Source organism: Podarcis tiliguerta (genome assembly GCF_965153285.1).
Source record: "Podarcis tiliguerta genome assembly, chromosome: 9".
NCBI classification, from domain to species: domain Eukaryota; kingdom Metazoa; phylum Chordata; class Lepidosauria; order Squamata; family Lacertidae; genus Podarcis; species Podarcis tiliguerta.
This window is the reverse complement of record NC_139542.1, coordinates 55,210,685-55,436,789: the sequence shown is the minus strand read 5'-3', so window position 1 is coordinate 55,436,789 and position 226,105 is coordinate 55,210,685. Positions and strand designations below refer to the sequence as shown.

General features: G+C 41.0%; 6 protein-coding genes and 3 long non-coding RNA genes across 25 annotated transcripts; 4 read left to right on the top strand and 5 right to left on the bottom strand.

Moving 5' to 3' along the window:
- Positions 1–1,734: 1,734 nt before the first annotated feature.
- On the bottom strand, positions 1,735–51,800 carry SLC7A2 (solute carrier family 7 member 2). Of its 9 annotated transcripts, none has more exons than XM_083458227.1 (12): positions 51,448–51,800; positions 23,918–24,308; positions 21,763–21,918; positions 20,363–20,528; positions 19,312–19,448; positions 17,041–17,263; positions 14,352–14,488; positions 11,857–11,959; positions 10,262–10,464; positions 9,747–9,913; positions 8,914–9,022; positions 1,735–7,807 (listed from the first exon to the last, which is right to left on the bottom strand). In XM_083458227.1, the coding sequence occupies exons 2-12, from the start codon at positions 24,291–24,293 to the stop codon at positions 7,608–7,610; spliced, it is 1,977 nt and encodes a 658-aa protein (XP_083314353.1). In that variant the 5' UTR covers positions 24,294–24,308; positions 51,448–51,800; the 3' UTR covers positions 1,735–7,607. The 9 variants fall into 9 exon arrangements, with proteins under 9 accessions (XP_083314353.1, XP_083314351.1, XP_083314356.1 ...); XM_083458225.1 differs by having other exon boundaries at positions 51,558–51,790; XM_083458230.1 differs by lacking the exon at positions 14,352–14,488 and adding an exon at positions 14,765–14,904 and having other exon boundaries at positions 51,558–51,684.
- On the top strand, positions 7,701–14,213 carry LOC310657385. The gene is made up of 3 exons (XR_014501730.1): positions 7,701–7,833; positions 11,652–11,703; positions 13,497–14,213. It is a non-coding gene; the product is annotated as an uncharacterized lncRNA (long non-coding RNA).
- A 3,522-nt stretch (positions 51,801–55,322) lies between the features above and the next one.
- Positions 55,323–60,171, top strand: LOC310657392. Its single transcript, XR_014501736.1, has 2 exons — positions 55,323–56,025; positions 57,215–60,171. It is a non-coding gene; the product is annotated as an uncharacterized lncRNA (long non-coding RNA).
- Positions 57,019–66,953, bottom strand: LOC310685727. 3 transcript variants are annotated; one of them, XR_014515439.1, is made up of 4 exons: positions 66,859–66,953; positions 66,082–66,133; positions 63,632–63,778; positions 57,019–57,037 (listed from the first exon to the last, which is right to left on the bottom strand). It is a non-coding gene; the product is annotated as an uncharacterized lncRNA (long non-coding RNA). The 3 variants fall into 3 exon arrangements; XR_014515440.1 differs by lacking the exon at positions 57,019–57,037 and adding an exon at positions 57,061–58,241; XR_014515441.1 differs by lacking the exon at positions 57,019–57,037 and adding an exon at positions 62,998–63,531.
- A 35-nt stretch (positions 66,954–66,988) lies between these two features.
- On the top strand, positions 66,989–107,922 carry MTMR7 (myotubularin related protein 7). 3 transcript variants are annotated; one of them, XM_083458232.1, is made up of 15 exons: positions 66,989–67,339; positions 79,535–79,657; positions 80,622–80,784; positions 85,481–85,638; positions 86,502–86,630; positions 87,529–87,663; positions 90,613–90,745; positions 94,376–94,485; positions 95,837–95,962; positions 96,455–96,504; positions 97,024–97,224; positions 100,014–100,145; positions 102,864–102,990; positions 105,301–105,681; positions 106,323–107,922. In XM_083458232.1, the coding sequence occupies exons 1-14, from the start codon at positions 67,316–67,318 to the stop codon at positions 105,664–105,666; spliced, it is 1,977 nt and encodes a 658-aa protein (XP_083314358.1). In that variant the 5' UTR covers positions 66,989–67,315; the 3' UTR covers positions 105,667–105,681; positions 106,323–107,922. The 3 variants fall into 3 exon arrangements, with proteins under 3 accessions (XP_083314358.1, XP_083314357.1, XP_083314359.1); XM_083458231.1 differs by having other exon boundaries at positions 66,990–67,339; positions 105,301–107,922; XM_083458233.1 differs by lacking the exon at positions 66,989–67,339 and adding an exon at positions 67,738–67,866 and having other exon boundaries at positions 105,301–107,922.
- Positions 107,923–109,310: 1,388 nt separating this feature from the next.
- Positions 109,311–122,786, bottom strand: VPS37A (VPS37A subunit of ESCRT-I; the record flags this gene model as incomplete). Of its 2 annotated transcripts, none has more annotated exons than XR_014515378.1 (12): positions 109,311–110,679; positions 111,775–111,855; positions 113,012–113,155; positions 115,053–115,121; positions 115,206–115,280; positions 115,352–115,479; positions 116,098–116,168; positions 117,269–117,482; positions 118,984–119,084; positions 119,597–119,711; positions 120,820–120,894; positions 122,404–122,786. XR_014515378.1 is itself a non-coding variant. In XM_083458380.1 (12 exons), the coding sequence occupies 11 exons, from the start codon at positions 122,784–122,786 to the stop codon at positions 111,775–111,777; spliced, it is 1,440 nt and encodes a 479-aa protein (XP_083314506.1). In that variant the 3' UTR covers positions 109,311–110,679. The 2 variants fall into 2 exon arrangements, 1 of the variants encoding a protein (XP_083314506.1); XM_083458380.1 differs by having other exon boundaries at positions 115,206–115,264.
- Positions 122,787–122,969: 183 nt separating this feature from the next.
- On the top strand, positions 122,970–141,702 carry CNOT7 (CCR4-NOT transcription complex subunit 7). 2 transcript variants are annotated; one of them, XM_083458465.1, is made up of 7 exons: positions 122,970–123,109; positions 125,989–126,188; positions 128,411–128,604; positions 130,640–130,801; positions 136,236–136,380; positions 138,459–138,569; positions 139,959–141,702. In XM_083458465.1, the coding sequence occupies exons 2-7, from the start codon at positions 126,072–126,074 to the stop codon at positions 140,085–140,087; spliced, it is 858 nt and encodes a 285-aa protein (XP_083314591.1). In that variant the 5' UTR covers positions 122,970–123,109; positions 125,989–126,071; the 3' UTR covers positions 140,088–141,702. The 2 variants fall into 2 exon arrangements, with proteins under 2 accessions (XP_083314591.1, XP_083314592.1); XM_083458466.1 differs by having other exon boundaries at positions 125,989–126,363.
- A 644-nt stretch (positions 141,703–142,346) lies between these two features.
- ZDHHC2 (zDHHC palmitoyltransferase 2) lies at positions 142,347–169,832 on the bottom strand. Its single transcript, XM_083458398.1, has 13 exons — positions 169,395–169,832; positions 159,077–159,103; positions 155,834–155,928; positions 153,612–153,732; positions 152,571–152,640; positions 152,172–152,204; positions 151,515–151,635; positions 149,781–149,913; positions 149,560–149,686; positions 149,355–149,447; positions 148,543–148,655; positions 147,772–147,849; positions 142,347–147,594 (listed from the first exon to the last, which is right to left on the bottom strand). Exons 1-12 carry the CDS (start codon positions 169,594–169,596, stop codon positions 147,809–147,811), a joined length of 1,176 nt encoding a protein of 391 aa, XP_083314524.1. The 5' UTR covers positions 169,597–169,832; the 3' UTR covers positions 142,347–147,594; positions 147,772–147,808.
- A 9,644-nt stretch (positions 169,833–179,476) lies between these two features.
- MICU3 (mitochondrial calcium uptake family member 3) lies at positions 179,477–221,126 on the bottom strand. 3 transcript variants are annotated; one of them, XM_083458353.1, is made up of 14 exons: positions 221,027–221,126; positions 207,142–207,295; positions 205,009–205,040; positions 204,090–204,168; positions 202,313–202,360; positions 200,908–200,990; positions 198,246–198,317; positions 195,444–195,482; positions 189,986–190,081; positions 187,338–187,438; positions 185,644–185,815; positions 182,295–182,403; positions 181,455–181,612; positions 179,477–179,551 (listed from the first exon to the last, which is right to left on the bottom strand). In XM_083458353.1, the coding sequence occupies exons 2-14, from the start codon at positions 207,224–207,226 to the stop codon at positions 179,483–179,485; spliced, it is 1,143 nt and encodes a 380-aa protein (XP_083314479.1). In that variant the 5' UTR covers positions 207,227–207,295; positions 221,027–221,126; the 3' UTR covers positions 179,477–179,482. The 3 variants fall into 3 exon arrangements, with proteins under 3 accessions (XP_083314479.1, XP_083314478.1, XP_083314480.1); XM_083458352.1 differs by lacking the exon at positions 221,027–221,126 and adding an exon at positions 220,499–220,915; XM_083458354.1 differs by lacking the exon at positions 221,027–221,126 and adding an exon at positions 220,177–220,253.
- Positions 221,127–226,105: the final 4,979 nt, after the last annotated feature.

Here is a 226,105-nt window from a genome sequence, read left to right as displayed (position 1 = left end):
GATAAAACACAGTTTAGGATCCTGAATCAGCTGTCAAACAGTGGACCTTTATTCTGACTGTCCCAGCTAAAAATCTTGCAACCTTTGCTGTCACATGCTCCTCTTGATCCGCCAGGAGAAAAGACACCGTGGCAGTGGTTGGATGACCCGGAATGGACAATAAAAGAGGGGTGATCATCTCGTTTCTCAGGTTTTTGTAAAGAGTGCACACCAGGAGGGCGTGCGCCACTGATTCAATGCTGCCATCTCCACAGGGACATAAGCATTTTTCGTGTGGAATCTGTTGGAATCGTACCTCAAGTACAGCTGAGGGCAGTACATTCGGTCTTGCGAGGTTAAAAGTGTGTCTATATTTCGAAATTGCTAGGTTGTGCAGATAGGGTGCCAGAGAACCGAAGTAGGAGGATGGAAAATGGTCATACCATGGGCAAATTTTCTTTATTGTTGCCAAGTTATTCTGACGCTTGATATCCTTTAGGCATTGACAAATTAGACTGTTTTATTATAACCCACGGTGAGTAACTGTTGTGGGGATAAGCCACAAGAGTGATGTTTCTGATCGACAATTTTAGACCAGGCACTCTTGTGACAGTCTTGTAGCACTAGGGATATTAGACCGGGGGGATTTGAGTTTTGGCAAAGCCAGCAGTTAAATATCCTGCGCCAGATCCGTAATTCTACCGAGGGGATATTGGCCTCTAACTGCAATGATGTGTTTGGGACACAGGGTGGTACAGGAAAAATTTGCCTTAAGAACTTTGATGATGGGAGTTGTAGTCTGAAAACAGCTGGAGCCAATTCTGATCATCCCTCACTAGCTAGGGGAGTTGTAGCCCCAAAACAGCTGGAGAGTAAATTCCCATCATCCCTTGCCAGCTGGGGATGATGGGAGTTGTAGTCTGAAAACAACTGGAGACCCAAGTTTGGGAAATACTGATGTCAGCGGCACGTTAATGAATATACTAGAATACGATTTGTTGCCCAAATTGGTCATAGGATAATAGATGCTTCAGAGAACATGGAAATGGTAGGTTGGGTTTGAAAGTATAGGAAGCCACCACACAAATTGGTAGGTTCATTTGTTTCGGCAAAGCATGACTCCATGACAGGTGAACTGCACCGCAGTATTCCTAGGAACTGTAGCGTGAATAAACTGCACCAAACTTGTTAAACAGGTCACTTTATATATAGATAACATCCAAACAGTGGAGTGGGAATATAATCTGCACCTCTCATAGGGTTGTCATATTTCAGAAAGTATAATTCCTGATACCCGCAAAGTTGTTGAGCATTTTTTAGGAAGACCCCAAATTTACTAGAGCTGTTTCCAGGAATTTTTCTGACGTATGGCAAGCCTAACTCGTTATCAAGGTCCAAGATGCACTGGTGGGCATATGTGATAGGAAAGAGTCAAATGGGTGCTAAACTATCAAACAGGCTAAATGAGTTGGCACCCATGTTTCTATCTTCTCAAAATAGGTATTACAGTGCTAATGTCATTTCTGAAATTGATATTTTTATCTGAAGTGTACAGCTGAAAAGATGTTACAGAATTATTTATCACCTCATGAAATAAATGTACCGTAAATACAAACCTTTATGGAAGGAAACAAGGTGGCAAAGAATATAAATGGCTATCAGTATATTTTTTGAATATGATATTTCTATAGATTTTTAAAATTATGTTATATCATGGTTGTCTCCAGCACTTTGGAAAATGAAAAAAGAAACCTGTAGAACATGTACAACTTTATTTTAAAAAATGTAGAACAAATGCACAATTACTGTCAAAAGTAGCTTTTTTTTTACAGTGAACAGCAGCAGTATAAATTTCTTAGTCTACAGTAACTGCAACTTATGAACATCAAAAAACAAAAGCACCAAAAAGTAGTTTATCTGTCACACATTCTGAACACATTTTTGCATTAATTTAAAAAATCTAGCAGATTACTAAACATTATCTTGACTGAAGCTAAAATGATCTATCCCCATTTATGTGCACAGGCAGCAGCAAACATAATACATGGTAATAATGACTAAAATATACAAATATATACAAAGCACTGTTTTTATAAAATCTTAAAACACCCAAAATGTGTTTTTACATGTAGAGACTTTCTGTGGGAGTTCTACAGACCTGACCCAAGTTTCCCATTGAGCTCCCTGGGAATTTGCCAGAGACAGAAATAAAAAGGGAGGGATCTTTAGAAAGAAACTGATCCACTGTCCAATCTTATGCATCATTTATCAGAAATTAGTCCCACTGCACTGAGTGGAGCTTACTTCCAAGTGAATGGCTGTGGGATTTCAGCCTTTGTCACACAGTTAAAAGAACTTTGTATTTCTAGAATGATCTTTTTTATGAAAATATTTTTGAACCATAAAAAATGTTTGGGTCTACCAAAAGTGTGGGAGACCTACATAAATGGCCACTGAAGTTAGGGACAAGCTAAGAAAAGCATCAGCAGAACAAAAAACTAGAAAAGTGAAGGGATAGCATTGTGCTATGCAATATAGCTGCAAAATTTATCTGTGCTTTTGTTTCAGTCAGTACTTTCTCCTTGCAATTGCTTGTTTGAGAGGAGGGTTTGCAGGGAGAACATTCTGCCCAAAGAGGAAGGTATGAACTAATCCACAGACTTGCAACCAAAAAGTTATATTCGGTATGTTTATTTAGACCCAGTATTTGGTTGTACATTGCATTTTCAAATCCATCTTGCATTCATAGCTCTTTGGACCTGAAAAGGGCATAGTCTGTGAAACAAGGTACAATTAAAGTAAACAGTAATAGAAGCTACTAATTAAAACTTTTGGGGATGTGAGGAAGAATGGGGAAAACAACTATTTATTTTGCTTATCTTTGGACATAGGTTAGTAATAGAACTGTTACAATTGCAAAGCTTCAGGGTTTGGGGAAAATTAAAAATTGCCTTTGGTTATATAGTGGAGCAAAACTATTTCAATGCTCAGTCCAAGAGCTCAGTGGGTGGGCTTGGCCCAGCCTACATTACAGGGCTTTTGAGGCTGAATAAAAAAAAAAACCCTTGCTCTGAAATCTTTGGAGGAAAGACAGAACAGAAAAAGCATCACCAATTAGAAGTGCGAGAGACAGATAAACGTATCTGAACATGTGTGTTTAAATTTTGTTCTGTCTCCCACCAGCCCAAGTATCCTTAGACCACCCATGACAAAATGTCAGACCTGTCTGCATTGAGGGCATGTGAAGTTGCTCCCTCCATTGGAATGAATGAGAAAGCCACTGTATAGGCAAGGACTCAACGCAATGAAATCCACACAGAAATCCTGAGGCCCCCCTTTTTTTAACTGCTGTAAGAGGGGTTGAGAAAATAAATGTCCTTAAAGCCTTAAATTCTATTTACCAAAAAGAATGAAAACACTTATCAGCTACACAACACACAATACGACATACAGCAGGGGTGGGGGACTTTTTCAGGCCAAGGGATAAATTCTTTTCTGGCTAACAGTCCAGAGGCCATATACCAGTTGTACGCATAATCAGAGACGTAAGTGGGTGGATCAATAAATGTGAATTTTAGCTTTGTACAGTAGGCTAGTTATCAGAGTTCAGAGACACATTCCAGCCAAGGCAAATGCCCTCAAGTAGAGTTCAAAGCAGACCAAGTAAGCGTTGTGCCATGGAGAGTCCTGAGGGCCAGATAAAAAGGTCTGGAGGTCCACAATTAGACACCAGGCCTGATATTCCCCACCCCATTTTACAGAGTTAAGCGATAATCCAATGCTTCTGTAGACACTAAAAACTGCTATAATTCTTGCAATGTTTATGCACCACCTGTATTTCCACCAGATGTTTATATATACGCATAGGGTTGGATACAAATATTCCCTTTCTCCCGTGGAAGTTCTTTTGATGGAAGGAGTCTTTTCCCTTCACGGAATGGAACCTTTGGGCCCAACCTACAGTTTACATAAATCCTGAAGCCTCTTTTTGAAAATCTAACATTCTGTTCTGTCTCGTGTAAGGCTTGGATAAGTAACCTGAGCCTCCAACATTTTTATTAAAATTAAATAAGATACGACAAAAACTGACAAAACGCAGAAAACCTTAAAATAGTTACAGAAACAGTATTGATTGTCTCTTCTGAGTTTCTGTTTTGATTTTTAGTACACACAGTAGTAAAGTTTTTCAAGTCGTAACAAAGTGATTGCTATTCATCACTTAACAACTTTTAAGGACATCTATAATATAATGATGCCTAAAGAGATATTGATTAGCTACAAACCTGACCTGTGGAAGTTTGTTGTCTGCTAAAATGATCTGCATTTTCCCCATTGTGATTTTTGTTTTCTTTGAACTTTGTGATCTCAGTTATTTACTAAAATGTGACTTTTTTCAATAATACATTTTTAAAAGAAATTATCATAATCATATATATATATCTTTTGTTTAGGGGACATTGCAAACAGATCAGTCAATCAGAGCAATATGCTAAAAACTGCTGCAATACTATCTACATTCAATAATGGCGGCAATCGGGGCACCCTCTCTCATCTTAACACAATTTCTCACATTCCATATAGTTCATAATTTTTCATAAAAATGTTCTTTCAGCTATTAATATAAGATTATACAAAAAGCCAAGATAAAATATACCTCCTTTACATTTTTAAGTCAAAGAACAGTGCTGCCATATCTACAGTTCCTATCAAACTCAGTATTGTTAGGCTGACATCAAAAAATTACACGTAAGCCAAGTCAGATAGGGGCGAGCAATGTAACTGATTTGTGTTTCCTCCTTATATACTTATTCTGCAAGAATCATAACTAAGAACCTAAATAGCTCTCTCTCTCACTGTGTGTGTGAATTTGTATCTGCATCTGGATTTTCCACCCCTCACTGTAGACTTTGGACATCACACACACACACACAGCATTCCCACCTGGTCACCCTTCCGTAACATTGAAAGCCAGCCTTACTTTCCTTATCAAACTTTAAAAAAAACCACCCAGTGTGCTTAAGATGTACTTATTTGCGAATAATCATCTCATTAGTATTTTAATACTTGTGCAGGACAGCTTTCCAGATCATGTGGCCAGCATGACTAAACTGTTTTTGGTGCAACGGGACGGAAGCCGGAGCGCATGGAAACACTGTTTACCTTCCCGCTGCAGCAGGACCTATATATCTACTTGCGCTGGTATGCTTTTGAACTGCTAGGTTGGCAGAAGCTGGGACAGCAACGGGAGCTCACCCCATTGTGTGAATTTGAACTACTAAACGCCGGCTCCCTCGGCCTGAAAAGCAAGATGAGCGCTGCAACCCCATAGTTGCCTTTGACTGGATTTAACCATCCAGGGGTCCTTTACCTTTTACCTTCACTTGTGTAGGGATGAGAAAACTGTTGACAAAAAAAGCATTAAATCCACAGTCTTGGATTGAGTGCTTTTCTAAGGCACTTTTAAAAACAATTTTTGTTCCCAAACCCCTCTCTGAATCCTGAAATTTTCAGCTTTTTAAAACATGGGTTTCTAACCCAACAGTTGCGATGAAACGTTTGACAGATTGTTGTAACATGGTCCCAACATTAATAAACTAAAAGGCATCAGGTATATTGTCATGTTATCCTTCCTCTGTCTCCAGGAGAAGAAACAGCCACAGATGCTCACAGCCCCTATTCTTTTTCTTGAGAAAATAAGTAAATTAATGCTGCAGGACAGTTTTGCTTTGTTTTTCTCTTTGGCTTGTTCTCACACACATACATATGCTGCTTCATACACAAATTAATGTGTGGAGCAGACACACATGTGCCAGAAATACAACTTGCCCATCAGCCACAATGCCAAGTTATGACTGTATACATGACATGAGTGATAATAATGTAACCAAGAGTGATCCTTTGGTGCCTATGCCTGCCTCAAATTTTATTTATAAAATGTTACTTCAAAACTAAAAAGACCTGTCACCTGTTAAACATAACTCTGTATTCTTAAATGTTATTTGAATTATATTTCTTTCTTTTCTTTTTTTACGACTCTCTCCCCTCCAAATACCCATCTCTTTTAAGGAGATGGAACATATTCCCTGAAAAATCTAAATTTCTGTTTATGATTCATACAAAAATGTTAGATAAGTTATGACTACAGCAGAATCCACTGAAAGACGTAATACCTCCTGCAAGGGCAAAAAAATACATAGTGGCTGAATTCAATCCTCATCATAATCCATGTTAGATTTATTAAGTGCAGCTTGCAAACTGGAAGCTTTCACAGCTATGTTTATTATTATTAATTGTTGTTTAGAGCTGCAGCTGAACCCTAAACTGTGGTTAATCTTAATTATGGTTTGTTAAAACAAGCCAGCTTAACAGCTCATGATTTAAATTTAGTCTATTTCAAACAAGCCACAATTAAGATTACTGACAATTCATTGGTTTGAGGCAAAAATGCCCTGCTGCGGTTACTCAAAAGAAGTTCAAACTTCCAAATCCCATCTTGTAGCCACGCCAGAGGAGAGGATGAAAGGGGAGAAGCATGCAAGCCTGAGGTTCACTACAGCTTGTTCGCATCATAAGCAGCCATGGTTTACTGTGACATCTGAATGCAGCCAATTTATGGCTGACAGTTTCATTTTCCTTAGTTACAGAAATTAATGAACATACTTGGTGAGCCAGAGACTTGGAAGGTACACAGTTCATCAGTCATTGGACGTAGGGCAGCTACTTACAACCTCAGAGGGTTTACAGATTCAGCACTAACAGGGCAATTCCATAGGTGCACCTGGACTTGAAAAAATCCCAGTTCCATAGGCACATGCCGTTTGCCACTGTTCTGAAGTTTCTTACATCTTAGGAACCATGTAGTGTGACTTTTTGATTGTCACCATTGAGAAGGAGAATTTGGACACGACTGGCAAAAGATAATTTCAAAACATTCTACACGGAGCCCATCCATATGTTAGGCATTGCAAACACTGCTTTTCAAAAGGATGTTCGCGGCATACATTATTTGCATATACAGTGGTAGCAAAAAATTAGCACTTTTTAAAACAGAGAAGCACTACATCGCAATGCAAAAGCCTGCCAAGTTTCTGCTCTATGTATTCATCTGGGTAACTGGCTTTTTAAAATAGGTTCTTTTCCTTCCCTTTTTTAAAGTTTGAGAGGCTAAACAGTTTAGCTACCTAGTTACTGACCACTGCTACGCACAGTTTTAAAAGACAGAAACAAGAAAATGTGTCCCCAATAACACAACCTAAAATGGTTCAGCTTCCCACCTTTAAACATTCCTAATTATATAACATTATGCCAGTTCAAGTTGTAGGATGGTGCGCTAAGGAAATTCCCAACATTTTTAGCACAACAGGCAAAATCAGCCGACGGAAGTTTGTTCCCCTCCACTTCCTTGGCAGTTTTTACTTCAGGCAACCACAATTTGAGGTAAATCGCCACTGGATGAAATATCTAGCAGTCGGTTTAGACCATTATTGATGTTTTCACAAAGCACAAGTAGGTTAATGCTAACCTTTCAGGAGCAAGTGTTTTGGCATTCCACCCCCCCCAAAAAAAAACCCCAACTACATTCCGTTACACTACTCAAAAGATGTACACAGCATGGTAGTTAGCAACCATTAACATTCACTTGTCCTTTCATGTGTAATAAACTGAGCACTTTCACTTGCATTTTCAATCTCGTTTGCTTCTTTTACATAGATCTTTTCTGGAGCTGCGCTTTTTTCGGAGCAGCTGTCGTCCTCGTCATCTTCATCTTCCACCCTAGAACGGCCTTCCACACTATGTCGGATGCCATAAGCAAAATAAATAAAGAAGCCTTCCAGAAGAAAAAAAGAAAGGGGTGTAAGTTTTCTCAGTTTTGTCATATTTCTGTTGCTCTACCCAAGATTACAAAAACAGAACACTTGTTCAGATCTTGGTATCACTTGTGGTCATAGGTTTCTTTAATCCACACTAAGCTTCCATTCTAGTACAGTGATGCCTTGATTCTCAAATGCCTTGGTACTCAAACGCCTTGGTACTCAAACGCCTTGGTTCCCAAATGCCGAAAACCCAAAAGTAAGTGTTCCGATTTTTGAGCATTTTTTGGAAGCCGAACGTCCGATGCAGCTGTCAGCTATTGTTTCTGGGGCACCTGCACCAATCAGAAGCTTCGCCTTGGTTTTCAAACATTTCGGAAGTCAAACAGACTTCCGGAACGGATTAAGTTTGGCGCTTTTGTTTTTGCTATTTATTTTGCGTTTTTGTTTTTGAGGCTTTTTTGGTTAATTTGTTTTTGTGACTGTGCGGAACCCGGTTCAGCTACTGATTGAGTGAGTGACTGCAGAAATGGATAAAAGCCCCCCATCCAAACAATGACAATCATCAGTGCAGGTAAGAAAAAAAAAAATATTTTTTATCATCTACAATACTGTCTTATTTTATAGTACAGTACATTGATTATTGCTTTCATTTAATGGACCAATGGTCTCGTTAGATAGTAAAAATCATGTTAAATTGCTCTTTTAGGGATTGTTTTTAAAAGTCTGGAACAGATTAATCCATTCTGCCTTACCGTCTATGAGAAAGCACGCCTTGGTTTTGGAACGGACTTCTGGAATGGATTAAGTTTGAGAACCAAGGTACCACTGTACTACCCTCAAAAATTATAAACAGAAATCCCTCATCTTATGTGGGGTTTCAGTTCCAAGACGTATGTGGATGTGCAAAAATTGTGTCTGGTCAAACCTTTGGAGCTGCATCTAGAACCTGCATGCTGAGCAGGCTTTGCCCAGCAAGCAAGGATAAGAGCCTAAATACTCTTTTTGCACCATGTCTGCTTGGGTCACCCAGTATGAAAATGGCTTTTAAGCTTTTGCCCTTGCTTGGGGGGGGGGGAGGCAAGGAAAAGTTCACAACAACATTCAGCTACATAATACCTACCAATCGCCATCCAGATGCTAAACCGGATCCAAGTCTCTCCACTTAGTTGTACCATTAAGTAAATATTCACCAAGATACTCAAAGATGGCAAAAATGGCAGGAGTGGAACCTAAGGACAATTTTTTACAATTCAGTGTTTTTGACAAATATCTTGTGTGTCATACTTTTAATTAAATTTGTAAAGGGGCTCTACCGAACTGACACAACATCCATATTTCGAAAATAAAATAAAAGTTATAGGGCAAAGTGTCTTAGTCCAGTTGCAATGAACACATTACCTACTTATACTGCATTTTAAATGCAGAAGTAATGAATTAAATTTTGGTAGGCCTGCAACGGGAAGGCGAGGACTACAATTTAGTGGTAGTACACACATGGGCTACACAAGATTTTATATATGCACAATGCAAAATAGGGAAAGATAAAATAAGGAAAACGGATCTTGTGGCCCACAGCTTTTGCATTAAAAGCAAACAAACTTTTTAAAGATCTTTTGCCCAATTTATCCTCAATCAATCAAAAGATTGTTTTTTTAAAAAAACATCTAATCTTACATGTTTCAGTTGTAGTAAAAATGAATTCTCAACTCTTTCTACAGTCAAGGCCAAATTTGCACAAGAACCACTATTTTGGCTTACCACAAAAAGCAACTTTAGCACCATATCAGTCAAGCTCTTTTTAAGGCAACAGCTAACTTATTAATTCAACTGAAAGGTAGCCACTAAAGCGACAGGGTGGTAATCTCCAGAAGGGCAGCTAGTCACACAGCCCCCCCCCCCCAAAAGTGTTTGTGAGGTTTTGCACTTGATGCCACTACCATCACCACTGCTTACCATAAATGCTACTTTCTGCTGACTCTGAGGTTGCCTCCAGATGACAAGTACAATGATGATAAACAGCACTGAAAGTACTGCAAGGAGACAAATACTCCAAGGCTCCAGATTGGCAAGAAGATGAATCCCATTGGTGGCCAAAATGCTTAAGCCACAAATCAGGAGAGCTAAATAGAGGCAATCAAAAAGGGGGGGGGGGGACGGACAACAAAGAGAGCATTTCAAAATCTCAAATGTTTAAGTGACATAAAGCTTCAGCAATATTGACAGGTAAAAACCAAAACTGTACATTCCTTTGTTTTGAATTAGGCCATCAGAACAAAATTAGACTTGCAGTCATGTCTACTCCAATTAATCGGGGATGCAAAGGCCCCTCTCCCTCTTTTTCCATACTTGAAATTTTGGACAAGTTCAAAAGAATAAGTGAATCTGATCCGTCATTTTGTTTAAATGCATTTTGCTTATCAGTTGACACTTCCGAGATAGTCCAAGTATTTAGATAGCTTTTGACTTACCCAACAGACATACAAGAAAGCTAACCATGGTGGCAGACTGTTCCGTGGGCAAACTTGATGGATTAATCAGTGTTTGTAAGCTGAAACTGTGTCCTGGTACCATACTCATTTGAGATTCATTTGTACTTTCTCTCTCTGATCCCGCAAGAGCCTCTTTTTCTGCTGAATATTTTGGCTGTTCATAGCTTAAACTGGGTTGGTACCTGTTTGTGCACATACACACACAAATACATTTGTGTATGGTGAGGTTCACAGAAAATAAAAATTAAAGGCACAATGTATTATAATCTACAAGGCCTACAGCAAGAAAAGACATGACTCTATATTTTGGGTGGCATTATTGCACCATTTGTTATTGAATTTAATTCAGGCAATAGAGCTACAGTTGCCACCAATATGCAGTCCTACAGCCACTGAAATCTGCATATTACAGGAAGGACATTCAAGTCCAGATTCTCTTAATGTTTCAAAATGCACAGCAAGTAGGGAAAGAAGCCAGCATCAGTCACATCTGGGGAAGTATTGGGCATCGCTGCCTGAAGGAGTCCTGCATGCCTTTGGGCAGTGGCACCCAACAATGCTGGCTATTACACTGCCTAGCCTCCCTCCCCACCCCCCAGGAAAGACCAGATGAGCACTGGGCACCCCTGACTGAAGGCAGCCCATGTGTCCGAAGGCAGCATTGGCCAGCAGCACACCCCTACATAAACACTCAAGTGTTTTCCTTGGGAAATTGCAGGAGGGTTGCCTGACATGTATGGGGACTGATAATGACCATTTCTGGCCTAACCAGAAAGGCCAATATATGGTGAATCCCTTCATATGTATTATAAGTGATCTAACTCTCAATAACTGCACCACTGGCCCCAGAAATCCCTCAATATGGTAAACCCATCAGCCCCTGGAGCAGAGCACACCCAAAGGGGCGAACTCCTTGTCCACAGGATATTTATAAGGAACCAGAGTTGGGATTAGACCACAAGAGACAGGTCTGCTTTACTGAACCGAAGATACATGGAAGACAGAATTTGCATGCAAGATTAGGCTATTTTAAGAAAGCATATCTTTCTACCTTAGAGGTGCCTTAGTGTTGAGCATTTCTCTGTCTCTTGCTCTGAAAAGGGAACTATTACGCTCTGCGGGTCACTTATTTCATATACAGCACCAAAAAATGTACAACATAATAAAACAGAGATATCCAGTGTGGTTGCTCAATGACAACTGCTACCATCCCCAGCCAGTGAGGGATGATGGGATTTGGAGTCTAACTTCATATGGAAAGCATTAAAGAAGCACTTAAAGGTGAGAACCACTGCGCAACAGAGCTTTATTTTATACAAGTTGCCCTAGATGCCAAACAACTTTTATTCTCCCATTCCTCTGTTTACAGCAGTACCTAAACTTGTACAGCAGCGGAATGTCAACTTCTACAAAGTACTAAGGTAGTTGCTCTCATGAACAATCTGCATTTGAAGGGTATGCTGTCTGTTTGTGTAACTTCATGTTTACATAACTTTATGGCAGAAACAAAACCATTTAAGGATTTAGACAACATTGCCTAACAAATTAGTTAATAACCCAAAATTGGAACTCACCTAAGAATGAGGACACAAGCTGCTACTAGTGAATACGCAAGAAGCGTACCAATGGACATCATATCTACTAATGCTTTTAGGTCAAAGAGAAAAGCCATCAGAGCTAGAAAAACAAGACAAAGCAGAGCTAGTATTAAAACTGAAAATGAATATTTGCTACCATCTCCATTAACGTTTAACACTTGCCCTTAAGGGTCTTTAAAATGTTCATACAATTTGAGCAAACCATTGTTTTCTAAACGTTTTATGGCAAAAATTAAGATTTTAGTAATGCAGTAGCATTTTATAACCTTCAGGGGAACTGAGTTAATTCCCCTCTGAAATTTAGTACAATCAGGGCATTACACAGTAGTTTCAATACTTGGCTTTCACATGAGAAAATGGTATAAACTCATTTTGCATGACAGACACCATTAATTTAAATACATGCATAGACATAATAGGCAAAATACACTGTGAGCATCTCCCGTGCTAAAAAATGGGAGTTAGGCAAGCTGTCTCTGGCTCATTTTAATGTGGCACAAATAGGAAATGTTCCTGGTACACTGTGCCCATATCAAATCTTGCTTCTTTTCTTTTACTACACAAAGCTCATGCAATGAATTAAAAGTGTTGAGCTTTCAAGCACTCATAAAAGATAATCCCTCTTTAAAACAGTGTTAAAACTAAGCAAAAGTATTTGAGGGCTTATGCAAGGCACAGATGAAAGAGGTTTTTGAAAAACAAAACAAAACCCAGTACTGTTGTACAGTGGTGCCTCGCAAGACGAAAAGAATCCGTTCCGCAAGTCTCTTCGTCTTGCGTTTTTTTTCTTCTTGCGAAGCAAGCCCATTAGCGCCTTAGCGGATTAGGGCTATTAGCGGCTTAGCAGATCAGCTGATAAGCAGCTTAGCGGCTTGGGAAAAAGGGGGGGGGGGAGGAAAAAAACCCCGCAGGAACTCGCAAGACATTTTCGTCTTGCGAAGCAAGCCCATAGGAAATTCGTTTTGCGAAGCACCTCCAAAACGGAAAACCCTTTCGTCTAGCGGGTTTTCCGTCTTGCGAGGCATTCGTCTTGCGGGGCACCACTGTATTCTGCAGAGGTCATGCTAGCTGCCTGCAACCAAGGGTTTAAAATCAGTAGCCAGTCTCTAACAAAACTATTCTCCCTTCCCAGGCTACAATTATCCAGGGTATGGAATGTGCATCAAAGCAAACCATGGCTTATGTCCCTCCAAAAAATGGTCTGCAATCCTGCTTCAGATCATAGTTTACAAGGGAACTATGCACTGGTGTACATTCAATGTGTAACTATGCTTAATGCTAGAAAGTCATGATTTTGAGGGACACAGAGATGTCTTTACACTGTTTATTTCAGAGGGGCAACTTGCTATTGGTTCAGTTGTATCACTTACACTTTTAACTTAAAGCTGTTTAACCTTCATACAATTATATCACTATGAATAAACAAAGTCTAGCTTTAACATATTGAAAGTTAGAAGCTAGCAAAGAGGTATCATTGCATTTTCCTTTGAAGTCACATAAAACTGCAACCAAGATTTGGAAGACTGCACTAAGTCTACAATTTAAGAAAATGGTTATTCTCTAAATTACCTATCCTGACACCTCTGTTTATCTGCTTTCTTTTTTGCAAACTTTAGCCATCAAGAAGAAGAAGAAGAAGAGTTTGGATTTGATATCCTGCTTTATCACTACCCGAAGGAGTCTCAAAGCGACTAACATTCTCCTTTCCCTTTCTCCCCCACAACAAACACTCTGTGAGGTGAGTGGGGGTGAGAGACTTCAAAGAAGTGTGACTAGCCCAAGGTCACCCAGCAGCTGCATGTGGAGGAGCGGGGACCCGAACCCGGTTCCCCAGATTACGAGTCTACTGCTCTTAACCACTACACCACACAGGCTCCCCAGTTATTGTATAAGCAAAATATAATTAGCACTTATATGTTGGTATTGACATGTATTAAATATTTAATCTTTTTAAAAAACCAGACATTTAATCTTAACACCGTTTAAAATGAAGGGACTATCTATGCTGAGCTTTAGATATTAATGTCATATTGGCAGGGGAGGGGAATACTTTTCATGCTACATTTGCAGTTATTAAATTGTCAAATATACTTTAAACAACATATTAACTACAGTGGAAGTGTATGAAAGGCTGGGATGAAAATAGCCCAAATGGCAAAATTCAATGAGAAAGCAAGGACGTTTTATAGCTATTCACCCACACTTCCTTCTTTGCATATGCATTAAAAGGTACCATTGGTCACAGCAGAGGGAAGCTTTGGAGAAGTCCTCCAATGAGCTTGCTCCTGCACAATCAGCACCAGCACCGCCACCACAATTCAGAATTGTTGTTTCTTCTGATTAGTCAGCAGTTTTGTCCCCAATTTGCATGCACAGAAAGTTAGCAAGCAGGCCCATCTTATTAACATAAATTTTGCACGTGAAAACGGGGTTGAGGTCCCAGTTAGGCAAGACCTGCTTTAAGAGCTTACCGGAGATGAGCCCTGCTGTCATTGTGGCAGCAACTGGAGACTGCCTCTTGCTCACTTTGGCAAGAAATCTAAAGAGTAAACCATCTCGTGCCATGGCAAACAGAATGCGGGGCAAAGGGAACATAGAGCCCAGAAGACTAGAACAAAAAAATTTAATTGTTCAAATGCCACAGTAAGAATATTATGCACTAACAGACAATCCAAAACACAGACATGGGAGGAAAAGGGAAACTGCATGTGTAAAATGCACTTCTAATAACCAAAAACGAGGCTGGAAACAAACACCAAAGGTTTAATAGTTGAACTCTTGAGATTCACATTTTATCATTTGAGCTGCAACTGCTTCAGAATCTACATTTGATCATGGGTGAAGATGTCCCTTTTCCTGATAATAAATTCGCTTAGAGCCTCACCTGCTACAGCACCTGATGACAAAGTAGCAACAAGAGGAGTCTTCGTTTTGGGATTGATACGAGCTAGACATTTGAAAAGCAACCCATCCTCCGCCATAGCATAGATTACACGCGGCATTGGGAAAATGGATCCAAGGAGACTGGATAAAAAGCAAAAGAACATGCAACATGGCCAACACAAAGTCATGCAATGCATTAGAGCAAACAAGGCCAATTAACAGCATACGATACCAGGAACGTGGGATGGGATGGAGATAAATTGTACATGAGACACACTGCAGTTAAGACACAAGTTTCTTCAACTATTCAATTAATTTTTATATATTGTGTGCAGGGTTCTTTTTTAATGCACAGAGTACTTTGCAGCCTTTATGGTCTATTTCATACACTTTCAGAGATCACAGAATGTATTTCTCTGTATGGAGCAACACCCTCACCTTCTTCACCACAGAGATCACACTGCATCTGTCACAGGCACGAAGATTTCCTCACAATATTTGGAGGGGTGGAACCTCAACTACACTTTTCTACTTGGGTCCTCACAGTAAAATTCTTGTGTCGTTATTTCCTATATCTTCTGAAGAGAGGTTTGTTTCAAACCTAATTAAGTGATCTGTCCTATGCCAATGATTGAGACAGAATTACGGTAATATTCCTACCCATATTTCAAAGATAAGCTGCTGACACAAAACCTCCAGGTTTGCAGAGGAAGGCCCCAAAATGTTAGATTAACCTGGTGAATTGTAATGGTAACTCTTGTGGTTTATTTTTTTTTAACTGACAGAAAAATCTATCAGTTTAATTATTACTATCTTAATGCTATATATTACACCATTAGTCACTTGTGATCATGTGATTTGTTTTATTTATGATTTTTAGAATGCCTGTAACAGTTGGAGTAAAATACTCAAAACTGAAGAAACTTGAGCCTTCACTGCAGTTTCTCCCCAAAACGGTATACCAGTAGAAAACATGTAGTAATACTTGCAATGCAATTAAGCGTCACCAGCACCTTGAATGATTGCACCAGGCAGCAGGATTGAAACAGGCAATATCAGAAAACACTTTTTAAAAATGCCAAAAACCCATTATATCGTGTATTAAGTCATTTAAGGCTAAAACTTCATTCTTGTTAAGTACCCCAATCTGTGTTCTAACGGAACCCTCATGCCATATAGGATCCAGGAAACAATCTGACAGACCCAGTGATCCAATCCTCCTGGACTTGGACTGGATTGGGGTCTGCTCCAGAATCTGCACATTGCCAGATTCCCAGATATCTTATGGGTCTTTTACAAGGTGGCCCAAGGTCTGTGGTCCTGCCTGCTCTCTTGTAAACATTAATCCCAGTCAGCTTGTATGCAGTGTCCCTGCTGCAACAAGCCCATATGGAGGCACCGGGACATGATCAGGCGACTAGGAGTCATATGTCTGCAGGATGCTAAACAGGTCACTGTGTATGCTAAACTGTATGATTTTAAATGCCATATCAGCTAAGCAGCCTTGGCACTGTTAATAAAATAAGCATATGCAAATGTTAAGAAGCTTGTACAGCCCTGATAAGTTTTAGAAACACCGAATCCCTGCACTAAATGCTTGCTTGAGCAATTTGCAATTAAGCCACATTTACTTCGTAATGAGTAGGACAGGAAGGGTGTTCCTAATAATCGTGGGGGTCTTTTCCAACCTATGGTAAAGTCACGTCAAGTGGAAACACAGCCAGTGTAAGTGATTTACGAAGCCCAAATTAGATGCAGCTTCTTTAGTACATGCTTATATTTAGAAATGCAGACACTTTCATGATGGGTTTTGGATAGTTCAGACAAATTTGAGCATAAGGTTTCTGCAAAATTACACTCCCCCTGATTTGACACCAAAATTATGTTAAAACGTGCATTTTCAATATATGCTTTTAAAAAACAAAAAAACAAGAACCCGAGCCTGGAAAAAGTACTTAAATATACTTTCATTACCCACACTACTACATGTATTTTAATATCACTCCAGTGCATTCTTAACAATATTCAACAAATATGATGGTCAATAAATTAGCACAGGTAGAAAGAGATGAACTTATGAACGTAATTTTTCCTTTCACAAGGAAAAGGTTCACAAAATAAGAACTTAAATAGTTGACTTACACAGCTGAGCTACATTTGAGCCGTAACAAACTACACAATTATTCTAAATATCTCTGTTTAGCAAACCTAATAAATCAAAACTTTTAAAAATAGCTCCATTTTCCTGGCAATGACTTAGGTTTTCCTTATTTTTACCTTGTCGATAAAGCACACAGAGATCCCACTGCTACAACATATTTCGCTGGGCCCCATCCGACATACTCAAAGGCTACAGGGAGAGGACTTTTCTCATCAATTAAATAGTACGGCATCATCAGAGTTAAAGCAGCTGAAACACCAAAGTAGGCCAAGAAGCAGACAAGCAAGGAAGTTACAATCCCAATAGGTATGGCTTTCTGGGGATTCTTGACTTCTTCCCCTATGGAGAAAAACGACATTTTATTCTTTTTGTGAATAAGAGTACGGAAGATGGCAAACAGTGAGATTGTGTGTCCAGTTGGGCAAAGTGCATCCATGAGATTTATTTTTTATACAAAAGACTTTACTTTTTATCTAGCAGGAATACTGAAAAATACAGAGACTCCAGATGGGATCATGTTATTGGTCTAAATTGAATTCTGTGTGATTTGTGAAGATAAAAACAAGTTTTATTGGCCTGGGGGGAAGATTTTAAAATACACCAATTTATATAACACAGCAGCACAGTACTACATATGCTGATTCAGAAATAACTGCTATTGTGCTGAGAGAGAGAGAAAAATGGGTGGTGTCGTCAAACAGGTAGTGGAAATGGGATAGTGGGCAGGTAAGCAAAGCACGTGGGACGTGGGTGGCGCTGTGGGTTAAACCACAGAGCCTAGGACTTGCCGATCAGAAGGTCGGCGGTTCGAATCCCTGCGACGGGGTGAGCTCCTGTTGCTCGGTCCCAGCTCCTGCCAACCTAGCAGTTCGAAAGCACGTCAAAGTGCAAGTAGATAAATAGATACCGCTCCAGCAGGAAGGTAAACAGCGTTTCTGTGCGCTGCTCTGGTTCGCCAGAAGCGGCTTAGTCATGTTGGCCACATGACCCATGGCTCCGTCGGCCAATAAAGCGAGATGAGCGCCGCAACCCCAGAGTTGGTCACGACTGGACCTAATGGTCCCTTTACCTTTAAGCAAAGCACAGCGGCACTACTACAGGGTCACCAATAACACCTTCAAACCAGGTAAGATAAAAGTGCTTTGTCTGATAGGACTGGCCTGTGACTGCAATGAAAGTTCAAAAAATTGCTACAGGCCAAAAACCAACCAACCAACCTGGATGATACAGGGAGTGAGGAAGAGGAAATGAAAACATAGCTCTTTGATAGAAACTTGTGAATTCTCTAAGCCAATTGAGGGAGCAAATGGTGTAATGTAGGAGTGAAAAAAGCTACCATAGAAACACTGTATGCTACCTCTGGCTGATAAAGCAGGTTTTAGAGGTTCTCAGTGTACTGAGCCTACGCATGATATTTTCAATTATTAGGGGTGACTGAGCATGAAGTCACAAAGTAGAACTTAATATATATGCCTTGGAGAGACAGATAACATGGTTCTTAAAACCAATTTAACGCCTTTTTAGAACATGCAACAAATTAAAAAGGAGGACAAGATGTCTCTCTTTTGGCCTATGTAATTTATGTCAATTACACATTATCATGCTGAATGGATTTTAAAGTGCGGCAAGAAACAGATCTTGCCATTCTGTTTGTGATCCAGAATGAATGGGGCAGAGTTGGTAAGATTTTCAGGCCAAGAGAGAAATGAAGAAAGATTGCATCAGAGTGTTTGGTGGCTTCTGCTCTGCAACTCCTATGCATGCTTACCTGGAGTAATAACAGAGGTGGCCAACATAGTGCCTGTGGGCACACATGCACCCACAGAGACCCTCCACAACGGTTACAGGGTTACATCCACCTTCCCCCTGCTGAAAATTAGGCTTGAAAGAAGCATTCTGTTGTAGCCAGTGGAATAGGCTGCAGTGAGACTGCGCATCTCTGTGTGTACAGTTTGCAAAAGTGCCCACAGGTCCAAAAAGCTTAGCGACCTGCCTGCAGACTCAAGCAAAGGTCTCTTTCAGCCCTGCTACTGGAAATCCTTTTAACTGGAAACGCCATCAAGTGGAGAACCAATAGGGTTGCCATAGTCCAGAATTCCCCGGACATATCTGGAATGCTGCATTTGGAAGCAGTGTCTGGGTGGAAATTGTCAAAATGTCCTGGAAAATCTGGACGTATGGCAACACATGTCACTTTTTGAAATATGGCAACCCTGAGAACCAAGATCCTTTTGAATGCAAAGCATGCACTCTAGTATTGCGTCCACAGGTCTTTCTCTAAAATGTATAGGATCATGCTGTAGGAACACAGTGGTTTTACACTACAGCTCCAGCACATGTAAATCACAACTTCAACTGCATGACCCCTTTTTTTTAAGGCAGCTTACCAGTTGTTGCGATGCAATCAAATCCTATAAAAGCATAAAAGCAGGTTGCAGCACCAGCCAGTGTTCCTGTAAAGCCATATGGCATGAAGCCACCAACTCCAAATGCACTTGTCACATTTTCAGTAGATGACAGGTTTCTTAAACAAAAAAATATAATAATAATTACGTCGTATCCTGTGTAGGCATGGGACTTACAAACCCCACATCATAACTTGAGTGGTTGGGGGTGCACAACAGTGGCTCTCAACATCCACACACACAAATCAAAGGTTAATTGTGCACAGGTGCTTTTTATTCTTTGCTTTGTTGCCCTTTGTCCTGAAGTGTCAGAACGGCCCCCCAAGCACATTTAAAGTCTTGATGCCACGGCTGTTCCCATACGTAGCATAGAAAGATATGAGCTGAGCATGGAAACAGTGCAAGGTTCAAAGCCCAATGCACACCGAAAATTGCAGGTTTGGACTTAAGCACTGAAAATGTCAGGATGTTTAAACTCACTTTTATCTACTCATTGTTATCAGAGGGATTTTGCAGCTCTGTGACAGGTTTCCCCACGTACGGATGTGGTATTTAGCAGTATTCACTGCATGAAAAATGAACTGCCTATGAGGACCATAATGAACTAGCTTGGATGATGATGTTGGCCTAATAAGATGAGAACTGCACAAACCCTTTGCCTGTATAAGCAGCTGTTTTGCTTTTCCGTTTTCTCTTTTGAGGTGATTAAATCAGGAAGCCTGTAATTTACAGCTTTCCTTTTTCACCCAAAGCTGGAAATTATGGTTTCCAGCTTTGGATCAAGCCAGGATATTACAAGCAAAATGTGTCATTGAAAATGTCTCACCTCTGGCCAAAAATAAACTAAAATAAAATGCTTTCCTCACTCTCGGTTGACGATGCAACTGTTAGTTGGGAGTCAAATATAAAATGTTACATTTATTTTTATTAAAACATGGATAAATCCCATCACATCGTTTATAGATCATTATGCTCCAAAGTCTCCATTCTAAGCAACCAAAGCAGTAAAGCAAACAAAAAACCCCTGTATTACTCTATGTATACTGTGTAGTTTATAAGAAATTCTTCTGTTTTCCTCCAGTTATGAAGATCGCCTTTCACAAAACCAGAAGTCATCACGAAGAGGAGGACCAAGATGTTAACAGCAGTGAAGATTTTATTCACCCATGCAGATTCTTTGACTCCAAATGATAATAGGCCTATAAAACAACATTTTTTAAAATTAAGTAACATAATTAAGGTCTGCATGTTAGCATTTCTAATATTATGCTTATTACAATTTGATAATGTTTTGTTTACATGAGCTATCTCATAAGGCTGGTTCACAGACTCACCAAGCTGGAAATTCTGTACACACAGAAAGCATTCAAGTCCATATTTTTCTCTCGGGATGTAAACATGACCTCAGAATAGGAGATAAGCTCCACCTAGAAATCCCTTTCACAGGTCAGAAGCAAATGGCCTTATATCCACCAGCACACACACAACACAACTCTGCGTGGTGATGATTAATTTTTAAATTCAACATGGCCTTTGAGTTAGGGAGATTGTTGGAATTGTACATATGCATATACCCGTGAAGGGCATTGCATTATACAGGAAACAGGCAACATGGGCATAAGCTTCTTACTCATTATGCCTATGAGATTGCTGGACTAGTGAATGTGTGGACCAGTCCTGGCTTGAGAAGAAGAGGCAATAGTCGAGAGCTCAAACTTATATCTCTAACATTAAGTCTATTTTTCTGACCAAAAGCAATACAATTAATATTATTTTTTAGAAGACATTTGAAGGCAGCCCTGTTCAGGCGGTTTTTAACACTAAATGTTTTTATTATGCTTTTAGATATGCTGTAAATTGCTCAGAGTGGCTGGGGAAACCCAGCCAGATGGCTGGGGTATAAATAAAACAACAACAACAATTTATTAATTATTATTATTATTATTAGAAATATAAATGATATGAAGAACAAAGTTATCTAACTACTCTTGCTAACTTTTACTGGAGCAGATGAATTCAGTAATGAATATGTTTAAAATAAACATTTCTTCAAAAATGGGCTGCACTGGATTAGTATTTTCATTTTAATTTCTTAAAGTTTGTACCCTTGTATGATACATATATCCAGTATACACACAAACATTTCCACAAGTAGTTAAAGAAATTATAATCTAGAATTGCAATGATATGCATGTGTGATCTCCACTTGAAATTAGGATATCCTAAGCTGAGGTATGAAGATATTGTTCAAAAGGAAACAAAAGTGACAGAATAAAAACTAGAACCAAATTTTTGGGCCCACAGGTTGATAGGATTCCTAAACTTGCAGATATGTCATGCTTGAGGCTAAACATACCCTGCCCTCTGGGCAGAATTTTCCCCTTAGCAAAATTACGATAAGAAAAATGAATATTAAGTATATATATTTTTTACCTGCTAGGAGCAATATAAGGCAGACAGCAAAAAAATCTGGGTACTCTGCTAGACCTGAATAATTCATTCTGAAGTAGGTCCTGAAAAAGTAACCAATTTGTTTCCCAAGGAGTTCATCAAAGGTACCACTCCACGCTCTTGCTACACTTGATGTACCTTAATGAAATGGAACAAATTGACATCAAAATGCAATTATTAGAATTGTAAAAGACAAAACCTACATGCATTTACTAGGCATTATTATATATTTAATGTCGTTGAATCTTTCGCTGTTATTGAGACATATTGGGCTATTGAGGCCCATATCTGTGCTCTTCTCTGTTCTGGATGTAGTTTCGTGTTATGTTGCAGCCTGTGCCCCTTCCTAATGTTGGGAATAAATTTCTATTTTGGAAACAATAAATCCCCATTTGGGAAACTGCAGATGACTCACATCGGATAATACAGTTTTTTGGAAGAGACCAGATACAGGCCAGAAGGTTATTTTCAGCTGCTACCATGAGAAATCCCTCATTTCTAAGTTGGTTTTGATGAAGCAATGAAATGAGATAGTAAGTTGTACCCAGTGCTAATTCTACTCAAAGTTGACACACTGAAATTAATGAACTTAAGTCAGCTATTTCCAGTAAGTTCAGTGGATCTACTTTGAGTGGGAATAGCATTGGCCTCACCCCATTTTCGGGAAATCTTGTCAAAAACTCTACGTTCTTCTTAGAATACACACTTCACAAGGAAATGTGCATTTTCAGTCTATTTAGTGCTTCTTCCCTTTTTTTTGCTACAGCGTGAGTTCATTTTTCTACATGCTATGACTGTATTTCAAGGGTGCCGTTGTTTCAATGCATTGTATTGTTATTTCTAGCAACAACATTGTACCAACTGACAGCACAGTTAATTTATTTAATATTTACAGCAACCAACTGGGTGGAACTGTGAAGCGTTTTCCATGCAGAGCATCCCAAGGGATACAGCCATGTGGAGGAAGCAATGCCTAACCAATCATGTCCCCCAGTCCCAGCTGTTCCTTTCTGGCAGTGACTGAGAAATGGGTCTCTGCGTTTGCCTAGTCCTGGCTGAAAATTCCCAGCAGTTATTCACATTAACACAGAGTCAGAAATCGCCTCTTCCATATGTGCACATTCCCAGGACCACACTGATTGCTCTGTGCGGTGAGAATTTCAGGAATAAGCACGGGGGGCCTCATGTTCGATGACAATCTGAGAAACTCTTGCTGCTCTGTCTTCAAAAGGAAGATGAATGCTGCACTACACACCCAACATTATTTACACAACGGTTGAAGACAAGAGAAACCAAGTATTTGTTCTAAGAATTATATTAGCAAAAATTATTTATTTGCAAAAAAAAAAAAATCAAATAATTATCTCTACCACTATTTAGAAAATATGCTGGATGGTTTCAGTGACATCAAAGGCTTTGTCCTCTTTGTCAAGAGAGGCATGTCATCAAAAGCAACTTGGGGATTGTCTGATGTTGCTCTCAGAGAGCATAATTTTATCTCTGGAATCTACACGTGGCTTGTGCACAAGTGTGGCATAGTAGAAAAAGTGTTGGAGTGGGACATGGGAGGCCAGAGGTCAATTCTCCACTAGCAATTTTGTTTACAGGTTGACAATGGGCAAGTCACATCAGCCCAAACAACTTTATAGGGTAAATGCTGAAGATGAGAATGTACACTGCCCTGAGCTCATTAATGCCTGAAAAGTCAAATCATCACGTAATGTAGTGGTACATTTAATTTAGTCACATACACCAAGAGAATAACTAATATGACTATTGTTCATTTCCTTTGGTTTCCATAACCACTACAGGGATCCACACCCTATTCTTGTGCTTGAAAAATCTTTTTCCTAGCCCATATGCCATTCACCTCTCATCATTTCAATGCATTGCAATTCTATCCCCTTCTCATATTGCTGGCTGCTGGATATTGTCCCATTCCCACTGCTGCCATAGCCACCAAAAGGTCAGGAACATTGAGAGCATGTCCCCCCAAAAGTGTTCTCCCTCTCTCTCTGTGCACATTTATGCATGAAAGCAAAAGATTACTCCAGTTATGAACAGCAGCCAGGAGACAAAAGCCAAGTAGGCTGTGGTTGGCATTTTCTTAAGAGCCTCCGAGATCTTCCAAACTCACCTATGACATAAGACAAAATGAGATTCCAGCCTGTGATAAAAGCCCAGAGTTCGCCAACAGTGACGTAAGTATACAGATAGGCAGAGCCAGTCTTCGGAACACGAGCACCAAATTCTGCGTAACAAAGCCCTGCCATCACGGAAGCCAAGGCTGCTATGAGGAAAGAAACTACAATGCTAGGTCCGGAATTTGCTTTTGCAACTTCTCCAGCGAGGACGTAAACGCCAGCACCGAGGGTGCTTCCTACTCCCAGGGCAATAAGGTCCATGGTGGATAAACAGCGGCATAATTTGCTATCTTCAAGGCTGTCCACAGTGACGATTTTTCTCCGCAAGAGGGACCGGGCGAACGAGAAGGCTGGTCCACAGGTTATCATTCTGGATGAAGGAGCCTGAAAAACGAGAGAGATTACTGCATTTTGCAATCCTCCAAATTTGCCATAGAGTGGCATCTGACTAACTCAAAAGTAGATCCAATGAGATCAATGATGGTAGAAGTCCCATTTCCAATAGGTCTAGTCAATGTATGACTTGTTCAGATGCCACCCACCGTTTATATGTCATGAAAATTACACAGTTTCACCCACCAGATGAAAAGCTGCATAGCACAGCAATGCTCACCAACATGACATTGCAGCAGAGAGTCACTGACTACAGACCTATTCATTTTGCACAAATTGCTGCTAAAATACGCTCCTGTCCCAAGGTGTGGAATAAACTTTATTTCATTTTAGGCACCAGGTACAGACTTAAAAAACCCCCAAACCAATTCAAACTTTTAAATTGTGAAATCATGAATCCTCTGAATTTTATATCAGTAATACTGTCTAGGTCACTATGCTATTTAACTTTCTGTTGATTTTTTATATAAAAGCAACAACATTCAATTTTTAATCCATTATCTGTTTACTCTTTTTATTCTGTTATCATTATTGTATTTTAACATTCTATGTTACAGGTAGGTAGCCGTGTTGGTCTGCCAAAGTCGAAACAAAATAACGAACTTAGTTAGTCTCTAAGGTGCTACTGGAAGGAACTTTTTTTATTTTGTTTTAATATTCTATGGTTTGAAAGCCATCCAAATAATATGTAAGTGCTATCAGTAAACTTATATATATTAGCAAACCACATCTGTTGCAAAGCATTATGAACTGAAATTAAAAACCATTGCACTGGTTTGATGATAGAAGAACATCATTCTATTGCATATGTCTGTGGTATACTCTGATGTTGTTCACCACATTCTTGTACTATTACTAAATACCAACAACTTAAAATCCAAGTTGTTACCTCTTTTCCAAAGTATACCATATTGCACAAAAATTAGGATGTCAGTAGTTACTCATTCATTTAAATAGATAATTATTCCTGCTTTCTGTGGACAGGTTTTATTGCACCATTTACTTTGCTGTTCCAAAGGCACCCAATCTAATTTACACAAAGCTCGCAACACCCACTAGCTCTCTGCCACATGAGAGCTCGCTCTGCTCTTGGAATAAATTTAATCTCACCACTCTATGCATTCCCACCCCTGCTAATGTATCTTGATAGAGGAGTTTCTACTCTAACCTTCACAATCTAAACTAAAAAAACCAAACCAGGTCTATCCTCGAACGTCCTTCAATTTATGTTCCATGATCAAGGTGTCTCCCCTGCCAGGTTAAGTATAAGCTACGGGACAAGGATAACTGTGACTTTAAAGAGGAATGGGAACTCTTTACAAAGTATTTGAAGACGCAACAAAGCGAACTGGACTCCTTGGCTGGCTTTGAATGAACATTCACAAACTTTTTATTGATAATAATCAGCTAAATAGTTTGAGGATCTATACAACTGTGTAACATGCAGAAAACAGCATTCTTAGAGAAATCAAAGACTGGAACTGAGGGAAGTCAGGGGTGGGAGTGGGTGGGTTTTGTGTGGGAGGGTGGGGGGAAATAAGGATATGTTTCTGGATAATATGTTTTGTTTTAATTTTGAATTTAAAAAGTTTTTAAAAAACGCAATTTATGTTCCATGATCCACAGAGCCCTTGCAACCATAGAATCATAGACTTGTTGGAAGGGACCCTGAGGATTATCAAGTCCAACCCCTGCATTGCAGGAATATGCTGCTATCCCAAATGGCAGTGGTTTTCAACCAGTGTGGGTAGCACCCTGGGGCACCTTGAATGATGGTCAGGGGTGCTGTGGGCAACATTGGCCTCTGTCCCTTTTTCTCCTCCTGCCCCATGCCCTCTTGCGTCTCTGCCTCCGAAAGGATTGCAAAGCTGTTGCAGCAGCCCTAGCTACAGGCTCCCCAGGCCAATGGTGACTCTGGGCTGGCCAGGGGGCTGCTGGTTGCCAGGAGCTAAGGTGGCCTTGGAGTAAGCAAGCAAGCGGGCGAGGGAGCCCAGCCAGCCACTGGACAGTCCCAGGCCCCTGTGGGGCAGTGCGAGGAGGCACCTCTTTTGGGGACAGCTCAGAGACCGGGGGGGCAGCAGCAGCTGCACAGAGGACTCCCAAGGAGAGGAGAGGAGGCAGAGGGAAGACTCTGCAAGGGAGGGTGTTCAAAAAAGGGTGAGGGGCTGCCAGCTCTGCCGGAAAGGGGTGACATAACTGGGCTCCTAAGCCCCACAGGGGTGCCGCAAAAGGAATGTAGTTGGTTAAGGGAGCTGTGGACTCAAAAGGTTGAAAACCTTGTGGGGATTGAACCTGCAAACTTGGTGTTATCAACACCATGCTCTAGCTAATTCAGCTATCTAGAGTAGGATATTCCTAGCTCATAGCAGAGTTGCCCTCTCTTATAGGGCTGCAGCTGCAATTCTCTCTCGTCCTATGAAAGTACGACAACAGTCACAATAAATATTCAGTTATTTCTGGTACTTGAACATCTGTTCTGAACACAGCAGGTGTGGAAGGGTATCACATTTTGCAGCTTTTGAAAGGCAGTACTTTTGCAGGTAAATACAATTGCTATTGCAAGCTTCTGCTGATAATACGATTGCCATTTCTGGTATACCGACTCGTAAAAAACTTGCCACCAGGGCTTGTCCTCTAACTTTAAAAAAAGAAAAAGATGGGAAGATAGCAACGGCACGCATGTTGCAGCTTGTAAAAAAGTTTTTAGAAACTTAAGCCTGGAGATCCCAGCCTTTGGGGCTCTGGAGACACATTAGGAAATCTAAGAAACTGTCATTGGTACCCCAAAATACCCATTTCACAGAAGAAAAACTGGTGATTGTTGGAATCCTGCCAGACAAAACATGCACTGAAAACAAACAGAACACAGGCAAAAAAGCAGGCCACCCCCCAAAAGAAAAGCCCGACCCCCCTAAATTTTTAAAATGCAAAATTGAGAGATGGAGCAGGCCTTGGCAGGCACAAGGGGAGTGGGGTGTATGCCAGAGGCTGCCCTGGTGTCCTCAGGTGCCACACTGGGAATCCCAGAGCAAAGCGTCCCCCCCCCCTTGCACCATCCAGCCTTATCACTCTAGAACAGCTGCCCATTAAGCTACAGCAGAAGGCGAAAAGACAGCCCCAGATGCTCAATTATGCTAGAAACATTTTCAAGATTATTTGTCAGTTTTCATCATGCTGCACATAAGTATCCCTACAAAATTCCAGCAGTGGAATCCTTAAGGTGTTTACTGAGAAAACCAGAGCACCGCCAGAGTTTCAGACATTCACCTGAGGAATAAAATCCTCCTCCCCACACCCCGTTTCTATCTTTCTTTTATGCATTCAATATAGTTTCCAATATAGTTTGTACGCTTAACTGCTAATTCCTGCCAACAAACCATTTCAGTGAATGTTTTCCAAGCTGCAAAGCTCCCACTTCGATACAGGTTTACTTTCAGCCCAAGCTTTACTCACCCAACAATAATGTTCAGATTATATGGATTTCTGTATCTGTAGGCAGCAAACGGTTCAGACTGATTTTACTTAAACATCTGCCTTAAAAGTAGAAACAGGGAGGTGGTGTGGAGCTGCTTGCTCATAGGGGGTGGAGGAAAAGCAGCCACAGGTGATTGGATGACACTGAGCGTGCCCACCTATTTGCCAAACAGGGGGGGGGGGGGGAGCTTTGCTATTCGTATAAGTCATTCCCATTATACACGAAAGGCGAAGTCACTTTGGCTTCTTTCCCTGTGGAAACTGGGCATACGTTATATACATACCCACAAAGCCAGTTTGGTGACTTAGCATATCTAACAAGGAAGTTTTGATTAGTTTAATCGGTTTAATCAAGTAGAGCTATGCATTCCAAGCTCAAAGATACACGGGAAAATGTTGTTTATCCTTGTCTTTGGGCCAGGTGTGATGTATCCACTGGAAACAAAAGCTGTTCTGACAGACAGCGCTCACATCCCGATGCACAACGCAGTTCCAGGAAGCATTACACAGAAGGCTACCGCCATGTACAGATCTCCGTATCTGAATTAGGGCATTTTATTGACATTCCTCTGGATGGCCCACTTGGTTACAGAATGGTTGCAGGTTCGGTTCCTGTATGGGACAGCTGCATATTCCTGCACTTCAGGGGGCTGGACTAGATGATCCTCAGGGTCCCTTCCAACTCTACAATGTTATGATTCTATGAACTGAGAGTGTCAAGTTTTAACCAGCAAGTGCTACATAAGAAAAGCTGGAACCAGTTTTCAGCAGTGTGTGCCCTGAATGTCTGCAGCAAGTATGTACATGACTGTCTTTGGACTGTATCCACAGCGAAAAGCAGTGATGAATAGCAAAGCTTCAGAAATGAGGCTCCAAGTCACAAACACACCATGGTAGAACAATGGGAGACATGAGTTCACATACGAAGCAGGAATGTGATGTGGGGAGTGGGTAAAAAGAAACAGCACATTTATCCCACATCCCTGCCTTACTTCTCCTCAGCCCAGTGATCCAGACACTTTAATTTACATCCCATCTTTCTTCCATCATGAACCTCAAGACATGAACTGAGGAGTTTCCAGGTGGCTTCTTGTGTAGGCACATCACCTGCTCAACTTCCACAAAGTTGCTTAGAGGGGAAGGTAGGTCTAGAATAGGTTGATACTTCCATCCATTAGTATAGCTGAGGAGTTTCCAGGTGGCTTCTTGTGTAGGCACGTCACCTGCTCAACTTCCACAAAGTTGCTTAGAGGGGAAGGTAGGTCTAGAATAGGTTGATACTTCCATCCATTAGTATAGCCCATGAAGCCCTACTAATACCGTCAACTGAATTGTTAAAGAGAGCTAGAAAATAAAGACTCCCTGTGTCTCTCGAATGCATCAGTTGCATATCGTTCAAGGATATCGCTGTGATCAGTCGTATTGATGACCAGTGTTTGTGTTATTAATAGGCTGGCCTTAATAAAGAAGTAATTCTACAGCAAATCAAGGAATAACTATAAGTTGGGAGGGGAGAGAAATCCTATCCTTGGTTGGTAGAGCATGAGACTCTTAATCTCAGGCTCATGGGTTTGAGCCCCAAACTTTCCTGCATTGAAGCAGGTTGGATGAGATGGCCCTCAAAGCCCCTTCCAACTCTATGATTCTATGGTCTAATGGACACTCTCCTAACCTACACAATGCTATACATGCCTTCTCGGAAGTAACTTCCATTGAGTTCAATGCAGCAAGCGGGTACAGGATGCAGCCACAGGAAGCCAAACTTTAGACATTATTTCCCCACAAGCTGCAGCGATAACTGAAGTTTACCCAAGCAAATGATCTCTTAACTATGTGTTTGCTTTTACGCAGTACAAGGCAAACAGTTGGTGCAGTGCTTAAAGTTGCTGCATGGCACCGCAGCTCGCAAAACAATCCAGCCGCTGCACATAAACCCTGAGTGTGTGGTATTGCAAAAACCTTGTGAGGAACAAAAAGAGGCATGTGAAACAAGATTACATTGCTGTATAATAACTTGCAAAAGCAACAGTTCTATTCCAACGTGCTTTTAAAAAAATTAAATACTACCTCTTCCGTAATGTCTTTAATTCCTGTAATTTTAATATATTTAACTATGTTTTATTTGCATTTTTTCGCTACATATTTTAAACCTGAGACCTGCCTTGAGTAGTTTTCTGTGGGATATAAATTACTGTATTAAATATAGAAGAACAAATGTTGCAAAGCCACAGTCGCACCACCATGACTGATATGCACAGGTATGACCAAGGTGGCCTCCGGAGGCACTTACCTGGAATTAAACATCATTGATTTCAATAGAACAAATGTCCTTTTGATGGCAGTCGTAGGCTGCAATCCAGACATTCACAAGCAGCCACTGACTTTAGCGGACCTGGAATTAGGCAGCACACACCACGACTTTCCTAACATGCCACACATGGCCAAGTGAGCGACTCAGCTTTGTCCCTCGCCGTTCTTGAATTCAGCAAACAGTCCCAGATCAAAGCTCCTACTTCTGAGCAGATGTTTGCAATAATACCAACAATGCTATGGACCGTGAGAAGGCTGGATGGAAATTCCCCCGAAGCAATTTCTACATATTAAAAGTGATAAAGGGTGACAGGCACTTGCAGGAGAGCCCCTCAGTGTAGGCAATCTTGTTTCAAAAATATCCTTCAAAATGTGTAAGGGAAGATGAAAAGGAGAAAGAAACGCAGGGCCTGCTTTCCATAAATGATTAAAAAGGTTAGCCACAGCAAGACTGAATTGCTCGAACAGCAACCGCCATGAGGCATTGTAGAAAGAATGATACCAAGGCCTTGGAAGTACCGTATTTTTCGCTCTATAAGACGCACCTAGTTTTTGGAGGAGGAAAACAAACAAACAAAATATTCGGAATCCCAGAAGCCAGAACAGCAAGAGGGATCGCTATGCAGTGAAAGCAATGATCCCTCTTGCTGTTCTGGCTTCTGAGATAGCTGCGCAGCCTGAATTCGCTCCATAAGACGCACACACATTTCCCCTTACTTTTTAGGAGGGAAAAAGTGCGTCTTGTAGAGCAAAAAATGCGGCAATTCATTCCCCTCCCCCCCATTTATATCCCACCCTGCTTCCAAGGAGCTCAATACAACTTATATATGAGAGTTGCTCCCCATTTTATCACAACCCCCATGTGAGGTAGGCTATGCTGAGAGAAGCAACTGGGGGAAAGCTAACTGTGCAGCAAACATGGTGCAAATAGGCGCCTGCACCTACTTTCCCCTGGTTTAAGCTCAGCATTTTAATCACCATATGATAGTGGCTATCAGAATTGGTACACAAGGCCAGACTGCTCGGTCCCTGTGTTATGCTGAAGCCTGTTACAATACTGGATAGTTATGTAACTGCAGCTGAAAGCATGCCAGAGTCTCTTGGAAGCTCTTAAAGTCCATTATTTCCATATTGGTTCAAAGGAGAAAGGGCCTTCTCCTATGTTCAGTGAATTGCAGCGGTGCCCACACAAACCACAGTGGTTTAAAACCACTAAATGGCACACGCTTCAAAGAGCTAACTTCCTGTACTTGTGTTTAAAATCTGGCACATTCGTGGACACCATCAGATCATGTATTCTCAAGTGGAGTGGATACTGCAAGCTTAAAATGCAGCTAGGTCATTCATTTTCTCAATTCAGATTGAAGTTGGGGAAGAGGACACATCAAAATGCAGTATTTCATAAGAATTGATAGGACAGAGATCAATATGGATTCTGGCCAATAGTCAGCGGTTGGAGACTCTGGATTCAGAGTAAAATGTTCACAGCCCACGTTTCATGTTCAGATGTCTTTTTTATGAACTATAATAGCTTAGAGGCTTATAATGGAAGAAGCAGGATCTGGAATATGTGCCAGGAGTCAAGATGATCAGAAGGCAAGAATTGCAGAACACCACAAGAATAAGGACCAAAGAGAAAGCACAGAAACATTACAGCTCAGGTAAACCATGTAGCTCAAGGCAGGGTCAACAGGAAAAGGAAGCCTGCCCAGAAAGATCCAATGGTAAGACTGGGTACGTGTAATCAGCCCAAAAGGCATTTAATGAAAAAGGTTGCAGTGGTTCACCACCTAGGGCAGAGTGCAGCAGCTCCTGACGGTGGTGGAGTTTGTGGTTTCTGGATGAACTTTCAGTTGTGTATCTCCTTTTCGAAATCAGTATTCCTGATTCCTTACAAATTAGTTCACTGGAGTCAGAAAGTACCAATATCTACCGTATTGGCCCAAATATAAGCCACACCTGAATATGAGCTGCACCTTTAGAATTCAAGGGTGGGGGGAAGAGGAAAAAAGACAATACCTGAATATAAGCCGCTCCCTTAAAATTCTGCAGGCACTCACACCTGTTCTGTTTTGTTTCAGCGGCGATATCGTAAAAGCCAATTTTTGTAAGGTCGCAAATTTAAGCAACACTTTAACTTTTCACGGTCAGAATTTGGGGGGGGAAGTGAAGCTTATATTCAGGCCAATACGGTAATTTTAACCTGTGAACTAATTCCAGCGTACCAAATTGGCAGCACTTTGGGTATTACTCGACAGTATTTTTCTTGGTCCAGATGCTATGTAGAAAGACTCAATTTGTGTAGAAGAAGAAGAAGAAGAGTTTGGATTTGATATCCTGCCTTTCACTCCCTTTAAGGAGTCTCAAAGCGGCTAACATTCTCCTTTCCCTTCCTCCCCCACAACAAACACTCTGTGAGGTGAGTGGGGATGAGAGACTTCAAAGAAGTGTGACTAGCCCAAGGTCACCCAGCAGCTGCATGTGGAGGAGCGGGGAATAGAACCCGGTTCCCCAAATTACGAGACTACCGCTCTAACCACTACACCACACTGGCTTTTTCTACTGCTTCTCAAAAGTTCTCTAGGCATATTTCCACAAAGATCACAGGAAGCTTCCAAACCCTCTCTCAGTGAACAGGTTCCTAGGGTCTCCTGTCTTTCATTGCAATCATCTCTATATATGCCAAACCTACAAAACCCCTCACATCTACAGTCAATTCTGCAGGGAACTCTTCTTTATTCCTCCAATTGCCCCTGAACCCAGGCCAATATAATGTGCCCTATGCAAAACTATAGCTCTAAACTTTAAACCTTGAATAAGTCACTTACTAAGGTATATTATGCCACACCAGCAGGACTGATCTGCTAGACAAACTGTCAGTAATCCCTCTTTCTTCACAGCATCTTTGTAACTTAAACGTCCAAGTTGACTTTGACCCCATAACTCATGGGGTTTTGACATTAATCCTTCTTAGAGGTATACCAATAATAAGAACCTGATCCTAGACACTGAAAACTTATTGGGGTAAACTTATGGCTTAACTATCCAATCTCAAAAAAGCATCTGCCTCGTAAACCTCTTTGGCTAGTTCCAGCTAGTCCTCCAGCAAGCCTTCTTTACACCAAGTCTCTAAATTCTGCACCTGCTGCATCTGGGAGAGCTGAAGGCTGCTTAGGCTTCCTTTAAGAAACAACTCCATGCTGTATAGGTTTACTTACAGGTCCTTCTTTCAGTGTTGGGATGTTCTGATTTCTTCCAATGATTTCTTTCAGGAAGCCCAATCTTGTCTCACTCACCAGTTCAGAGTTTATCGCCAAGAAAACAACTACCTCACTTCTAAAACCAGAGTTAGATATCCCACCCACCCCTCTTTTCTATGGGGTGAGAAGTCCAGAGACAAATGCTGAAGTAGTTAGCTTGGACCTCCTCCACACTGCAAATTCATGGTGTCCTTTTGCAATACTTGTCTTATTCACATTTATACAAACGTGGGTGGTGGCCTCCAAATGATGTTGGACCACAACTCCCACCATCTCATCCCCAGACACAGTGGCTGAGGCTGATAGGAAGATGTTTTATATCAACTCTTACGTTCCTAAGCCAGACTATTGAGTCCTTCTAGCTTAGCACTGGCTCTACAGTGCTGACAGTAGCTCTCCAGGTTTCAGACCACAGTCTTTCCCTGCTCTATCTAGAGATGCCATGGATTGGATATGGGACTTTCTGTATACAAACTGGTTGCTGAACTATGGTCCTACCCCCCCATGAGAGTGTACCAACATCTGTAAGGTACCCAGGTTTTCCACATTTGCTTTAAGACATGGTGATAAGCTCAAGATTACCCAGATTCAGAACACCACGGATCTAAATCCTATTCTCATGTTGAGCAGACACTTCAAAGTTCAGAAGTACTCTTTTGTGCTCCATGCGACAATATAATGAAACAGATTGATGCAGTTACCATGTCAAACATGAAGGCATTTTTTCTGCACAAAATCTTACTTTCACCAAAACGTCCTTGGAAGCTTAAAATACCAATTCATAACAAATTCAGTTTTTCTGATAAATACATGGAAACACACAGTTTATAAAGCTCTTTCTCAGAGAACATACCCAAATGCAAAATGCCTTAACTGTGTTTAAGATTAAGAATATTAAAATAAGCAGAAGTTCTGAAATTAGTGATGGCTAGCTATGAATTTCAAGAAAAGGTAGATTATAATATTAATGTTATACAGAACTGTTGCATTTGATAGGACTTCAAAAAAGATTTGACACCTGCAAAGAGATAGCTATGCTTTCATGACAGGATATAAACAGCATTGCCATATCAGTGCAAATAGAATGAATAAAACAATATCATTACCTTACTTTTAATTTTTCTTATCCAAATAATGGGCTGATATTCTCCCTCAATTGAAGTACGCAGTTTGAGATACACATGATATAAAATCCCAAGCACTCACCAATTTTCTCAAGTCGTCTTTAAGAATTCCAATTCTCTGTGGTTTTATGCAGGAAAAGATATCTTGCAAGTTGCTGCCTAGTGCTAGGCTAGATTTCAAAAAATAGTCACAACCACTTACTTATCTCTGGTGATAAGCAGAGATTCACCAAATTACAGACAAGCTCACAAAAATATTTCACTGGGTGGCAGCGTCAAGTCTGCAGAAAGGAAGGATTAATCCCTTTCCATAGACATAAGATCCTAGGAGCTATATAACTGCTAAGACCAGTAACTCAATCTGGCTTTCAACGTCTCTAAAATTGCTACAGAGACCTACTACTATATATCATCCTCCAAACTCCAGATGTTCCCAAGCAAGCTGAAGCAACTACTTATAATTTTGTTGGCAGTGCGGTCCTCAGCTCCACCTCACAACAGTGATTTTCCTTTTTAAAGGCAGCCTGTGGGTGGAACTACCATTTTAAAGGCATAGGCCTTAAATAAACTATTGAAGTCAAAGTTCAATGAATCCGCCTGCAAGCAAACAAAACAAAACAAAACAAAAAAACACCCTATTTGTAGTGAGGATTGTGTCAAAGGCAGCAGGGAGTGAGAAAAGCTTAAAGTTAAAGCAAACTCATCCTTATTCAGACAGTAAGAGAGAGCTGGCAGATTTAAGCAACATAAAATGGTAGCAAGCAAATACATCAAAATATCCTAGCCAGAGGCTTGGGGGCCAACACACACACACACACACACACCCCTTCCTGAGTCAGCTATGTTCTTACCTTTGTATATAGCTTTGATTTAGTCAAGTAAGGATTATTTTTGCAACTACTTTCCCATTCCATGAAACTGGATCCAGATTGCCCCAACAAGGGGGTTCATGAAGACAAATTTCACAACTGGTAAACATAGTAACATGGTGCAAGAAGGCAACTGGGTAGTTAAGTCTACGAACTTGCCACTACTGCACATGATGAAGCTACCATTGGGACCTCAATGTGGGAACAGCCATAGGATACCAATATTTTTTTGCACAAAAGGGCTCAGACCAGAGACATCTTCTCTCAAGCGCTGTTGTTTAATGCCTCATTTAAACAAAACTAGAAAGTAAATGCTAAAATTTGCAGTAACATTGCGAACACCCTTGCATTGTTTGTGCCTCTCTAGAAATATACAGTGGTGCCTCGCAAGACGAAAAGAATCCGTTCCGCGAGTCTCTTCGTCTGGCGGTTTTTTTGTCTTGCGAAGCAACCCTATTAGCGGATTAGCGGATTAGCACTATTAGCGGTTTAGCGGCTATTAAAGGCTTAAGGGATTAGCGGATTAGCTGCTAAAAGGCTATTAGCAGCTTAGTGCCTTAGAAAAAGGGGGTGGGGAGCGAAAAAACCCCTCAAGAATCGCAAGACATTTTCGTCTTGCGAAGCAAGCCCACAGAGAAATTCGTCCTGCGAAGCGCATCGAAAAACGGAAAACGCTTTCGTCTAGCGGGTTTTCCGTCTTGCGAGGCATTCGTCTTGCAGGGCACCACTGTACATATTTCCATTTACAATGAATTGGGAACCAGGGGGTGTGTTTCAGGGCAGAACAAACCAGAATTCTATGCCGGGGTCTTCCGTCACAGAGATAACCAGTATCCAGAACATTCAAGCCTCCTCTTGTGAAACGCCACTTCCCTTCCACACAGCAATTGCAGGTTGTTTCCTTCTAAACCCAAGGGAACAAGATTTGGCAGAAAGTCTGCTTTCTGCAGCCTTACACTCTCAACATGTCCACAGGAACATGCTAGGGAAGGGAAGGGATTCAGTTGCTGCAAATGTGCCCACATAATTGCCTGTGCTTTCATGAAGAGGACAGGTTTGCACTTTGTGTCCTAGCTCCATGGAGAGCAATAGTTATAGATGGATTTAGATCACTACTTTCCTGCATTTCCTTCCATTTTCACCCTTTAGAAATCTATGGCTTAAGAACAAGAAGCGCTACAGTCCTTCCCCAGCAACAAAACCTACCGACGTCAAATGTAACTCAGGGTAGGATTGCATCCCAAGCAAGACCCATTCAAGCTTCTTGAACTTAGACAAAAAAGAACAAGAAAACCAAGAACATGCAATGCTATGAACTATGTATGTGAAGTAAGGTAAAGGGACCCTGACCATTAGGTCCAGTCATGACTGACTCTGGGGTTGCGGCGCTCATCTTGCTTTAATGGCCGAGGGAGCTGGCATACAGCTTCCGGGTCATGTGGCCAGCATGACTAAGCCGCTTCTGGCAAACCAGAGCAGCGCATGGAAACGCTGTTTACCTTCCCGCCGGAGCGGTACCTATTTATCTACTTGCACTTTGACGTGCTTTCGAACTGCTAGGTTGGCAGGAGCAGGGACCGAGCAACGGGAGCTCACCCCGTCGTGGGGATTCGAACCGCCAACCTTCTGATGTGGTTTAACCCACAGCGCCACCCGTGTCCGTATGTGAAGTAAGTGCATTTAAAATAGTTGTAGTTCCCCGTTCCAAACCAATGACTGGGGACCAAACTGACAGTTCTGGATTTATTGCAGAGAAAGCCAGTCACATATGTCATTGCCAAACGACAGGACCACACTTGTATTAAGCCACCTAAACCGTAGTGCTCTTTGTATCCCAATTTAAAAACTAAAATGGCAAATTGGCTCTATATGCAATTTTGACCCCAAAAAAGGGCATTCACAGACACACATTCACCTGTTGTACCCACTGCCTCCAACCTCCCAAGAATGTATTCACCTAGGGCTAATGCAATGTTTTTAGTCTTTGTTCTTCCAGAAATTTCTGTTATATTATGTCTCCATCAACTGAAGCTGCAGACAGACAGATGGATGCCTGAGGGACCTTGCTACATATCCTGACTGGTGGTATTAAGACCAGGGAGAAGGTCATTCAGCCTCATTCTAACTTTCAGGTTGATGTTAAAAATACAAATATTTCATGTGCAAGGCAATATTTCTTGTTATGTTGGAAATATACTGCTTTAGAGATTGTTACTATTAATAGCATCAAAACGTAGATGAGTTGTTAACAAATGCTATAGACAACTCCCCCCCACCCACAAAAAATCTGGATCCCTGAGTAGTCCCACATCAATATGTGTTAGAAAGCAAGTGACATGGATGGCCCAATACATTTTGTTGCCTGAGGTGAAAAAGAAAATGGCGCCCTTCTTTTCAAGTCACGATGTATTCTACCCCAGCCTGGCTAAGCTATTCTGGCACCTCAGACATGAGACCACATAAGTGCCTTTCAGTGGAAGAGAAAAAATGTCTTACTAATTTATCAATTTATTTAAAATTTTTATATAATGCTTGATGGTAGAAAAAAACCCCCAAAGCGGCAGAAGTTACTAAAAGTTTGCTGTCCTTTCATGACACCTAAAATCAGCTGTTTGGCACCCACCTCATTCTGCAACCGAAAAGGAAGCCCTTCTACTTTTTTTACTGTCTTAAATTGCTTTTAATAAATAACAGTGTTTTACCTCTCGCCTAGAGGTTATCAAGTTTCCATTGCAATCCCTTGGGCAAGATTGTACCAAACTTTCTATTTCTAGTTTGGTGCCACTTTGTAACCTCTGTGAAGAAATCGCTGACAGGTTAGAAGGGTGTGATTAATTCTTATGAACCCTTTACACAGAGTTTTCCTAATCACGAGGAAGCCATCCACCTGACCGGCAAGTCTATTTTTATGTTTCCTTTGAGTGCTAAAGGTGAGAGGGACCCGGGGACTTCGCCTTTACCCACATTTGGTGGCTTTCCACTTTGAACTACTTCCTAATTTTCCTCTACACCTTTCATTGCCACTTGAGACAGGTGCAGTGCCCTCTGTCAAACTCTCTAGCAAGCACACATACAACCACATCTTAAATGCCAACAGATTTATTATGGCCCAAGCCTCTGTCCAGGAGACCTGAAGAAGCGTCTCCACCCCAATCGTTCTGCCCGGACACTGAGGTCCAGCGCCGAGGGCCTTCTGCTGGTTCCCTCGCTGCGAGAAGCCAAGTTACAGGGAACCAGGTAGAGGGCCTTCTCGTTAGCGGCACGCGCCCTGTGGAACACCCTCCCACCAGATGTTAAAGAGAAAAACTACCAAACTTTTAGAAGACATCTGAAGGCAGCCCTGTTTAGGAAAGCTTTTAATGTTTAATAGATTATTGTATTCTAATATTCTGATGAAAGCTGCCCAGAGTGGCTGGGGAAACCCAGACAGGTGGGTGGGGTATAAATAAATTATTATTATTATTATTATTATTATTATTATTATTATTAGGCAAGAGGCCACTCTGAACTCCAAAGAGAGCAACATCTGACAAAATATGTCGCAAGAAACCTCATTAGCTGTGCTGAATTCAGCTGACTTAGGATTTTTTTAAAGTGAGTGTGCTTAGCATTGCACAGCCCGTATTGCGACTAAGTTTAAGCTGTTTAATTAGGCGTTTAGCCACGATTAGTTAGGATGTGTGCCTTGTGAAGGTTTGCAGTTTGTATTGTGTGGGACACCTCACCCCCCTATAAAAGAACATGGATGCATTTTAGGAGGGCTCTAGGATTCATTACCAACTGGGAAAGTCCAGGTAGCATCAGCTGCCAAGAATGCCTTTTTAACAGCTTGGGCTGGTATGTCAGATGCGATTCCATCCGAGGAGGTCTGACCTGACCACACTGATCCTTGCCCTGGCCACATCCATATTAGATTAAGGTTACCAGGTGTCCCCGTTTCCCAGGGACAGTCCCTGGATTTACAAATCAGTCCCCATACAAAATCCATTGAAGTTGAAAAGTGTCCCCGGATTCATTGGGGAAAAAATCTGGTAACCTTATATTAGATGACTGTATTACACTTTATGGGGGCTGCCTTTGATGAGGGTTCAGAAACTTCAAGGGGCTAGAAAATGGAATCCCAAGGGAGACACGGTGACACCGTTCTTATGCCAGTTTCATGTCCAGGTCCAATGTAAAATGCTGCTAACTGGGTCCATTTTAAAGCACTGCATTTAACCTTCAAAGTCTTAAAACGGTTTGGGCCCAAGTTATCTGTTGGATTGCCTGTGCCTGCATAATCCTGCCCCATGAATTGGTATTGGATTCAGAGACCATCCTTAAGTAGCCATCCTCCTAGGTAAGTGAAGGAGGTGCCCATGAGAGAATGGGCTTTCTCCGTGGTGGCCCCACAGTTTAGGAACTCTCTCCCTTCAGATCTGAGTCATATTGATCTGCTACAGGGATCTCAGAAGGCTCTGAAAATGTCATCTCTTCATATTAACCATCCAGTTAAAATAGTTGGCACTGTTATTTTATAGTTGGTACTGTTTTATTTCATCTTTATGGGATTTTTAATTGTATTAAAATTAGTCTATTATTCACTCACTGTGCTTTAAAGGTTGTAAGCCACTTTGGATGGGCTTGCATAGCAAAACCGCTCCAAAATACGATTAAATAAAAACAAAGAAGCAAATAAATAAAGTGTATATCTTCTCTTTAAAACATTTATGTGCCTCACAGCTACTGCAGGTATAACTTCTATTCAAACCAGACTCCCACAGCCCCTAGTAAGAGGGAGAACTGCTAAACAAAGACATTTTCCGGGATTTGTTCTACTGGCTGCATTTAGCGTGAGATTGCTATTAATTCTAAGCCTATAATATACAGGGTGATTCAATTCTCCAGGAGAACGATAACCTTTAACATTAAGAATTAGACACCTGACCCATTTGCGCACTAGCAGACATCTAATCCATTTCTGCACATTTAATACATAAGATGCCTTGTCAAAATAATATAAAATATCTATTCTGAAGTCGAAGAAACACTTATTTATAACCGAGGCAACTAAAGCCAGAGAGTTCCATTTTCAAGACGCATTCTTTACTTTAAATAGCACTTAATGTATCAGTAACAGGGTTTGAAATACTCTCCCCCCTACCTTCCCCTTTTACTGCCCTCCCCATCATGAAAGCAATGTTACTTGAACATCCAATTTTCTGGACAAGGCTGAGAAAGGATGGGAATGAAGGTGGATGAAACTCATTCATTTTAACTGCTGCAAGCAACTGGTGTATTTGTGACTACGCTTCCCCTGCCACAACCGTTACCCCCTTGTGAAACACACTGGGAACTTGATCAGAGATTTTGGAACTGACCATGCAATGGCTGCGTCAAATGACCTTCTGGTTAACCCAAGCATATGTTGCAATTTTCTCCACCACTTGAAGTATTTGCTGTGCAGAGCGGGGCAGCCAGGACAGTGACATGTGCTTTGCATTCGACACAACAGTCAAGCACGGTAGTTTTCTTCTTCTCTCCTTTTTTGAGGCGCAGTTGGGAAACATTCTGTAATCTATATGCAGTTTTTTTTTGGAAAAATAATGAAGGCTGGAGCTTCCGTTCCCTAGCACTACGTCTCAGCCAAGTTAGCTGCCAAACAGTGGTTTTTTTCTGTCAAAAGGTTTATTTTAAGAAGAATATCAAGTACAATTGAATGAAATGTGAATGCAAAGTTGGGCTTTGGGTAAGAGGAAGTGGAGATTGTGCCCGTTTTACATCAGGACCCTCCTACCAGTTTAGGGAAGTCCTCTCGAACTCACATTCTTGGCATTCATTTGAAGCACTTTGTACCACTTTTAACAGCCATGGCTTCTCCCAAAGAATGCTGGGGGCTGTAGTTTGCGAAGGGTGCTGGCCTCACAGAGCTGCCAAGTTCCTCTTGGTGTAACCCCCGTCGCCATATATGATGGGACAGAACATTCCCGTTGCCTACAAAGAAATTCTGTTGTTCCTCTTGGCTGCTGCTGCTGCTGGACAGATCATAGCAAGAAACTTCAGCTGGACCAAAATGCAGCAGGAGATATACTGGCTGGCTGGGGTTCCACTTAGAATTCATATTTAAAAAGCTGCACTGGTTGCCAGTTCATTTCTGGGCCCGGTTTAAGATGGTCACATTAATGTTTGAAGTTCTAAGCGACTTGGTCCCAAATATCTGAAAAACTGCCTCCTTCCATACAGACCCTCTTGGATGTTAAGCTCAACAGAGAAGCCCTCTTGGCAGTTCCACTGGCTCAGAAGGTTGGATGGTGGCGACAGAGGAGATTCTCTGTAGCAATCTCTTAAATTGTGGTTTACCCACCCAAGAAATGCATTTGGCACCTTCAATAGTTTCCAGTGTCTTTAACAGCATGTGTGTGTGTGTGTGTACACACACCATCTTATTTTCCTCATCATAATTTGTTTCCAACTTATTTTAATATTGTATGTAATAATGTAACCCATCCGGGGACCTTGTACTGAAGGAGAGGAGGTGCTAACTGAGATGTACTAATTGAGATGATAATTCGCTGTCACTGTTGTCCTATCATACAAGGAACAAGAGCAAAGCTGGGAAAAATATTTAAATTATAATTTTATAAATTTTATAAGTAAGTGGAGCGGATGATACTGGAGTGTGGTAAAATCATGAGTGACCGCTGGGATAGCTCAATCTCACCCAACCTAGCAATGTTAAGACCTTCCAAAGAGGCTATGGTTTGGACATGTTTAAAAAACTGAAAAACTACTTTGTAAGAATGGGAAATGCAACAATGAACCTAATGGAATCCAAAACAGCATTCTTTTTAAAAATCTACTTTACTAAAAAGAGCAGTTGCAGTTAAGAATCATAACAGCAGAGAGATTGCACACCTGCCTTCTCACACACATTGGTGCTATTCAGACTTAACACTCAACTATGATTTATCATTACGGGGAGAAGCCTTGGACTCAAGCACGTCCCTTTCCTCCTCCAGCATGGCCACAAGGAGAGCATAAGACAGGTGTGCAAAACCTATTTCAACCCAAGAGTCACATTCCTTTTTGGACAACCTACTGAATACCTCATTCCAGTGGTGAATAGAGCAACCAATGTATATTTTACCTTTGTACAGCAAGCTAGTTTCCACATGCACTCACACACACCCCTCTACCCTCCATCCGGACAAGCACCTTTCCCTCTGGCCCCCCACCAACAGTATGTGGCCCCTGGAAGGATGCCCAGAAAGGAATCCAGCCTTCAGGCTGAAACAGCTCCCCACCAGCACTATACTAAATGTTAAAGCCACAACCAACCTTTGCTTTCAAGCACCGCAGTAACTGACCGCTGTATTTTAATTTAAGTTTTAAGTGACTTGATCAAAAGGAACTCCCTTGAGTGGGGGAAGTGGCCCATTGTGGTATCAGTGAACAATGCGAGAGGTCTGACAATATCTGAAATGCAAGATCAGCAGGGTCACTATAGTGATTAGGATAATATTTTCTTTCAGATTCTTTGCAACACTTGGCCAACATCTTGGTTGACATAAGAATTTGAGCAAGTCTTCATCTGCAAATACTTTCAGTAAGACTCTTTTGTTCCTTGAAACCGAAGCAACCTGCATTTTCCCCTTTTACAAAATTTGAGTCCAAATACCTGTTCCTAGGTTGGTTGCTGTTTAATAAAGTAACAAGATCTTTACTGAGTTCACACATAACACTAAGCCAAACAATGATTTAGCAAGCCTGATAGGCCAACATTTAGAAAATTGTGACCACTTTGCTCCTTCCTTGGTCCTGCTGGTGCAGCACTACTAAAAACGTTTTACATGTGAACCTGGACTTTTGGTTTGTATCTCCCAACAAACCAAGAGAAGGAAACAAAACTTGGCTACTGTTTGGAACAAGACAAACCATAAGCCTGGGTTTGCACATATAATGGTAAGTCAAACCATGACTTCGCTTCTCACAAGAGCAGGAGCAGTGCAAAAATCTGGCTGCAGGTTGGCTTAATATAAACCCTGACATATGTCCTACAAATAAACACAAAATAGATCACATTTTACTGATACAACAAAACTTTATATTGCAGGGCAAAATTGTAAAAATTCCAATCTCAAAAACGGGAAGGGAAGAAATTTTATTCCTTAATTGTCCTGAATTGGAAAATGCTAAGTTTTCATAAAAAAAAATATTGAAAACATCTTAAATAAGTTAGTAACACCATGCCCCATGTTTAAATTGTACTCTTTGTCAAAACAAAAAGTACACAAATTTGATACACTAGAACCCAGATTAAAACCTTGATTTTTCAGCATTTCATCTTAAGCCTTGCTTTACCTGAAATAATTAATGTTTAATATAAAAATGGTTTTTATACCATTTTAAACATTAACAAGATACTAATTAGAATGAATGTTTTTTTATTCTACTGTACAGCAGGAAAACTGGTGAACAGTCTCAGAAACTAGTATGGTAAGAACTTTGTATCACAAGTGCAAAGTCCAATGTGTCCCAAAGTTTTGGTACTAGGTGATCCAGGCAAAATCCTGATAAAATCCAGCAGAGGATGATTTTGGACATCTGTCAAGAGATTCTGAAAAAGATCTCCTATACCCAAAACTCAGAGAGAACCAAAATAATTGTACAGACTTACACTCCTGTTACTCCAGGAAGTTTAAAGGTTGTCTGGTGCAATTTGACTATCAAGCCTTCTAGGTTTTCATTACTCTGGTCTTTTGTTATTTAACCATCCTTGATATTTTACACTCCATATACAAACAATGCCCACATCTGCACACAACTCTAAGCCATAGTGAAAGTCAGTAAGCAGACATTAAACTATGACTTATTTTTGTAAACAAACCATACTTAAGCACTGCACTGTATTCAGACACAACACTAAGCCATGGCTTATTAACTACAGTAATGTTCATTTAAACCATTGTTCAAACTAGGTCTATAAAGTTCAAACTAAGTCAAAAAAGAGTGCATAAAATTGCTGTTTGATTCAGTCACATCTTCTTGTTGGCATCCATCTGTCTCAGGAGACTATGGAAGAGTGCAATTTCAGAGTTAAAGTCAAACTGCTAGAGAGTTACAGTGCCTGCTGTGGCTGTAGAGAATGATATGGGAGAGACATGTTTTTATTGCAGGTAGGGCAGATGAAGGCATCCACATTGGCTACCCCCTGGGTTAGTACTAGAACTTCACCATGATTGAAGTAGGCTCTTTGGATCCCCGCCATTATTCCTAAGTCCTGTTAAAGTTCTAAATATATAGAAGGGAACAGCAGCATGGTTGGAACTGTCCAGCTTAACTGGAGAGACTGCTGTTATGGCAATCGAAGCTAAAAGCAATAGTGACACACTAGAAAAGTGACTTTCTTGCTCACAGAGATGAAACTTTAATCAACTGTAGTTGAAAAAAATCAAATATAATACTGGAGACTACCAAAGCAACTCAAAATACCTTCTATGCCAGTTTGCACTGAAATTACACTAAAACAATGCACTAAGAGCAGCAAGAACCCCCAGTTTTCATGCCATGCTTTCTACACCAGTCCACAACACCCCAGAAAGGTTTACCCACTAGCTACAAGGGATAATGGGAAATTATCAGATATGATTTTCAAACCTGATTTAATTAGGTGGGAGACACATAACAAAAGGAAGCAAGTATGAAGCCTCGGTTTCCAGGAGGTTAGTTCTGCATCACTCATCCGTGGACAAGAAAGTGCATCGTCAACAGTAATTTAATGCAAGTTTTGTTCTTCTTTTGTACGGTTCACTGAACTAAGTGCAACCCCATCTGTCACTACATAGGGTAAGAAAAACAGCCAAACTGATAGAAATCTCACTTCAACATTGCTGAAATCGTGTTCTTTAGCACCTAAATAAACAACCATGCACCATAGTTCTAAAGCCAGTTCTATATCTGGATTTCAGATGTTCATCAAGAAAAATAAAACTATATAAAACTAACATTTATCCAAATTATATTTACACTTAGAATTGTTTGTGTGAGAAATAAAAATATCTAATTACTGTATATACAGTGGTACCTGTATATACAGTGGTGCAGTGGAACAGCCCTGTTTATGAACTATTTGGTTTATGAACTCCGCAAAACCGGAAGTAGTGTTCCGGTTTGCGAACTTTACCACGGTCTAAGTATGGAAGCTGAAAGGTGGAAGGGCCGGCAGCAGGAGGCCTCATTAGGGAAAGCGAACCTCGGTCTAAGAACAGTTTCGGTTTAAGAACGGACTTCCAGAATGGATTAAGTTCGTAAACAGAGGTACCATTGTACTGAACAATATGGTCTCAAAAGTTTCAGAGTTCCAACAACTTCACCTGTCCCAGACCAGGTGTGAAACCAAAGGAACAAAATAACAGATCTCTGCTTTACATTCTAAACCAAGAAACCACACTTTGTGTCTTGATTTTGAGATATTGAATCACAATCAGTAAAAATACCCTTCACACTTTCTTGCTACTTGCTTCTACAGAATTGCTCAGGGGTCATATGACAGAACACACCATAGGAGTGTTCTTGGGATACATTTTACAAAAGGATTCCTCTTTGCAGGAATATACAAAACAATCCCTACCCCAAGTTGTGCAGTGTTTCGCTCTGTTCATATGATGCTATCTTTTAATGAGGCTCCATTCTTTCCAGGTGCAAAACAATGGCAAAAGAAGAGGGGGTAATATTTTGTGAAGTGTTATTATCCGTTGGAAGCATCCATGTCACATGTGAAATCTCTACAAGATAACCACAGCTAACTTCCATTGAAATCAATGTGACTTAAGTTTACCATTATTCAAGTCCCCTTCCATTGCTTTCAAATTCAACTTAGCTGCAGCCGATCTTCGTGCACTATCCATTATTAGGCTGCATACAAAATCCGCTCCTCTGCCGTTCTGAAAGAAGAGCCTTGAAGCCAGCAACCATTAAACCTGCAATGTCTGTAGACATGGTACATTCCATGTTAGGTATTCCTTTTGTTACAGGGGCTTAACAGCTAAAGCAACAGTGCTCCAGCAGCATTCAGTGCATCGATTGCATTATGATGTTCCCACTGAAATACAGGAATATGATTTGCACTATAAAAAAATCCATTTACCTTTTCTCCTTATTAAAATGTTCCCTGTGATTAACATTTCTTTAACAAAAAGAGATGGATGGGCCTTTTCTATTCAGTACCCGTAGCTGCCATGGCCAAACTAGGAAGAAGGCGGCAGCACAAGTGAAGCAAGAAAAAAGGCTTCAGATCAGCACAAAGTGGTTGATGGAAGAGACCAACTTGTTAGAATGTCCCTGCTGCTGCACCAGCTTTGTTGAAAAGTTTTACCTGCCTCTAGCATGGTTTGAAGATTCTGAATTACAATACATCAGAATTTTCAAAGCTATCATTTGTTGACTGAACCAAGTCAAAGGGTGCTTTGGCACATGTGTTAAACGGTCTCCCAATGCCTGGATATCTATGTTATCAAAAACTGTATAGAGGCGATGAATGCACTTCTGTAACCCAAGAAAATCTTTAATAAAAACTATTTTTTTTAAAAAAAAAAAACTATTTTGTGACTTAACACTGTCTGAACTTTTTCTGCATTTTATTTTCCTGATTTCACTTTTTACAATCCCCCACCTAATCATGTATACGTGCGCTGATATAAAGCACAGTAGTCCATTAAAGCTTATGCCATAATAAATTTGTTATTTAAGGTACCACAAGACTCTTTGTTGTATCTGGTACTTTCATGTTATTGCAGCTGCTCTTATTAGATGTTTTGCACATCTGCCACGAATCTCCAGAAGAACACCTTGATACAGAGGTGGGCAAAAGATAGATCAGGATCTGCTGGCAGAACTCTTTGGTAGATCACTGAGTGATTTCCAGTAGATCAACAAAGATGGGTGACTCAAAACTGGGTAACAACAGGAATAAAATTAGTCTCCTTCCCTCCCTCAAAAAATTATACTGGTGAAATTAAGAAAACATAGTGTTATGGAACTGGACTGGATTGGAAGACTTGCCAGTTAAGTTTGGGTAATCAAAATATATTTATGGACTATGAACTATGAATTCTACCTATATGTCTTTTGCACCAAGCTCTGTTGGTGGATCTCTAATGATTTGTACCTGAAGTCTGCCTATCCCTGTCTTAACATACCAAAAAAGAAATAACTTTGCCAAGTGTAAGAAGAGATAATATTTTACAAACACGGTTGCCAACTTTTTCCTTACAAGGTTCATATGTGTTAACAGCTATGCGAAAAACTGAAATGTAGGCAATGAAGCCTTTTCTCCAACATGCATATGCAGTCAAGGGAAAGCTTCACCTGTTGAATTTCTGCTTCTGATGCAGCTGTTTAAGCACCACAACACTGCCCGAAATAAAGTTGGCAACCTTCCCCAAAAGCAAGTAGCAACAGTTTTAAACAGAATTTGCTTCCAAGAGCTCATCAATTATAACCAAAGCAACAGGGTATACAACTCAGTAAAATCAATGGCATGACTCCCTTATACTCTTAACAGATCTGGAATATATCCACTGTAAGCATCTTGCATAACATGGTTAAGGAACTTTTAACTACTGCAACATTTTCAAGTATTTTGGTTTTTTCATCACAATGGGGTGATAAGACAAAAGCCCAATTCCATTATCAGTTTGTTTAACTAGACAGAAACACTATTGTTGCCAGTTCTGAAAGATGCAAAGCACTTTCTCCTGGCCTGTAAATAGATACTTACCTAAAAAACAAAATGTGCAAAGAGGCCCTGCTAAGAGTGAATGCTTGCCTTTTTCAGCCCACGGTTTCCACTGAATACAAGCTGTTCAAGAAAGCTGCACCAGCTGCTTGCTTTGTTGAAGCACGGCCAATTTAGCACAGCTTTCAGATTCTGCTCAAAATTTCTTGTCAACTGACCAAAAAGTGCAAACGTAGGAAAGAAGGGCCCCAGCAGGGGTATACGACACTGATTGTGGCCTGAAGAAATGTTCTTTGGGTACACAAGTGGTCATTATTTAACACCCTACTGCTTGATGCAGAAATAAAGAAAAACGCAAGCACGTGTAAACAAACACACACATGCACAAAGTGGGCGTTAGTTATGCGCATGCTAATTACGCTACTCTGTTCACTTCATGCGAGCGTTAAAATGCATGTTGCAGTATACCTAAAGGTTTGATGCAAGGGCTACATTATGCTGCAGAACTGATCCATTTCTTTGCCTTCCCCCCAGAAGAAGAAGAGTAAGACTGAGCACGGAAAACACAGCGAAGATCTTATCTCTGAGAATCTTTCAATACAGTACAGCCATTTCTCTGTAGATGCTGCGTAGTAGCTCCACAACAAGGGCCGGTAATGAAGTACTGTCAGGGGCTGTTACCGTCCTATCTGAATTGTTTTCCTTACTATTATTCTTCCTTTCAGCAACCTAGCAATGCAGACATGGCCTCAGCTTTCTCCCATCTAAGGTCGCATCTACATAGCACAAGATGAAGTTGTGCCAAACCGAGAGCAGCTCTATGCCAATTGCGCAATGTCAGAAGGCATTTCTAAGTTTGGGAAGATGGACAACCAAGAAACCGCCGTCATATATTCCATGAAGTCAAAGAGCACCCTTGTATAGTCATAAGTTGTTGTGGATCTCTAATGATCTAGAGCAGCCCATGCATAGATCATCATTGCCTGTCAAGGAATAAACTATACTAGAGCATTACTAGAAATTGTGAATAACGCAGGACTGCCACAGTAAATGGCAGCCCTGTATCAAATTCTCCTTGCAGTGTGTAACAATCGACACATGTGACATATCAGATCTCATTGTTAGTTTTCCCTTACATACACAACACAGCAGAAACAAAGGATGAGTTTGCAACCAAGGGTGCCAACACACACACATGGTACAATGTCAAGTGTTTTCATTCCCGCATATTATGGGGTTTTCGTTTTTAGCACAGTCCCCTTTTCTTCATCCAATTTCACCTTCAGACATTTACAAAACTGACCTAGGTCAAGCTTACTTGAACTTCATGCTTGAAGCCTGGAAGGATTTCCACTCATTTTCACAAGCTGTGCAGCTTATCTGGTCTGGAGATAAATCAGGGCTCCATAAGTTTTTGGTGGCCAAATTTATGCTTGCCAAAGACCCACCACCACACTGAGTTTCGGAGGCATAACAGCAGTCATAGGCAAACTCGGCCCTCCAGATGTTTTGAGACTACAATTCCCATCATCCCTGACCACTGGTCCTGTTAGCTAGGGATGATGGGAGTTGTAGTCCCAAAACATTTGGAGGGCCAAGTTTGCCTATGCCTGCATAACAGAGTACCTCCAAGGACCAGTGCAATCTGGAGATCTGGAGATTTCCTCAGCAGAAAGTAGCACAGCGGGTTGTGACAATGGCATATATGAGTTCTTCCCGCTTCCCCAAATGCACAAAGCTTGGTCTAGAGGTGGAAAGGAGAAGAGATTGACAGAGAGCAGAAAACCCGCCAATTCCACACTTTCTTTACAACAATCCTGGCAAGAAAAAAAAGAAAACAAAGCTTCAGCCTCCTTTAAATCACACTTTCAGTTAAAACTGGATGTTTTGGTGCTTTACCTTGCCCAGCTGAGGCAAAGCCTGAGAGGTTTAATTCTGCAGTGTGTACGGCAGTGCATTCCTGTCACGGTCTTTGCATGAATGGCACATACTGTCATGAGGTAAAACTATAAATATACATTGCTACCAGCCTGAACCAGCTCAACCCAGAAAATGTGACAGAATCAGCCCCCACCCCCAGTCCCAAGCTGTCCTTTACAACATCAATAACACTAACCAGGGATAGCAAACATAAACAACCAGGGAAAGGAAAAAGAGAGAGAACGAGGGAGCTTGCTAGCTTATTTTTAGTTTGCATCCTACTAACATACATCTTCCTTTTTGGGCTCCCAGAAGCCCCGATTCAGGTTTCAAGCCACTTTGTCTGGAGTACTCTAGGGGCTCCATTGCAGCTTCTTCCAAGACAAGTGGCTTAGGGACACACACCCAGGTAGTGCTTCAAAATCGGTAGAAAGTGTAATTGATACGAACGTTTGCAAAAGGAGAAGGTACTACTACTAAGGTCACCACCTTTCCTCCTGGCAAGATTCCTGAATCTTCTGCGAGCGTCAGGGCGGGCAGAGACTCAACAAGCACAGGCGCAAAATTTCACTGGCGGGAGAAGAGGCCTTCACTGAAGTCCTGCCTGTCCTGAGGCTATTAATGGCACAGGGGTTGTTCTGAACTGGGGGTGTGTGGGAGAAGAGCACATGTTATCCTTGCAGGCATCTCTCTCCCACACACAACAGTCCTGCATGGACAGCTCAGTTGGTTAGAGCATGGTGCTGACAACGGCCAGGTTGCAGGTTCGATCCCCGTATGGGACAGTTGCAAATTCATCCCTGCATGGCAGGGGGTTGGACTAGATAGTCCTCGGGGGTCCCTTCCTACTCTACAATCCTAGGATTCCAATGGACCAACGGCGGGATAGAGCATAGTGCTGACAATGCCCACGTCGCAGGTTCGATCCCCGTATGGGGCAGCTGCAAATTCATCCCTGCAGATGTTGTTGAACTACAACTCCCATCACCCCCTAGCTAGCAAGGCCAGAGCTCAGGGATGGGAGTTGTAGTCCAACAACATCTGGGGACCCACAGGTTGAGAACCTCTGGGCTAGTTGGTCCTTGGGGTCCCTTCCAACTCTACCATTCTGTTACGGCAGAATGCGATAATTAAGGAAACTTAGCAAGCTGCCCACATGCCCAAAGTGGCAGCTAATGCACACAGGCCCAACACGGCGTCGACACCACCCACCCTTCCATATCGCGACTTCTGCAGGGGCAGCGAGGAAGCGTCACGCGCCTAAAAGGAGACCCTCCCGTCCCGTCCCCTCGCGAGGAAAAGTAACCCGTTCCCACGTGCACTGGCCAAACAGACGCGTGGCTTTGCAAAAAGGTATCCCACACATACACACAGACCCTTGACGGGAAACACGCCCCCCCCCCGCAAAAAACCCCAACAATAATTCGCTTCACAATCTGCTGGCCGTGTGAAGCGCACCTCACAACAGCTCCAGCTTCCCGCCAGTTCCAGAAAAGACGCCCATAGAAGGAGGCGGTGGCGGGGGAAGGAAGAGGACCGGGAGGGCGGGGAAGGGGACTTCCACTCACTGGAGCCGGACGGCCAAGGAAGAAGAGGGCGACCGGGAGGGCGACGTCTCTGGAGAGGAGCCTGTTGCCCGCTTGCTGCTCCCCGACAAGCCGCCTCGCGAGCGGGAGTTTCCCACAGAAATAGCCCCCCCCCGTACCCCGCGGCCAGCCCCCTCCCCACTTAGAACGGCCGAAGCCCCGCCCCTCCCTCGCGTTCCCCCCCCGGGGAGCTCGGTCTGCGCTCGGGCCCGCCCAGCTCTTCCAGCCAATGGGTAGAGGAGGCGGCGGCGGCTGTGGGCAGCCCTTCGCCGCTGCTTGCAGACCGCTGGAGCCTGGGGAATGGGCGGCAGGCAGCCAAGGTGCCGTCGGAGGGATACGCCGTGCATTTCTTCCCCGTGCATTTCTTTGGAGAGGGGCGCTTTGGAGTCCGCACGCGTCATGCGCGCACATCGGGAGGAAAAAAGCAGGGGGACAGACGGACACACAATTAAACTTAATTGATTTGCTGAAGGCCTGGAGATTAATAGCGTTGCTTGAAGCTAGTTGCAAAGGCTGGGTCTGCGCGGTTGCGATCCAGATGCACGATTAAATGCTTCAGATCTCACCGTATCTCCTCAGAAGAAAGTCCTATCGGTGCCGGATTTACGTATAACCTAAACAAGCTGTAGCTTAGGGCCCCACTCTGTTGGGGAGCGCCCCAAAAATTTTAAAGGGAAAAAAACCTGGATGTACATTTCCAAAATATAAGATAGAAAACAAGTTAGAACTTAATAATTATTTCACTATTAATATATATATATATATATTGTATGTATATATATAATTAATATATATATATTGTATTTTGAACCCTGGGCTCCCAGGTTATAGTCTGATATTCTAACTACTATACCACACATCCTTCCAGAATGGCTGAAGTTTTGCTTATCTGATTATTTTACTGTAAAGTAAATCAGAGATTGACCCTATTTAAAAATGAAAACTAGATTACAAACAAGCAGTATTTCTTTTCACCCTTATATATGATACAGTGTTATTTGTATGGAGGGGGGGAAGCCTTAAGGAGAGAAGAAGCGCTATGTATTAGAAGGTTTGCAAGATATAGTCTTGATTGAGCAACCTTGCAAAGGTGCATCCAGTCTTGTAGGGAAACCAGCTTAATTATGCAGCTGCTTGGAGAGCTTTAACTCAAGCATTTGTCAGGCTTCATTCAGTATGAACCCCAAAATCTGGGATCCCTTTGAAACGGGTGCCAAAGTATTGCAGCACTTTGCAGTGAAAACCCCGTGTTTGCAGTGCCCCACTAATGGAGTAATTGATACAGCAAACCTGGGTTCATAGTTAATGCCCCAAAATGCAACGTTGTCCGATTCACTCTAAAATGGCGAAAAACTTTGGCAAAAGTTTTGAAGTGTTTTAGATACCCTTTGACCCCAGGTTTGAGTGGTTATTGCTCCATTTGTGGGACATTGCAAAATGTGAGGGTTTCGCTGCAAAATGTGGCAAAATCTTTGCAAAAGTTTGAATGCCACTTTGGAGTGAATTGTACAATGCTGGATTTTTGGTTCCCCTTTGACCCCCGAGTTTGAGTGGCTATTACTCCATTTGTGGGGCACTGCAAAACATTGTTTTTTCCCCTGCAAAACGCTGCAAAACAACTGCACATTTTGGCACCAGCTTCGAGGGGATCCCAGATTTCGGGGTTCATAGTTAATGAAGCCCATTTGTCCCCCAGTCTGCCACATATTCTATATCTGTGCATAGAAGGGTTAGCTAAAAACACACTGTCAGATCTAATTGGTCTAAAAAGCATTGCTCTAACATACTTCAAAGGGTCCTTTTGACTGTGCACAGCAACTTAGAAGGATTACAGTGCTTACCCTTTCAGTTAAAATTCTTATTGTCACGAAAGATCAGACACTAGAAGCTCTCAGGTTTAGCCTAGACTGACTTTATCCATACTATTATAATCCCTCTGATAAATGTTATACTGGATAGTGAAATCCTTTGATGTACTTCAGAGTTAACATGAGGTTTCTTTCTCATGCATTCTATGCAGCACCCAACTGTTAAAACAAAATATGCCGTGTTACTCTGCCTAAATATTTTTATTCCTCTAAATGACTTGTAATCCTGTCACTAAACTCTGCCCACATTTCCCCTTGATTTTTGTCTGTAATGATAAACATACAGTTGCCAGCAGACAGGCTGATTGGTTTACCCATCCAAACAAGAATGCAGGAAAACCATTTTGCTGGTAATAAATTATATGATTTACCTTTCACTAGTCAGCCTGCAAACCCTCTCTTACACCCCACTGCTGCAGTACCCTATTTCTCCATCCCATTTGAATCTCCCTGCTAAAGTGGTCATCAGTACTTTTTGACCGCGAGAGAATATGTGCAGTTTCTAACATCACTATACTATTTGAACTCTGGCCTTTGTCCTTCATGCTAACAGCCAGGGAGAGGGAGGGGGGTTCCACTCATTTGCTGTCTAGCACAGAACCACTTCCTTTGTTACCTTAATGGTCCATATGTAGGGGTCATAACCAAGAAGCTTGCATGGCTATTTCAGCAATTGGATCCTTGTTGGATCCAGGAATTGTAAGGGACTCTGGCATACAGCCTACTCCCCCCTTGCTAAACTCAAAACACTATTAATCATGCCAATGCACCGCAGGTGAGGGTAACTGAGGTTGAGAATTGGTGGCTTGCTTAAGGCCATCCAGTGAGTTCATGGTACTCTCTCTGTCTCCTAGACATTGCACAACATAAGCTAATTTGTGGCACTTATCCACATCCCTAAGTAGAGGGTGATATCTTGGACCGGAATGACGCAGTGGATAACCAGGGAAAACATACCTCTGCAGGGTAAAGTGTGTCTAACGCCAGCAGGCTGCATCTGTTTAGCTGGGCCTCCTCCACCCACTTCTCCACCCCTTGAGGGAAATGTTATTCAGAATCAATAATGTCTGCAAGGAGAAAATAATGTCAACCAGTACATCTCTTTTGGATAAGAAGGCAATGCCCTTTGGGGCATGCTACAAATTTATTTGGCAGAACAACAAGAGCAATTTTAAACTGGGCTGACTGAATCATAGCTACCCACTAGATAAATACAAGATTTTATTATCCAGGACAGTGTGTCCTTTAACCTTTACTGAACATACACACATACTGTGGCAAAAAAACCAACTGAACAGAGACAAAAACCAAATAGTGTGAAATAAATTATTTGTGAAAAGATCTGCTTATGGCCTGTATGTTGTCGGTTCGAAAAACCAAATAAGCACATAAAATAAATGGTTGTAGCTGCAACCTATCTCCATGCACTTTGAAGAAGTTCTGCTGTTTCTACTAGGATAACTCCTGAGTAAGCAGGTTTCAGATTGCAAGCTGTGGAAGGAGAAATCAGTTTGCACTAGATTTTATAAATAGTCACCTATGACTGCTACCTCCAGTCTACACAGACTTGGGCATGCAACAGGAGTTATTTCTATGTAAACATGCATAGACCTAGGCTGTAAATATCACAAGCCATTGAAACTTATTATAAGAAATTAACAAATGTGTATATTTTCCATTAATAATCAAGGGTAGTAGTCAACTGAGTTTTACTTAGAGTAGACCCACTGAAATTAATGAGTGTAAATTTAGTTATGTTTATTAATTTCAATGGGCTTGCTGTCAGTAAACTTTGTTGTAGACCACCCTAATAATTTCCCCACAGTATCAAGTGTTGGTGTATCTGAAATTTGGATCCCTCCCCTGAGCCCACCCTGACGTAGGTGTTTATTTTTCCCCTATTCAAAATGTACAAACCACTCCTTCCCAGAGAAAGAGAACAAGAAATGCATGGTTTATTGCAGATAGGCTTGCAATAGACTGCGTGTTTTGCAATTTAAAGTACCATACCCCTGGGAATGAAAAAAGGAGGTTTATGAGGGGGGTAGGGTAGTAGGAAAGGGACAATCATCTCGCCAGAGACAGAGCAAACAGTAGCAACACATATGTAGCACATTGAGCAATTAGGTATTTTTAAACATAGCTCGATGCAATGTCATTGCCAGTGAAGCTGCACAGACCCATCTAGGTAGAAGGTATCATTTTGTGGGTTTGTGGGTTTCAATCAATGGCTTTGTTGCTGCATCTGCTTCCTGCAATCAAACTCTGCTAGCTTTCTGCTGGTTTAGAACAGTGTTTAAGCAGGAGCTTTTCATTTGATCCAAATAGCAATGCTGTCGGAATAAATGCTTCTGTGTAGAGGGCAAATGTGGGCTGAGATGATGAAACAAAAAGTGATGATAGGTCAAAAACAGATGATGATGTACTCATATTTGCCCTCTCTCCTGCAATAGTTTATAGTTCAGTCTCCCTCAATCTTGTGCCCATCAGATATTTTAGCTGTGCTGGCTAGGGCTGATAGAAGCTGTAGTCTAGAGCAAATGTAGGACTTCAGATTGGAGATGGCAGGTCTAAAACATGAGGTTAGATATGAATAGATGCATGCTTTCACCTGAGTGTGTCTCATGTCTAAATGAGTCATTTGAATCCATCTCTTATGCAACTTCTCTCTATTTGTGACACTATATGCCCTGGATTGCCTAGGTCAGGGATGGGACCTAAGTTGGCTAGATGGTACCTTGTATGCCTCCTTTCAGCAAGTCATGCAGCCAAGCTGGTGCCAGATGTATTATTCTGCTTTCCTTTGGACCACATCAGTGTGGCTGGGTCTAGCAGTGGCAGGTCTTGTAGCTTGGGCAGCCCAGGACCTCCACACTGCCCAGGCTAGCACCCCAGGGAGGTCACTTTGTCACTGCTAACACAGCAGTTTGACTTCACCCGCAGAGGTGAGCTCGATTGTCTCTCAAGGCAGATAGATGCTAACAACAACTGTTATCCTTGCCAAAAAGATTGGCCACCATTGTTCTATTTAACTTACTGTTTCTTTACATTCAACCACATTGTTATCATTGTTGTTACTGTTGTTGTTTTGTTATTAGTATTCTATGTGTACATATATTAGATAGGCTCCCTAAAAAAAAAAAAAAAAGATGGAGGAGCACATAGATACAGAGGCCATCTTTGCAGAATCTTCCCATCTCTCCCATCTTGTACCTCTTATCTTTGGTGGGAAATTAATATGACAGTCATTGTCCATGTCAAACATTTATCCCAGCTGACAATTGAGCACATCTGTGTTGGAGAAGTCATGAGGGATTAGCAAGATCAGATCGTGACAGTTTTGTTGTTGTTGGGCTTTTTTGTTTTTTTACTATTGCAAAGAAAAGCTGAGATTTGAACGAGCGATTCCCACAGGAAAAGCTACCCATATCAGCCAAGCAGCCTTGGTGCCCTTAGAGAAGAGTGTATAAATATATAGTTTAATGCTCTTTTCAAACAAAGTTTGACATTTGTTAAGAATATCAGGAAGCGAGTTGGCCAAGTCCCGAAGGTCTATCCCAGTCAACAGAAGGTCAGAGTGAGAAACTCACTGCACTAAAAATGAAGAACCTGGTTCTTTAAGAATTATCCCCGAGGCAAGTCATCTGAATGCTGAAGATTTCTAATGGCAGTGGGAAAATGGCAACATCAGTTATCAAGATACAGTATATAATCAATCTGGCCAGCCTGGAGAGGACACCTTTCTTTTTATATCTTGCATGTTCATTGCAGCATCTGGGCTTCATGAGGCATGGGACCCATCCTGAGCCTACTCCAACTGAGGAATCACATGCCTCCTTCCCAAGGTAGTGAGCCCCACCTGGGATGTGGGTCCTTGCCTGCCTTAGCCTCCTAGAGCGTACCTCCTGCAATCCTGCAATCAGAATAATTCAACCAAAATAACCTAAACCAATGAGGTCCATGCCGTGAAGTGAATTGCTAGGGGGATTTCAACTCTCCCATCTTCTGTGCCAGCTGCCAGCCACATGCTGTGATCATGCCTCAAGATAAGATTGCCATATTTTGAAGAGCAAAAGAACAGACACATTTGCTATTTTTCCAGCCTTAAATTGAGTGTGCTCTTCCTCCTCACCTCCCCACCTCATTCTGTTATTCTTTATTCCCCCCAAAAGAAGTATTTCCCTCCCCTTTTCTTTAAAACCATTGTTTAAGTTATTGGCTTTCCCAGAGTTTTTGTGGTGATGCAGCAGCTGTACCATCCCAGAAATGGTAAATTCAGCAACAATGATGTCCATACTGGGGGAGAAATTACTTGGGAAGAGTAATGTGCATATTTCATGCTAGGTTTAGCCTTGGTCTTTCACTGATGCTTCTGCTATTGTTTTGAGTTTGTTTTAATTTATTGTTTTAAATGTAGATCATAAAAACACAGGTAAGATAGAATATATCATTATTTTTCATGTTGCAAGTAAAATTAACATCTAAGGGCTAACTTTTACAGGGCAAGTAACAGAAATAGAATACAGAGAGTATAAATTGTATAAATTGTGTCCAAACACTGTCTTTTTCTCTTTTACAGGTAAGTGGATTGCATTCAGTTCCCTTAGACCAACGTCCCAAAAAGTCAATAAAGTTAACAAAGTAGAGTTCAAACAAAGTTGGCTTCTCTGTCCTACTTAGAATGCAGAAGGGCAGATGATAGTATATATATATTATACTGAAAGCTGCCTGAGCAGGTGAACTGACTTGTATCTTTGCTGCTGTTATTAGGGACTAGAATAGTATCACAATGATCTATCTGAAGAGAGAAATACGTAGATTTATCTCCAGTATTTCTGTTGCAAATGTCAAGGAAGCCAACTTTTCAATAACAAATATACGTTATTTTAGATAGATCCTGAAAACCTGAAGTGGTTTGAGCAATATTACATATTGTGGGGAATGACTCACAGGAACTTCTTTACGGTGTTTGGAAGGCAAAGCTTCAAACAACAATAAAAATTCAAGAACTGTGAGAACTGCTTAGGGTGAAGACCCTCATACAACCATCTCAAGACACTAAGCATAGTTTTTCAGGGCTGTTGATCAAAGTCATGTATGTGACTTCCTGCCTATGGTGAGCTAACTCATGTAGAAAAGAAGGCTACTTTTAGTTTTGAAGTCTGTGTCCTGATGTCAATAGTGGAGGTGTTATGCCTCTGGTTGCTAGTTGCAGAGAAGCATGAGCAGGATACTCCCATTGCTATCTAGAAGGACTGTAGCTCATTGGCACTAGCACCTGGTTTTCACACAGAAGGTCCCAGCTGGAGTCCCTGACATCTCCAGATAGGGCTGAGAGAGACTTTTGCCTGAAACCCTGAAGAACTTTTGCCAGTTAGTGCAGACCAGGATTTCTCCCAGACTTGAGTCTCCAGCTGTTTTTGGACTACAGTTCCCATCATCCTTGACCACTTGTCCTGCTAGCTAAGGATGATGTGTGTTGTAGTCCAAAAACAGCTGGAGACCCAAGTTTGGGAAACCTGGTGTAGACAATGCTGAGCAAGATGGACCCAATGGTCTGTCTCAGAATAAGATAGCTTCCTATTGTGCTCAGGTCCTGCTTATGGAGGAAGTATTATCATTGTTCAATTGCACATACTTCCTGAGTTTCAACTCTTAGAAGAAAGGGTTTTTTCCCCCTTCCAATTATAAACCAGCAAGAATGTTCAGGCAAAGTTAAAAATAAATAAATTCCACAGCATTCTCGCTAATCTTTTCTGTCATGGAAGTTGGCAGGCCAAACAGCACATCACAGGGGAAGAAATGTGTCATGTCACAATGTTTCATTAAAAGTACATGGGAAAACCCTTCATACAGAGTCAGGATAAAAATAAAAAATGCCTTTGAGTTGGAGTGCATACTTGTATAATTTTAACTCATAACTAATTCTTGCTTTGTGTTGCCCTCTTTACTTCTGAGTGATACTGGGGAAAATAACTCTTGGAGTGTTTGCATGCATGTGATACTTCCACATGCCTATGTATGTGGAATACATACATCTCCTGGGTAATACACAAACACATGTAAATGTCTTAGTTTCCCACAAATATGTGAAACTTCACTTTCAGTATTGTCTTCTTGGAAACATCCAGTTACGAACCGCAATATGATTTCTCTCAGAACCTTTCTTCTGCAAGGAACTCTGTGTATGCTCTGATACCCGACTGCTCAAGCAGGGATCTGTCTCAAGCAATGGCCTCGGCGGTACAGTTTCTGACCCAAGGTGAAACTTCAGGTTTGGACAAACAGCAAGATGAGATAAAGGTCTGAGGTGAGGCTTGGCACCCTGGACAGCTCCAGGCAGTGATCAGCTTAGCAACTCAAGAAGAGTAGAGCTTGAATGTTGTTTTGGGAGAGGTCAACGGCACACTGAGCCTTGAATAGTTGGTACAGGTCTAGCTCTGCCTTCCATGGGAGCAACCTCGTCTATTAAAGGGGCCCAACCTGCTTTAGCAGCTGAGTCCAACAGAGCAGGGGAGATTATGGTTCAGAGCTGCGGGCTACTCCACATAACCTGTCACATCCCCCCAAAATCCCAGGATTATGACCTCTAACTCACTAAGTTAGATTCATTTCATTCATCCATTCATTCATTTTATCTACTGATGTATTTTGATATTTTATCTTTTGTTGTATATTGCCCTGGGCTCCATTTGTAGGAAGGCTGATGGATAAATGCAATAAACAAACACTGATGTCTCCAGCAGTAAATTGCCAGAAACATGGCTGTGCTCAAAAAAAGGGAGGAATCATATGTGCCTGCTTTGTTTTCCTCCCATGATACAGGTTCCATCATTATTCAGGTTGTGTGACAGGGACAGGGAGATCATGTCTGAACTAAAAGGTTTAAAGCAGTATCATACCACTTTAAGCAGCCATGGCTTCCCCCTAAGAATAATGGAAACTGTAGTTTGTTAAAGGTGCTTAGAATTGCTGGGAGACCCCTATTTCCCTCAAAAAGCTAAAATTCCCAGAGTTCCTAAGAAGAATTGATTGGAAAAAACACTCTGGGAATTGTAATTCTGTGATGGGAACAGGGGATCCCCTAACAACTCTCAGCATCCTTGACAAACTACAGTTCCCAGGATTCCTTGGTGGGAGCCATGGCTGTTTAAAGTGGTAAGATACTGTTTGGAAAGTATAGTCAGTGGCGGCCCACCCCCTCCGCCGCCGCCCCCTCTCGTACGCCCCTGAGTATAGAGCAGATGAGTTGCAATCCACCATTTTCAAATTTATTCTGCCAGGTACTCTTGATACCACTTTTTACTGATGAAATTCCACATCAAGACTGGTACGGAAGGAGATAAAACGGAAGTTTGAAACATCTAATTAGTCAAACTATAGGACATAAAGGGCTCTGCATTTCTGAAGGGATGCGAATTGTCTAAGGTGCATACCAGTGTTCTAAATTAGAAACAGTATTTGCTAACACCTTTGGTTTGACATGTATTTTTCAGCACTTCATTTCCCTTCATAGCAAAGCCATGATGCTGTGAGGCATTGCTGCTCAGCAAATCTATGTTGGGAGTGAGCTTTGCACCTAGATCAAGCTATCCTAATTTCAGTAGCTGTCTCCTTCCCACCATATCTCTGAAATGTTGGTTAACATTAAAGGAAAATGAATTGTATCTCTGCATTCAAACATGCAGGGAATGATCTGATTTCTCCCCCATCCATCTTCAACTTCCTTCAAGTGGAGTACTTTTGGGAATAAAGATTGAAATTTTCTCACTTGTTCTGTGTAAGGTTCTCTCTTTTGCCTATGATCTTTGATTAATCAGCTGTATTCTTGGAAATCTCAAGTGCTTCTCTGTATTTAGAAGATTAACACTCCTTCATCAGCCCATTTGAGTAGATGTGGCTGACAGAACTTTTAAGAAGTTAGCATGGCGATCTTAACACCAGTGGGTGATGCCAAGATAAGCAGTCCCAAACCATCTAGGAGAATCACAAGGCTTGCTGGGGTCAGCCAAGAATTATTCTAACCCTCTTACAATGACAGTCAATTTTAATTCCAAAAATGTGACATGTGGGGCCTGATTTTACCTCTTTCCCCCAGGGGTTTCTAAAATAATTCCATTTACTTAGGATTCCTGCCACTGAAGTAATTTTATTTCATTTTTAAATGTCCTGTTCATAATACTGTTACAAAAGCCCAGTGCCTGCCCCTCTCTCTGCCAAGCAGTGGCAAGAGCGTGAGGGGTAACAGGCACACATACAGGGTCTGTATCCTTTTGGATAATAGAAGACATGGCAGAGACGGTCATGCTTTAAGAAATATGGTTTCTTCACCTATTTAAACCTTCAGTCTGCATGGAGGGAGTCCAGATCTTACAGCATGGCCCACAGCATTGCAGGCAACCTTTTCTCCTTCCCTGCCAAGATGGATCTCAACCTTACTTCCTCCTCCTTCTGCCCAGAAGCCCCTGCTTCAACACTCCCCTTTTCCTGTCCCCTCAAACATAGTTACCCCAGCAACCTTTGTGACTTCTGACTCCCCAGGCCAAAGGAACCTTCTGTGGCTCATCAAGACCTTTTTGTAATGCTAACAGGCCTGCTGTTAACAGGCCTGTTCTTGAAACTACTAACATGAGTTTGACCAAACTGCGGGAGGCAGTGGAAGACAGGAATGCCTGGTGTGCTCTGGTCCATGGGGTCAGGAAGAGTCGGACATGACTAAACAACAACAACCAAGCCTGCTCTTCCCCCAGCCAGCCAGGCTGGTTGGCATAAGCCAGCACAGGAATTCCTTTGCAGCTTGCATTCTCCCTTCATACTACAAATAACCAAAATCCTAGCATTTATTAATTTCTATAACCCTACTATTAACAATGGGTTGCCATACATCCTGAATACAGAATTTGGCAGCAGTGTCTGAGCGGAAATTGGTCAAATGTCTGGAAAAATTTGACAGCCCATGTTGGCAGTGCCATTTCATTAAAATTGTTCAAAAACAGTAACAACTTTTGGCAAAACTAAAAAAAGCTCAAAAACTTTGCCAAAAAAACTTTTCCGTCCCGATTTTCACTGTTTGAAATATGGCAACCCTAAACAACATGTTTTTTAATGTAGCATTTCAATCTGCTTACATATGGTGCCTGAATATATCAAACAATGGTGTCAGGTATGCCTCCCCAGGGAGAGCATTCCACAAATGGGAAGCTACCACTGAAAAGGCCTGTTTTTGTGTTGCCACTCACCGGGATTCCCGGGGATGAGGCACATAAAGAAAGGCTTGATTGCAGGATCCGCTTCATTCCTATGAGGAGAAGCAGTCCTTGAGGTACTGGGGTTATGAGATGCTTAAGTCTTTATTGGTAAAAAACAGCACTCTAAATTGGTCCAGGAAACTAACTGGTAGTTGATTAACTTATTTAATACCAGTGTGGCATAGTGGTTAGAGTTTCGGACTAGGACCTGGAAGCCCAGGTTTCAAATCTCTGGGTGATCCTAGACCAGTCACTGCCTCTATGGGCAGGGTATAAATATTTATTATTATTATTATTGGTTACCTCACAGTGCTGTTGTGGGAATTAAATGAGGAGGGCAAGAACAATGTACACCACCATGAGCTCCTTGTGGAAAAAGGTGGGCTATAAATGCAATAAGAAAGTAGATAAATACTGAGAAATAGTTCTCACTCTCTAGCACTTTGCCAATCATATTTAAAGTTGGGAATGCTCTTTTTCTTTTTTACCCCATCCTTTCTTCTAGAGCACAGGGTGGCAATCAATCATTAAAACAATAATCTAAAATACGTCAGAAATAAATATTATTCCAGTATAATAAAATACTGCAGAATACGACTGCAGAGTAATTTGCTAAAGGGCCACGTACACCTAGCACAAACAATTAAGAATCAATGATTGCCATAAAATTCCCATTTGCTCTGGAATCTTGTCAAATGCAACAATATTATTAATTTAGCCAAACATAATGACAGTTTTCTGTCACAGAGATAGGAACAGTTTTCCATTTTGGTGCCAACTGGTTTCCTTCATCTCACTTTCTTTTTCTTTTAACCATGGTGAAAACAGCAATGAATAATTCTGAAAGTGCATGTTAAATGTTAAACACCGTGTAGCAGAGTTAAAGGTTGCACGTTTTGAGAAAAACTGACCTACATGAAATGAAAAAAAAACATCTTACCTCGGGATCAACGTATCATGTGCCACTTCTAGGTAGACCCAACTAGTGGAAAAGTTTTTGTACTCAAGTCAAGTGCACCATGACAAAGAAACATCAAAGAAACATGATCTACAAAGTCACATTTCTTGGAAGCTGCTGAGCTCGAGCCTGGAAACAGATCCAATAAAGGAAGCATATCAGTCATTTGACTCTTAGGCTAGTCGCTACCTTTCAGCCACATTACAGGGCTGTTGTGGACAAAATGTGTGTGTGTGAGGAAACCATCTACGATGTCTTAAAGAAAGGGCAGGATAAACATAAAATTTTTTATCTTAGATCCACCTTATGGCCTTCATCTTAAAGAATGCCTACACTAAAAATCTATGGTTAGTATTCAACTAAGTTTTACTCAGCAAAGGCCTACTGAAATTAATGAACATGACTAAGTTAGGGCCGTTAATTTCAATGGATCTACTTTGAGTAAAACTTAATTGACTACTGCTCCATATTACATAATTTTGCATTGGTGGAACTGCCATAGCTTCCCAAGAAGTATCTTGAAAAAGCATTGTCCCATCTGTGTTTATTCAGAAGTGAGTCCTGCTGTGTTCAGTGGGGCTCATTATTCCCTACTAAATATGTTTAGAACCACAGCCTCAGACTGCAACAACAGCAAAATCAATTTTCATTAAATGCTAGAGAGAGTTTAAAAGGTCACCTAAAAGTAGTGAGGATGTGGGCCTGCTTAACTGAAAAGAAAAGAGAGTTCTAAAGCTGAAACTTCACAACTAAGATGCTGCTGCTCGGTATTGTCACTTATTTATTTTGATCGACTGACTGATTGTATTTCTAGACTACTCTTCATCCCTTAGAATCCAAGGCAAATCCAAAGTACTACGGGTTGACAGTGGCACGTTACTTGTGGGCACCCTGAGCAGGGTTTCTAAAGAAGATCTGAATTGCTGGGCAGGCAAATATGAGAGGTCTCAAGTACCATCGGTTCCAGATGTTTAGGTCTTAAAATATGGGTTAGGAAACCTGTGGCCTTCCAGATGCTGTTGGTTTCCAGCTACCATCAGCTCCCCTCAACATAGCCAATGGTACACGATTATAGGAGTTAGTCCAACAACATCTGGAAAGCTGGAATTTCTGGTAGCAGAGCAGTCAGGATGAATGCTTTGTACCTAAGACAAGTGTCCTGCACTTGTCCTCTTGCACACTTCCCCTGCAGAGCTCTGGCATGTTGCCTTTTAGTCCTCTGGAACACTTGGCAGCTCTGAGGGATATTGGAAAAAAAAAAAAAAAAAGCCAGGCCAGTAGTCATGTTGAACTGACAGCTAGTTAACTCCTTTTACTATTAAACAAGTGTCATGCGTTCAGCGTTGTCACGTTGCAATTTGTGCAACAATTGTTCAGCAGTTATAAGGTTTGGAAATAATTAAAAGGGCAACTTTTCATTAGCTTGCTTTTTTATGAAGTCATATGTTTTCCAGGAGAATCAGGGTGAAATACTAAAGGATTAAATTGTTGTTGTTAATATTTATTCACTGCCAGCAGTGTGACTTAAAGTTCCATATGCAAGCTCCCTGTCTCCAATGAGTTTACCATTACAATCAAAGGACAACAACAGGAAAGCAGCAGAGGGAGGAGAGGGAGACAAAAGTGTAACTATAATTCATAATATAGAAAAATCTCATTTGGAGCACTATTGAACAATTTATTAAAAGTTAGTAATTTTGGGAAATGTCTTAAAACATGAAGTAGTTTCAGACACTTTTTTGAACTGTTAATTGACTCTGCAGATTAAAGTTATGTTTTATGGAAGAGTGAAAGCAAATTCAGCTCCATGTGCTTATAGTTTGGTTACACTTGTAGATTAGGATTTAAAGGGATAAACCATAAACAAAATGGAATCTTTGGGTTTTGAGGAGGGATTAGCTACAGTACGTAGTTTCATACTAATACCACAAAAGTATAAGTTCTAGTGTTAGAATAAACCACTTTGTGGTTGCAAGAAATCCTTGCTTCATAGGCAGAAACTGCTATGTCAACAATCCTATGTAGCTGCAGTTCTTAGAATTGCCATGGCTTTTTATAAAAATTGCAGCTGGATTAATTGTGCTTCCATTTAAATCAAAGGGGATTATGTGGAAAAGTTTTTTATTTGAACTAATTGAAAAACATAAAAAATGTGCTAAACTGCGGAACTATGAAAACTGAAAATGGCAGATTATCAACCAGCTATATTGATAGTGATGTTCGCATCGGTTATGGTTAACTGTAGTGAAAACGCAAACGAAAGAGCACCACTTCCAATGACAGAGGAAATGTTTTCTGCATTGTTTTCGTGCCTTTAGATTACCCTACCCCCTGCAGAAAAAAACCCCTGACTAGTTCATTACATAAAAACAACATGAGATACTGGGACGTATTGAAACTGCTGCATGTAGCAAATTTTAACACATACGCACCGTTCTTTCCCCTTTGTACACTTCAGACACCTGCAGTTGCGCTTCGAGAGATCTGAAATAACACATAGACAGCAATCTTAGGAATTTACTTGTAACGACTATCGGTAACACAGAAGAGGAGGTGGTTTTCACAGGGGCAGCTTGTTAACATGCAGTCAAGAGAAAAGCTGCTCCTTTTGCATCTGGTCACCCTAAAAGAAGCAGGATTCTTAACTTTTGTTCCAGCCTGGGTTATGGGGGGCAGTAAAAATCAATAAAAACCTGAGGTTCTGCCCTCCCTCCAAACAAAAATCCTGGTTATGCTCATGGCCTGGGTTTTGGTGCCCCTTTTCGACAACTATTTGGCAGGCTGCAACTTAACAGGTGAAGCTCTTCCTTCGAGAGAGCAGATTTAAGATGTGGTTGCCAAATATAAAATGGAAGACTGGTACAAAGAGGTGTGGGATATAGCTATTGATGATAAACTGGCATGCTATTAAGATGGGGAATATGTGGGAAAGGTGATTTTGAGGAGACATGGAAAGTATTTGTAGAATGCTTTTAAAAAAATATTTCGTTTTTCAGATTTTGAAATTGACAATTGTCAAGCGACCAAATGTATTTGCAGGATTTGTCAAAACGGAAAGGGGTAAAACCATGGCAAAAAAGGCGCTGAAATTTTTGGCAGGTTGGATAGTTAGGATGGAAGGGGTTGGGGGGGTGAGGCGCGCATTATTTATTTATTTATCATTATTACTTTGTAATAATAATAATAATAATAATAATAATAATAGATACAGCCGCTCGCGTTTCTGAAGAAGAAACAGGCCACAATGAGTTGTGGGAAAACGTTTCACCAAACGGAGGCCTTTCCTTCACGGCCTTCCGAGAACAACGAGGGCAGCACCTGACGGGAGGCGCTTGTGCTCTGGTTGGAGATGGGGGCCAACGGGAACCCGGCAGCCTCTAGGGCCTGGTGGCCTCCCTCCAGCCGGGAAGCCTCGGGCTCCTGTGCGCCTCGGAAGCCGAAACGAGCGGCATGGCAGCCGCTGCAGGAGGCGGAGCCAAGCGCTGACCTGGCGGCATCGGAAACAGAGGCACCTTCTCTGGGAACCGCTTTCCAGCCATCCCTTCCCCCCTCCCAGTTTCCCTCTGTGTTGAGGTAACGACGCTTAAGTCTTCATAGGGCCCTGTGACCCCCTCGGCTGTTGCGAGGCGTGTTGTGTGAGAGAGAAACCCCAGGGATCCTGTCGCCATGGAGCACATCCGAATGCCCAAGGTGAGTACCGGGTAGAGAGAGAGAGAGAGATGGATGCTCGCCTTTTGCATCCTTGAAAGCGGCCTTTATTTCTCCCTTGTGTGGGCGAGGCTGGGGTGCATTTACACACACACACCTCCCATAAAACAAAAAAAGTGATTTATTTATCTTTGAAAAAAAACCTATTTCATCCTTTCCTGGCTTTTCATAATTTTTAATGCCATCGGCTGTTTAAAGTAGACCTTGTATTAGGCTCAGAATATTCACCGGTTTGTTCAGAATATGCTTTTTTTAATTCGTCCATAATGCAGCAACCATCCCTGAAAGCAGGGGGGAAGGTGTCCCCTCCTTTTTCATTCTGCTTTTTTTCACTTTTTTGAAATTAAACTGGAGGCCTCTGCCTGGCCGCGTCTGCTGACAGGGGTTGTGGTGGTGGTGGAAGAGAATGTACCCTATTGATCTTCTCCAGGCAGGTGAAAAATAGGATTGCAGAACACACGAAAAGGGCTCAGAATATGATGTAGTTTCTCTACAGGAATGAGATCAAGGTAGCGTTGAAACGTAAGAGAATGCTGAAGTTAAATGAATTCCTTTTGGCTGAATGGATGTGGAATGATCTATGGCGCTGAAGGGCTGTTTTGCAATTTATTATTATTAGCCATCGACTCAAAATAATGGCTTCTTGTTCTTTGGTCTTACATCACTAGGCCTCTGACTCCCAGACGGGAAGTGGGATATTTGATCCTGCTTAAAAAAACCCGAAACACTGATCCTGTATTTTTACTTCTTTTTGTATCTTAAACAAAAAAGGTTTCATTTATCGCATTTATTCCAATACTTCTGAGAAACAAGAGTTATGTGCCTATAGCTAGTCAACACAGTCTTGAGAGCACTCAGAAAATGGAGGATTTTGTTCTTTTTTCAAAGTGATTATGAATGGGAAACAGCATTGATATAGTCATTTTAGACAGGGTTGTGCGTGCTGGCAGGTGTGGGCTGGTTGGGCAAGCACACAATTTTCTGTTTTCTGTTTATTTTGTCAACCAAAGTCCCTCGACTTTCATTTAAGAAATCAAGTTTCTAGCTCCTGAGGTTTGTTTAGAAAAGCTTGGCAATAGTCCCACTCATGTTATCTTCCACTTTATTCTTCCTTTCTTGCCAAAAATTCCAGTGACTACTATGAATCCAGGAACACCCTCAGGCTATGTAACTGCTACTTCAGAGGGAGGAACTAATTCCTGGACCTGAGAGTCACTAACCCACAAGGCCTTTATCGTGCCAGGATTCAATTTCAGTTTATTAATCCTCATCCAACCGCCACTGCATGGAAACACCACTCCAGGTGCACCACACCTGCCCCGGTTGTTACAGAGAAATAGAGTTAGGTGTCATCCGCATATTTGTGAAACATTGCTGCAATGCATCCAAGGCCCCATTCCTTATTTTTTGAATCACGTCACTTACTTCTTTTACTGGTTGGTTGGCTGACAGGCATGATTTCGGAAGCATTTTCCCTCTGGTACCCAAGGAAGCAGTGCTGCAACAGGATGCTTGCAACAGGGACAAGAAGTCTAAAACACATTTTGCCCAGATATCTGTGTTGCCGGTGGCAACTATGAAAGACTACCAACCTGGATCAGGACCATTGTGGACCAAAGGGTTAACACTCCCACACCATGCTATAGATCAAATCTAGATCAGGTTTCCCCACAGTTGTTATTTACTCTGTGTTTGTGTGTGTGTGTGTGTGTGTGTGAGAGAGAGAGAGAGAGAGAGAGAGAGAGAGAGAGAGAAATAATAATGCCTCAGCCTCCTTTTCTACTGCTTCATGTTGTTGATGTTGTAGATCAGCTCTCCAAAAAACATAGGACATTGGAAAATAGGGAGTAGTCCTATACGGAATGGGTCCATTAAGCACGATATTGTCTTTTATGACTAGCAGCAGTTCTCCAAAGTTTAACAAAGAGGTCCTTCTGAGCCCTATCTAGAGATGCTGAGACTTGAACCTGCGACCCTCTGCATTCAAAGCATGTGTTCTACCACTGAGCTACAGCTTTTCCCTGGTCCTGCAACTTTACTTGTAAGAAACAAGTATTGATTGTAAATGATTATGAGCCATTAGTGTGGTTTAGAAAGAACATCCTCTGGGAAGCTGCTAAAAACTGAAATATCTAATGAGTGAAATAATCTTCTGTTAACAGGCTTCACCATAAATGGCAGCAAAAGGGGATGGGGGATGAAACCAGATCCCCACCTGATTTGAAAATGCTTTGTGCTAACTTAAAGGGCGGGGAACCAATGGTGCTAAAGATCAGATTGATACCAAAGATATGAAGAAGACATTGCACTTAGATCACAATTTTTTTTTCAGGCACATAACGCGTGTGGTTCCTTCCATTTATATCATTGTAGCTATATATTGGCAGCAGAGCAATTTAAGTTAATTTCCACTGAACATGCCAAATGAGTCCCTAGCGTCTGTGTTGTAATAATAGCACCAGGCATTCATTTGATGTTGTATCTGTTTGTTTAATGCAGCATTCTGGGTGGTCCAAGTTGTCCTCAAGTTCTAGTTTTTCCATGTTACTGAGTCCTTTTTCTGTTTTGCTGAAAGTATTTAGGTTATTTTTGGGGGAAACGACATTTGTATCACAAATATTCAGGCCTTCGATGATCTTTTTTCTTTTCTTTTCATTTCCCACTTGAATGGGCTGAGATTAGCTCAACCTGTGGGTCTTCATGGGCTACTTAGTGCAATATGAATTCGGGACTGACTCTAAAGTTCCCGTCAAAGCTCATCAGGCTGCTATGAAGCATGTAACGTGTAGAGCTGACATGAGCATAACTTTGCTGAGAACAATATTACATGAAGAAAGTTAGATCTTGGATTTATGTACATAGTAAAGCATCCTGTGAGAGATGCTTCACACATTACATTTTTTGTAGATACACTTTACAATATGTTGCTCAAGCAGCAACATTCATTCATTGGGTGTCTAGCATAAAAGGTAAAGGTACCCCTGCCCGTACGGGCCAGTCTTGACAGACTCTAGGGTTGTGCGCCCATCTCACTCAAAGAGGCCAAGGGCCAGCGCTGTCCGAAGACACTTCCGGGTCACGTGGCCAGCGTGACATCGCTGCTCTGGCGAGCCAGAGCCGCACACGGAAACGCCGTTTACCTTCCCGCTAGTAAGCGGTCCCTATTTATCTACTTGCACCCAGGGGTGCTTTCGAACTGCTAGGTTGGCAGGCGCTGGGACCGAACAGCGGGAGCGCACCCCGCCGCGGGGATTCGAACCGCTGACCTTTCGATCGGCAAGCCCTAGGCACTGAGGCTTTAACCCACAGCGCCACCCGCGTCCCATACCCTTCATCAATTAATGATCCCGGGGCAGGATTGAACAACCCCCCCCCACTAAAAATGTAATAATAAAATTTACATGCAGCTCATGAAACAGCAGATAATAATATATAATAGCACAATATGGTACACATACAACAGACTGATTTATGACTCTCCACATGAGGTCAACTCCCTACAAAACGCTAATAACTATTTAACTAGTGCCTAAAAGTGAATGTTGTAGCACCATTCATTTATTAAAGGGGAGTGCCAGAAGTGAGATGCCATAACAGAGAAAGCCCTGTCTAATGTCACCACACAGTGAGTTTCCTTTAACACTAGTCCAATGAGAAGGGCCAGTTAGTACATGGGCAGTATAGGAAGATTTCAGCTTACTGAGCTGCTCTGAATCCTGACAGCTTGTAGTTGCCACTTCAGTTTAAAAAAATAAAAGTAATTAAACTTTGTCCTCTGACTATCAAACCAACAAGTTATTCTGCACTATATTGTTGATTCATGTTGGGAAACGAAATCAATATGCTCTTCTGTTGTGCCAGTTCCAGGCCAGCCAGTTTTGTGATGTGAAAATACAGTAAACTAATCCATGGTTATATGAAGATGTTAATATAATTCTGGTGTCAGCTTCCTTATGTAAAAGTTAGACATGACACAAATATTTTACAGTGGTACCTCAGGTTACATACGCTTCAGGTTACAGACTCCACTAACCCAGAAATAGTGCTTCAGGTTAAGAACTTTGCTTCAGGATGAGAACAGAAATTGTGCTCCAGCGGCGCAGCAGCAGCAGGAGGCCCCATTAGCTAAAGTGGTGCTTCAGGTTAAGTAGTTTCAGGTTAAGTACGGACCTCCGGAACGAATTAAGTACTTAACCCGAAGTACCACTGTATTTTCTTTCCAAAGGGATGTCCGAGTCTCATGTCTTGACAAGTTCATTAATCGGTATAACGTTCTCGTGTATTTATTTTAAAATAAACAGCTGGCTACTTATGCCTCTATGTGTGTGAGCATTGTTGCATCCTTGCTCAGTGGTACAGTACATGTTTTGCATTCTAAAGGTCCCAGGATGAATCCCTGTCATTTAGGTAGGGTTGTTGGGAATTGCACTGAAACCCTGGAGATGTGCTGGCAGTGTGTCTGTAAATGAAACTAGGATCCCATACATTTAAAGAAGGGATAGCTCAGTTGGTAGAGCATGAGACTCTTAATCTCAGGGTTGTGGGTTTGAGCCCAGTTTTGGGCAAAAAAAGTTCCTGCATTGCAGGGGATTGGACTAGATGACCCTTGTGGTCCCTTTGAACTCTACAATTCTTTGATTCTGTGATTTTAGGCATTTTGCCACTTTAAATAGTCATGGCTTCCCCAAAGGATTCATGGCAAATTGTAGTTTGTTAAGTGTGTAGAACTGTGGGAATTGTAGGTCTGTGACGAGAATAGGGATATCCTAAAAGCTCTGGGGACCCTTAATGAAATACAGGTGCCAGGATTGTTTGAGGGAAGCCAGGGCTCTTTAAAGTGGTGTAATACTGCTTTCAGTGTATGGTACAGATGACGTTTAATAAGCTAGAAGGATATATGGTTTGACTTGATAGGAGGCAGTTTCCTGAGTGTGTTCCTAAACTGTTCATTAAAAGCACAGGGATTTCAATCAATTGTTATCGCACACTTTCCAGTGCATATCACCATCACTTTCCTTATTGCAAAAAGACTGATTTGGAGGGTGTCAGGTGAAGCACGTTTGTTGCACAAGAGTGCTGAATCGTCTTTAATTGCATAACCTGAACTTGCTGATAGGTGATAGAATCCCTCCTGAAAATTCGTGAAAGCGTTCCATATTTTTATGTCGATGACCTGGTCAATGGGGTAGAAGTGGAAGGATCATTAGGCGCAAGTGATCATGCTCTTCTGAAGTTTACTATACAACGGAAAGGAGCAGCCAAGCATACTAGGACTCAATTTCTTGACTTTAAGAAAGCCGACTTCATAAAACTTAGGGAAGTGCTGGGTGAGATCCCATGGACAGTAATACTAAAAGGAAAGGGAGTTCATGATGGCTGGGAGTTTGTTAAGAGGGAGATAGTAAAAGCACAACTTCAGGCAATACCAATGAGACGGAAACATGGAAGGTGCCTAAAGAAGCCAGGGTGGCTATCTAAAGAACTTTTAACTGAGTTAAGATTAAAAAAGGATGTGTACAAAAAATGGAAAAGGGGGGAAACCACCAAAGAGGAATTCAAACAAATAGCCAGCACGTGTAGACACAAAGTCAGAAAAGCTAAAGCACAGAATGAACTCAGGCTTGCTAGAGAGGTTAAAAGCAACAAAAAAGGCTTCTATGGGTATGTTCGTAGCAAAAGGAAGAACAAAGAAACAGTGGGGTCACTCAGAGGAGAAGATGGTGAAATGCAAACAGGGGACACAGAAAGGGCTGAACTCCTCAATGCCTTCTTTGCCTCAGTCTTCTCCAATAAAGAAAACAATGCCCGACCTGAAGAATTTGGAGGAAATGATTCAGCAGAGGAAACACAGCCCAGAATAACTAAGGAGATAGTACAAGAATACTTGGCTAGTTTAGATGTATTCAAGTCTCCAGGGCCAGATGAACTGCATCCAAGAGTATTAAAAGAACTGGCAGATGTGATCTCAGAACCACTGGCAGTCATCTTTGAGAGTTCCTGGAGAACAGGCGAAGTCCCAGCAGACTGGAGGAGGGCAAATGTTGTCCCTATTTTCAAAAAGGGGAAAAGAGAGGACCCAAATAATTACCGCCCAGTCAGTCTAACATCAATACCAGGGAAGATTCTGGAGCAGATCATTAAGCAAACAATCTGTGAGCACCTAGAAAGGAATGCTGTGATCACCAATAGTCAGCATGGATTTCTGAAAAATAAGTCATGTCAGACTAACCTGATCTCATTTTTTGACAGAATTACAAGCCTAGTAGATGAAGGGAACGCAGTGGATGTAGTCTACCTTGATTTCAGCAAGGCATTTGACAAGGTGCCCCATGATATTCTTGTAAAGAAGCTGGTAAAATGCGGTCTTGACTATGCTACCACTCAGTGGATTTGTAACTGGCTGACTGACCGGACCCAAAGGGTGCTCATCAATGGTTCCTCTTCATCCTGGAGAAGAGTGACTAGTGGGGTGCCACAGGGTTCTGTCTTGGGCCCGGTCTTATTCAACATCTTTATCAACGACTTGGAGGATGGACTCAAGGGCATCCTGATCAAATTTGCAGATGACACCAAACTGGGAGGGGTGGCTAACACCCCAGAAGACAGGATCACACTTCAAAACGACCTTGACAGATTAGAGAACTGGGCCAAAACAAACAAGATGAATTTTAACAGGGAGAAATGTAAAGTATTGCACTTGGGCAAAAAAAATGAGAGGCACAAATACAAGATGGGTGACACCTGGCTTGAGAGCAGTACATGTGAAAAGGATCTAGGAGTCTTGGTTGACCACAAACTTAACATGAGCCAACAGTGTGACGCGGCAGCTAAAAAAGCCAATGCAATTCTGGGCTGCATCAATAGGAGTATAGCATCTAGATCAAGGGAAGTTATAGTGCCACTGTATTCTGCTCTGGTCAGACCTCACCTGGAGTACTGTGTCCAGTTCTGGGCACCACAGTTCAAGAAGGACACTGACAAACTAGAACGTGTACAGAGGAGGGCAACCAAAATGGTCAAAGGCCTGGAAACAATGCCTTATGAGGATCGGCTAAGGGAGCTGGGCATGTTTAGCCTGGAGAAGAGGAGGTTAAGGGGTGATATGATAGCCATGTTCAAATATATAAAAGGATGTCACATAGAGGAGGGAGAAAGGTTGTTTTCTGCTGCTCCAGAGAAGCGGACACGGAGCAATGGATACAAACTACAAGAAAGAAGATTCCACCTAAACATTAGGAAGAACTTCCTGACAGTAAGAGCTGTTCGACAGTGGAATTTGCTGCCAAGGAGTGTGGTGGAGTCTCCTTCTTTGGAGGTCTTTAAGCAGAGGCTTGACAACCATATGTCAGGAGTGCTCTGATGGTGTTTCCTGCTTGGCAGGGGGTTGGACTCGATGACCCTTGTGGTCTCTTCCAACTCTATGATTCTATGATTCTATGATTCTATGAAAACAGTGACAGTGTGGAAGCAACCCCTTGCCTGTACCTCAGAGCTCAGAAACCTTTCTAAATGGCAGATTCTGGTTTCCTGTGTTTCACAGTGGAGAGAAATATAATTTGTGGTGCTATCTGGCTGACCTTGCTTACAGAGTGCTCTATGTCCTACTTATTAGCACTTGGGGCTAGAAGATTCTCATCATCCATCTATTCAGTCTCATAACTTCCTGCTGTTAGTCTAGTGATGAGAGCTTGGGGTCATCTGAGGAAAAAGACAGCATGACTATTCCTCTTGGACACCCAACTGTCTCTCAGCTATGCTTCTCCCCCACGCCCCCTCTGGCTCGGCGCTAATGTTTTTTCTTCCTTATCAGTCTCCTAGAGTAGAATTTAATCAGGAATCTGCATTGTTCTCACTTGGAGAAGACACAAGTCTAAGTCGCTAGTTTTGTGCTTGTTTTAATCAGATGTGTGAATCCTCAATTGTATAATCCTATTTTCCAAACAAGGTTGGCTGACTGTAAGCAATGTTATCCAGATTGCTGTTGTACTGCCTTGCAACCGCTGTATGACTGGCAGTCTCTTGTCACAGTGACAAAACAAGTTATTGCATTTTCCATGCCTTTTTAAAACTAGATCCACAATCAAGGTTCATTCAACAAGTATAAAATATACTTAGGGACACATAATGTCTTGGAACACCCAACACAATTTGACTGCAGCCATAAAACCTTCACAGGCATTTAACGTGCATTCAGCATATCTAGAAAGTGCTTTGCAGTTATCTTAACTTGAGGACTTGCCTATCCCTTTCCCAAATACAACATCCCTTTTCTTGAATGACCTCCCAACAGCCTTGTTCAGAAGGTCAGATTTTAAATTTATCCTCTGAAAGTGCCTTACATCTGTTTGCAATTTTGCATTCCCTTTAACTTCTATATTTTGCCTTCTTTCCCTTTTTTCTAAAAAGTGTTGTGTTGAATTTGGATCCACTTTATATATATCATGTAAGGGGTTGCCATAGACACCATAAATCCCTTGACTGTTTTCTGCTTAATGCCCTCTTTGCTCCTTTTAGCCCACAGCAACCAAGGTCATGGAGGAAAATATATCATGATGGACAGACATGACTTTTAATAAATACTTCAGTCAGTTGCGATTTGTGTGCGTAGGCGATCGCTCAAGGGACCTGGCACCATGATCTCTGATACCTCTGCAATAGGGGTGGGGAACCTCTGGCCTGCGAGCCTCCTCATTGGGACCCCCAAGACATGCTAACCTGTCCTACACCTCAAATTCTGAGCACACAATCATGTAGTAACAAGATGGCTTACAAATAATTTAGAAGTTGGATCCAAGGCAAACGACACAACCCAAGCATTGGCATATCATGTGGTACAAAGTCTTGCTTAAAATGAAAACAATTTAAAAATGTACAGCTTTGGTGGTATCTTATCCCATATCAAGTCCAGCTTTCATTGAGAGTGGTTTGCCTCACATATCCTTACGAATCATTTAATGAAAGACCTTTTCTTCCATTTTTGCCCACTTGTTTGGTGCCCCGACCCCACAGAAAGTCACCACTTCCTTGTATTGCGCATTTCTAAAACCAGAAATCAAAGCCAATTGCAGTTCACAGATTATTACTCCAAAATTTCACTACATTCTTCGAAGATGGGCTTCCAGAATCTGTGACATGTCCATATCTCTTCTCTGACAATCGGAGAGAATACTTTGAAGGTTTGATGTTTAAGTCACATTAATTCTACAGTAAATAAATGTGACTTCAAACCTTCAAAGTATTCTCTCTGGTTGCTGCTGATACCAATTTCAGTAGGTGTTTCTGCACAGTTCCTAACCATTGAGCACCATCTACGGCTAAAGATTTAGTTAATTAATCAGTAAGATACATGTAAAATGTCAATGGCTCCAGGAGAGAAGGGGCAGCATTGACTACTGGGGAAGGTGGCAGCGAGATTGTTACCGTGGGAGCACTGGATTGGCTATGCTGGTGTGCCTGCCCCACCTTTTTTCACCAAATTGCTCTGCCCTACCCAGTATGTGGAAGCAGTGGTGCTGTAGAGAGGCAAGGTCCATGGCACCTCCCCTAGCTGCTGGCCACTCCTGAAAAGCATTCTCTCTTGAATGTTTTCTGACTATTTTGATTCTAATGTGCTCTTGGATTAGGGACTTCCATTCTGACAATGATTGGTTGGATTTATTTTTTGAACTGAAAATGGTCTCTTAATTTATAAAAAAATGTATATTTAGTAAAAATTATGGGGATATGCAAATATATAACTGAATATTTTTTTCATTTAACACTAGACTCCTAGTTTGGGGGTGCGGGTGGTGCTGTGGGTTAAACCACAGAGCCCAGGGCTTGCCAAACAGAAGGTCGGCGGTTCGAATCCCTGTGACGGGGTGAGCTCCCGTTGCTTGGTCCCTGCTCCTGCCAACTTAGCAGTTCGAAAGCATGAAGTGCAAGTAGATAAATAGGTACCACTCTGGCGGGAAGGTAAACGATGTTTCCGTGCGCTGCTCTGGTTTGTCAGAAGCGGCTTAGTCATGCTGGCCACATGACCCGGAAGCTGTACGCCGGCTCCCTCGGCCAGTAAAGCAAGATGAGTGCCACAACTCCAGAGTTGTCTGCGACTGGACCTAACGGTCAGGGATCCCTTTACCTTTACCTTTACCTTTAGACTCCTAATTAGTGCAGTTTGTGTCTCCAGCTAAGTCACTATTGAATGTACACTGCAGAGCAAACTTTGTTCTTTTCAGTGCTCCTATTGGCCTAAAGTACTTTGATGATCTGGCACTAAGCTGCCTTAAGGGTGAATTTTGAGCTGACATCGCACAGTTTGTTTCTCCACTGGGAATGATGTGAGATGCACAAAAATAGTTCCCAGAGGCCAGAGCTTGCTAGAAAATCTGTGTCTTCAAAGTGGTTTAGCTTTCTGCTTTCTGCAGCCAGCTCTTGACATAGGTCACTGAAGAACTAGCCAAGACGTAGGTCTCATAAGAACTAGCCAAGAAGTCAGTGAATCATTATACTATTAAAAAACCCCAAAACTGGGTCACGTCCTGGAGTTCCACTCTTAACTCATTTGTTACCAAAGTAGATTCTCAGTAGAGAAAAGGGCAAGGATGAGCTGTCATAAAGGCATGAGAATTTAGCTCAAATAAAACCACAGAGCATACAGAAACACTCCATAGATCTATTTGGTTAGCTTGGCAGAAGTTAATTTTAGCTTTTTCAAATCCCCACCTACCTTGAGCTCTGAATAGGCTCTTAAAAACATGATAATCCTTTAGATGTCTTTGTAGCTAGGTTATGAATAATTGTTAAATTTGTTAGCTGCTTTGTCTCATGTGATGTGGTTGAGGTGGAATTTGTGTATAAGTATTTTACCCCTTTTCTGTTTCAGAAATCCTGATATGTGTATGGAGCAAATATGAATATAACTCATCTTTAGTATACTTATTTAAAAAAGAAAACAAAAGAAAAGTTCATTAGAAAATATGGGTGTATCTGCTGTAATGGGCTGCACAGAATTATGATTAATGTCAGGTCCAGTCAGAGGCAAGCAGAACCAAGGCTGTACCAATCAGATTGCATCTTGCCATTTTTACAAAAGTTGTTATTGATAGTTTTATTGAGATTTTCACAAATTTTATTTTGCAAAGTACAAAAGCTGGCAGCCACTCATTCCTGTTAGTCAAAAATTAAGTATAACCAGTGCTTTTTTTCCTGGGGGTACGCAGGGGTACCCCTAAACATTTTGTGAATCGATAAGTTTGGCCTCATTGAGAGGCAGTACAGTGGTACCTCGGGTTACATACGTTTCAGGTTACATACGCTTCAGGTTACAGACTCTGCTAACCCAGAAATAGTACCTTGGGTTAAGAACTTTGCTTCAGGATGAGAACAGAAATTGTGCTCCGGCGGTGCGGCGGCAGCAGGAGGCCCCATTAGCTAAAGTGGTGCTTCAGGTTAAGAACAGTTTCAGGTTAAGAACAGACCTCCAGAACGAATTAAGTACTTAACCCAAGGTACCACTGTATTTCAGTATGAGTAGGGAAATGAGAGTACCCCTAAACAATTTTTTTTTGGAAAAAAAGCTCTGAGTATGACTAAATGATTATGAACAATGGGTGGTATTTTACTTGGAGTAGACTCCCTGGAAATCATGAACATGACTAAATTAGGTACATTAATTTCAGTGGATCTACTTTGAGTAAAACATAGTTGAATGCCATCCATTGTATACAGACATGTAATTTTATCACCCAATTTTAGCATGTAATTATATTACTTATATTTGTTTGAAAACTACTGACTTTACTTTGATTATGTTCTTTCTAGTTTGTATCTTTGACTCTCTATTAATAAATAAATCTTGCCACAATTGGTTTTATATATAGTTTGATACATTTTATGTCAGTTTGTTTTTAATGTTGGATGGTATTTTTAATTTGCATATTGTTTAATGTAAGCCTTATAAGCAAATAACAAAGAAAATACATAAACGAAAAGTAAATTTGGGATGTAAAATTAATACTCTTTTCTATGTCTTCTAGTCTCTTTCATCTTGCTACTTTTAAACAGTGGAAAAAGATTGGCATGTTTAACATAAATGGCAACAGAAAAACAGTTTCATTGAATTTTATAGAATTTTTTATTTTTCTATTTTATTGGAAGTATTGAACTGCTTGGTTATGCTCTCTCTCTCTCTTTTAGGTGGAAAATGTCCGCTTGATTGATGGAATATCTTCTAAAAGGGCTGCATTAGGGACACTGTATCTAACAGCCACTCATGTGATCTTTGTAGAAAATGAGTCAGACACCCGTAAAGAGACGTGGGTATGGCAATTTCTATATTACAGCTCTGTGAATCCTATGAAAGTAATTTCTACAACTCTGGTTTTATTTTTATAACTGCAAAATGCCCTACAAACGTATGCCGAACAAATTAAAAGGGAGTGGATATATCCGTGAATGCATTCCGTAAAGTTGGCTAATTTGTCCTCTCCATTGATTTTTAAAAGTCTGTGTGCAATGTACACAGACTTTTAAGTCAAGACTGGATTATATGTACGCATAGAACATAATGGGTATGCATAAGGAACAGCCAGACCATTGAGTTTGTTGCGATGGCAGCAAATGTACCAGAGAAAGCTCAAAATCTAGGAACATGGGAATCTGCCTTACACTGAGTCCATCTAGTTTGGTATTGTCTACACCAGGGGTAGCTAACGTTATGCCCACTTAGATGTTGCTGAACCATGACTCCCATAATCCCTGACCATTTGCCATGCTGGCTGGGTCTTGGGGAAGTTATAGTCCAGCAGCATTTGGGGCCACCATGTTGGCTGCCTCCACTCTACAGACCGACAGCGACTGTGCAGGGTTTCAGACAGGGGACTTTTCCAGCCCTACCTGGTCAACAGGGAGCTTCAGACTGGAAGTGGAATGTACTGTGTAAGTTTCAGCTCTTCGTTATGGGGAGTTCACCACAACGCTGATGCAGAGCTCATATGTACTGGTTCAAGACTCTGTCTTTCTTCTGCATCACAACAGCGTATTGTCCAATGCCTTGCTCCCTCTTTCACATTGGAACATTGCATGCATTAATGCACATGGTCAAAGTGGGCTGTGTTGTATTCTTTTAAAGTTGCAAGTGTTTTGTTGCTGTTTGGTTATTTGAAACATTTATTTATTATTTATTTAAAACATTTGCACCCCACTTTTCCTTGGCAGAGTTCAAGGTGTCTTCACACACACACACACACACACCATAGTCAAAAAAGTTGTTTCTCCTTTTCAGGTTCTTCACAGTCAAATCTCGTCTATCGAAAAGCAGGCTACAGCGGCAACTGGTTGTCCTTTGCTGATTCGCTGCAAGAATTTTCAGAACATCCAGTTCATCATGCCTCAAGAAAGAGATTGCCATGATGTTTACATATCTTTAATCCGTCTGGCACGCCCAGGTATGGAATGGAAGTTCAGAAGGATACAATCTGGAAATTAGCCTGAACAAATGCTCTCTCTTATTTATCTTGTGGTGGATTGCTGTCATGCAGTTTGTAAAAAGAAAAAGGAAAAAAACACCCTGATGCTGAGGAGGCTGTTCTCTTTCACCCAGTGTACAAACAATGCAATATCTGTTTGCTGTCTTTCAAAAAAGCTCTGTGCCATCTGATGGCACAGTTGTAGAAAAGGCATCTCCTTTCAGCATTTGATGATCATTTCATTCATCTCTCTTCTCTTTAGCCATTCATGGTCATGCTCATCTCTGGTTTTGCCCATAACTCTCTGGCCATTATTTCACTATTTCTCTTTCTCCTTGCAGGTCCATGGGACAGGGACCCTTCATTTTATTATTTTTAGTTTTTTCCTACTTAGCTCTATTAATCTTTTAATACCAATCAGCACATTTACACAGCTGATTTAGAACTTTATTTCTCATCCTCTTGTTCTGTAAACCTGCAGACTGGGCCTGAATTTAGTTTTGGCACAGCACTAAGGTGTTTCCTTTTTACAGATATTCAGAGGTGTAGCTGTGTTGCAGCAAAAACAACAAAGGATTTTGTAGACTGGAAAAGGTGTAGAAAGGGGAAACCAACATGATCAAGGGGCTGGAGAAAGTCCCCTTTGAGGAAATAATAATGTGAGCAAGGAAATATGTAAGGGTTTAGTGGCTGGTGTCTGGAGGCTGTGAACTTCCGGAAAAGTATTATTGAGGAAGATTTGAGAACTCTTTCTGCTTAGGTTGTGACAGGTGGTTCTAGCGACATCCCACCATGTTCCTCATTCCTGCCAACTGTGTCAAGCACTTCCAATAACCTGCAAATATGAATAAGCTTTGCACCTCACACTTTGTGACTGAACTGTTGATAAAGCCTTAAACTGAAAATAGGACGTTGTTTGTTCTAACTTGATCTAGCTGTGAGAGCTCCTAGCCAGTGATGTGAGCCGGTGTAATGGATGACTTTAATGCACGTTTTGGACGCTGGTGAACAAATACACGTCAAAATTCCAGCCAGATCTTTCTACTTGAGATATTTCCCCCCAGGTTAAATATAACAATGTACATAAACAGATGGAACAGTGTACATAAACCCATGCCATGACAATAAACAGATGGAGGCAGAAAAGTTTGAGTTCCAGAAACTGTTCAAACCCTGCCCTCATCTATTTTTTGAATTATGGTTTAATGTTCTGAAAGTTTATGGATTAATTTCCTCTCCATTTCTTGTATACAGCACTCCTTTTGTACAACATAGATTACTAGTTGTATCCATCTACATACTCTAATCCTTCTCTAGTCACACTTAAAATGGGCATTTATGTGTAACCAGATGCACTTGACTATTGATATAACTGCATCCCATTGAAAGCAATAAAGTGAAGTAAGTTTTTTCAATAGTGCTATATAGGCATATTAGTCTGCAGCAAAAATAACAGACTTAGGGCACCTTATTTTGCTTGGGTTGTATTTTACGTTATGCTCACAGTAGAACCATTGAAATGTAGTGGACCTGAATTAGTCATGGCCATTAACTTTAATGGATCTACTTTGAATGGGACATAGGTTGTCTGCAACTCTTTGCCTTTAAGGTGCTGCAGGATTTTTCTGTTTTGCTTTTGAGAAGTAAGATGGCACCAGCGCTTGGATACACTTCTAGTGCCAAATCCAATTTGGCTGGCTGATCCTGATATGGCAAGTAATTCACACAGATGGATTCACTTTACTTCTTTATGGATGACACTGGAGAAGCTTTCGTAGGGTGCAGAGACTTCACACCATACATACATGTAAAGCACATTTGTTCCACTTTAACTTGTGGCTTCCCCCAAAGAATCCTGGGAACTGGAGCTACCGTTCATTTATTGCACTGACATGCATTGCTTTACGCTTGTTTACATGGGACTTCATTTGCCATTTTACCACCCATTAACTCAGTTTGGAGAGGCTCTTTTTGAGCACAATCTCTTTTCATTTTCACAACCCCAAACAATTTAGTATCATCAGCAAACTTGACAACTTCACAGCTCACTCCTAACTAGAGATTGTTTATGAACAAATTAAAAAGCACATGGCCCATTGCTGATCCTTGAGGGACTCCATTTTCTACATCATTCGGAAAACTGTCCATTTATTCCTCCCTTCTGCTTCCTGCTACTTAACTAATTCCTGATCCACAAGAAGACCTCTCCTCCCATTCTGAGCATGTTGCAAGCATCTGCGTATAAGGGACTTAGCTGTTGCAAGAGCCCTTTATTTGCTTTGGGTTTATCACACATGGCAATCCTGTTAGTTGTGTTCTGGCCATTTTATGGGACATCAATTCATAAAATTGTAGGGAAGGAAGGAACCTGAAGGTCACCTGTGACTGGTACCTTGCCTTGCCGCAAGCCTCCCTACCCTGCCCCCAATGACAACATTTGAAAGAGATTAACCCATAACATCCAGTTAATTGTTTCCTACTGTTATAGAACAGGATGGACCAAAGCTGAATTCTCTCTGTTTGCTTCTGGATCTGCCTTCACTGTGGTAGGGTTCACAGGTGACCAATGGTAGTCTGATGTCAGGTTTCTGCTGGAAGATCCTGCTGTAATCTACTAAGCCATTTCCTGTAGATAACAGTCTAACTGCGTCAGTCCTCCTGAACATAAAACAGTTGGCTAAGGTGCTCTCTCCCCCTTATTTCATCGTAACGGAGTGTGCGATACACACTCTTAAGGTCAAAGGAAAGAGAAGAGGCAGTAGCTTAGCCGATCCCCACCTCGCCAAAGTGGCTGTGCACTTTGTAGTACAGTGGTGCCTCGCAAGACGAAATTAATTCGTTCTGTGAGTTTTTTCGTCTTGTGAATTTTTCGTCTTGCGAAGCACGGTTTCCCATAGGAAATGCATTGACGGTTTTAAGAAAAAGGCGCAAGACGTTTCCGTCTTGCGAAGCAAGCCCATAGGGAAATTCGTCTTGCGAAGCAACTCAAAAAACAAAAAACTCTTTCGTCTTGCGAGACATCCGTCTTGCGAGGTACCACTGTACAGAAATTAAGTCCTATTTAAATGTGAAGTTAAGTGAGGGAATAAAACGTGGGGGAAAGTTAGCAATAATAAAGTAAGGATAGTAGAATTATAGTGCCTTACGCCATCAACTTAGCTGGGTTGGGATCTTCATCAGCTGATGGTCATAATGCTGTCAGTTGACTTGCCGGAACACTTTTACTCAAAATAGTTGGTTATGACTATTTTAAGTAATTGTATTACAGTTGTTGTATTCCTTTATTTTGTTGTTATTATGTTGGTGTGCAGTTGCTCTTTAAATCTGTTTCATCCTGTTGTGCGTCTTCTGTTGTTGAATACAAAGGTGAGCCATAAATATCTAAAAAACACACAACACAACAAAAAATAGAAAAATACAATAACATGTAAACACAAGACAATGAAAAATATAAAAAAGAAAAATAGAAAAAATAAAACAATTTTTATCCTCATTATATTCTTTGCATTAACTTATTTCTCCGACCTCCCCAGACCTTCCTTCTCTGTATTCCAGATCATATATTCTGTCAGCAAATTCCTTCCCTCTGTCTTAATTTAATTTTATCATAGTTTTAATATCTTAATATAGTTACATTTCCTTATATCTTAATATATTTGATCTTTTGTAATCTTTAAACTTTTTACTAATAACCTTTTACATTCAATCTGGTGTCATCAAACATTCATTATCTTATAGTTTTTCTGTAGATAGTCTTTAAACTTCCTTCAATCTTCCTTCACCGTGGGCAGAGCAGTTCTATGGAAGTGTCTTTCCATGAGAATCCGTGCCAGAGCTCATGTCTACTTCATGTTGCCCTCCTGGCTCAACGTGAGCCTTGTAGGAAGTGAAGATGGCTTTTTCTTATTTCCCTGACACAATGTGTTTTGGTTTCCCTCTCTAGGGCTGGTTTAGTTCTTTAGTCCTGCAGTATGTTGAGGTACTAGGAGACTTTGGATCCTGCCTCAACATGCATTCACTGTAGGAGGCAGTATGAAGACCATTTGCTTGGAATCACAAGTGGGGAGAGCACTGTTCCATTCAGGACCTGCTTGAGAGCTTCCCATAGGCATCTGGTCGGCCACCGTGAGAACAATATGCTGGACTAGATGGGCCATTGGCCTGTTCCATCAGTAGAGTGGTACTGATGTGCATTCCGGAGCCACTCAACTGGCCTCTGGCCACCTGTATGCTTGCAGCCCAAGTTACATAGTACCAGTAGGAGAAAAATGGAGCAAGCATGGCACATCAAAGCGGTGGTCTGAGCAAATGAATCAAATGACACGCTGCTAATGGAACAAGCAATCTGGATAAAACACAAGAGCAAGAAATGCAGCTCTTAACATCAGACACCCTGCCTGCCTCCCCTCCCAATCAGGGAAAAGGTTAGCTGTCTGCAAAGTTTGGCTGTAAAGTGTCTGGACAGACAGCATACAGAGCTTGTTTGAAATCCCATCTGGATTATTCATATACACAAGTGCAGTCCTCCCTAACGAAGTGCAAGCTTCATTGGTTATCATCTTTGAAAAATGTGACAGCTGGCATAACTAAGCGAATAAAAGTTGGTATTTGTGATGCAATCATAATAAATCAAATGGATAAATAGTGTGTGTGTCTCTTTTTCCCTGTCCTTCAGTTAAATATGAAGAGTTGTACTGTTTTTCCTTCAACCCCAAGCTAAACAAAGAAGAGCGAGAGCAAGGTTGGAATCTGACAAACATGAAGGAAGAATATAATCGGATGGGGGTCCCAAATAATTACTGGCAGCTCAGTGATGTCAATAGAGATTACAGGGTGAGTTGCTGCAACCAAAGGTGCGGTACTTGATAATGTGGAACACAAAGGACAACAGTGACCACTTACCATCCCTGCATTAGCCTGGTAACTAAGTGACCCAATTCAGGCATGATGGTTTATGGAGTTGTGTGCTCATGTGCTCTTCTCTCATGCCCTCAGCTTTGGGTCTTACACCTTGGCCTTGTTAAACCACAGTTTCCTGTGACATCCAAACTGTGGTTTAAACACTGCCAGAAGAAACCATTTCCCCTCTTTGGACATTATGGGAAAGTGGTTTTAAAAACCAGGATATAAACGTCAAAGCTGGGTACAGGAGGATAGTGGTTGAGCAGTGTGGGAGTGCATGGGCACATGGTTTGTTATTTGGCTGATAAACCATAATTTATTAGAGCAACATTGTGATGTCTGAACTGGGCCAGAGAACAAAGAAGTTGTGTGACACAATCTCATCATGCTTTGCTTTTCTCCCCCCATCATTCAATTGAGTGCTGCTTCTGGAAGTAAAGGAAATTTTTGAGTTCACTTAACAGAATGTTTGAGTTCTTTAACAGAAAGCTTTCAGGAGGATGCAGAAAGGGTTTTGGGTGGTGCATCAGAGCATGGGAAAACATCTAGGTCTAACATATAAAACACTCTTATTCAGGAAATAGGGAATTTGTGTTTTATGTGAGAGAGTGCAAGCTTTCAAACTTTGTTCAGTTATTTTTTGCTTGGCTTTTTCTTAAGCATACTGAGCACATGTAGTTTGACTATTTGTGAGGCCCTTTGAAATTATCCTTAGGTGAGTCTTCCAGAAGATCATGCTATGTTCTGCTTCAAGAAACTCATCTTGATTTCCTTCTGCTTCTGCTTTTGGACAGGTCTGTGACTCTTACCCCACCGAAGTGTATGTGCCAAAATCAGCCACTGCCCACATCATTATGGGAAGCTCTAAATTCCGCAGCAGGAGGCGTTTCCCAGCACTTTCATATTACTACAAGCAAAATAACGTAAGTGAGGGACTAAAGCTTTTCAATGATTTATTTCACTTGGACTGACTCTTCATTTTCTATTAGCTAAAAACCACGAGGGACAAATGATAATTACATCAAATAAACAAAGAAAATGCATTTGAAATTTGGTTAAAATATATCGTTCATTAGAGTGTTTTTGAAGTATGGGTTTTTTGTGTGTGCTATGGCTCCTTTTGTTAACACTGTCAATTCTTTTTTGTTTCTTTTGTCCGCACATAGAAAAATAAATAAATAAATAAATAAATAAATAAGATAATTGCATCAAGCAGGGAGTTGGATTTGATCACCTGCAATGCCCCTTCCATCTCTATGCACCTTAATAAGCTCCATAGCTTCTCACTTGGGGACACAAGCAAAAGTGCTGTCAGTCTCTCTTCCCCATTGGAGGGAGAAGCACTGGAGGCACTGGAGGGGAGGCATCACTTATGCACTTCTACAACCTCATATATTTGTAGTACCTGCAACGTAAGGGTCGGGAGATGCACAAGGAGAGAGTTCTTACAGAGCCTCTGGGGATATTAATGCTGAATCCTTTGCCTGGGTCTTGAATCATGGGTGGGAATGCAGTTGAGGTGCATAATAGGTGCTTCCTTGAAACCGGCAGATATGCTAGGGGAGGGGGAGAAGAAGAGAGCCTCGTTGAGGTTCGTTTTATTTATTTATTTCATAAAACTTATATACCACTTGAGTGTAGAAAACCTCAAAGGGGTTTACAAAGCGGTTCTGTGCTTAACCCTGATATAGGCTAGATTTTTACTTTTCAAGTGGCAAGCGTCTGGGGGGTTTGTTTTCCATTTCTAGATGGTAAATTCCCTTTGGCCGAGCTAAACGTGTTAACTTGAATATTTCTGTCTCTGCTTTTGTTTCCTCACAGGCTTCCATATGCAGGAGTAGCCAGCCTCTCTCGGGCTTCAGTGCCCGATGCCTTGAAGACGAACAGATGCTTCAGTCGATCAGGAAGGCAAATCCAGGAAGTGATTTCATCTATGTTGTTGATACACGGCCAAAAGTGAGAAAATTTGCACTCTGTGGTGTATGTGCTTATTTTGTGGTGGCTAATGCTGATTACAGCCTGGCGCGTCTCAGAAGATCTACAATAGCATGCCTGTAGAAGTATGTCAGAGGTCATCTGAATGAGTTGGATAGCACTGGGTGGCCTTGAAGTGCCTTGTGAACTTGCTGCTACAAATCTCAGAAGATGGAAATATGGTTTTACTTAGCTCTTTTGTTGTGAGTTCTGGAGTTAGAGGAACAGCAAACAAATAGTCCTGAGGCTATGCTTTATAAATTATATGTTACTGAAGCCTGGGGGGGGGGGCACTGGACCCAGAGGATGTTACATGTAGCTCCATGACTTCACATTGTGGCAGAATCAGCATCTTAGGAGAATGGCCCAGCACTGAAGTATGCAAGCTTATTGTATGTGTGTTCTTTCAAATATCCGGCAAAGGCTACCGCACAATTTGATTTCTTCTTCCATATTGCAAAATAAAGTACCTTTGAAGTAGAATGCTGTAGCATGTAGTCATGGGCATCATCAGATTGTTGAGCACTCCCAACTTCCCTGATTGGGGGGCAATTCAGCAAGATTTGCTTTCCATTGAAAGACCAGTGGATAGAGAGTAACTTGTGCAGCCGACTCCCCAACTCCAGTTAATGCCAGGTAGAAAGTATCAGGTAGTACAATCAGACTCCCTCCCTCTCCTTTGCCAACTACTTGTCTCAAACCTGATCACTACAGGTCAGTACAGACAGACTTGCAGCAGAATAATTTTACAGCTGCCTGATGCTATGAGCTCTCTACATTGTGCCATTACTTGACTGGTGGTCATTCTGTGCTGTCACGGAATGCTAGCAAACATTCTAACTTGGTTGTGGGCAATTGCTATAACACCAATGCTATAAATACAATAAGAGCCCTTGAACTTAACTATCATCAGGAAAGCCATTCAGACCTGCAGTAGAATGCATTGGATTCTGGTGTGAGTTTTGGCACAGTTTACTTGCACTGTGGTCAGAACTGCAAATCTGCCACTGATTTCTCTTTTTGAATGCATCTGAGATAAGGATGCATCCTTATCTCTGATAGATTTGACAAAGTTAACATTGGAAGCAGAAGGGCCCAGAATGGAAGGGTCTCTTCTCTCTTCAACTTGTGATAAAGTTTCTTATTTTGTCAGTAAGTTGAAATTTTTCTTCTGTGCTGTGCCTACAAAATCATAAAACTTCCTGAGTTACCTCACTTTAAAAAAGTGTTTATTACTAATTAACTCACCCTAGCAAATCAACGCAGGCCATCAAAAATTCAACATCTGAGAGCCAATCAGCATATTCATGTAAATCCACTGCGGTACTGTAGAGATAGTGCCATCTTCTGGATATATTGTGATGTTAAAAGCAGACTTTGCTTCAACAGCACAGAAATAAATGTTAATGCAACTACAAAAAAATAGCCATTGTATTTTATTTTCATGCTCTCCCCTTTTAAAGTAGCAACAATAATATATGGAACGGGCATTACGCCACGAGGACTGGGTAGGTGCTAACCACAATCATAGGTGCTGAGAGAAAAGTATAAATGTTTTGTTGGTTGGAAAGGCCGTCGTGATTATTTTGCTGCCAAAGATACAGCTGCTGTTTTAGTTTTCTGACGCCACTTGCATCGAAATAAGCATCCATCAATATATGTTACAGCCAGTTCTCAGCACGCCATCACTTTCTAGCATGGGGGGCGGCGGATTGCAGCAGGCTTGATGTGGCCACCAGGAAAAATGAGCGGGTGCAAATCTAGAAATATATGTACTTAGAAGTAAGCCCGTTGAGTTCAATGGGGCTTACTTTCCAATTTGCATCCCAGTTGGGTCTCTCGATCACAGCCCAGATAAGTTTGGGATGGTAGTCCATATTGGAGCATAGGAATTTCCCTTCTAGTGAGTCAGGCTATTGGTCTTTCTAGCACAGTATTGTTGATGCTGATTTGCAGTGGCTCTTCAGGGTATCAAGGAGGATATCTTGTGGATTGGAGCCACTGAAAAGTTACGTTTAGGGACCATGAGAAGTGGGTACTTCTGTCCCAACACCAGGTGGTTTGGCCCTAACTGACAGGGATTGTGTGTGTTTGAGATTCAGTTGTGTTCCTGTGTCAGATCCCTCCCCCGGTGGCAGCAAAGAAGCAGATAAAAAATGGAAGAGTTATTAGCTATTAGTTTGTTCAATAATCACAGCAAGAGACAAAGGAATGCAGTCTCTCTCTAGAAATGGCGTTGCTCTAAGTAAAGTCCCACCCTTGCTTTGTCTCCCCTATTCTAAGTCCTGATTGAGAAGGTGATTGGCCTGGATCCAGCCCTGGGGCCTTAGTTTGCCTACTCATGGTCTAGCCCCTGACAGCCTGTAGGCAGAGGACCCCAGCTATCCTTGCAAAATTTGATTGCTCCAAAGTGTTGCCACCCCAAATTGCACTGCGGGTTGTAATGACAATTGAGAACCATTTCTGGCACAGTAGTTAGGGTGTATGATTTAGTCTGTAGGGTACTGAGCTCACATCCGCGCTCTGCCACCAAGCTCACTGGGGAACCATGGGCAAGTCATTAGCTCTCAGCCTAACGCACCTTCTAGGGTCATTGTGAAGATAAAACACAGAGCGTACGTCTTGATTAGCACTCGGAGTAAGGTTGGAATAAAGACCTGAGGGCTGAAAAATATAAAAGCCTCTTAGTTTTCGCAGCTCAAACGTCAAAGAAAGCTCCAATTTTACTCTGATCCCTCCTCCCCCCTGTGCAAATAGGTTTAAAAGGTGGTCTTTTGTAATTACGTAGATATGCAGTGGAGTGAAATACTCCTGTAAGTGTTTTTGCTTTTGTATATACTGCATGCTGTTCCTTTGTCATATAGCAGAATGAGACCATTTCCTCTGTAGCTCAATGTTTTTTTCTTTTCTTCTCTTACTCCCCCTCTGCAGCTCAATGCAATGGCAAACAGAGCAGCTGGGAAAGGATATGAGAATGAAGACAACTACTCCAACATCAAGTTTCAGTTCATAGGTATTGAGAACATCCATGTCATGAGAAGCAGTCTCCAAAAAATGTTGGAAGGTAAACTTTGTGGGTGTTTCCTCATCTATGCTTTTGCCTTGTGCCCTCTCCCATCTTTCACACGTGCTTTTCGGTGCAGCGAGATCCTGAGGGGAGAGGGTTAAAAATGATCAGTCATCTGCTGTGTGTACTTCTGTGTTTCAGCAACAAATATTGAAAATGTGGACTTTGCCCTGTCCCCAGTGTGGTCCCGGTAGACAGTGATACCCGCAGAGAGCCCCCTTGGCATCTGCTGACGGCCCCTGCCACTGCCCTTTTACATTATTATTATTATTATTATTATTATTATTATTATTATTATTATTATTATTTATTATTTGGAGGAAGCCTATTTTTATTGGAGGGTGTTGCCTTCCTTTTTGTTTATTTGCTTGAAGGTTTTTTTTGTGTGTGTGTGGAGAGCATCACCAGTTTTTCTTCTGTGAAGCAGGAATTTTGTAATGCCCGTGACAGTTCTGTAGATTTCAAAATGTGCTCCTGGGCCCAAAGTGGTTGGGGACTTCTGCTGTACCTGAGCACGTCTGCCCTCTGCTCCAAAACGACAAAATTTCCTGGGTGCATACCTGAATGAAATGAGCTGTGCATACTTGTGCTTTATACGATATCAGAAAGGGTAGTGTGAAGAGAGCTGATGTTTGCAGAATACTAAAATTTGGGTGTGGGAATTTCCATTAAACAAGTCACTCTGTTGCACACCAAAACCGTACATTTAAAGCACATGGCTTCCCCCCGAAGAATCATGGAAATCACAGAGTTACAGCTCCTGCACCTCTAATAGACTACAGTTCCCAAAATTCTTTGGGGGAAGCAATGTGACATATTTCTCAGGCTCACCTATCCCACAGGCTTATTGTGAGGGTGAAATGAGATTAATCCACATATGCTATTCTCAGCCTTTTGGAGTAAGGGCAGGATACAAATATGAGAACTGTAGACTTGTAGAGTTGGAAGAGACCACGAGGGTCATCTAGTCCAACCCCCTGCAATGCAGGAACCTTTTGCCCAATGTGGGTTTCGAACCCACGATCCTAAGATTAAGGGTCTCATACTCTACTGGCTGAGTCACCTCGGTTCTGTCATGCTTCCTAATTAAGTAAATTAAAAAATCGGACCAGTCATTACCTCTTTCTCTAGTATTCATAGTTAACAGGGTTGCATTCCTCACCAGCCACCAGCTTTCCCTGTTGGAAAGAGAAATAAGGTCATCTTGTGAGTTGCTGAGCTTGCCAGATATTTGAGTCACACGCAAACACACCCACCCACTGAGGGTTGTCTCCTGTGCTTAGGGCCAGATCTGTCCCAGATTCTCCTCTTTGCAGACCCTTTTTATAGATTAATGCTTTTTGGTGCGGATATGAAGGTGCCAATGCAATCTAATGGAGCTTTTGCTTAGTTATTTAATTCCTCACAGTTGAACTCCACATCAGCGGGAGTTCTCTTGATGTCTATATGGTTGCAGGCCTATAATTTAGGACTTTATGGACTTTGCTCAGTAAAGTGGAGAGCAAATATTGATTCTGATATGGGAGGAAGGCTCTATTTTGACTTTATCCTGCACTTTGCAAACAAGAGGCAGCCATCTCGGTTTGAATCCAGCCGCTAATTGCTTGTGCTCCCATCTGCATGGATACATAAATCATTGGACAGGTTTCTTGCTGTCAGCAGTGGGCCATCAGGAGTTCTGTGAGATGCCATTTTTGAAAATGGCCTTATGTGATAGATCACTGGATGAAAGGTTAGCTGAAAGGACTCTGGGTTAAGTAAGGGCATATGTGTCCAAGCATCAAATTTACAGGTACCTGCAGAATATTTGCTTATTTGGCCATGATTTTCTACTGTAGGAATAGCCAACATGATGTTGTTGGACTCCAACCCTCAGCCAACATAGGTAATGGTCAGGAATGATGGAGTTGGAGTCCAACAGAATCTTCAGAGGGCCACATGGGCTACTCTTGGCCTATTCCAACCAGGTGTGGCTCTTCAGGACCTTGGGCCCTTTCACATCAAACGACATCACTCCTGATCCTTTAGCTGCACATAGCTGGGATAAAATTTGGGAGCTTAATACTATGGGACAGATCTGGCTTAAACTTGGGTGCTCTGCAACTTGGTTATCGTCTCTTCAATCCTTCAAGCTACCATTCTCCTGGCATTCTCCTTGGCTTTAGTTGAATTGCTTTAGGGTCTCTAAAGGTAACAGAACCCCTGACTGTTAGGTCCAGTTGTGGACGACTCTGGGGTTGCGGCGCTCATCTCACTTTACTGGCCGTGGGAGCCGGCATACAGCTTCCGGGTCATGTGGCCAACATGACTAAGCCGCTTCTGGCGAATCAGAGCAACGCACGGAAACACTGTTTACCTTCCCACTGGAGCGGTACCTAGTTATCTACTTGCACTTCATGTTTTTGAACTGCTAGGTTGGCAGGAGCAGGGACCAAGCAATGGGAGCTCACCCCGTTGTGGGGATTCGAACCGCCGACCTTCTGATTGGCAAGCCCTAGGCTCTGTGGTTTAACCCACAGTGCCACCCGCGTCCCAGGGTCTCTAGCTTCTAGCTTATGACATGTATGATGCTACTTATTACAATGGCTTTCTATTTGGGTCCCAGCTTCTAAAAATTAAATCTGATCAATGCAAGTTAAAATGCTTCCCCTTCGTTGTTGTTTTTTTAAACTTTATCTATGAGGGTCAATTTGCAGTTTGTCTGCTTGGTTGAATACCACCCATGGTGGGTAAAAAGCAACCCTCCCCTACGTTGCCTCCCTTCACTGCTTTTCATTTAAATAAAATTTGGGCTTTGTTATACACATAACAAATTTGTCCCTAGATGTGTAAGCAAGCATTCTGCAGCTTTGTGAGATTGTCTACACATGACCTCTTACAGTATTTCATAATCAAAGGAGACTGAGTCCTTGGGTTTGTTTTTATTATTAGTCCTCACACAGTCTAGATCTATTGCATATTTTCTGCCCCTACAAAGCACTTCCGGAGAAACTGGTTTCATTCCAAAAATAAAAGCTCATTGCAGATTGATTCTGTATTACTCTATAGTGTGTGCATTTGAAGAAAGATGAAAACCTATTTAGGCAGTCCTGGCAACAAAAAGGTGTATCCACACCTTTCCCAAGTCATCCTTGTGACCCTGAAGGCTGTGCTCCTTTATGTGGCAGTATACCCCTGTTAAATTTATTTTGGGTATACCTGTATATAATTGTGCTAAAAGCTACGATTATGCATGTGGGAACCAGCTCCCAGTCCATTTTTGAATTCCCCTTTTTCATGTGCTATGTATTGGAAAAGACAATGTTCTTACTTTTACTATGTCCTCTCCAATATCTCAGTCGTTACAGCATGAGACTCAATCTCAGGGTTGTGGGTTTGAGTCCTACATTGGGCAACAGATTTGTGCATTGCAGGGATGGGACTAGATAACCCTTGTGGTCCCTTCCAACTCTACAGCTCTAGGATTTTATGTATTTTGAGGTTTTTATGTTGCAATTTTATGTTGCGAACCACCGTGGGATCTGCGGATGAAGGGCGGCATACAAATTTAAAAACATTAATAATAATGACAATAATGTAAAACTGGCTATAAACAGAGTTCTTTACTGAAGCTGGTGTATTTTGCAGTTTGCGAGCTGAGATCTCCTTCGATGAGTGACTTCCTCTGGGGTTTAGAGAACTCAGGCTGGCTAAAGCATATCAAAGCCATCATGGATGCTGGCATCTTTATTGCTAAGGTGCAGTATGTACTTTTTAGAAAGAAATTGGGATAATGCTGATTCAGAAGACCTGATTTTATGCTGTTGACTTGCTGCTGCCTTCAGGGATTTATTATATAAGAAATGTATGTGGCCCAAATGAGGCTAGGGAAGTAGACGGTGTCGCTCTGTAACAAACATGTACCATGTTACTGAAACAAATTGTGTCATGGGCCCCTGTAGCCCACTCTGTCCTGCCCAAGTTACCATTACCTGTCCTGTGTACCTGTGGCTGTTGACACCACATTCCCAACAACCAGGAAACATAGAGCAGGGGTTGCCAACCTTTTTGGACCGGTGGCCATATCTCACCTTTTGAGAGCGTTCTGGAGGCATCAGTCCCAGAATGGCTTCCACGAGCAATGTGGTACAACACAAAATTAAGAGAGATGGTTGCCTGCAACAACTTTATGCTTTCCATGGGAAGTCAGCTATGTCCTGCTGGTCCTGATTGCGGAGATCACACTATATTGACAGACACACTGATGCTCTTGCTGTTTAATATCAACAGGGAGCATTTTTCAGTACTAGAATAAATATGTAAGGTAGCCATACCACCCTCACTCTCATTTCACAGAAATTGCTTAGAAGGTACCTGCACATTTTGTTCCATAACTTTCTTTCTAGACGAGCTAGAGACCTTTTTTTTTAAAAAATGAAATCTTCTAGTCTGGGACACCTGCCCAAAGGCACCAGTGAAAGCCTTTGTGGACAGCATGTCAACCCATGACACAGGATCAATAAGCTGATTTGAAAATTTTGACAAGCGGGGCGTGACCCCTAAAGCTGACAGAAGCAAAATATGACAAGATATATAATTGCTGTCCACCGTCTGCCAAGATCTGCCCAGTGCATTATGTTGACTTGTAGAGTTCTTTGTTTGGTAACACTGGAACATAAGAAGCTGCCTGAGATGGAGTCAGATGACTGGTCCATCTAGCTAAGTTTTGCTTACACCAGGGATGGGAAACTCCTGCCCCTCCAAATTCTGCTAGACTACAACTTTCATTATCTCTGATCAGTGGACATGCCAACAAAGACTCGTGGGAGTTGGAGTCCAACAACGTATGGAAGGTCACAGATTCCCCACCTCTGGTCTCTGCTGGTCTGCACCCCTGGTCTATGCTGTACAGGCACATGTTTCAGACAAGGGTCTTTCCAGGCAATACCTAGAGATGCTGGGAAACTGTAGCTGGAAACTTTGCAAATCCAAGCAAGTCATTCTTTGTGTTGGCTGCACCAGTTTGATGTACTTCACACAAATGATGGAAATGTTACTGCTCTGCATTTTATTGGCTATATATCTCTTCAATGTTCCTCTGTATTTTAGGCTGTTGCTGAAGAAGGAGTGAGCGTTCTTGTTCACTGTTCTGACGGATGGGACCGGACAGCTCAGGTTTGCTCTGTAGCAAGCCTTCTTCTAGATCCTTATTACAGAACTATGAAAGGGTTTATGGTAAGCATGCTTGCTTTTGCAGAAAAAACTGGGACTTGTAACAAGCTGTGTGCTCTGTAGTTACTTAGCTTAGTATAGCAGAGGTTTCCTTAACACTAAAAGTATTTTAAAGCTACTTTTAATTATCTAGTGGTTTGGTTCTATGCGCTTCTGTGAGAGCAAGTGTAGCATAGGAGCAATGAAAGCTCCCTTATGCTGAGTCAACCATTTGGCCATTCACTCAGGATTGTCTAAGCTGAAAGCTCATCCACACTTCCACTTGACTCTTGCCTAAAAAGCACGGGTCTCACCTCTTTTCTACTTTCCCCATTGGAACTACAACTCCCATCATCCTTAGCCACTGGTCATGCTGGCTGGGGCTGATGATAGTTGGAGTCTGAAAACAGGTACCCCATCCCTGTCTTAGACCGACAGTGAAGATACTTTTCTGCTTTCTTAAAAATGCATGTGAGCTTCTTTGCATGCTACTTATACATACCTCTCTCATTCTAGGTATTAATTGACAAAGACTGGGTTTCATTTGGCCATAAATTTAATCACAGGTAAGTGTGGTTTGCTGTGTGTAGATTTCATGAGGCTACAGCAAATGAAATGTGATGCTACCATTGGGTATCAAATGAACAACACTTTCTAAATAATGCCTATAGCTGTGCCTTTGAGCTATGAGCTAAATCTTCCATAACTGTTATGTTGTATGAGGCAGAAAATCTTTGACTGAGGGACAGCAGTGGTTGTTCAATGTTTCAAACTATGGTGTTGTAGTAGTAATTCAAGATAACCAGGGCACAGCCTTGTGTATGACTATGTGGGCAAACTCTTTTCTGATTGTATGCAAATAAATTGAGACGTTAGCTATTCAGGCTTGGGCTGACTCTCATGCCTCAGCCAAGGCAAACTTCAGACTTGGTTCTGAAGTGCTAGGAATGGCACCAAAGTAATCTTTTTCTTTTAACAAATTATTTAAATTGAAGTTTAGGACTGGGCTTGCAATGGTGCAGGGTGTCATTCATTTAAAAGGATCATTTGCTATGAATTAACTTTTCATTTTGGGATTGTTTTAGGTATGGCAATTTAGATGGAGACCCAAAGGAGATCTCACCAGTTATTGATCAGTTCATTGAGTGTGTTTGGCAGCTTATGGAACAATTTCCTTGTGCCTTTGAATTCAACGAAAGGTTCCTAATCCACATACAGCATCACATCTGTTCGTGCCAGTTTGGGAACTTCCTGTGCAACTGTCAGAAGGAAAGGCGAGAGCTGAAGTAAGGCATGCTTGTCACTTAAATAATACATATGCACAATAGGCCATTCACTCCTTGAGAGCTGTATTTCATTTAGATGAACAGAGTACTGGAAAGTGCAGACTTGGCCATGAAAATCTTTTGCCCTCCGCTTCCTAGTTCTACAAGTTATATCAGGTTTCCCAGCCTAGTCAACTCCATTATCTTTTGGACTACATCTCCTATCAGCCCCAGTCAGCACAGCCAGTGGTCAAGGAGTTCCAGATGGAAGTCTGATAACATGCCTTTTTTGAGAACAGAAAGGACCTGTATTTTGCCATGACTTGGACTTCAAACGTCCCAAGCTTGCTACAACCCTAGGCCTGTTGGACTGCTGTGGCTTACCTCCAGTGATGTTGGAGTCCTGCTCCCATCCACCCCTGGCAGCCTGGCTAATAGGAATGGAAGGGACACAGTTTTCCCACCCCTGCTATATCACTTTTATTCATTGGCTTTGATTTGGAGTTGAATGTACCATCTAGCCTAGGGGTGAGCAACATTTTTCAATTCAAGGGCTTCATTCCCCTGGGTCAGGGACTGGCCGGACACTGACGAGTGGGCACTGGCAGAAGGGGGTTGGAGACTGATGTGGAAGAAAGGAACCTGTAACAGCCAGGAGGCAAGAGTCAGAGGCAGGAGAAGCTGCAGGTTTGGAGAGTGAAGACCAGGTGCAGTGGAGGAAGAGAGAGGTCAGGCTGGTGTAGAGTCAAGGGCTTCAACACCCACTCCTCCTGCCCCCTTCAGTCCTGCTCCACTGATTCCCAGGACCAGAAGAGGATTGAAGAGGGAGGAGCAGAAGGTTACACACAGGCAGAGTCTTCACCTGCTTGTGTGCAGCTCGGATAGGGGAGATACTGTGATGGCTTGTGTATGCTCTTCGCAATAAGCACCTCTGCTCACTCAGAGATATTTACAGTGTGGGGTAAACCACAGAGCCTAGGACTTGCCGATCAGAAGGTCGGTGGTTTGAATCCCTGCAATGGGGTGAGCTCCCGTTGCTCGGTCCCTGCTCCTGCCAACCTAGCAGTTCGAAAGCACGTCAAAGTGCAAGTAGATAAATAGGTACCGCTCCGGCGGGAAGGTAAACGGTGTTTCCGTGCGCTGCTCTGGTTCGCCAGAAGCAGCTTAGTCATGCTGGCCACATGACCCGGAAGCTGTACGCCGGCTCCCTCGGCCAGTAAAGCGAGATGACCGCTGCAACCCCAGAGTTGGCCATGACTGGACCTAATCGTCAGGGGTCCCTTTACCTTTATTTTACATGTGTTCAAGCAGCACATTACAATCATGCATCTGAATCATCCGGTTCAGATTCAGGGAGTGGCCTTCGCCTGCTTCTCCTCCAACAGAAAAGGCGGGGAAGTTTCATGTGACGTCTCTCCCCCCTCTTCTTTAACTCTCTCCTCTCCTGGGCAGACAGAACAGGCACAGCCTCACTGTCTGTGCCTGAACTTCCTGTGCGGCGCTGGGGCTCTGCTCCAGCATCGGAGAGCCTTTCCGCCTCCTGGCTCTCCCCCTCTTCCCCATCTATCCTGTCTGTCTATCCTGTCTCTCTCCCTCTGTTTGTTCCCGCTCCTCAATGGCATTCTCTGGCAGTCCCATGACAGATACGTAAGCCAGGTTCAAGGGAGGGGCCTCTCCATTGCGGCAAGTGCCTCATTGGGTACACACCTAGGTGTAGCTGAGAGACGTAGGACTGATGGCCCCGCCTTTTCCTAACTTGTAAGTGCACTTTTGGCAACATCATTGTTTCCCAAACTTGGGTGTCCAGTTGTTTTTGGACTACAAATCCCACCAACCCTAGCTAGCAGGACCGGTGATCAGGGATGATGGGAATTGTAGTCCAAAAGCAGCTGTTGACCCATATTTGGGAAACACTTGAGTAAATTCCTAACTGTGGACATTCCTTGCCTGACAGTGCCTTGATGTGTAGGAAAGCTTACTCTGTATTCAAGTAGTGAGCAGGCCCAGGACAAAAAGTGGGCTGAACAACAGGTGCAACTTGGTGCGGTAGGCTGCATGTCAGCCGTGCAAAAGGTAGCAGCTTCTGTGTGAAAAACATGTGCGCATGCGTCCCCCCTGCCCCACCCTTTCCACTCAAGTAAGCAAGAAGCACAATCATAGGCCAAGGACACATTCAAGCCAGACAGAAGCACTTGAGGGCCAGTGAAGACTGCAGCCTAGGAAAGGGATGTGCTTTGGAGAGGGTTCAAAGGGCTGGGAAGTGAGGCTTAGTGGGCCACTTTTGGCCCCACGGATTGAGGTTCTCCACCCCTCCTCTAATCCCCCTCCATTCGGAATAGGGGAGCTTGAATCAAAGAGTACCCAGTCCAGAGCATTTGAATTCTAGCCTTCTTAACTAAACACCTGCTCTCTTAACCTACTTCCACCAGCGTATTTTGGCTTGGGCTTGTATTCATGGGACTCAGTGGTGTAGCGTGGGGGGTGCAGGGGGGCTGGCCGCACCGGGCGCAACATCGGGGGGGGGGGGGCGGCGCTCGCACTCGCAGCTCTCTGCCCCTATCTGGCTCACTCACTCTCTCTCACTGCAGTGCTGGCTGTGCGAATCCGATCCGAGCCGCCGGGTCGCCGCCCACTGTGGAAGGGAGGGTGCCAGGCATGCGGTGCAGTGCGGTGCGGAGAGAGAGCGAGGGACTATCTGGGGGAGGGACAGTGCAGCGGGGGGTGGGGGGCGCAAATTACTTGCCTTGCCCCGGGTGCTGACAACCCACGCTACGCCACTGATGGGACTTGTCTCTCAAATCAACTTACAGGATTCAAGAGCGGACTTACTCACTTTGGGCACACTTGTGGAAGAATCGGGCAGATTATGTGAATCCGCTGTACAGGGAAGACTATAACCGGACCCTGCACCCACAGTCCGCACTTTGCCATATTATCTACAAGTAAGTGACAATCTTGCCAGTGGATGTTCTCTTAACGGAAAACATTAGGACAAAATGCTGCTGTTTGTTGCCCAGGTTTCATTCCAGTGTATGAATAATGTGATAATGTTCTGTTTAGGAGACATAAAGCCATGTGGAGTTTTTTGCTAAATAGACGCTTCACTTGTAACGCTGGATTATTCCCAGAAATAATGTCAATGCCCAGTCCTGAAACAAATTTGTATTAGGATATCTGTTCTAAAAGCACCTGTTCCCAATGTTGGGCTTGGTAGCAAGGCTATAGGCATGCATCTTGTTTATGTGGCATATGTCCTGTGGTTTGATTTCTAACATCTTTCAGCAAATATATATATTCAATAAGTTATATTGAATATATATATATCATCATCATCTTCTCTCTTTCTCTCTCTCTTGCCTGTATACACAACCCTGTATACGGAAGCTTTTTAAGGTTTAATGTTTTACTGTGTTTTTATACATGCTGGAAGCTGCCCAGAGTGGCTGGTCCAGCCCAGTCAGATAGCCGGGGCACAAACAAACAAACAAACAAATTAATAATAATAATTGAAGTTCTCACTTTGAAAGTCAAATGTGCCTGTGTAGGACTTCCTTCCCAAATGGCCACTTACATATATTCCTAGATTTCTTGCTCATTTTCAAGTTGGTTTTTCTAGCCTCCCCCCCACTCCCAAAGCTAGAGTTTATATATATTTTCTGTGATCCTGTGAAATAACAACAACAACAACAACATATTTCTTGTACCCTGCCTGACCTGGTTGCCCCAGCCGCTCTGGGCAGCTTCCAATAAAGTATAAAGTAACGCACCGAAACATCAAACATTAAAAGCTTCCTGAAACAGGGCTGCCTTCAGAGCTGGCAAAAGTCATATGATTTTTTATCTCTTTGATATCTGATGGGAGAGTGCTCCATAGGGCAGGCGCAACTACCAAGAAGGCCTTCTGCAGCATAGATGGGCCCTGCTGAGGCATTTGGTACTCATGAACACCAACCACATGAAGCTGAAAGACACAAGACTTGTTACTGCATGTGGTGGGCACAGCAGTCTGACGAGGGGCCCTCCTCAGCACATGGGATTTCCTCCACAGGGATGGGAAAGCTTGGTTCATCAGAGGTCCTGTCCTCATGTTGGAAACTGACATGCCCAGAAGCAGTGCCCTTCAAACTGATGCATTTCATTCAGCAGGTGGGGCTGGCATGTATGGCAGAGTCAGTGGGAGGGGGGCTAGCCCCACATGTACTCTCTGGTCCCTTCACACGTTTGGTAGCTATGGATACCAAATGCCTAATGGGGCTGCAGTCTTAACCCTGATGTGCTGTGAGGATCGCTGACGCTGAAATGAGCACATCCAGTCCTTAAAATTATATTTATTGAAATTTACAAATAATGTTTATTATTGCTACAGTTCAAAAGCTGAAAATCTGTTATGTACAAATGCAAATGGTAAAAATCAAGATCTCTCATTGGTTTCCTTTACGGAGTGTGCTGTTTTATTGTTCTGATTGCTTTGTTCCCTGAGGAAATTGTTTTTTAAAAGTTGATCTGAAGCTAACATTGCCTCTTGAGAATTAAACTGAACTACCTTAGATTTGGGAAAGGGGTGTTTGTGTTGACGGGAATCCACTTAGCGCTATCATTAGAACTTACAGCATTACAGAGCCTCTTAAAATAGCTTCACAAGCCCTTCCTAAACAGCTCTATTCTGAATCCACCTCTGACTGTTACTTAACCCTGCACTGATCTGCTTATATGCGCACGCAACCGACCTTTGGTTGCATGTAACCGGAGGAACTGGACAACAGGGCAGATAAGTCTAACTCAAGTAGTCCACAACATGTCTTTACGGTGTACCCCACCTTCTCTGAGACTACTGTTTTCAGGCTAACCAGGGAACTGTCACCAGCTGTCAACCAGCATCTCAAGGGTTATGTGAAGAAACATCTGCCTATACATCAGGTGTTCCTTCCCATTGCAGCATGCTCATTGTTTCAGGGATCTTGTGCTTGCTGCAATTTGTGAAATATTGATTGCTTGACAGCTGCTTCATGCTGAAATGTGTCACTTTCCCAAACAGAAACATCTCAGAAATCCAGGAATATATATTTGAGCTGCATGGCTTTGCAGACTTCCATGTTAAAATTAGCCCCTAGAATAGAAGAAGGCAGGCAAGGATTTTCACATGCCAACTTGAAATTTAAGGAACTCCCCCCCCCCTTATTAAACTTGTGTCTAGTATAGCGCAGAGCAGGGGTTGGCAAGGTTTACCAGCCATGGGCCGGATCACTCCCACGGAGATCGTCCGTGGGTCAGACTGGTGCAGCGCGACGCCAGAAATCGTGTCTGCGCAGAAGCGATTTTCAGTGTCTGGACATGTGCAGACGCGATTTCCGGTATCTGCACATGTGCAGACGTGATTTCTGGTGCCGCTCGGTGAGTTCCCACGCGGCGCTGGTTTAGCGCAGAGTGTGGGGGACTCGCTGAGTGGGCAGCTCAGTTCAGGGCAGCTCGTGGGCCAGTAAAAGTCTTCATGGGCCACAGGTTGCCGACCGCTGGCATAGAGGTCTGCGCTGGGCCTTAAAAGCGATATTGTACTCATTTAGGTAGAAGTTACCTCCATTGAACTCTGTGGGACATACTCCTGAATAGGCATGTACTGGATTTCCTTGTGAGTCCTGCAACTTCATTCTTTCGTTTTCCAGATTCTGGAGTGGAATGTACAACCGCTTTGAAAAAGGGCTGCATCCTCGGCAGTCGGTTACTGAGTACTTATTGGCAGTGAAGGAAGAAACACAACAGTTGGAGGAAGAGCTACTGGTCTTGGAAGAGGTATCTTTATTTATTTATTACATTTCTATTCCACCTTTGGGGTGTTAGGGCAGGGGTAGTCCCTCTGGTGGGGGACATGTTATGCTCCTTCTGGGGTAGTTTGTCCACCTTTGGTCTCCATCCTGCTCTCAGCTCCCATCTGTAGCTCCTATAAGCTGTTAGCATGCGACTGGTTGGCTAAACCAGGTAAGGGTAGCTGATGGGCCTCAAACCATGAGATAGGGACTTCCTCTGCATGTGAAGACAGGCTCTGGAGGACGAAACCAATAGTGGGTCCAAGGCCAATAAGGTGGTTTCTGCATGTGCTATAGAGGGGGCAGATGGGACTCGTCAACCCATTGAAGAGAAGGAAAACTCTGATCTTAAACCTCTGCTGCCTTGTGGGATATCATCAGCAAGGTCCAGAGTGGTTTCTTGTCATCTGGGCAGCCCAGGACCTCCATCCACATTGCCCAGGCTTGCACTTTGGTGCAGCCAACACAGTGGTTTACTTCATCCCCTGCGGCACATGCCATTGTCTCTCTCTCTCTTGACTGATGCCAACAATCCCCTTTCCTCCAAGGAACAAAGGTGGTCTATGTGGTTCTCCTTCTCCCTGTTTTATTCTTGTAGCCACCCTGTGAGGGAGGTTAGGTTTAGAAACTGGGACTCGTCCAGTGAAGGAGCTTTCAGAGTTGAATAGGGCATTGAACCTGAACTCCCAGGTCCTAGTCAACACTCTATAACCACTACATTTCACTATGCTTCTTGAAGTCAGTGTGGTGGGCTAGCTTTGATCCAGTTCAACATGTGTGCGTTGCATGCAGCTGGTGGTCCCAGATGGGGATGCGTCCATCAAGCTAAACTGAGTCCATCACTATGAAGATACAGAGATGCACCTCCAGCATGCAGATCTCCCTTTCTTGACTGGAGCACTTGCATTCCTCCCCCCCCCCCAACCGCTAAAGCAAATTTTATGACTTTGGATGGATTGTTCCCAATGTCTGTCAGTGTTTATTGTACCAGCGAAATAGTACCAAATACTTCACAATCCCTGATCCTGAAAGTGATGAGACAGAAGACTTTTTTTTAGGTCTTGTTTTTATTATGATTTCCCATCCTCTCTCTCCTGTCCCCCCATAAAATTGTAGTTATTAGCTGCCATTTAAAATGAAACATTTCCCCCGTGGTGACTTAGAACATGTAAAACAATTCCAAACTGTATAAAATATAAACAGCATAATCAGAGGTGTAATAGCAGCAGTAAAAACATTTCAGATCAATATATTGCAGCCAGCAGAAAGACTACTGCCTGTTAAACTCTCTCATTAAAATTGTTTCTGGAGTCCACCTAAATACTACTAAGGAGAGAGCTGATCTTGAGGGAGAGTGTTCCATAGACATGGGGCCATTGCAGAAAAGGCACTGTCTTTTGTATACACCAGCCTTCGCTTATTTTATGGAGACTGCACAAATGGGACCTCTGTAGCTGATCTCAAATCCCTGGCAAGTTCAGTTGGGCTTAGACAGTTCTCTTAGGAGCTTGGTACCAAACATTTATGTCAAAATAAAAAATGAAGACTTGGGTCAGGAATGATCTTCCAAAGATGAAAGAGAACCCTCCAAAAATTGGACCTTATCAAAACACATTTTCTCAGGCTAAGAAAAGAAAAGACGTTTTGCCTGGGGGTGGGGCGGGAATGGTGCGAAGTCAGTATCCTAAGTCTCCAGGGTGGAAACTTGCTCCACTGTAATTTCACTTGGCCATTCTCTCTCAATCCAATCCATTATATTTCATGTTGTTCTCCGTATTTAGTTTTTTGGTTCAAAGCATTTATACTCACCCCTATGCACAAAGGCTCCTAGAGTGACTTAGATCAAGAAAAGCAACAGATGTGACACAAAAGGATAAAGGGATGGGGAGAGAAGAAGAAAATAATCAACCTCACTCACCAAATTTTTGATGTTTATAATAGCCTTGTAACACCAATAATTTCATGCCTGAGTTTGCTTGCTTTACTCTTCCCCTTCCCATCCTTTTTGACCAGTTAAGATGGAAACGGACTGGTTGCTGTTTTGTTTCCTTTATTTTAAGGCCTTGATGGCCCTTGAGAAATAGTAAGCATAATACGAAATAATAATGATGTTAATATGGGGTGTATATTTCCTCTTCCCTTGCTGTCCCCTTTTCCTTTTGTGAGGTGCCAGGGCAGGAACTGTGTCACTTTTATCGATATGTGAGTAATTCTGGGAGTTTTTCTTGCTGAAGAGCGGGATATATATGCTTTGAAAGATAGAAAAACGAGGAATGAACTGCTTCTTGTCTTGCAGAGATTGGCCAAGCTTACAAGCGGGCCATTGAATAATGGTGAGATAAAGCAAAAACAACAAAATGGAAGCAACGACTTTGGACATTCTGCTTCCAATGACAGCATTGCCAACACTCCCCAGGATTACACAGGCAATCTGAAATCCTTCTCCTCCCGGAGTCCATCACAGGGAGATGAAGAAGACTCGGCCCTGATTCTTACGCAAGATAACCTGAAAAGCTCCGATCCAGATCTCTCTGCCAACAGTGATCAGGAGTCAGGTGTGGAGGACATGAGCTGCCGGTCCCCAAGCGGAGGGGGATGTTTGCCCAGCGAGGATAGCACCAAAGACCGCGATTCGGACGAAGCTGTTTGTCTTACTGTCTGAAACGACAGCCAGCCAGTAGGTGACAAATGACTGCACGTTGAAAGAGAGAAAAGTCCAAAGAAATAGAGTTGTGCACTTAAGGTCCAGATGTAACATAGTTGTAAGCTAGAATCTTAACTGGAAAAATAACCTCTTATATTTAGCTTCTCCTATTTAAGAACCGTCATGTATTTATGGGATTGCTTCATCTTCCTTTAATAACTGACAGAGCCATACAGAACGGACAATTTCTATTTAACTTAGAATTCTAGGTTAGTGTTTAGTTGGTCGACAGCAGTACCGTTCCAAAGAAGCTTCGAGAAAACATGTTGATGCAAGCCATGCCATGCCAAAACAAAGACCTGCCCTCACCATTCCTGGAAAATAACAGCTTGCACTTTATGGATACAGCTGAACAAAACTTCTTGAAGAGCATTACTCCATCCGTTCAGAAAGTTATAGTTAAAATAGTAAAAAAAAAAATCATTCCCAGATTCCTGGATTTATTCCAGCCTTCCTCGAACTGGTGCCCTCCAGATAATTTAGATTACAACTGCCACCAGCTCCAACCTGTGCAGGTGATGAGAAGATGAGTCTAGGCACAGACAGCATACCAGTCATTTGCTGCAGATTCTTAAAAGGACCAAGTATTTAGAAAGCACTTCCCTGTGTTACAGATGGGGAGGACTGAAGCAAGGCTGTACTGCTGAGGACCACAAACCCTGAGGACCACAAGCTTGTGCCAAGCAGGCCCAGAAGCCCCAATCTTTCCTGCCCCTTAGTTTTGCAGAAGAGGAAGAAAACAAAGATGAAGTTGTAGCTCAAATCAACAAAGGGCCTTCTCTTTGCTTTCCTCTAAGGGAGACGCTTACTTAAATACCATGACCCTGATCCAGTTTTAGTTCCAGGTATAGCCATGTGTAACAACACCTTCACGATCAAGGATGCAGAGTCACATGCCCATGCATAACAAAAGATACCCTGTCCATTCTGGTTGGGTTTGTAGCACTGAGACAGCAAGGGATGTGAATCTAGGTAAATGCAGAGAGGCTGTTTATGGGGATTGATGTCTTTTGCTAGACTTCTGTCTCTGAGAGCTTTGCTTTTATATCATTTTGGGGGTGGGGGGATTTGAAGATGATTGCTGCTTAATGGGACCCCTGTACTTGAGGCCTATCCTTGACTTCTGGTTTGGAAGATACTGGGCTGTATTCAATGCTCCGCAAGTTGAACTCTGCCTGTGCAACAAGACGTCCTTCCTGTGCATGTCCCGCAAACCACATTTTGTTCCCAATTGTCTTACAGAAACAAGAATTTATATTGGATTAGCTATCATGTGTACGTACAACAGTCAAACCCTGGTTTTAGTCTAGCGACAAAACAGGAAAAGAACTCAAGGTGTGGTTATGCAGGCAAAGAAGATGTGACAATGCAAACAGGAGGGGGCTTGATTCAAAATAGTTCCTGTTAAGGCATATGGAGCTGCAATAAGGTAAATGGAATGCAATAATCCAGATTAGTTGGGTTTGGTTAAACTAAGCAATTTTGGTTACTAGTAGCAGAAAACCCAGCGGAGTCACGGACCCTGAGTAGATTCCTGTCACTTTTTCTTATGTAAATGTAATGGCTGTAGCTCACTCCTGGAGTGGGTGGGGAGGGGGTAGGACAAGGGACATAATTTTGGGAGCAAACACTGTCCCCAAAACTCATAGCACCAGCCTTCAGTGATAAAAACTTGGTAGGGATGCAACACATCTAGCAACATTCAGAAACTGGCAAGATGACTCACATTGGTTTTAAACATTCCATGTTTTGAAATCAGCTCCACACTTTAGAATCGTACATCTTTCTAAAACATATGCGTAAGAATATCTGATGTACATTCTTAACGATTTTTCTGGATAGGAATGAAGAATGGTTTCTTTCAAAACTTGGAAAGCATGGAAACGCCATGTTTGTGGAATCACATATGAAATACGGATGGTGGGAAGGTGAAAACTGGGAACTGAACTTAAAACAAGTGTAACACTGTATACTATATCATCTTGTCTGTATTTCTAGAAATATAGGAGTTTGAAATATGAAAAACACTTAGTAAAATTTGTGCAGCATATTTTAATGTCCAGTTTTGCCGCTCAACTCCTGATGGTTTTGCTTGGGATCCCTGAACTCTTGATTTAAGACCTTATGGCTTGTTTTGTTTTTGTATCATCTTAATGCTGCATTATACTACCTGAATGAAGGTTATTTAAATAATAAATACATAAGGACGCACAATTATTATACTCTACTGTTTATATTTAGGATTATTATAATTTTGGAAAATTCAAGATATTATTTTAGAATAAATGTTTGTGCTCTCATCAATTTCTTTGAATCCGCAATCCAGAGGTCTGTACTGCTCAACTCTTTCAAGACACTTAACCCTGCCACCAACTGCTTAAGTAAGGGGGAATCTAGCTCCACTCCTCCGCACTTGTTCAGTGGACTTCAAACCTTTTTGAACTAAACTCCTCCCAATGGGTGGATCAAAGGGGTTGACTATTCCACTGTCATGTGCTCAAGTGACTCACTGTTGGGGTGCAGAGATATAATTTTAAAACCCTAATGCATCCTGAGAAATGTAAAATTTGAGGTGGGTCTATAATCTGTTTTTGCACCCTGGACAAACTGCTAAGAACTTTTGGACTATTAATAGGCAGCATGCAAATTTTGTCTTACCTGCATGCTTTATGTCCAAACTCTCTACTCTTAGCTGCAAAGCTATTTAAGTGCCAATTCAAGCTCCATCTCTACATGCTGTTAAGTTTAAAGGAGAACCAAAGCTTAGGTATGGCATGGCATAGTTCTGCTCAATAATATTAGAGACTGATTTTAATTGATATGTCCACCATTGACCAGGAGGAAACCAAAAACGAGTGATATATTCCAAGATAAATATAATTTCAGATTAAAAGAAATGTACAACTGATGGGACACACAGGATGTTACAGCATACCTTTCCTCCTAACAAGCCATTCCTTCCACACAGTGCTTTCCTCTCAATTTCACTTCTAACATAAACAGCATTTCATGGCTACTCAGTCCTCATTGACCTACTTTGCAGATAAAGTTGCTTTCTGTCTTCCTGCTCTCCCTGCAAACCTCAGTGCTCCCTTCAGTATGCTGATACACCCATCGTTTCTCAATAGCCCCAATGGTATATGTAAATACCACCCTAAATAAAAGGTAATAAAACTTAATCTGTTAATTTCAATAATAATTATTATTTAAAACATCAAACATTAAAAACTTCCCTAAACAGGGCTGCCTTCAGATGTCTTCTAAAAGTCAGGTAGTTGTTTATCTCCTTGACATCTGATGGGAGGCGTTCCACAGGGCGGGTACCACTACCGAGAAGGCCCTCTGCCTGATTCCCTGTAACCTCACTTCTCGCAGGGAGGGAACCACCAGAAAGCCCTCGGAGCTGGAACTCTGTGTCCGGGCTGAATGATGGGGGTGGAGACTCTATAGCTTAGTTCAATATTACCGAAAGCTCGTTTCTTTCAAAATGCCCCTAAAATCTTATGCTCCAAAGGGCATGCTTTAAGGAAGATGAACCAAGCTTCAGAGGGCAAGCAAGCAAGCAAGTTGGTAATGTCGTCTAAATGACAGATGTAGCAATAGTTTTTCCACCAAGCTTGTTTTATTTTCAGTTCAAGACTCAATGATGCCAAGAAGAGCCCGTTAAGGTAACACTGAACTCTACAGCTGTTTTTCACCTGTGAGATCTGAAGTGCTGGTTTATAGATGCAAATATCAGTACCAGAATCTTTTTGAAAAAGCCCTTGCAGCCACCCAAGAAAACGAAGTTTAACTTCTTTTAACAAAGTTGAGTGACACCGGCGAGGGGGGAGAACAAGAGATATATACACTTGGAATTATCTGTTAAATTACCATTTTTTTATAATTGTGTAGGGAAAAAATAGGGTTAAAGAATGTAAGGTCGGTGAAGTAGTTTGAGTTCCTTGCAAGAGCTACAGCACCATGAGGTAAACAAATAATCTAACATGTTTATATATGACAACAAAATTCTTTGGTTTTGGTGAATCACTATATCTTGAATTTTTGCTCCAAAGAAAGCTTGGGCTCTATTCTTTCAGATGATTCTACTTCCTGCTTGAATTGATCCCTCACCCAGGTAGGCCACAGCTCTGGTCTACCCAACCTTCCCTCCAAACCTTGGTATGTGTTTGTATTATATATGCAGGATAAAATCCCTTCATCGATTTCCACACATCCAAGGGCAAAAATGGAGCAGCTGAAAGATCTACCCATACTTTTGCCCTTCTCATGTGCTGCTAGAAGCTGGGAAATGACTCTCTAGAATGAAGACCTGATCCCACAAGCAGCTAACTGTGTGCATCTCCTCAATAGGGTGCAAGGCCATTTTCAAGTCTCCTAGCCTTTTACCTGCCACCACCACTTAATTTCAATAGCAATGTAGTGTGCTGCTTTCAACATAAAAATGGTTGAAAACTGGATTTCAAGAAACAGAATTCTTTTTTTTTTTTTTAAGAGGACTTAACATACGAGTTTCGCCTCACAAACTTTGCAACTTACTTTTAAGTAACCAACATTTCTACATCCCCTGTCCCACCCCAAAACAGCAAATGTTTAATACAAAAGTTATGAATTATGTTGTATAAAATTTAAAAATCTAGTCAAAATTACATGTTTAAATATTTAATCTATAAAGTAGGTGGAGAGAGAAGTAGGAACTTAAATATGATAAGGATTATCAATAATGACAAGAAATATTTAGTGCAAACACTGCAATAGGAGGATTTCTCGGATGAAATGAGAATAGAAAGACTTCCTAATTTGTACCAAAATAATAATAATCATCATCATCATCATCCCAGTTCTGTATACAGTCTCTTCTATAAACGCAACAACGGTGATGAAATGCTTATTTGCAAAATAACAGCTATGTGAAAATGTGCTTTGATGGATTCATTCACTCGCCTCAGAAATTCTATTTAGCTGGAAAACCTGTGAACACAAACATAACTAGAGTCAGTCAGATTTCTCATTGTACACAAACATAGCTTCGCAAAGGCAGGCTTCTAATTAATCCAGGGTAGAAAGCTTCCTTTCGCCTCCTGATTTGCTTGCATTATGTCATTAAGAAAAGAAAAGCTGGAATCAAACAGCCATGTAATGCAAAACTCCATTAAGTTATACTGGGAATTCCTGGAATTGGAACATTTCATTAGCTTAATTCAAGACAAGCTTAAGACCCAGAAAAGTGAGAATGGCAGAAAAGTGAGCTTCTCTTGGGAATTACAGGGACAGAGCTACCTAAACTGTATAGAAATATATTCATGTATGTGACTACAGCGGCAAGAATGTTACTTGCCCGGAAATGGAAAGAAGCAGAAGTCCCAGCAAAGGAAGAATGGATACAAAAATCTATGGAATATGCAGAAATGGCTAAACTTACCAAAAGAACCAAGAAATCAAGATAACAAACTTTTTACAAAAGAATGGAAATGGTTTATTGGCTATTTACAGATAAATTGTAAACAGATAAAAACATTAGCAGGATTGTTGTAATAACCTGCAGTTTCATAAGAGTGTATATTTAGGTGGATAAATGAGCAAATTCAGTTAATTAGGATATGCAGAGGATATTAAAAATAAATTTAAGGAACCACAGAAGGGGAAGGAAGTCAAGTTTTGAAATGTCAATGATTTGTAACATCAGCGAAATGTATAAATCTGAAAAGTATAAATAACATTTAAAAAGAAAAGAAAGGTGAGCATCTAGCAACCTCTAGCCCCTGGTCAAGGCCCAGACCAGACAATATCCTAGTTGCTACTCTAGGGTGTTTCCCCTGCCTGTTTTTGGGGGAACCTCCTTTCCCCCCTTGGCCCAGCACATCAGCCACCCCATTTAAGAGGGTCTCCTGATGTCGCGAGAGGCATTTCTGGAAACTCAGGATGCTGCTGAGGAAAGAAGGGGTGGGAAAATCACTTTCTGCTGGCCCTTATTTAGATCCAGGCTGCCAATGGTTTTGTGAACTAGCTTTGGCTGTTAGATGTGGCATACAGGGCAACTCAAGTCTGAATATTGTGCAAACATACCTATAACGGAGCATGAAATTGAATACGCATTGCTATTGCCTGTTGAAGCTTTTCTTCTTTGGCTCTTCTACAGTGGCAAATCTAAAAGAGAAACACAAGTGAGCATTCATCTATAGCCACATGCTCTATATAGCATGCTTTTTTAAGGTTTACGGGCCACATGACATGAATCAACTCAGATTTTTTTATCTTGGAACATAATTTGCTAACCAGTCACATTGCATTTGATCATTTTACTGTGAAAATCAACAGGAAAACAAACCACATTCCACAAGCTGGCTTTTGGCTTCAAGTATGGGACATATTTTGGGGCACTACTTTTATTAGCTGCACATGACTTACAGTTTCCCTGATTGATATGGAACAAAAATAAAAGCTGTACATTCTTCAACCATAGAAGCCTCTAACCACCAAGTAATCTTTGCCATTATTGGCCAATGTAAGCAATTTCTACAGAACTTTTAAATCTCATTGACTTCGGTGGGATAATATAGTTCTTTTCCACAAATCGACAAACTAAAGATGCTTAATTTTGGTGGAATCACACCCCATTAGCCCAAGAATTTGTGCCTGTGCAAACAGACTTCCTCTACTTCTTCTCTTCCCATGTACCCCTCGCATTTCCTCTGGAATATTGGGGGGAATACCAGAACAGATTTGGGGAGCAGGAGAAGATAGGGAGAGGAAGTCCTGTTGCACCAACAGCATAGGCAGAAATTTTTGTGCTAGTGGTACTTGATATATATATTTTCAATTGCTGTTACATGGTGTGAATTATATGTAATTTAGGCTGCCATCCTAAACCCATTTACCTTGGAGTAAGTCCATTAAGTCTCTCTGGAGTCAAGGAGGCTTACTTCTGAGTATTGGGTTTCTTCGTGTAGTGATCTCTTTTGTACTAGTGGGCTTTAGAAATTAGCTGTCCTTTTTTGCATTCCAGTATTTAAAACAATTTATTTGAGGATATTTAGCAAACCTAAGGACAGCCTTGCATAGTACACCACACTGAGCATTAAAGTACAGTGGTATCTCAGGTTAAGTACTTAATTCGTTCCAGAGGTCCGTTCTTAACCTGAAACTGTTCTTAACCTGAAGCACCACTTTAGCTAATGGGGCCTCCTGCTGCCACCGCACCGCCGGAGCACGATTTCTGTTCTCATCCTGAAGCATTCTATTTTTTAAGATTTAAGTTACGCAAAACAAAATTCGATTCAAAATGTAAGAGAATTTCACATACTGTTCTTTTCTCCATGAAGCTACTAAGAAAGTCATCTATTTCCGTTTTCCCTTCCAGAAAGTCTTCTGCAATAGTGTCAGATTCTTCCTCAGCTTCGTGAGCTGCTACTTTCAGTCTTGCCTGCAGAGCACTTGCACTACAACTCTAAGCAAAATTGGAAAATGCTTGGTGACAAAAAGATTCTGATTGCAAAATGAAATAAGTAGTGATGTATAGTTGGTAAATTGATTGTTCTGACTGTAAGTAAAGATAAAGGTACCCCTGCCTGTACGGGCCAGTTGTGTCCGACTCTAGGGTTGTGCGCTCATCTCACTTAAGAGGCCGGGAGCCAGCGCTGTCCGAGGACACTTCCGGGTCACGTGGCCAGCGTGATGAAGCTGCTCTGGCGAGCCAGCACCAGCGCAACACACGGAAATGCCGTTTACCTTCCCGCTGGTAAGCGGTACAGTTCTGACTGTATTCTGCTTTAATATTGCAAAGCCACTCTAGGGGGGGGAAAGGTTTTGTGAAGGGTCTGAAGACATATACCGTATTTTTCGCTCTATAAGACGCACCAGACCACAAGACGCACCTAGTTTTTGGAGGAGGAAAACAAGAAAAAAAATATTCTGAATCCCAGAAGCCAGAACAGCAAGAGGGATCGCTGCGCAGTGAAAGCAGCAATCCCTCTTGCTGTTCTGGCTTCTGGGATAGCTGCGCAGCCTGCATTCGCTCCATAAGACGCACACACATTTCCCCTTACTTTTTAGGAGGGAAAAAGTGAGTCTTATAGAGCAAAAAATACGGTAAATCTAATAAAAGAAAATCTGTAGTATGGCTATACTTAGTATGAATTTAGAAATATTAAGGAAAAACAGAACTATTAGCTTTTTTGTTTATACAGATCAAAAACTACATGCACCCATTATGATTCCCAGAAAGAAATGTAAGCTGGTCAGAGGTAGGAGACCATTGTTAGAAACAGATATGAATGCTAGGAGCTAAATGGAACCTTAAGCCAACAATGGAATGTCTAGGCGTTCTTTTTTATAACAAGAATACGAAGCTGAAAATGAATGAACTGCAGCTAAAAGATGTTCATTTTTCACATGGTCTAGTCCTTCCCCTGCCTATCCCCCTAATATTTTTAAGAGGGTCTCTTCTCCAGTCTTCAAAGAGCAGCTGGAAGTGGGGAGGCAAAAAAACGTTCTCCTTTCCTTCTGCTCTGCTGTTTTAATCTGAAATCTAAGGCGCAGTACTGCGCCCAGAGTTTGGAAACAGCTCACGCTAATGAAATTCCCGGTCGCAAGATACGCCTAGAACAATCGGAGTTTTGAAGACTGTAGGAGACCTGTGGTTCTCAACATGTTGCTGGACCACAACTCCTACCTAAATTATAGCAGAGTCGTCTGTAACAGTTTCCCCCCCTTAATTGGTGGGTCTTACAGAGCAATCCTAACCCAGGCTAGATAGCGGCAGGGCAAGACGGATGTGACATAGCCACCGCTGCATTTATAGCTCTGCTGCTTTTGCAGGCCAGGGTACAAGGCCAGAGCAAGCAAAACCCAGCTCCACATTACGGCAGTCTAGGCAGCAGAGGCTCTAGTGGATTCTGAGCCAGCCCAGGCACACCATTTTGAGATTTTCTGCTGGACTAGGAATAGGGACACCTCTGTCCCATGCAATGTGTCTGGTCCGGTCCCACTGCCCTATCTGGCAGATTGGAGGTCCGGATTGCAGCCTTAGGGGAACATTTACCTAAACTGAAATAGTACAGCCTACTATCTCACGATTCTACCACCTCATTGTAGTGCATGGCAGATCACGGAATCAGGCGCAACCTTCCAATCTTTAACCTACTTTATAGGGTTCCTGTGAAGATAAAATGGGGCAATACCCACTTATGTGTCTTTGAGCTCCAGCTTCGGATATAAATGTGAAAGAGGCCTGGAACAGACTAAGCTAGAAGCTATCACTGCATCTTGTGATAGTGAAATCCATAAGCTTACTACGCACTGGGAAAAAGCACTCCCTTTTTATATGCAAGAGGGACTTGGCTTACCTCGCCCAGTTCATGCTGCCGTTGCATCTTCTTTTCGAATGTTGCCTTCAGCTGAGTAAGCTGTTCATACTACAAGAAAAGAATGTCTTGACAATCAAACTCAAATATTTTCTTTCCAAGCTCCAGAAATAATTCCCCTCCCCCTTCACTTACTTTATCCAACACTGCTTGTCTTTTCGTCTCCAAACTTGGTTCCAATAAGAGGTTCTTTTCTGCAAAGTAAACCCACTGTTCAATTTTAGAAGGTTACCGTTTACTCTCACGTTACTCTTTGAATTACAAGTATTCTGAAGTCTTACTTGCCAGCTCTTCAATACTTTTCACTAAATCATCCTTGTCGTTAATGACTTGCTTCAACTGGGGCAGATTAACAAATTGTTCCAGCAGGACATCTTCTTGCTCATTCATGTCTGTCAGCTGCGATATACTGCATTTCAAAAGAAACACACCCACATTTAAGATCACCTAAACATTTTTATCCAAGAAGTGGAATCTAAGCCTCAAGTGCCTCTTAGGTTTGAAGTCCTAAACCTCTCATTCCTCACCTTACTGAAGATACGTTTGCATGCAATTTCATTTCATGAACCTGATGCTGCAATTTTTTCAGCTGAAACACCCAGATGAAGATGACTGGGATATTTTGTTTTCCTCCAGAATAGGAACACTTCTGAGAGAACATGACCTTGAGCTAACTTCTTGTGCTATTAAGAAGCATTTTGGCTCCACCGAGATTGACGACAGAGCACTCCTATTCTTTTCAGCCTGCAAAAACGTCTTCAACCCACTTGTTGGAATATCCTGTGTTCTGGGGGAATCACTGTACAACTAATCTGATTATAGCCACTGACGGATCATTTTCACGTGCCAGTGTTTCGCAATTGGAAGTACTTCGCTTGAGGTTTTCTAAGAATTTCAAGTTTTCTAAGAACATGAAATAACTGCTTTCAGTTTCTCCAAAGGCAGTTTTTTAGGTGCAGATCTAGCTATGAGTGGAGCTGGTTTGCACATGAACAATAATACATTTTAATGATACAAATATTTTTACCTAAGTTCCAATAGTTCTGGAAATGCATCGGGTACATCAGGCATTTTGTAACTGAATCCATTAGGGCTCCCCTGAAAAGTTTATCAAGAAGGTAAAACAATGAATGGTATTTCCCCCGAAAATAGATCATGACTAGCAGACTTGGGAAGCAACAGAAAATTATTTCCTGTATGACTATAATATGAAAAGAAGACTCAATCTAATTCACCAGTATAGAATAATCCATTGGACATAAACTCTAATAATGAAGCAACAACAAAAATCTATCTAAGCCTCTATGACACTCTATGAACTTATACCACACAAGTTAGAGAGAAGATGTAGGAAGAAGTGTTTTATATTTTTAAAAAACATTCTTTTCCCAGTATGTAGGTTGAAGGATAATCAGACTGAGCATATGCTCAATTGATAAAAATATTGTTTTTCAGATCATTGGGAAGAACTCCATTGCGTTCTTCCAACATAGCAATCCTCCCTCTGGCTGTTCTGTCCTGACCCCCAATCAACTATGAAACAGCAATTCTGACTCCTTACATGACTCCCACCCATAGTTCTTTGGATTGTACATGGTCATAGTGCATATTTAAACTGTCTTAAGACAGCAACACTGGAGTGAGGAACGAAATACTGGGTTGTATCCGACTAAGCTCTACTCAGAGCACAGCCACTAAAATTAATGTTACTTATGCCCCTTAATGTTACGCTCATTAATTTTATTGGGCCTTCTCAGTATATACTAACGTTGGATACAACCTTCCGATATAATCTTAACTGGCTGGTGACTCTGGGGCTCACACTTGGGAGGTGTGAAATACACTTGTTTGAGTTATATGGAGTAACAGTTTGAGAAACCTCTAGCATGAGGACAAAATGCTTCTCTTGCTCTTATATAGGTGGAGCACTATATTGTTGTCTGGTTTACATGGGCAATACAATTGGAGTTGGGGGCTATTTTATGCATGGAGTCAATCTGGACATATGGCAGCCTTTTCTGTCCCTGATCCTTTTCAATGAAATCTATATAGTGACTAGATCAAGCAATCTATAAACATCACAAAGCATTTTAAGTTATATTTCTGCCCAAACGCCCCAAATCCTTTTATATGATCTGTGGTTAGGATTAGCAGGCACATAAAAAGTTTGAATTATATCTATCGCCAGACATACACACCTGTGATATGGTTTCTGCTGTTGGAACAGGTAATGGCAGATCTGATATCATGCCAAAGGAAGGAGCCGCAGGTCTGTCTGCAGCGTAGCCAGAAGAAAGTGATTCTGCAAGTGGCACAGATGTTATAGACCTATTTGTTTCTTGTGGTAGATATGGAGAAAGAAACGGAAAGTTCTGAGCATAGGGAGGAATTCCAGCTGGTTTGTTGTAAAGGCTAGGGGGAAAAGGAGGGAAACAATTTACCATCAGCAACAGTTTCTGGAGTGTTTTCACTACTAACTCAAAGGAAAGGATTGCCGAAGTATAAGGAAAGTATCTTGTCAAATATGTCATAATAATAACCTGTTCATCTGTACCAAGGTGTCTACCAACAATGCCAGTGTAACACCTTCTAGGAAATCAAGTGGCCCAGCTGTTAATACATTTAACTGGCACAAGCAGTTAGCTGTTGGCACATCAAGACTTAGGATGAAACCGAATCAATGACTTTAGGCATGCTCAACTGCTTTGTGCCTACCCAGTGGGATTTTTTTTAGCTCCCCGCCCTACTGTAGAAAAGGAGACATGCCCCCCCCAGCCATATTACACATTACCTTTCAAAGCCCCCTCATTTCAAAACAGATTTGCAATGTGGCACCAAGAGAGGAGGGTTGCTGTTAGAGAAACACAACCTTGAAGCTCCTCTGGGTATGTGAAAGCGGTAACAGTTATTTAATGTAAAACATTAACGAAATCCTTTATAGAGATTTTTGTTGTTGTTATGAAACATTAATTCAAAGTTAGTCGATCTTCTTGGCACGAGACACAAGGCAAGTATGAGACAGCATCACTCTAGTGCACTCTATCACAGTTATTTGAACTTCGACTCATAGAATCATAGAGTTGGAAGAGACCACAAGGGCCATCGAGTCCAACCCCCTGCCAAGCAGGAAACACCATCAGAGCACTCCTGACATATGGCTGTCAAGCCTCTGCTTAAAGACCTCCAAAGAAGGAGACTCCACCACACTCCTTGGCAGCAAATTCCACTGCCGAGTCAGAAAGTTCTGGAGGTGGTAGATGGGGTAGGCCTGGCTCTTTACCAGAGTGGCTAACCTATGGTCCTCCAGATGTTGTTGGAGTACATCTTCCACCATCACTGAACAATGGCCATGCTAACTTGAGCTTATGGGAGCAAAAGCCAAACAGCATCTGGGAGGTCACAGATAAGCCATGCTCTATACAGTAGCTACGGCAATGGACCATCCTACTCTCGTGAACTCCTGCCCTTTGTTGCCATGTGTTGCACCTGTGTCACAGGATAGCTACTCATGCTATAATTGATCTGTATCCTTTACAAGCATTCCTAAGCATATTTCTAAGTTGAGACAGATCCAGAACTAACAGTTTTATCTTAAATAAAAATAGTTATTGTTTGCTGTGACACCCAAAGTAGTCAAACTGTGGTTTCCAGTTCTAGCCTGGAGGCAAAACATGTTTCTGGCAGTTTGTCCAGTTTGGCTATTACTGCAAATTATACTTATTATGAACCGGTGAGGGAGGAACAGTAACAAAATGTGCAGGGTGGATAGAGGAGATACAATTGTTTGGCCGTGATATCCAAATTGGGCCCATAGCTTATCAACTCAAGTGTAAGGGAAGCTTTCAGAACACTACTAAATTATGTATCCAGCTTGTCTGCAATTATCACCCTTATTTTCTCTGTTTACACTTACTATGGAAATGATGTTGAGCTGGGAGCCAAAACTGGAGGATTCTTCCAAAATTCATCAAGTACACTTTGAACTATTTTTCCAAGGTCTGAGTGCATTGTGAACTGTTAAGAGATTAAAAAGCTGTATTTAATTTGCAGAATTAAAGCATGATATACAAGGCAAGTCATTTACACTGACACCAGGAGGTTGATACAGGTGCCACTGTTACGCATTATCTGGCCCCAGGGGCTGTCAATACAGAGGCCTCAATCTGCACAGGAGCTGAATTGTTTCCATGATTAAATACAAACTGAGGTGCTAGGTATTGAAATAATGGATCATGAGCTCTGCAGAATACATATATGGGATTTTTTTAAAAAAAACACACACCCTGAAATAAACTCTGGAAAAACATCTAAAATGCTATGGCTTCTAGTTCAAAAACTAATCATTAAAAATATTTCTTTTTCTACATAGAGCACATACTTTAATATTTCAGTAAGTGTATTTCTTTGAAAACCTTTTTTGCAATAGAATATAATTGCTGCCACCTATGTATCCTGGAAAAGACATGTACAGTTTATTATATGACCACCCCTTAAATTTTCAAGGAAAATGATACAATTGTACATACATTGCTTATTAATGGGCAGGCCACATACACTCCTTGTTTGTCCATTAAATGATGCCGTATTGGAGGGAAAACACTGATGACTGGTTTTTCCTGAGGAAACTGAGGAGGAAGCAATCTGTGAACACCAAAATATATTACCATCACTTTCATGTAAATAAGATATCTGGGTTTGTTTGTTTTTTAACAAAATCTCTATTTGAATACTCTTCATATCATACGGTTTGCATTGGCAATGAAGGCAATTTCCTTCCTTATAATTACTACTCTTGCTACTCTACGGACAATAGCAACATTTATCATTTAAATTATACTAAAATTATAACAAATGTTAATTTCAACAAATACAAAAAAACCACAGTCCATAGGCCAAAGCAAGCTAGTCAAAGTCCTTCATCCTCTGTCCACAAATCAGCAAACTATCAAAAAGGTCACTGTATACACTCAATCAATCCCAAGCTCATTGCTCCCCTGTGTGCAAGCAGAATGAATGGTACAGGTACACTTGGCCAACTGTCTTGTTCTTTAAGGTGAATATGCATGAGCTGTGGTGAGCTCTTCAGGCTTGCACACACTCTTTTATCCTCACATGCAAGAGGAGCAGAGTGTAAACCTTTACTTTGCACTTAACTACTACAGTTCCGAAAAGTGGCACGGGTGGCGCTGTGGGTTAAACCACAGAGCATAGGACTTGCTGATCAGAAGGTCGGTGGTTCGAATCCCTGCGATGGGGTGAGCTCTTGTTGCTCGGTCCCTGCTCCTGCCAACCTAGCAGTTTGAAAGCACGTCAAAGTGCAAGTAGATAAATAGGTACCGCTCCGGCGGGAAGGTAAACGGTGTTTCCGTGCGCTGCTCTGGTTCGCCAGAAGCAGCTTAGTCATGCTGGCCACATGACCCGGAAGCTGTACGCTGGCTCCCTCGGCCAATAAAGCGAGATGAGTGCCGCAACCCCAGAGTCGGCCACGAGTGGACCTAATGGTCAGGGGTCCCTTTGCCTTTTACTACAGTTCTGCAAAACCAACCAAATGAATTTAAATGAACTATGATTAAAAAGTGCTTTCAGGTCCTGGGTTGCTAAATAAAAAAACAGGCCAATTATGTTTTTGCTCATCTCAGCCCCAAGGTGTGCAAATCTGACCAATCTTTAATAGAGGATTGTTTTCCCAAATTGCTAAGCACAGCTTAAACATTTAACGTGACATATAAGCAGATCACATAGTACTTACATGTTAATATTTATTGTCAGGTTGTTTACAGTAAATGGCAATCGATACTCCACATCTTTTTGTATTTCAGCTATACTGTTAAAAGAAATGTAGGTATTTACCAAGGGTCATAGGAACAATGAAAATCATCAAGCTTTTAATGATACCAGAAAGTTAAACATTTTGAAGTTCAAATGATTTTAATGGGAGAGTTAAGCTAAAATCTATCTTAGGGTAATTCATAGAACCTTACAGCTGGAAGGGACCCAAGGAACATGTAGTCCAAACCAAGGCAATGCAGGAAAATGATTGAAACTTGAGCTCCTATGTGGAATGGGCTTTGAAGGAAGTCTGGTGCCTCCAGCTTTTTTCATTTCATACCAGAAAGCTATCTGGAGCACTTTACACCCCTGTACAATAGTTAATTAAAGGGACGCGGGTGGCGCTGTGGGTTAAATCACAGAGCCTTGGGCTTGCTGATCAGAAGGTCGGCGGTTCGAATCCCCGCGATGGGGTGAGCTCCCGTTGCTCGGTCCCTGCTCCTGCCAACCTAGCAGTTCGAAAGCATATCAAAGTGCAAGTAGATAAATAGGTACCACTCTGGCGGGAAGGTAAACAGCGTTTCTGTGCGCTGCTCTGGTTAGCCAGAAGCGGCTTAGTCATGCTGGCCACATGACCTAGAAGCTATATGCTGGCTCCCTCGGCCAATAAAGCGAGATGAGTGCCGCAACCCCAGAGTCGGCCACGACTGGACCTAATGGTCCCTTTACCTTTTACAATAGTTAATTAGGATTGGTGGGCCAGGATCTCCTCTCTTGACCTCATTCCCAAACACAGCCTGCCAGCAAATTTGGTTGCCACAGATGCCACTACGTACTCTTCTCTCTCTGGGTTGCATGTGCAATACAGTGGTACCTCGGGTTACATACGCTTCAGGTTACAGATTCCGCTAACCCAGAAATAGTACCTCGGGTTAAGAACTTTGCTTCAGGGTGAGAACAGAAATCGTGCTCCGGCGGCGCGGCAGCAGCAGGAGGCCCCATTAGCTAAAGTGGTGCTTCAGGTTAAGAACGGACCTCCGGAACGAATTAAGTACTTAACCCGAGGTACCACTGTAATGACTAAGCCATTTATTTTTATATTCAGGACTGCGGCGAGTATTAGCTTCCCCTCCATCAGCGCCGCACCCACTATCGCACCTTTGCCTGTCTTTTCACAACTTTGGCTCTCTCCTTCGGATTTCGCTTCAGGGTCTTACGGAGCCGTCAGTCACCCACCACCTTCGGACTAAACACTCTTTCGCTCGCGTTTCAACAACAACAAAACCACCTGACCTCTCAACTGTACGGAGAAGCTGGAATAAGCTCCTCTATCGATTCAGAGCAATAATAATTACTAGCCGTCGCGTCGCGGTCTAGATCCTTATCCGACAGGCATTCCCTGTACACATTGTCAGCCGGATAAACATCCGGCTCTCTACCCACAGCCGAAGTTTGTAACTCCAGTTCTGAGAAAGGGGTTGGGAAATAAACTGGCCAATTTGTTTCTCTCCCCCCCCTTCTCTCTCTCTCTGACACCACCCCCCCCAGGCAGCGCGTCACTCACGCGGCGTGGGCGCTCCGCAGGGACTCGATCTGCCGCTGCTTCTGCTGCTGGAGGCTGGTGAGAGTCGGCGGCAGCGCGGTTCCACCGGCCGACGAGGGCGAGGGCGACGAGGAGGCGGCGGCCCCGCCACCGCTGCCGGCTTTGGAGAGCGGGAAGAGCCAATTCATCCTCCGCTTCGCGCACCGAGCAGGGCAGAGCGAGACCGGGCCCTTCCTTCCCTGCTCCGCCGGCGCCGCTCTTCCCACTCCCGGCCTCGCTCGCCACCCGCCACAACAAACTCCCCTCAGGCCGCCAACCCTCCTCCTCCTCCTCCTCCTGAGGGAACAGGAAGCCGTTCCTTGCAGTCGCGAGCGCCCTCCCCCCGCGTCATCGCTGCTCGGCATCCATTGGCGGGAGCCGCCGCCAACGTCAGCCCGATTGGCTGAGAGCCGACGTCGCCCCGCCCTCTCCTCCTCCTCCTCCTCCTCCTCCCCCCCGCCCTCGGCGAAGAGGGAGGACAGGCCGAAGCCGGCGCGCCGAGTTGAAAGGTGAAGCTGCGCGGCGCGCGGCGATGACGTAATGGCTTTGTGCGCTGGGCGGCCGGGGGGCAGCAGTAGCGGCAGCTTTCCCCGCACGTCGTCGCGCTGGGGCTGCCTCCGCCGCCGGGTCCCAGCTAGGCCCGCCTCCCGCTCCCTCCACTCCGCGTGAGGAGCCGTCCTCTCTTCCGGTAAGTGGCGGAGGCGGCGTTTCCGGGCGTTGGGAAGGGAGCAAGCGGGGCTGGAGCCGCTCCTGAGGGAAAGTTGGGAGTGGGAGAGGGCCGGGGGCTGGTGCTCTCTAGGGTGGGCCTCGCGAAGAGGAGGTTTTTCGTTTATTCTTATTCCTTGCTATCAGTTACATGTGTATACAGCCCTTCGCCCGCAGACCTCAGGGCGGTTCACGGCATAAAAAAATGAACCCCACATTGTCGCCTCGGCCTTTCGCGCTTGAAATGCCTGAGGGCAATGCCAGCCCCACGCCGACAGCCAGCGTGGCCTGTAGCGACGGCCCTCCGCACCTCGCCAGATGGGCGAGCAACTGCCAGCCCCGTGGGCATGGCCGGGGTCGCGCTTTTAGTTTCTCCTTCCCGTCCTCCCATGCGCGCGCGCTCTCTACCCATCTACCCACTTTTCCATTTTTCCTAAAGGCATTGCCAAAAGGAGTATTTACAAAAAGGGATAGGTTGCTTGCCCACCCGTTGCCTCTTCAATCGTTGCTGCTTACATTCTCTCCGTGTCTAGACTCAATTGGCAGGGAGGGGTTGTTACTGGGTTGTTGTTTTTATTTTGGTTATATATTTTGTGGTTTGTATACAGTGGTACCTCGGGTTACATACGCTTCAGGTTACAGACTCCGCTAACCCAGAAATAGTGCTTCAGGTTAAGAACTTTACTTCAGGATGAGAATAGAAATTGTGCTCCGGCGGCCCGGCGGCAGCAGGAGGCCCCATTAGCTAAAGTGGTGCTTCATGTTAAGAACAGTTTCAGGTTAAGAACGGACCTCCGGAATGAATTAAGTACTTAACCCGAGGTACCACTGTATTTTGATACTGCTCTGGGAACTACCCTGAGACCTCCGGGTATATAAATTCAATAAATAATAATAATAATTTGTGGTGGCGCAGGTGTCCGTGTGTGTTGAAGTAGTTGAGGAAAGAGATCAGTATACCGATCCATTTAAATAGCTGTGGTTGGTATTCCACTAAGTTTTTACTCAGGGTAGACCGGCTGAAACCAATATAAGCTCCATTCGTTTTAGTGGGACTACTTGAAGTAAAACGTGGTTGGATACCACCTTTGTTGAATACCACTAACTCAGGGCACCAGAGTAAGGAATTCCACTTGTGCAGCAGAATTTCTCCCTCTCCTTGCATGCAACATCCCTCTAGAGCAGGGGTTGTCATCCTGGTCCCTACCATCCACTAGTGGGTGTTTCAGGATTCTAGGTGGCCGGAAGGTTCTACAGCACAAGCTGAATCCTCCTTCCATTGAGCACTGGTGGGTGGTAAGGAAATTTTACCATCAAGAAAGATGCATTAGTGGGTAGTAGGTGCATGAGGAAAACCCATTTCCCCCATTAACGGATTTAGGGGCACTTGGGGAAGGAAGTTTCATTGCACAAGTGTAAAGCTTTGCACCGATAGAACAAATTAGTTATTGCCCCATCTGTAGATCTGACAAAAGTGCATTCTTGGCCCTTAAAAGCACACACCGCAGCAGATATTTTACTTTTAAAAATATCTTCATTGTCATTCAGAAACATCATGTCTGTGTAAGCATTGGATGTACTAGAGGTGTGTTGGTTGTTAGCTTATGGGAAACTAGTCATGGACATCTGCTGTAGTCATTTTTTTGCTTTTAACTCTCCATGAATACTTCAAAAATAACACTTGTAGTGGTGATCTAGTGGCAGCAAATGTACACTCTGAAAATTTTTTTATGCACCGGAAGGTAGCATGTATGGATTATATAGGAAGCTACCTTACACTCTCTATGGTTCTGTGACTAGGCTAAAAACCAGGACTTGGAAATACAGCTTCCCTATGATAAGTGTGACCTTTGCATTCTGATTGTTTTAGAATTTTTTATCTTGCTACATGCTGTAAATGCTTTGTGGGAAATACAATTGAAAACCTGCATGCTCAGCTCTCTCCGAATTGCTTTATTGTTTTGACTGGAAGAATATTTTGGATTCCAGGGAGCCAACCTTGAATTATGCTGAGCAATACTTCACGTTCCTAGGTGCTAGTTAAAAATGTTCCACTTCCCAAGTAACAGGGTGCCTGGAATCTTTCTGGTGTTTTTTGTAATAAACATCTGTTCTAGGTTCTGCAACTTCTGCAGAGTTATAATTTTTTTAAAGTTCCAGTGCATCTCTCTTTGTTATGTTTGTTTCACCCTCCATGTGCTACTGTGGGTTGCAGAAATTTGTGCCACGAGAAGGTATACTTTATCTAGCTGTTGTTCCCGTCATTTTCCTTTTGTCACACCCAGGAAGTGAGCTTGCCTTTTTGGCAGCAGGACACAAAACTCTTGTTAACCTGCTCACCTCTTGACCCACTGACACAGTCTCATTTTATTTTGTGTCAGTGCATGTATAAACAGCAGCCTTCTTTGTTGCTATCCATCTTAACTAGTTACATGAGCTTGTCTTAACGGAGACATTTAAAGTTGAGTGGAACAAATAGGTATTGTAAATTAAATGTCAGTTGTTAAAGGATGGCATCCTAAGCATATTTGGAAGCAAGTCCCATTGAAATAAATCACTCATTGATAGCTGAACATATAGGTTTTTGCAGCATTGCGTTGACATTTATCTAACAGCCACTTGTTTCTACCAGAGACACCTCTTTGCCTTCTGATGATTTGTTAATCAGTGTATCTATGGGGAAGAGTTAGCATAAACATATCTGATTTTGCTCCTGTGAACAAGACCAGTACATTCACCATCTTTTTTAATAAATGAAATATGTGATTACCAGATTCATTTTTCATGATTTTGAAATAGATGGATTTTGTTCTACTTGTGAATTTGGAATAACTCTCTCTCTTTCTTTTTAAATCTCTTTAGATATATAACCAAAACCTGTTTTATGAAACGGACTCTTTGTCAAATATACCTTTTTGATGTCTGGTATCTGAAACCTCCCAACTATGCCAGCAGCTACAGTAGATCACAGCCAAAGAATTTGTGAAGTTTGGGCTTGCAACCTGGATGAAGAGATGAAGAAAATTCGTCAAGTTATACGGAAGTTTAACTATGTTGCCATGGTATGATGTTGGGATATTTGTGACCTTCTTTGTTTGGGCTGGAACTAGTCCTTGAAAATTATTTGGAAGGGGAAAATGTAGAGAAGATAATTTAGATATTCAAGAATAACAGAAGACTACAATCTCAGATATTTAGTTGGAATCAAACCCCATATAATCTGAAACTTATTCCCAAGTAAGGACCAATGCTTATGTTATCTTTACAGTGTTTTTGCTGGTTGTTCTGGCTGGGAATTGTGTTTTACTGATACCATTTAAAATCAAGAGATCATTTGAAAGGGATGGATGATATGGTTACATGGTTTGGGAACGTGTTCTTTTCACAGACTGAAGTTTTTCATGTTCTCAAAACATCAGAGCTCAGGGTCATGCAGGGTCATGACAGTAAATTTCACATGTGTGAAGAAGTTAGAATCTATTGCCTATATATATATATATATATATATATATATATATATATATATAGGCAATAGATTTATAACTTCTTCACACATGTGAAATTTACTGTCACAAAGTAAAGTGATGGTCACTGACTTAGATGGTTTTAAAAGAGGAACAGACATTTATGGAAGATGGCTCTATCAACAGAAAATTGGGCTTGCAATACTAAACCATTGCTTAGCACTCTGAAAACTACTGGATGATTATCAGCCATGTATTAGGCTTGTGTACCCCATTTTTCTTTCACATGGTGGTGAAGAGGACATGAACAGATTTAGTTCACTTTCACTCATTCCTGTCTTAGTGTTAAATTTGACCCAGGGTTTCTGGTTTAAAATAAACTAGCAGGTTTTCCTTATAGGCCAGTTTCAGAACATAGGTTATGAAGCTGGCTTATTCAACTGAGCAGAATTGAGATATCTAAACACTTGCTGATGAGCTAACACAGACAGACTCAGAAAAAAATGAATATTCTCATTAGCAATAAAGCACAGTTTTCTTAATTTATTTTTCTCATGTGCTTATACCCACCTCAGTTCTTTTTGAACCAGAAATTTTGGCAAGCTGATATTTACAAAAGAAACAATGTTTTTTGTGTACAAACTAATGACTTTCCTAGTGTGCTGTTTCTACACCAGTGTAAAAAACCAAGGTTGGCTATATATTTCTATGAATGACCATTTTCTATATTTCAATTTGCTCTATATTCATGAAAAAATAATTCTGTATCTTAATAGTCTTGTTTATTGCAAATATTGGCTAGGAGCAGATTGTATGGGAGTCCTTCACCAGTGCAGTAATTCCGAACAGTGTGTCTGCTTCAGTAAATCAGCACAGCATAAGGCAGGGATGGGGAATCTGTGGCCTGCCAGATGATGATGGAATTCAGACCCCATCAGCTCCGGCTGACCAGCATGCCCGGTGGTCTGAAGTTATGGGAGTTCAGTAGCATCTGGGAGGCCACAGGCTTCCCTATCCCAGATGTTGCACCTTGTTAGGGCATGTTGAATTTTTCAGTTTTCAAATTCCAAGAATGAGGGGTGCTGAAAAGTTGAAACACGACTTGGGAATTCAAACAATATTTTGGCTAAATTGATTTTATTGATTGAATTTATATACCACCCTATACCCGGAGGTATAATTTAGTTTTTCTTGTGTGTAAAATTGTACACAAAATCATTAAAATGATTGCAAAGCACTTGCAGTTATATTATTATTATTATTATTATTATTATTATTATTATTATTATTTATTTACTTAGCATTATCTGACATTTTCAGAAGGTAAAATTGAATTTTTTGGTGTTGCAAAAGAAGTGTATGTGCTTCTTCATCAAATGTAGACTTACCAAGCTAAATGTTGTCCAATTACAAAAAAACCCACATAAAAAGCAGATTTGAATTCCTCACACCCAAAATCATATTTTAAAGACCCGTCACTGAAGAATTGTGCAAAAATTAAGTTTGGAATGGCATATTTAATGGAATGGCATATTTAAGTACCATCCTTCCTGTGTTGACAGGTCTAATGTTGCAACTACAACATTTGAGTGTTATTCTAAAATTATGACAAACAAATGTTCCAGTCCATAATCCAACTTGGCTACAATGTTTTCCTGGTATCCAAGGGACTGGGATTAACTGCAAATGAGTGTGTCTTCCCACACCTGATGCTTGTTGTCAGGAAAGCATTCAGGGCTTTCTGAAGCATTTAAACAAATTTTGTGAGCTTTAGTAGCTTTTTATATTTTGCCTTTGGTCTTTGTGCTTTCATTTTTCAGGACACAGAGTTTCCAGGTGTAGTTGCACGGCCTATTGGAGAATTCAGAAGCAATGCAGACTATCAGTATCAACTGCTCCGCTGTAACGTGGACTTACTAAAGATAATTCAATTAGGGCTGACGTTCATGAATGAACAAGGCGAATACCCTCCAGGAACTTCAACATGGCAATTTAATTTTAAATTTAATTTAACGTAAGTTGCAATCCTTGGCTGCGTATGTGTATATTTATACTTGTAACTTTGTTCAGGCTTTTAAATCTCATTTAGCTGGATCCTCAGGAATGGCATTTCAATGGGAAGGCAAAGGTGGGATATTCTCCTTGCGCGAGTGCCTTTAAAGCTTGTGCTTCTCCAGAAACAACCCAGTGATATTAACAGAATTTAGCTTAAAGTGCTTAATTCAGACATACCATCCTGCGCAAGGCAGTCAGGGCAGTCAGCTCTGTCCTATTACCTTTTAAATGCAAGGAGAAGCCAGTTTGATGTATTCTTAGCCAGCCTAGGAATAAATTTTAGCTTGGGGACAAATAGTGGGGTGGGTGAGTATTCTTCCCCAAAACCTGTGTGGTGGCTCCTCTACTGAAGCAGCAGAGCTGATGAAAAGTCCTATAATCAAGGGGGCAGGTGTTCCCTTGTGTGTGTGTGATAGTTTTGCCCCTAAAAGCTGTGCAGAGCCTAGAATTGGGCTTGGTGACTTATTTCATTGTAAGCAAATGTTCCTATCATTTTGCCAAATTGCAGCAGTTCTTTTATAAGAAAAATGTATACTAGTTTGCAAACCTTTATCCAGTAAATTGAAGGGGTTTTCTTTCTATGTAAAATATTGTATGCACCACTTGGGAGTTTAAGGGAACTCTAGACTTGCTTTTGAATTCACTTAACCTTGTTTATTGAGCAGTGCAATGTCTTTAAGAGGGCAGCCTTGCATTCCAACTCGAAGCATGTTTTCTTGGAAGTCTGTCCCATTGGTGGCACTGGGATTTGCTTCCAAGTTAGTATGCTTCTCATTGCAGCTGACTAGTCCAGGGCAGTGCATATTTACTTGGAATTACATTCCCCTGAGTTCATTGTGTGCATAGAATCGCAACCTCAATCTTTAAGCAAACATAATCAGCTAGCGCTCTTTCAGGCTGGGGCTGAACAGATGGCTTGACTTCTCGGATATGGCTTGTCTCTCAAAGTGATAAGAAAGCTTTTGTGATACACCAGTGATGTAAACTGTGAGCCATAAGATACAAACCTCAGTCCAAAGTTGGGTTTACACTTTTCATGGATTTCGTGGTACATAGTCCCTAGGGAGCAAACAGAGCTTTGTGATGCCAGTAGATCAAGCTGATCTTTAAGATCTTCTAAGAAGATGGTGCAGGTTGTCCCATGAGCAGCAGATTGTGACTTGGTGGCAAGGCAGCAATGGGCCTTCTCAGTGATAGCACTCACCCTCAGGAATGCTCTGATTTGTGAGACAGGGACAGTGATGACTTTTAAAAGCCTCTTTAATATTTACCCAAGCTTTCCTGGAGTCTGCCTCTTAATTTTTCCATTTTTGTTACATACCGTATTTTTCGTTCTATAGGATGTACTTTTCCCCTTCTAAAAAGTAAGGGAAAATGTGTGTGCATCTTATGGAGCGAATGCAGGCTGTGCAGCTAAGTCCAAAGCCAGAACAGGGAGACAGAGCGCTTACTTGGGAGTAAGTCCTATAAAACTCAGAGGGATTTACTTCTCATTGGACATGCAGAGGCCCTCTTCACGTCAGGGCAAACCATAGTTACTGGCTTACAATAAATGCAAGATCGCTCCCACTTTGTTCCTCCCTCAAGGCAAGCAGGAGCAACGAGTCATGATCCTTGGCTGCGTGTTATGCCTGAACTAGGGAATCCTGGCTTGTTTTGCTCAAACCATGATCAGGAAGCTAAGAACCAACCTTGACATCATGTTGTAGTTTGTCTGGAGTTAACATTCTGGTTAGGCCAGAATGTTAAAAAAAAAGCCAGAGGGTGTCGTGTTCATAGTTCATTAACTTCATGTTCATTAACTATAGTTTACCTTGATGTTTGAACACAGTTGTAAGATGAAGCTGTAAACCTTAATAATGCTGTGATCCTTTATTGATGTTCATCCGTTTTCATGATTTAATGTGCAATTTCTCCTAGATTTTGGTTTAAACTGTTTATCTCAAGATTTCTTTATTTCAAGTGTAAATCTTTCCCCATCGTGTTTCTCCTAGAGAAGACATGTATGCCCAAGATTCAATAGAGCTATTAACAACATCTGGAATCCAGTTCAAAAAACATGAGGATGAAGGAATTGAGACTCAGTACTTTGCTGAACTTCTTATGACGTCAGGCGTCGTGCTTTGCGAAGGAGTCAAGTGGCTTTCATTTCATAGGTAAATGCAGCATTAACTAATATAACTAATATTTAACTAATGTTCTTTAACTTTTTCCTGAAACTGTAATACCAAATAACTGCCCCCATTAATTGCGATTGGAAAATCAGGGTTGGATGAGGTGTGGATATGGCAACGTGATTTTGTCGTAAAGGCTTTCCTGCTTTTAAGTTAAATCTCTACACTTTGGCTCCAGTTGGAAACTAATAATTTGTATCTTAAAATGAGGCACTAAAGTGTCAGCCTTGTAGAGAGGGAGCACTGTATTTTTCTATTTTGCTTTGACAGTTTCCCAGGTCAGAGGAAGGAACAGCCACATATCTCTACCCTTTGTGTACGCTTAGCAGGTAAATGAAAACTGGAATTAGTTGATTAACATCGTTGGAAAATCCAAATTCAGTGCAGCTCTGAAGACCCATATGATAATACTGGTAGGGAAAATACGACCCTTCTATTTTAACTGTAATGCCAAATATTGGAAAAAATTTAAACTTTTTAATTTGGTTGCTGCATGGATTATTTTCTTATCTGGTGCCAATAAACTAGTCTTTTGGCTTCTCCCCACCCCTGAAGGATCAGTTAAATCAAGTGGTCAAAATAAACTTTTGAAGGGTTTGGGTTGCAGTCTAGATACCTGTGTAAGCACACTAATGATTTCAGCCAGTCTCATCACTTGGGGAATTTGTTTCTCCACTGCTGGGCTCACTGCTGCCACACAAAGTAGGCTGAAAGCAATTAGGAACATTTGTTTGCCGGCTTATTCCACAGTGTGTGTTGTTAACTGTTTTGAAAGAATACCTCTCTCCTGTCGAGCAGTTGTGTGGGAAGTTCCTTACTGAGTTTTAGTTCTGGCCTGTATGCATACTGATGAGTTTTCTTTCTTTTTTTTTTTAATAATTTTTTATTAATAGGCCAATCATATCACATTGTTCAAATCACATTAATTCCAGATTATACAGCCAAATTTTAAATTTTTGGGGGGTACCCATATATCAAGCTCCGCACGAGTCCAAGTTCCAGATGACTCCAGACATCACTTATTTGCTGCTTTTGTTCGACAGTTCCATCCAGTTCAATTCGGATAGACGTTTATTACCTTCTTTCTCTTCTTGTTGTTATCATTTATTCCTTTCTTTGCGATCTCTGATAATTTTCACAAACAGATTGAAAGATTTGGTGTCACTGTGTGGGTTTTGTAGTCTTCATTATTCAGGAACAGCCTCTGTTAGATACTTCCATAAACAAAATTAATCTTCGGTCTGTCCATTATTATTCCTCAGGCTGGCCCGGTAAATCAAATAAATTAATTAGGGGGCTCTGTCAGGTCAAACTTGCATTCCAGCATTCCTTCTCTTTCGCACCGTCCTGATACTCCTCCCCCTACTTCTTCTCCGACCGGCCTGTCTTGGCGAGACGCCATTTCTTTTTAACTGCGTCATAAAAATTTTCCTCCTTCTCACCATTCGATCTTCTCTTGTTGTATTATATTTCCTCCCACACAATTCTTAAAGTTCTGTTTATGAATTATAAAACGTGACGATCTTATTTCTTCCTGGGGTGGAGGGTATTGTTATCACATATGCAAGGAAAATAGGAAGAGTTTTTCCCTCCACCCCCCCTTCATTCCAGCCATACATTCTCATAGTGGTAGTTCAGCAAAAGATTTACTTATCCATCCGTCACTCCCGGTCACAGAGATCCATTAATCAGCAGTCCTTATCGTCGAGTTTCACTTGATATATGTGCTTCAGCCTTCCAAATCTATTTATATCCAATTAGTTCCAATTATAATTCCAAGCTGAAGCAACCAGCACGCGCTGATTGGAATCGGCGTCGGGAAGATCTGACTCCACCGAGGGCTTGTGCCAAGTGTTCAGCACCCCCGTCTCTCGAATCAGGGGGTGCATTGTGAACACAGCTGGCAGGGCAGCCCGCCCCATACCCTTGGGGGGGGAGGAAGGCTGCCTACTTCCCATAGCAGCCCCTTAATACCTCGTATGGGTCAGAGAGATGTTATTGTCAGCCATCTTCCAACGCGCCACCTAGTGGCCCCCCGTATGCATACTGATGAGTTTTCTGGGAAAAGTTGCTAACAGAGGTATCTTATTTGAAAAAGGGCATCTTGTTCAAGACCAGCTATGGACATAATCTATGGTGCTCATTCATTTCTTACTGTATTTCAGCATGCTTGAGTGGCACAACCATTTTAAAATGAAAAGGGCTTTCAGCTCCTGAGATAGGTACTGTACCTTGTGCCCAAGGTGTTTAAGAACTTGTTTTTAATACCTTCAATGGCAGAAGAAAAAGTTCATTTAGACAAGAGGCCATTAGCTATGTTTCAGTTCTGCTTTGTGTAAGTAGACATAGCTTTTAAAAATCTGGTGTAATAAATTATATTATCAGGTTGAGCAGTTGATGGAGATAGATTAGAAATATTTGGAATTCAGCTATTGTGCTGGTAATAAAATAAGTGTAGATAATTTCAAGAGTTGTATCCAGCTATGTAAGTTGGCTGTTCCAATTTCTGTCCCATTAAAAATCTGATCAGTTTGAATTGCTGCCCAACCGTTTTAACTTTTGCTTTAGCTGCTGAAATATTACATGAAAAATTCTGTTAGTAGAAAGTCTTCTGTGAATGAGGATTAATTTATAGAAATTGTGTTTTAAGGCAGCAATGGTCAAATATTACAAGCAGGCAGTAAAGCATGTTTCCTCCGGCATAGCAAGCAGGCTTCGGATATGGCCAAAAAAAAGGCATCACATTGAATTTCTAGTAATCTTGTATCCAGTTTTCCTTGATGAATCAGAGTTCTGTATTGTAAATGCTTGAGTACAATGACAATGTGAACACTCCATATCAGACCAAGATAGGTTGGCTGTGAAAATATTAGCAGTCGTTTTTAATAAGTCAGAATTATTAATTTAGAATTAATGATTTCTCAGCAACATAATATATTTTTAATTGTCTGTTTTATTTCTATGTAACCCTGCAGGCCATGCGGTCTAAAGTGATTGAAAGAGTTACATTGATAAAAATGTAATATTACCTAAATTCATGTGGTATTACCTAAATTCATGTAAGAATGCACTTTATGAAACAAAATTTAAAATGATGGGCTGGCAATCCTACACTTTACAAAACTGTTATCATGCAGCATTACTGACTATTTTGCCAATAATGGGAGACTTTTGATAGTAATTGACAAAGAAAAGAAAGGGAGAATGAATAATAAAGGGAGACTATTTTAATGTGCAGTATTTTAATATATGGGATGGATACAAACCTATCAACATTAATGCATGTCCCTAGCTTTTATTCTGAGTCATTCAGATTTTGATATTCTAAGGATACTCAGCAGTTCTATTGTTTGGAAAAATGTAAATCTAATTAGATTTTATGATCTACATGTGATAATCAATTTTTGGGCATACATAAGTGATCACATGCAAGAATATTTGACTAGATTTCTTTCAGTATCTGCAAATAAGGAACCTAGTTAACCCTTTGCCAAAGAAGTACAAGATGTATTAAAATCAAGCTAGTTTTCAACAACTTTTTATTGAATATGGAGACACAAAAAACTTCTCAATTTGTAATCCTATGGCAGTAGAAGGCAAAAAAAAAACTATGACTCACAGATGAATATTTATTAGTCATATTTATGTAAAAAGGACTGCCTTAATTATTTTTGAAATTAAGAAAACTTTCCAAGGTCTTAATTTTAGTGTATTATGCAAAAACTAAGAGAATATATAGTTGCATTTCTGTCAGTGGTTGGTTTTGTCAAACCATTGATGCTGGATTGACATGCATGTGCTAACAGTGTAATATCATATAAAATGGTTGGAAGGATGCATTAAATACCATCAGAGAAATCACAGGAGATGTTAGTAACATTAACTCTGTAGGTAAGTTTACTAACAGTGCATCTATACAAAAGTGGCTCCCATTGCATTCAGTGGGGTGTACTGGTGTGTTTAGGTTGCAGCCATGGACTGTAATCTTGTGCATACTTGCGAGAAAGTCCCATTTTAAAGTAGTGGGACTTAATTAACGCATAAACATGAATTGGGTTGGGCCTAAGACACTGGCCTTCAATGTGTGGGTTGTAACAGGAGGACTACCACCATGTATATATATGGTAAAAGATTAAGAAATGGGTCCCCCAAATGGATATTTGAGTTAAAAATGGGCCCTGGGGCCTATAAAAGGTTGAAGGACTACTGATTTAAAGGTGTGCTTAGAAACCTAGGAAATTGGTGGCTTAGCTGTGAAAATAATGGGAGGAACAATGCAAGCCATATTAAAATTTTACAAAAGGGCAGAAGCTTAGGAAAACCTGGAATGTAACAATAAGAAATTCTGTATCAGATGGAAGAGCTGAATCTGAATTTTTGGAGCACTGGATAATTTCTAAAACACTTCAATGCATATTTTTTCAAACTATAGTGAAAATATTTAGAATATAAACCTACAGGCTTTGCCTCGCAAAATATTATTAACTATTGATGTAGACCAGAGCTTTCAAAACTCTCTGTTGCAGCACGTTAGTGTGTCGGCTGCAGTGTGTAGTTGTGTTGTGTGAATGCTCCCCACACTCCTCCTGGGGCTGGAAAGGGGTTAGTTTAACCTCCAGTTTGCAAATAAAACTGAATTACTGTGTCACAAAATGATGCACGTCTAAAAAGTGTGTCACCAAACATGAAAAGTTTGGAAAGCTCTGATGCAGACCTAAGGTTGTTTAATTTGTAATGTAACATAGTTAATAATTTAGGGTGCTATCTGGTGTTTGTCATATTTAAAGTAGACCCATTGAAACCAACAGATTTAAGTAGCTAAAGTTCATTGATTTCATTGGGTCTATTTTGACTTGACTATCACTCTTAAACAAAAGGTCTTGGTAAAATATAGCAGAACGTAGGTTTAAATTGTCATTTCGTACTCTGTCCTATGAACAGGGATCAGCAGTAGATTTAGTTGCTCAGTAGATAGATATAAAAGCAATATTTCTTAAAGGTTTCTTAAGAATTCTCTTCATATGTATATTGCTTATTGGCTGTCAGCATATCCACAATATCACCGTGAAATATACATTTAATGCATTTTCTTTTAAAATAACCTCTTAAGGAAGATTATAGTACAGACTCATTTGGTATGCTATAGATTAACTATCTCTTGCAGATGGTTACATTGGCCAGTATCCAGCAAAGTAGTTCCATTGGCACAAGGGCTTCCGGCTTTGCAACAGAACTTCCCCTTCCTTTCTTCTTAATAATAATAATAATAATAATAATAATAATGAATTTAGCGTCTTGAAGAGAATACATATGCCTGGGCTTTGCAGTTTTTCTTTTAAAGAGAAGAATCTCTGGAATGACAACCTGACTAAACTTAGGTGTTTTTGTTTTGTTTCTGTTCCTAATTGCTTTGCAGTGGCTATGACTTTGGTTATTTGATCAAGATCTTGACGAATTCCAATTTACCCGAGGAAGAGCTGGACTTCTTTGAGATTCTGAGATTATTTTTCCCTGTCATTTATGATGTGAAGTACCTTATGAAGAGTTGCAAAAATCTCAAGGTAAATTCCCCAATGCCTTTTTAACAGAGATTAAACAGCATTTTTAGGAGTGAAGTTTTTTATGGATGAAGAATGTCACAAGTGTTGTCTATAAATTGCTACCGTTAGACCTAGCTATCATCAGCCCCAGCCAGCGTAGCGAATGACCAAGGATTATAGGATTGTTGCCCAACAACTCTGGAGGTTCCTTATCCTTGCATTAGATCTTATGTACACCAACCTGGACCCTGTGCTTGTCATCCAAGTCCCTTCTCTATGTCCCTCCTCCCTGAGAGGTTCAGAGGGTGACGACGTGAGAACGGGCCTTTTCTGTGGTGGCTCCCTGTCTGTGGAATGCTCTCCCCAGAGAGGCTTGCCTGGTGCTATCATTACATGTCTATAGGCACCAGGCAAAAACATTCATCTTTACTCAGGCCTTCAGCCATTAAATAGTATATGGCCTGTTAAATGTGTGTGGGGACTACTGTATTATGATGATGTTATAATTATTATGCTGTATATTATTTTTATTCTGTGTAGATTATGTTGTACACTGCCCTGGAGTCTTTGGACAAAGGGTGGAAATAATATAGTTTGGAGTTGCAATTTTTTTGTTAATAGTGTTTGACTGAGTACATTGGATCTTTTATTATTATCGTCATTATCAAAATCACCAGCATCACATGTATTAATTATGTACGTAATGAGTAGTCCCTCAAGCCAGTATAGCTTGAAGAATGCACTACATATTCTAAATTTGCATGGTATCATTTGGAAAATGGTGGATGGGGGAGGATTTAACTTAACTGGATTCCTTGATGCATTTGTTTTATTAAAAGGTTCCTGTTTATGGATCCTATAGTAAAGCAATTATAGTGATTCTAGACTCTTTGAAGTTCATAACCTTAATTTCTGAAGAGTCTTTTCCTTGATTCTCCAATGTTTTGGGTAGTTGAATATGAAAAAAAATTAAATCATCTGAGTGTACAGTGGTGCCTCGCAAGACGAAATTAATCCGTTCCGCGAGTCTCTTCGTCTAGCGGTTTTTTCGTCTTGCGAAGCAACCTGATTAGCGGATTAGCGCTATTAGCGGTTTAGCGGCTATTAAAGGCTTAGGGGATTAGCGGATTACCTGCTAAAAGGCTATTAGCAGCTTAGCGCCTTAGAAAAAGGGGGTGGGGAGCGAAAAAAACACCCCAGGAATCGCAAGACATTTTCGTCTTGCGAAGGAAGCCCATATAGAAATTCGTCCTGCGAAGCGCATTGAAAAAGGGAAAACCCTTTCGTCTAGCGGGTTTTCCGTCTTGCGAGGCATTCGTCTTGCGGGGCACCACTGTAAATTGTAGGGATTTGGGGAGTAAAACATGCATTCCGGCAATATTCCCCCCCCCCCCAAAAAAAAATTGTATAGGTCATAGAATCATAGAACTGGAACACAGAGGATCATGTATTCCAACCCTCTGCATTGTAGGAAACTGCAGCTGGCCCTATGGGGATTGAATCCATGACCTTGTAGTCTCCTAATTTTCCTAAACCAAAGTAGTGGTTCTATTAAAGCCCCTATCTGTTGCCCTTCCATCCTAAAAACTGCTGGTCTCATACCTAGGCAGATCACTAGAAACCTCTGCTCAGGCACAATGTCTGCATTATACAGACTCATCTGACCCCTCCAATTGGTTGTGGTTCAGTATTGTCATTTAGCAAGTTTGTGGGTACAACACTCCCTCCTGCACATGGTTGTAACAGTGGGGGAGAAAACTCTAATTATACATGCTTCTGACATGGGCCATGTAGCACTTCCAAGATTTGTCTTTTCCGTTTTATTTCCAGTGGGTTTAAAAGCAACAATACAAGCGTAAACAAATAGAAGTGCTGAAAACCATTCCTTTCCTCATTTGCGAAGGCTTCAGCGAAATGGTATCTTTAGCTAACATCACGATTCCAAGAAAAAGCATGGCTTTTTGGTTGTGTGATCACTGCACATTCCTTGCTTCAGAAAGTTACATAAACAAATGGGGTGGAAACCAATTCCTCACCTGTTTTATTCCCAGAGATCATAACTTACAAACTTCTGATTGTGCTGCCATCTTCTCTTTCAGGGTGGATTGCAAGAAGTTGCTGAGCAGTTGGAGCTGGAGAGGATAGGACCGCAGCATCAAGCAGGATCCGATTCTCTACTAACTGGCATGGCCTTCTTCAAAATGAGAGAGGTAGGTGGTTGGGGGTTTGGTTGGTATGAGGCCTTTGGATGAATAATTGTTATTTAAATTAGAATCATAGAATCGTAGAGTTGGAAGAGACCACAAGGGCCATCGAGTCCAACCCCCTGCCAAGCAGGAAACACCATCAGACCACTCCTGACATATGGTTGTCAAGCCTCTGCTTAAAGACCTCCAAAGAAGGAGACTCCACCACACTCCTTGGCAGCAAATTCCACTGTCGAACAGCTCTTACTGTCAGGAAGTTCTTCCTAATGTTTAGGTGGAATCTTCTTTCTTGCCACTGGGGTTGGGCCTAGTGAAGCTAACCCTGGAATTAGGCTTCTCAGAGTGCATGGTAGTTCCTCTCTTTGGCAGAAGCAGTGGCTAAGTGGCAGCTTACTCTCTGCAGTCTGCCCTCAATGCCAGTTTGTGTGTGCCTTTGACCAAAGGCCAGGTCCCAGCTTCACCTGCCTCACACATACCAAAGGAATCAGCCTTATATCGAGTCAGACCATTGGTCTGTCTAGCTCAGTACTGTCAACACTGATAGTGGCTGCCTGGACTGACTAGGAACGATGGGAGGAACCAGCTGGGGAACCAGGCTCAGAGCCTGGGGAGTGATGGCGGGACAACAATGAGTGGTCAAGACTGGGAAGAAGGGGTGTCGGAAGCTGAAGAGGTAACTGGGCTTAGCAAAGTGGGAGAGTCCAGAATCAGAGGTGAAAGGTCAAGCAGGAGAAGAGGGAGGTCAAGAGGCAGAGATGATTCTGGCTGATGAAGAGTCATGGGTGTCTCCTGCTGCTGCTGCAACAAGCTTCCCTCCCACCTTCTCTCCCAGAACCAGAAGTGGCATGCAAAGGGCAGAGGAGAGGTTGGCTGCTCACAGATGCGGTCTCAGATTGCTTGGAAAAAGGGGAGCGTGGGCAGCTGTGAGGAGGTGGGAACTTTGTCTTGGTAACTGATCCATGGGCAAGGCCTACTGGGGATGAGCACCAAGTCTGTGCAAATTGTGTTCTTGCTAATAAAGAGTTAACTCCAACTTACACAGTGTGATTTACTGCCAGCTGGTTCCTGCCAGTGGCTCACTAGGGTTTCAGGTAGAAGTCTTTTTCACTCATACCTCAAGATGTCAGGGATTGAACCAGGGATGTTCTACCTGCAAAGGAGGTGTTCTGCTATTGTCCATAGCATAGCCTTACCCAATAAATGTGACGTGGGCAAGCAGTATGCCCTCTCATGGATTGATTGAATGCATAAAAATGGAAGAACAGTGTGTGGGGCCACAGTTTGTTCTGAGCAGAGCAGTCTGGAATGTCCTTTTGTGACAAGATAGACCCTGCCACTTAGCTTTCTCCTCCTTAGCTTTCTCACTGACTTGTGGTTTTGAATTGTCTCCAGATGTTCTTCGAAGATCACATTGATGATGCAAAGTACTGTGGTCACTTGTACGGTCTCGGTTCTGGTTCCTCATATGTACAGAATGGGACAGGAAATGCATATGAAGAAGAAGCCAACAAGCAATCATGACATGAAATGGGAAGCTGCTTTTTCTGAGCTCCACGTGCTTGTACATAGGTTTTATCTCTGGTTGAATCCCTTGGGACAATAAGGCCTTCTCTTCCCCTTGGCACACTTCCTTTTATGCCTTTGTATGTACTAAACCTGACTGTTCCTATCCCAGTTTTTTGACCTTAAGGTGTAGGCATTTCTGGGTTAAATGTGGCCTTGTACTTTGCCCATCTGTACATAAGCACATGTAGGAGCAGCGTGGCGGGTAGAAGAAAGCTAAAATGATAATGAAATTTCTGGTAAACTTTAATTGGTCTTAGTATTGGTTTATTATCTCCCTCACCCCTTTCCCCAAACTGAACTAGCACTGATTGTAACCAATTTCCACATTTCTTTATCCCTTCTGGTGTACAGGAGTTTTAGCTATTCAAGGTTGTGGACCATCACATTTGCACTTTAGAAGACTGACTCTCTCAGTCACATCCTCTGTTTTTTTCTGAAGTTCTGGTTCTGCCCCCTCCCCTGGCCCAGACAAAATGTTAATCCTCTTGGTTGAACACACAAAGTTGCAAATTCATTAGAAAAGCTCATATTCACTGCATAATCTTGTTCAGAACTACTGAAATCCTAGCAGCTGCTCATATCTAAACTGGTGTCCAGTCTTCCAGGTGTGCCCTGTACACACCGGCTTACGATCAGCTTGCCAGTTTTGCACTGCTGTGTGATCAGAATAACTAGACGATGCCATCAGAATCTCTCCTGGGTGTACTCCACTGAATTGAGAAGCTCTTGCCTGGTGTCTAATTTGTGCTCTGTTCAATTCAATAGGGTGTGTTTCGGAGAGGTTCCTTGTCAAATTTTCCTCCTGTATCTGGAAACAAGCTGTACAGCCTTCGGGGACAACTGTGTCCTATTTTGCTTTTGAGCAGAATAATTGAAATGATGGAGATTGCAGTAAGATTTAACAGTTCACATTGTGGATCCAGTTCCTTATTCCTGTTACAGGAAGCTATTTCCTACAAATACTTTCTATTTTAAAACCGTATTTATTTTCTACTTGAATAGATGAACACAAGTCCGTATGAGGACGAGATCCAAAGATTTGAAGCCAACTCGATAATGAGCTAAATAAAAGGAAGATAGGTGTGACCTTTTGGTAGCTGATACAAAAGGTATTTGTTGTAAAACAACAAAATCTATTTGTACCTAATAAAGCTACCGGAGGCTTGTAAGGCTAGTTTATTTTTTTGAGTCTAAGCAATATATTTTATAAATACATTGTTTTATTAAAGGACCACAAAGTACTTTCTTAACCATGCAGAGCATGCTCATTCGAAGCAGTTGTGTAGGAGGACTTCAATTGGTATTGAATAGCTAAACCCTAACCTGAAATGATGGAGTGCCTGTGGCAGCATTTTGTGTGTCTCGCCCACACTGAAAATCAGCAAGAGTAAATCCTAAATTGATTTGTTTACCATGTACTTTAACCTGTTTTCCTCTCTCTCCTCAAGAAGTTACAGTGATGTAACTGTGGGTGGTCCTTTTTAAAGAACAATAACAGACATTTGCATAAGAGGGTATTTGTTTTTAAAAGCTTTTGTAAATAAAGGCTTCAAAAGTGTTTTCTTACATATCTGCAGACTTGTAGTTTTGTTTTGTTTTGAAAGCTTTTACTGCTATATAATTGTGCCCAATTAATCCCTTTGGATTTATTACCTGCGGCAATAATTTAATTCCACTGTTTTGTTGTCCCCAGTCCAGTCTGCTATTCAAAACATAATCTGATATTTGGTGTAGGAGATAGTATGTTCTAGATGCCCATCCACCAGATACACTAATCTTACTTACTTTAGGAACGGGGACTCTGTGATCCCCAGCCAAGATGGCTGAGTAGGTGGGCCAGATCCTGATCCCCACCATGAACTACAGGTAAGTCTTATTGCCACAACCACTATTCCACGTCTTGCTCTGGGTGTGGAGGGACCACTTGATAGATTTGGTTCTAAAGGCTTCAGTTGCTGATATGCTTACTTAGTTTTGTTGTAGTTGTGGGCAACCTGCTTGAGGTCAAGGCCTGCATTCCCTTATGGGATACCCATTTGGTGACCAAATGCCAGCAGTAGGCTGGCCAAAGTCTCTGTTGGGCAGTGGGGAAAATCGTATTTGGTAACAGTTGATAAAACTTGCACCAGCTGTGAATGGTGCATGTTTTGCGTGCTAGCCATGTTAGTAAAACATTTTCATGGCCCTTTCCAGTTCTCAAATTCAAAGGCAGAATTCTTGTCATTTGTCTCTTTTATTCTTATTTTCCCCAGCAGCAAGATATGATACAAAAATACATAATACTGCTTTACAGAGTACAAACAAAAGCAATGCAAGAAGCTCTTCTTTGCAAGACTGGTAGTTATATGTACACTGTTGCTTCGTAGCAAACATGTACTCAGGCAAGCATTGGGAATGTGTTTTCATTACAGGGATGACCCAGTTAAAAGCAGTTCTGGAGCAGAGCATTTTGGAAGCTAGGACTCCTCATTCTGCTTCAAAAGTCTTGACAGTATCACTGAAGAAGTAAAGCAGGAAGAGGAGCAAACAAATCACCAGCAGAGCATACCTACAGAGTAATGTCATCTGTGTCCTCAAAAACTGATTCCTTTCAGAGGTGAAGTAAAGTTTGTCCAATCGCAGTACCCTGAGTAGTCCAAAAGGCTAATTTGTAACAGTCACACTGTACAATGGTTTTTTTCACCTGGCCATTTTATAAACAAACATTCACCTGATAGTCATGTAAAGTAATTTAACTATAGAGTAACCAGTGAATCACTGGAGTTAACTATACAGATATATTCTGGGTTCCATCATTGCCCACTTTCATTCAACTGGGTAACAAAGTTATACAAGTGCTGTTTTTGGAATGTTGAGATGTACAGTACTGACAAGGAGCTTTCACACCCAAATGTTTCCCCCCTTCAATACAGAATAGGTTGTGAGCTGTGTATAGTGTCTTCAGTGACAGGTCTCATTCTTTAATTGCATCTGGCTTGTAGATTTGGGGAAGAAAAGGGTGTTTTTGTTTTTTTGCAATGTTACAGCTCTTACTTTAGTTTAACACCAGAACAAAATCCTCTCAAGTTTTTAAATAGTTTTCCTATGTTGCGAATTGAAGGAGTCCCAATCGTTACAGTTTCTGGTGCATTAAATAACAGTAAGTCTCTGAAGCAGTGGTCTTGGCACTGGTTAAAACACTGAGGAGGAGTAGGAACAAATTCTACCCACAAATTATTTCCTAAAATTCACATGAAGTTTCTTCTTTGGCAGGTATGGGAGAGCTGTACCCCTTCAGATATTCACTGGACCACACCTCCATCATCCCTAACCATTGGCAATGTTGGCTGGGGATAATGCAGGTTGTAATCTATGAAAACAAATAACTGAACCTAGAACTCTCCATCTTAAAAGCCATTGTAACAGTGCATCCTCTATTAAAGCAGTAAAAAACATTTCTGGCCTTAGGTCAGAATTTTAGCAAATTATATAGGACTTTCAAAAAGCCGTATTTTCAAAATTAGTACATTGTCACCAATTTGAAAAAAACAAAACACAGTAATCTATAGCATTATTTAGCTTTACTCTCAGCTTGTACATTTTGTATTGTCTGTTGTCTTGGATGACCTGTGTGAGTTTTGCAGTTCTGCCAAACCTTTTAGTCCATAAAGGATTAGGTTAGATGAGATTTGAGGTGGGGAGAAGATTTAAACATTATCTTGACAGGCGTGTTCAAAATGTAAAGGTGGAAGCTAGCAAAGGATTAGGCAGTGCACACTCTTAATTAGTCCCATTTACTTTTACCTTTGTGAAATAGCCTGAAAGTTACAAGCCTGCAAAAATAAATAATATTTGCTAACTGAACATGGATGGGTCACACTGTCCCTCCTTTGCCAGCTTCATAAAGGTGAAAAAGCACACTCGTAAAATTTATTGTAAGCTAGAGTCAAGTACTCCCTGCGTCGTGTCTCAGCTCACTTTCCTTTGTGCCCTGGATGCATAGGACATGGCTTTACTTTACAGATCAGTCTGATTTTTTTTAAAAAAAAGTTTGCACAAGTACTCCCAGTGCTCCTAGAGGTGACATTAACAGGCGAGGTGACAGATCACCTGCTAAACAGCAATCACCCATGCTTTGGGAAGATTAGAATTTTTTGTGTCCAGCACATACAGGGGGGGGGGGGGTTATTAAAATGTAAATGCATTTGGGGATGAAAAAAAATCTTCACATGAAAAAGGGGCTGATGGGATAAGCCAGCAATTGTGTAAAAGCAAAGTATAGCACAATCATAGTACTACTAGCTTTGTAGGCATATATATTTGTATGTACTAGAAGCATATCTACTAGTACTTTGCATTCCATATAATAGTGGCATATGCGAAATACATACTGTTTTACACATTAAATAAGAACTATTAATTCTGAAGGAAAGAATTTAATACATAGGCTGACCAAGTAGTTCCTAATGGGTGTATTAATATTTTGTTTCATATAGTGACGTGTTACTCCCTATGTGCTGTAATGGAATCTGAACTATGAAACCATTTAAAAGGAGTATTTTGAATCCTTGGCACATAACCAAAATGTTTTAATAGGGCTGCAATGATTGATCATGTAATCAAAGCACTCAAACATTTTAATCACCTAAAATTGTGTACTCTGCTAAATAGGGTAGCAGCTTTAAAAACAGACATTTGAAAACATAATTACTTCTACAGACTTAAGACAGCAAGCAGCTTCTTAAGAGACATTTTCCTTCCATTATACATTGGAGGGAATAGTTCATCTAAAAACAAAAGTATATTTGTTCCTTCAAAATTATTGTTTTTACCTGTGTAAAAGTTTATGCAAATTTACTCAGCAGATTAAATTGACCAAAATGTCTTTAATTAAAGTGAGAGTCCTAGTTTTCAGTTAATTGGTGTTTTAGCCATGCAGGTAGAGGTGGAGTGCGAAAAGATTCCTTTCTCCCGTACTTTAATTTATGAAGGAATTTGAAATTTGCATTTCCAGAAACAGGAAGTCATAGAGCTCCTCTAAAATTCTGCAGTAGCCATACCTACATCACCACTTACTATCTATGACACCCACTTCCGCTATTTGCTCACTCCCTAATCCCACACGCTTTTATTGTGAAGCCCCATCGTTCACAGATAGCACTGGTATTTACATTCAAGAAAATATAGTCGGGATGTATAACAGCCATTCCTACCTTAATAATTATGTGTGACATCTGAATTAGCTGGAAAAAGTGCAGCATGATAATGCATTTACACCCATCATAGGCTGGCTCAATCTTTTGCATGAACCCCACTTTCCCAGGAGGTATGTTTAAATACTGGAATTGGACACAGTCATCAGTCTTCCTTTCCATGATGCAGCAATGTGAGCCATATTTAAAATGTGCTCTGATAGTCTGAATTTTACTGAAAAATACTATAAGATAGATTTTATCTGTAATAAATGTGTCCCACGAAAACTGAATTTCAGCTTTCCCCTTCATTTTATACACATTTTAATGAATGCTGGTAAAGTATCAAAGGCAGCCCTGCATAACCAGAATACACATCACAATGTGCATTATGACGAAGCAATGAAAGTACCAGTCTTTCCCATTCGGTCCCTGTGATTCTCATGACCACTTTCAACACTGAATACTAAGTAAATACAACATTATGCTATAGAAACTATTGGCTGCAAAACACGTCTGCACATACTGTGTAAAACTATGTAATGCAGATCACAATGATCTCAAATATCCCAGGGTCATATTCTGGCACTTCTGGTGATTGAACCTGTAACGACTCATTTGGATTAAAATGTAGATGGGGGGGGGCGGCCTTCAGAGACATCATACCATTTCACTTTAATAGAACCTTATTTACATGGGTGAATAATTTGGAAGTAATCCTCCAAGTCTTCTTTGTTGCTTGAAGAATAGGAAATAACGTTCTTAATGTTTCAGAAAAACATTAACAGTGATTCACTCAGGAACTGGGCTCTAATGGTCCTCCTGCTTTTGAAAAAATATTTTTACTTGGTGCAACTGCAGCTGTAGGGTAAGTCACGGAGCCAGATATGCATCCTACTGTGTCTATAATAATTTAAAAATCTGACTACCCAACTGATTTCACAAATGCACCCTTGTGAGTTACGTATAATTTCCTCTGCTCATAATATTACCAACTTCTACAAACCATATTGGAATTAAATATTACCACCTATTTTATGTAAACAGCACAATGTATTTTATGTGATCCATTAAATGTATATAATTTCATCTGAGATACCGTGCATGCAAAGGCACTGATAAAAAACGTATTATGAAACTTCAGTTTTCTTGGCTTCAGAAATGTCTGACAAATCCTACAAAAGCCTGAACAACTGTTAGTTTCATTTAAAATAAAAAGGGTCTCTGCAAGCCCACTTGGCTTCATAATCCAGAGTGTAGTCATCACAGTAATTAATTTTAGTATGTTCTACATGATAATATACATCTTATATGTACATCATCAGGGTAATGATGAGGAATGCAGCAATTTAAGGATGCTAAATCAAACTGAGAAAAGATTCATATAGTTAAAATGGAGCCTCTTAAAGGCACAAAATGTAGGTTAACCTTTTGAAGCCTAGCAGTCTCAAGGAATATTAATATCAAACACTCCTAATAAGGTTGAATAACTGAATAGTAAACAATCACACATTTATAGTCTCACTAAACTTTGCTCCAATCATGTTTTACATGCACATAAATTGAGGATGGAGTTTGTCTTCTGCTTCCCCTGTATGATTTATGAGAAATTGTAGCCTAGCTAGAAGCAGGTGAGTCATGTATAAAATGGGGAGGGGGGGGGGACTATTATATTAGCATCAAACAAAACCTTTCCTAAAACTTATCCAACCTATCTAACTGAGGTTAGTTTAAATTTAAAAGTATGACTAACCCAGCTGAAGGTAGGATTCAAAATATAGTCCAATCATTCTAGCCTACTAAGCTCCCCAAATCAATTGCTAAAAGTTGAGAATATATTTGCATGGTTAAAGATAACTTGTATGTGGAAACCAGAGGCAAAACTTAAAAGATTCAAAAATTGCCATAAGAGCAGGTTCAGGTTATATGAAAATAGGTTACACTCACCTGAGCTATCAGTGCCAATGCAAAAATCCCCCTTTTAACCTAGTCCTTTAAAAAGGACTAGGTGTTGTCCTGTACGTCTTAAGGAAAGACTACCTGCTTTCCCAATGTGTAATCTTCAAGACATTCCTTTTGAATTTTAACAATAATTTGTGTTACCCAAAACATTCTTTTCATACATGTAAGAGATGGTAACGGGTCTTATATTTCAAGTGATGATACAGAGACAGCTAAATTAGATCTTGAAATATCTTCTGGCACATCCACGGTGCAGTGGACTGGAACAGCTGGTCAATGGATGCTGATGTTGTCGAGGAATCCCTCATCCTCTCATCAACAATTCTTAACTACAACAAAGCATTAAAAGTACACCAGTATGAAAAACAAAGGGTTCTGATGTAACGGCTATCATGTGTCCACAATCTAAATCACATGCAGATCATGAACTACAGAAGATTATAAAAGAGAAATTTATTAAATTATAAAGGTGTCAAGAAAGTTTATTTTTAAAAAGAACAACTTACTTTAAAGATCCAGAATTTCTCTCTTGTACTTGCATGACTAGGTTTCATTTTCCATCGTTAGTGCAGGATTGGTCATACCTTTGAAAAATAAAATGATGTTTTGAAGCAGTGGTTCCTATTTTTTTTAACCAGAGAGCCTCAGCAGCAGAATTCTACATCCCTTCAACATACATCTGTTGCTACTACCCTTAATTTCTCTAAAATATATGATACTATGGGCAATGGATATTGTCTGCAGTGGAACAGATCTTGGCAAGGCTTTGACAAATATGACAAATATGAGAATATTGTCCTTCAGATAGCCTACATAAAACAGTTGCATGCATATTAGAAGTCAAAAATATTATAAATGCCTCTTGTGGAGTTTGGTCATCTGTATGAGGTCTCTATACTTAATGAACAGGTCTCAAAATCAGAAATCCAAAGACTACTGTGGTCCATGGAGCAGGTATGTGTAATAAAGATACCAATGCCCAACTGATTCAGGGAACTTTTTTTTAAAAGGACAAGCTGTGCTGCATTCTCATGCACGTTTATTTCAACATATATTCCCCGTTTTGTTGCCAGACATCCCCTGCTTTTAATTCACTCACTGCCCAGAAAGTTGCAGGTTTCAAATTAGAGTTTAGCTATAAAGGAACTGCTCATATAGTATCTGCTTTGATATGTACATAAATTTTATTTTGTTTTCAAACTGGACTGAAAGCTAGGCCTGCAAGCAAGTCACCCTGAAAACATCACAGGATAAAAAACCCCACAATAATCTCTTACCCGATTTGTTATTTTCAATACTTGCGCTGGTTTCTGTCCAAGACTGAGAGTCAGTAAGGAGATGACTTTGGGAGTCTCGTAATGGTTTAGCAGGAAAATGATGACTATTCTCACTATTCAATGACAAAAATGTTGAAGGAGGAGCAAAAATATTGTTAGAAGACCGCCAGGTTAGAGTGAGGAATCCTATTTCCTATAAATATTTCAACTTGGGTGCTCTGTGTTTCCTGGTGCATTTGATGAATTCCAGTGCCTAAACAGGTTAGTCTGAATTGTTGATGTATGTGTGCTAGAGGGAGCAGCAGGAGATGCAAACTAGAGGTTTGCAACTCCTCATAGAGATAGGATAATAGCCAAGGTATTAGAGTGTTGATATGGTATGGTTGCCATGCTTTGTCACAATGCAACATTCATGTGCTGCATGATGGGTACCATGTTTGTTTAAATGCAGTACTTATTTATTTTATACCCTGCCCTTTTGCTGAAAATGTTCTCAAGAGTGGCTTACAAAAACCAGCACAAAGATGATCCCTGCCCTCAGGAACTGGAGAGAGTAACATTCTCCTCTCTGTAAAAATATGGAGCATGTATGTGTATAAAATGATCACATAGAAGAATGTACAGTCATTTCTGCATCTACAATCAAGAATTATGGATTGTACAAGGTCATTAATTATGTCTCAAATGCTACTTGTGAGAGTGCTTCTATGCCAATGTACACTTAAATGTTAATATGACTACTATCTAAGCAGCAGGCAAGAAACAAAAAACAACAACAAGGTAAGTGGAAACTTGACAAGGAATAGGCTTACTTTTTGTTTGAAGAACTATGTCCAGAAGGAGTAGAAGCCTGCTCAGGATCTTGGTTAACAAGGCAGGTAGGAAAGGAGCACCCATCACCTAGGCTGAAAAGTAAAATGAAACAACATTGTAAGTAGGCGAGCAGCATTAAAAACTCTTTCAACTTTCATTGTTGGTTTCAAAACATAACTGGTTTTCTCTCAATACAACACCTACCTGGAAAACACTGGCAACAACCAATATTTTTTCTCATCCCCAAAGACTTGTCTTAGGTTTTTGTCAAATCCCAAGCTAAATCCATTCTTATCCGTTCCATGTCGAAAAACGGGTGCTCTGAATGCCTCTGGAAAGGGAAGAGACGGTTACATTCCTCAGCCCATTCAAAGCGGTGCACACAGTTCACAGAATATGGACTGAATCAAATTATGAATCCTTACCTAATGTTGATTTATTTTTGGTCACTAACCAACAGTGATAGCCAAAGAGAGATGATAAGCTGACAGAAAACATGGCTGCGGCAAAGAATAAAAACATAATATGGAACTTGGCTTGAGTATCAGGAAGGCCATTCTATAAAGAGAGGAAAGGGGGGGGTGTCAATGCTTTATACTGGAAATAAAATAAAGGATCTTTTATCACCTATGTTGAACTTCTCTAATTGCTAAGGAAATTTTATTCAAGTAGTTTATAGAATTACTGGGACACACCCAGATACACCACCCCCAATACTTTGGGAGAATGGTGGAAGATACAGTTGCGTACCTTGGAATTTGAATGGAACCTGTTCCAGAAGTCCATTCAACTTCCAAAGTGTTTGACTTCCAAAGCATGGCTTCTGATTGGCTGCAGGAAGCTCCATTCAACTTCCAAAGCGTTCAACTTCCAAAGCGTGGCTTCTGATTGGAAGCCACAGAAGCCCTGTCAGGCATTCGGCTTCCAAAAGAATGTTCAAAAACCGGAACACTCACTTCCGGGTTTGTAATGTTTGGGAGCCAAAATATTCAAGAACTAGGCTGTTCGAAAACCAAGGTACGACCGTATATGATAAATATTCTATGGGTACTAATGAATCACAGCCTCAGGAAGTAAGGCTAATTTTGTTAATAAGCACTGTTTCGTTTTTGTATTCTATCACAGTACTCATAATTACTATGCCTCAGTAATAATGCATTCTTTCCCTGTGTAACTTCTCATTTTCAGGCAGGATTCCTGATATTCGACAACCATCGAATGGTAAATTCAAATGGTAGTTCAGCAGTGGCCTGAATATGAATCCAGAGTAAATCAGATTTAGTTAAATTCCTTTGCTAAGTTAATTTGGACTAAAATAACAGTTAACATAGATTTCAGTGGAACCCAAGCGCAACTATACAAAGTTTACTTCTCTCAGCGCTGAACCTGGCTGTGGCCCACCATTTTAACTCCCATAAATGCCGCTGAGGCCCCAACATAGCATTGATCCAGAGTGATGCTACATTGGGGCAACAGAGGCATTATCAATGAATTAAAATGGCAGGTGTCCGAAGTTACACTTGCTACTAGATTGGCTTTTTTTCTTTTTGCTGCTGAGCCTGCCTGTCAGGTAAGATAAAGGAAAGGGGCAGACAGAGAGTCACTGCCACCAAAGGCCCTATCAAACCTGGCAAAGGCCCTATCAAACCTGAGTGGCTTTTAACAGTGAATGTAGGCCATATGCCATTTTTAAAAATGCTTTTGATCTTTGTCAGCTAGCATAAAAACGACAGGTTTTTCCTCCCCAAAGCATTAACAAGCTTATTACTCTTACACGGCTACCTACCTGTAACTAAGCGTATTACTCTTCTTCTCCCTTACCAAATCATAACCACTGACCGTGACTACAAAAACTGAGGTAGAACTCTTCTAAATTATTATTATTTTATTATGATTTACTTATTAAACTTGTATACTGCCCTATACCCGTAGATCTCAGGGTGGGTCACTACAGTCTAAAAATAGATAATATATGAACATTAGTTAGCAGAACAATCCTATACTTTTTCACTTGAAAATAATTCCCACTATGTCCAGCTGGGTATACTTTCCTTACTGCCTAGTAATTGTGTTTAGGATTGTACCCTATATATAAGCAGTCAACATGTTTATGCTTACAGAGCTAAATATTTGAAACATGAAATACTTTTAAAACTTACTGTCCAGAATTTAATAAAATACTGTAAATCGGTTGCAACAATGAAAAGGCAGTATAACAGAGAATATGCCAAGAAAAGAAGGAAAAATTTGTAATTGGAAAATCCAACACAGTTGTTCACCCTAGGGAAAAAGAAGCTTGCATCACTGAAAATACAGACATATAATTAAATTTCATTTATATTTCTTCATAGGCCTCAAACTATGTATTTACCTCCCATCTTTCTAATCCATTATTATCAATGAAATTCCTCTATTTAAAGCAGTAGTGACTGGGTGCTGAGGAATATTGCAAACATAAAAATATCCATGTAAAACACAGGTGTCACTTTCCTCCTTCATAACAATTCCCTGCTTTTTTGTGAAATGTTTCTATTTTCCTTAGCTGTAGACTATGTGGTACTCCTCTCCAAGATAGCACACACAAATACCTTATTTAACAAAAATAAAAGCAAAAAACAGGTGATTCCATTCCAATAGTTATCACCATTGCTGCAAGGCTACTACCCCCAAAATGCTGTGCTATTTATTGCCACAAGATCTCGCCATGCCACTTCCTTAGATCTTTATGAGTAAAACTTTTCACCCCTCATCATCAGGAAACAGCGTTTGTTTCCCATATTATCTATCCAAAGTGATGAAGTAACATGGTTACTTACCAAGGGCAATGATGATCCATTTTCAAAATACATCTTTAAAAAGACAAACAACAATAATAGAATATAATCGGCAGTATCAAGCTTGCGGTGATAGCTAATAGTCTATGCCAAACGAAATGCCTCAAATATTAAGCATACAATTTTTTCAATGAGTTACTCAGGTGTTATGTCCCAGTGAGATCACCGGGCTATCCACACATGTAAATAATAGCAGAATTCCACACTGAGAGAATAAATAATCAAGTACTGATTTATAAAGAAATAATAACCATTAATAAAAGAAAAAACCTGTATTTAAGTATATATAATTTATTCAGTAATCCATGCAGGTAATTTTCATTTCTTAACTCCTTCAGCAATAACAGAAATGCTACATAGCCTTGCAATATTTGTTCTTACTTATCACAAACAGAGCAGTGATGACAACGGTCTGGTTTTACAAGTTGGCATCTGTCACAGTATCTGATTGCTGCAAAGACAGAAAAAGACTTCTGTTTAACATAAACGTTACTGTTCTGCTGGTCCCAGAAACTGATGCAGTAAGGAGGGGGGATTTATGTTTCTTTCTCATGTCTTAACTTGCTAACAATGTCATATTTCTAACCATAACAGGTGAAAAATATGAGCTGATTTAAGCCTGCTGTCCTAACCACCCTTAAAAACTTCCACTGAATTAAATAGGACTTACTTCTAAGTAAACATGGTTAGGATTGCACTGCTAGTCACTGTCCCAAAACTAACTTTGCACTCATGTAGCTTGAAAGATTACTGGCAATCATATCAACTGGCTGCTTGAAGGGGAACAGGACTAAATCCACACACACTCTCCATGGCTCAGGCTTCCTCAAACTCGGCCCTCCAGATGTTTTGAGAGTACAATTCCCATCATCCCTGACCACTGGTCCTGCTAGCTAGGGATCATGGGAGTTGTAGGCAAAAACCATCTGGAGGGCTGAGACTGAGGAAGCCTGCCATGGGCTGGTCAGTGTTACCACCAATTCTCAGGCTAGTTGCTACATCAGGCTGATGAGTAACACATACAATTCTCCATCTAGCTAGGGGCATGCATACAAAGACAGCTTCTGTGCTTGTAAAGCCCCTAACTGAATTGAGGTTATCATGATTTACCAAGATGGTGTTCAAATGTATCTAGGACCAGGAATGGGGAGCCTCTGGCCTGTGGGCCAAATCCAGCCTTTCAGGCCTCCACATTTGGCCTGTGAGCATGTTTTGGGCAAGCCACTCCCATCTGCCCCCAGGTAAAGGCGGGATATGGTTGAAAGGGGATTTGCAGACACTCCCAATCTGTTTTAAGTTGATCATACAAAGCACAAGAGAAAAGGAGTTTTACAGGCATCTCTTCTAAGGGAATTCCCTCAAGAACAAAAATTTCCCAGTGAGTTTAGGAGTGGAAACGCTTCAATCTTAACAACTGTTTACCTCCAGACATTGTTCTTGTGTAGACGGGGAGGTCCTTGGCTGCTCTCCTCAGCACTTCCTGAAGGATTTCACTTCTAGTTTCTCTGTCTAACAGTTCCTTATCTGCATAGGTCAGGTGGTACTAGAAAAAAAGGAAACTGAATTAGTAGCACAATAATAGGTAAATTCTCTTACACATCTTGAATACATGGTTATGATGTCCCAGGTGATTTGCATGACGGCTCAGTTGGTTACACCATGGTGCTGATAAAGCCAAAGTTGCAGGTTCAATCCCCGTACAGGACAGCTGCATTTTCCTGCATTGTACGGGGTTGGACTACATGATCTTCCGGGTCCCTACCAACTCTACAATTCTATGCTTTATGTGTGTGCCTCCCAAAAACCAGGTATAATCTGGAAACTATCATAAATTACTTCATGCTATTCATTTTGTTTATTTGTGGGAAAAGGACGAGTGAAAAGACTGTTCTAAGGTAAATGGGGTTAGGATTGCAGCCTCTCTTTTTTTATAAAAAATTTTTTTTACTGATTTTCCAGTATCGTTCCAATAGCAGCCTCATTATAACAATACCAATTTTATCCAATTAATACAATTATTAATGCCAATTCTTCAAATGTCAAATTTTACAATTTAATTAAACTGGGCTCCTTCCATGCTACAGTTGATGAGTTCATTCTTCTACATCTTTTCTGTGTTGCAAAATTTTAATAATTTCCATTAAATTCAAATATAATAATCCCTTATATAACAGCTACAATCTTGTGATTTCTATTTGTGTTGATATAATAGATAATTTATAAAGTTTCAAGTGAGGAACTTTAGCTGTAATCCTTATTCTTTCTTGCATATAACAGTTTTTTCCATGATGTTTCCCCATCCATATATGGTGTTGTATCCTTCATTCCTGCAACTGTTGATGGTTCCCGTCATGCTGTTATCTCACAGTTTCCAAAAGTCACTACATTGTTTCGTCCCGTGATTCGGCTTCCAGTAAACAAGCCGTCTTTCCCATTTTTCCAGCCTAGAAAGAATGGTCTGAATCCAGACTGCAGATAGTTAATCCAAAAACTTTTATTCCCTCTGCTGATAGACTCCTTTCCTCCCTGGCAATGATTTATGGCCAATTATCCTAATCTTGAACACATTCATTTGTGGTTAATGGAGGTTAGGGAGGATTTTGCTCTATATTTTCAAAGCATAGCTTTTCTCCCTCTCAGTTCCTTTCTCTCACTCACACAGTTCCAATTTTGTTAAATTCCATATTATATTCCAATTTCTTCCATCCTCACTTGTGTTGATATTTTTAATAAAACTTGCAAAACTTTAATAAAACCCAGTGCCTTTGCCTGCCTTTGCATTCCATGGGGAAGTGAGTGCCAGACTGCCAGGCAAACTGTGGGTGAGAGCCTCGTTCCTATTCCAACCGAAGAGGAATGCAGATAATGAAATTCCCTCATCATTATCTGATTATTTCAGTCTCTCTCTCTCTCTCTGTGTGTGTGTGTGTGTGTTGGGAGAGACTGCATTCCTGGCGCACTGGAAACAGGAAGCCTGCAGCCTAACTTTCTCAGTGCTCCCTCAGTATTATTCACATCTCAACCCCAGGTGAGACAGTTTGAAAAGTCAACCTTTTCAACCCTCAAATAGTCTCAATAGGAGACATAATTAAGTTATCATGTCCTGTTGCTAAGCTTGAAAAAATTAAGACCAAGTGCTTCAGTTTTCTTTCCTCCTTCATTCGCAGTCCTTTTCTTCATTTGCAGTCCTTTTGGATTGTGAGCTTGAAGGTAAGGACTGCCTTTTTCTTTTCTTTTTTCTTTTTGTGTAAGAGCTGGGTAAAAATATTTCAAACAACAGACAGACAAACCAAAGTGCATGAAAGAACACTGTAGTATTAGTTGTGATTTTATTCACCCAGATGTAAAATGTTTGCAACTATCAATAATGACCATGTTTTGCTAACTGGTGGCCTTCAGGTGAATGGGATCTAGAGATAACAAATTCATACAAGGCGTTAAAAGGTAAAGGGACCCCTGACCATTAGGTGCAGTCATGGCGCTCATCTCGCTTTATTGGCCGAGGGAGCTGGCGTACAGTTTCTGGGTCATGTGGCCAGCATGACTAAGCTGCTTTTGGCGATCCAGACCTTAAAAAATGGGGATATTATACACCAGAAACAAAATTAACAAAGACGTTTTTCTTACACCACACCATAACTTACTTCTTTGGAAGGATTCATTGGTGATGTAAAGATTGTTTTCCAGTAAGACCACACAAACATCGTGAAAAATAGATGGTAGGCAAGCAGGCACACCACTAAAACAAAGACATATAATTAAGGCATTAAACAAATTACAGAAACTGCATAATAGTGTGAGAAATGTACAGACAACCAAGATGAAGCTAAACATTTCCAAGGGTCCACAATAGGTAACAGTGCTATTGAGACATCAGCACAACTATAAAATAAAATAAGGGTAATTAAAGAAGTTATGTAGCACTACCAGAAAATGTGCAGCCATACTTGTAAGGTTTTCTAGGAAGAATACTATGGGTGCAATTTAGCACTGTACTATTTTGATTATTTTGCCATTGCAAGCATTTCTGCTCGCTTGATGAAATTATCTCCCATTCTCCTCCCTGCTTCCCAAGCCCACCAAGAAGATTTGGGGGAGGTGTGGAGGACACACAGGAGACAGCAACTATAATATGAGTAAAATCATGCAAGGTTGGAAGCTACAGGAGCAGACCAAGGTACGAGAGGGAGGAAAGATGAGGTGTACTTGCAAGCAATTTAAGGTCCTCCGGTATCCTCCCTTAACCCATGGGAAATTTATCTGACTGTTCTTGAAGAATGCAGTGTTAAGAGATGAGCTTGTCTGTTGGCTATTTCTATTTATTTAATTAATTAACTCACTGATTCATCTGATAAGTTCCCATCACCATAGAGAGCTCCCACTGCTGTGGACACTTAAAATAATTAAAACGAACACAATGATATTACAGTAATTACTAATCGATAAAATCTAATAGAAGTCATAAAAACATAACTTAAGACCAGTTACAGTTTAAATCAGGCTGACTACAAAGCCATGAACAAGTCTCATTAGTTCTGCATCTGAAGCCTGATGGAATCAGTTAAAATAATTCCTTCCCAATGACTGACATTACTGGCTCAGTGAAGGGTCCAGTTAAGGATTCCAAGATTAAGGTTCTGAGCTGCTGATTTTCAGCAATGGTTGAGTGAATATCACTTTGCAATGAGGACAGATATAATATATGGAACCAGACCTCATAGCAGATTCTCCAGCAGTAGTGTGAGCTTGGATTCCTCCCAGGTTTGCAACTGAAATGATGTGCACACCAGCAAAATGAACCCTGGTATTGCCCCTCCCGCATGCTTCAGATTGGTTCTCCACATTTTTTGTTTGTTTTTATAAGTGCCTCATGATCATTCACACAGTGATGCATTCATTCATCATCTTATTAGTTTCCTTTCTGAAAAGGAAACTTCTTTAAACTGCCAAACTGCTCCAGGGATAGGAGGGGGGAGATTTTTTTGGCAGTGAGGACATATCCAGATTGGCAACGCTGATCTAAGAATATGATGAACCTCTTCACTCTAATAACTATTTACAGTGGTACCTCGATTTTCAAATGCATCGGAAGTTGAACCTTTCGGTTTTCGAACGCCAAAAACCGGGAAGTAACTGCTTCAGTTTTCAAAAGCTTTTTGGAAGTCGAACATGCCACGTGGCTTCCATATTGAGTTTTCCGTAAGTAAATGCTTCAGTTTTCGAATGTTTCGGAAGTCGAATGATCTTCTGGAGCAGATTATATTCGAAAACCGAGGTACCACTGTATTTATTTAAATAAGAATATTTATTTATTTACTAAGAATATCCAGCCTTTCCAAGGCTTACACCTCACTCAAGGCAGCTTACATATATACACAATAAAACATTCATAAAATACAGATATGACAGGCACGACAAATAACTGATAGTCTCTTATCCAACACAGACTCTTATCCTGCAGTGAAAGCTTGCTGGAATGGAAAGGTCTTCAACAACTGATGAAATTGTTCAGGGGGGGAGGCATTCAAACCTAAAAGGACAAGGTGTTTTAAGATCTAGGTGTGGCCACATCAAAGGCCCTCTCTTGGGTGCCTACCATCCATGTTTCGTCTATAAGTAGGATACAGAGAGGGTTCTCCCCACTAGATCTTAGGCAAGAGGCAAGCTAGTCTGGAAGGAGGCAGTCCTTTAGTCAACCTGCACCTAAACCATTTAGGACTTTATAGGTGAATGCCAAAGCTTTCAACAATATTCTTCCCCATCCAAAACAGGCTGAATCCCTATTCCAGAATCGGTCTATCTTCTGACCAGGAGCACTTGTGTCTTATTTGGATTAAATATCAATTTGTTAATGCTCATCTTGTGCATTCCTGCCTCCAATCACCAATTTGGAACATAAACAACTTCCTTAGTAATTGTTGAACAGCAGAAACAGAGCTGTGTGTCATCTGCAGTGACCTACCAACCATAATTGCTTCACAGCATAGTTTGTTTTTCCCCCAAATGGGGAAATTTTTTATTCCTTTATCCCCAAATGGGGGAAAAAAATAAAGAAGCCGCCCACATTTCCAACATTTACTATAAAGCAGCAGTTTCTGCCACTTCAGACTGTGCAGAAGGGGAGGCACACTCTTAAATACCCCCCATGCAAACAGTAATCAGGATATCAAGAAAAGGAGTACACTGGTACCTCGGGTTACATACACTTCAGGTTACATACGCTTCAGGTTACACACTCCGCTAACCCAGAAATAGTTCTTCAGGTTAAGAACTTTGCTTCAGGATGACAACAGAAATCGTGCTCCGGTGGTGCGGCAGCAGCGGGAGGCCCCATTAGCTAAAGTGGTGCTTCAGGTTAAGAACAGTTTCAAGTTAAGAATGGACCTCCATTCTTAAGTACTTAATCTGAGGTACCACTGTAATAAAATGCTGATTAGGATTTTACCAAAACTCTATTTTATCCTTCTTTACTTCCATTGATATTGAACTTGATTACTGAGTAACTTACACAAGCTGATTCAAAATCATACCTCCATAAGCATTCCTTCTCTCCTTCTCCCTCTCTCCTTGCCTTATATTCTATATCCGTTTTAGATGACTACCAGATACTGCTTTCCCCCCTTTTTTTTACTACTACTGCACAGAAAAAGTTTTTTTCCAGGCCTGTCAGTAATTCTTCTATTGGCAGGCCCTGAATTCAAAACTGCTCATCCTGGTATAAGTTAAATAAAAATAATTACATGCGTAGATATAGGAATCTAAATGCAGAGTGTAAATCACAAAATGTGGAGTAAAACTTTGCTAAAGCTAAGTGAACTCTATATAAACTGTTTTTTTTTGAGATATTGTAAGAAAAGCAAAACATAAATGTAATAATAAATAGTTACCTTTTTCTCCAATATTTGTCATGGTTACTGCAAGAGAGACAAAAAGAAACAAAGTGAAAAATATTAGTTGCCATTATTTGAGCACAAACAAGACATGCCCATCTTCTTGAGACAATGTGTACATTTGTTAGTTAATATAAATATTTTACTTTGTAAATTGCTGTGATCAATTAAACATTCATTCCAAAACCAGCCAACAAACCAACCCTCGGATAATATCCTAGCAGTTACAATATTTATTTACTTATAAATATAAAGGGGGAACATTCAGGGGCCGATATTCTCTCTTGAAAAGATGATTAGATCTTTGAGTGGGTGAACAGCCACAAATGTATTAAAAGGAGAAGTACTCTTCTCAATAAGTTCTAGTGTGGAAGAGGATACAGGAGTTTCAACTTGAGACAGGAAAGACTTCTTAAGCGAGTGGAAAGTATTAAGATAGACAGCACTCTTAAAGTGCTAGTCTGCAGAGATATGCCCCCAAAGGGGTTGAGAGTGGTGGTGGAGGGAAAGGCGCTCCTGGCTCCCAGGGTCTTGATGCCCTTTTCTCACAGCTAGGGGGTTGAAACCGAAATTTCCCATTATTGTTAGCTATAAGGTTAAAATGGGATCGCCATTTGGATGATCACTAACAATTTATTTACAAGTGGAATTATTATATATTGAAATAGAGTGATACACAACCATGACTTATTGGTAGTTTTCTCCCCCAGGCATCAATTTTATTTCATTTATTTCTAAAGGTATACAGCCTTAACACTTCATGATCAAAACTGCATTGGTAGTAAAATAATTAAATGTGGGTTATGTAATTCAATTTTAGGTTTTACTAATTATAGCATTTTGAGATACAAAGACTACATTGGGCAGCAGCAGAGGGAAAGATGGAAAGCAGATCTCACCCCACCCAATTATGAGACCAGCTCTGTTTGGCTCCTGCTCTTCAACTACTTCCATTCAAGTTTGTTAGGATCCAAACTCAGTAACTTAAAAACTGGTACCTGAATTTACCTGTTCCTCTTCTCTCCCCATCCCTTTTGATACACAACATTATGTTTTACAATGTAAGCCTGTGGGCAGGGACTGTCATTTGGTTTTGATATTATGCGAGTCACTTTGGGAGTTTTGGGGCCTAAGAGTGGGAGAAAAATGCTTCTGAATAAAGAAACAAACAAGTCAAATATGACTGAGTGGCACCTTGAGGTCCTTTGTCCAACATCATCTACTGAGTAAATTGAGTGTGCTTACAATGTATGTGGATGCACATGCATTTGAGGTTCAACTGATTTCAGCTGGAAATATTTAAGCATGTGCTTAACTTTTTCATTCAACTCAATGATGCTTCAAAGTGCTTATGCTTCATGTCTATATATAGCTAAGTACCAGATGTTACTGAATATTAATTATACTTGTCACAGTAAAATTATGTGACAAATATTTCAATTAAAATACTTTCAATGTATTGCCTAACTGTCACATCATCTTTTTTCAAGAACAGTTCCTTTAAAAATTTACATGCGAGACTCAACCAATATTTTAATGTGCCACAAAGAGCAAAGCTATCTAGTGAGCTGGTCTGCCTAATGGATAAAGAAAGACCCACACTGAGGATATTTGGTTCAAATATCATCAATGTCATGGATTTGAGTGTGGTCTTGGCCAAGTCACTTTCTCTTAACCTACATTCCTTTTGGGCATATGGAAATAAGTGGCCTATTTTACATGCTTGTTCAAAGAGAAAATGTAATACATAGATTAAAACCACTTGAAAAAAATTAAGAAGTGATATAGGAATTATCATTACAATTTTAACCTCCAGGTTCTTGTCATTTGTGGGTTGTTGTTTTTTGTAATCACATTACTTTCTGCATAGAGTACATCCAAAATGTTCTCTTTGTTTTGTGTTATGTCTCATACACCATACTTTTTCACTGTTCTGTTTGAGACATACTGGTTTGTTTCTGTTTAATCTCTAATACACTGCCCAGAGAGGAAGGCAGGATATAGCCCATATACTACATAGTTATGACTAAGTTCTATTGAAACCAATGAAACAAGTTAGCCAAGCCACAACTAACTTCACTTATGGAATTCAAACAGGGCTGACTGCTCCCAGCCACCATGGCCATATATAACACCAGTTTCCCTGGGCAAAAGAAGTAGACAAATGGCTGTATATGCATTTGGCATTTTGTTGGGGCTGTGGTATTGCTAACATGGTGCCCATGAATACAGCTGAGCCCCATGCTGACCTCCCAGGGTGCCCATAAGGCCTCTGAGCTCTCGTAACTTTTTCTTCTCCCTTCATAAGGGGGAAGGAAGCAATCACCACCTTAAAAAGAATACCGAGATGACCAAGGGATCATCACTCTCTACCACATCCTACCTCTATGAATTTTTCTGGATAAGGACCAAAAACAGGCAAGTAAGAAGGTAAAGTATGAAGACATAGTTTTTTGTTTGTTACAGCAGTGACCAATACAGTGCATCTGGAGGGAGTGCAAGTAAAATGATCCAAACAAGAAGGGAAGTAGTAGAGTGTGTTTCTATGTGATTTCCTCTTGAGGCATGTGTATGTGTTTGTTTGCGTGATTCTCTTTATCCTATGTGGAGGGAGAAGAGAGTTTGCCTTCTGTGAAATGGGTGTTTTTGCAATTGGTTGTCATTGACAGTCATTTTGTGAATGGGTATTCCTATGGTTCTCATTTTGTGACAGCATTCATGATACTCTCTCAAGATTTTAGATGTACTCATGGACACAAAAAAGATCGATCTTTTTATGTGAGGGATAAAAGCTGCTAGGAGTAACGTGAAAGGATGATTAAGTCCAGTCAAACGAGACTATGGAGTGGGGGACTTATCTCGCTTTTTAGGTTGAGGGAGCTGGCATTTGTCCACAAACAGATTTCCGGGTCATGTGGCCAGCATGACTAAACCGCTTCTGGCGCACGGAGGACCGTGATGAATGCCAGAGCACACAAACACCATTTACCTTCCTGTCACAGCAGGATCTATTTATCTACTTGCGCTGGTATGCTTTCGAACTGCTAGGCTGGCAGAAGTTGCTGGGAGTAGGGTATAATGTGGAGTGGGAAGAAGGAGGAGGTGGGAAGAGTTAACAAATCTCCCACTTAGTTGTTTCTCCAAACTTAATTGTGGGTAAGCATGGGAGAGTCATACACAGTTGAATACAAATTCCAGTTTGGCTCGAAGATACTATCTATATCCCTGCTTCTGGATTAACAGGAAAAATCCTCTGCTGTTCCCAGCGGTCATAATTATTCTTCATTTGTGTGTCTTTCTGCTGAATACCAGTTTTAAAATAGTTTTAAAACTGAATACCAGTTTTTAAAAATGATGTTCTTTAAAATTATTTCAACATTCCTGGCCAGAGGCCTACAGTCTTCCCCCCTGAAGTAAGGTTATAGAATCAGTGGCTGCATTGCAGGTACATGCAATGCAAGTACAAATTATGTGTCAGAGGCAGTTCCTCACAAGCAGTTCCAGTGCAGCTCCTTAAGAGTATGGTTTGCAAAAATATTAAGACAGAGTGATAAAAATTCAGAGGGGGTGGTTTGGCTGTGCTAATCCATTACAGCAAATACAACAGCAGCATTTTGTAACACCTTAAATGCTAATAGATTCACTGTAGCATATGTTTTTCATTGAATGCTTCTACTACAATAAATCTGTTAGCATTTGAGGTGCTACATGGCTCTTTTTCAGTATTGGAATATGAAAAGGTGAAGAAGAAGAGAGGGTGTTTCTTTAACCTTATAGCTACAGCAAATACAGCTGATGACTGATGACCATTTCACATGGAGATTCTGTTCCCGGCCCCCACATGCATCAGCAGAGTGCGTATAAGCACACCCCACCTGTTATGCCCCTGTTCCACCCATTTTTTGATGTTTTTTGTGACATTTTCGGTCACTTCCTGGTTCAGCACTGTGTGTGCATAAGCAACTTTGAGATACACATTAACTAGTCATTGTCTGTACTGGCAAGTCTCCAGTAGCAATTACAGAGATCTAATACATACAGTGGAACCTTGGCTCTTGAATCGAATACGTTCCAGAAGTCCATTCAACTCCCGAAACCGTTCGAAAACCAAGGCGTGGCTTCCGACTGGCTACAGGAGCTTCCTGCACTCAAGCAGAAGCCTCATCAGACGTTTGGCTTCAGAAAAACATTCAAAAACTGGAACACTTTACTTCTGGGTTTTCGGTGTTCGGGAGCTGATTTGTTTGTCAACCAGGCCGTTTGAGAACCAAGGTATGACTGTATTTCTATATTTTATTTAAACAATTTAAATAAATACACCCATTGTATATCATAATGGTTTTTGACTGCTTTGGATGAAGGCAACTTGAGCATTAATGCCATTTCTAATACACAACTTGCAAAATCCCAGCCAATTTGTCTTTCAGCATGTGCCAAATGTGGTGCTGATAGTTAAGAACACATTGAACTCGCATATAGTTTTAATTATATATCTATGAGGCAGTAGAGACTATTTTGGTAACAGCTGCATAGAATGCAATAAGAATCCTGCTGGATCAGACAAAATGTCCATCTACTCCATTATTTTGTTTCCATCAGACAAACTAAATGCTTATTGGAAGCCCTCACACAGAGTTTAACAGCAATAGCCCTGTCCCACTGTTGCTTCAACTCCCAGGTTTTCAGATACTGCCTCTGAACACGGAGGTTCCATTTAGCCTTCACAGCTAATAACTACAGACAAATCTATCCTCCATAATTGTCTGATTTTTTAAAAAGACCTTCTAAGCCAGTGGCCAGCACTACATCTTGTAGTCTAAACCAATGAGCCTCTTGACTTGCTGATCGTAAGGTCGGAAGTTCAAATCCACACGATGGGGTAAGCTCCCATTGCTTTGTCCCAGCTCCTGCCAGCCTAGCAGTTCGAAGGCATACCAGCATGAGTAGATAAATAGGTACCGCTGTGGTGGGAAGGTAAACAACATTTCTGTGCACTGTGGCACTCAGCACAGTGTTCCGTGCACCATTGCTTAGACTTCTAGGTTGTTCATATTAACTCACAGTACAATCCTATGAATCCTTACTCAGAATTAGGTCCTACTGAATGCAAGACGGCTCTCTCTCAGGTACGTATTTGCAGGATTGCAGCACCAGAAGAGTAGCAGGTTGAATGGTAATTGCCACCTTCAGAAAACCATCAAGGGCAGGGGTGGAGGAGAACAAGGTTCCATAACAATGACACCATAACTTCTAAAGCAGTTACAAAACAAAGTGATGCACAATAAAATGAAGCACAGTACTGTTTGCAGGGTTATCTAATCGACAAAAATATAAGAGATATGAGAATGACACAACAGGAAATGAAATGAAGGAAAATTAACTAAATGAGTAGAAACTGGGAGACTAAGCATGTATTTAAACATTGTTTCAAAACCAAAACTGATGGAAATGTTCTAGTATCAGGAGGCAGGGCATTTCAGAGATAGGGAACAAGAGCATAAAGACACAAACAACACAACACACTAGTCTTGTGGCTTGAAAAGTATTACAAGAAAATAAAGAACAAGGAGGAGGATAGAACTCTTTGTCTTTAGCTATAAAATATCTGGCACAGAAAATTAAAGATGACAACAAAAAACCCACCCCAGGAATTAACTTGAGAATGGCAGCACAAATCCCATGTACTCTGATGATACTGTAATGTAATTAACCGATCAAGGTAGATAATGTTAAATTAGAAACATTAAACAATACAATGAAATATTATGGTATAAATCAAATCAAATAAAAAATGTGTTAATATAGGGCAGGGGTCACCAACTATTTTGGTTCAGTGGTCACAATTATAATGTTGAGAGTGTACTGTGGGCGCTAGTCGCAAAATAGCTGCAAAGGGGGCATGGTATGACAAAACATAGGGAGCAAACCATAAATCGTAGGCAAAACTTTCTCTACAATTGAATTTCCATACTATAAAATCTGTTGAATCTGTTGATAATCTGTTGAATTTCTGCCTATCATACAGCTGTTAAAGGCACAATAAGCCTGGTTCCCCCCCCCCATGCCAACCAAAGCCTAGGCTGTCACATTAAACACAAAGATATTTACCTCTGAATAAACATATGCACCACTGTACTGTAAGTAAACTATACAGTGAATTCTTAATGAGTGCTTGATCTTTAGCTCCTGCACAGGAGACAATCCTAGGCCTATCTGCAAAGTTTTCACATTTGCTTTTTGTGGGAAGTGGAATTACTTAATATCCACCCACATGTATTGTGCTGTAGCATTTGCAAAAAATAATTTCTGGGAGTTATCTGATCTCACACAAACCCACCACAAGAAATATGCATCTTAGTTGCTAAGGAAAAAGGAAGGGCAAACTACAGAGATTCCAAGGACCAAGAGGAGGGGAAAACAACAGCTCTTTGGGACCTCATGGATTCCTACTGCCTGGTACCTGTCACAGCTCTGAATTCACCTATTGGATAAAATCACTGACAGGTGTGATCAGTCAGTCTGGCTCACTTCACAGAGATCACTTAAAAGGGTACCTGTGCATTTTGCTTCACAACTTTCTTACTATGGGGGCTTTTTTAAAAAAATGAAAGCAGAGTCTGCAGCCCCTGCCCAGGGACGCTGCTGAAGGCGATCATGGGTGCCATGGCACCAGCGGGTGCCAGTTTGCTGGCTCTGTTTAGAAGGTTGGACTAGGGAAATTCAAATACCCCATCAGTCATTAAGCTCACTGGGTAACTTTGGGTCAGTCACTATAATCCAACCAACAGGGTTAGGATAAAATGTGTGTGTGGAGCAAGTCTACCACCCTGAGTTCCTTGAAGGAATGGTAGGATATAAATGAAGTAAGTAAATAAATGCTTGGTAACTTCTTGGGGCACCCAGTTAAAGATACAGAAAGTATTTAGGGCTGGGGGAGATACAAAATCTTAAAATTGTTGATGCGCACAACATCAAAAATCAAAATGGTATGCTAAACATCTGATCCTGTATGTGATTATGATTTGATCACAAGCCATCAATGTGTACAGTAATCTCTGATAAAGCAATGATTGTCCAAATGGTCATGAGAATCTGTCCTATCTTTCCCAAAGATTAAGGACACAATGTTTAGGGCGAAAGCTAATAGGTGAGGAAGTATTAAATTTCATATTGAAATCTAATATTCCTAGTCCAATCACTTTATTTATAACCACTATGGATACATTCCTGCTAACGTTATGCACACACTAACTTTCCCACTGAAACAAAAAGCACTTAAAAGTGCTTTCCTTCAGCTAATTTGTGCCTTTAAACAAAGTCTAGATTTTGAAGACAAAACTGTTTATAACTAACCATTTTTTTTTTTTACGAGAAATATCCAATTATCACAGGGGGGAAGCCTATCAATGGTTATTAACCATTCGTCAGGATTCTACAACCTATCACTGGGTTTGGGAGTCAATAATTGTTTCTAGCAGCTATTGAGCTTCCTCATTCTTACTAAATATTCCACAAAGGTAAAGAAAGAGCATCTCTTTTGCACTCACTGCCTGACAAGGAGCCTTGCAGAAGAGTCAGAGCAAGTGGGGTGTGCTTATGTTTGTAGCAACCCCTGTCTTCCAAGCCATGGCAATCCTGCTGTGTCCAAGAACAGAATACAGTCTGGTACTTTTGAAAGCAGGACTGTCTCATGCATTATATGCTGGAAGCTTTTTAAAAAAACTGAATCCATATGATGAGGGACACTAAAAGATTTTCCTGTTATTTGTTAGATTTAAGTGTATGGTCACCACTGGCCCAATGGAACCTCCATGTTCAAAGGCAGTATACCACTGAATATCAGGTGTTAAAGACAAACAATCTGTTGTTCTCTCCCATAGTGCACTGCTGCCTGTTATGCAAATGGAGGGGGGAAATCACATCAATAAACGAAAGATGCATTGGGTCAGGCTGTGTTTCAAAACTAGGTCATGCAACTCTACCCTTTTCTTGTTCATTTCTTTACATTGTTTAGAGGAGGGGAAAGATTGGGGGAGGAGAGAAAAAGTAGAAGACAGAGGAAGAATGAAAGAGAAAAGGAAAAATTGGCATATGTACTAAAACTGACAACTGCATCCTGCATTGGCCCCAGGTTTGAGAAGCTGAAGACTACTAGTATGATATGCACCAAAACAGTGATGCTATCTACCTTAGACTTTATTTGTAGAACACTTCTTTAAAATGTTGGTCACTACCTATGTAGGCAGTCTTAAACATGGGATGTCAGCTTTTAAAGCATTTGCTGTATGTTTAAGAAAGAAAGTTACTACAACTGCCGAAGATCAACAAAAAATCTACTAAATAACAGCAGCTAGCCTTTAGCACACTAAACATTATTTTACAGTTCTGAAACTGAAACATGGAAGACATTTTATTTCATGTTATAGATGTACAATTATAGCCTTGTATAAAGAGCATTTTTATCTCTAGCACAAATTTATTCACAATAGCAGAAAACAGAATTAAACCGTCATATTTTGATCCAAATCCTCAAAGCACATTTGTGTGTGTGTGGAGAAAATAAAGCATATAGAAAAGATGGCAATGGTGTACAGTTTTAATTCCCAGAAATTCATATTATACTTGTACTCTGTGTGGGAGGTACACTGCTGTTAGTTGTTTACTATCTTGCAGATAAGCATCACCACCACAATAGTAAACCAGCATGCACAAGATTTTTTTAGTGCATGACTGGGACCTAGCTTAGCACATGCTAGCATTTAATTAACCCAGGAGGCACCATTTACAAAAGGCAGAGTATCTCTCAAGAGACCTTCCTTTTTATTCTTAGCAGATTAAGGAAAAGGCCAAGACTACTAAAAATCACACTCCAATTAATCCCTAAATCTCTTTTTAACACTAGAACCATAAAAATATAATGTTGGGGTAGGAGATGAAGGAAGATTTACTATTCTCTATACAGTGCCTGCCAAGTAGGTTATATTTTGTATCTGCTCATTTCTAATAAGCAATGTGTGCTGGGCTAGAGTAAATATACACATTAAACAAAAATACCCACAATTATAAAATCAGACACAGAAGGGTCCCAACCATTTGGCCCTTAGACAATGAACACCTGCTAAAAATCACAAGTTAACTGTATGCCTATCCTTAGAGAACCCAAGGCACTCTGAGTGTGAGTGTGTGTACATGTGCCCCCCCCCAAGTCTATCCTTCCTTAACACATGGGATTGTGAAGAGAAAGATCCTACTTGGCTCAGCCCAGGCAATGCTAAGCATGTAAACAACAACCTGCGGTAGGAGCAGCAGCGGATTAGCTGCTGCTGTCACTCCCAAGGCAGGGCAAAAAGCAGGATGTTTTGTTCACCATGAAAACATTCCAGACCTACATATGCAAGATCACAGTGGTGTTACTCTGCATTACATAACCCAGAGCACCACATAAATCAGTCCTGGAACTGCAATCATGTACACAGATTAGACACACCATGCAGGAAAAAGCCCTATCAGGAAGCTCGCCTTTCTATCATGATTAAGAGCAGCACCAAACCACTATTCTTGATTTTAAGTGTTCAAAAAGAAAGAAAGAAAGAAAAAGATAAGGGGAAAAAAGTTTTTTTGGGGAGAAAATATTAGGTGAAAACAAGAGTCCAACAAACGGCCACAAACGAGGATGTTTCCCAATCCGCAGTGCCCACTTCCTCCTCTTGTGGAAGGTATTCCTATCAGCTGAGTGTCAGCGGCCGGTTTGCCTTAGGAGAGTCGGCTCTGGGGCAATAGATTGTTTATGCTGAGCGTGCGCGCGACACAGTCTCTCTCTCTCTCTGAGTGAACGTGTGCGCGTGTGCACGCGTGTTTACACACACATACACAAGCACATGCGGGTCTATTGAAAGCGCAACCCGTGTTAATAGTGTTTTACCTCAACAAACAACAGTTTAAAAACACACACACACAAAAAAACCCAGCACGCCCCTAAGGAGTCAAGTTCAAATTCTGACGCGCGCGTTATTATCGAGGGACGGAGGAGGGCGTAAGGCAAGCAGGAGGGATAAAATAAAAAGGTCCCCCCCTCATGCTACCCACGACGCAGCTTAAGGCTTGAGGCCGAAGAAGAAGAAGAAAAGGCTAATAGGCTCGCCGGGAGAAGAGTCGAGGCCAATATCCGAACCGCGACCGCGCCCCATTTGTTAGGCGAGCTTTGGCCAGAGGTGCCTCTGGAGAAACTCTCTTCTCCCCCGCGCCCCGCCATATATATAGAATAAATATATTATCTCCGTCCATTCCTCTCTCCCCCACGCCTCCAGGGACTCACTCAAGCAGAGCTGGCCGACGTACGCGTAGTAGGACCAGGCGACGATGCTCCCGATGAAGAGAACCGGCACCCAGTAAATGAGCCACTGGCAGCGTCTCCTCACGCCTCCCGCTCGAGAGCGGCTGCTGCTGCTGCTGCGGGACAGCGAGATGCTCGACGAAGCCGCCGGCCCTGCCGGAGCCGCCATCTTCCCGCACCCCATTCTCCCGCCCGCTCAGCGCTCGGCCTCTTCAGCTGCTCGGTGGTCCGTCGGGGGAGCCCGGGGCCCTCGACGCACATCCCCGCCGGCGGAGGCGGCGACGCCTGCGCGGTCCCAGGGCTTTCTTCCCCCCTGTTCCCGCCTGGCCGCCCGGCCGCCCGTTGCGCCGCCCTCTCCGGGCGGAGCGGCGTGAGGCGGCGGCGGCCGCTCCTCCCCTCAGCCGCCTCCCGCCTCCCCCCGCCCCGCGAGCGTCGTCCTTCCTTCCCGCCAGTCACAGGCTAGCTAGGAAGCCGCCTCAGCCAGTTCTTTTTTCTTCACACACACGCACGCAAAAAAACAACAACAGTACTTTATATAGGCACACACACATATATAATTGATTCCGGTGCAAGAAATCACCTCAGGAACATAGGCACCAACATCTAGGGGCTGAGGTCCCTTCGCCCCATAAAATATTGCAGGGAGCCAGCCCCACCCCTAAGTTGATGGGCATTGCCATTCAAACAGGGTGTGTGGGTGTGGGTGTCTTGTGATTGATTACATGGGCGTAGCTGCACCCCCGCATCAAGTAAGTAAATAATACCTAACCAACTGCATCACAGATAACTCGGTTCTGCCTCCCCCCACCCCAAATAAATCCATGATTGATTATGTGGGGTGGGGTTTACCTGCCCCCCCCCCAATATATTTTATTCAAGTAGGCACCCCTGGTCAGGAACAAGTACCAGCAGAAAGGCGCTGTCTAATTATGATTTCCCTTAAAAAGGGAAATGGGGGAAGCAGGAAGCAAGAAAGGCAGCTATTCTATTTATGATTTGTAAGAAAATCACATGCCCTTGTGTGCCTAGATGAAGGCTGTGGTACCACTATAGCCTCTGATCTTCCTTGTGGCCACAGTTGTGTTATGTGTACATCAGGGAAACTCCAGGCTCAAGATGCCCCAATCTGAGCAAACTGCAAAGGACTTAGGATGAAAGGAGAAAGTATCTCTGAATGCCTTTTGAGGCTAAGGATTTGCTAGTCCTAGCCAACCACAATGGAAAAGCTTAACTTTAACTTTAATGTTAACTCACCAACCCACTAGTAAATACTGGCTAAATGAGTCTCTTCTAGCTGGTAAATAAGTGGATGTGATGGTCAGTCTCAGAGGTCTGTAACCATGGGATGTGGTATATCTGCACTGCTATGTCAGAATTGTTAGGTACCATGTGCCTCTTTAGCCCATCCAAGACCAGAGCTTTAGCTTTTGAACTCCTGTGGGATTTGTGTTTTCAGTATTCTCATTATACATCATTTCCGTTGCTCTCTTAGTGGCAAGGTGATTTGCGAATATAGTCAGTAATAGGGCTTAAACTTACGGTAAATAGCAGCAAGTTATTATGGTAATATCCAATAGCTTTTTATTGGTATTTCTCCTGCTTGAAACTGGTAGTAAAGTTTCATCCAGTCAGGGAGATGTTATGCTCAAAGGCAGTCTCATCCACAGGAGCCAACTTTGCCCCCCCAATAAAATATTTGAGGGGTCTGCCCCCCCCCAAGTTGATGGGCATTGCCACTGATTATGCAGGGCAGGTCTTACTCCCCCCCCCCCCATTTTATTCAAGTTGGCACCCTGGTCTCACCCATGCGGAACTCTATGGCCCTCCAGATATTAGGACTCCAATTCCCATCAGCCCCAGCCAGGATAGTCATTGGTCAGGGATGATGGGAATTGTTCAGCAACATTTGGAGGGCCACTGGTTCTCCGCCCCTGTGTTTAATGAGCCATACCAGATGGAAACTGACATTTCTGTTAACATGGCAGCAGAAGAGCTGTCATCCTCACAGACGTGACAACAATATTAAGGAAATGAAGTGCAGTGCTTTCAAGTATTTAAAAATAGTTATTTCTTCAGTCTCTTCCACAGATAAAGCAGGGAGGTGAACAGCTGTATTTATTCAATACATAGGAACACATGAACAATTAAAGTCCTGAGGCTACTAATTTATTATATACATAAAGCTGTTGTATGGGTTGCCATGGCTGCAGTGTAAATTTTTGGGATTATATATATTGGAACAAAATACATAAAAATATGTGATAATAGATTTCCTGTAGACCTCTCAGACTTAAGTCAGAGTGCTGTTCTTTGGCCTATTAACCATGAAAATTATACACATACCCCAAAGTCCATCTACCCTCCTATGTTTTGCTTAAGATATAGAATCATAGAGTTGGAAGAGGTCCTGAGGGTCATCTAGTCCAACCTACTGCAATGCAGGAATCCTGCCCACAGCCATCCTTGGGTGGGCTGAAACCACCAACTCTGGTTAACAGCCAGATGCACTGCTCCATTGTACCACAGTGTTGCCTGTAATAACGCATTCAAAGACGCCCTCTTGACCCTCCAATCTATGCACTAAATCTGTACAAAGAAGGGACACCATTCTAAGTAATACAGCCTTGTGTTTTACGCTTAAAACAATGAGAAAAAACTCAAACAAAAATGCTTCTCATTACTGTTTATAAGAATTACTGTTTTAAAAGAAGATAATAGTTGTTGTGGGTGTGTTTGTGCTACCCAGCTTTTATTACCCAGCAGAATTATTTTTGTTGGTCCTAAAACATTTATGATTTAATCATTCATCTTAAGTCATGATTCATAGAGGCACACACAGTAACTGCTTTCCTAGCATTTGGCTGCCGATTTTAGAAAAGTGATTCAAATGATTCTTGTGAAAATAAATGTACTGGGTCCAAACTATTTCAGCTGTGAGCAAGCCCACATATATCCATCTCCCCAATGTAAATAATTCCCTGTGTGTAGAACAATAGTGCACTAGGAAGGAGAAGGAAAAGCAGGAACCATTCTGCCTGATGAGTGCTCACTTTCATGTGCATGCTGCTCCCCCCCTCTCCCCGTATTCTGACGCTGTATAGTCTAGGGAAGACTGTACCACGTGATTTCCTAATGTGTTTTTTGACGTCGCGGTGAGTGTCTTAGCAGAGCAGGAATGGGCTCATAATCTGTCAGTTCTTCATGCCAAGCAATTTCTCTGCCTAATGGTCAGTTCCTTGGCATACAATAAAAATCTTGCGGATGAGTGTATATGCCAAGTGTTTACTTACTAGTGCAGCTGCTCAGCTCTGTCTCCTTTAAATGCAGAACTCCCTAGCAGTGCACCTCATTGCTATTTCTTCCTGGAAAAGAGCAAGCAAGCAAGCAAAGCACAGCCAAGTAAGCCGGCAGTGCAACATTGACTCAAAGGAGCCATCCATCCAGTGAGAGTCGAAAGCAAACCATAGTCTATACTAGTGGCTCCCAATTGGTGCTCTAGCAGGTCCATGGCACATATCCATCAACTGTCCAGGACATCCCTTTTTGGGGGACATCCAAATACATGATGCCCAACCACCCCCAGTCTTGCACCAACCACTTCCCAGCTGCTCACTGACTGGCATGGGGAGGCCTGGCTGCTTACCAATGAGGTTGTGGCTGATCCTGGTTCCTCAGTGCCTGAAGTCCAGGCATCTCATGGTGGGGAAGGGCAGGGGCCTGGTGTCTGGATTGTGGCCCCTGGATCTGGGGAAGCGCTGCTCAGCTCAGTCACCTTTGGTCAGATGGGGGCTACCATCTTTCCTGCCGTAGCTATGGCCCCTTCTGCAGTGGCCATGAGTCCACCTGGGAAAGGTGAGCATTTGGGTCACTCCCAGGAGGGACCTTTCACTCTGGCACTTACTCTGGCCTTGCATTCGTGGCAGCTGAGGTCAAAATCAAGATATATAATTCATATATGGAAATGACAGTTCTATGCTGTGGTTGCATAGTATTACAGACATTTTATCCTTCTCTGCAGCAGCAGGTTACTGCCATATAAATGGATATGGGTCTGTGTTAAATTTAAATACAGCTCTATACTGTGTATACATTAATACTGTAGTTGCCTACCATAAAAGAGAAACATAGGAAATAGACTTAATTTTTTTAAAAAAATTAATGATCTATCATTTTGTCCTTGTGTTACTGCTGCAAATTATATTTGAATGGGTTATTTTATCTGCCAATGAAATCTGAAGTATGTGAGTTTTGAATGTTGAATGGTGGCAGATAAGTGCCTTATATGTTAAAGAATAGCCAAATCAAATGAGGGGATTAATGTCAACAGAATGTTGAAAAATAGGAAACTGGTATTTACTTGCCTCTTTTACGGGATATGTGTAGATAGTTCCCTGACTATTTTTTTATTACCCAGTAAAATTATTTCTAACTCATACTGACTCTAATACACAGTTCAATAAGTGATGAGTCACCATTAATAAAAAATATATACAGGAACTACTCTATTCCTAGAATTCGGTAAGCTTTTTAAGGCATGTAGTAAGACCAGGATTCTTGTACAATATACTGTGCTGATAAACATAGGGACACAGAAGATGCATCTTGTTCAAAGGTAAGCTGGAGCAGCTTCAGGGGGATGACTATCACATTAGGATCACAATGCATTTTATGAAACCAGAGAGATTTTGGGACTAGTTTCAGAAGGCAAACACAAAAATTTGGCCTGGCACACCTATTTCAACCACGGAAAAAGCAATGTCGAATCCCACTGATCCATTCAAGCCCACAGGTGGGGGAATGGTAAAAACAGCGTCTTAGGAGACATGTAACTTTGGCAGGCCTGATACAAGGAAACAGAACAAAATAAGTAACTCTGCTGGAACTACAAAATTTGTGCACTTGTTTAGAATATTTATTGAGGTTAGGCTGTAATGGAAAAACTCCACAGTAGTCTGGCTTGTACACATTTTAAAGGGAGAGACAGAGAAAGGAAGGATTCTAGTAGAAGCATTTAATGCATTAATCTTGCATGTAGTTTAATCCCTGTAACAGTGATGTAAAATTATACATTTTGGAAAGAGAAAAGCCAGAATTTCTATACTATGGCCTTGGATGTGGAAAGCATACATTTGTTTAGTTTCCAAACTTTATTAAATATTCTTTTTCCATGTTCTTCCTGCAAATTGCTCCTTAAATCTGTCTGTGTTGACTCGATTTTTCTGTCTTCTGTTTAATTCATACTTCTTGTAAATGCAGCACTAAACTGTTTCAAATTATGAGTGTGATCCAGCACACATTTATGTATCCTATATTCCCATTGATTTCAATTAACTGGATACAAAGTTCATGAGTGAAATATCTATTTTACTGAAATTCTTAACTTACTCCCATTGACCTTAATGAAGCCAAAAGTACCACCATGTAACGTTAGAAAATTAGGGCTGGGTCCTACATTTATCTTGCCCAGGATTCTCTATGCACAGTGGTGTACATACACCTCTCCTTTTGCCCCACCTTGCTAGGTATATAAAATCATTTGTGATCCAGCAATCCCTCAAAACCGGGCAGCAGGGTGTATGATTCTTGTGCACAAGCCTCTGAACTGTGTATCTGCACCTAACATCACATAAGTGAAGAAATGATGCTTAGCCTTCTATCATGTGTAGAGGTTCTGCCAAGTGAGTCTGTGAACTAGTCAGCAGAGCACATATGATAAGAAAATTGCACTGTATCCATTCACTATCTTCTAAAAAACCCCTACTGCTATAGAACATTTATTTTAAAAAGCAGTCTTGAAAGCTGCAGCTTACTGCTTGCAGTTTTCACATGATTTCTTACTTAGTGACCTTTTAATTGACATATCAATATAAAATCATGGCACTTTATCATTATAAGATTCTGTGACAGGCTATGACTAAACATTAATGCAGGCATTCCATTTGTTTTGCAACTACCAAAACTGGAAGCAAACTAGCACAAAATTTAAGGTCTGTTTTTAGTGTTGCATGCTAGTTGACTCCAGAAGACAATGCATCTGTCTACTAAGTCATGCACTACATGACTAAAGTATTTTCAGCTAACTAAAGAAAGTGCAAAGAAAACACTTGGGCTTGGAACCAAGAGTGCCCAAGTGCAAGCAGAAGTTGCTTTTGCTCATGCAAGGAGATGTTCCTGATTTCCAAGGATTCCTCTTTCCAGTAGCAGCCCCCTGAGGTTCCAGAGGGTCTCTGACTATCAGGACCTGCTTCTGTAAGGAAATGGGTCTATAATGAGGAAGAGCCAAGGAACCCCCATTTTGCAAGTGGAATTATGTTCTGTTGTCAGGATCCAAGGATTGTGTATTAAGATAGCACAGACTAAGTAGGCTAGGAAACACATTTCCTTTTGCAGTGCTATCCATAATTATATAATCTGAAGTCAGCACATTCTGATTAACCTATTGAGTAAAGCATAAACAATAAAACTACTATCCTTGACCCAGTTGAAATCTGATTTAGTCCAACAGAATGTAATGAGAAACACCAGGATTAAAACTGAAATACTCCAATTTAAGTGGTTTGTGTACTACTGTACCATAATGTTTCCATGTTTAAACTATTTCAACTTTCACATCAATCTATACTATAAGAGCTTGTTTAGCATAATGTTTCAGAGAGAGTGGTCTAAATGCAGCTTTATAGCTTTGAGCTACAAAATTTTTCTTCTGCTTCGGAATAAATCTCATTTTACATTTCCTATTTGCTTTCCACATGTTCCTATTATAAAATCATATGAAAACATTTTTTTCCTCCATACCCATAATTATAGGCACATTTAACAGCCTAACAAACATATTAAGAAAATGGCAGTGGCGTAGCGTGGGGGTGCAGGGGGGGCCGGCCGCACCGGGCGCAACATCTGGGGGTTAGGGGGCGCAAATCCACGGGTTAGGGGGTGCAAATCCACGGGTTAGGGGGCGCAAATTACTTGCCTTGCCCTGGGTGCTGACAACCCACGCTACACCACTGGAAAATGGAATGGCATATGAAAACAAAATAAATACAACAGATGTTTTTTTAAAAATACATTCCTAAAATAACATTTTGTTATTATATTTAAAGTTGAACAATCCCCTCCAACTCAGGGCAGTAGATGTATTTGTCCCACCCAAAGAAGGAGCAGGGTGCTATACATGCAGTTTCTGTTACTGATCCAGCACTTGGGGCTCTGCATCTGGAGCTGTTGCAGAAATAACTTGGCTGTTTTTAGGACTAGATCGTGTCCTTTCATGCTAAACAGCTGATCAGCAGGATTTTAATTTCTTTGAAAGGGCTCCACAAGATCAGGAATGGTTGCCCCATGCATACTTTTTTTTAAAGAAATGATTTGTACACTTTCCCCCCATTAGGATGGAACCAAAGCAACTCACAAAGATAAAACCAGATAATACTAAATCATAATATTGGTGTCTTGAGTTTGGTTGTAAGTGTTCTGTAAATATAACCCTTTTTAAGACTGCAATCCTGTGCACACTTACCTGGGAGTAAGTCCTACTGACTTATTTCTCAGTACGTTTAAGTCTTCTCTGCAGATGACTAATTAGAAAATAAAATCTAATAGTTAAATAAAATTCAAATAAAGATTCACTTGAATCCCTGTAAGAAGAAATATTCAGAGGATGACTCTCACTCCACAGACACTCACACCTAATGCAGTGAATGAAAATTATACAGCAGGGCACTTTAGGGATCACAGTCCAAGATGATAAGATATAGCTACAGCTGGAAGATGTTTGGCTTAAATACCAACTTCATGATTTCTGCATTCAGTTTGCAAGGCATGACCAAAAAGAAAAAGAAAAACCATCAGCGGTGAACAAAAGTGGAAGTGTCTTGTCATCCATCACAGCATATCTCTATTCCGAAATTGCTTCCAACGCTGCCTAATGTGTTTGCTTGTTACAGTCATCACACAAACATAGTAGTCCTTCAACCCATATTTCGGTTTTTTCTGTTAATGAAAACAAACATAATTGCCGCTACATTAAAGGAGGTCTGTATATAAAATACAAAACAAAACAATAAATTCTAAATAGCTTACAAGAGCTAGGTGTTTTGGCTATGTCCCTTACCATGCAAGATTAAAACAAAACCAAGAAAACCTGGCAGTGCCTCTGTTAACAGCTAAGGTAAAGGACAACATCTTTGTTTAACCCTATTCAAAATATAATCTGTTTTATAAAAATAGAATTTAAAAAAAAGTCCTGATACCTTAATTTTTTTAAAAAATAAATGTTTAAATATTAACACACAAAGCAGAAAATAAAATTCTTAACTCTTGTAGAATTAATGTAGGTTCGAGCCAGATAAAAGTGTAGATTCTTGAGCAAAAACTCTAAATCTCTAACCATTGAAAAATGCAGGCTTGAAGCTAGCCACTTGACCATGGAAAATAAAAATCATTCATAAGCAAATAGCTTGCAAGAGAAGAGTGCTGAATCTGCTGTGTGACTTGTGAGCAGGCAGCATTTTAATTACACATATCCTCCATTTCCTGGTTCCATTACACTTAGCCAAGGCAAAGAAAACTATACTTCTTGTGTGAATTCTATTTTACAGAATTTGCGGACAAGCATGAATATAGCAATCTGTGACCCTGCACAACAGTTATGCATGTCCTATAAATAAAATGAAGGGCAATCTCAGAAGCATTATGGTGCTCAGGACGGCAACCCATTAAATCCTCTTACATACTAGACACGGAGGTTGTATTAATGAACAACATACATATTCTTCTGGGAAAATCAAAATACTAAAATTTCAATCTAATTTGAAGTGTATAATGAACACTTAAACATTTCCAGAATTAAACATCACATCTATTTTGTGCATAAGTAGCAACAACAGAAGATAATAATCCTGCTGGTTCAGACTAACCTCTATCTATTCTAGCATTCCAGCCACACTGGACAACCAGAGGAAGTCCATAGGAAGCTCATAAGCAAGACATGAGAACAAAAGCTCTCTCCTTTGTGCTCCTCAGCAACTGGTATTTAGAGGCATACTGCCACTAGAATATATAGATATCATGAAGCCACTGGCAGCCTTATTCTCCATGAATGAGTTGATCACCTTTTAAAGCTGTCCAATGGCAGTGAATGCCATACTTTAACTATGTACTATGTGCAGAAGTACTTCTTTTTGGTCTGCCTGATATCTCCAACCATTCAGCATAATTGGATGAGCCAGTGTTCTTGTATTATGGAAGAAGGAGAAAAAATTCTATTGATTTTCTCCAATACCATACATTTTACCTACCTCAATAATGTCCCTGGTTCTGCGCAGGGCAGATGCTCTAGGCCCCTAATCATTTTAAGCTGCTCTTTCCTGGGAAATGATCAAGGAGCTGGAGCAACCCCCTTTATAGAAAAATGAAATGTTTTATAAATGGGGGAACGGGGCAGAATGATCCTGAAATATCTAATAGTTGCTTATACATTTTTTACTATCAAATGTATGTCACGTGTTTATATGACGTATAGATCTCATTGTGCTGTTGTGGGAAACACTGTCTTGGAGCTTAACATGGCTCCATATATGCCAGAGGTCACCAATGTGGTGCCCGTGGGCACACATACTCCCATAGAGGCCTTCCCTGGCACCCCCCCACCCTGCATGCTGAAAATTGTGCTGAAAGAAGGAGTTTGTGGTAGCCAACAGCATAGGTTGCAGTGCCTGTTTGGTATGGTGCCCACAACAATTTCTCCAATTTTCAAATGTGCCCATGGACCCAGAAAGGTTGGCAACTCCTGATATATGCTAACAAGCCCTGGGTCATAAGCCTCCAGACTCAAGCCAAAAGACTTGGACATAGATTTTCCTGGAACAAACAAATTTATGCACAAGTTCCCTGAGGAAAATGGAGAAGAAATTGAAATTTTGATTCTGAATGAACTGAACAAAATTATATAGAGTTCACTTTCTGATCAGTTATTTTGATTTTCAGTTGTCAAATAAAAGGTCAGCTAAGTACAGTGATAAATCTTTAACCAACAGTTTTAGAAACACAGTGCATCATAGACATACCATCGTTTATCTGCTATTGAGTTCCTTCTTCACACAGGATTTGAAAGTGGTGTATTTTTGCAGGGTTTTGTAGCCCTGAGAAGAAGACAAAGAAGTGTGCATGTGCAAGCATCATGTGAAGGCAGCCAAAGGTGAGCATTAGGAGAAGATGGCATGAAAATAATAAAGGAATTGTACTTGTTAGTTATAGTGTAGAAAACTCAGCAAAAATAATTTTAGGCTAAAATATTCATGCACCTGTGATACAATTATGTATGATACCATAATATAGGAATAACTCTTAATTTCAAAGATGCTACAATAGAGAGTGTGGTTTCTTAAAGTTCTTGGTAAAGAAGAGAAAAAATGCATGTTTGAAGCAAAGATCTTGAATCTACATCTTAAATAAGGTATTATGAAAACAGCCTCCATACTCTACTTTCATACAGCTTGTGTGAAATTACAAACATCACTACAAATTTTGGCAATACAGTCACTGTCCACATGGTGGCAGTTAAACATACCAGATCTCAGAGCAGAAATTCGTAAAGTTCAGGTTAGAAAACAATTATAAAATCCCTTAATACATTTGCAAAGGAGACATAATATTCAGAATTATGAACAGTGTATATAGGGAATGCTAAAAGAAGATGGGCTAACAACACATTTTAACCCAACACTAATAACAAGGACAATCAGCAACTCCACACTACCGTGGTACTTTTAAAAAAGAACATTCAGAGCACAAGCAATGAAATAAATTTTGTCACCACATTTTGAAGGCAAGGTATTACATAGTTGGCTTGCCAATTCAAATTACTAGAGAAGGTGTATAAATTCATTCTTCCTTCTTTAAAGGCGTCATAGATCAGATATGATGTAAGAAATCAAAACTGGGGTTGTATGAGTATTTCAGCCCACTTGCTTTAATCCTGATTTTGAGTCGCCCTTTGAGCTTGGCAGAGGACAAAATAGCTAGCACCCCACCTCATATGTTCCCCATGCTTCCCTGGCAGTTCCCATGTCCTAATGTGGAAAACACACAACCATTGGAGAAGGGCATTCCAGTTGGCTGAGGATCATGTCATCTGCCACTGAGGCAAAGCCCTGCTGTGTTCCATGCCCTCCGCCACCTGGTATTCCCTCTTCAAGACATTTTTTTTTGTTAGAGAAGGGAACTTTTCAACTGTTTGAATAGTCCAGCCCAATCGTTTATGGGCTGAGCAAGTAGGTAGCGGCTCATTCCTACTTATAATCATTAACCTAAAATATTTATATTGTACATGTATTTCAGGCTTATAAATAAATGCAATCTGATTACTGTATTTTTGATAGAAGACTAAGCCTAATTTAAAATGTGAAATTAAATGCATAATTACACAACAGTATTTACAGAATTACTTAAAAATACTTTGTGACAAAATTCATTTCTGCTGACTACTATTTAGTTAATTTATTGTCTCTAGGGGGCAGTCAGGAGTACAGATTAAACTTCTAAAACTACAGGCTATCAAAAGCTTTTAGACATCAATTTCCCAGTCTATAAATTGCAATGATGAGACTGCACCTTCTAGATGATTAACTGGAGACCTACTTGATCAACAGCAAGCTGGATCAGAATGTGTCTGTAGACTTGGCTATAGAAAAAACAAACAAATCCCAGTTCTGTAAATTAAGGGTTAGTAAACTAAACATATACGGAGGTAGTTTTAACTACAATAACAACCATAGATTAATCATGAGTTTCATTTCAAAGTCAGACTAATGTTACTGTTTATTGCAACATACACTATGAATTTTGGCACATCCTTAATAATAAAATACACATCTATGTGATGCAGTTCTTGAAACCCTTTCAAGTTGAAGAGTAGAACAAATATCTATGAAAAAAATGGCTATATTTCAAATAGTTTTGGAATCAGCAAAAATTTAATAGTTTATGGACTGCTTATATCTCATTCGTAAGTTTTCGTGATTAAGAGATAATCCATGTTCTTACCTTGAACCCTCGTTGCAATCGGTCTTTCATAATACCAATAAATTCTTTGTAGCTCAGCTGATCATCTTTGTCTACATCAAAGATCTTGAAGACAGTGCTCACTAAATGCATTGAAAGCTTCAAACCTGTAGCTACATATACTGCACGCTTGAATTCATCTACGGAAACAAGGAAATTTTGCAGCTAGCCAAAATCATCATGCAACACGGTGATTACCACTACTTATTATTGAAAAAAACTCATTCTCCATCACATATATATATTTGTCAAGAGCACTGTGTTCTAAGTGACCCCTTATTATAGCTTAGTTGCACAGCTGATCTCTTGAAAAAAAGCAACTACTAATGCAAATGATAACTGTGGAGTACAGAATACATCTAATATACATGTATATTTTCATTCGTGTGGTTTGAGGTGGTTTGCTGGAGGCTTATAGTGTCGTGTATTATTTGAATTTATTCACAAATATACAGTTTGACCATAGGTGGAAGCATGCAGCTTAACTTCTGTGGAGCTGCTGATTTACTGCTACTGTGGCTTTACAAGCATATACATATTAAAAAAAAGTATATAAATGGTTCATAGATGAGTCTTCCCTACCACACTTGCATATATTTATTAAATGGCAAGAAAACCCTTAGATACAAAGAGGCATTTTATGTCTCATAGGATTCAAACATGGATAACTGCCATGCAGTACATACATATTTAAAGGATTTTGGAGAGGTCGAACAGGCAGAAAAAGCACAATACTTGATGCTCACACAAATATTAAACAAAACAGATTTCTTTTCTTTTAATATTAAAAAAGTATTAACTATTGACATTAAATATTTTTACCTTTTCCTATGGAACGGTTTGCAAAATTATACATCTGCATTGCAATTGCGAAGTCTTCTAGATTATTCAAAAACTGGAAAAATGATCTGAATTCATCAAATGTAATGCCCTATGAATAAAAGAATACTGACATTAGTACTATAGAAGCAGCAGCAACATTCTTTAATTGTTTGGCAGCAGCTTTGCAGCTGATAATGGAGTCAGCATACAATGGAGACAGTTCTATACCTCTCATAGCCCCCTTCCCTCACAAAGTTGCAAACCTGCTGCCACAAGCCAAATTATACTAGCAGAGAAAGAATGCCTCTCTCGGGAGGAGTCAGGCCTCTCCCATGTGGCCAAACGGACAGAAGCTTTATTGGTAATACCTGTTCCCCACTTACTGGGGAACACCAGTAAGCAATTGGCTGTGGGAGCTTCCTGCACGGCTGGGAAGTGCTTTGTGTGCTTTCTAGTCAAGTGGGAAGTTGGGAGTTGAGTGTTGTTTTACTGTCAACAAGCCATGATCTGAAGCCATCTCTTATTGTTGGCTTACTCACTCTGGTTTATTTTGCCTATGGCTTGGCATTATGCATGAACCTAGTATCCTTCCTTAACCAAACTACTTAGAAGTTTTGTTACTATCATGTGGTATACACAATTTGTTTGTATGGAAATAAATAAAATAAAAACCATGGTTTGTTTGCCCACTCCATCCCGGACACTCACTAAGCTACAAAGGGACATGGAAAGAGCAGCTGGAAACTAAACCAAATTTTGGAGAAACAAGTCTGTTTGCTTGATCTGTGGACAACTGATGGTTAAACTTTAGTTTGATAAGCAATCCATGACTTTGATTTCTGTGCATATGATACAGATATTTCCAGAATTCAAAACATGCAGTTAGGTTTCTTTCCTCTCTAATTCTTTCTCCCATTTCCCTAACTCTGAATATTTGGTCTTTTTTTTAGGTGGGGGTGGGGGTACATGACTCATTTTATTCTTTAACATTTATATTTTTAATGCTTGTTTATACCACTATTATTGTAGCACATTCATTGTTTCTTTTTAGTACTGTGCTTTAAGTATATTTGTTGAGTGCCTTATCTGTGTCATGATACTGAAGCACTTTGGGTGTCGTCCCCCCCTTTTAACTACCACTAACTGCTAAATGATGCTTAGTGGCTCTTTTTTAAGCCCTTCAAACTAAAATGTCAAGAGTTGAAAAGTGTGATCATTTGAAAATAAGCTGAACTGTTTACAAATAGATCTAAAACAGTTAAACCTGATCTTTCTGTAAACAAATAAAAGCGAATTATATCCAAAGCACTCCATGCTTGAAAGAGTCCCTGCAACATCAACCCTATTGGTTTGCACTGATGCATTTAGCTGCCACTATGTCTCTTTGTTGCTTAAATTTACTCCAGACAACACCTTTGTTTCCCAACAAACAGTTTAGCTAGCAAGGTTATTTGCTTATGCAACTGCCCAAGTTCTTTGAAATCCTCTGTTTAGTCACTTCTAAGAACCAGTCACTCCACACTGGCCTTCTACAAATGATCCTGTGTTATGGAGACTGAAGAACTAGATTAAACGTGTTAAAAGAGCGTATACCCTAAAGATGGCAAAACTGCACATGGGACTTTGTGGCATTCTATCACAATTAAATAATATGTCATTTAGGATAGATTATGTTGAACATCATCTTTTGTAAATTAAAAAACCCAATAACCTAAACACGCTCATTCAATAATATTTATGACAAATTCTACCCATCCCACTAAAAGGTGAGCACTACAAAGGCCAAAGCCCTAACTCATGACCCTTCCGAGTAACAGTCAAAGTCCTGGTTAAACAGAAATGTTTTAGCTTGGTACCTAAAAACAAACAATGATCTCCCCAGGTATACTGAGAAGCCCCATGCTAAAATTGTTTTACCAAAGACAGCCATCTGGCTACTGAATTTTGCACTAGCAAAGGCAACACAATGCCTTTGCTGCAATCTAACCTAGTACATCTGTAATCCGCTTGAACCACCCCTTTGTACTTTGTAGATGGGGCTGTTCTGGCTACATAAAGACTCACACTCGATAGTTTACTATTGGTATAAACAAGTGGGGCACTTAAAAAAATGTTTTTCTTTTCATGGTTCAGCCACTCCATCCCATTCCCCCTGGTTTTCTGTCCCAGTCAGTCAGCATTCTGTGCCTATTACCATGATCAGTTCTCATTGGGTGTGTGTGCTTTTTTCTCATATTGGGACACAGTGGTCTACAGTCCCAACTACATTAAAATCTTTGATTTCTCCACTGAATTCTATCAGAAGCTGTAACTTTCATCATTTGGGGACTTATCTACATACCCTCAAACATTAGTCCAATGAAAATAGAGATGTAGACCCAGTCATTCTGGATGGCTTCCAACATTTTATATATAATAATAAATAATAAAACATTAAAGATTAAAAACTTCCCTATACAGGGCTGCCTTCAGATGTCTTCTCAAGGTTGTATAGTTTCTTATCTCATTGACTTGGGGGTTGCATAACTGCATACTCTCCAACATTTCTCCAATGAAAATAGGTATGTTCCAAGGAAAAATAGGACATTCTGGGATCAATTCAGAAACCAGGATAGCTTCTGTAAATTTGGGACTGTCCCTGGGAAATAGGGACAGTTGGAGGATCTGTATCTATATGAACCAGGAAATGACCTGTCCAGACAAGGAAATGGTTCTTCCTACCATTTTTATTTCTCTTGTGCATCTTGTTTTGTATTTATCTTTCAGTTACTCATTTCCATTCTCCTTCCCATCTGGTTTTCAGTTTCTTTCCCTCTCAGTCAGTCAGCATTCCCTGGGCACTGTGCATGCTTAATCCTCACTGGGCTGTTTTAAGGGTTTCTTCCTTAGTGTTCCCCTGAGGCTGCAGATACCTCCCTCTTGTGTGTAGCTGTTGATGCATGGTCTACATGAGCAATGGCACTCAAATAACTGGACTACAAATAGAATATAGAAGAATTATGTTATAATTAGCCATTCTGAGATACTCCTTCCTGCCTATGTGCCCAGGCACCATTCAGATGCAAAATGAACCCAGAATGTCCATGTCCAAAAACTCAATGAAAATGAATGAAACCTAAGTGGTTAACAGGACCTGACCATATTTCTCATTTTTCATTCTCCAAAACTATTTGGCCTAATCCAACCCACCCCTCCTTCCCACAAATCCCACCTGCTCAACAGCAGGTATCACATTTCAGCACATGTAACTGGAAGTGATTGACATTTTCAGGTAACTGTGCTTTCAATCAGGCTATGATTTTGTGTATGTGCGTGCGTGCAGATGTTTGGGTCTTTGCTGAAAGCTTACTTGCTCTTCTGGCATGCTGCAGCGTACGTTTTCCAGATAGCTTGATGTATTTTCCACATTTGTATATCTTAAAAGTATATGAGCAAAGTCTTCCTCACTGATGGTAGTCATTCCATTAGAGTATGAAAGAAATTCTATTTCAAGAACTTCAGTTTGGAGATTATCCATAAACCTGAATTATAAGAGGTATTGATTTAATAAATCTTATAACTCCATATGTAGAACCCCGCCCCCTAATAGTCCAAACATTCCAACTCATGCAAAATTAATAAACTTGCATTTTCATTAACAGCTGATGGACTTCTTGGTTTGACCTAGTAAAGGAAATTTATCATTGGCAGATCATTTCTGCGCACACAAAAATATTGTGAAATATATAGAGGTGAAATTTGTGGGGCTAACATGTGATGCAATGACAATAGAAAGATATTTTAATGCCAAGGGCTGCAAGCTACCAAAGTTACACGGTTTAGTATTGCACTCTATACATGTCTATTTAAAATGCAGTCCCATTATTTTAAAAAGGTCTTACTATTAGGTAAGTATATAGGATTGCAGCTTAACTCACACTGGTTTCAGTGTGTTTTAAGCTACCTAAATGTGCAAAGGGTTTAAGCCAAGGAAAATAAACACGATGCAACTCTCATCAGAGCTAATCCACAGCTCTGCAAGTGTACATGGAGCTGCTGTGTGAACAGGCAGGACAACAAAGAAGCATTTACAGAGCTGTCCATGTTACTACAGCCAATAGTGAAGCCCTTTTACATGAAGAATTTTCCCTATCAGACCTTATAGCACATTGGAGTAATTATGGGGAAAGTAGAAGAAACACATTTCTCTACAACTGAGGTGGGGAACCTGTGGCCCTCTAGACTACAACTCATGTAATTCCTGACTAATGGTCTTACTGGCTGGGGCTGATGGGAGTTGGAGCCCAACAAAACCTGAGGGTGGGTGGGAGGGGGACAGGTTCTCACTACTGTACCACAGATTTCAATGTCAGAGAGGCAAAGAGATGCTGTTCCTTTTAAGTTTAGAAAGTTACATTATTTCTAAAAGGCACAGAAGTACATGCTTAGCTACAGACAGAGGCTGATTATCTGTGAAGGTGGCTTCTCACCTGTCATCTATGTATAAACTTTGTGATCAACTGCAAAGCTCTATAGAGATCCAGTAAAGATAATTCTCAACATGGAATTCAGTGCATAAACAAAGGCTCTAATGCAATGGAACTACTGGATCATTCAGACCAAAAAATACAAAATAGATATAAACCCCAAAATCAGGATTTACCAGTGGCTGCAGAACTGATTCATATTCACTACAGAAAATAAGACACATCGTATTTACTTATTTTGATCTTCTAAATGGGGTACTAATGTATTTCTAAGTACTCCAGAATACTATGCAGAAAACTAAAGGTAACAAAAAGTTGTTTTTAGTTGCTGGGAATCACAAGTGCTCCCTATAGGCATCTGGTTAGTCACTTTGAAAATACGATGCTGGATAAGATGGTGGCTCTTCTCAGGTTCTAGGCTATGGAAGCCACAGACTCCAAAGTTTTTTTAAAAAAACCAGAAAGTACCTTCTAAAAATATTTAAGGATACAGACAATATTATTGGCATGTATGATTTCTAATATGACATATACAAAAGGATTTGTACATATGAAAAGTATTAAAAGTAAGGCTCACCTATAAAAATCTTCAAAGTTAAGCTCAGCCTTTCCTTTCTTACCAAAAAAGTGTACCAGCAGTGTAGTATCGGATAGTAAACCAGTGATGTCATCTGCACGCTTAAAAACATATTAAGTATATTAATTGCTTAGTGTTGCAAAAGCTTTAGTAACAAAAATAAAATCCACAGAATTTTATCAATGCACTTTGTTTTAAAAAGATTGCTTCAAGATTAATTGCATCCATGCATCAAATACATATTAAAACTATTTGCAAGATCAGTTAGTAACGTTAGTCAGGTCATACTTCCCCACACAATATTTTACATTACATTTTAGCCTACCAAACTTAAAAAGTGACATGGTATAATCAAACGTGTTAAATAAAACCAGGGACCGGGGTGAAATTAATCAGAATAGTGAAATAATATAGTGAAAATAAGTTGGCACCTTTTAAAAATGATTATGATGATGGAAAGGCAATCATCATTGCAGACGTATTTCTCATCCATAACTTTGTTAATGTCAAAAAAGTGAAGGGAATATTTTGTTGGAGAAAATAATAAGGCCTACCTCAGGAGCCTGTGCTTTTTTGTTTGTTTTGTTTTTTTGACAGTGATGTCATTTCTCTGCAAAAATCTGTCCATGCAAAAAATGTCAACAATTCTACTTCCTATGAGGAAAAACCTCAAGTGTGAACAGAGGAAGAGTGGAATTATAAGAAACTGTTCTATAGTTAAGAATATATATTCACACATTGAGATATTTTTAACCTACAGCTTCTGAAATTGTAATCTAATAGGAGTAGCAGGTCCTCAATATGAGACCTGACTAGCCGACTTTCAGATTCATATGGTACACAAACCAGATATATTTAAGCAGTATGAAGGATTGTGTATTTTCTTTTCTATTTCTGGACGGCATTATTAACTGTTGCATCTATTTTTTATTGCTTATTTATCAAAATATTGCCCTTCTGAAAATGCAAGCTTGACCTACAGTACCAGCTCAAATAATTGGCTCCCAAAGACCTTGCAGCAAGGCTACACTTGATTCATACAAATGACACTGGCAGGTGACCATTATATCAATAGCTTCCAAACCCTCTGAGTACAGTTAGTCCTGAAATGGTGCAAATTCAATTTACAAGCACATGACAGATGCACCCCAGGACTTGTATTCTCTAGGTCATCCCAGGTGACCAAGGGAATTGCTTACATGGTAAAACAATTACAATTTCTATGAATTTTATATATTCATCATTATACTCAATACTCTACAAGTAAACCACCTATATCTACATGAAAATAATTATATGAATTAGTGGGTGAGAAAGAAAAAATGGTTATAAAAGGGCTTAACATGGAGAATAATTTGTTGTGTATGAACTATATCCTAGGGTGGATATACAAAGACCAGAAAATTCTTTATTCTAGGCAGCAGTACTCTATCAGGATCTATGCACATACTGAATGAAACCCTTTAATTCTGACTTCCCAAATAAAATGCTTTTCCTCTTCAATTCCCATAGCCTCAAGTCAGTGTTTATTAATGCATTCATTCCTTTCATTGAAAGAAGTCTAAATGTCTCCTCTTCCTCAAATGTCTTCCTTGTCAGTCTCACATAAATATGAAAATTGCCTTTCGTCTAGCTGGGAGGTCTCTAGATGCACCAAACGGGGCTTAAACCCATCAGCAAGTAAGACACAGAGCTAATGTCAGATGAATTTTCAACTTGCAGTGGGGGTTCTGTGCCTTCAATAGATATGTAGAAAATGGAATCCTGGCAGGCACAACCCCTCATGCAACAGTATGAACAATTGCCCATGCCTAATCCCAACTTCATGTCTACTAAAATTAGCTGTGCCCAAATAATCATAAATGGAAGCTATTCCAATTTACACTGGTTGTTACCAGGCAGAGCTGTTCCTTTAATCCACAGGTAGGCAACAAGCAGCTCTCAGATGCATTTTATGTTGTCCCTCAATTTTTTATGATGCTGTCCCATTCCATCCTTACAGTGTTTTCTGCTTCCAGTTGGTTTCCTCTGTATTTTTCCTGGGTTTTTATAATTTCATCCCACTTTTGCTATGTAAGGAGCAGCATTCTAAGTTAGCTAATTTATAACACTTTTGTTTCTGGCTCCATATACAACCAGCATGTGTCTCTGACAGATTTACCCCAAGGGAATGTACCCTTCAATAGAGAAAGGTTGCCCACTTATGCTTTTATGAAACATAAACGTTTATCATCAGATGGTTCATTAAATGGAAAGCACTGAACCTATCTTTACCTTTCAAATGTAAAAGACTAGTTCTTAAGATAGGCATACTTATAACGGTGAAGTATCTTTTCAAAATACAATATAATACAATAAAATAAAAAGATATCCAATATTCCAAGAATGAAATAAAACCAATTATTTCACTGTTAGTAAACAAGAAATATGGCAATTTAAAGTATGTGTCAAATGCATATTTCTCTTATGCAACAAATATAACAAATGTAAATACCAAACAAAAACCACGGGGGAAAATAAAAACAACGTAAGGAGGAGGGGTAATTAAAAAGTTTAAAATATTTACAATATACACAATAAAATGGAATATGAAAAAGAAAAAGAAAACTGAAGAACAGCTCATGGACCATACAGAGGTTTTGTTATACCTCTGCAAGGTCCGAAAAGAGTGCCTGGCTTGTGCTACGTCTCAGAGTATCCCAATAGCTTCTTGGAACCAGGTCCTCTCCTTCTGTTTTTAGCACCTGCAAAATTTTCAAGATGCATAGGTTTGGTGGGAAGGGGTAATAAAGTAATAAAAACCAAGAGCAGCTTATACACTTTTACATCTTTGCTAACTAATCTTCAAAAAGAGAAAGCTCTATATGATCACCTTCTCCATTTTTTCTACACAAAGAAAAATGCTGTATAACACAGAATACATTGCCCTTTTCAAAGCAGCAAAGTCCCTGATAATCACTTTCTTATTCATGATGATGTAATCTTAGCATAGCAGAATCATAGCACTGTAGAGTTGGAAGGGACCCTGAGGATCATCTAGTCCAACCCCCTGCAATGCAGGAATATGCAGCTGGTCCATACAGGGATCGAACCTGCAACCTTGGCGTTATCAGCCCCATGGTCTAACCAACTGAGCTATCCAGGCTCTTATTAGGTTGATATTGCCACCTTTAAAAAATATTACGATATAGCTTTGCACATGGGACCAAAACATAGTTTTGTACACATTTTAAAAAAGAATGATTCTCATGTGATAAGTTTTCTTCTTCATGTGCCACTAGAATCTTACACTTTTTTTCCATTCTATTTAAAAAAGTTAGTCATGGTTCTCCATTGAAGTAAATGGGATTTCAGTCACGACTAATTTGTCTCACTGAACTCTTTCCTAATTGGAGCCTATGAACTCTCTCTTAACTGGAGCAAGTTTGTGAAGTATTACTCTTACTACATTAAAAAGAAGTATGGGGAAGATCCCACCCAATTAAGAATTTTAAGTTCTATTTATTTCAATGGGAAATACTTAAGCACATGCTTAACCATCTCCTACTGAAATCAGAAGAATTTAGTGACATTTAATTTGGCTGGATTATGCTCGGAGTTTTGATCAGTAGCCAACATATATGAAAAGATAAAAAGAACACCCTCTCTATATATTATATAAATATTTCTAGCTACTTTAGATATTTTTCTTCAGGCAAGAAAGCTATCTTTAATTATATGTGAAGAAATAATGTTCTCATGTTGGGTTTTCTGTAGTGACATGTCAGATGACACAGAGTGAAGCTTACAACGTGCATGTTTGTATACTATGTCATCCTTCTGAAAAGTACCAAAATTATTCAGCTGACATTCTGATCCATAAGTATACTCAGAAATAAGTACTATCAATTTGAACTAAAATTCCAAACACGTGTGCTTTAGAAAAGTAGTGCTGGGGCTCCAAACTTGCCAGCAATATTGCATGAAGGTTTGTGCTGAAATCCTGGACACAGTTATGTTTTGAGAGGCTGAAGAGGATGGAGTGTGGTAGACAGAGAACTGAAACAAAAAACCAGGTATTTCCAAGACAAGTCCAGTACTCAGCTCATAGATCCTTCATGAGATAACAACAAGAGGTGTGTGGGGTGGGTGGGTGGGAGTCCATGTTTGCTGCTATCACAGCTGCCAGTCCTGATCATCTTTGAGTAGTTAACGAAGGGGTCTTTCTCTATACAAAACGATTTTGTGCTTGTGGTTTGGTTGGTTTCTAAAAAATGTTTCTTGTTAGATTCAGGTGAAGGTATTGGCATGGTGCTGCACTGCAGCATCTCTTTCTTCCTCCTGTCCTATGGTTCAAAATGCAGAGGACATGCAGTAGGAAAACCACGCCATTAAAGATTTGGTTTCTTTTTTCTTTTTTCCAAGGACCATCGTAGCTGTCATTTGAAAGCACTATAAATCACACCTCAGTCTTCCCCTGATGTGAATGGATGTGGCTTATACCTATAAATGCAGCATCCTTAAACGTTATAGTGACAAGATTGGGTAGCGTATCTAGAAAGGTGAGAAACACATACTATAAACAAGGAAGTGAAATAATTCACAGTAGGCAGAAGGATCAGGGCAGAAGGAAAGATTTTCCATCCCACACTTTGCCTGTACTCACATTCCTTGCATGTCTCTGTGTTTGCTGTTGGGTCCCTTTGGGAGCTGTCTCCATGGAGATAGTTCTCAGCAGCTGCTGCAACAGGAATATTTCAAGGTGGGGAATCCCTCACTTTAGCTGGGTTACTTCAGCAGCAGGTGTGTATCACCTCCATGGAGACAGCTGTCAGTTGGAGATACTGATGGATGACATTACTGTAAAATCCACCTTATTCTAGGATTTCCTGACTTGAGTAGGATTGCTCAGGTGACGGTGAAGATAGGTCTCACTGGAGATTGTCCTGCGAGTCCATGGAGGCAGCTCTTAGAAGCACACAGCACCAGGTGTTGACATCTACTTAAGCCTGATTTCCTGGTGACTATGGTTGCTGGATGGGCAACAGGTTCCTGTGACACCAGCGAGACTGATGGAATGAACTACAGGACACATTACAGTGGTGCAATCTGAACTTGCCAGTAAAAACTAACCTCTGTTGGGAAGTAGGGGCTCACCAGAACCCAAGAGCTGCTTGGTCATACAATCTATTTAGCATAATATTCTGTTTTCTTGTAGCGGTTCTGTCAGATTCCATAGCAAAATTCAGAAGTAGACACAGTGAAGCAGTTCAAGGTGACTTGTGATTATGCTGCTGTTTGTACCCAAGACCATTTACATTAAATATACAGGGTGATTCATAATGAAATACAGTTTCCAGCTGCTCTAAGACAGTAACAGGCGACAACACGGATCACAACTGCAAACCTTGAGATAGATGTACTCATAAAGTTTGTGTTCTGCTACTGAGGGAAGTGACGTAGGTGATAGCACGGGTGTCATGTGATTAGTCAGGCAAAATAGCTGTGTGTACAGTGGAGAAGGCGTTTTGTATTCTTGAATTGAGCAAAACAGAATCTGTAACTGTTGTGCGACGGCATTTTCGATTGCGATTCAGAAAAAAACCTCCATGCAGAAAATGTATCTATGACTGGTATAAAAAAAATTGAAACTACGGGCTGTTTGTGCAAACTTAGAAGTCCTGGATGAATGTGTGTATCGGCAGAAGTCGTTGACAGTGTTTGCACCGCCATTCAACGAAGCTTGGGAAAATCAACGTGTGGGGTGAGTTGTGTTTGGGCAGGAATGGATTACCGGTTCGATGTGTGTCATAGAATCATAGAGTTGGAAGAGACCACAAGGGCCATCAAGTCCAACCCCCTGCCAAGCAGGAAACACCATCAGAGCACTCCTGACATATGGTTGTCAAGCCTCTGCTTAAAGACCTCCAAAGAAGGAGACTCCACCACACTCCTTGGCAGCAAATTCCACTGTCGAACAGCTCTTACTGTCAGGAAGTTCTTCCTAATGTTTAGGCGGAATCTTCTTTCTTGTAGTGTCGTGTGACAAAGGGCGCACACACAGAACATCTGTGACTGTTTATAAAAAAACTTTAAACATTCCCCTACAATTCTGTTACAGGTAACATAAGATATATTACATTCTTCGTTTTTTATAGTGCATTGAAACTGTACACTTTATTATGAATCACCCTGTAGTGTAGTATATATGTAGGCAGCAGAATGCAGAAATGGTTGGGAAGCCACGTCCAAATTGTTGTGTCCATTCCACACCTAATAAATGGTTTTTCCTGTCTCAGCATATGAATGATGCCTCTGAGGATTGAGCACTAAGAGCACTTCCCTTTGTACCCAACTCTATGATATCAGTCAACGTGGAAGGAGGGAGACTTTAGAGGATCTGATATTCGCCCCCACATATTAAATGCCTTGACAGTCTGCTACATGCATCCGCTTATCCCTTGAACCAAAGGCCATTAGGGAACTGCTCATCATCCTTTTGTAGTTGAGGGACGCATAACCCCCTCCCTCTGTAGACAACATAACTCTTCCTCAGGACACCCTCCGTCAGGAAAAGCACAACTGCTACTATCTGCCAAGAACATTCATTGTCAAAGCACTCATACATCTTTTGGGTAATGCAAAAGTGGCAAATGAAGGTGTAAGCACTTTCCACAAAACCATCTTGAGCTCTCTTCTTCTCTTTCAAATCTTTCAGGTGCTGCAGCAGAGGTGGCAGAACAAAGATTCTTCTTTTAGGGGGTGAGGGGAAGATATTGAATGAATCTCAAAAGTGGAGAATCTTGTGAACCTAGGAGTGACAGGATCTTTCCATTTCAACTTGGGGCTGAGTAAGCGGCTGGACAAAAGAAAAACTTCTCAGGCCTGTGCCTAGAAGTCATGGACCAATGGAGGAAATTGTGAGACAAATACTCATTGCCATAATCCTCATCATGGGATTCTCAGGCAAATGTATTGTGTGAACAGTGAAACAAGGAAAACGGTATCCAAGTCTGGGGTACCATTCCTAAAATGTATTTGCTTGAAAAGCCCAATCCAGGAATAATTCTGTGAGAGGAAATGTATGTGTGTGCATATACTGTAAAAATACTAGCTAACTAGCTTGATACTTGATGTTATCTGCTGTATTCAATACCAAGGATGTTAGTATTTTTACATTATACATGCTTCATCTGCATAAAAGATTATACTAAAGCCATTAGCTGTGACATTTTCACTTCAACCAGTCATGAGGCACATGCAGTGCATGCGAAATACATACACCAGGCCATGCACCAGAGAAGTAACTCACAATATGAAAGAAAAGGGGGGGGGGGGCAGAAGCAAGTTCCTGTATTTTTTCTTGTAACTTAATCAAACTTGTCAGGCAGAATGGTTCCTCCTTCTTCCCTGCATGCTGCTGCTAAAGGGTTCCCAACCCATCCAGAACCAATTTCAGGGAATGTACAAGGGAGGAAAGGGAAAATCCCTGTTGCAAAAGCCCTTGCACAGGGCTTCCATTAGTTGAATCCTGCCCCTAGTACTAAAATCCTATCAAAATAACCTCATCTACTCTAAATGGTACGGTGAGCTCAACAAAAACAGGAAAATCTATTATCTAGTGTGAGGATTAAAGCTTGCATTTGGGGAACAGTCAGAGAGTCTGATCTACCAGGGATTGGAAAAATGAAGAACCTATTGAGGTAGTGATCCCTCGTGCTTCTACTTTGCCTATATGCTATATAAAAAAATGGCCAAGTATTTCTTCAGTCTAAAACTGACTCAGCTTACAAATGAAAGATCCTGCCCACCCCTCTAAAAGTTCTGCAGCAGTGAAATAACAAATAACTGTTACACCTTCTACCAGCTTCCTCCACCAACCACTTCATTGATCCTCCTTCCAGATCAGCTATAGAGTAAAACTGGAGTCCTCTTGGTGAGGGTGCCAGTAAAAAGTCACAGCTGCATCCTCTCCTGTTACCTAAGGCTTCCACCCAGGCAACCTTAAAACAGTTTCTTATCAACACTGAACATTTTGGTTTTAACACTGTGCATCATTTCTTGCAGTGAATGCTGATTTCACATAGATTTAATACTTCAGACGTATAATACATTTGGAGTACATACAGCATTAGTAGAACTGTGGTATCCATAAAGCTGGAGATGCTGATATAGTAAAGAAGAGTGAAATGAAGTGTTGCATTTCAAAATGAAGCCAGGATAAAAAGAAAAGATAACAGTAGGTTAGGGCATAACAACTTCCATTGTACTTGTTATGAAATACAGTTTTACTTAAAGATAAGTCTTTGTTTAAAATTAAACAAGTTCAACAATATTTTTAAAATTAAAATGTTCTTAAGATTTTTAAAAAGCAGGTCATCAAAACAAACTATTGTCGCCACTATTGTTCATCAACAATGAACGACTGAACAGAGTTCCACCCCCAACAGAATTCCAACAGAAACCAGGATTCCAACAGGGCAGAAGCATTGCTGTAGTAAGCCCAGTTTTCTGTAGGAACCACTTTCTGGCTGGTTCTGCAGCTGCTCTAGAAATAACAAACCAGAACAAGGGAATACATCATTTTTGCCTCCTCTTCAAGCACATAATCCGCCCCCCTCCACTTATGAATTGCTGCCGATGAAGTATCTTGAAGCAATTTCACAATAAAATGAAAACCATATATGAAACAATTACATATATAATAACAATTTCAAATAAATTCACAGACTGATGGGGATTTTAAAAAACTCTACTTGTTAAAAGTCTTCAACAGGTGCCGAAAAGAAAATAACAGTGGCACTTGTCTGAAATGTAATGGAACGGAGTTCCAAAGATAGGTACCGCTACACTAAAGGCCTGCTTCTGACATGATGTGGAATGGACCTCCTGATAAGATGGTATCTGCAGGTTGTCCTTTTCTGCAGGGTACAGTGATCAGTTGGGTGTGTAAGGGATGAGATGATAAGTATCCTGGTCACAAGCTGTATAGAGCTTTTCAAGGTACCAGCACCTTGAAAACAGCTCCGTAGCTAATTGCCAATCTGTACAATTCTTTCAGCAGCAGGTGATAGCCTACCCTGAGAGCAGCAGAGCAGCCACATTTTGCAGTAGCCACATTTTGAGCCTCAAGGGCAGGCCACATAAAGTGCATTGTAGAGATCCAATCTACAGGTTACCAGCATACCTTTGTACAGCTTTCCGGGTCATGTGGCCAGCATGACTAAATCGCTATTGGTGCACAGAGGACCGTGATAAGTGCCAGAGCACACAGAAACGCTATTTACCTTCCTGCTGCAGAGGTACCTATTTGTTTATTTGCACTGGCATGCTGTCGAACTGCTGGATTGGCAGAAGCTGGGACAGAGCAACAGGAGCTCACCCTGTCACATGGATTCGAACCACTGACCTTCCAATCGGCAAGCCCAAGAGGCTCAGTGGTTTAGACCACAGCACCACCCACATCCCTATAGCATATAAACAACAGCTGTGAGGCTATCCTGGTCCAGAAACAGCTGCAGCTGTCTTACCAGCTGAAGCTGGAAAAAGGCACTCCTAGCTACTGGGGTCTCCTGGGCCTCTAGTGACAAAGATGGATCCAGGAGCACCCCCAGACTATGAACCTGCTCCTTCAGGGAAAGTAGGGCCCCATTCAAAGAAGGAAACTGACCAATTACCCAGACTCAAGAGCTGCTTGCCACAGCACCTATGCTTTGCCAGGATTCAGGGTCGGTTGGTCCACCATCAGCCCACTCCCAGGCCCAGGGCTTGAACAGCCTCTCCTGATACAGATGTTACAGAGAAATACAGCTGGGTATCATCAGTGTACTGTTGAAACCTTGCCCCCAATCTCCTAATGGCTCCATATAGATGTTGAATATCATTGTGGACAAGCACAACTGACAGGTGTCTAAAATATATTCTCAATGCTATTCTCCGAAACTGACCTTGGAGATTGGCCCAGAACCACTGTAAAACAGTGTTCACAATGCCCATCTCACAAAGTCAGTTCAAGAGGATACTATGGTTAATGGTATCAAATCTCCTGAGAGATCAAATAATGATTACAGGGTTGACCTCCTCCTTTCCTTCTGTCGATAAAAGTCATCCATCAGGGCAATCAAGGTTAATTCAGTCCCACAACTGGCTCTGCAAATGGATTGGAATGGGTTAAGGCAATCTGTCTCATTCAAAGGGTACTTGTAATTGTTGTACTACAACCTCCTCAATCGCCTTCTCCAAATAGGGCAGTAGTAATCACAATCCAGTCTAGGCCTTTTCAGGGGTGGGCATATGAGATAAGAAGGTCTACCACAGCCTCTGGGCTGTGCAAGATCCCTCCCCTCCCATGTGAATGACTCTGACCCAGTGATGTAGTGTGTGTTTTTACTTTTCCCTCACTAATCTGAAGGTTTTGGTCAAGGGATGCAGAGTGCCACCCACATCCTAGGAGATGTGTACTCAGATGCAGAGAAAGTAGGAACAGTAAGACTTGCTAGATCAGAATCCTCTGCACCCAGCAGTCTCTGATCCAGAGACTGGTGTGTTTTTTCTCTTCCCCTTGCTGGATCTGAGTGTAGCAAGCCTGAACGATTTTCATTAAACATTCAAAGGTTGGGGTGGAATGGAATTAAAATAATTCTGATCACTGCCACAGCTAGCAGAGTGGAACCCAGTGGTTCTGCCCATTCTTATGAATGACTTTACATTTCTTTGATTAGGATACCAGTACTCCTGCCTCTCTCTAAATGTCTCCCTTTCAGTTAAAGTTTCAGAGAATGCAGCTATATGTTCATCATAATAGAAAATATGTACTTGTGATTATTACTGTAAACTTAACATTTTCTGTGCAGTATTTGAGATAACAGAGCTACAATAATCATGCGAAGAAAACCAGAAAGTCCACAGGTTTCTTTCATCAATACTTACCAGCATAGCACGTTTCTCTTCATCTCCTCTTCTTTCTTTCTTTTCATTTTTCTTTCTGAATATGTCTTGCAGCTACAAAAAAATCCAATTGTATTCCCTATAGTTGTTCCTCAGTCTTAGGATATTTACAGACATAAAGCCACCACACAATGCCTCAAGGCACTATCTAACAAAAGTTATATGCAGTGAGGCTTATCTGCAACTAACTTTTGTTGGATTGTACCCTTAATATTTAAACTTATTTTTAACAAACACAATGGAGTTTTTAATACACATTTTCTCCTCCTGAGTCCCACCATCACCTCTAGGTAGAAGCAAGTGCAATGCTGTGACGTATGTGCCAATTGACACAAACTTATCCCACTCTCGCTCTGTGCTATCTGTGCAATTGTAAATGTAGGAAAGACACCATAAAAACCAATGGAGAGATATTGAGCAACAGATAAAATTTAAGTACTCAGAAACAGAGCTGAAAGTTCTGCAGTGGATTTTGTTATCAGCAGGCAACTAGACTAACATGATCTATAGTTCCTTACATATTGGACTGATAGGCACCTATCTCCAATAATAAAGCTACTTGAATGTGCCCACCACAGCACGGTTCACCAGTCCAATCCAATCCAATCCAATCCAATCCAAGCCTCAATTGCAAATTGGGACTCCATGAAGAGATAATGAGCCATAGAGCCAATTCAAATGCTCAGAAAAAGAATATTGCTCCCCCTGGAATTTTACAACTTTAGAATGCAGGATGAAGTTTCATGTTTGATTGTTCCCTTCATCAAAAATTTCCCACATATAGAAAGCTATTACCTTAGGGAGAAGGATTCTTGCCTAGCCTTCTTCCTGGCATATTAGTTTTCCAAGCACAGAGAATGTGGGAAGCCTTCAAACATGCAAAACCCCATCTGCATTCTGAAGGAGCACAGTCCCAGGAGGCTATACAATATATTCTTTTTGAACATTTGAAATACCTCAGATTGGCGTAAACTAAAAAGTAAGGTCAATCCATCATGAAATGGTAAGGAGAGTGTTGGTAATTGAAAAAGCAGAAAGATCTTTTTTAAAACCTCCAATTCATGCTTTGATTTCCTCTACACCAGATACGGGGAGGAAGATCTTGTTGCACTCATCAATAAGGCTCATTTGATCTTCTGGAAATGAACCTTTTGTGCAGAAGAAGTGCTACAGGATACCAAAGAGTACGACAGTGAACATGAATTAATCTGAGAGCACTTTTCATAGGAACATTGTCTGAAACAAAATAATGGGATTGACTGTTGAAAGCAGAAAGGACAAAACAACATCTCTTGTATCAAGGGAACAAAATCCCTCTGTTCTCTGACCTCAAACCTATGACATAAGCAAACAGGATTTTTTAAATAAAAAAAAGTCTGTAAAGCGTTTGATGACTTAGTTTGGATAATTTTTGGCGTGGTGTTGTATACAGGAAAAACTGGGTTTTATAAGCTCTTCCTTGTCACGTTTCATGTTCTTTATGCAATGGGACCTAATAAAGGGCAGCACCATTGCCTTAATTAGACTGGTTTTATTTACATGAGAACTCACTTAAGAGTCTGCTTGTCCTTTCAGTAACTCTTAGTATTACAGATGAATGTTAAAATAGCAGCCTGACGGCATATTAAACATTCAGCTTTTCTTTAGAATAGATGTTAAGGATTTTTGCCCATTCATACTTTAATATATTTTTTTTTAAGTAAAGTCTTTTCTAACACAGATGGTAGTGTGGTTCTTGTTCTGAAAGGTTGGTCACAATCCACAAGGATAATACCATAGAACAGGTGTAGGGAATCTGTAGTCCGCCATGTTGCTGAACTACAACCTCCCACCAGCCTCAGCAAGCATGGGCAATGGACAGGATGAGAGTTCTAACAACATCTGGAGGGTCAAAGATTACCCAAATCTGCCATGGAGATTTTTTAAAAAAGTTTTTATTTGTTGTCATCATATTGCTACCACATAACCAACTCATGAAACAACAGCAGTGTCATTTCTCCCTTACTGACTGATATTAAAATACTCTTGCATGTAATGATCAAACAACCCCTTCTTTCCATCTCCAAACTGCCACATCTCCAAACTGTTACCATGGATTGTAGCTTAACTAGGTGGTACCCACCATGTAGTTATCCAATCAGTGAAAAACAGGAGAAATTTCTCATTTTCATTTCTCTCTTTCTACCTTCTTGCTTGTTTTTCAGTCTCATAGAGTCTTTTTACCCATATTTCCCAACTCTCTCCCCACTCCGCCACACACTTCACCTCCTCTGTGAAGCATGTGCTGTTTGCTTTATCACCACAACCACAAGAGTGCACCATGCACATGGTTGCTAGGTGACCACCCACATGGTTCCTTAGTGCCACCTTTTCATAGTGGGGCCACATACTGTAGCTGGAGTATCCAACTGGGAAAAGTCACAGTGAGTAACTGGGAAATAAGTTGTTGTAGAGTGTACATGCTTTGAGGGTGGGATACAAAGGCCTCTTCAGACAATCTAGTTGCTGATTCTTAAATCAGAGGGATTTCCCCCCGATTTACAATTTCAGAACTTTTACTTAAAAGTTTTTTGCTACAACATACATAAATACAACAAACACACACTTAAGAAGCTGGTAAAAGGGCAATGTATAATATACGTACCACCAAAAACTCTTTTTTGTCCACCATCTCATTTCCATCTGTATCAAACATGTTGAAAGCTATTCTAAAACCAGCATGTGGCTCTGCCAAAGGAAAAAAAGAGGGGAAAGGTGTAACAGAGTAAAGCAATTTAAAAGGATACACCTGGGGTGATGGGCTGCAGAGAGGGTTCAGTTCACCTCACTTCTGCTGTTAAAATCAGACATATACCCACCCACCCCTACAGGACTAAGACAATTTTGTGTTTAAACATACATAATGTTTGGTCTCTACTTTGACCCATAGCTGTGGGCCAGTTCCAGGCAGCATGGCAACAAGGCCATGTACAGTGGTACCTCGGGTTAAGTACTTAATTTGTTCCGGAGGTCCATTCTTAACCTGAAACTGTTCTTAACCTGAAGCACCACTTTAGCTAATGGGGCCTCCTGCTGCCGCCGCGCCACTGGAGCAGTATTTCTGTTCTCATACTGAATCAAAGTTCTTAACCCAAGGTACTATTTCTGGGTTAGCAGAGTCTGTAACCCGAAGTGTATGTTACCTGGAGCATATGTAACCCAAGGTACCACTGTAATCTGAAACCAACACCCCATCCCAACCACTTGAAAAGTATTGAGAGTCTTCACACACATGTAAGCTATGTCACTTTGTAGATTTGCCACTGCAGATCACTTAAATGAAGTTCTTGGACCACTTGTGGTCTATGGATCACATTCTGGAAACCCTTGCTCAAATCATAAAGACCACGTACCAACTTGGTGTTTTTTATCAGTTCTTGCAGCACTATTTCATGACAGGACCCTGGGCTGTTGTGCAGAGGAGGTGGAATCTTAGGTCTTCACATAATTCCTAGGAACCTCCATGGTAACAGGCAATTTTGGAAAGCAGTTCACTAATGAGTTTTTGACAGCGGCACCCCATTCATTTAGATAGGGGGTGTATTGCATCAGTTTGAAGAGTGGGAATCTTTCAAACAAAAAATCCCACACATGTATTCTAAGGTGAAATGGGATAATCACATGGAAGATTGCATCACATATGTACTGGAACCAGCCCTTCAACTGGGATTGAAAGGAAGTCGTTGAAACTTATTTTGGTATTGCCTCCTGCCAATAGAAGATCCTGTTTCACTTCCGCTGTGGTAACCGATTGAAATAGTAACAGACTTATTTATCAGAAGAATGAATATGGAAAAGAACATGTTCAGTACTGCTTCCAGGACAGTGATTTAAGTTGTCTTTTGTACTTTTGTATTGAATTATTCCAGTAATGTTTCATCATGGGCAGATAAGAACAAATTGCAAATTATGAGTTTTTCCCTTCCACAAAAATATTGACTTATTTTAATGAGCATCAAACGGCATGAAATGTACAAATATAGGATATAAATTTTACTTTGAACACTTACTTGTTAAGATACATAATAGAAACAGATATTCTGTGTAAGAAATCACACCTGAAAAGAGCAAGGCAACAAATCACTTAAATTATTCCTCCAGTCATAGATTAATAGCCACAGAGTAAATAATGGGGGTTTGCCCATATCATAGTCTCTTTCTATGGCAACTCTACAAACACACTGGAACTCCTTCATCTGCAAGAAGCCTCTCTTGGCTAATGAGTTATGCTAGATATATAACCATTTATTTAAGAACATAAGAAGAGCTCTAAACTCAAAATGGGTTACATTGATTTGACTTTTGCCCAATCACATTTTTCTTCTTTATTAATGCCTCTGTCATAACTAATTTTAACACCTTATTACAAATACCTTTTATATAAATTACTCGGAAAGAAAGCAACATGCTTGCCCAGATTCAAGTGTATTGAAACTTAACATACATTTCAGCTTAAAAGAGCATGAACCACATGAACTTATTGCTTAACACTCCAAACCCTCAAAAGTGGATTGTAGAATCCAACAATTGTTAGAAAGTCTTTTTCTTTTACCTCGCATATGCTCACTGCCACAAAAATGAAGAAGTCAAAGTTGCACAACTAATCAAGCCTGCTCATTTAAGCCATCACACTTCTGGCATTTACCATAAATTTTTTCACTGAAAGTCTCAGTCACCTAACGATTATTGATCTTTCCACACCATGCTTATTCATCCTATTTATTCATTTCACCACAAACAATGTCGTTCACGCTCCTTAAGACAATTTGCCTCGAAAAGGCAGGGCTTCCCCTGGCTAGAGAGGCCTGCCAAAGTACCCAGAGTGTGCGCGCACACAAAGACCCCCTGACTTTAAAATGTTCTATTTAAGTCACTTTACTGGAGACCAATGAATGAAAAGCGGCTCTTGTGAAGTAGGTCAGGCAGACAAGAACACAGCTATCTAGGAAATCTTGAACACATTTCTGCTTTTTTTCAGTACTAGTATATTGCATCCTATAGACAGATAGTTCTGGATGACTGCTCTTGCTGTTCTGGGAGAGAGATTCTGGAAAGGCTGCAGGCAACAGAGAAAAATCCTGTGGGCAAATTACAGCTCAGTCTGCTGAAGGCAGTACTATTCGTTTAGGTACAAATTATTGTGGTGGCAATAGAATCAGCACAAAACAGTAATAGTTAGTGTGAGGGAAGATCCTAAAAAGGTAAAGGGCAATCTAAGGCTTAAGGTAAATACTGTTGTGAGTTTGTGGGTGCCAGATTCCCCTGTGTTATGCGTTTCTGGGTGCCAGACATGGAATTCAGCCCATGGTAAAATATAAGGCAGGCCAGTTTCCTGATGAGGAAATCACCTGGAGTGATAGGCCATTAGGAAAACAAAAGGAAGGTGATGAGCCATTAGGGATGTGAAAGAGAAGGGGCTCTGTGCCAGACAGCAAATGAGAGGGGCCCCTCTCTCAATTCAAGAATCAGTTGTAGCACAAAGTGGGAATTTGAGGGCAGAGTTTGCTATGATGTGACATAGAGGCTGTAAAACAACAGAAAAAGCCATGCCTGATTTCTGCTTGAATCAAAGGCTTCAGCTATGGGAGAAACAAGACCTATTTTGGGGTGTTGATGCTGTGACCCCCTCCATTGTAGGCTCAGGTTGCATATATGTGTAAATAAACCACGTATCCTAAAGAATCTGAAGATTCCGCTGTGCCTCATTTTCAAAGGAAACACAAAGCCTGGGTAAGCACATGGAACTCCTGGAATCTCACATTCTAGAAAACATATATTCCTCTGTACCTTTCTCTTGGAGGTTACGAAAGAGTTTTGACGACCCTTTCCAAACTGGTGGAGTTTCTACAAGTATTTGATTCAATTCCTGTAAAACAGTAATTAAAAGAAAGTCGACTATCTATGTGATAAAAAGGCTCAATAAGGCTGCTAACCTCTACAAACCTACCTGAAAGCAAGTAGCCTTGAACTCAATGGAACTTACTTCTTAGTAGATATATACCATATTACACTGCAGAGAGGAAAGGTTGTGGCAAGAACTGGATTAAATCCCATGGTACAAGATATTGGAAAGTCTAGGTTATAACAGCATGCAAACGTTTAATAAAGTAGAATGATGGAATGCAGATTACATATACAGTTGTACCTTGGTTCTCGAACGCCCCAGAACTCGTACGGTTTGGCTTCCGAACGATCAAAAACCGGAAGTGAGTGTTCCGGTTTTGAAACATTCTTTTGGAAGCCGAACGTCCGACGGGGCTTCTGCGGCTTCTGATTGGCTGCAGGAGCAGAAGTTGAACGTTTCAGAAGTCAAACGGACTTCCGGAACGGATTCTGTTCAACTTCCGAGGTACGACTGTAATAAAAATATGCATTCACATCATTCACATCAACAATATCAATGAAAATGAAAATGAGGGAGCAGCTTGCCTAAGGTCACCAATCTGAGTTACATCTGAGCTGGGAATTGAAAGAAGGGCCCCCAGCTTTTGACTCTTCATCACTACACCACACCAGTTCACCCAATACTGAATACTTTAATGTCAATCTCTTCACACCTATGAGCTATTTATACAAATCAAGCAAAGGGAAGTGCTTCAGACATTCCTCTCAAAATATAAAGTAACTGTAGATAGTAAACACACATACAACAATTACACACATTGAGGCAAATCCTAATTCTTTGTTGTGCAGAATTGAAGCTCACCTGTTTTGAAAGAGACTTCCATTTTCTTGTCCCTAAAATGAATACAGAAATAATTACTCACACAACATATTCAATAGCACAGGAACATAGGAGCTGTCCTATTGACAGAGCAGATGGCTGTTCCATCTAGTTCTGCATTGTCTACACTGACTGGCGTTGGCTCTCCAAGGTTTCAGGCAAGTTTTCTTCAGTCCTACCTGAAGACATCAGGGATAGAATCCAGGACTGCATTGGCTGCACAAATTATTACTGCAAAGCAAAATAGTGGTCATTTTTTAAAGCTGGTGCTAACTTGTGATGCTCCTGATGTTGCTGAACTACAACTCCAATCATCTCTGGTCATTGGTCATGCTGCGTGGGGCAGATGGCAGTTAAAGTCCAAAAGCAACATGGAGGCTCACAGGTTCCCCATCTCTACTAGAGAAGGTTTCTAAATCGCAGGCGATTTTATACCACCCGGCACTCATCCAGTTGCTATTATTTTTGTTTATATAAACCATGTTTAGACTGCTTTTTCAGCAACTCAAAACAACTAACAATTAATTTAGAAACACCAGTTGGATCAAAGCAACAATCAAGCAAATGAAACCAGGTTATTAAATAAGCACAAAAACATTAACTCATCCAGGTGACCTTAAGAACTGCCTTCTCCAATATGACCATCCCAAGACCTGAAAACCTATTTGGAAGCCCTTGTTTGCATCCTCATGCCTTCAATGGTGAGGTGGCAGGTGACATAATCACCCTTGCTGTTGTGATGCCTGACTGCATGACCCCAGACTGAGACCCCAAAGTCTGGCCGCAACTGCACCATTGGTAGCACTCCCCTTTGAAATGCCTTGACCAGGAAAGTTAGCCTGGAACTGTCTTGTCTTTTATTGCAATGTGTTGCTTTTATATTATGCTTACTTTATTATTATTATTATTAGTAGTAGTAGTAGTAGTAATTCATAAGTTTTGATTTTCAACAGGCTCTGAACAGCAGAACAGAAATCAACCAAATGTACAAAACAAAAAGCAACAAAATTCAAACCCCAATTGCTGAAAAGAGAGACATTTTACTTCCTATCCAGAATGCAAAAAAGAAAAAGTGGGTTTCCAAATATCCAAAAGCAAATGGTTTTAGGCTTCTAGATCTTAGGAATTATAACTACAAAGGCCCATACTGCCACTTTTCTCTTTCACTATGATGGAACACCAAGCAATGCTTGCTGACCTATGCTCAATTGGAGCATGAGCTAATATAGGGGAAAGCAGCCTTTCAGGTTTGTGGATCACAGGCCACATAAAGGCTTTAAAGGATTAAAATCAGCACTTTAAACTGAGCCCAGAAGCAGATAAGTTACCAGTCAATTCTTTAGTGTTAATAGTTTTTCTATACGAAAAGTAAAAAAGAGTTATTACTGTTTAAATGACTTTTGCGACCTTACTCTTCCTTCAAATTGCTTCTCAAAGTTCCACACAGCCTTTGACTTATCCCTTTAATCCTCATTCCCTTCTTTAATCATATTCCTCCCTCCCTACTCTTGTCTCTTCTCTCCTACTTTTGGCTGCTTTCCCTATTGCTTATTTTAGATTTCAAGAACCCTAGGGAGAGGGTTCTGACTAGTTTTTCCCATGCAAAATGCATCATACAAACAATAACATCAGCTTAAAAGTATTTTGCATAGTAAATTTTAGTGTGCCTAAAAGGGACCATGAAACCAATATTATTTCTATTTTTAATTTTTACCCTTGATTTCACAAAGTTCAATGGTTTAAAGTTTGAAAATATGAGTACCAATATACAATTGTAAATACTTGGGATACCTAAAGTGAGCCCACACAAAAGGGAAGCTATTAATCAAAAAGCTGGAAGACTGCATAAGAACATTCAGTGTAGCAAACATATTGGTGGTGGATGCAGAGGAAATTGATCAAAACATCAAACAAAGGCAGTTATAGAAGCAGCACACACAGAGAAATTTATGTATTTATTCACACATAACCTAGATTGAGTGCCCAGGTGGTGAGGGTTGACTTCTTACTAAAATGCTAGTCTAGCTCAATAAAGTTCTGGAGATTGCTCTGCAGAATGCATATTTGGAACGACTCAGAAAGCACACCCAGAAAACAACAACAAACTATACTTACTCTTTGGTTCGTCATTTGAAACAGACTGAATGAAGTCATATGGTGTCATAAAGAGCTGCCCTTCAAATTCTAAACTGGCAAACATGCGAAATCGCTGCTCCCGGGAAGTTGCATAAAGATCCAACTCTTGAAGATCTGGCCTGCTTTCTGTGCCCTTTTAAAAAGACAAAAGAAACCAAGAGAGTGTTAGCTGTTTTGTTGACAGAGATCCTAATGCTCTCCCCCACAGTTTAAACTGGCTGACCTCCCTCTTACCTTCAATCCCACAACACAGGTTGTTTTTTTAAATCATAGACTATATATTTCCTTTTCTTAACTCCTACTTATAGTTTAAAGCTATAGCTGAAAGAAATGTGAGTCATATGCATGTATTACTTTACTACAAAAGCAGCATCTATTACAGAGGACATATCAACAACAGAGGACGAGATGGTTGGATAGTGTTCTCGAAGCTACCAGCATGAGTTTGACCAAACTGTGGGAGGCAGTGGAAGACAGAAGTGCCTGGCATGCTCTGGTCCATGGGGTCACGAAGAGTCGGACACGACTAAACAACTAAACAACAACAACAAATCAACTATTATGCCCTATCATAATGGGTTTGTGATTTGGTTTGGTTTGGTTTGGTTTGGTTTAGCATGGTAAGCCATTCTATCCCTGGAAAATTATTGAGAACTTTCTCCCAACTCGCATAAGTAAGAAAAATAATTTCAGTGCTGTTTTCACCTTCCCTGTGCCTTAAAAGGTCTGTACCGTGTTATATTTTAAGGGATAGTCAGAAAACTTGCCAACAAATCATGTTGCCTTGTTTTGGCCGGGCTTAATGGTTTAAATGGAACTAATCTCTTTCCCTTCATAAAGCAACTTGTAAAACAGGGCAGAGAAAGAACTTGCCCCCCACCATGTATAAGTATTGGGGCTGTTATGAATGTGTGGTGTTCTGGAACAAAGATGGCAGAAGTGTGCCCAAGTCATGCAGATTCAAACGTTTTCACAAAACATAATGGAAATCACACCTGACACACCATGCAATGAGATCCAGGAAAGGACAAAAGCACTGGTGAGGTAATGGGTAAGAGTCAATAAGGGTCCAGTTTCTATTCTTACTTTTGGAGATTATCTGATCCAAACCTCCTAGTAATTAGCAGCAAACCTCAAAAACTTTCATGAAAGCATATCCCTATCAAAAGATGTTAAGACTTTTGTTTACTAATCTTCTTGGCAATCTTACAGTGATGTTGTATCATGTTATAGCTCAGCACCTTTACAAAACTGGACACAGCCATTTCTTTCAAGCAACCCATCACAAATCTCTAATTAAAGCCATTTTCTTACCATTATGAAAAGTGGATTTTAGAGAGAATGTGTATTTCTATGTGAAATTTGGAAGCTAACTACAATGAATTATTTTGAAATTTACATCTTAAAACATAAACACTCAGAATAGGAAACACTTATGTAACCTGCCTTCCAGAAGAATTATCCTATGTATTCAGCATTGTAGCAATAGACAGACAACAGCTAACATCTTCAGACACCAAATCAAGTCACTTTTCCCAGAACAAAGCAATTCAATGCTTTCTTACTCAGAAGCAAGTCCTGCTGAATTTTATCCTGCCTTCTTCCAGGACAACAGCCCAAGCATATCAATAGTATCAACTTATTCAACGTATATAAATAAAGCTCAAAAACCATTTTGTTAACTCATATATTTCATCAACCCAGCTGTAGCTTTATTTTAATGTCCTTTTAATTGTGCATTTATGATTATTTGTGTTCATACTGCCATCAGGGCAGTCATCCATGATCCCACTTTCAACACTATTTGCGTTTACAGAAGTTGTGAGGCAGCAATACTGCTCTATTTACATAACCTGCAACTTGCGTTGGAATCCCATAACTTTTTAAACCCCAGGTGTTCTGGGGTGGTTTTTATCCAACATAGTGGCATTGGAGAAGCATTTCAGAGCAAGTAATAAAGAGGAAGGAAGTCCAAAACAGATCCACCAACAGTGCACTATTATTGTGTGAAGAACACATTGCAGAACACCCACTGTAGAAACCACCAGGCTGGAAGAGCCTATGTGATTTACAGTAATTTGTTGGAATTCCAATAAAATATGTTTCCAAAGAATGTAAATATTCAAATGCACTTGTTCTGCATTCTGCTGCATCCTAATCTTGCCTCAGGCAGGGCAATCCAATGGGCCTGCCATGTTGACAGATGGCTTCTGCTGTTCTGCCTAGAGAAATTAGGCTCCTATGGACTCCTATGAGAAAAACTGTGAATGAAATGTAGCAGCTCCTCCTCCAGTGCTCAATGTCCCACCAATGACAGAGCCCACCCCTGTGTTAGTCAGGCACTGAAGAAGCAAATTGATGCATAGCAATAGGCAGTGCTTTTTTTCTAAAAAAAAATATTTAGGGGTACTCTCATTTTCCATTTCATACTGAAATACTGCGCCTCAATGAGGCCAAACTTAGATTCACAAAATGTTTAGGGGTATGTGTCCCCCTGCGTCCCCCCAGAAAAAAGCACTGGCAATAGCCACAATTTTGCCAGGGAGGCCCTATGACAAGCAATGAGAGAAGCTATAACTGCATTATTTCTGACGTGAGCACATGCTATCAGATCACTGGATAGAGCAATGGGGTGGGATACAGACAACAGGTTCAAGGTCCACCAGGAGTAACAGAACCTAGACCCAGCATAGCTTTTGCATGTCCCACCAGCAATATCCATGTTAGATAGAGGTAAAAGAAATTAAGCAAGGAGAAATGCAACCCATAGCGGATACACCGTAAACCAGCTCTTGAGCTACATAACCATAGCAACAGATAGGAAATGTCCAATTATGTGTCCTTCCCCTATCTTCTGACTCACTTATAGAGGAGGAACCCTAGTTCCATGAAACAGCCTAGGTTTCACACACAGAAAGTCCCAGGTTCAGAGCCTAGAGTAGAACACTTCTTATCCAGTGCTGACCATTATTAGCCCTAAGCTCTGTCATTTTCCACTGAGAAAAGACTGCACACAAGATAAAAAGATCTGCTGCATGGAAACCGATGCCAACAATGGCTAAGTAACTCAACAAATACAGTGGTACCTCGGGTTAAGAACTTAATTTGTACTGGAGGTCTGTTCTTAACCTGAAACTGCTCTTAATCTGAAGCACCACTTTAGCTAATGGAGCCTCCTGCTGCTGCAGTGCCGCCAGAAACGATTTCTGTTCTCATCCTGAAGCAAAGTTCTTAACCCGAGGTAATATTTCTGGGTTAGTGGAGTCTGTAACCTGAAGCGTATGTAACCTGAAGCGTATGTAACCCGAGGTACCACTGTATATCCATTATCAATAACCATGCATTCTATTTATCATTAAAACATGCAGTTTATTTAATCCACAATGGATCATATCAAAACATTTACAAGTCAGAGAGAACACTCTTATACCAAGTAAATAGTACTGTATTTTTCCATCTATAAGACGCCCCCAATTTTTGGGGACTCAGATTTAAGAAAATGAGGGGAGATGTATCTGTGTATAAGACGCCCCCTAATTGTTGACATTATTTTTTAGGAAAAAAACCTAGTCATACACGGGAAAATACGGTCTTTCCAGAAGATTAGAGCTCTTTCACTGCTATGGAACAATTATTGTGTTCCATGCTTAAATGTGTGGGGTGTCTATCTGGACACCTCAGTTGCTGGAGCAGGGCAGGATGCTGAAGATCCAGTTCATTTTTTTTATTCTCTCACTCAGTTTTTTTTTATTCACAATATTTATATTTGCTTGTTACATATATAATTCAGACAAGGCACCGTATTTACAGATGGCAAAGGGAAGGCAGAGGCAAAAAGACAAGTCACACAAGTTCTACTTTGTAGCATGCATTTTCACCTTTCCTTGTGTACCTGTCTGGGGCGCTCTGTTCTGGTAGCCCCAGTTACTGGAGGTGGAATTTGAGTTGTTGAGCACCTGCAGTCCTAAGGCAGGGTTACTTGTGAGAGTTTGATGAAGAGAAGAGTTAGCAATGTGCTCAAGTTTCTATCTGTGTTGTGAGGCCAAGCTGTTTGTGTGCAAAGTGCCCTTTCTCCATTGTTTCTCATCACTAGTTACCCTTGTGTACAGTGGTACCTCGGGTTACAGATGCTTCAGGTTACATACGCTTCAGGTTACAGACTCTGCTAACCCAGAAATAGTACCTCGGGTTAAGAACTTTGCTTCAGGATAAGAACAGAAATCGTGTGGCGGTGGCATGGCGGCAGCGGGAGGCCCCATTAGCTAAAGTGGTCCCTCGGGTTAAGAACAGTTTCAGGTTAATAACAGACCTCAGGTTAAGAACAGTTTCAGGTTAAGAACGGTTAAGAATTAAGTTGTTAACCCAAGGTACCACTGTATATCACATGGAATCAGAGAGGTATAGCCAAATGCCCTACTATCTGAGTTGTGGTACCCCCCCCCCATGGGGCTTACATACTGGCAGCTGTGTGCTGAGTTACAACATATCCTAGGCCAGGGGTCAGCAACCTTTTTCAGGCATGGGCCAGTCCACCGTCCCTCAGACCATGTTGTGGGCCGGACTATATTTTGAAAAAAAATAATGAACGAATTACTGTGCCCCGCAAATAACTCAGATATGCTATTTAAATAAAAGGAAGGGGATTAAAAGAGAATTATAAATATGGGACAGATTAAAGCTCTCAATGACAGGAAGAATGTCTGCGATTAAAATGAATCTACTACCGAAAATGTTGTTTCTGTTCCTGACAATTCTGATAATAAGAGGTTTAAGACAATTCAAAGAGTGGCAAAAAACCCTCTCGCGTTTTATATGGCAAGGGAAAAGACCAAGAATTAAATTTAAAATATTGACAGATAAGAAGGAAAGACGGGGGTTTGCAGTACCTGATCTGAAACTCTATTATGAAGCGGCATGTTTATGTTGGACAAAGGATTGGATAATTCAGGAGAACCTAGACTTGTTAGATTTGGAGGGGTTCAACAATAGATTTGGATGGCACTCTTATCTCTGGTGTGGTAAGGCAAAAGTGCACAAAGGGTTTAGAAATCTTGTGATAAGAGGTGCCTTATTTGAAGTCTGGGAAAGAAACAAGAATTTGTTGGAAAGGAAAACACCGTGGTGGCTGTCACCAATTGATATATTAACAGTTAAAAAACTGAACATACTAGGGAGAGGAGCCACATATGAGGAAATTTTTATGAAGGCTGAAAAAGGTTGGAAATTAAAGCCCTATGAGTGTATTGCTGAAAAATTGACAGGATTGTTGCAATACCATCAAGTCAATGATGTCTTTAAAGAGGATAAAAAAATAGGATTTGAGGACAAAAAAATTTGAAATTTCAAATAGATATTTTAGAGAGTAAATCCAAGCTATTATCAAAAATGTACAATCTCTTACTAGAATGGAACACAAAAGATGAATTTATAAAAGAGGCTATGATAAAATGGGCTATTGATTTAGGACATAACATAGAATATGATGTATGGGCCAAACTCTGGAATGAGAGCCAAAAATTCACTGCTTGTTCTGCCTTAAAAGAAAATGTTATGAAGATGATTTATCGTTGGTATCTCACTCCCACCAAATTGACAAAAATGTATAGAACAAGTAGTAAAACCTGCTGGAAGTGCAAGGAAAAAGACGGCGATTTCTATCACATGTGGTGGTCTTGCAATAAAATAAAAGAGTTTTGGGATGCGGTTTACAACGAGTTAAAAAAGATGTTTAAGTACAGTTTTCCCAAAAAGCCGGAAGAATTTTTGCTAGGTTTGGTGGGAGAAGGGATTAAAACGATAGATCAAAGATTATATTTATATGCAACAACTGCAGCCAGAGTTCTGATAGCTCTAAAGTGGAAGCAACAGGAGATGCCGACGATAAGAGAATGGCAGATAAAGTTGGTTGAGTATGCTGAGATGGCTAAATTGACACACAGAATTCGCAATCAGGAGGAGACAAAGTACCAAAAAGAATGGAGTAAATTTATGGTTTATATAAGTGAGAATTGTACAAATATGAAAACGTTGGCAGGATTGAAATAATTCTCATGTCATGGCATAATTTATAATTAAAGAATCTGTAAACTATAGAATGGAATAGGAAAACTGGTGGAAGGGAAGGACGGAAGCTAATGGATCTATGAAACACAAAGTAGGATACATGTAACAAGATGTGATGTTTTGGTGGTGGGTGGTGGGGGTTGGTTGGTGATTGTAAATTTCAATAAAAATCATATTAAAAAAATTAAATAAAAGGACACATTCTACTCATGTAAAAACACGCTGATTCCCGGACTGCCCGCGGGCCAGACTGAAAAGGCGATTGGGCCACATCCGGCCCACAGGCCTTAGGTTGCCTACTCCTGTCCTAGGCTCTGTTGTGGTGACAGCTCCCACTGAGCTCCCAAAATCAGCTCCCACTGAAGTCAATCAGAGGGAAATCAAAATCCTTTCTGCTCTGCCCAGTGTTGATGTACAATTGTGCCATTGACAGGGTGTGGCTTTGTACTGATGGCAGAGCATAGGACATGGCATACAGATGTTCTGCAGGCATATATTTGCTGATGGAACAACTATACCAGTGCATAAAGGGAATTACACTGGTTTATCTGTCATGACTGTAGTGTATCTGGTGCTGCACAGGCTTAGTGGGGATTCTACAAAATTCTAAAGACTCACAGCCTGCACAACACAAGTATAGGATTGTGCCATGAATTAGTATATGATACAGTACTTTATTTCCACAGTGGGGCAGATAATTCATTTGAGATTCTGACTGAAATCACTGTACTATGAAACAAACACATTCTGACCAAAAAGGTAGTAGCTGTATTTTCGCACTCAGCCTTTAGAAAGGAAAGTTGCTGCACAAATACAAAGTGCAGGGGACACAAAATTACAGTGCAATGATTATTATTCTGCTGAATTTTACACTTAATATAAAAAATGTAAACACTTTGTGACTATAAAACAAAAATCCTTATGAAATTGTCACTTCCAATTTTCAAGCCAAGTTCTTACAACTTTTATCAAAGTTTACTATAAAGGGTTTCTTTTTATTTTAAATGAGCAATTTTCACATTCCTTGATGCAAAGTCAGTTTGTTTGAAATTAGTGTGATTCTGTACAAATGAAGGAAATGAAGGAAAAGAAAACAGTTTTTTAAAAGCTGTGCTTTACTTGGCCTCAGGCTAACATACTATGCTCCCAAGTAGATAAAAGTGGTATAATTTTGTTTGCGTGCTGGGTGGCCAAAAGGTTAAACATCAAATTCTTAGTGTGGGAAAATCCCAAAGCAGACAAAACTGTTTTGGTGCTTAGCAAACTCTGGAGCAGAATGTACTAGTTGTCCAGCTATGTGATTTTCTAACTACAGGATTTTATATAAATATTCTAAAAACACAAAAGTATAAGTATATATAATATTACATTTTCTGTCATAATTTAAAAGGGGGAAGGGGGATTGGGTCAAATGCATCACAGTTCTGGTAGTTCAGAATCCTTTCCCAAAAACATTTGACCATACAAAGTTGCCAAACTTTCAATGACTTTATGGTAAAACACATCCTGCACCCATTATTATTGCTGTCACATTTCTACCAATCAGTATTACTGTATGGGGTATTGCAATATATTCACTTTCATGTAAAAAAAAGGCAAAGGACCCCTGGATGGTTATGTTCAGTCAAAGGCGACTATGGGGTTGTGGCACTCATCTTGCTTTTAGGCTGAGGGAGCTGGCGTTTGTCCACAGACAGCTTTCTACAGTATGGCTACGTAATACTGATCTTATAATGCAGTACTTCTTGCCTACATATTCACATGTGAATGTGAAAAATCCAAGGAAAAAAGCTGACCTTAATTTTCAGATCAGCAGATCAGGATTTCACCAGAGTACTTATATATTATGATCAAATCCTGTATGTACATAAAAAGACAAGGGGTTGATATGGACATAATGCTAACCATCATTTTACTTCCCTTTCTCCTCTCCGGCATGGCTGCGAGGAAGAAGCTTTTGCTTTTGATTAACCACAGCTTCCTTGACTGACCAGGGCCACACAAGCTATGATTAATCTTATGCCTAGTGAAAACAAGCCAACTTTATAGTTTATGAAGCTGGATTGTTTGCACTAACTATTGCTTATTTAGGTCTGAATGGCATGGTAGGCTGTGGTTAATCAAAATGAAAGTGAAAGATTCCAATCTCTTCCATGGGGCTGTGCTGGAGAAGAAGAGGGGAACGTGTAAACCTAAATGGAAGGAAAACTTATTCTCATAATGCTAAACCATGGTTTAGTGCAGCCTCCACCAACATGTCCACCAGATGTTTTAGACTTCAACTCCCATTAGCCTCAGCCAGCACAGCTGAAAATTGCCACGATTACTACAAATCACAGAGAAGTCACCCTAGCTCTGTTCTGTATCTTCACTAACATTTTATCAGGCTACCTCGCCCTCCCTCAGAACACCCTCTTAAACTTTTTTCTTTCATTATCTATATAGGTTATATAAAGTACCTGGTAAATGTTTTAGGATTTCTATAAAATGAATAAACATGGCAGAATATCAGATTAGGAGGAGAAGAGGTGCTTCATGCTTTCATCCCAGATTTTTCAATACCTTTGGGTGTATCAATGTGAAATCTAGAAGTGTTCTAACTATGCTACTTCAGTAGCATTCCTGAAACCCTTCATAGCCTTCCTGACATCACTGGTTGGGTACTCTTATTTCTCTGTTCCCAGAGTTTCATTGAATTTACCCTAAAGTGTACAAAGCAAAGAATCCAAGTATTGCTTCTAATGGCTGTACTTCCTGCATATTTATTATACTACTCCTTAGCTCCCATCTGAGACCACTTTGATTTTATTTATAAAAATGCTTGTCTCCCAGAATGGTTTTTTTTTCTAAGAAGGGGTGTAACATAACAAAGTAGACTGATGGATGCATCCCTACTGTACTCTCCAACATGTAGACCCCACGAGAAACAGAAACATAGCCATGTCAGTCTGTTGCAGTGACAAAACTGAGAAGTCTTTTGGCAAGTTATGTTTCAGAACTGTAAACAAACATAAATATGCAAGAATTCATAAACATACTTAGACCTGCACATTAGGAATGCTGCCAAAATAAAAACAGTAAGATGAGCAGCAAATAGAGAAACTTAGAACTGCCAAGAGTGTCTTACCAACTGTAATTTGAATGATTGCTACTGCCACTTCTTCTTCACTACCACTTTTTCTATAGCGCTGAAGGCATTTCTCCCTCAATGTTGCTGCCTTGATGCATATGTGTTTGGTGATAACGCACAAACCAAGATGAGGCTATACCCAGATATAACCTTGGGATAGCATCTGATCATGAGAAACCAAACCTCGCTCTCTTTTTTATCTACTCCATGAAAGTACAACACTGCTGAAATTTTAACATTGATTAAAAAGGTTGTTTATAATTTTTTAACCTTTAATAAGTTTACAAAATTAGGAAGTTAATGAAGCCATTCACACAGAACATTCAACACTGCACTATATACAAAGTCAGAACAGCGTCTTTCAAGCTCTTTTGGATGCACACTTATAGATTACAGTGGTGCCTCGCAAGACGAAATTAATTCGTTCTGCGAGTTTTTTCGTCTTGTGAATTTTTTCGTCTTGCGAAGCACCACTGTGCATTGACGGTTTCCCATAGGAATGCATTGCCGGTTTTTAAAAAAAGGCGCAAGACGTTCTCGTCTTGCGAAGCAAGCCCATAGGGAAATTCGTCTTGCGCAGCAACTCAAAAAACTCTTTCATCCTGCGAGTTTTTCGTCTTGCGAGGCGTTCGTCTTGCGAGGTACCACTGTATATATTTAAAACCAGTAAGTAACAGTTTATCATTTTCTATGCAGAGCAGGCTTAGATCAGATAACCGATCTCCGGACATGATTGACTTTAGATAATCCTTTATCCTTTTTAGTCTAGAACATGATCTTTTGCGAGTACAATTTGTAAACATTAACACATGAACAATCTGAAAATTGCTTCTATATTCAGAAAAGCTGTCCGATTTTTCTCCTGGAATATAATATGACACATATTTTGGTGGCTGAAATTTTCTTTTTCAGGGTGACTTTGTTTGATGGACAGGTGAAAGAATTCAATGATGAGACTAAGGTCAGCATCTTCTGGATTCTATTGCATCAACACCATTGTGAATCTGTCCCTTGATTACTTGCGGGTTCACAAAAAATGAAAATTCATTAGCTGCACTCCTGTACACTGTTGCTATTCTATCTAGGTTGGCTTCAGGAGCATCAATAACAGGGATAAATGAATATACCCTAAACTTGTCTTTTGGAGAAAGTTCATCTAAGGCTTCAGGTTCTGTCCCATCACTGGTACAGTGGTACCTCGGTTTACGAACTTAATCCGTTCCAGAAGTGTATTCTTAAACCGAAACCATTCTTAAACTGAGGCACGCTTTCCCTAATGAGGCCTCCTGCTGCCAATGCCCTTCCACTGTTCGGATTCCTTTCTTAGACCGAGGTAAAGTTTGCAAACTGGGACACTACTTCCGGTTTGCAGAGTTCGTTAACCGAATCGTTCATAAACAGGACTGTTCTTAAACTGAGGTACTACTGTATTTATTTTTTTTTGTATTCTGTCTTTTTCTGACATTTCTTTTGACAAGTTATTGCTTTATATCCAGTAGAGTAAATTTTACTTGCTGTTCAATTTCATCAAAATTAGACTGAGTGTTTGATATGAACTGCAATAGTGAGCTGTAAATATTTACACATGTGCTGAATGAAATTTGTGAACTTTGGAATACCTTGCTAACTTTATGAAATTGGTCTAGCAAATGCGTCCAGAGGTGAAGCATTAAAATGAATTCAAATTCTTCCATTTTCTGCAGAAGATCATAGTTAAATATGATTGTAAGCATAACTTTCACTAATAGTTGCAGTAGCTTTGGTGAGCCTCCCATCTTGTGTCTGATAAATGTTGAGTAACTTTTGACTCAAGAGACAAGAATTAGCATTGTCCATCTTTTTGTAGAAGCTGGGTTGGGGGGAAGCTCCTTTATTGTGGCAAAAAAGTCACTGCATCTAGGCAGGAGTCAACTATGGTTTGTCCAACTAGATTTAGGGAATGTCCAGTGCATGCAATAAACTCTGTAAACTTCTTCCTTTCTAGAACTTTTTGTTGAATGCTGTTATACTTTTCCAGCCATATTGGCTGCATTGACATATGGTTGTCCTCTACATTTACTGAAATCTATTTTCAAGTTCACTGACGTAGTTAAGTATCAACTCACCAGTGTGAACTTTCAGTTCAAAAAAATTCATCTCTAGAAAAACGTACCCAACAATGACAGTTGATCAACACGGGAAACACCAGGGTTGAACTGACTGATAAACTAAAATAACCTGCTTGTTTGATGTCGCTCAGTATTGCTTCTCCAACTGTATCAACTGGATAACCTCTTCACATATGGTTTTGGGTAAGTATAATGGCTGACTAGAACCTTTATGTGAGCACATGGAAAAGGATTGAATTTGACAATTAACTCAAGCAATCCAAGAAGTTACCATTTTTTGATGTTTCATCATCTCCCCTAATTGCCAAACCACATTCTTTCAAAAGAGAAGTCAGTGGGATAACTCACTGAAGTATGTGCCTCCAGTAATCCTGCTCTGCTTTGATTTGATCTTTGAGTTTTGATGTGAGCATTTGACCATAATTTCTTGTTAAGTATGTTAGCATCAAGTTCAAATGATTGTTTCCTGTCAGAATGGGATAGTAATGATTCAATGTAGATTTGTAGCTCTTTATAGTAGCATCTCTTAGTAACAGTTATACGTTCCTTTTTTTTTACTATATCTTAGTCTTAATGATCATTAATGATAATCTGTAAACCATGTTGAGGTTTTCTTTTTAACAACCAAGCCATGTGTAAATTTTATGAAATAGATGCAGAAGTAATATTCCAATTGCAGAAAACTTAATATGTCCATTGCAGAAGACAACCTCCTTCCTAGATTATCTATGTTGATACTCCACATACTTCTAGACAAGCCCACATAACAAATGCTAAGTCTGAACTGCCCATCTTGGGGTTTACAATTACATGGATTGCACCTTATTTAGCATGCACAAAATTGTGACCGCTTCTCTTGTAAAATCAATAAACATTTTAAAAACTGGCTTTTGACAAACACCTGTACAATAGCCACTGTTACACCTGTATTGAATTAAATATTAATAGTTCCATTATTGTTGTAAGAATCACCAAGTACATTGTGATGTCAACAGGGCTACTCCTAAACTGTCCTGGGTATTCATATTCATATTTACTACATAGACAAGAATCTGGACATGCTGTCACTAGCTGCTAAGCTTTTAAATTGGGTAACACTGATCAGCTGGCAACTTGATAACCTTTCTTTGCTTTCTAACAGTGGGGAAGAAGTGTAACAAAAATATTCTTCCAGGCAAACGTCTTTGCTGATTGTCAAATTCTGTTTTAAAGTAAAAAGTGTTGACTGTCAGAGTGTGGTGGAGAGTATGGAGGACCATTTCAAAACAGTTAACCTCCTACACAGACAACATTTCGCATAACGAGAAGCACACAAAAAACCACTCATGGTGTCTATTTTGCTGTAGGTACAAATGCAGTAGGTCAATCAAAGCATCCCACCATGTGCAGGTGTAATCGTGGGAACATCAAAGAGATCATCCAAAGAGGCTGTCTTTTGTATTTTCCTTTAAAATCAACGGAGCTGCTGCATAAGCCACTCTGGGAACCTAAAGAGGTGGGATGAACAAAACAAACCACACAGACAGGCTCCACTTTATGGGGGTGGGGGAGGGAGGTGAAATACGTAGCAAACTGCACGACGAAGCAGCTCCGCTTGACAAACGGTGACAAGGAAGGACCGTACAAGGAACAGAAAGGGAGAAGAAGAGCTCCGCCAAGGCCGCAGCATCCTTGACAAGGCGGCTCCCATTTCCCCCGAAGCAGCTCGCTTACCCTTTTGCAAAACAGCAGCTGCGCCAAGAGACGCTGACCCAAGCGAAGTCGCTGCTGCGGCTGCGGCGGCAGGTGGCGAAGGGCGCGTTGCCTGCAGAGCGAAGAAGGAGCCGCTTGCCGCACGAGAGCGGCGGCGCCTGCTGCCGACGACGCTCCCGCCCTCTTGCAGGCCGGCGGCTGAGGCGCAGGCAGCCGTGCAACAGGTAAAGCGCCCGCCTCAGCCGCCGCCTGAGCCTGGGAAGCGGGAGCTGAGTTTGGGCACAGAGCATCCCCTGAGGGCAGCTGCTTTGCCGAGCGCCCCTCCTCCTGAGGAGACACCTACCGTCGTATCCCTGGCAGCGGCCGCGACAGGGATGGGCAGCAGCGCGCGGGCCTGGCCGGCCTCGCCGCTCCGTCCCTTCTGCTGAGGCGACGGCCGACGCTCGTAGAAGCGCTGGCAGACGAACCAGGCGAGCGCCCCGCCGGTAGCGCCCGCCGCCGCCGCGGCGCCCAAGCTGCTCAGCGGCGCGGTGCCGCTGCCCGCCGGCCGGGCCCTGACACCCCACAGCCGCCTTCGGTGAGGCAGCTCCGAGTCGTTGCCGTTGGGGAGGCGGCAGCGACGCCACCTCAGGAGACCCCGCAGCGCTGCCATAACTGCCAGCCCGGCGGACTTGACAGAAAAGAGGGAAGCCGCCGCCGTCGTTGCTGCGGCGCCGCCGCCGCCGCCGGGGAAGCCTCGCGAGAGGCTCTCTCGCGCGCGAGTGTTTTTTCCCCCGAATCCCCGTTATTGCTCCGCCCCTCTCGCTCCCCTCCCTCAGGTCTCACTGCCCTTCCTTCAGACTAATTACTCGCCTCAGGCCACAATACGTACAGTGATCACTCCCTTTCCCCTCCACAATTGCTGGTCTTGAAGGGACCGGCAGGTGCAGGCAGCCCTAGACGTGTCTACTCAGAAGTAATCCGCACTGACTTGGAATTAAAGGGACGGCTGTGGGATTTAGGGTACAAACGGAGGAAGCGGGGCTTCTGCGCCTTTAATAGCTGGGCAGAAGAGGGAATGTCAGCAGGTGCAACGACACACCCGCTGAGATTTCTTATTCTGAACAGTTGTTAAGGGCATAGGAGCCCTGTTCTCTTTTTCACTTGGTCACCCTAGCAGGACTGTAGTGTGTTCCCAAACCTCGGTCTCCAGTTGTTTCCCCCCTCAGACTACAATTCCCATCATTCCTGACCACTAGTCTTGCTAGCTAGGGATGATGGGAGTTGTAGTCCAAAAAAACCCCCCAGCCGGCAACCCAAGTTTAGGCAACACTGTTTTAGAAGTAGTAATATTGGAAACAATGCAGATTATAAATAATTCAGGTCATGTTTAACATAATTCAGTCACCAGCCATATATGTCCTACCTATTCTTTTCCTATAGAGTGTGTGTTAAATTTTCAGACCCAATTAAGAACTGCGGGACTGGCCGATTTGTTCCGGCCAAGGTGATCCATTCAGCGCAGTGCTGCTGCCAGATGTCTCTGGAAAGATCATTTAGGATTTAATGGGGATATTCACCTTCTGCTGTTCACTCTATCATCTAGTCATCAGAAGTACATCCCCCCAAACATGGAGGCTCCATCTGCCTATGATAGCTAGGAGCTGTTAGGAAAAACTGCTCATAAATCCGTCACCTTGCAATATTGGGAAGGTTTCTTATTTGCAGTTTTCCCCTTGTTGCCTAATGTTGAAATTTTCAAACTGACTTGGAGTACGAGATTTAGTACATTTATCACTTCCAAACATGTATGAATCAACAGATAGCTGTGCTGCTTCTGTTTCCTTGAAGTTTGAGTCTTCAGTCGAGAAGTTAATGAATTCAGTAGCACCTGCAGGCTAATCTTTTCAATTGGGGAAAAATGCACATCTGTATCTACTTATGTCTGAATATGCTCCTCAGACCCTCCCACTGAGATGTTTGTTTAAGAACATAAGTTCATTTTAATCACATAATATTTTCAATCAAGTTGTAATTTTATATTATTATGTGCCTAACGCACATCTCATAAATGAATAAAGCAAAGGTTCAAGTGCCATTGTTGGAAACTTCACTGAACAACTACTGAACAGGCTTTCTAATACATCTTATATAAACAAAATTTTATTCAGACTAAGTAAACAATGAGATAAAAAAATCATATATAACAATAAATATATACCCACTGGGAATAGAAGTAGATGATAAAAAGGAAACTGGGGGGGGGGGCGGACCCTAGAACTTAGCAAGCCTGAAAAAGGTTGTCTGACTACAGTGGCGTAGCGTGGGGGGTGCAGGGGGGCCGGCCGCACCAGGCGCAACATTGGGGGGGCTTGCACTCGCAGCTCTCTGCCCCTACCGGGTTAGGGGGCGCAAATTACTTGGGGTGCTGACAACCCACGCTACGCCACTGTCTGTCTAGAAGGCTGTTTTTGGCTTGGTGCTGGATTGCTTTATGTGCATATTGCAGTGTTTCCCTGATGAATCTATGAGCTTTCAGTCAGGACCTCAAGTAAGTGTTGGATCTTTAAATCTGATTTTTTATTGAAAGTTTTCAACATATAATATAATAAAAACCAAACTAATGTAAATAAAAATAGAGAAGATATTCTCACTTGATTTGCTTTGAACTTATAAGCCACTGGGATGATGGCATATCCTTGCTATAGCCAACATGGGTTGACTGAAGAAGTCAATGTAGCTAGATGAACGAACACATGGAGAAATAAACAGATCCACAACTGCCACTACTGGACACTGCATTTTCCTATTAAAAAATGGCTTAGCCTGTGTGTAGATGTGTATGATTTTAGTGGCGACACTGCTGTAGAAACAGTGAGCAGCGTCCTGCTGGTATCTTCAGCCCACAGCACATGATGATCCTCTTATCCTTGGGTCCTGAAGCTGTTTGTCTACACACCCATACTCACTTGTCCTTCCTGGTTGCTGTGATCTCATGTGCTTTTCCATACAACATTAAGAAAAAAGTTGCACAGGCAGTAAAATTTAGTTTAGTTCCAAAGCAGTGAAAGTCCCGAAATTATTGTTATAGGAACTCAAGAGTGGCTTGTAAGAATCATGTGGTCTGAGCTGGGAGCAAAGGCTTGATTACCGAATCCCTCCCAAAGTGACCTAAGCCTTAAAGGACAGCTTATTCTGTGACAGTGTTTCTCAAACTTGGGTCCCTAGCTGTTGTTGGACTACAACTCCCATCATCCCTGCTAGCTAGAGATGATGGGAGTTGTAGTCCAACAACTGCTCCATTGTATTAACCCCTGCATGATTAATTAGACTTAATCATGTTGGTTATATGAGGCTGGTTGCCTCACAAGCAGAACAAGGAAATATCCCATGGGGGTAAAGTAGCACGAAGGGTTAGGGGGTTGGATAAAATTACCCTCAGGGTCCCTTCCAGGTCTACAATTCTATGATTCTTCTGTTGCCTTTCAGATGTCATGTTTTGATCTTGGCATAGGTGCATCCATACACTCTAGTAACACCAAATTTACTACCTATTATCCTAAGAAACTGTCACCACTTCTTTATCCCATTGAGATCATGGACATAATTTTGATCTCAGCTATCACTCCATATTTAAGGAGCTTCTTTCCCAAGGAAGCCCATTAAAACTATTGTCTTTCTGCACTGAAAAAGGCAGCAAAACGTCTTTGAAACAATATGCTGTTTTTAGCAAGTGTCCATGTACTACATTGTCTATTGCAAACCATAATACTTACTTGCTTTGGGAGTTTAAAAAACCAAACCTGGATCACCTATATATTTATTCAACAGCATTGAAAGTGCTGCTCTAGGAAGTAAAGGGGAAACGATTAGATTGTAGAGTATACTTAAAGTAGAGTAAGGAGTTCTTGCAAAAACACTCTTCAAATATATTTAACTTCCCAAGATAGCAAGACATAAAATATACATACATATTGGAGTTATCGCTTCCCGTCACATGACTAGTGCAAACGGCAAGGTGAAAATAAGGCCCTTATCGTGTTTTCCCCAGTACTTGATAAAATGGCATAACTGCTTCCAAACTCAAGACATGAAAGGCTACGCTTGAAAGAGGTCAGTTTGTTTAGTATTTCACTTTCACTGCTATTCTAATCCTCTTCATATTTGTTTTAAGAGCATTATATTGTGCTTTCAATAAATCTAACAAATGATACCTTTGGAAAAATTATTGGTGTGGGTTAATTGCATCGCTGTGATATTTCTATAGTTTGCTATCCAATGGGAAGGTTGGATTTGCTAATCCCTCAGCTTCTTCCAACCTTGTGATTCTGGCCAAATTTCTTACTAAGGCAGGAGAAGTATAGGCAAGGTTCAGATTAGCTCAGATTATACCCATGTCGGTCTTATTTTTAAAGAGTGTTGAGCTGGAGCAAATCAGGGGGCTTGTCTCCTGATGCTCTATCATCTATTACGCACATAATCCTGCAAACTGGCTGGTTTTCCATTTGTGTTCCAGGCTCAACTGAAATTTCTAGTCTTGACTTAATGCTCTATTTGCCCAGTATCTGCAAAAGACTGCCTCCCATCATAATCTCTTACAAACTAGCAAAAATGTATTCTTCTGCACCTCACCAATTTGAGCATCAGAGGAATGGTTCCTTCTCACCACTATAGAATCACCACTCCTCAAGTCTTACCAAGAACTCAGCCTGAACTTCTCTTGGAAATCTTAAGATCATTCTCTTTGAAGTGGTGTGAAGCTCAAGGATATGTTTTATGGAATCTGTTTTCTAACTGGACAGTGTGTATGTTCTCCATCTATAAATGGGCTGCGCTAGAAGTATGAATGAATAAATGAAATGATTAAACCAAATCTTAGATTAGGATGATCTTCACCACCACAGTGCCATCCATGTATGTCTGTAGCAGACGAGGAAGACAGCCCCTGTGCCAGGAAGCTTCTAGTCTAAATATATGATCTTAAGGCACATATGACACCCAGGGGTGGCTGTGGGCAGGGTCCCTGCATTGCAGGGGGTTGGACTAGATGACCCTTGAGGTCTTTTCCAACTATGATTCTATGGTATGATATGAGATGATAATGATTCTATGATACGTCATAGTTACCTTGCTAAAAGCTAAGCCAATGCATGTCTGGTCAGTGCATGGATAGAAGACTGCTTTGAAACTGAAATCATGTCTTCCATTAAGTCGTGAACTGCCCTGAGATCTATGGAAATAGGGCAGTATAAAATCTAGTAATAATAAAATTAATAAAGAAATAAAATAAATAAATAAACTTCTTTTGTTGTTGTTTAGTCGTTTAGTCGTGTCCGACTCTTTGTGACCCCATGGACCAGAGCACGTCAGGCACTCCTGTCTTCCACTGCCTCCCGCAGCTTGGTCAAACTCATGTTCGTAGCTTCAAGAACACTGTCCAACCATCTCGTCCTCTGCCGTCCCCTTCTCCTTGTGCCCTCCATCTTTCCCAATATCAGGGTCTTTTCCAGGGAGTCTTCTCTTCTCATGAGGTGCCCAAAGTATTGGAGCCTCAGCTTCAGAATCTGTCCTTCCATTGAGCACTCAGGGCTGATTTCCTTAAGAATGGATAGGTTTGATCTTCTTGCAGCCCATGGGACTCTCAAAAGTCTCCTTCAGCACCATAATTCAAAAGCATCAATTCTTCGGCGATCAGCCTTCTTAGTTTCAGGCTTTTCCCTGTACATCTGAGAACTAGCTGACTAAGCTCACTGACACAACACGATAACTGGATCATGTTGGCTGGGGAAACCCAGCCAGATGGGCAGGCTATAAATAAAAATTGTTATTATTATTATTATTACTTGCTTTTCCTTGCAGATAAGGTGCAAAAGAGGGCAGGGCTCCTCCTAAACCTTTAATAGTTGTGTCAAAGGGGGAATTTCAGCAGATGCTCTCTGCATGACAAGCTGCACCTGCTGAGATTTTCTTT

What these genes read in the sequence shown, in the direction of transcription:
- SLC7A2 (XM_083458230.1), bottom strand. Translation starts at nt 24,293, where the DNA reads ATGATAACCTGTGGACCAGCCTTCTCGTTCGCCCGGTCCCTCTTGCGG. An exon ending in CCTTATATTGCTCCTAGCAG is followed by an intron (nt 20,529 to 21,762) that starts GTAAAAAATATA and finishes GTTGTTTTATAG; the next exon opens with GCCTATTATCATTTGGAGTC. An exon ending in TAGCATCTGGATGGCGATTG is followed by an intron (nt 7,808 to 8,913) that starts GTAGGTATTATG and finishes TTCTTCTGGAAG; the next exon opens with GCTTCTTTATTTATTTTGCT.
- MTMR7 (XM_083458232.1), top strand. Translation starts at nt 67,316, where the DNA reads ATGGAGCACATCCGAATGCCCAAG. An exon ending in ATTACTACAAGCAAAATAAC is followed by an intron (nt 86,631 to 87,528) that starts GTAAGTGAGGGA and finishes GTTTCCTCACAG; the next exon opens with GCTTCCATATGCAGGAGTAG. An exon ending in CTGGCATCTTTATTGCTAAG is followed by an intron (nt 94,486 to 95,836) that starts GTGCAGTATGTA and finishes TCTGTATTTTAG; the next exon opens with GCTGTTGCTGAAGAAGGAGT.
- CNOT7 (XM_083458465.1), top strand. Translation starts at nt 126,072, where the DNA reads ATGCCAGCAGCTACAGTAGATCACAGCCAAAGAATTTGTGAAGTTTGG. An exon ending in AAGTGGCTTTCATTTCATAG is followed by an intron (nt 130,802 to 136,235) that starts GTAAATGCAGCA and finishes ATTGCTTTGCAG; the next exon opens with TGGCTATGACTTTGGTTATT. An exon ending in CCTTCTTCAAAATGAGAGAG is followed by an intron (nt 138,570 to 139,958) that starts GTAGGTGGTTGG and finishes AATTGTCTCCAG; the next exon opens with ATGTTCTTCGAAGATCACAT.
- ZDHHC2 (XM_083458398.1), bottom strand. Translation starts at nt 169,596, where the DNA reads ATGGGGTGCGGGAAGATGGCGGCTCCGGCAGGGCCGGCGGCTTCGTCG. An exon ending in CACTGCTCTGTTTGTGATAA is followed by an intron (nt 152,205 to 152,570) that starts GTAAGAACAAAT and finishes GTCTTTTTAAAG; the next exon opens with ATGTATTTTGAAAATGGATC. An exon ending in ATGGATCATCATTGCCCTTG is followed by an intron (nt 151,636 to 152,171) that starts GTAAGTAACCAT and finishes CTTTTTCCCTAG; the next exon opens with GGTGAACAACTGTGTTGGAT.
- MICU3 (XM_083458352.1), bottom strand. Translation starts at nt 220,807, where the DNA reads ATGGCAGCGCTGCGGGGTCTCCTGAGGTGGCGTCGCTGCCGCCTCCCC. An exon ending in ACAAAAAAGAGTTTTTGGTG is followed by an intron (nt 198,318 to 200,907) that starts GTACGTATATTA and finishes ATTTTTTTGTAG; the next exon opens with CTGCAAGACATATTCAGAAA. An exon ending in AAGAGAAACGTGCTATGCTG is followed by an intron (nt 195,483 to 198,245) that starts GTAAGTATTGAT and finishes TTACTATATCAG; the next exon opens with CATCTCCAGCTTTATGGATA.